General features: G+C 45.7%; 1 protein-coding gene across 1 annotated transcript; it reads left to right on the top strand.

The window, feature by feature from the left end:
* Positions 1-53,327: 53,327 nt before the first annotated feature.
* On the top strand, positions 53,328-278,818 carry LOC143807685 (amine sulfotransferase-like). The gene is made up of 7 exons (XM_077289513.1): positions 53,328-53,444; positions 152,570-152,744; positions 174,872-175,080; positions 193,961-194,087; positions 207,581-207,675; positions 278,292-278,472; positions 278,574-278,818. Exons 2-7 carry the CDS (start codon positions 152,576-152,578, stop codon positions 278,702-278,704), a joined length of 912 nt encoding a protein of 303 aa, XP_077145628.1. The 5' UTR covers positions 53,328-53,444; positions 152,570-152,575; the 3' UTR covers positions 278,705-278,818.
* The last annotated feature ends 9,540 nt before the right edge of the window (positions 278,819-288,358 follow it).

Below are 288,358 nucleotides of genomic sequence, written 5' to 3'. Positions count from 1 at the left end.
GATGGAGCAGCACATGACACGGTGGAGCAGCACATGACAGGATGGGGGCGCAGGATGGAGCAGCACATGACACGGTGGAGCAGCACATGACAGGATGGGGATGCAGGATGGAGCAGCACATGACACGGTGGAGCAGCACATGACAGGATGGGGGCGCAGGATGGAGCAGCACATGACACGGTGGAGCAGCACATGACAGGATGGGGGCGCAGGATGGAGCAGCATATGACAGGATAGGAGCAGCACATACCAGGATGGAGACCATATTCCAATATAAATGCTCGCCACCCGGGCGTAGAACGGGTTCAATAGCTAGTCTATAATATAACACTGGGAGCGTCACTCTGTCGGAAGCCTTTATAGACTGCACAAGAGCGACACGCTTGCGCAGTCTATTCTGGAGCCCACAGAGTGACACAGCCAGGGACCAGGCACAACAACTTACTTCACCCCCCCAATATACTGGCCATGTGGACTCCGTGCTCCCCTGTATCCCCCAATATACTGGCTATGGGGGCTCCGTGGTCTGCAGAACAGGTCAGGGTAGATGGATATGGATCACCCCATGGGGCCGCAGGGTACCCAGTACCAGGTCCTGCGGTTCACAGGGGGATGTCACGGTGGCTGACCCGGTCCGTGGCCCCGGGACATCCGTGTAAAAGGGAAAGGTCTTTAAAGGGATAAAGTTTGTGTTCATGATGTCACCTGTGGTATTCGGTCATGGTGACCGACGCTGCTTTAAAGGGTCCGCTGGGGTGACGTTATGGCAGCTAGATTGTATACCTTCCCACAGGTGAAGTATGTCCCCAGGCCTTCCCGGTGTGTAGATGGTGGATGGTGAGAGGCGCAGAGAAGAACAAGGACACAAGGTTGCAGTTTCTTTACATTTACTGAAGACTTCAGCATCCACAGTCCAGGGCACCAGATCACAGGGCAGGCAGAGTCTGGCCAGTTTGGAGGCAAGTCCAGAGTTCCCTTGTCCAGGTGGAAATCAGTAGCCTTCCTTTGCGCTGCGGTGGTGTAGTCCCTTACTGCCTATGGCTTTACATAACGGTCTCACAGATGCAATGTGTCGCTCTCTCTGTCCCCCATATAGGATACGACAATACCCGTATGACTGGTGGCTTGAGCCTGTTTATAGGGTCTCTTAGATAACCCGACTCTGTAGGTGTCACCGTGCCTCCTGGGTGTAGGTGCGGACAGGTAACCTGCAATTAGCTGTCCTGCCGGTCTCTGGAGCAAAGCATAAAGGTCCTTACTCCCTCGGTGTTCCGGCTACCGGGATTCCTCAGAAGGAGGCAGCCTGTGTAGGGCTGGTCCCCTTCTGGTATCCTCTCCTTTGCTTCGACTTCCTTCACGCTCGCTGCAATACAATTCTGCCTTTCAATGTCTCTTTCTGGGAGCTGCAGCTCTGAGGGCATGCAAAGCTCCTTTGACCCTCTGTCCTCCTCAAACTCTGTTCTAGAACTAACAGAACTCCTGTCTGGAGCTCTGCCAGGAACTGACTAACTTTCCCTACAGACTACCAGTTAAATATATATGGGGAGTGACCTAATAAGAAGCTCCCCCTGGTAGTCTAGAGTGTGAAATGTGTTGCATGTTTGTGATACCTGGATACAGTTATCTTTCTTTGCCTCCAAACGTAGCATCACTCTTCCCGAGAGGAAAGCAATACCACTGCAACGACCAGGACCCTGGGGGGCCGCAGATATAGATTTCAGCAGAGCTCCAGGACCTTCAATGATGTCACCACCATGTGACCAGTGACACGTATGGGCAGAGTCAGCCATCCGCAGTGCTGGCTGCAGGCGAGAGGCCAGTAAAGTATATATTTCTTTGGGACTCAAGGTAACTGGCATGCATTTACTTACAGTCCACATCTACTACTCTCCTGACTGCTCCTCCCAGATCACTCACAGTCAGGCTTCACTAAGCTGAATCTGATAAAACTCGGCTCACTCACACTGCAGAGTTGGCTCCTTTCATTCACAGCAGGGAGCCAGCTCTTTGTATTATTCATGGGTGCTGTATCTATTATAGCCGCACTCAGGCAGTACAGCCGCACTCAGTATAGCTGCACTCAGGCAGTACAGCCACGCTCAGCATAGCTGCACTCAGGCAGTACAGTCACAATCTGTATAGCGGCACTAAGGCAGTACAGCCGCACTCAGTATGTATAGCTGAACTCAGGCAGTACTGCCACACTCACTACAGTCACACTCAGGCAGTATAGTCGCACTCAGGCAGTACAGCTGCACTCAGTATAGCTGCACTCAGGCATTACAGACGCACTCAGTATAGCTGCACTCAGGCAGTACAGCCGCACTCAGTATATTCACACTCAGGCAGTACAGCCGCACTCAGGCAATAGAGCCAGAGAGAGAGAGATGGGAGAAGAACATTACAGAATGGGGGTGCACAGTGGGAGCAGCACATTACAGAATGGGGGCACAGGATGGGAGCAGCACATTACAGAATGAGGGCGCAGGATGGGAGCAGCACATTACAGAATGGGGGCACAGGATGGGAGCACATAACAGGATTGGGGTGCAGGATAGGAGCAGGATGGGAGCAGCACATTATAGAATGGGGGCACAGGATGGAAGCAGCACATTACAGAATGGGGCGCAGGATGGGAGCACATGACAGTATTGGGGTGCAGGATGGGAGCACATGACAGGATTGTGATGCAGGATGGGAGCACATGACAGGGCGCAGGATGGGAGCACATGACAGGATTGGGGTGCAGGATGGGAGCACATGACAGGATTGGGGCGCAGGATGGGAGCATATGACAGGATTGGGGTGCAGGGTGGGAGCACATGACAGGAGTGGGGTGCAGGATGGGAGCAAATGACAGGATTGGGGTACAGGATGGGAGCACATGACAGGATTGGGGTGCAGGATGGGAGCACATGACAGGATTAGGGTGCAGGATGGAAGCACATGACAGGATTGGGGTGCAGGATAGGAGCACATGACAGGATTGGGGTGCAGGATGGGAGCACATGACAGGATTGTGGTGCAGGATGGGAACACATGACAGGATGAGGGCGCAGGATGGGAGCACATGACAGGATTGGGGTGCAGGATGGGAGCACATGACAGGATTTGGGTGCAGGATGGGAGCACATGACAAGATTGGGGTGCAGGATGGGAGCACATGACAGGATGAGGGTGCAGGATGGGAGCACATGACAGGATGAGGGCGCAGGATGGGAGCACATGACAGAAAGAGGTCGCAGGATAGGAGCACATGACAGGATTGGGGCGCAGGATGGGAGCACATGACAGGATGAGGGCGCAAGATGGTAGCAGCACATGACAGGATGGAGACCATATACCAATATAAATGCTCACCACCCAGGCGTAGAACGGGTTCAATAACTAGTTCCTTATCTAAAAATTGGTCCAATATTTATGGACATAACTGATTATCACAAATGGTAATTCTGCTTCATGTCACCTGTCTTAGCCATGTTTTTTTTTTTCTGTGATGTGTTGTGCTTAAATATGTGATTCTCCAGAATTTCTTTTAGTCTATACCTGATGAAGAGACCTGAGTAGTCTCGAAAGCTTGCAATTTGTTACTATCTTTTCAGTTAGCCATTAAAAGGTATCAACCACTGAGGACTCTCAATTCTAAATATTTTTCTATCTACTGGCTAACAAGGTACCAAGATATATATCTTTCCTGTATCGGAGCTGCATCAAGCACTTTGAATCAGTTTCCTGCATACCAACACACTCTTAGCCAAATTTACCCTTCATTAAATAATGTGGTATCCCAAAGGTAATTAGATCCAAGGGGTCCTGCATATGTTTTATGCCGCAATAAGTCACACTCCACTTCTGTGTCCCCTAATTCAGAACGGTATAGCTGGCGTCATTAAACAGACCATCATAGAAGGCGATCTCGGTGCGATTTTAGGAGGTTAGCGTCCAAATGTAGTCATTGATGCTCATGATTCTCAGGCAGAAGTCATCAATTCTGGTGTAAGCCAGCATAACAAAAGATGCCGAGATTCCAGGGCTGTTAGTCAGGCTCCTTCCCACACCTTTGGCATTGGAGAAACATCTTCTATTCCTGCGGTCTCTGCTCCTCCAGTAGTCCTGTCACCGTTTTCTACTGGTGAGTCTCAATTAACCGGGGCTTGAGGGGTGGTAGCTGGATTAACATTATTCCAGCCCTTAAGGTCCTGGCAGACCATCTAGGACTGCAAGGTAATTTACCAACTTCTCAGGATCCCGCTGGTCATACTAGCATTTATAAAGTACACTGCTCAAAAAATAAAGAAAAACACTAAAATCCCACATCCTACATATCACTGAATGAAATATTCCAGTTGTAAATCTTAGTCATTACATAGTGGAATGTGTTGAGAACAATAAAACCTAAAAATGATCAACGTAAATCACAACTAATATCCCACGGAGGTCTGGAGTTGGAATGATGCTCAAAATCAAAGTGGAAAATGAAGTTACAGGCTGATCCAACTTCAGTGGAAATGCCTCAAGACAGGAAAATTATGCTCAGTAGTGTGTGTGGCCTCCATGTGCCAGTACGATCTCCCTGCAACGCCTGGGAATGCTCCTGATGAGGCGGTGGATGGTCTCCTGAGGGATCTCATCCCAGACCTGGACTAAAGCATCCGCCAACTCCTGGACAGTCTGCGGTGCAATGTGACGTTGGTGGATGGTGCAAGACATGATGTCCCAGATGTGTTCAATCGGATTCAGGTCTGGGGAACGGGCAGGCCAGTCCATAGCTTCAATGACTTCATCTTGCAGGAACTGCTGACACACTCCAGCCACATGAGGTCTGGCATTGTCCTGCATTAGGAGGAACCCAGGGCCAACCTCACCAGCATATGGTCTCACAAGGGGTCTAAGGATCTCATCTCTGTACCTAATGGCAGTCAGGCTACCTCTGTCGAGCACATGGAGGGCTGTGCGGTTCTCCAAAGAAATGCCACCCCACACCATTACTGATCCACTGCTTAACCGGTCATGCTGAAGGATGTTGCAGGCAGCAGATCTCTCTCCATGGTGTCTCAAGACTCTGTCATGTCTGTCACATGTGCTCAGTGTGAACCTGCTTTCATCTGTGAAGAGCACAGGGCGCCAGTGGCGAATTTGCCAATCCTGCTGTTCTGTGGCAAATGCCAAGCATCCTGCACTGTCTTGGGCTGTGACCACAACCCCCATCCTTGACGTCGGGTACTCAGACCATCATCATGGAGTCAGTTTCTAACCGTTTGTGCAGACACATGCACATTTGTGGACTGTTGGAGGTCATTTTGCAGGGCTCTGGCATTGCTCCTCCTGTTCCTCCTTGCACAACGGCAGAGGTAGCGGTCCTGCTGCTGGGTTGTTGCCCTCCTATGGCTCCCTCCAAATCTCCTGGTGTACTGGCCTGTCTCCTGGTAGTGCCTCCAGCCTCTGGACACTACACTGACAGACACAGTAAACCTTCTTGCCACAGCTCGCATTGATGTGCCACCCTGGATGAGCTGCACTACCTGAGCCACTTGGGTGGGTTGTAGAGTCCGTCTCATGCTACCATGAGTGTGAAAGCACAACCAACATTAAAAAGTGACCAAAACATCATCCAGAAAGCATTGGTACTGAGATGTGGTCTGTGGTCCCCACCTGCAGAACCACTCCGCTATTGAGTATGTCTTGATAATTGCCAATAATTTACATCTGTTGTCTATTCCATTTGCACAACAGCATGTCAAATTGATTGTCAAACAGTGTTGCTTCCTAAGTGGACAGTTTGATTTCACAGAAGTTTGAATTACTTGGAGTTATATTCTGTTGTTTAAGTGTTCCCTTTATTTTTTTGAGCAGTGTATATCCATTGGGGTGTTCGTTCAACGGACGTCTGGTTATCACTCATGACGGCCTTGAAACGGAATCCCTTTATTGCCCTGGTCACTGCATCAGGATCTACACAAGTTCATGGTTCAGTGGTTGTCCGGCGCCCAGGAGCATGTTGGTTCTTCAATGAAGGGCCCTTTCAATTCTATGGATTATGCAAGTATAAGCACAAATGTTCTTTCTGCGGTGGAGGTCACTCTGCCATCCATTGCACTCAACACTGATCTTAATTCCTTAGAAAACCATCACAAACAGAACACAAAACACCAGTGAAAGTAGTCGAGATTGGCATGTGGCTAGATCTTTACCCCAATAAAACTGGTACAGGTCAAATTAGATTTGGATTTACGTACTTTTTTTTCATCCCCTTTCAATATAACAGTTTCCCAATATTCTCAAATAATTTGAAATCGGCAGTAGAATACCCAAAAGTTTTAAAGGACAAGTTGTTTAAAGAGGTTTTTTGTTGGATAGAATGTTTGATCCTTTCAGTTCCCTCTCATATTCTAATTTGCGAGGTTCCTCTTTTGTGGTGGTCCTCAAAAAACAGCCTAGAAAATTCATCACCTGTCTTATCCTAATGGTAAGTCAGTAAATGATGGTATCTCCCTGACGATGTCTCAGTGTCTTCTGTTTCTTTCGCTAAAGCCGTTTCGCTGATCAGAGATGCTGGTGTATGAGTACTGTTAGCCAAATCTGATATTGAATCTGCTTTATGCCTCCTAACAGTGCATCCAGACTGTTATCACCTCCTAGGTTGTTTGGTTAATGGCAAGTATGATTTTGATACTTGCCTCCCTATGTGCTGTTCCATATCGTGCCATTATTTGAATTGTTTAGTACTTTTCTTGAATGAGTGGTGCAGTATGAAACTAGTTCCGGATTTGTTACTCAATGCTTGGATGATTTCATTTCCATTAGTGATAAGCGAAATGTACTCGTTACTCGAGATTTCCCGAGCACGCTTGGGTGTCCTCCGAATATCTTTTAGTGCTCGGAGTTATAGTTTTTAGCGCCACAGCTGAATGAATGATTTACATCCGTTATCCAGCATAAGTACATGTGGGGGTTGCCTGGTTGCTAGGGAATCCCCACATGTACTTATGCTGGCTAACAGATGTAAATCATTCAGCTGTGGCGCTAAAAACTAAAACTCCGAGCACTAAAACATACTCGGAGGACACCCAAGAGTGCTTGGGAAATCTTGAGTAACGAGTATATTCGCTCATCACTAATTTTCATCAGTCCCAATGCATCAGGTGAATGACCACAGTTTCTTGGGACTTTTCAATTCCTCTGGAAAAATTTTGGGTTCCTATTTCCTTAAAAACAATGGAGGTCCCTTCTTGTGTGTTGGCCTTATTAGGTATTGAAATTGATACTCAGTATATGGTTTTCCAATTACCTTCTAAAAAACAATGTTAAGCTCAAAGCCCTCATTGATGGTTTTTGTTCAGTTAAGAAGGTTAACCTTCGGCAAATTTAATCTCTTTTGGTTTACCTGGTTTTTTAATTCAGAGTAATCCCCATTGGCAGAGTGTTCTCTAGATGCCTATCCGGACCATAGAATCCTTATAACTCGTTTCCTTCATTTGTACCTCCTGGTATAGAAACAATTCCTTTCATAATTTAATGGTTGCATGTTTCCATTACGTTCAGAGATTTCTAGTCATGAGATTTTACTATTCACTGATTCCTCTAGATCCGTCAGGGTGCCTGGCCATTGTCGTGGAGAGAGTCTGACCTTTGCAAAAACCCAACGCTCTTGGAATTATTTCCAATTGTGGAAGCAGTTGAACTTTGGTCAGAAGAATTTGGCAACTGGAAGATTTGTTCTTGGACAGATAAGTTAAATTTTGAACATTGTATCAATCATTTGTCATCTTTTTCCCTCCCGGTATTAGGATTGTTGCAACATTTGGTTCTACGATGTACTCAACACAATATTTGGTTTATGGCTTGGCATGTTCCTGGTTTGAAAAATATCATTGCTGATGATATGTCTCGCTGTCTTTGGCAGCATTTCTGGGCAATGCTCTCCAGTGCTAACTCAACGGATCATTCATTCCTGTCACTTGTGTGGGACCTAGTGGAGATCAGTTAATGGAATTGATCAGCAGTTCTGTGGCTCCTCCGAAGTGGCAGCTTTATGGTAAGGCGTGGCATGATTGGAAAGATTTTGTGGGAAATGTAAGCCTTGATGAGGTACTACATTTAGAAGTTACACTTCAGTGCTTATTACATCTTCGTAGTATGGGCTTATCTGCCTCTGTAGCCCTGAGGCATTTGGCGGGTATTCCCTTCCATTTCAAATTGTTAGGTTGGGCTGATGTTACAAAGCACTTTATCATCCATCAACTCCTTAAAAGGATGGCTCAAGGATAGGGTTTCGACGGAGAGCAAGAGGCCCATCACATATGCATTACTACTGAAATTAATAGCAGCTTGTAATACTGTTGGTTCGTCTCCCTGGGAAGCTTCTCTGTTGTCTACTTCTTTTAACCTTTCCTTTTTTGGTGCCCATCACAACAGCAAACTTGTTCCTTTGTTTATAACGAAATCTGAGGGTTTACAACTCCACAACATCTGTATATCAGAAACGTTGTTGCCTATTCGTTTACATAGGTCAAAAACAGATCAGGTTCATGTAGGGACCTGGATCCTTCCATTTCCGACTTCATGTCCTGCTTGTCCTGTTAAGTCTACACTTAATTATATGTCATTCCGAAAGCAAGGTCCTTCCTTTTTAGTATATAAGCACATAACCCCATGTACTAAATTTCAATTTCACTCTGTTCTGCAAGGTTGTCTCCTGGCCATTGGTTACAGTGCCTTGCGAAAGTATTCGGCCCCCTGGAACTTTTCAACCTTTTCCCACATATCATGCTTCAAACATAAACATACCAAGCGGTAAATTTTTGGTGAAGACTCAACAACAAGTGGAACACAATTGTGAAGTTAAACGAAATTTATTGGTCATTTAAAATTTTTGTGGAAATTCAAAAACTGAAAAGTGGGGTGTGCAATATTATCCGGCCCCTTTACTTTCAGTGCAGCAAACTCACTCCAGAAGTTCATTGTGGATCTCTGAATGATCGAATGTTGTCCTAAATGCCTAATGATGATAAATATAATCCACCTGTGTGTAAACAAGTCTCCGTATAAATGCACCTGCTCTGTGATAGTCCCAGGGTTCTGTTTGAAACAAAGAGAGCATCATGAAGACCAAGGAACACAACAGGCAGGTCCGTGACACTGCTGTGGAGAAATTTAAAGCCGGATTTGGATACAAAATGATTTTTTAAACTTTAAACATTCCAAGGAGCACTGTGCAAGCGATCATATTGAAATGGAAGGAGTATCATACCACTGCAAATCTATCAAGACCCGGCCATCCCTCTAAACTTTCATCTCAAACAAGCAAAAGACTGATCAGAGATGCAGCCAAGAGGCCCATGATCACTCTGGATGAACTGCAAAGATCTACAGCTGAGGTGGGACAGTCTATCCATAGAACAACAATCAGTCGTACACTGCACAAATCTGGCCTTTATTGAAGAGTGGCAAAAAGAAAGACATTTCTCAAAGATATCCATAAAAAGTGTTGTTTAAAGTTTGCAACAAGCCACCTGGGAGACACACCAAACATGTTGGAAAAGGTGCTCTGGTCAGATAAAACCAAAATCGAACATTTTGGCAACATTGCCAAACGATATGTTTGGCATAAATGCAACACAGCTCATCACCTTGAACACACCATCCCCACTGTCAAACATGGTGGTGGCAGCATTGTTGTGATCCGCTTTTTGGCTCCCCTGGTGGTGGCTGGTGGTACTGGAGACTTGTGTGTGCTTTTCTGCCTCAGCTCACCTGCTTCCATCAGTTTTGGGAGTTCCCTATTTAGCCTTGCTCTCCAGTCACTTCCTTGCCGGTCATCATTGTAACCTGAGTCTTTCAGTTGCATGTTCCTGCTACTAGTCTGCTGATCAGCTAAGTGGACTCTTGTCCTTATTGTTTTGTTTTTCTTGTCCAGTTTACAGTTTTGTCATTTCCTGTTACTGGAAGCTCTTGTGGACTGAAATTGCCACTCCTGTGTCATGAGTTGACACAGGAGTCTTAAAGTAATTTCAGGATGGGTTTTTGAAAGGGTTTTTCAGCTGACCGTGAAGTCCTCTTTTGTATCCTTCCTCTATCTAGTAAGTGGACCTCGCTTTGCTAAATCTACCTTCATACTGTGTATGTCTTTTCCTCTGAACTCACCGTCAATATACGTGGGGGCTACTATCATCTTTGGGGAATTTCTCTAGAGGTAAGCCAGGTCTGTTCCTTCCTCTTCCAGGCGTAGTTAGTTCTCCGGCTGGCGCATGGCATCTTGCTTCCTGGCTACTGTTAGTTGTGTGGTAGATTTAGGTCACGGTCAGCTTGAGTTTCCATCACCCGAGAGCTAGTCTTTTATTTTTGTGTTTCTGATGTTCCCATGCCATTGGGGAATCATGACAGTATGACCGGCCTCACAAAGTGTTAATTGTTTGGGCTGAAGCTGGAGAAAAAGAAGTGTTGAAGGGAAATTTTTTTATTTTTTTTTCTTTCCCTCAGAGTTTTGCTGCCTAGCCCTTAATTGCTGTCTAGCTGCTTCTTACCTCCTCTTAACCCTTGAATGGCTCTGACCTTAGCTGTTTAACATGGATGTCCAGAGTTTGGCTGCAGGTTTAAATAATCTTGCTACGAAGGTTCAGAATTTTCAAGATTATGTTATACGTACTCCTATTTCTGAACCTAAGATTCCTACACCAGAGGTATTTTCCGGAGATAGATCTCGGTTTCTGAATTTCAAATGTAATTGTAAATTATTCCTTTCTCTCAGACCTCACTCCTCTGGAGATCCTGTTCAGCAGGTTAAGATTGTGATTTCTTTGCTGCGAGGTGACCCTCAAAATTGGGCATTTTCATTGACACCAGGGGATCCTGCGTTGCTCAATGTGGATGCGTTTTTTCTGGCTTTAGGGTTGCTGTATGAGGAACCTAATTTGGAGATTCAAGCTGAAAAAGCTTTAATAGCCCTGTCTCAAGGGCAAGATGAAGCTGAGATATACTGCCAAAAATTTCGTAAATGGTCTGTGCTTACTCAGTGGAATGAGTGTGCCCTAGCGGCAAATTTCAGAGAGGGCCTTTCTGATGCCGTTAAGGATGTCATGGTGGGGTTTCCTACGCCCACAGGTCTGAATGAGTCCATGACAATGGCGATTCAGATTGATCGGCGTTTGCGGGAGCGCAAACCCGTGCACCATTTGGCGGTATCTTCTGAAGGGACGCCAGAGAAAATGCAATTTGACAGAATTCTGTCAAGAAGCGAGCGGCAGAATTATAGGTGCAAAAATGGCTTGTGCTTCTACTGTGGTGATTCCGCGCATGTTATATCAGCATGCTCTAAACGTACTAGGAAGGTTGACAAGTCTGTTTCTATTGGCACTTTACAGTCTAAATTTCTTCTGTCTGTAACTCTGATTTGTTCATTATCTGTTATTACCGTGGATGCCTATGTGGACTCTGGCGCCGCTCTGAGTCTCATGGATTGGTCCTTCGCCAGGCGCTGTGGGTTTGATTTGGAGCCTCTGGAAGTCCCTATACCTCTGAAGGGTATTGATTCTACACCTCTGGCTTGTAATAGACCACAGTTCTGGATGCAAGTGACTATGCGTATGACTCCAGACCATCAGGAGATGATTCGCTTCCTCGTGTTGTATAATTTACATGATGTTTTAGTGCTTGGATTACCATGGTTACAATCTCATAACCCAGTACTGGACTGGAAAACTATGTCTGTGTTAAGCTGGGGATGTCGGGGGGCTCATGGGGACATACCTTTGGTTCCTATCTCGTCATCTATTCCCTCTGAGATTCCTGCATTTTTGTCGGATTTTGGGGATATTTTTGAAGAGCCTAAAATTGGTTCTCTCCCTCCCCACAGAGAGTGTGATTGCGCCATAGATCTGATTCCAGGCAGTAAATTTCCAAAGGGTCGTTTGTTTAACCTATCTGTACCTGAGCATGCTGCCATGCGAGAATATGTTAAGGAGTCCCTGGAAAAGGGACATATTCGTCCTTCTTCATCACCTTTAGGAGCTGGGTTTTTCTTTGTCTCTAAAAAGGATGGCTCGCTGAGGCCTTGTATTGATTATCGACTCCTGAATAAAATTACTGTCAAATATCAGTATCCGTTGCCGCTGCTTACTGATTTGTTTGCTCGCATAAAAGGGGGGCTAAGTGGTTCTCCAAGATTGATCTCCGTGGGGCGTATAATTTGGTGCGAATTAAGCAAGGGGATGAGTGGAAAACCGCATTTAATACGCCTGAGGGCCACTTTGAGTATTTAGTAATGCCTTTCGGCCTTTCTAATGCGCCTTCAGTTTTTCAGTCCTTTATGCATGATATTTTCCGTGAATATCTGGATAAATTTATGATTGTGTATTTGGACGATATTTTGATTTTTTCTGAGGACTGGGAGTCTCATGTTCAGCAGGTCAGGAGGGTTTTTCAGGTCTTGCGGGAGAATTCTCTGTGTGTAAAGGGTTCTAAGTGTGTTTTTGGGGTTCAAAAGATTTCCTTTTTGGGGTACATTTTTTCCCCTTCTTCTGTTGAGATGGACCCTGTCAAGGTTCGGGCTATTTGTGACTGGACGCAGCCTACTTCTCTAAAGGGTCTTCAGAAGTTCTTGGGCTTTGCTAATTTTTATCGTCGATTTATAACAGGTTTTTCTGGTGTTGCTAAGCCTCTTACGGATTTGACTAAGAAGGGTGCTGATGTTGCCAATTGGTCCTCTGCCGCTGTGGAGGCCTTTCGGGAACTTAAGCGCCGCTTTTCGTCTGCCCCTGTGTTGCGCCAGCCCGATGTCTCTCTCCCCTTTCAGGTTGAGGTCGATGCTTCCGAGATCGGAGCGGGGGCGGTTTTGTCGCAGAAAAGTTCCGATTGCTCAGTGATGAGACCTTGTGCGTTCTTTTCTCGAAAATTTTCTGCCGCCGAAAGAAATTATGATGTCGGTAATCGGGAGCTTTTGGCCATGAAGTGGGCATTTGAGGAGTGGCGTCATTGGCTTGAGGGTGCTAGACATCAGGTGGTGGTTTTGACTGATCACAAGAATCTGATTTATCTTGAGTCTGCCAGGCGCCTGAATCCTAGACAGGCGCGCTGGTCGTTGTTTTTCTCTCGGTTTAATTTTGTGGTCTCATATCTACCAGGTTCTAAGAATGTGAAGGCGGATGCCCTTTCTAGGAGTTTTGAGCCTGATTCCCCTGGTGATTCGGAACCTACAGGTATCCTTAAGGATGGGGTGATATTATCCGCTATTTCCCCAGATCTGCGACGTGCTTTGCAAGAGTTTCAGGCGGATAGACCTGATCGCTGTCCACCTGGTAGACTGTTTGTTCCTGATGATTGGACCAGTAGAGTCATCTCGGAGGTTCATTCTTCTACGCTGGCGGGTCATCCTGGAATTTTTGGTACCAGGGATTTGGTGGCTAGATCCTTCTGGTGGCCATCTCTGTCTCGTGATGTGCGTGTTTTTGTGCAGTCTTGTGATGTGTGTGCTCGGGCCAAGCCTTGTTGTTCTAGGGCTAGCGGGTTGTTGTTGCCCTTGCCTATTCCGAAGAGGCCTTGGACGCACATCTCGATGGACTTTATTTCTGATCTTCCTGTCTCTCAGAGGATGTCTGTTATCTGGGTGGTGTGTGACTGTTTTTCTAAGATGGTTCATTTGGTGCCATTGCCGAAGTTGCCTTCCTCGTCTGAGTTGGTTCCTTTGTTTTTTCAAAATGTTGTTCGCTTGCATGGTATTCCTGAAAATATCGTTTCTGATAGGGGTACCCAGTTCGTTTCTAGATTTTGGCGGGCATTCTGTACCAGGTTGGGCATTGATTTGTCTTTTTCGTCTGCCTTCCATCCTCAGACTAATGGCCAGACGGAGCGAACTAATAAAACTTTGGAGACGTATTTGAGGTGTTTTGTGTCTGCGGATCAGGATGATTGGGTTGCCTTTTTGCCGTTGGCGGAGTTTGCTCTTAATAATCGGGCCAGTTCTGCCACTTTGGTTTCCCCTTTCTTTTGCAATTTGGGGTTTCATCCCCGTTTTTCTTCTGGTCAGGTGGAGTCTTCGGATTGTCCTGGAGTAGATGCTGTGGTGGATCGGTTGTATCGGATTTGGGAACAAGTGGTGGACAATTTGAATTTGTCCCAGGAGAGGACTCAGCGGTTTGCTAACCGCCAGCGTCGGGTTGGTCCTCGCCTTCGTGTTGGGGACTTGGTGTGGTTGTCTTCCCGTTTTGTCCCAATGAGGGTTTCTTCTCCTAAATTTAAGCCTCGGTTCATCGGTCCCTATAGGATTTTGGAGATTATTAACCCTGTTTCCTTTCGTTTGGACCTTCCGGCATCTTTCGCTATCCATAATGTGTTCCATCGGTCGTTGTTGCGGAGATACGAGGTGCCGGTGGTTCCTTCTGCTGGGCCTCCTGCTCCTGTGCTGGTTGAGGGTGAATTGGAGAACGTTATAGAGAAGATCTTGGACTCCCGTATTTCCAGGCGGAGACTCCAGTACCTGGTTAAATGGAAGGGCTATGGTCAGGAAGATAATTCTTGGGTAACTGCCTCTGATGTTCATGCCTCGGATTTGGTTCGTGCCTTTCATAGGGCTCATCCCGGTCGCCCTGGCGGTTCTTGTGAGGGTTCGGTGCCCCCTCCTTAAGGGGGGGGTACTGTTGTGATCCGCTTTTTGGCTCCCCTGGTGGTGGCTGGTGGTACTGGAGACTTGTGTGTGCTTTTCTGCCTCAGCTCACCTGCTTCCATCAGTTTTGGGAGTTCCCTATTTAGCCTTGCTCTCCAGTCACTTCCTTGCCGGTCATCATTGTAACCTGAGTCTTTCAGTTGCATGTTCCTGCTACTAGTCTGCTGATCAGCTAAGTGGACTCTTGTCCTTATTGTTTTGTTTTTCTTGTCCAGTTTACAGTTTTGTCATTTCCTGTTACTGGAAGCTCTTGTGGACTGAAATTGCCACTCCTGTGTCATGAGTTGACACAGGAGTCTTAAAGTAATTTCAGGATGGGTTTTTGAAAGGGTTTTTCAGCTGACCGTGAAGTCCTCTTTTGTATCCTTCCTCTATCTAGTAAGTGGACCTCGCTTTGCTAAATCTACCTTCATACTGTGTATGTCTTTTCCTCTGAACTCACCGTCAATATACGTGGGGGCTACTATCATCTTTGGGGAATTTCTCTAGAGGTAAGCCAGGTCTGTTCCTTCCTCTTCCAGGCGTAGTTAGTTCTCCGGCTGGCGCATGGCATCTAGGCAGCCGTAGGAATGCTTCCTGGCTACTGTTAGTTGTGTGGTAGATTTAGGTCACGGTCAGCTTGAGTTTCCATCACCCGAGAGCTAGTCTTTTATTTTTGTGTTTCTGATGTTCCCATGCCATTGGGGAATCATGACACAGCATCATGGTTTGGGCCTGCTTTTCTTCAGCAGGGACAGGGAAAATGGTTAAAATTAATGGGAAGATGGATGCAGCCAAATACAGGACCATTCTTGAAGAAAACCTGTTGGAGTCTGCAAAAGACCTGAGACTGGGATTGAGATTTGACTTCCAACAAAACATTGATCCCCAACATAAAGCAAAATCTACAATGGAATGGTTCACAAATAAACGTGTCCAGGTGTTAGACTGGCCAAGTCAAAGTCCAGACCTCATTCCAATCGAGAATCTGTGGAAAGAGCTGAAAACTGCTGTTTACAAACAATCTCCATCAAACCTCACTGAGCTCGAGCTGTTTGCCAAGGAAGAATGGGCAAGAATTTCAGTCTCTCGATGTACAAAAGACATACCCCAAGTGACTTGCAGCTGCAATCATAGCAAAAGGTGGCGCAACAAAGTATTAAGTTAAAGGGGCCGAATAATATTGAAGCATGATATGTGGGAAAAGGTTGAAAAGTTCCAGGGGGCCGAATAATTTCGCACTGCATGATCCAAAAAATGTTGGTACCCATTCATTTCAGATTGGGGCTGCTACTGAAGCTGCTAGAGGGGGTCTTTCTGATGCTGATATTCAGAAAGTTGGTCACTAGAAGTCTGCCTGTTTTGCCAGATATGTTTATCCTTATTTGTTGCAATGTTAAGCTATAAGCTTGTTTCTCTCTAGGTCACATGTAGCTAACGATTTCTATCATCAGTTATTCCTGTTTTCTGGGCTACACAGAGGGTGAATGATCAACTAGGAAGCAGAAATTTGGGCTTTGAATATATCAACATCTCCTGGAGGGGTATTCTGGGGTTAAGATGGTGGCAGGTTTTGCTAGATTAGTTAGTTAGTAATCTAAGGTTAACCGAACTACTTACCATGATGAGATCAAATTATGGTCATTTTCCTTTGTTTTTTTCCAGAATAAAGAATTGTGTGGTTTGAATTTATCCAAAGGGATGTGTGGCAGAGCTCCAAGTAAGAGGAATCCATCGAAAGGACCCATAGAATAATCAGTACCAGAATGTCGCATTTCATTCGATATCATACGAGTGTGGTAGTCAGACACCGACTACTGGAGGGTGATAATAGGCATCTTAGTTTACAGGATGGGGTCCACCATACAGATTTTGGGTTGGACATATTTTTGAGTGGTCTCGAGGATTGCATTGAGCATACTCTTTTTCTGATGGGTCTGGGTCGGAGCTCAGTCTAAAGTCTGGGCACCTACTTGGTGTATGCGACTTGGAAACTGGTGACCTCATGGATTTGCATACAAATTTGGTGTGTCGTACATCGCTTGTACCCGTGTGTTAAGTTTGTTAGAAAGAAAAAAAGAATAAAGCTGTGATCAACTTCACCTGTCTTGGTTTTATGTTCTTTATTTCATATACAGATGCGTCTCACAAAATTAGAATATCATCAAAATGTTTATTTATTTCAGTTCTTTAATTAAAAAAGAAACTACTATATGATATAGAGTGACTCATTACAAACAGAGTGATCCATTTAAAGTGTTAATTTCTGGTAATGTTGATGATTATGGCTTACAGCCAATGAAAACCCAAAAGTCATTATCTCAGTAAATTGAAATACTTTATAACACCAACTTGAAAAATGATTATAAAATCCAAAATGTTGTCCTACTGAAATGTATGTTCAGTTAATGCACTCAATACTTGATTGGGGCTCCTTTTGAATTACTTACTGCATCAAAGGATCAGCCTGTGACACTGCTGAAGTGTTATGAAAGCCCAAGTTGCCTTGATAGCAGCCTTCAGCTCTTCTGCATTGTTGGGTCTGGTGTCTCATCTTCCTCTTGACATTACTCCACAGATTCTCTATGGAGCTAAGGTCAGGCGAGTTTGCACAGTGATACTTTTGTTTTTAAACCAGGTATTGGTACTTTTGGCAGTATGGACAGGTGCCAAGTCCTGCTGGAGAATGAAATTTCCATATCCAAAAAGGTTGTCGTCATAGGGAAGCTCTAAAGTGCTCTAAAATTTCTTGGTAGATGGCTGCGTTGACTTTGGTCTTGATAAAACACAGTGGACCTACACCAGCAGATTACATGGCTCCCCAAACCATCACTCATTGTGGAACCTCACATTAGACCTCAAGTGGCTTAGATTGTGTGCTTCTCCACTCTTCTTCCAGACTCTAGGACCTTGATTTCCAAATTAAATGCAAAATTTACTTTGATCTGAAAACAACACCTTGGACCACTAAGCAGCAGTCCACTTCTTTTTCTCCTTGGCCCAGGTAAGACACTTCTGGCATTGTCTATTGGTCATGAGTGGCTGGACACATGGAATGTGACACTTGTAGCCCATGTCCTGGAAACGTCTGTGTGTAGTGGCTCTTTAAGCAATGACTCCAGCAGCAGTCCACTTCTTGTGAATCTCCCCAAATTTTTGAATGGCCTTTTCTTAACAATCCTTTCAAGGCTGCGGTTAACCCGGTTGCTTGTGCACCTTTTTCTACCACACTTTTTCCTTCCACTCAACTTTCTATTAATATACTTGGATACAGCACTCTGAGAGCAACCAGCTTCTTTAGCAATGACCATTTGTGGCTTACCCTGCTTGTGGAGTGTGTCAATGACTGCCTCTTGGACATCTGTCAAGTCAGCAGTCTTCCTCATGATTGTGCAGCCTACTAAAACATACTAAGGGACCTTTTTAAACAATTAGGAAACCTTTGGAGGCGTTTTTGTTAATTATTCTAATTTACTGAGATAATGACTCTTGGGTTTTCATTGGCTGTAAACCATAATCATCAACATTAGCAGAAATAAACACTAGAAAGAGATCACTCTGTTTGTAATGACTCTATATAATATATGAGTTTCACTGTTTGTATTGAAGAACTGAAATAAATTAACTTTTTGATGATATTCTAATTTTGTGTGAAGCACCTGTATACAAATATATGGGGCCTTAGTTTGTTTTGTCTTTATTGTCTGTCCAAGCCAAACACTTTGCCCTTTGTAGTGAAGTTGATGGCATATCTATTCCTCAGTAATAAAACATTGTCTGTTGAACAAGTAAAGGACTTATCTTCCACTGATACTGACCTCTCTGATGCGGAATCTAAGCCTAAAAGTACCGTCACATTCAGCGACGCTGCAGCGATATAGACAACGATCCGATCGCTGCAGCGTCGCTGTTTAGGTCGCTGGGGAGCTGTCACACAGACAGCTCTCTCCAGCGACCAACGATCAGGGGAACGACTTCGGCATTGTTGAAACTGTCTTCAACGATGCCAAAGTCCCCCTGCAGCACCCGGGTAACCAGGGTAAACATCGGGTTACTAAGCGCAGGGCCGCGCTTAGTAACCCAATATTTACCCTGGTTACCATTGTAAAAGTAGAAAAAAAACACTACATACTCACCTTCTGATGTCTGTCACGTCCCCCACCGGCGGCTTCCCTGCACTGAATGTGTCAGCGCCGGCCGGCCGTAAAGCAGAGCACAGCGCTGACACATTCAGTGCAGGAAAGCCGCCGATGGGGGACGTGGCAGACATCAGAAGGTGAGTATGTAGTGTTTTTTTTCTACTTTTACAATGGTAACCAGGATAAATATCGGGTTACTAAGCGCGGCCCTGCGCTTAGTAACCCGATGTTTACCCTGGTTACAAGTGAACACATCGCTGGATCGGTGTCACACACACCGATCCAGCGATGACAGTGGGTGATCAGCGACGAAATAAAGTTCTGGACTTCTAGCTCCGACCAACGATATCACAGCGGGATCCAGATCGCTGCTGCGTGTCAAACACAACGAGATCGCTATCCAGGAGGCTGCAACGTCACGGATCGTTGTCGTTCTCGCTGCAAAGTCGCTTAGTGTGAAGGTACCTTAAGTCAAAAAGAGGAAGGATTGGAGGAAGGGGAGAGGCCGGGACTGAAATAGGGGGAGACATTTCTTGGGACAAGATTTCCGTTTTTTAGACCTAAGCTATCCCCTAAGAAACAGAATGAGCCAAGGAAGAAACCAGTATGCAAATTAGACAATCAAATAATTAATCTTTCCTCTAGATATCTAAATAAGAGTGAAATCAGTGTGTTGAGTTAGGGGCTATCTTTTGTCCCATCTTCAGACTCGAATATATTTGAAATTGTGACAGATTTAAATTTGTTTGCAAGAAAGATATTGTGGCACAAATTCTTCCTTAGACAAGACAAAAAAATCAGCGAGTTTTTGGACATTCCTGTGGACTTGCTCCCAGACATTAGACTACTCAATACAGTAGTGTCGGCAGTCCGAGGGCGACATCCACAAGTCTGGGCCCCTTCACAACTCTTAGAAAGAAGAGCAGAAAAATGCCACCGAATCACATCAATTGATGTGTTTGTAAACATCGTTTCAAGAAACTTAAAAAATCTGGATAAAAAAGACCTCTATGCCAACTATAATTGCAGCAGGGATGAGATCATGGCAATCAAAAATCTTGAGCAAGGCTGCCACATTGCAACAAAACCTTTGGATAAAAGTGGCAATGTGGTAGTCATGGATCTAAACCAATATGCTTAGGTGTGCCATGATATTCTCCAGGACAGAGATGGCTATACATTTCTACATGAATGGCCCATGAAAATATTTCATGAACAGCTAAGATGTTTACTGGAAGATGGTCTAAAAACCAATATCATTGATAAAACCGAGTTTGATTTCCTGTTACCACAGAATCCATATATTGGCCACTCTCTATAGCCTACCAAAAGTCCACAAGGGCACTAGCCCTCTGAAAGGTAGACCAATAGTCTCAGGAGTAGGCAACCTTTGTCAGAATTTGGAAATTTATCTAGACCAGTTTTAACGTCCATTTGTATATGGGTTGCAATCATATAATAGGGATATGGCTAGCCTCCTTCTGAAGTTGGAGGGATTAAGCATTGACTCAGACTGTATATTAGCCAGTATCGACGTTGAAGCTCTCTACTCCTCAATTCCACATTCAAAGGGTTTGGAGGCAGCTGATCACTTCTTGTCAACACGTGGCATTCAATGTCGGGCGCATAATGAATTTATTTTGAAAGCCCCCAACTTTTGCCTTACCAAAAAATTTTTCATCTTTGATCGTAAGTACTTCCACCTGCTCAGGGGCACCGTGATGGGAAGCCCCTGTGCACCTACGTATGCAAATCTGCTCCCGGGCTGGTGAGAGGAAAAAATGATCTTTGGTAAAAATGGCTCTCGAAATTGTGAAAAGGTGGTCATGCGGGCCCAATATTTGGACGATATTTTTGCAATATGGAGGGGGACCCTGGAGGAATTTTGTTTATTTGTGGGGGAAATCAATGATAATTCAATTGGGCTTAGTTTCACAAAAGAAATGGATTCTATATGCCTACCCTTCTTGGATGTAATGATAAAGAAAACTGAGAACGGTATACTGCAGACATGTACCTATAGAAAACTCATCGTAACAAATTAATTACTCCATTGGAATAGTAATCATCCCGCCCCATCGAAAAAGGGGATTCCAAGGGGCCAATACCTGCGGATTTGCAGGAATTCCTCCAATAAAAATGTCTTTAAAGAACAGGCAAATGATTTGGAAAGGAGGTTCCTGGACAGGAGCTATTCAAAGGGGGTCCTAAAAAGGCTTATAGGCATAGTAATACATAGAAGAGGAGTGATTTCTTAAATCCCCCAAAAAGAAAAGAATGGGGACAAGGAGGTAGTGAGACTTATAACAACCTTCAGTAATGCAACGGATAAAATTAAAAGAATTTTTGAGAAATATTGGCCCATCCTGGAGATGGATGAGGAGGTGAAGCCATTTTTGGGAGGATACCCACATATCACATATAGAATGGGTCGTTCACTACAGGATAGACTGTTACATAGTCATTTCCTAATACCAAGATCAGAAACCTGGTTAAAATTTGAAACTAAAGGCTGTTTTAGTTGTGGAACTGTTTAGGATGTCCATCTATCAGAAATGTAAGGTCTTTGGGAGTAGCAATACCGACAAGACTTTTACCATCAGGAACTTCAAAAGTTGTTGGATTGAGAGAAAAGATATATATCTTGGTACCGTGTTAGCCAGTAGATAGAAAAATATTTAGAGAGTCCTCAGTGGTAGATACCTTTTAATGGCTAACTGAAAAGATGGTAACAAATTGCAAGCTTTCGAGACTACACAGGTCTCTTCATCAGGCAAAGACTAAAAGAAATTCTGAAGAATCACATATTTATGCACAACATAGCACAGAGAAAAAAAAAACATGGATAAAATAGGTGACATGAAGCAGAATTACCATGAGTGATAAACAGTTATGTCCATAAATATTGGGCCAGTTCTTAGATAAGGAATGTTTTATTGTCCTCTGATTGGGGTTGGTTCTGTTGTGATGACCCCTCATAGTCTGAGGGGCAAGTTCCTTAGTTGATGTAAAAAGACATAAATCCATGGGACACATTCATTCCTGCAGTAAGAGTGTCAAAGGTCATCATCAGTTTATATTCCCATACTCTTCTGTCTCTCTTAGATTTGAAGCTACTGGATTGAGAGGGTAATTTATAAAGGAACATGCCAATGTGGTCTTGTATATATTGGAAAGACCAAGAGGGAATGCAGACGGAGGATAGGGGAACACCTTGGAGACATTGAGCATAAGAGGGACACACCTAATGCAAGGCATGTAAATGAGATCCATGAGGGTAAAAAAACTGTAATGAAATTTACCGGTATAGAAAAGGTGAGGAAACCAATAAGAGGGGGAGACTGGGATCACCTTATCTTGCAGAGAGAGGCAAGGTGGGTTTTCCATCTGAATATAGTCTCCTCATATGGACATAATGAACAACTGACCTTTGGCTGCTTCATATAAACTGTGATGTATTTATTTCCAAAAAAACCCTCTACTATAATACTACCGATAACCACCTTTTAATAAAATACACAAAATAGTTATTTCTCCCTTCTTTTGTCTAAAAGAGGATAATTCCTCCTGTTCTTTAAAAGCATTCCTCTTTTCCCCTCCGTTTTTCTGGAAATTGTTGTTTATTATTGATGTGCTGCAAAGGTGTTATTATCCCCTTAACTTGTTTGGTAGATATAGATATCATAAGCCATAAGATGAAATAATAAATAAATAACATGCAGTATATGCGCTTCAAAGGATGAAGTGATGAAAATTTAAATATACCGGTACATGTTTTAAGTGTTCCGGGTTATGCGTTCCATGCACTGATGCCGTCGGATCCGTTTTTTTCTTATAGACTTGTATTAGCGACGGATTGTGACGGATGGCCTCATGTTTCATCTGTTGTTCGTCAGATCCATCGAAAATTGTTTATCTGGCAGCGGGAAAAAAATAGACAAAGTAACGTTTTTTGCCTCCAGTGAAAAACCGGACAGCGCCAGATCCGGTGCCGTTTGGCGTTTGCTAGAATGGAAGCCTATTGGCACCGGATGGCACCTGATCCGTCACATGATGGAATCCAGCGCCGGATTCCATTTTTTTTAACTGCGCATGCTCAGATACAATTGGCCAGCCCCCAATTAGGAAAGGTGTATATAAAGTCTGCTAATAGGACTTCAGTCATCCATTTAACAGCCAGCCAGCAAGCAATCAAGACACAGACCTGCTAGCAAAAGCTGAAACCTGCTACCAGAGCTAAAACCTGCCACCAGAACTGAAAGAAACCTGCCACCAGAGCTGAAAGAAACCTGCCACCAGAGCTGAACCCAGCCACAGCATTTCAGCAGCCAGCCGCAGCCAGCCACAGCATACCAGGGCAGCAGCCAGCCACAGCCTACCAGGCCAACAGCCAGCCACAGCCTACCAGGCCAGCAGCCAGTCACAGCCTACCAGGCCAGCAGCCAGCCGCAGCCAACCACAGCCTATCAGGCCAGCAGCCAGCCATAGCCTACAAGGCCAGCAGCCAGCCGCAGCCAGCCACAGCCTATCAGGCCAGCAGCCAGCCACAGCCTACCAGGCCAGCAGCCAGCTGCAGCCAACCTCATTCTACCAGGCCAGCAGCCAGCTGCAGCCAACCTCATTCTACCAGGCCAGCAGCCAGCCGCAGCCAGCCACAGCCTACCAGGCCAGCAGCCAGCCACAGCCTACCAGGCCAGCAGCCAGCCACAGCCTACAAGGCCAGCAACAAGCCACAGCATGTATTCTTCTGGGAGCCCTCCCCCGCGTCATCAGCGCTGTGAGGTAAATAAATGTTTTTTTTTCTTTTTGGTGATGTTCACGTAAAATATATATATACTAGACTGTGGCCCGATTCTAACGCATTGGGTATTCTAGAATATGCATGTCCCCTGTCATGGTTCCCAATGGCAAGGGAACGTCAGAGAACTTAAACAACAGACTAGCTCTTGGGTGATGGAATCTCGAGCTGACCGCGAGCTAAACCTACCACACAACTAGCAGTGGCCGGGTGGCGTACCTACGTTTTAACCCTAGACGCCTAGCGCCAGCCGGAGGACTAACTAACCCTAATAGAGGAAAAGACAGACCTGGCTTACCTCTAGGGAAATTCCCCCAAAAAGGAGACAGAAGCCCCCCACATATATTGACGGTGAGTTCAGAGGAAAAGACATACGCAGTATGAAGGTAGGTTCAGCAAAGCGAGGTCCGCTTACTAGATAGCAAGAAGATACAATAGGGAACTTCACGGTCAGCTGAAAACCCTATTAAAATACCATCCCGAAATTACTTTAAGACTCATGTGTCAACTCATGACACCGGAGTGGCAATTTCGGCCCACAAGAGCTTCCAGCTACAGAAAAATAACATAACTGTGAACTGGAACAAAAATGCAAAAAAACTTAGGACTAAGAGTCCAACTTAGCTGATTGTAGTCTAGGAGCAGGAACATGCAACAGAAAGGCTCTGGTTACATTGATGGCCGGCACTAGAATAACTGAGCAGCAAGGCTAAATAGGATACACCCATATCCTGATGGAAACAGGTGAACAGAGAAAGTGAAGCACACAAGTCCAGTACCACCAGTGACCACCGGGGGAGCCCAAAAACCAAATTCACAACAGTACCCCCCCCTCAAGGAGGGGGCACCGAACCCTCACAAGAACCACCAGGGCGATCAGGATGAGCCCTATGAAAGGCACGGACCAAATCAGAGGCATGAACATCAGAGGCTGTCACCCAAGAATTATCCTCTTGACCGTAGCCCTTCCACTTGACCAGATACTGAAGTTTCCGTCTGGAAACACGGGAGTCCAAGATCTTCTCCACAACGTACTCCAATTCACCCTCAACAGACACCGGAGCGGGAGGCTCAACGGAAGGCACAACCGGTACCTCATACCTGCGCAATAATGACCGATGGAAGACATTATGGATAGAAAAAGATGCTGGGAGGTCCAATCGAAAGGACACGGGGTTAAGAATCTCCAAAATCTTATACGGGCCGATGAACCGAGGCTTAAACTTAGGAGAAGAAACCCTCATAGGGACAAAACGAGAAGACAACCACACCAAGTCCCCAACACGAAGACGAGGACCAACACGACGACGGCGGTTAGCAAAATGCCGAGTCTTCTCCTGGGACAACTCCAAATTGTCCACCACCTGTCCCCAAATCCGATGCAACCTATCCACCACAGTATCCACTCCAGGACAATCCGAAGACTCCACCTTACCGGAAGAAAAACGAGGATGAAACCCCGAATTGCAAAAGAAAGGAGAAACCAAAGTGGCAGAACTAGCCCGATTATTGAGGGCAAACTCCGCCAACGGCAAAAAGGCAACCCAGTCATCCTGATCCGCAGACACAAAACACCGCAAATAAGTCTCCAAGGTCTGATTAGCTCGCTCAGTCTGGCCATTAGTCTGAGGATGGAACGCAGACGAAAAAGACAAATTAATGCCCATCCTAGCACAGAACGCCCGCCAAAATCTAGACACGAACTGGGTCCCCCTGTCAGAAACGATATTCTCCGGAATACCATGCAAGCGAACCACATTTTGAAAAAACAGAGGAACCAACTCGGATGAGGAAGGCAACTTAGGCAAGGGCACCAAATGGACCATCTTTGAAAAACGGTCACACACCACCCAGATGACAGACATTTTCTGAGAAACAGGGAGATCAGAAATAAAATCCATAGAGATGTGAGTCCAAGGCCTCTTCGGAGTAGGCAAAGATAACAACAATCCGCTGGCCCGAGAACAACAAGGTTTGGCCCGAGCACAAACATCACAAGACTGCACAAAAACTCGTACATCTCGAGACAGGGAAGGCCACCAGAAGGACCTAGCCACCAAATCCCTGGTACCAAAGATCCCGGGATGACCTGCCAACACAGAAGAATGAACCTCCGAGATGACTCTACTGGTCCAATCATCAGGAACAAACAGTCTACCAGGCGGGCAACGATCAGGTCTATCCGCCTGAAACTCCTGCAAAGCCCGTCGCAGGTCTGGGGAAACAGCAGATAATATCACCCCATCCTTAAGGATACCTGTAGGTTCAGAATCACCAGGGGAATCAGGCTCAAAACTCCTAGAAAGGGCATCCGCCTTCACATTTTTAGAACCTGGTAAGTATGAGACCACAAAATTAAACCGAGAGAAAAACAACGACCAGCGCGCCTGTCTAGGATTCAGGCGCCTGGCAGACTCAAGATAAATCAAATTCTTGTGATCGGTCAATACCACCACCTGATGTCTAGCCCCCTCAAGCCAATGACGCCACTCCTCAAAAGCCCACTTCATAGCCAAAAGCTCCCGATTACCAATATCATAATTTCGCTCGGCGGGCGAAAATTTTCGTGAAAAGAACGCACAAGGTCTCATCACGGAGCAGTCGGAACTTTTCTGCGACAAGACCGCCCCAGCTCCGATCTCGGAAGCATCGACCTCAAGCTGAAAAGGAAGAGTAACATCATTCTGACGCAACACAGGGGCGGAAGAAAAGCGGCGCTTAAGCTCCCGAAAGGCCTCCACAGCAGCAGGGGACCAATCAGCAACATCAGCACCCTTTTTGGTCAAATCAGTCAAAGGTTTAGCAACATCAGAAAAAACAGTTATAAATCGACGATAAAAATTAGCAAAGCCCAAAAATTTCTGAAGGCTCTTAAGAGAAGAAGGCTGCGTCCAATCACAAATAGCCCGAACCTTGACAGGATCCATCTCAATGGAAGAGGGGGAAAAAATGTACCCCAAAAAAGAAATCTTTTGAACCCCAAAAATACACTTAGAACCCTTCACACACAAGGAATTAGCCCGCAAAACCTGAAAAACCCTCCTGACCTGTTGGACATGAGAATCCCAGTCATCCGAAAAAATCAAAATATCATCCAGATACACGATCATAAATTTATCCAAATATTCACGGAAAATGTCATGCATAAAGGACTGAAAGACTGAAGGGGCATTTGAAAGACCAAAAGGCATTACTAAATACTCAAAATGGCCCTCGGGCGTATTAAATGCGGTTTTCCACTCATCCCCCTGCTTAATTCGCACCAAATTATACGCCCCACGGAGATCAATCTTAGAGAACCACTTAGCCCCCTTTATTCGAGCAAACAAATCAGTCAGCAGTGGCAGAGGATACTGATATTTGACTGTAATTTTATTCAAGAGTCGATAATCAATACACGGCCTCAAAGAGCCATCTTTTTTAGATACAAAGAAAAAACCGGCTCCTAAGGGAGATGAAGAAGGACGAATATGTCCCTTTTCCAGGGACTCCTTAATATATTCTCGCATAGCAGCATGTTCAGGTACAGATAGATTAAATAAACGACCCTTTGGAAATTTACTGCCCGGAATCAGATCTATGGTACAATCGCAATCTCTGTGAGGAGGTAGTGAACCAAGCTTAGGCTCCTCAAAAACATCACGATAATCAGACAAAAATTCCGGAATCTCAGAGGGAATAGATGACGAAATGGAAACCAAAGGTACGTCCCCATGAGCCCCCTGACATCCCCAGCTTAACACAGACATAGCTTTCCAGTCAAGGACTGGGTTATGAGATTGTAACCATGGTAATCCGAGCACCAAAACGTCATGTAGATTGTACAACACAAGGAAGCGAATCATCTCCTGATGGTCTGGATTCATACGCATAGTCACTTGTGTCCAGTATTGTGGTTTATTACTAGCCAATGGTGTAGAGTCAATACCCTTCAGAGGTATAGGAACTTCCAGAGGCTCTAGATCAAACCCACAGCGCCTGGCAAAGGACCAATCCATTAGACTCAAAGCGGCGCCAGAGTCGACATAGGCATCCGCGGTAATTGACGATAATGAACAAATCAAGGTCACAGACAGAATAAACTTAGACTGTAAAGTGCCAATTGAAATAGACTTATCAACCTTTTTTGTACGTTTAGAGCATGCTGATATAACATGAGTTGAATCACCACAATAGAAGCACAACCCATTTTTTCGCCTAAAATTCTGCCGTTCGCTTCTGGACAGAATTCTATCACATTGCATATTTTCTGGAGCCTTCTCAGAAGACACCGCCAAATGGTGCACAGGTTTGCGCTCCCGCAAACGCCGATCAATCTGAATAGCCATTGTCATGGACTCATTCAGACCTGTAGGTGCAGGGAACCCCACCATAACATCTTTAATGGCATCAGAGAGACCCTCTCTGAAATTCGCCGCTAGGGCGCACTCATTCCACTGAGTAAGCACAGACCATTTACGAAATTTTTGGCAGTATATTTCAGCTTCATCTTGCCCTTGAGATAGGGCCATCAAGGCTTTTTCAGCCTGAATCTCTAAATTAGGTTCCTCATAAAGCAACCCCAAAGCCAGAAAAAACGCATCCACATTGAGCAACGCAGGATCCCCGGGTGCCAATGCAAATGCCCAGTTTTGAGGGTCACCCCGCAGCAAGGAAATTACTATCTTAACCTGCTGTGTGGGATCTCCAGCGGAGCGAGATCTCAGGGAAAGAAATAATTTACAATTATTTTTGAAATTCAGGAAACGAGATCTATCCCCGGAGAAAAATTCTGGTATAGGAATTCTAGGTTCAGATATAGGAGCATGAATAACAAAATCCTGTAAATTTTGAACCTTCGTAGCAAGATTATTCAAACCTGTAACCAAACTCTGAGGATCCATTTTAATCAGGTGAGATCAGAGCCATTCAAGGATTAGAAGGAGAGAGAGAGACAAAGGCTGCAATTAGAGCAAAAATGCAACTGAGTCAACTAAAAAGCAAACTCAGAAGGAAAAAAAAAAATCTGCAGACTTCTTTTTCTCTCCTTTCTTCTGCCAACGGTTTTAACCCTTGGCCGGCCATACTGTCATGGTTCCCAAAGGCAAGGGAACGTCAGAGAACTTAAACAACAGACTAGCTCTTGGGTGATGGAATCTCGAGCTGACCGTGAGCTAAACCTACCACACAACTAGCAGTGGCCGGGTGGCGTACCTACGTTTTAACCCTAGACGCCTAGCGCCAGCCGGAGGACTAACTAACCCTAATAGAGGAAAAGACAGACCTGGCTTACCTCTAGGGAAATTCCCCCAAAAAGGAGACAGAAGCCCCCCACATATATTGACGGTGAGTTCAGAGGAAAAGACATACGCAGTATGAAGGTAGGTTCAGCAAAGCGAGGTCCGCTTACTAGATAGCAAGAAGATACAATAGGGAACTTCACGGTCAGCTGAAAACCCTATTAAAATACCATCCCGAAATTACTTTAAGACTCATGTGTCAACTCATGACACCGGAGTGGCAATTTCGGCCCACAAGAGCTTCCAGCTACAGAAAAATAACATAACTGTGAACTGGAACAAAAATGCAAAACAAACTTAGGACTAAGAGTCCAACTTAGCTGATTGTAGTCTAGGAGCAGGAACATGCAACAGAAAGGCTCTGGTTACATTGATGGCCGGCACTAGAATAACTGAGCAGCAAGGCTAAATAGGATACACCCATATCCTGATGGAAACAGGTGAACAGAGAAAGTGAAGCACACAAGTCCAGTACCACCAGTGACCACCGGGGGAGCCCAAAAACCAAATTCACAACAGTCCCCGTAGTATATGGACAATGATGATTCCAGAATTCGCGGCAGACTGTGCCCGTCGCTGATTGGTCGAGGCAACCATTATGACATCTACGTCGATACTGTGCCCGTCGCTGATTGGTCGATTGATTTCCATTATGAAATCATCGTCGCCATGCTGTGCCCGTCTCTGATTGGTCGAGGCCTGGCGGCCTTGACCAATCAGAGACGCGGGATTTCCAGGACAGACAGAAAGACAGACAGACAGAAAGACAGACAGACAGACAGACAGACAGACAGACAGACGGAAAAACCCTTAGACAATTATATATATAGATATATATATATATATATATATATATATATATTATTAATATATAATTTTTGCATAACAGGAAGCTGCAGCATCAAGGGTGCTTCCAGAAGTAGATGGACGGGGTGAAGAAATACCCGGAATTGGAAAGTTTCTTATATGCATCACAGAATCACATCATCACAGACATCACAGTACACACAACACATAAAAACAGATCATTACAGACATCACAAAACACACAACTCATAAGCCTACTTCCAAGCACATAATGTTTTTTTTTTTTAGTCTTCCAATTCTGGTGCTCGATCAAGAGGTCCTCAAAGTGCATCCCAGGGTCATCGGCGTGAGCGTCAGGGTGGTCGCCATCGAGTAAGTAACTTTTTTATTTATTTTTTATTATTTTTCCACTTCATGTTGAGGATTTCAGTGTAATGTTTTTGTTTTTTTCTTTTTTAACAGGCTTCACAGCGTGCTTCTGTCTCGGACGGTGAGGAGGCTGGTCTAGATATTGACCTCCTCATCGATCTAATCCGAGAGCGGAAGCTGCTGTGGAATATGGGGGACCACCACCATGCAGATCTTGGTGTGACCCGTCAACTCTGGATGGAAGTTTGCAACAAAGTTGTGGACCACTGGGAGGACCTTGTTGTTCGGGCCCAGAATCAAGCGTGTAAGTATTCACAGTTCAGTTATGTTGCTGGATGTAATGTGTTGTATACTAACCAATTTACTTTACAGGTGAAAGAGTTATCAAGCAGTGGCGTTCACTCAGGGATCGCTTCAAGAAGGAGTTCAACAAGGAGATGCAGGCCCCAGTGGAACGGGAGAACGCAGGAACAAGTACAAGTATGCAAGAGCCCTGTCGTTCCTCTGGTCGACGATGTTGAGCAGAAGGTAAATATTCCCCACCCCATTTACTAAGTAAAAATGTTAACAGGGCCAGGCAATAACAATATATTAATCTTTTTTTCTTTTATTCCACAGCACCGTCTGAAGCACTCGGGAGCCTGCAGAGTTGAACCCTTCTGAAGAGATTCCACAGGAGTCCACCACCGTGGGCCACTTGGACAGACCCTACCCATCTACACCTTCCCAGCCTTCCCTCACATCTGGTCCCTTGGTCCCATCCACCAGCGCTGGAGCATCGTGGCAGACTTCATTACATGAAGCTGCTGGTGAGGATATAGCTTTTCCTTTAACCCACCCCTCTGACACTGCTGCGACCTCTAGAAAACCTGTGGGTTCTGGGCGGCAGTACCAGAGGGGTCAGGAAAAGAGCTATGTGCCTGAGTTCTTGCATCTGAATGCAGCCTTCCCAAACTGTCTCAAACTGTTGTCGTACCAAATGACTGCAGGATTTAACCTCCTGAACAACAGTATTTGTGAGTTGCACACACGTCTAGATAGGATGCATTCAGATGCAAGTAAATTGCCAAATCACTCCTTTTTCCAGGCAGCAGGCGAGTGCATATGGAGCGCCCCCACACCGCCGCAGGGCCGAGGGGTACCCGGAGCCGGGCCTCTGGGTCTCAGTCCTGGGGTTGTCACGGTGGCTAGACCCGGTCCGTGGCCCTGTCTGTCAGTGGGGGACGTCCGGTGCAATAAGTGGTGTTATAACGGTGCAGTTGTGGGGTGCAGGTCGCGGTAAATAACAAGGACACCAGGTTGCAGTCTCTTTACCTCTTTACTGAAGATCTCTGAGTCCTCAATCCAGAATACGGCTCACCAGGCTGCGCAAGTCCGGCCGGTCCAATGACACTTCCAGAGTTCTCTTCACAGGAGGAAATCTGTGCCTTCCCCCTAGCGCTATGTGTTGTAGTCCTTCCCTGCTGTGCTTATGGAAAGTACCCCAAAAACTGTTGTGTCTGTTTCTTAAGTTCCCTCACAACTCGACTAGATGATGTTCTGCTAATCCTCCGTCCCTCCCTGAGGTTCGGGTAGGAACGGCACCCGTTTGACGGGTAGGCCTGGAGTTCTTCCGGGACCCTAGAGACGCCCCTCTCCCACAATTGCCTCCCAAGACTTCATAGGTGATTTGAGACTGACTGTCCTGCCGCTGTTTGGAGTATTGCTTGAAGCTGAATGTTATTCTACTCCCTCGGCGTTCCGGCCACCGATAGTGCGCCTCAGTAGGATGTTGCTTCGGTCTTACAGCACGACTCCTACTGGTATTTCTCCTTTGCGTGATCCTGTTTCTCACTCAGCACAATCTATCTCTCTTCTAATCCTTTCTTGGGCACCGCCGCTACCCGGAGCAGGCACGGTCCCGTTACGTTCGTTCTCGTTGCCAAGCCTCTGTCAGGATCCCACCCCTGACAGAGACCCTACTGTATCTTCCCCTACAACACCCTCTGCCACAAGGTGTTGCCTGGTTCCAACCCAGTCAGCTTTCTGATCTAACTTCCTGCCTGACCCCCAGTTTACCCACTATGGTGGGGAGTGGCCTAATGAATAGCACCCTTAGCTCCCCCCGGAGGCCCGGCTGTGAAATGTATTGGTGTCTGTGATACCTGATCAGATGAACTCCTTCAGTGCCATCGGACGCACCATAGCTCCCCATAGTGGCGGAGCCACAGTACTGCAACAACCAGGACTCTGGGGCGCTTCACTCCCCCCTGGTTAAACACAGTACTCCGGGACTGGGAAGAAAACAACAATACAAGTTTAGCAAAAAGACATACAATTTTTGTTGAGTGCAAATAACAATACGTATACTTGAACAAGCTTCCCTTTATGGGAGGTGAGGACACTTGAACGTTACAAAACATGGTTAAACATTAAACATTATAAATTACAGGCTATAAATAACTCCTGTTACCCAACCGGGTATTCTACTAAGTGCAAAAATTGCTGAACAATACTTTAACATTGCCTTTAAGGACATACACTCTGTATCCACCAAAGACCTTCCTATAATCACATTATAAGGTAAGTTAACTTTTTTCATTCTCCTTCTTTGAATCTGCAGGACCGCCTGTCCTATCGGCACCAGACCTACTGCCTCTCCTTTCTGTTACAGGACCGCCCCGTTCAGCCAGGGCCTACTGCCTTTTCAACTTCTATACACAGTATAGATCATAACATTACTTTCAGTTTTAGAAGCACTGAGCCATCTACGTATGGCTCCTAGGAGGACTCACTACCTAACCCCTACGGGTTCACTTTCTGTCCTCTGTAACACATTATTAACTCTTTCTTTACAATAACTAACTTACTATGGAGGACTCAGGGTTTACCTTCTATCCCCAGTTTCTTATCAACATTATCAACTATCCCCTTATAACATCAATCCTCATTATTACTTTCTTTCATCAAGACATTATTGCTATCCATCAATCTTAAAGCTATACGGTTCTTCAAATTTACACGTGGATGTCCCCTTTAAGAAGGGACCAAGTCTTTAGGAGGTAGCATTTGTTCTCTAGCTACCAGTCCATACTCAGCAAAGGCTCCGGTGTGGTATCTTCGCAAAGAGTCTCTTTCTAAGTAAAACCAGTAGGAAGCGCCTTTAATAAGGTGCGAACTATTTACAAGAAAAAGTTTGTATCATGCACGGTCCATGATTACTGCAGTTCTGTAAACTTTTGTGCAAACTTGAGAACATAAACAAAACAACAAGGATCCCGGGTCAACAAAGGGATCCATAAGGAATTAACCCTGGACGGGTTTAGCAGCAACAGTAAACAAACAGTTAAACGGAGAACTATTTACATTTTCTTAAAGCAGTCATGCTTACTCATTTTCAGAATCCCCCACGAGGCGCCACCTGGCGGGTGAACCCCTGCAGTCCAGGTTCCAGGTCCACTCCCGCTGCCAGGTACACCCCATGGGTTCAGGTCTGTTGCACAACCAGGTCGTGTGCGGTAATAAAGGTCTGTGTCCCCACTTCTCTCTGTGCTGGCACAGCAGGAACACCGGTCACTCGAGGAGGCGCCTCCTTGGCCACTACAGTGGTGGTGGTGGTGGCCAGACTGCAGGTCACAGTTTCCGTTAGTGTACAGGTGGGGGTGACCAAGGTGGCCACCGACCGGTCACACGGGGACACTTTGGCTACAGGGGCCGGTTTTTCCGGCACCTTGGGCGGGGGTTCCATTGACCTCTTCTTGCGCACATTCAGAGCGAACCACCCCTTCTCCCCGAAATGTCTGGTGTAGATGACACTGTCTCCTGGGTAGAGGTCTCGATCGGGGTGGCCCTCCCTGAGGTGCGACTCAACGTCCCGGGGGTTAACAAAGACCTCCGCGTATAACCCCGGTTCCTTAATAAAGCCCCAGCCTCCTCGGAGCTTAAAGGTGGTGATGATGCCCTGCCTGCGCGGGGCCTGGTGAGCGGTGGGGTCCTTGCGGGCCCGATCCTTTACTGCCAGGTCCTTCTGATGATAAGCCTCCATCCCAGCCCGGTACGCCTCGTCCTCTTCCTTCCATTGCTGTTCCAGCTGGGCCTGGTATGTCTCCCAGCTCAGGGCCTGCACCATCTCCCCTTCCCGCGTCTCCACCCCGGGGAATCCCATGAGGTCGGGTCCGGGGTTCACCCAGCGGTATACCGTGCGCTCCGCACGGGCCTCGCAGGACAGGGTGATTAGTGTGATCGGGGCCTTCATACGATGTTCCATGCCCGTAGCTTCCTCCCAGGGCAACAGACGTTGGAGCTTATGAGTCCCAGGGGGAGGGGGCGCTGCAACGGGGCCCACTAACACACCCTCTGCTAGCGGGGCAGGATCGGCGGACTCACCAACCGGTGCCAGTTCACTTTCCGCGACAGGTCCCGCTAGTTCCTCCGGTGAGGTCTCCGATGTCCGGGAACTCTCTGCCGGCACCACTAAGCGCGGAGCCTGGACCCCCACATTCAGTTGGAGAAGTTGGTTGAATAAGTCCTCCATCTCGGCCCTCAGGAATCTGGTGTTGTCCACGGAAGACGGGCTGCTGTGCTCATCCGGGTAGTCGGGGGAGATTTCCACTTCAACCCCACTGTCGGGTTCAGAGCTGCTGGCCATGGCGTCCTCCACGTGGGTCGCTTCCGGGTCTCTTTCCCGCTCTCTCCTTCGTGGGCGGTGTCGTTTTCTCGGTCTTCGCCCTCCATTGAGGATTAGGAGGCGGATCTCTGCCGCTGACGGACACGTCCTCACCGTGCAGAAATATTTAGACTGGGCGGCCATTGTTTTTCGCGCTCTCCAGCTTGCCTACGCCCACTCCACGCCCCTCTTCTCTTCCGGCGCTCTCCTCAGCACTGCAATGGCGGCGGGTTTTGGCGGCAAGTGGCGCAGCACAAAGTCTTTGCAATAAAGTACAGTCCAAGCACAGTAAATCACAGTTCCAAGGCACACATGACCTGATTCCTCAGGCTTAAGTAGATCCTGTTCGTGACGCCAAGTTGGAGCGCCCCCACACCGCCGCAGGGCCGAGGGGTACCCAGAGCCGGGCCTCTGGGTCTCAGTCCTGGGGTTGTCACGGTGGCTAGACCTGGTCCGTGGCCCTGTCTGTCAGTGGGGGACGTCCGGTGCAATAAGTGGTGTTATAACGGTGCAGTTGTGGGGTGCAGGTCGCGGTAAATAACAAGGACACCAGGTTGCAGTCTCTTTACCTCTTTACTGAAGATCTCTGAGTCCTCAATCCAGAATACGGCTCACCAGGCTGCGCAAGTCCGGCCGGTCCAATGACACTTCCAGAGCTCTTCACAGGAGGAAATCTGTGCCTTCCCCCTAGCGCTATGTGTTGTAGTCCTTCCCTGCTGTGCTTATGGAAAGTACCCCACAACTGTTGTGTCTGTTTCTTAAGTTCCCTCACAACTCGACTAGATGATGTTCTGCTAATCCTCCGTCCCTCCCTGAGGTTCGGGTAGGAACGGCACCCGTTTGACGGGTAGGCCTGGAGTTCTTCCGGGACCCTAGAGACGCCCCTCTCCCACAATTGCCTCCCAAGACTTCATAGGTGATTTGAGTTAGACAGCCCGCCTGAGACTGACTGTCCTGCCGCTGTTTGGAGTATTGCTTGAAGCTGAATGTTATTCTACTCTCTCGGCGTTCCAGCCACCGATAGTGCGCCTCAGTAGGATGTTGCTTCGGTCTTACAGCACGACTCCTACTGGTATTTCTCCTTTGCGTGATCCCGTTTCTCACTCAGCACAATCTATCTCTCTTCTAATCCTTTCTTGGGCACCGCCGCTACCCGGAGCAGGCACGGTCCCGTTACGTTCGTTCTCGTTGCCAAGCCTCTGTCAGGATCCCACCCCTGACAGAGACCCTACTGTATCTTCCCCTACAACACCCTCTGCCGCAAGGTGTTGCCTGGTTCCAACCCAGTCAGCTTTCTGATCTAACTTCCTGCCTGACCCCCAGTTTATCCACTATGGTGGGGAGTGGCCTAATGAATAGCACCCTTAGCTCCCCCCGGAGGCCCGGCTGTGAAATGTATTGGTGTCTGTGATACCTGATCAGATGAACTCCTTCAGTGCCATCGGACGCACCATAGCTCCCCATAGTGGTGGAGCCACAGTACTGCAACGACCAGGACTCTGGGGCGCTGCACATAGACAAGCTATCTCCTGACCAGCAGATGCATGTAATGCAAGTCTGCCAGTTTGCCCTAGCACATGTTAGCTCCCAAGCCCCTCCACCCACCATGGTAGTTCCTCCAGCACCTGCCCCCCTCCAGCCACTGTCCCTCCTTCCCTTCCTATACAACACCATCTTACTGCCCTGTGCCAGCTTCCTGCCCTGTACCAGCATCCTGCCCCATACCGGCATCCTGCCCCATACCAGTTCCCTACCACATCATCTGTGCCTCCACTCCCTGCCCAACCTCTACTCCCTGCCCACTACAACCAGTCTCCTTCTACACCCATCATGCCCCAAACACAAGCCTCTTCTCCACTCACCACCTCTTCTGCCTCCCAATCCCTCCACTCCACCCCTCAAACCTTCCAAATTCCTATCCCTACTCCCGGTATTATGTCCACCCATTCTCTTTCTTTCTCCACCCCTTCACCTTCTGTTTTACCTTTTGATCCGTTACTACCACAATCCTCTCTCCACACTCCAACTGTAAAGTGTCCCAATTTGACAGCTCCTCCAGTAGTATCTCCACCCCACGCTACCTAAATTTATAAATTATTTTTATAACAGTTTTAAATAGAAAACAATTTTTTGGTTTAAAAATGTTGTCTTTCATTTAATTATAAGGTTAAATACTTTGGGTAAAACAGGTACAATTCTTACGGTAAACCCAACCAGGTACAATGCTTTGGGTATAACAAGGTCCAAGACAAATTTTTCAAACTATCTCATCCTGCCAGTGTACTCTTCCTTGAGGTGAAATAAAGTATTCAGCAAATGTGTCCCTCATTCTGGAAACTAACACAGAACTTCTAAAAGAAATGTTATGATAATCATTCAAGGTGGATTCTTCAAAGTGGTCATCAATAGCTATCTGTTCCTTGCATATTATAAAATTGTGCAGGACCACACAAGCTTTCACCACCTCGTCAACAGTGTCAGTCTTCAGGTTTATAGCGGTCAACAGAACTCGCCATTTGGCTGTTAGAATCCCAAAAGCACACTCCACCATTCTTCATGCTCGAGTTAGGATGTAATTAAAAACTCTTTTAGTTGGAGTCAATCCACTACTTGAGTATGGCTTCAGCAGGTGTCCGGAGAGTGGGAACGCTTCATCTCCAACACAGACAAATGGCATGGTTGGCTCAGAGGTTTCAGGCAGCAGTCTTGGGGGTGGAAATTGGAAGGTGTTTCCATAGAGATGACGCCCCATTGCAGACACTGAAAACAAAACTTGAGAATCATTGGAGTGGCCATAGGCCCCAATATCGATATAAATTTGTATTCTGCGCCTGCAATGGCCATGAACACAATGGAGAAATATTTCTTGTAGTCGAAATATTCTGAGCCAGATGCAGCAGGTTTGACGATGCGGATATGTTTCCCATCCACTGCACCCAAGCAATTGGGAAACTGACAAATTTGTTGGAATTTTTCTACAATTTCCAGCCAACTCTCATCTAACTTGTTGTTCGACAATCTACAATCTGGTTTCCGCCCCCACCACTCAACTGAGACTGCACTGACAAAAATCACTAACGACCTACTTACCGCCAAAGCTACTGGACAATACTCTGTACTCCTCCTTCTAGACCTGTCCTCTGCTTTTGACACAGTTGACAACTGCCTCCTACTACAGATCCTCTCCTCCTTTGGCATCAAAGACCTCACCCTATCCTGGATCGCCTTGTACCTTTCCAACCGCACTTTCAGCGTCTCCCACTCCCACACTACCTCCTCATCCCACGCTCTCTCTGTTGGAGTCCCCCAAGGCTCTGTTTTAGGACCCCTACTCTTCTCAATCTATACACTTGGCTTGGGACAACTCATAAAGTCCCATGGATTCCAGTACCACCTCTATGCTGATGACATTCAGATCTACCTCTCTGGCCCAGACGTCACCGCTCTGCTGTCCAGAATCCCAGAGTGCTTATCAGCCATATCCTCCTTCTTCTCCTCTTGCTTCCTCAAACTCAATGTGAACAAATCTGAACTCATCATCTTTCCTCCATCCCACATATCTTCCTTACCCAACCTATCTATCGCAATCAATGACATCATGCTTTCCCCCGTACCGGAAGTCCGCTGCCTCGGAGTAACCTTCGACTCTGCCCTGTCCTTCAAACCGCACATCCAAGCTCTTTCCACCTGTCGCCTCCAGCTCAAAAATATCTCAAGAATCCGTCCTTTCCTCAACCTTCAATCTACTAAAATGCTTGTGCATGCCCTCATCATCTCCCGCCTTGACTACTGCAACATCCTTTTCTGCGGCCTCCCTGCTAACACCCTTGCACCTCTCCAGTCCATCCTTAACTCTGCTGCCCGATTAATCCATCTCTCTCCTCGCTACTCCTCCTCTTCCCCCCTCTGCAAATCTCTTCACTAGCTCCCATTCCCTCAGCATATCCAGTTCAAATTACTAATACTGACCTACAAGGCCATCCATAACCTGTCTCCTCCATATATCTCTGAACTAATCTCCATATATCTTCCCTCACGTAATCTCCGGTCCTCCCAAGACCTCCTTCTCTCCTCCACATTTATTCGCTCCTCATCCAATCGCCTCCAAGACTTCTCCCGAATATCCCCCATCCTCTGGAATTCTCTGCCCCAACACGTCCGGTTATCCCCCACAATCGGATCCTTCAGACGGAACCTGAAAACTCATCTCTTCATGAAAGCCTACAGCCTGCACTGACCCCGCTGCCTCCTCATCACCACCGAAGCTACCGCCTCACCAACACCGAAGCTCATGAAACCCCCAACCTACTGTCTCCTTCCCCTTAATCCTGCAGAATGTAAGCCCGCAAGGGCAGGGTCCTCGCCCCTCTGTATCAGTCTGTCATTGTAAGTTTGTTTTCTGTAAGTGATATCTGTAACCTGTATGTAACCCCTTCTCATGTACAGCACCATGGAATCAATGGTGCTTTATAAATAAATAATAATAATAATAACTCTCTTTTGTGGGATGTGGGATAAATTCTTCATGCAAACAGTCCCACAAGCCCACAGGTGTGCTTAACAATCCCCGATATGGTCTAAAATGAAAATGTAGTAAGGAACGTGATTCTCCAGATGCAAGGAATCTGTGAAAAAAGGAAGGCAATAATTAGTACAAAATATCAGCAACAACATTACAGTTATAAGTGTGCTTTAACAGTAGGAGATACAATAAAAATGGCTTACCAAAGAGTCACATCATACGCTCTGCTGGTGAAATGGAGAAGCGGCATTATGTGTCACTTCTTTGGATGAGGTGTCCAATCCGTTCCACCAAAAAAATCAAAGTTCTTCGTTTGCATACGCACGTACCTGAAAAACTTATCGTGGTTTCCTCTTAACTCCATGTATAATGTTGAATACCCCTCACGTGTCATTCTCTGTGCTGTGAGTAGGTGGATCCAAAAACGTCGGCACAGACGCATGATGCGGTGTCTTTCTCACTCCTTCTCCATAAAAATCGCTTTCAAACGATTCGCCTCAAAAATGAAATCCACAGAAATCTTCAGAATGTTTGCCATCATGCCTTCCATCTTTGTCACTTGCTCTACAACCTGTCAAAGACAGGCTGTAGGAACACTGTATATATAGGTTTTCAGTAGCCAATAAGGTTTGGGAGCCTCCCATGGGCATTTAAAAAACGCATCCGTCGTAATCCATTGTAAATGGAAGAAACGGATGAAAATTGATGTGACGGATTCGTTTTTTTGCTGGATCCGCTAGTAAGATCCGGCGGAAAAACAGATCTGTCGCATCAGTTTTTCACCATTCACGATAGATCTGTCAAGCCACCGGATTGAGCCTGACTGCAAAAAACCGATATGTGAAAGTAACCTTAGGCTCAGTATTTTACATCAGTATTTGTAAGCCAAAACCAGGAGTGGGTGATAAATGAAGAAGTGGTGCACATGTTTCTATTATACTTTTCCTCTAATTGTTCCACTCCTGGTTTTGGCTTATAAATACTGATGTAAAATACTGACCAAATACTGCTAGTGTGACGGCAGCCTTAGGGCTCTTTTCCATTTGCGAGAAACACGTCCGTGTCTCGCATGTGAAAACCAAGCTGTGGCGCCGGCACTCCAGAGCGGAGCGTGCGGCCGCATAGCAACACATGGAGCTGCACGCTCCGCTCCAAAGTGCCGGCGCCAGAGCTTGGTTTTCACATGCGAGACACGGACATGTTCTCGCAAATGGAAAAGAGCCCTTAAGGAGAAAACCAGCAACTGGTGAGACTGTTCCTTTTTCTTATAACTTCTGATTAATGTATGTGAACAATGTGTTTTAAAAATAAGCTCAATTGAATTTCCCATTGGGGATTTGGGCTTTTTGGTGATTCACATGAAAGATTTAGATGGTGTGACAGATGTCATAATTTCCCTTCTACCCAAACAGGGAGTTGTATAGTTGGTAATTTATCCCAGACAGGGAACAGAAATGGATCGCCCCCAGGCGAAGGGCAGTGGGGTGCTCGGTACCGGGTCTGTCTCTCTCAGTTCTGGGGATGTCACGGTGGCCCGACCCGGTCCATGGCCCTTCTGAGGGGTGCCCAATTAAAGGTGTAGTTCTTTGTACGGTGTTCGTGACGCCACCTGTGGTATTCGGTCAGGGTGATCGACGCTGCTGGGGGTCCGCTGGGGTGATGGAATGGCAGCCAGATGGTATACCTTCCCACAGGTGAAGTATGTCCCCAGGGCTTCCCAAAGTGTGTGGATGATGATAGTGATCGTTGTGAGGCGCGATGAATAACGAGGACACAAAGGTTGCAGTCTCTTTACCTTTTACTGAAGACTTCAGCGTCCGCAGTCCAGAGTACCGCTCACAGGGCTGGCTGAGTCCGGCCGGTCCGAAGGCAAATCCAGAGTTCCCTTAGCCAGGAGGAAATCAGTAGCCTTCCTACTAGCGCCTGTGTGTTGTAGTACCTCCCTGCTGAGCACCACGGGAAAGTCCTCACAACCTTTGTAGATGTTTCTGATGTTCTCTCTCTCTGTCCCCCAGATGATATGGATAGGACAACCCGTATGACGGGGTAGGCCTGGAGCTATTTTATAGGGACCCTAGAGATGCCCTTCTCCCACAATTGCCTCCGTGTCTTCTTAGGTATTAAGGTTGGGCAGCCAACTTGGAATTGACTGTCCTGCCTTTGTCTAGAGTAATGCATAGAGTCAGTACTCCCTCGGTGTTCCGGCCACCGGCTACGCGCCTCGGAAGGAGGCTGCCGATCTCAGGGCAGGACTCCTCCTGGTATTTCTCCTTGTGCTGTGACTTCGGTTCTCACTCTCTACAATATACTTCGCTTCGTGTCCTTTCTTAGGATGCTGCCGCAATGATGTGCAGGCGCAGCTCCATAATGTTCTATCTCTTGCTAGGCCTCTGTCAGGATCCCACCCCTGACAGGACCTCTCTGGGTCAAACCCAGGCTGCTTCTCCCTCGATGTTATCTGGTCGAAGCCCAGTCTGCTTCTCTCTCTAACTTCCTATCCAACCCACCAGTTTTACCCGTGTGTGAGGAGTGCCCTAGTAAATAGAAGCTTTGCTCCCCCTGGTGGACTGGAGTGTGAAGTGTAGTGTGTGACTGTGATACCTGGCAAGGTGAACTCCTTTAGTACCATCAGACGTAACATCACTCCCCCTGGTGGAAGAGCGACATTACTGCAACGACCAGAACTCTGGGGCGCTGCAGAAATATGTGTTCTTTTTTTTCTTTTTTTTTCTTTTTTATATATTTGTGCACTAGTGTATTGGTTCACTGAACATTTATTGAGGTGAAAACCTATATATATATATATATATATATATATATATATATATATATATATATATATAGAGCGCCCCCAGATGCAGGGCCGCGGGGTACTCAGTACCGGACTTCTCTGTCTCAGTTCTGGGGTTGTCACGGTGGCTAGACCCGGTCCGTGACCCTGCTAAGGGGCGTCCAATGAGAGTTGTAAGTGGTGGTACGTGGTGCAAGTTGCGATGAATAACGAGGACACAGGGTTGCAGTCTCTTTACCTCTTTACTGAAGGCTTCAAGGTCCTCAATCCAGAGTACGATTAACAGGGCTGTCTGAGACCGGCCGGTCTGATGGCACTTCCAGATTTCCCTTTGCAGGTGGAAATCTGTGCCTACCTTCTAGCGCCTGTGTGTTGTAGTACTTCCCTGCTGAGCACCACGAGATAGTCCTCACAACTGTTGTGTCTGTTTCTGATGTTCTTTCCCACAACCTATGTCTGTTCTGATGTTCTTCTCCGTCCCCCAGATGATATGGATAGGACGCACCCGTATGACGGGTAGGCCTGGAGTTCTTCCGGGACCCTAGTGACGCCCCTCTCCCACAATTGCCCCTATGTCTTCTTAGGTGATTTAGGTGAGACACCCAACCTATAATTAACTGTCCTGCCGTTGGTTTGAAGTAATGCTTGGAGCCCAATACTTCCTCGGCTGTTATGATCTGGTGGCCTAGGAGCAGCATGAGACGTACTCTGGAGAAGGTGGGACCTGTACTGACCGCAGACCCTGAACTTAACACCGCAACTAGAAGTAGCCGTGGAATGTACCTAACACTCCCTAGACATCTCGACACAGCGGCAGAACTAAATACCCCTAGAGATAGAAAAGGGAAAACTATCTTGCCTCAGAGAAAATCCCCAAAGGATAGACAGCCCCCCACAAATATTGACTGTGAGAGGAGAGGGAAATAACATGCGCAGACTGAAATCAGGATTTAGCAAAGGAGGCCGCTCTAGCTAAATAGAAAGGATAGGACAGAGTACTATGCGGTCAGTATTAAAACACTAGAAAATATCCACCACAGAAAATACAAAATCTCCACATCTAACTAAAGATATGGAGGGTATATCTGCATCTCCAGAGATACCAGCTTGGCTGAACAAATCCTTATACAGACCAAGCTGGACAAGACAAAACATGGAAAAGAACTGAACAATAAGGCCCACGGCATGTGGACTGCAAAAACAAAGCCAGAACTTATCTTTGTTGAAATGAACAGCAAAGCAGGAGAGACCAGGCAGGGATGTGAATCCTCCGGAACATTTGCCAACTGGCACTGACTAAAGGGTCAAGCAAGACTAAATAGCCCAGTCAGAATTGCCATAAGTGGACACACCTGATGAATGCAGTGATCCAAAGACAGCAGCGCTACCACTTATAACCACCGGAGGGAGCCCAAGAGCAGAATTCACAACACTCGGCATTCCGGCCACCGGCTACGCGTCTCAGTAGGATGTTGCCTCGATCTTACAGCACGACTCCTACTGGTGTTATCTCCTTGTTTGCTTTGATCTCGTTTCTCACTCTCCACAATAAACCTTGCTTCTTGTCCTTTCTTGAGATACTGCCGCGATGTAGTGCAGGCGCGGTTCCTTAACGTTCTTTCCTGTTCGCTAGGCCTCTGTCAGGATCCCACCCCTGACAGGGACCCCCCCTGAATCTTCCCCTGCAACACCCTCTGCCACAGGATGTTGCCTGGTTCCAACCCAGTCAGCTTCTGTCTAACTTTCTATCTAAACCCCAGTTTTACCAGATTGTGAGGAGTGGCCTAATACATTGCGCCCTTTGCTCCCCCTGGAGGCCAGACTATGAAGTGTATTGGTGTCTGTGATACCTGGTCAGATGAACTCCTTCAGTGCCAACAAACGTACCATCACTCCCCTTAGCGGCGGAGCATCAGTACTGCAACGACCAGGACTCTGGGGCACTGCATATATATATATATATATATATATATATATATATATATATATATACTAGATGGTGGCCCGATTCTAACGCATCGGGTATTCTAGAATATGCATGTTCATGTAGTATATAGCACAGCCACGTAGTATATTGCCCAGCCACTTAGTATATTGCCCAGCCACGTAGTATATTGGCCAGTTATGTAGTATATTGCCCAGTCACGTGGTATATTGCCCAGCCACGTAGTATATTGCCCAGCCACGTAGTATATTGCCCAGCCACGTAGTATACAGCACAGAGCCACGCAGTATATTGCCCAGCCACGTAGTATATTGGCCAGCCATGTAGTATATTGCCCAGCCATGTAGTATACAGCACAGAGCCACGTAGTATATTGGCCAGCCTCGTAGTATATTGCCCAGCCACGTAGTATACAGCACAGAGCCATGTAGTGTATTGCCCAGCCACATAGTATATTGCCCAGCCACGTAGTATACAGCACAGAGCCACGTAGTATATTGCCCAGCCATGTAGTATACAGCACAGAGCCATGTAGTATATTGCCCAGCCACATAGTATGTAGTATATTGCCCAGCCACATAGTATATTGCCCAGTCACGTAGTATATTGCCCAGCCACGTAGTATATAGCACAGCCCATGTAGTATATTGCCCAGCCCATGTAGTATATTGCCCAGCCATGTAGTATATAGCAGAGCCCATGTAGTATATTGCCCAGCCACGTAGTATATAGCACAGCCCATGTAGTATATAGCACAGCCCATGTAGTATATTGCCCAGCCACAGAATATATAGTGCAGCCCATGTAGTATATTGCCCAGCCACGTAGTATATAGCACAGCCCATGTAGTATATCCCGGTTAAAAAAAAGAAATAAAATAAAAAATAGTTATATACTCACCTTTCTGAGCCCCCGGATCCAAGCGAAGGGGTTACCGACGCTCCTCGTGCGCTCCGGTCTCAAGAGTGCATTGCGGTCTCGTGAGATGATGACGTAGAGGTCTCTCGACCGCTACATCATCATCTCGCGAGATCGCAGCATGGACCGGTTACCGGAGCATCGCGAGTGGGAAAGGCCTGTTGTCGATGCGGGGGCTGACGGACGGTGAGTATATAATGATTTTTTTTATTATTATTTTTAACATTAGATCGTTTTACTATTCTGTTGTGAATTCCGTTCTTGGGCTCCCTCCGGTGGTTGTAAATGGCACTTTTGTAAATTCTGCCCTTGGGCTCCCTCCGGTGGTTTTAAGTGGAACTGCTGCTCCTTGGATTTAGCTTAGCAGCTGCTTCCACTGATCGTCTCTCCTGCTCTACTATTTAGCCTGGCTCTGATCTTCAGCCTGTGCCAGCTGTCAATGGTTCTTGGTTGGATTCAGATCTCTCCTTGGATTTCCTTGTTAGTCGGTCCAGTTCAGCAAAGATAAGTCCTTACATGTTCATTTGTTGTCCACTTGCTGTGGACTTAATTGTTCAGCTCATTTTATGTTTGCTCTAGTCCAGCTTGTCAGTATTCCATATTCAGTTAAGCTGGAAGCTCTGGGGAAGCAGATTTGCCCTCCACACCGTTAGTCAGGTGTGGAGATTTTTTGTAAACTCTGTGTTGGAATTTTTTAGCTTTTAATACTGACCGCACAGTATCCTTTCCTATTCTGTCTATCTAGTTAGAAGTGGCCTCCTTTGCTAAATCCTGATTTCATTCTGTGTATGTCATTTCCCTCTCTACTCACAGTTCATATTTGTGGGGGGCTGTCTGTCCTTTGGGAATTTTCTCTGAGGCAAGATAGCTTTCCTGTTTCCATCTTTAGGGGTAGTTAGCTCTCCGGCTGTGACGAGATGTCTAGGGAGTGACAGGAACATTCCACGGCTACTTCTAGTGTTGTGTTAGGTTCAGGAACTGCGGTCAGTAAAGATACCATCTCCTCAGAGCTCGTCCATGTTGCTCCTTAATCACCAGGTCATAACAGTACAGCTGGCCAGCAATGTATTGAATACATCTCAAAAGAGGGGAAAAAAAAGTTCTGAACCATTTTTTTTTCTCTGCAGCCTGTTTTGTCTTTTTTTTCCCCTTAATCTCTGGGTGGTTCAGGATTTTCACGCTGACATGGATGTTCAGGGTTTGTTCTCTCGTGTGGATCAACTTGCTGCAAGGGTACAGAGTATCCAAGATTATGTTGTTCAGACTCCGGTTTTGGAACCTAGAATTCCTACTCCTGATTTGTTTTTTGGGGATAGATCTAAGTTTTTGAACTTTAAAAATAACTGCAGATTGTTTTTTGCTTTGAGACCCTGTTCCTCTGGTGACCCCATTCAGCAGGTGAAAATTGTCATCTCTCTGCTGCGTGGAGGCCCTCAGGATTGGGCATTCTCCCTTGAGTCAGGGGATCTGGCATTACTTAATGTAGACGCATTTTTTCAAGCGCTCGGATTACTGTATGATGAACCTAATTCTGTGGATCAGGCAGAAAAGACCTTGTTGGCCCTGTGTCAGGGTCAGGAAGCGGCAGAATTATACTGCCAGAAATTTAGAAAGTGGTCTGTGCTCACTAAATGGAATGAAGATGCTCTGGCTGCAATTTTCAGAAAGGGTCTTTCTGAAGCCCTTAAAGATGTTATGGTGGGGTTCCCCATGCCTGTTGGTTTGAACGAATCTATTTCTCTAGCCATTCAGATTGATCGGCGCCTGCGTGAGCGCAAGGTTGTGCACCATATGGCAGTGTCCTCTGAGCAGAGTCCTGAGCCTATGCAATGTGACAGGATTTGGACTAGAGCGGAACGGCAGGAATTCAGACGTCAGAATGGGCTGTTTTTACTGTGGTGATTCTTCTCATGCTATTTCTGATTGCCCTAAGCGTACTAAGAGGGTCGCTAGGTCTGTTACCATTAGTACTGTGCAGCCTAAATTTCTCTTGTCTGTTACCCTGATTTGCTCATTGTCGTCCTTTTCTGTCATGGCATTTGTGGATTCAGGCGCTGCCCTGAACTTAATGGACTTAGAGTTCGCCAGACGCTGTGGTTTTTCTTTACAGCCTTTGCAGAGCCCTATTCCCTTAAGGGGCATTGATGCTACACCATTGGCCAAGAATAAACCTCAGTACTGGACTCAGCTGACCATGTGCATGGCTCCAGCACATCAGGAAGATTGTCGTTTTCTGGTGTTGCATAATTTGCATGATGTGGTTGTACTGGGTTTTCCATGGTTACAGGTACATAATCCAGTGCTGGATTGGAAATCTATGTCTGTGACTAGTTGGGGTTGTCAAGGGGTACATAGTGACGTTCCTTTGATGTCAATTTCCTCTCCCCCCTCTTCTGAAGTTCCTGAGTTTTTGTCAGATTTCCAGGATGTATTTGATGAGCCCAAGTCCAGTTCCATTCCTCCTCATAGGGACTGTGATTGTGCTATTAACTTGATTCCTGGCTGTAAGTTCCCTAAGGGCCGACTTTTCAATCTGTCTGTGCCAGAGCATGCCACCATGCGGAGTTATGTTAAGGAGTCTTTGGAGAAGGGGCATATTCGGCCCTCTTCGTCACCGTTGGGAGCGGGATTCTTCTTTGTTGCCAAGAAGGATGGCTCCTTGAGACCCTGTATTGATTATCGCCTTCTTAATAAGATCACGGTCAAATTCCAATACCCTTTACCTTTGCTTTCTGATTTGTTTGCTCGGATTAAGGGGGCTAGTTGGTTTACTAAGATTGACCTTCGAGGGGCGTATAATCTTGTTCGTATTAAACAGGGTGACGAATGGAAAACTGCATTTAATACGCCCGAAGGCCATTTTGAATACCTTGTGATGCCATTCGGGCTCTCTAATGCCCCATCTGTGTTTCAGTCCTTTATGCATGATATCTTCCGGAATTATCTTGATAAATTCATGATTGTATATTTGGATGATATTTTGATTTTTTCTGACGATTGGGAGTCTCATGTGAAACAGGTCAGGATGGTATTTCAGATCCTTCATGCTATCACTTTATTTGTTAAGGGGTCTAAATGCCTATTTGGAGTTCAGAAGGTTTCTTTTTTGGGTTTTATTTTTTCTCCCTCGGCTATAGAAATGGATCCTGTTAAGGTCCAAGCCATTCATGAGTGGATTCAACCCACTTCTGTGAAGAGCCTTCAGAAATTTTTGGGCTTTGCTAATTTTTATCGCTGTTTCATTGCCAACTTTTCCAGTGTGGTTAAGCCCCTGACCAATTTGACGAAGAAAGGCCCTGATGTGATGAATTGGTCCTCTGCGGCTGTTGAGGCCTTTCAGGAGCTTAAACGTCGATTTACTTCTGCCCCTGTGTTGCGTCAGCCGGATGTTTCTCTTCCTTTTTAGGTTGAGGTTGACGCTTCTGAGATTGGGGCAGGGGCCGTTTTGTCTCAGAGAAGTTCCGATGGTTCTTTGATGAAACCGTGTGCCTTCTTCTCCAGAAAGTTTTCGCCTGCGGAGCGTAATTATGATGTCGGCAATCGGGAGTTGTTGGCTATGAAGTGGGCATTTGAGGAGTGGCGACATTGGCTTGAGGGAGCCAAGCACCGCATTGTGGTCTTGACCGATCATAAGAATCTGATTTACCTCGAGTCTGCCAAGCGGTTGAATCCTAGACAGGCTCGATGGTCCCTGTTTTTCTCCCGTTTTGATTTTGGGGTCTCATATCTTCCGGGATCTAAGAATGTTAAGGCTAATGCCCTCTCTAGGAGTTTTTTGCCTGATTCTCCGGGAGTCCTTGAGCCGGTTGGTATTCTCAAGGAGGGGGTGATTCTTTCTGCCATCTCCCCTGATTTACGGCGGGTGCTTCAGGAATTTCAGGCTGATAAACCTGACCACTGTCCAGTGGGGAAACTGTTTGTTCCTGATAGATGGACTAGTAAGGTAATTTCTGAGGTTCATTGTTCGGTGTTGGCTGGTCATCCTGGGATTTTTGGTACCAGAGATTTGGTTGCTAGGTCCTTCTGGTTGCCTTCCTTGTCGCGGGATGTGCGTTCTTTTGTGCAGTCCTGTGGGACTTGTGCCCGGGCCAAGCCTTGCTGTTCCCGTGCTAGTGGGTTGCTTTTGCCTTTACCGGTCCCTGAGAGGCCTTGGATGCATATTTCCATGGATTTTATTTCTGATCTTCCTGTCTCCCAGAAGATGTCTGTTATCTGGGTGGTTTGTGACCGGATTTCTAAGATGGTCCATTTGGTACCTTTGCCTAAATTGCCTTCCTCCTCTGATTTGGTTCCATTGTTTTTTCAGCAGGTGGTTCGCTTGCATGGCATTCCGGAGAATATTGTGTCTGACAGAGGTTCTCAGTTTGTTTCTAGGTTTTGTCGGGCCTTTTGTGCTAGGCTGGGCATTGATGTCTTTTTCTTCCGCATTTCATCCTCAGACAAATGGCCAAACCGAGCGAACTAATCAGACTTTGGAAACTTATTTGAGATGCTTTGTGTCTGCTGATCAGGATGATTGGGTGGCTTTCTTGCCATTGGCCGAGTTTGCCCTTAATAATCGGGCTAGTTCTGCTACCTTGGTTTCACCCTTCTTTTGTAATTCTGGTTTTCATCCTCGTTTTTCTTCAGGGCAGGTTGAGCCTTCTGATTGTCCTGGGGTGGACTCTGTGGTAAGCCATGACATCTGCTTGTTGCGCCTTGTAGAAAATAGTTTTCGATCATGTATGAACGTAATGCTACATTCACACACAGCAGTCATGTTGCAGCTTTCAATCACAACAGTCCTGTTTCCCTGCATAATCACTTAAACTCTCAGGAAAATGGCTGTGTCACTTGAAAAGCCACAAGTCCATCACAATCTGATATGGTCTTCAAATAAGGCAGCTGTTTTACTATTAAATGAAGCAATTGTGCAGGGATGCAGTGTAATGACCACAGAGGCACAGGGATTGTGCAGTTAAAAGCCACAGCGTGACCACGGAGTGTGAACATAGCCTAATACAGATTAATTAGAGCAAACTGTGCCAGCTGTCAATGTTTCTTGGTTGGATTTAGATCTCTTCTTGGATTTCCTTGTTAGTCGGTCCAGTTCAGCAAAGATAAGTCCTTGCATGTTCATTTGTTGTCCACTTGCTGTGGACTTAATTGTTCAGCTCATTTTATGTTTGCTCTAGTCCAGCTTGTCAGTATTCCATATTCAGTTAAGCTGGAAGCTCTGGGGAAGCAGATTTGCCCTCCACACCATTAGTCAGGTGTGGAGATTTTTTGTAAACTCTGTGATGGAATTTTTTAGCTTTTAATACTGACCGCGCAGTATCCTTTCCTATTCTGTCTATCTAGTTAGAAGTGGCCTCCTTTGCTAAATCCTGATTTCATTCTGTGTATGTCATTTCCCTCTCTACTCACAGTTCATATTTGTGGGGGGCTGTCTGTCCTTTGGGAATTTTCTCTGAGGCAAGATAGCTTTCCTGTTTCCATCTTTAGGGGTAGTTAGCTTTCCGGCTGTGACGAGATGTCTAGGAAGTGACAGGAACATTCCACGGCTACTTCTAGTGTTGTGTTAGGTTCAGGAACTGCGGTCAGTAAAGATACCATCTCCTCAGAGCTCGTTCATGTTGCTCCTTAACCACCAGGTCATAACACTAATCATGCTGCATAGGCAGCATGAATAGTAAAAAGTTGGTCACACAGGGTTAATAGCAGCATTAACCGAGTGCATTACACCATGGTCAACGCTGCCATTAACCCTGTGTGAGCGCAGACTGGAGGGGAGTATGGAGCGGGCACTGACTGCGGGGAGGAAGGAGCGGCCATTTTTCTGCCGGACTGTGCCCGTCGCTGATTGGTCGTGGCTGTTTTGCCACGACCAATCAGCGACTTGGATTACATGACAGACAGAGGCCGCGACCAATGAATATCCGTGACAGACAGACAGACAGAAGGATGGAAGTGACCCTTATACAATTATATAGTAGATATATATCATACCTCCCAACCATCCCGGATCCAGCGGGACTGTCCCGATTTTGACAGTCAGCCCCGCGATCCCGGGCAGGACATTAGTTGTCCCGCAGTGGTTGGGAGGTGTGCGTGCAATATCAGCCGGTCAGCCTCATCCCCGCACCCGCAGAGCAGCCTGAGCACAGCACACCACATATTGGCTGCTTGCTGCTCAAAGGAGAGGAGGACCTGTGATGAGGTCACAGGGGGGAGGAGTCAGGGGTCACATGATTGGGACCTCCATGGATTGCAGGACGGCTGTGCTGGTTGCCAACTTGCGATGGTGCTGCTGGATGAGCCTGAGGTAAGCTGCTGTGTGTGGGGTCAGTAGGTGTTTACAGTGTTGATGTAGCTGAGCCGTGTGTACGAGGTATGGAGCGAAGCCGTGTGTGTACGAGGTGTATGGAGCGAAGCCGTGTGTGTACGAGGTGTATGGAGCAGAGCCGTGTGTGTACGAGGTGTATGGAGCGGAGCTGTGTGTGTACGAGGTATATGGAGCGAAGCCGTGTGTGTACAAGGTGTACGGAGCGAAGCCGTGTGTGTACGAGGTGTACGGAGCGGAGCCGCGTGTGTACGAGGTGTATGGAGCGGAACGCGTGTGTACGGAGCGGAGCCGTGTGTGCAAAGTGTACGGAGCGCATCCGCGTGTGTAGGAGTAGCTATATGTGGCCATTATGCGGTATGAAGTATCATGTGCGGCCAATATACAGTATGGAGCATCATGTGTGGTTATTATACAGTATGGAGCATCATGTGGGGCCATTATAGTATGGAGCATCATGTGGGGTCATTATACAGTATGGAGCATCATGTGCGGTCATTATACAGTATGGAACATCATGTGGGGTCATTATACAATATGGAGCATCATGTGCGGTCATTATACAGTATGGAGCATCATGTGGGGTCATTATACAGTATTGAGCATCATGTGCAGTCATTATACAGTATGGAGCATCATGTGCGGTCATTATACAGTATGGAGCATCACGTGCGGTCATTATACAGTATGGAGCATCACGTGCGGTCATTATACAGTATGGAGCATCACGTGTGGCCATTATACAGTATGGAGCATCACGTGCGGCCATTATACAGTATGGAGCATCATGTGGGGTCATTATACAGTATTGAGCATCATGTGCAGTCATTATACAGTATGGAGCATCATGTGCGGTCATTATACAGTATGGAGCATCACGTGCGGTCATTATACAGTATGGAGCATCACGTGCGGTCATTATACAGTATGGAGCATCACGTGTGGCCATTATACAGTATGGAGCATCACGTGCGGCCATTATACAGTATGGAGCATCACGTGCAGCCATTATACAGTATGGATCATCACGTGTGGCCATTATACAGTGTGGAGCATCACGTGCGGTCATTATACAGTATGGAGCATCATGTGGGGTCATTATACAGTATGGAGCATCATATGCGGCCATTATACAGTATGGAGCATCACGTGCGGCCAATATACAGTATGGAGCATCACGTGCGGTCATTATACAGTATGGAGCATCACGTGCGGTCATTATACAGTATAGAGCACTGTGTGGCCATTATACAGTATGGAGCATAATGTGGGGCCATTATACAGTATGGAGCATCATGTGCGGTCATTATACAGTATTGAGCATCATGTGGGGTCATTATACAGTATGGAGCATCATGTGCAGTCATTATGCAGTATGGAGCATCATGTGTGGCCATTATACAGTATGGAGCATCATGTGCGGTCATTATACAGTATAGAGCACTGTGTGGCCATTATACAGTATGGAGCATCATGTGGGGTCATTATACAGTATGGAGCATCATGTGCGGTCATAATACTGTACGCAGCATTATGTGGGGCCATTATACAGTATGGAGCACTGTGTGGCCATTATATAGTATTGAGCATCATGTGGGGCCATTATACTGTACGCAGCATCATATGGGGTCATTATGGAGCACTGTGTGGCCATATTTTTTTGTTTATAATTATTGTATATGAAACAGTGTGATCAGCAGTGCTAAATGGGTGTGGTTGGGACGTGGATATGGGTGTGACTAATTATGAATGGGTGTGGTCAGAGGCGTGGCCTAAAATTTGAAGCGCCGCAAACTTTGTCCCTCTTTCCCATCTTCAAAAGTTGGGAGGTATGATATATATATATATATATATATATATATATATATATATATATATATATCGTATATAAACTAACTAGTAAAAGTTACATTTTAAACCACAAAATATATTTGCTATATTCTCTTTTTTATGTGATATAAACAGTGGAGGGAGACTGTTGTTTACTACTTCTCTTGCTATATACAAAGAAGTTGATGCCTCAAGTTAATTTATCTGACAGAACCAGAGTAAGATAAGCTGGTAATTATCCTGAAGCGATATTCCTTAGTTCTTGGTAAGCTTCCAGGCAAATTTTTGCTTTAAAAAGTTGCAGATGAATGTGGGATGTGTCCAAAATTTGCTAATGGTAATTTGTTGAAAGGAGGACATAAGCAGTGCTGGGTGTAACAAGGGACACCAGACAAGTCTGAAGGCGGAAACTATACACATTTCTGAAGAGTCCATATAAAAGGGGTGAGAAACAATATATATATATATATTTTTTTTTTTTTTAAGTTCTTTTCGTTTTATATGGGGCTCCTAGCTCCAAAACAACATTTTGACTGTCTAGCAGGTGTCATTGTCTGTTGCTGATTTGATCTGCAAACAGTATGCTCTGCCAAAATCATTATTTTCTTTGTTAAGCCATGACATCTGCTTGTTGCGCCTTGTAGAATATAGTTTTCGATCATGTATGAACGTAATGCTACATTCACACACAGCAGTCATGTTGCAGCTTTCAATCACAACAGTCCTGTTTCCCTGCATAATCACTTAAACTCTCAGGAAAATGGCTGTGTCACTTGAAAAGCCACAAGTCCATTACAATCTGCTGTGTTGTCTTCAAATAAGGCAGCTGTTTTACTATTAAATGAAGCAATTGTGCAGGGATGCAGTGTAATTACCACAGAGGCACAGGGATTGTGCAGTTAAAAGCCACAGCATGACCACGGAGTGTGAACATAGCCTAATACAGATTAATTAGAGCAAACTATTCAATATATAAACTAGTACTTTACTATTAAAAAATATCCTTTATAAGTAGAAATATTCCAATTCCACCAGATTCAGCATGTTACCAAGAAAAACATTTCAGCTGTTTCATCACACTTTAATGACTGCTAAGCGTCGAGATATAAAATTGCCCTTGAAACATAAAGTATGTGTATTCATAAGATTAAGCTGTTTCATGTAGAAGATACTGAGACTCGGCAGTTTGAGTCAGGAGACAGCAGATTTATACTAATGATCCTTTGGTGCTGCCCTTGGGTGTCAGACTAACTCTCCTAAAATATAAATATATATGATAGTTTAATCTTTAAAGTGTAAATTCCCTTCAACTCAATTTGTGCATAGTAGTGTGCTGCTGTTGTGTGGTGTGTGTGAAAGTTGCAACATCTCTGTTTCAACACTCACAATAGAACGTTCAGGATCTCATTCTGTATAAAGCAGTAGCAGCAAACCACACAGCTGCTATGTCACCCGTGAGGCCCGGTGTGACCTGGCATCACACCTTCAACTGTATCGGCATCCTGAATGCTGATAGAGTTGAAAGCAATGATGGAGGAAGGCGCCGTCATTACATCAAGCCGTTCTGCTGAACAGTGAAAGAGCTGTAGACCACATGCTGAGGAGACCAGAGAAGTAGGAGAATGAGGAGAGATGAGTATTTTTGTTTATTTTTATGTTTTAAATCAATGAGGGACATTATACTGTTTCTAGAGCTGTGTGGGGCCCTAAAATAGTTTGCATGGCTATGTGTGGGCCATGATACAGTTTACAGGGCTATATGGTGGCCATTATACAGTTTACAGGGCTATGTTTGGGTCATTATACAATGTGAAGGGCTATGTGTAGGCCATTATACAGTTTGGAGAGCTATGTGGGGGCCTTTATACAGTTTGCAGGTCTATGTGGGGTTATTATGCTTTTTGGAGGGCTAATGGGTCCATTGTACTGTGTGCATGCCATTATAAAATGTGTAGGGACCATTTTACTCTGTAAAGGGGTGAAAGGGCCATTATACTGTATGGAGGGCCATTATACAGTATGGAAGGCTGTGTCGGGGCTATCATACTTTGCAGGGTAAGCAAACTATGGGTCTGGAGGGTGCTTTGTTTGTATTGTGTGGGTATCATACCGTGTTTGGGGGATCTTTTGTTGGCATTACAAAGCAGCCGCAATAGGAGGAAAATTACATTATAAGGGCTGCACAGTTGTGAAACATGCTCTTCTGTGACCCTTCCAAATATTATTTTTTTATTTTTTTTATTTTTTGGGGGAAGCAAATGGGATTTCTGTTATGGGCCCCATGATTTCTATGTATACCCCAAATGAAAGGTACTCCACTCTCATTATCTGCTATATGTGATATCTGTAGCATTAACTGTGACTGAGATTTGTGCTCTCCAGGTTCTTATTTCCCATTTGCCAGTTCTACTTTGCCTGCATATGTCCGGTTTAACGTAAAATTGTCTCCCTTTAGCCCCCATCTCACAAGGGCCTTTCGTTGATGTTTTTAAAGTACACCATTGGTGGGTCACTCCTTCAGGGAATCTTTGAGATCCTTTTCTGCATTGGATTCTGTACTCCTTTTCCTGATCTACCGGGAGATCTACAGAATGCACATGCAGTATTTACCTTTCTCTTGACCATTACCTCCTGCGTGAGACCCACAATACTTTTTAAAAATCTATTAATCTCCACCTATGGCTGAGATAGTTTCTTGGCTTTGTTCAAATTGGAGAGACATCATCATATCACTACCCAGCCATTGCTCTAAGGAGGTTTTTCCTCAAACCTTCATTGCACAATTCTTGAAAAATAGGAACAGAGACATACTGTATACACAAGTATTAGCCAACCCGAGTATAAGCCAAGGCACCTAATTTTGCCACAAAAAACTGGGAAAACTTATTGACTGGAGTATAAGCCTGGGGTGGGAAATGCAGCAGCTACTGATAAATTTCAAAAATAAAAATAGATAACAATAAAAGTAAAATTAATTGAGACATCAGTAGGTTAAATGTTTTTGAATATCCATATTGAATCAGGAGCCCCATAAGATGCTCCATACAAAATACACCCCATATAATGCTCCATAAAGTTCATGATGGGCCCCATAAGATGCTCCATAAAGTTCATGTTGGGCCCCATAAGACGCTCCATACAAAAATATGCCCCATATAATGCTGCATAAAGGTTAAAGATGGCCCCATAAGATGCTCCACACAAAAATATGCCCCATATAATGCTCCATAAAGGTTAATGATGGCCTCATAAGATGGTCCATAGAAAAATATACCCCATATAATGCTGCACAAAGGTTATTGATGGCCCCAAAAGATGCTCCATATTAAAATATGCCCCATATAATGCTGTACAAAGGTTAATGATGGTCCCATAAGATGCTCCATATTAAAATATGCCCCATATCATGCTGCACAAAGGATAATGATGGCTCCATATGATGCTTCATATTAAAATATGCCCCATATAATGCTGCTGCGATAAAAAAAATGACATACCTCTCGTCGCTGCCCTCTGCTCCTCAGCGTCACCGACTCATGCAGTGACTGTTCAGGCAGAGGGCGCGCACTAACCACGTCATCGCGCCCTCTGACCTGAATGTCAGCCAGAGGACACGGAAGACACTGCTCGGTGATGGAACGGGGACAGGTGAATATCGCATTGCTCACCCTCCCCCAGTCCTACTCACCCTCCTGGCACTGCATATCAGTCCCTGCATCTCGGGTGCCATCATCTCTTTTCCTGTCTTCCTTCCTGTGCTGAGCGGTCAGTGATACCCCTTATTAAAGTAATGAATATGTGCTCCACGCCTATAGGAGTGGAGACGCTGGCATATTCATTACTTTAATGAGCGGTACCACGTGACCGCTCAGCACAGGAAGGAAGACAGGAAGAGAGATGCCGGCTCCCGAGATACAGGGACTGATATGCAGTGATGGCACAAGGAGGGTGAGCATGATGTGTCCTGCTCCCTCACCCCTCCTCCCCTGCTGGGAATGACTCATGTATAAGCTGAAAGGGATGTTTTCAGCACAAAAAAATGTGCTGAAAATCTCAGCTTATACACGAGTATATACTGTGATGCAGTGACCCCTGTAACAGGTAGGGGGCGCTGCATGGTCTCCTCAGTATGTGCATGGAAGCGTATTGAGGCCGTGAGAAAGCATGGCAGTTGTAGGCATGGATGTGATAGTGAGACAGTGTCCGGCATTGTGGTTAATGGGAGGTATGTGTCACAGGGATGGATGCTCCCTGCGATGCAACCCGGAGTATCTTGTCTTTAGAGCACGTAAGCACTGAAGATATCATTTAGTGCACCTGGGTCCGGGTTGCGGGTAGCTATGAGAGATGGGAGGGTCTAGCTACCCACATACCTCACCTCTGAGTGGGGGCACTCACTGTACCTTTTTCCTTTCCCTGCAGGAGTATGAGGACCTGCAGTGATGTCATGATCACGTGATCAGCCCAAGTGATATACCTCACCTCACATAATGTGACCAGGGTGTGGGTCACGTGGTCCCTGTGTATGTTCCTGTAGGTTCCTATGTGGTCTGAGTGTGCAGACCTGAATGGTACACGTGCAAGGTCCTGAGAGAAACCTCTGTGTTGGGTGTGCTAGCCCTGAAGAGCACGTGGTGGGACTTTGCTACTGTTGGCCTGGGTATTGGACGGTCCCAGCCGGGGATGGACGTCCTGAATAGTATCTGGACATGCCATCTGTGTGATCCCAAGAAATCTGGGTGTTGGGAGGTCCTGGGAGGAGGACTGGATCCCTGAACAGCACGAGGTGAGGACAGGGATCTGCAGAGCCAGAAACAGGTCCTGTGTGGTACTGCCAGTGGAAAGCCTGCAGCACTGACAAGCAGGTAATACCAGACTGTGTGTTTGGCTCCAGAGCGAGCCTGAATATTGGACTCAACCAAGAGTGTATGGTCACAGTCCTGATGGAACATAGTCACACTGTGAACATTGTTACTTTGTTTTGCCGTGCTATGAAGATTGTTGCTTTGTGTTTTCTGCCACTGGGGTTTATGGAGTAATAAACCCAGTTGAACTTTTGAAGAAAAACGTCTTGCTGTGTGTTATATCGCTGCCAAGCGAGTATTCCCCAACCCGTAAGTAAGTGCAATCTTACAATACGGTAATCAATTCTTCGTTTTGTTTCTGAAAAAAGGTCCTTCCCAGTTTCAGAAGGTCCAGATCCATGTGAACCCATACTTCTTAATATCTTAATATAATTCTAGAAAACTTAATTTACTTTTGTCAAAAAGCTACAGTGGGCACGGAAAGTATTCAGACCCCTCTGTTTCATTGCAGCCTTTTGATAAATTAAAAAAAGTTCATTTTTTCTCATTAATGTACACTTTGTACTCCATCTTGACTAAATAAAAACAGAAATGTAGAAATTTTGCAAATGTAATAAAAAAAGAGAAACTGAAATATCACATGGTGATAAGTATTCAGACCCTTTGCTCAGACACTCATATTTAAGTCACATGCTGTCCAATTTCCTAGTGAAATTCCTTGAGATGGTTCTACTCCTTCATTGGAGTCCAGCTGTGTTTAACCCCTAAACCCCGGAGCTTTTTTCAGTTTTGCGTTTTTGTTTTTTTGCTCCCCTTCTTCTCAGAGTCATAACTTTTTTATCTTTCCGTCAATATGGCCATGTGAGGGCTTGTTTTTTGTGGGATGAGTTTTACTTTTGAACAACACCATTGATTTTACATGTGTACATGGGAAAAATGCAAAAAAAGTGCAATCCCACAATTGTTTTTTGTTTGGCTTTTTTACTAGATCCGCTAAATGTTAAAACTGACCTGCCATTATGATTCTCCAGGTCATTACGAGTTCACCAACACCAAACATGCATAGGTTATTTTTTAACTAAGTTGTCAAAACAAAATTCCAAACTTTGTTAAAAAAAAAAAAGTGCCATGTTCCGATACCTAGCCACAAGAAATGAAGTATAGCAACTCACAATATCAATAAAAATTATGTTTATTTAAACACTAAAAAAAACAAAGTATAATCCAACAATATAGTAATATAATCATACAGAGTTATTCGAATATTAGGCAAAGGTGCACCAAAAGTACTCAGTATCGCATCATGGAGGGGAGGAGGATATGAGTTCTGACAAGAATAGTAAGTCCCTGTAGTCACTCATTATAATAATATAAAGTGCCAGTGCTCAATACTAACTAGGGCACTACGCGCGTAGGGGTGTGTGTCAGCATTAATGGAGAAGGAGAAGGTTAAGACCTTACTATGAGATTAATATTCCTTGCTGTATGGATGAGATTGTGGGTCACTGGACCGTGGGATATTTCCCTGACATATCTCTGCAGTATTGGTTCCTTGTAATGCCCTAGTTAGTATTGAGCACTGGCACTTTATATTATTATAACGAGTGACTACAGGGACTTACTATTCTTGTCAGAACTCATATCCTCCTCCCCTCCATGATGCGATACTGAGTACTTTTGGTGCACCTTTTCCTAATACTCGAATAACTCTGTATGATTATATTACTACTAGCTATTGAACCCGTTCTACGCCCGGGTGGCGAGCATTTATATTGATATATGGTCTCCATCCTGGTATGTGCTGCTCCCATCTTGCTCTCCCATCCTGTCATGTGCTGCTCCATCCTGCGCCCCCATCCTGTCATGTGCTGCTCCACCGTGTCATGTGCTGCTCCATCCTGCATCCCGATCCTGTCATGTGCTGCACCGTGTCATGTGCTGCTCTATCCTGCGCCCCCATCCTGTCATGTGCTGCTCCACCGTGTCATGTGCTGCTCCATGCTGCGCCCCCATCCTGTCATGTGCTCCCATCCTGCGCCCCCATCCTATCACGTGCTGCTCCATCCTGCGCCCCCATCCTGTCATGTGCTGCACCACCGTGTCATGTGCTGCTCCATCCTGCATCCCCATCCTGTCATGTGCTCCCATCCTGTGCCCCCATCCTGTCACGTGCTGCTCCATCCTGGGCCCCCACCAGTGCGGGCGGCTGTGCCGAGTGCGGGCGGCTGTGCTGGGTGCACAGCGGCTGTGGGTGGCTGTGCGTGGCTGTGCTGGGTGCGGCGGCTGTGGACGGCTGTGCTGGGTGTGGTGGCTGTGCTGGGTGCAGCGGCTGTGCGTGGCTGTGGGCGGCTGTGCGTGGCTGTGGGCGGCTGTGCGTGGCTGTGGGTGGCTGTGCTGGGTGCGGCGGCTGTGCTGGGTGCAGCGGCTGTGCTGGGTGCAGCAGCTGTAGGCGGCTGTGCGTGGCTGTGCGTGGCTGTGCGTGGGTGCGGCGGCTGTGCTGGGTGCGGCGGCTGTGCTGGGTGCGGCGGCTGTGGACGGCTGTGCTGGGTGCAGTGGCTGTGCGTGGCTGTAGGTGGCTGTGCGTGGCTGTGGGCGGCTGTGCGTGGCTGTGGGCGGCTGTGCGTGGCTGTGCTGGGTGCGGCGGCTGTGCTGGGTGCGGCGGCTGTGCTGGGTGCGGCGGCTGTGCTGGGTGCAGCGCTTGTGCGCGGCTGTGCGTGGCTGTGGGCGGCTGTGCGTGGCTGTGCTGGGTACGGCGGCTGTGCTGGGTGTGGCGGCTGTGCGTGGCTGTACTGGGTGCGGTGGCTGTGGGGGTGCGGTGGCTGTGCTGGGTGCGGTGGTTGTGGTGGGTGCGGTGGCTGTGCATGGCTGTGCTGGGTGCGGCGGCTGTGCTGGGTGCAGCGGCTGTGCATGGCTGTGCTGGGTGCGGTGGCTGTGGTGGGTGCGGCGGCTGTGGACGGCTGTGCTGAGTGCGGCAGCTGTCGCCACCTGATTCATTTCCGCCGCCATTTTTCTTGGTCCTGCTCCCGGAATCGGCGCCTGCGCAGTCCGCGCTTTACGGCGCCATTTTCTTGAAGACACACTGCAATGTGTCTTCAAGAAAATGGCGCCGGAAAGCGCGGACTGCGCAGGCGCCGATTCCGGGAGCAGGACCAAGAAAATGGCGGCGGAAATGAATCAGGTGGCGTAAGTAACAAATAGCTGTGGCATGAAGTGCCACAGCCTCATGGCACAGCAATTTGTTACTTGCGCTACCTCATTCATTTCCGGCGCCATTTTCTGTGTCCTCCTGGTACCGGAATCGGCGCCTGCGCAGTCCGCGCTTTCCGGCGCCATTTTCTTGAAGACACACTGCAATGTGTCTTCAAGAAAATGGCGCCGGAAAGCGCGGACTGCGCAGGCGCCGATTCCAGGAGCAAGGGGACATTCATGGCCCGGAATAGCGTCGGTGGAACGGGACAGGTAAGTATACTCACCCTCCACCTCCTGGCTCGTCCCTGTTTCTCCGTTGGAGATCGCGGTGTGTGTTCAGCGCTTACGCATACCGCGATCTCCTGGGAGCGTCGCTCTGTGGGGTCCAGACTGCGCCGGCGCTTGCGCTTGCGCAGTCTATAAAGGCTTCGGACAGAGTGACGTTCCCAGCATTATATTATAGATATTGTTGGATTATACTTTGTTCTTTTTAGTGTTTAAATAAACATATAATTTTTATTGATATTGTGAGTTGCTATACTTCATTTCTTGTGGTTGGCTACATAATAGAAAGTATCTCAGGGTACAATTACAAATAGTTCTGTCAAATTTGACAGGACTAATTTATGATTATGGTTCCTGGACCTGAGTCTTTGTTTCTACATGTTCCGATACCTGTAGCGTCTCCATTTATCATGATCTTGGGTTGAATCAGAGCTTATTTTTTGTGCGCCGAGCTGACTTGCAGATGTGATCTTTTGATCTTCCATTAATGCATTTTAATGCAATGTCGTGGCAACCAAAAAAACATAATTCTGACGTTTTTACATTTTTTTTCTCGCTACACCGTTTAGCGATCAGGTTAACTCTTTTTTTTTTATTGATAGATTGGGTAATTCTGAACTCAGCGATACCAAATATGTATATGTTTGATTTTATTTTTATTGTTAATTTTGAATGGGGTGAAAGGGGGGTGATTTTAGCTTTTATATATTTTTTATATTTTTGAAAACATATTTTTTCCTTTTGACATGCTTCAATAGTCTCCATAGGAGACTAGAAGCTTCCACAACCTGATCGGCTCTGCTACATAGAGGCAATGTTCCGATTGCCTCTATATAGCAAAGTTGCTCACCTGCTATGAGCGCCGACCACTCAGTGGAGAGTTTACTCATGCGTACACTTACCAAAAGCCGTGGAAAGGCGTGCAATACCTTGCCGATTACTCATGGAACCGGTGGAGAAAGGAGTATCTCGTGGTTCTCTAAGGAAGAAGGAAATGGCGGCAGAGTAAACCGAACTTGAAAGAAGGAGGCATTGTGTAAATGAAGGAACAACATGCTCACAGGATCGACTAGCCTATGGGAATCGTTACAAAGGCTTTCCTTAGTCAATAGGGTAAGGTCCGGAAGGTGGAGCTGAAGGTCCTTAGCAAAGGTGAGCCTAAGACTTTTCAGAGGTCAATCCACGTGCTCGTATTGATACTACCGTTCCAGCACATTATGGTAGGATAAATGATGAATAGTGTTGAGCATTCCGATACCGCAAGTATTGGGTATCGGCCGATACTTGCGGTATCGGAATTCCGATACCGGGATTCCGATACTTGCCGCGTATCGGATACCGGAATCGGAAGTTCTAAGATTCAAAAAGCAGAAATTCAGCCAATGAGATTGATTCCAAGTGTGGGCACATCCTGTTTAGCATGGAGGGCATGAAACTACTGGCAAGGCTGTGATTGGCTGGTGTAATGATGTCATGATGCAGTTTAAAAGTCGCTGGCGCCATTTTGCGATCACTCTGCTGTGAATTCAGTTAGTGACAGGACGCTGTTTGCTGACTGAGGGACAGTTTAGAGATAGCGATTTGCTTCTTTGTGCTTTCCAAAGGCTAATTTAGCAACCGCTGTGTTCACCTACTATTCACCTTGCTTTTGCCTTGTAGCGCTGTTTTCACAGCGATCTGCAGGGTCTGTGTGTGTGTGTGTGTGAGTGCAGCCCAGTCTCCAGTCTGAGTGCAGCCACATAGGCCATCCATAGTTGGTTGTATTCAGTTCAGGGAGGGTGGTTCATTGCCTCATACTGTTCCTTTTTTTTTTTTTTTCCCAAGTAGTGTAGTCTGCTGCTAATTTATTCAAAAAAATCCTATTAGTGTCTTTCCACCCGTCTCCAGCTAATTTGTGGAAAAACACTACATAGGATAAAGTAGAGGAGGGTTTTTGGGCCTTGCAGCGCCGTTTACGGCCGTCTGCACGGTCTCCGTGTGACTGCAGCTCGCCCTGTAATCTGTGAGCAGCTGTAGCCTGGTTGTCTCCAGCTCAGGGTTTTTCACTGCGTCATACCGCCAAATCAATTTTCTTTTTTTTCAAAGTAGTGTAGTCTGCTGCTAATTAATTTAAAAAAATCCTATTAGTGTCTTTCCACCCGTCTCCAGCTAATTTGTGGAAAAACACTACATAGGATAAAGTAGAGGAGGGTTTTTGGGCCTTGCAGCGCCGTTTACGGCTGTCTGCACGGTCTCCGTGTGACTGCAGCTCGCCCTGTAATCTGTGAGCAGCTGTAGCCTGGTTGTCTCCAGCTCAGGGTTTTTCACTGCGTCATACCGCCAAATCAATTTTCTTTTTTTTCAAAGTAGTGTAGTCTGCTGCTAATTAATTTAAAAAAATCCTATTAGTGTCTTTCCACCCGTCTCCAGCTAATTTGTGGAAAAACACTATATAGGATAAAGTAGAGGAGGGTTTTTGGGCCTTGCAGCGCCGTTTACGGCTGTCTGCACGGTCTCCGTGTGACTGCAGCTCGCCCTGTAATCTGTGAGCAGCTATAGCCTGGTTGTCTCCAGCTCAGGGTTTTTCACTGCGTCATACCGCCAAATCAATTTTCTTTTTTTTCAAAGTAGTGTAGTCTGCTGCTAATTAATTTAAAAAAATCCTATTAGTGTCTTTCCACCCGTCTCCAGCTAATTTGTGGAAAAACACTACATAGGATAAAGTAGAGGAGGGTTTTTGGGCCTTGCAGCGCCGTTTACGGCTGTCTGCACGGTCTCCGTGTGACTGCAGCTCGCCCTGTAATCTGTGAGCAGCTATAGCCTGGTTGTCTCCAGCTCAGGGTTTTTCACTGCGTCATACCGCCAAATCAATTTTCTTTTTTTTCCAAATAGTGTAGTCTGCTGCTAATTTATTCAAAAAAATCCTATTAGTGTCTTTCCACCCGTCTCCAGCTAATTTGTGGAAAAACACTACATAGGATAAAGTAGAGGAGGGTTTTTGGGCCTTGTAGCGCCGTTTACGTCTGTCTGCACGGTCTCCGTGTGACTGCAGCTCTATCTGTTGTCAGTTCAGCCCCCAAAAAATAAATAAATAATAAAGTTCACCAAACACACCAGTTACACCACTTTACATTTCTGTAGGCCACATTAGCTCATATTAAAGTCTAGTCCACACTTTAGATAATTAGTGCTTCTTATACCTGTTAGGAGGAGTTGCTCAGGAATAAGCACACAAATCCGTTAGTACTTTTCTGCTTATCTTTATCAGTCAACCAAGATGAAGAAGGCAGTGAGTAAGGCACGTGGGCGTGGGCGTGGGCGCGGAGCAGGGAGGGGACGTGGGGATTCTGTGCCTGCTGCGGGCACCGGTGACTCATCAGCACCCACTTTCACCAGGCAACAGTCGTTCATGCGAAGCTTTGTGTCCGAGCGCCGTACACCGCTGCTGCGTGAAGAACAAATTGAAGCTGTTGTCGGATGGATGGCAGCTAATGCATCAACTTCCATTAGTGCCACATCCTCTCAGACACAGAGCACTGGAGAGCAGCCATCTGTCTCTTCACCACCTGCCAAATTGCCCAGGCAGACAGAGAGCCCAGGACAGGAGCCGTCTCTACTTCTGTTCTCTGAATCTCTTGGCTTGGAAACAGGGGGCCAGCCAAGCAGCATTGGAGAAATGGAAGAAGAGGCAGGGTGCAGTGATGCCCAACAGCTTTTTCTGTCTTCCTCTGAAGAGGCGGGTGGGCCAGTGGCTCCGGTCACCACATCGCAGGCCGCATCAGCTGATGATGACACTCAGGTGCCACTTACTGGTGCGTGCTCTGCTGCTGAGACTACCCAGGAGGAGCAGTTGGGGGCAGAGGGTAGTGTAGATGATGAGGTCCTCGACCCATCTTGGCGTGAGGGACAGGAAGGTGGTGGGAGCAGCTCTGAGGAAGAGATTCCCCGTACGGCCCAAAGAGGGAGAGGGAGGGGGAAGACTGCGGATCCTGCAGCCTCCGCTTTGGCACCCGTTAGGAGCATGTCTCTTCCAAAAGCCAAAAAGGGCGCTCCCAAGACTTGCAGTGCCTGGTCCTTTTTTGACACAGTTGCAGATGACATTTGCTATGTCAGATGCAACGTGTGTCATCAAAAAGTCAAAAGAGGGAAAAATGTCAGCAACCTCAATACCTCCAACATGTGGAAACATGTGCGCAACAGGCACCCGGCGGAGTTAGAAAAACACACTGAAGAGGTAGGCCAACCAACAGCGGCAGCTACCACCTCTTCAGCTCGTGTTGCCTCTTCCTCTACCTCACACGCAGCTGGTTCGGCGTCCTCCCAGGATCGCCGTGGAAGAACCTCTGCCCCTGTTGTCCAGAGACCCGCTGTAATTCCACCCGCAGCGCCACTTTCCCAGTCATCCACACACTCCCAGCCCAGTCTACAGCCATCGGTAGTACAGGCATGGGAGAAAAGGCGGCCTTTCTCGTCAAACCACCCACGAGCACAGGCTCTGACTGCAGGCATTGCCAAACTTCTGTCACTGGAAATGCTGTCATTCAGGCTGGTGGAGACTGACAGCTTCCGTGACTTGATGTCATTGGCAGTCCCACAGTACAATGTGCCCAGCCGCTTTTACTTCAGCAGGCAAGCCGTCCCTGCCCTGCAGAAGCATGTGGAGGGACACATAAAACACGCGCTACTGAACGCCGTCAGTAGCAAGGTCCACCTCACCACCGATGCGTGGACCAGTCAACATGGACAGGGGCGATACCTTTCCCTCACTGCCCATTGGGTTAATGTCGTTGAGCCGGGTACAGACCGTGCGAGTGGCGCAGGACGTGTCCTGCCCACTCCAAGGATTGCCGGAATCCATTCTGTACGCATTGACTCCTCCTCTTACACCAGTTCCTCAGAATCATCGCTGCAGGAGCCGTCACAGTCCACCTCCACATGGACCCGTGATGAACGTGTACCTGTTACGACCGACATGAGCACAGCCGTGGCCAAACGTCAACAGGCCGTCTTGAAATTAATTTTCTTGGGGAATCGTAGCCACACAGCGCAGGAGCTCTGGAATGCCATCAAGCAGGAGAGCGATGTGTGGTTTGTGCCAGCGAATCTCCAGCCAGGCATGGTAGTGTGTGATAATGGCCGAAATCTGGTGGCAGCTCTGGGCCTCGGCAACCTCACTCACATCCCATGTCTGGCACATGTGCTCAATTTGGTCGTGCAGAGCTTTTTGAGGGACTATCCGGATCTTGATGCACTGCTGCACAAGGTCCGCCTAGAGTGTGCTCACTTGCGGCGTTCCAGCACGGCAAAAGCGCGCATTGCGGCTCTGCAGCGCCGACACCGCCTGCCGGAACATCGCATCATATGTGACCTACCTACCAGGTGGAATTCCACGTTACATATGTTGGAGCGGTTGTGTGAGCAGCAGCAAGCTGTAATGGAGTACCAGCTGCTTCAGGCGCAAAAAAGTCGCAGTCAGCGCCGTACAGACTTCACAACCACAGAGTGGGCCACTATGAATGACGTCTGCCAGGTTTTGCGTCCCTTTGATTATTCCACGCGGATGGCGAGTGCAGATGATGCACTAGTCAGCATGACTGTCCCCCTTATCTGCCTGCTTGAAAAATCACTGCAAGCGCTAAGGGATGATGTTGTGGAAGAGGTGGAGGATGAGGATTCACCATTTCCATCATCTTCTGGACAGTCAGCGCCACGTGGTTCCTCACAAACGCGTAGGCAGGGGACCGTTTGTGAGGAGGATGAGGAGGAGTCAATGGAGGAGGAAGACATCCGTCCAGAGGAGGGAGTTACACAATTGTCCAGTAGTCAGTGTGTACAGCGAGGGTGGGGTGATGACGAGCGGGCAGAGATCACGCCTCCAGCAGGGGACAGCGTTTCTTGGGCAGTTGGCAGTCTGCAGCACATGGTGGATTACATGCTGCAGTGCCTGAGAAACGACCGCCGCATCGCCCACATTCTCAACATGTCTGATTATTGGGTGTTCACCCTCCTCGATCCTCGCTACCGGGACAACGTAGAAAGCCTCATCACACCGTTGAACCGGGAGCGAAAAATGCGGGAGTACCAAGACACACTGGTCAATTCCATCATCTTCTCCATTCCAACTGAGAGAAGTGCTGCTAGTGCATTCCAAAGCAGCTCAGTGCGTCCAGGCCGTGGTGGAGGCTCTGCACAAAGAGGGAGCAGAAGCAGTGCCTCTGCCCAAGGCAAGACCAGTATGGCCGAACTGTGGCACAGTTTTCTGTGCCCGCCACAAAAGTCTACACCATCACAGACGGCTCCAGTCAGCAGGAGGCAACGGTTCCGTCAGATGGTGACAGACTACATGTCTTGCCCTCTTGCTGTACTCCCAGACGGCTCTTCCCCTTTCAAGTTTTGGGTCTCAAAGCTGGATACATGGCCAGAGCTAAGCCAGTATGCATTGGAGGTGCTGTCTTGCCCTGCGGCCAGTGTATTATCGGAACGTGTCTTTAGTGCTGCAGGTGGTGTACTAACTGACCGTCGCATGCGACTATCCTCCGATAACGTTGACCGGCTTACTTTCCTGAAAATGAACAAGGCCTGGATCTCGCCGGAATTTGCCACTCCTCCTCCTGATTGAATAATTAGGTCACTGTATACGTTATCCAGGTCTCCTGTTGTGTTCATCTTTCTACCACCTGAACTTAAATTCCTGGGCTCCAACACCGCCAGTTGAGGCTCAGACGTGCCGTCTGCACAGTCAAAACATACGACCCAGTGTTATTGGGTTTCAGTAACGTCAGCTGATCCCCAGCTGTGTAGCCGGCAATGTGTCATGCGACCGCCACGCTGACACAACAACTGAAATGTAAGGGAATCTGTCCCCCCCCCCCCCAAGGCGTTTGTTACTGAAAGAGCCACCTTGTGCAGCAGTAATGCTGCCCAAGGAAAAGGTAGCTATTTTTGTTTAGCTCCTTGCACACGCAGAACTTAACACTTATAAAATGTGTCCACTGATACCGTAAAACCGTCCCGGAGGTGGGACTTTCCTTCGTAATGTGACGCAGCCCAGCCGTCATTCCTACCCCCCCGGCGCCGCGCACCGGCTCCTCAGCGTTGTTTTATTCCGTCCAGGAGCCTGCGCTGTTATGTTATCCCGTGGCCAGGCACACTTAGCGCTGCCCGTCTTCTGGCATCATTTGGTGTCTGGATGGCTGCGCCTGTGCGGCCGCGCTGGCAGAGAGCCCGCCTCGCAGTGTCTTCTGATTTAATCCCACTGGGGGCCTGGGATCCATGGACATGCGCAGTGCATATCTGAACCTCCACCTCTCACTCATTTCCCTATGGCTTCTTCAGACTGTTCGGTGTCAGCTGGTCCCTAACAGCATGCCACGGCCGTGACACCGCACAGTCTGAAGAAGCCATAGGGAGATGAGTGAGAGGTGGAGGTTCAGATATGCACTGCGCATGTCCATGGATCCCAGGCCCCCAGTGGGATTAAATCAGAAGACACTGCGAGGCGGGCTCTCTGCCAGCGCGGCCGCACAGGCGCAGCCATCCAGACACCAAATGATGCCAGAAGACGGGCAGCGCTAAGTGTGCCTGGCCACGGGATAACATAACAGCGCAGGCTCCTGGACGGAATAAAACAACGCTGAGGAGCCGGTGCGCGGCGCCGGGGGGGTAGGAATGACGGCTGGGCTGCGTCACATTACGAAGGAAAGTCCCACCTCCGGGACGGTTTTACGGTTGCAGGGGACACATTTTATAAGTGTTTAGTTCTGTGTTTGCAAGGAGCATGATGAAAAGAGCCACCTTTTCCTTTTGCATCTTTTGTGCTGCACAAGCTGGCTCTTTCAGCTACAAACGCCTTGGGGGGGGGTTAAAGGTTCCCTTTCGACTTTCTCAGGCTTCGGCCTACATTGTGTTCCTCTGCTTTTCCACCTGTCCCTGGGCTCCAACACCGCTAGTTGTTGCCTGGTAGTGCTGTACGCACAGTCCCAACAGTCGCTCCTCTGTTATTGGGGTTCAGTAACGTCAGCTGTTCCCCTGCTGTGTGTGTGGCAATCCCTCCTACCTCCTCCAACCTCCTCCTCCTCCACCTGTCCCTGGGCTCCAACACCGCCAGTTGCCGTCCAGAAGTGCTGTACGCACAGTCAACAGTCCCTCCTCTGTTATTGGGGTTCAGTAACGTCAGCTGTTCCCCTGCTGTGTGTGTGGCAATCCCTCCTACCTCCTCCAACCTCCTCCTCCTCCACCTGTCCCTGGGCTCCAACACCGCCAGTTGCCGTCCAGAAGTGCTGTACGCACAGTCAACAGTCGCTCCTCTGTTATTGGGGTTCAGTAACGTCAGCTGTTCCCCTGCTGTGTGTGTGGCAATCCCTCCTACCTCCTCCAACCTCCTCCTCCTCCACCTGTCCCTGGGCTCCAACACCGCCAGTTGCCGTCCAGAAGTGCTGTACGCACAGTCAACAGTCCCTCCTCTGTTATTGGGGTTCAGTAATGTCAGCTGTTCCCCTGCTGTGTGTGTGGCAATCCCTCCTACCTCCTCCTACCTCCTCCAACCTCCTCCTCCTCCACCTGTCCCTGGGCTCCAACACCGCCAGTTGCCGTCCAGAAGTGCTGTACGCACAGTCAACAGTCGCTCCTCTGTTATTGGGGTTCAGTAACGTCAGCTGTTCCCCTGCTGTGTGTGTGGCAATCCCTCCTACCTCCTCCAACCTCCTCCTCCTCCACGTGTCCCTGGGCTCCAACACCGCCAGTTGCCGTCCAGAAGTGCTGTACGCACAGTCAACAGTCCCTCCTCTGTTATTGGGGTTCAGTAACGTCAGCTGTTCCCCTGCTGTGTGTGTGGCAATCCCTCCTACCTCCTCCTACCTCCTCCAACCTCCTCCTCCTCCACCTGTCCCTGGGCTCCAACACCGCCAGTTGCCGTCCAGAAGTGCTGTACGCACAGTCAACAGTCGCTCCTCTGTTATTGGGGTTCAGTAACGTCAGCTGTTCCCCTGCTGTGTGTGTGGCAATCCCTCCTACCTCCTCCAACCTCCTCCTCCTCCACCTGTCCCTGGGCTCCAACACCGCCAGTTGCCGTCCAGAAGTGCTGTACGCACAGTCAACAGTCCCTCCTCTGTTATTGGGGTTCAGTAACGTCAGCTGTTCCCCTGCTGTGTGTGTGGCAATCCCTCCTACCTCCTCCTACCTCCTCCAACCTCCTCCTCCTCCACGTGTCCCTGGGCTCCAACACCGCCAGTTGCCGTCCAGAAGTGCTGTACGCACAGTCAACAGTCCCTCCTCTGTTATTGGGGTTCAGTAACGTCAGCTGTTCCCCTGCTGTGTGTGTGGCAATCCCTCCTACCTCCTCCAACCTCCTCCTCCTCCACCTGTCCCTGGGCTCCAACACCGCCAGTTGCCGTCCAGAAGTGCTGTACGCACAGTCAACAGTCCCTCCTCTGTTATTGGGGTTCAGTAACGTCAGCTGTTCCCCTGCTGTGTGTGTGGCAATCCCTCCTACCTCCTCCAACCTCCTCCTCCTCCACCTGTCCCTGGGCTCCAACACCGCCAGTTGCCGTCCAGAAGTGCTGTACGCACAGTCAACAGTCCCTCCTCTGTTATTGGGGTTCAGTAACGTCAGCTGTTCCCCTGCTGTGTGTGTGGCAATCCCTCCTACCTCCTCCTACCTCCTCCAACCTCCTCCTCCTCCACCTGTCCCTGGGCTCCAACACCGCTAGTTGCCGTCCAGAAGTGCTGTACGCACAGAGCCAAACACCTCGCCAATGTGTTAGTGGGGTTCAGCACCGCCAGCTGTTCCCCTGCTGTGTATACGGCAACGTGTACTGCGACCGCCACGCAGACACAACAAGTTAAATGTAAGGGAACCTGACCCCCCCCCCCCCCCAGGCGTTTGTTACTGAAGGAGCCACCTTGTGCAGCAGTAATGATGATGCAAAGGGAAAAAGTGCCTCTTTTCGTGATGCTCCTTGCACATGCTGAACCAAACACTTATGAAATGTGTCCCCACACAGCGTTACACCGTCCGGTAGGTGGAACTTTCCTTTGTCGTGTGACGCAGCACAGCCATCATTTTTACCCCCTTGGCGCCGTGCGCCCCCTCCTCAGCGTTGTTTGAATCTGTCCCGGAGCCTGCGCTGTTAGGTTAGCCCTTGGCCATGCACACATGTTGCGCTGCCCGTCTTCTGACCTCATTTGGTGTCAGGCTGGCTGCGCCTGTGCGGGTGCGCTGGCCGAGATCCCGCCTCGCAGTGTCGTCTAATGTAATCCCACCGCGGGCCTGTGATCCGTGCCCGTGCGCAGTGCATATCCTCTCCTCTCACTCCCCTCCCTACGGCTTCTTCAGACTGTGCGATGTCAGCTGGTCCCTAATAGCATGCCACGGCCGTGACACCGCACAGTCTGAAAAAGCCGTAGGGAGGGGAGTGAGAGGAGAGGATATGCACTGCGCACGGGCACGGATCACAGGCCCGCGGTGGGATTACATGAGACGACACTGCGAGGCGGGATCTCGGCCAACGCACCCGCACAGGCGCAGCCAGCCTGACACCAAATGAGGTCAGAAGACGGGCAGCGCAACATGTGTGCATAGCCATGGGCTAACCTAACAGCGCAGGCTCCGGGACAGATTCAAACAACGCTGAGGAGGGGGCGAACGGCGACAAGGGGGTAAAAATGATGGCTGTGCTGCGTCACACGACAAAGGAAAGTTCCACCTACCGGACGGTTTAACGCTGTGTGGGGACACATTTCATAAATGTTAGGTTCCGCATGTACAAGGACCATAATTAAAAGAGCTAAGTTTACCTTTTCCAGCATTAGTGCTGTACACAATGGCTCTTTCAGCTACAAACGCCTGGGGGGGGGGGGGGGGTTAAAGGTTTCCTTTCAACTTGCTCGAGTGCAGGCTTCGGCCTACACTCCGCTCCCCCTGCTCCTCCTGCTGACCCTGGGCTCTAACACCGCCAGTTTTTGCCCAGATGTGCTAGCTGCACAGAGAAAAACACCAGCCAATGTGTCAGTGGGGTCCAGCACCGCCAGCTGTTCCCCTGCTGTGTAGCCGGCAACGTGTCCTGCGACCGCCACGCAGACACAAGAACTGAAATTGAAGGGAACCTGTCCCCCCTCCCCCAGGTGTTTCTATGTTTTACAGCTACCTTGAACAGCAGTAATGCTGCATGTGTTCAAGGTGGCTCAGAAACTTATTCTCCTTGCCCATGTTGAAGTGAACACGTCTAAAATGTGTCCTCTGTGACCATTAAAACGTCCCTCAGGTGTGATTTGACTTTGTATTGACACACGCAACAAGCTCCTTGGTAACGCTGCCCGTCTTCTGGCATCATTGTTTGGCTGGCTGCGCTTCTGCGGCCGCCCTGACCCACACAACGCCCCTCGGTGTCTTATTTATTGGGACTGCGAGGGTGTGATTGATGGGCAGGATCAGTGCATCAGTTCGCCTGTCCCTCCTCTCCTTCCGCCTTCTTCGGACTGTGCGGCTTCATGGCCGTGGCATGCGATAAGGGATCAGATGACGCCGCACAGTCTGAAGCGGGTGTAAGGACCCGAGTGTGAGAGGCGAACATATGTGCTGCGCCAGGCCCTGAATCCCAGCCCCGCAGTGTTTTAACAATGTTAAGACACTGCGGGGCTGGGATTCATGGTCATCGCGAACCGCACCGGCCGACATTACATGATGCCAGAAGATGGGCAGCGCTAACGGCGCTAGGCCAGGGGATAACACGACAGCGCAGACTCCTGTACAGCAAATAACAACGCTCGGGAGGCTGCACCCAGCACCAAGGTGGGATTCTTGACACCTGTGCTGCGTCTCATTACAAAGGGAACTCGCGCCTCCATTACACAGTTTGACTGTATAAAGGGCTAAATGTTATACGTGTTTCATTCAGCGTGTGCAAGGAGAAAAATTAAAAGAGCAACCTTTGACTTGTGCAGCACTACTGCTGCATAAGCTGTGGCTCTTCTACTTTCTAACCCCTGAGGGGGGGTTAAAGGTGACCTTTGAAATCGGTTCAAGTAGGCTTCGGCCTACACTCTGCTCCACCTGCAGAGCCCGGGCTCCAACAACGCTAGTTGCTGTCCGGAAGTGCTGGCTGCACAGAGCCAAACACCTCGCCAATGTGTCAGTGGGGTCCAGCACCGCCAGCTGTTCCCCTGCTGTGTAGCCGGCAACGTGTCCTGCAAAAGCCACGCAGACACAACACACCCAAAGCTGCCGCCAGTGCAGGCTTCGGCCTACACTCCCCTCCCCCTGCTCCTCCTCCTCCTGCTCCTCCTCCTGCTGTCCCTGGGCTCTAACACACCGCCAGTTGGGGCCCAGATGTGCTAGCTGCACAGAGAAAAACACCAGCCAATGTGTCAGTGGGGTCCAGCACCGCCAGCTGTTCCCCTGCTGTGCAGCCGGCAACGTGTCCTGCAAAAGCCACGCAGACACAAGAACTGAAATTGAAGGGAACCTGTCCCCCCTCCCCCAGGCGTTTTTACGTTATCCAGCCACCTTGTACAGCGGTAATGCTGCATGTGTGCAAGGTGGCTCAGAAACGTATTCTCCTCGCACATGTGGAACTGAAAACACGTCTGCAATGTGTCCTCTGTGTGACCATTTAACCGTCCCGGTGGTGTGACTTTCCTTTGTAATGACACGCTGCAACCCCCTTGGTAGCGCTGCCCGTCTTCTGGCATCATTGTTTGGCTGCCTGCGCCTCTGCGGCCGCCCTGACCCACACAACGCCCCTCGTTGTCTTATTTATTGGGACTGCGAGGGTGTGATTGATGGGCAGGATCAGTGCATCAGTTCGCCTGTCCCTCCTCTCCTTCCGCCTTCTTCGGACTGTGCGGCTTCATGGCCGTGGCATGCGATAAGGGATCAGATGACGCCGCACAGTCTGAAGCGGGTGTAAGGACCCGAGTGTGAGAGGCCAACATATGTGCTGCGCCAGGCCCTGAATCCCAGCCCCGCAGTGTTTTAACAATGTTAAGACACTGCGGGGCTGGGATTCATGGTCATCGCGAACCGCACCGGCCGACATTACATGATGCCAGAAGATGGGCAGCGCTAACGGCGCTAGGCCAGGGGATAACACGACAGCGCAGACTCCTGTACAGCAAATAACAACGCTCGGGAGGCTGCACCCAGCACCAAGGTGGGATTCTTGACACCTGTGCTGCGTCTCATTACAAAGGGAACTCGCGCCTCCATTACACAGTTTGACTGTATAAAGGGCTAAATGTTATACGTGTTTCATTCAGCGTGTGCAAGGAGAAAAATTAAAAGAGCAACCTTTGACTTGTGCAGCACTACTGCTGCATAAGCTGTGGCTCTTCTACTTTCTAACCCCTGAGGGGGGGTTAAAGGTGACCTTTGAAATCGGTTCAAGTAGGCTTCGGCCTACACTCTGCTCCACCTGCAGAGCCCGGGCTCCAACAACGCTAGTTGCTGTCCGGAAGTGCTGGCTGCACAGAGCCAAACACCTCGCCAATGTGTCAGTGGGGTCCAGCACCGCCAGCTGTTCCCCTGCTGTGTAGCCGGCAACGTGTCCTGCAAAAGCCACGCAGACACAACACACCCAAAGCTGCCGCCAGTGCAGGCTTCGGCCTACACTCCCCTCCCCCTGCTCCTCCTCCTCCTGCTCCTCCTCCTGCTGTCCCTGGGCTCTAACACACCGCCAGTTGGGGCCCAGATGTGCTAGCTGCACAGAGAAAAACACCAGCCAATGTGTCAGTGGGGTCCAGCACCGCCAGCTGTTCCCCTGCTGTGCAGCCGGCAACGTGTCCTGCAAAAGCCACGCAGACACAAGAACTGAAATTGAAGGGAACCTGTCCCCCCTCCCCCAGGCGTTTTTACGTTATCCAGCCACCTTGTACAGCGGTAATGCTGCATGTGTGCAAGGTGGCTCAGAAACGTATTCTCCTCGCACATGTGGAACTGAAAACACGTCTGCAATGTGTCCTCTGTGTGACCATTTAACCGTCCCGGTGGTGTGACTTTCCTTTGTAATGACACGCTGCAACCCCCTTGGTAGCGCTGCCCGTCTTCTGGCATCATTGTTTGGCTGCCTGCGCCTCTGCGGCCGCCCTGACCCACACAACGCCCCTCGTTGTCTTATTTATTGGGACTGCGAGGGTGTGATTGATGGGCAGGATCAGTGCATCAGTTCGCCTGTCCCTCCTCTCCTTCCGCCTTCTTCGGACTGTGCGGCTTCATGGCCGTGGCATGCGATAAGGGATCAGATGACGCCGCACAGTCTGAAGCGGGTGTAAGGACCCGAGTGTGAGAGGCCAACATATGTGCTGCGCCAGGCCCTGAATCCCAGCCCCGCAGTGTTTTAACAATGTTAAGACACTGCGGGGCTGGGATTCATGGTCATCGCGAACCGCACCGGCCGACATTACATGATGCCAGAAGATGGGCAGCGCTAACGGCGCTAGGCCAGGGGATAACACGACAGCGCAGACTCCTGTACAGCAAATAACAACGCTCGGGAGGCTGCACCCAGCACCAAGGTGGGATTCTTGACACCTGTGCTGCGTCTCATTACAAAGGGAACTCGCGCCTCCATTACACAGTTTGACTGTATAAAGGGCTAAATGTTATACGTGTTTCATTCAGCGTGTGCAAGGAGAAAAATTAAAAGAGCAACCTTTGACTTGTGCAGCACTACTGCTGCATAAGCTGTGGCTCTTCTACTTTCTAACCCCTGAGGGGGGGTTAAAGGTGACCTTTGAAATCGGTTCAAGTAGGCTTCGGCCTACACTCTGCTCCACCTGCAGAGCCCGGGCTCCAACAACGCTAGTTGCTGTCCGGAAGTGCTGGCTGCACAGAGCCAAACACCTCGCCAATGTGTCAGTGGGGTCCAGCACCGCCAGCTGTTCCCCTGCTGTGTAGCCGGCAACGTGTCCTGCAAAAGCCACGCAGACACAACACACCCAAAGCTGCCGCCAGTGCAGGCTTCGGCCTACACTCCCCTCCCCCTGCTCCTCCTCCTCCTGCTCCTCCTCCTGCTGTCCCTGGGCTCTAACACACCGCCAGTTGGGGCCCAGATGTGCTAGCTGCACAGAGAAAAACACCAGCCAATGTGTCAGTGGGGTCCAGCACCGCCAGCTGTTCCCCTGCTGTGCAGCCGGCAACGTGTCCTGCAAAAGCCACGCAGACACAAGAACTGAAATTGAAGGGAACCTGTCCCCCCTCCCCCAGGCGTTTTTACGTTATCCAGCCACCTTGTACAGCGGTAATGCTGCATGTGTGCAAGGTGGCTCAGAAACGTATTCTCCTCGCACATGTGGAACTGAAAACACGTCTGCAATGTGTCCTCTGTGTGACCATTTAACCGTCCCGGTGGTGTGACTTTCCTTTGTAATGACACGCTGCAACCCCCTTGGTAGCGCTGCCCGTCTTCTGGCATCATTGTTTGGCTGCCTGCGCCTCTGCGGCCGCCCTGACCCACACAACGCCCCTCGTTGTCTTATTTATTGGGACTGCGAGGGTGTGATTGATGGGCAGGATCAGTGCATCAGTTCGCCTGTCCCTCCTCTCCTTCCGCCTTCTTCGGACTGTGCGGCTTCATGGCCGTGGCATGCGATAAGGGATCAGATGACGCCGCACAGTCTGAAGCGGGTGTAAGGACCCGAGTGTGAGAGGCCAACATATGTGCTGCGCCAGGCCCTGAATCCCAGCCCCGCAGTGTTTTAACAATGTTAAGACACTGCGGGGCTGGGATTCATGGTCATCGCGAACCGCACCGGCCGACATTACATGATGCCAGAAGATGGGCAGCGCTAACGGCGCTAGGCCAGGGGATAACACGACAGCGCAGACTCCTGTACAGCAAATAACAACGCTCGGGAGGCTGCACCCAGCACCAAGGTGGGATTCTTGACACCTGTGCTGCGTCTCATTACAAAGGGAACTCGCGCCTCCATTACACAGTTTGACTGTATAAAGGGCTAAATGTTATACGTGTTTCATTCAGCGTGTGCAAGGAGAAAAATTAAAAGAGCAACCTTTGACTTGTGCAGCACTACTGCTGCATAAGCTGTGGCTCTTCTACTTTCTAACCCCTGAGGGGGGGTTAAAGGTGACCTTTGAAATCGGTTCAAGTAGGCTTCGGCCTACACTCTGCTCCACCTGCAGAGCCCGGGCTCCAACAACGCTAGTTGCTGTCCGGAAGTGCTGGCTGCACAGAGCCAAACACCTCGCCAATGTGTCAGTGGGGTCCAGCACCGCCAGCTGTTCCCCTGCTGTGTAGCCGGCAACGTGTCCTGCAAAAGCCACGCAGACACAACACACCCAAAGCTGCCGCCAGTGCAGGCTTCGGCCTACACTCCCCTCCCCCTGCTCCTCCTCCTCCTGCTCCTCCTCCTGCTGTCCCTGGGCTCTAACACACTGCCAGTTGGGGCCCAGATGTGCTAGCTGCACAGAGAAAAACACCAGCCAATGTGTCAGTGGGGTCCAGCACCGCCAGCTGTTCCCCTGCTGTGCAGCCGGCAACGTGTCCTGCAAAAGCCACGCAGACACAAGAACTGAAATTGAAGGGAACCTGTCCCCCCTCCCCCAGGCGTTTTTACGTTATCCAGCCACCTTGTACAGCGGTAATGCTGCATGTGTGCAAGGTGGCTCAGAAACGTATTCTCCTCGCACATGTGGAACTGAAAACACGTCTGCAATGTGTCCTCTGTGTGACCATTTAACCGTCCCGGTGGTGTGACTTTCCTTTGTAATGACACGCTGCAACCCCCTTGGTAGCGCTGCCCGTCTTCTGGCATCATTGTTTGGCTGCCTGCGCCTCTGCGGCCGCCCTGACCCACACAACGCCCCTCGTTGTCTTATTTATTGGGACTGCGAGGGTGTGATTGATGGGCAGGATCAGTGCATCAGTTCGCCTGTCCCTCCTCTCCTTCCGCCTTCTTCGGACTGTGCGGCTTCATGGCCGTGGCATGCGATAAGGGATCAGATGACGCCGCACAGTCTGAAGCGGGTGTAAGGACCCGAGTGTGAGAGGCCAACATATGTGCTGCGCCAGGCCCTGAATCCCAGCCCCGCAGTGTTTTAACAATGTTAAGACACTGCGGGGCTGGGATTCATGGTCATCGCGAACCGCACCGGCCGACATTACATGATGCCAGAAGATGGGCAGCGCTAACGGCGCTAGGCCAGGGGATAACACGACAGCGCAGACTCCTGTACAGCAAATAACAACGCTCGGGAGGCTGCACCCAGCACCAAGGTGGGATTCTTGACACCTGTGCTGCGTCTCATTACAAAGGGAACTCGCGCCTCCATTACACAGTTTGACTGTATAAAGGGCTAAATGTTATACGTGTTTCATTCAGCGTGTGCAAGGAGAAAAATTAAAAGAGCAACCTTTGACTTGTGCAGCACTACTGCTGCATAAGCTGTGGCTCTTCTACTTTCTAACCCCTGAGGGGGGGTTAAAGGTGACCTTTGAAATCGGTTCAAGTAGGCTTCGGCCTACACTCTGCTCCACCTGCAGAGCCCGGGCTCCAACAACGCTAGTTGCTGTCCGGAAGTGCTGGCTGCACAGAGCCAAACACCTCGCCAATGTGTCAGTGGGGTCCAGCACCGCCAGCTGTTCCCCTGCTGTGTAGCCGGCAACGTGTCCTGCAAAAGCCACGCAGACACAACACACCCAAAGCTGCCGCCAGTGCAGGCTTCGGCCTACACTCCCCTCCCCCTGCTCCTCCTCCTCCTGCTCCTCCTCCTGCTGTCCCTGGGCTCTAACACACCGCCAGTTGGGGCCCAGATGTGCTAGCTGCACAGAGAAAAACACCAGCCAATGTGTCAGTGGGGTCCAGCACCGCCAGCTGTTCCCCTGCTGTGCAGCCGGCAACGTGTCCTGCAAAAGCCACGCAGACACAAGAACTGAAATTGAAGGGAACCTGTCCCCCCTCCCCCAGGCGTTTTTACGTTATCCAGCCACCTTGTACAGCGGTAATGCTGCATGTGTGCAAGGTGGCTCAGAAACGTATTCTCCTCGCACATGTGGAACTGAAAACACGTCTGCAATGTGTCCTCTGTGTGACCATTTAACCGTCCCGGTGGTGTGACTTTCCTTTGTAATGACACGCTGCAACCCCCTTGGTAGCGCTGCCCGTCTTCTGGCATCATTGTTTGGCTGCCTGCGCCTCTGCGGCCGCCCTGACCCACACAACGCCCCTCGTTGTCTTATTTATTGGGACTGCGAGGGTGTGATTGATGGGCAGGATCAGTGCATCAGTTCGCCTGTCCCTCCTCTCCTTCCGCCTTCTTCGGACTGTGCGGCTTCATGGCCGTGGCATGCGATAAGGGATCAGATGACGCCGCACAGTCTGAAGCGGGTGTAAGGACCCGAGTGTGAGAGGCCAACATATGTGCTGCGCCAGGCCCTGAATCCCAGCCCCGCAGTGTTTTAACAATGTTAAGACACTGCGGGGCTGGGATTCATGGTCATCGCGAACCGCACCGGCCGACATTACATGATGCCAGAAGATGGGCAGCGCTAACGGCGCTAGGCCAGGGGATAACACGACAGCGCAGACTCCTGTACAGCAAATAACAACGCTCGGGAGGCTGCACCCAGCACCAAGGTGGGATTCTTGACACCTGTGCTGCGTCTCATTACAAAGGGAACTCGCGCCTCCATTACACAGTTTGACTGTATAAAGGGCTAAATGTTATACGTGTTTCATTCAGCGTGTGCAAGGAGAAAAATTAAAAGAGCAACCTTTGACTTGTGCAGCACTACTGCTGCATAAGCTGTGGCTCTTCTACTTTCTAACCCCTGAGGGGGGGTTAAAGGTGACCTTTGAAATCGGTTCAAGTAGGCTTCGGCCTACACTCTGCTCCACCTGCAGAGCCCGGGCTCCAACAACGCTAGTTGCTGTCCGGAAGTGCTGGCTGCACAGAGCCAAACACCTCGCCAATGTGTCAGTGGGGTCCAGCACCGCCAGCTGTTCCCCTGCTGTGTAGCCGGCAACGTGTCCTGCAAAAGCCACGCAGACACAACACACCCAAAGCTGCCGCCAGTGCAGGCTTCGGCCTACACTCCCCTCCCCCTGCTCCTCCTCCTCCTGCTCCTCCTCCTGCTGTCCCTGGGCTCTAACACACCGCCAGTTGGGGCCCAGATGTGCTAGCTGCACAGAGAAAAACACCAGCCAATGTGTCAGTGGGGTCCAGCACCGCCAGCTGTTCCCCTGCTGTGCAGCCGGCATCGTGTCCTGCAAAAGCCACGCAGACACTTGCTCTTGTACCTTCTGCTCCCCATCCTGGTTCCAGTACCGTCAGCTGGTTCCGGGCAGAGCCTTTGGCTTAGGTGCCTCCCTCTGGGTATCCGAGTTCCACCAACGTCAGGTGGTCCTTGGTAGTGCTTTCAGGCACGGGTACCTCCTGCTTAGTAACCGGGTTCCAGTAACGTCAGCTGGTCCTCGGTAGTTCCATTGGCTCTTGGACCTTCGGCTACCCATCCGGGTTCCAGCACCGTCAGCTGGTTCTCGGCAGTGTCTTTTGCTCTTGTACCTTCTGCTCCCCATCCTGGTTCCAGTACCATCAGCTGGTTCCGGGCAGAGCCTTTGGCTTAGGTGCCTCCCTCTGGGTATCCGAGTTCCACCAACGTCAGGTGGTCCTTGGTAGTGCTTTCAGGCACGGGTACCTCCTGCTTAGTAACCGGGTTCCAGTAACGTCAGCTGGTCCTCGGTAGTTCCATTGGCTCTTGGACCTTCGGGTAGCCATCCGAGTTCCAGTTCCATCAGCTGGTTCTCGGCATTTTCTCAGCCTTCTTGTACCTTCTGCTACATTTCCAAGTTCAAGAGACTAAACACGATGACCCGGAAGAACACCCCTAAGATGACGACGACACCAGAGACGACAACCACCGTGATGACGACGACCCTGGAGACGATGACCCTGAAGACCACCCCGATGACGACGACCCCGGAGACCACCCCGATGACGACGACCCCGGAGACGACGACCCTGGAGACGACGACGACCTGGAAGACCGAGAAGCAGAAGAACAAGAGGCTGCAGAACAAAGAGCAGAAGGACATTAAGCATAACACAAAATATCAGAGCAAAAAAATATTATGTAAATTATAAGCAGAAGAAGACTAAGCAGTGTATGGGGGTGAGTCCGTTCCTCCTCGTGGTGCCCCTGGATAAAGCCTGATGCTGCAGGCCAAACTGAACGCGGACAAATGTAACTGGTTTGTGACAGGCAGAACGGAAGGTGTAATCTTCAAACTTTTATAGATAACAACTACGGGAATGCCTGTCACAAATAAGAATATGATGAAGAAGTTGAATATGATGAAGATAATAGTAAAATAAAAAGAATATGAACAATGTAACCCAAAAAATAATAGGTAGAAGATGAAGAAGAAGATGAATAAGGTGAAGAAGTTGATGTCAAAGAAGCTGATGATGAGGATAATTAAGAAGAAAGCGTGGGAGAAGTAAAAAAGAAGGTGAAGGGCGTGGAAGTAGTGAAACATCAATATCTGACATAAAAAAAAAAAAAAATAACATAGTCAAATTCTTTCTAACGCCGAACTTCATAAAAAAAAATTAAAAATCCTGCTATTCTATTACATTGGGCTAAACCTCTGTCCCTTTAATATCTCCGCCACGTCCCCCAATACATCCTACATTATTCTTAGTTGTTTTCCTTCATGTAGAATGAACCTACAAGTTTATAAAGGGTTTATTTTAATTCCGATATTTTCGTCCCATTGACTTGCATTGGGATCGGGTATCGGTATCGGATTGGATCCGATATTTTGACGGTATCGGCCGATACTTTCCGATACCGATACTTTCCGATATCGGAAAGTATCGCTCAACACTAATGATGAACTGAACACCACATTGGTAATTGTTCATTGGATTGCAGTTGGGTAAGAGATAGTTTGGTCTGGTGCGGCTTCTCCAATCCGAAGATGGATATCCTTTGGATCTTCTCAGGAACTGACTTAAAGGCACTCATCTATCTCATTTGAAGTTATTATTATTGCATGTATTTCTTGTTCATTTTCTAGGTAGTTGGACTTTATTTCAAAAGCACTATTGTAGTGAAATCCCTTACAGAATTTCAAACAGGGAGTGTGCTGTTCTGGTTGGCCGGTTTCCGGGCATGTAAGATATGCTATCCAGTTTCTATGTGTTATATTTTCATGCTATGGATAATACCATTCTTCATGTTACTCTGCTGCCACCTAATTGCCCCCTTGTGTATAGCACTTTATAATTAACTCTTATGGGCATGCCTTCCACTCTGGTTCAAGGGTCACCCTTTTTCTTCCAGCATCCATTTCAGTTTAGTTTCAACATCTATGGGAGAGACACCCTGAACCAAGCTGAGGAAGGCATCAGTTTTCGACCACACTCTTGCTGCTTCACTTATGTTGTTTACACCTGCATTCTTTGAGAATTACTGTAGTGCCAATCATATGCTGTATGTCCAGATTTCCAAATAAACAGTCTGGACCGCACAATCCCTGGTATGCATCATCTCTCTGGATGCTGAACACAGGTACGGACTGGGGCTGAAATTCAGCCCTGGCATTTAAAATCACACAGGCCCATGTTGTCCCATCCCCATGAACCAGATGGGATATATTACTAATATTACCCTGGATGGAGGAAAGGAAGATTTTATACAAGACCAACATTTCTAATGATATCTGTGGCCTGCTGGGGTAAGTGACAGAGTCAGCAACTTTGTACTCAGTCACAACTCTTAACAGTATGGGTGTCTTGAGAACACCGATTCTGTTAACAATGCAGCAGACAAGGCAGCCCATGACCAGACAGACCCTTCTGGCATTTGCCAGAAATGCCAAATGGCCAGTCCGGCCCTGGCTGAACAGCATCGGTCCTGTCTGCTCTGCATTGAGGAAACCGGAGGTTGGAACTCTCACAGCACCTATTAATTAGCCACATCTCCATTTGCCTCATTTGGGGACAGAACAGTCGAAAACTGCATTGAAGCCTAGCCAGAACCACCCTTATATCCCTATACTCGTGCCCATGTTCTCTCTTCCTGCGCTCATACTGCAGCGCTGCTCTGCTCGAAATCTCCTGCAGTGTCACCTCACACAGCATTGTGCATAGAGACTCTCTGTATGTAATGCCACAAAATGCCTGATGAACATCCTGCACAGCTCCTCGATGCCGAAGTACTGCAGGCACAGCCCGACCCTGAACATTATGAAATATGGGAAGCAGAGCCCGCTCCCACAACAGACCAAGACCCACGACCAGTATGCTCCCTCCCTCATAATATCTCCAGACACTGAACAGCATCGGTCCTGTCTGCTCTGCATTGAGGAAAACGGAAGCAGGAACTCTCCCAGCACCTATTAATCAGCCACATCTCCATTCGCCTCATGTGGGGACAAAATATCTGTTTATAGATAGTTTGAATTCTTTTACTCCTTCAATGACACCGTGAAGATCAGTTGATGTTCCAATTGCTTTCTTAGAGAACACAGATGCAAAATAGGAATTTAAAAGTTCGACCTTGTCAACATCATTTTTGACCACTTCACTCTTTTTATACTGTAAAAATACTAGAGTATTTTTGACTTTTCTTTTTCTTTTTTTTTTTTACCCCCAAATACTTTTTTTTATTTCTTTTTTGTCTTCCTTGCAAGCCTCACTTCATTACTGGCTTTAGCTCTTCTAACATTTGCCCTTTGTTCTCTGCAAACAGCATTATATTCTTTAGATTTGCCCCCCTCTTTCCATTTGATATGTAATTCTTTTTTCATTTTAACAAGTGATTGAGTTGTGTGTTCATCCATCCTAGTCTCTTTAAATGCTTCCAATTCCTCCTTCTTTTTGGGATTGTTAGTGATTGTGCAGTGAGAATTTTTTTAGCAAAATCTCCCATCCTTCTTGGACATTTCTGTCCTTTGAAACATCCAGCCATTGGACCTTTTCTCCCCTCTTTCTGTGTCCATTAAAATCTGGCTTTCTGAAGTCCAATCTTAAAGTCTGAGTTCTCGATGGTGTTCCTCCTCTTGTAATTCAAAATTTGAGGATAGCATTAACACTGCCTCCTAAATTCCCAGCCACCTTACTTCCTAAACCATTTCCTCTCTGTTGGTAAGAATTAGCTCAAAGATGGCAAATCCTTTGTTCTCTCTTCTTCATTTTGAAAGATAAAGTTGTCAGTAAGAGAAGATAAGCATTTTATAGACCCAATACTTTTGTCTGAGAGAGATTCCCAACAAACATCTGGATAGTTAAAATCTCTCATGGTCATTATGTCATACATTTTGAGAACAGAGACATCTGATGTAAAAAGAGTTCATCCATGTCTTCAATCTGTCTAGGTGGCCAATTGTAAACACTTACAATAGTGTCGTTTCTGTTGTTCTCTTCTTGTATTCTTACCCAGCAGTTTCTACCGAGCTACCAGTCTTTGAAGCTTGGATCTCTGTGGAGATATACGTTTTTCTAACATACAATGCAATACCTCCTTCGTTTTTGTTAATCCTGTTTTCTAATTATTAAGTTGTAGCCTTCAATAGGGTTGAGCGAAACGGGTCGATCATTTTCAAAAGTCGCCGACTTTTGGCTAAGTCGGCGTCTCATGAAACCCGATCCGACCCCTGTGCTTGTCGGCCATGCGGTACGCGACTTTCGCGCCAAAGTCGCGTTTCAATGACGCGAAAAGCGCCATTTCTCAGCCAATGAAGGTGAACGCAGAGTGTGGGCAGCGTGATGACATAGATCCTGGTCCCCACCATCTTAGAGAAGGGCATTGCAGTGATTGGCTTGCTGTCTGCGGCGTCACAGGGGCTATAAAGGGGCGTTCCCGCCGACCGCCATCTTACTGCTGCTGATCTGAGCTTAGGGACAGGTTGCTGCCGCTTCATCAGAAGCAGGGAGAGCGTTAGGCAGGGTCCACTAACCACCAAACCGCTTGTGCTGCAGCGATTTCCACTGTCCAACACCACCTTCGGTGTGCAGGGACTGTGGAAGCTATTTTTTTTTTTTTTTCCCCTCAGCGCTGTAGCTCATTGGGCTGCCCTAGAAGGCTCCGTGATAGCTGTATTGCTGTGTGTACGCCACTGTGGAAACCAACTGCTTTTTTCAAAGCACATATCCTCTTGTTCCTTCCTTTCTGCACAGCTATCTTTTCTGTTTTTCCACACTTTTTATTTAATTTGTGCATCAGTCCACTCCTATTGCTGCCTGCCATACCTGGCTTACATTACTGCAGGGAGATAGTAATTGTAGGACAGTTTTTTTTTTTTTTTTGTTTTTTTTTTTTGTGGGAGATTAAGATTGGCATTTCTGCTACAGTGCCATCCCTGTGTGTGCCATCTCTCACTGAGTGGGCCATAGAAAGCCTATTTATTTTTTCCGTGATTTGTGTTCTAAAATCTACCTCAACACAAAAACAGTACATCAATCAGTGGGAGAAAAATATTGGCCTCAGTCAGGGCTTGTGTGCCACTGCTGTGTGTGCTATCTCTCATTCAGTGGGCTATAGCAAGCCTATTTTTTTTTTTTTTTTTTTATATTATTTGGTTTCTAATTCTCCCTGAAAAAAAAAAAAAAAACCTAAAAAAACAGTGGGAGAATAATATTGCCCTTTCAGCTTGTGTGCCAGTCTTGACTCCTGGGTGTGCCACCTCTCTCCCTCTCATTCAGTGGGCCATAGAAAGCCTATTTATTTTTTTTTTTAAATATTATTGGGTTTCTAAAGTCTCCCTGAAAAAACAAAAAATACATAAAAAAACAGTGGGAGAGTAATATTGCCCTTTCAGCTTGTGTGCCAGTCTTGACTCCTGGGTGTGCCACCTCTCTCCCTTTCATTCAGTGGGCCATAGAAAGCCTATTTATTTTTTCCGTGATTTGTGTTCTAAAATCTACCTCAACACAAAAACACTACATCAATCAGTGGGAGAAAAATATTGGCCTCAGTCAGGGCTTGTGTGCCACTGCTGTGTGTGCTATCTCTCATTCAGTGGGCTATAGCAAGCCTATTTTTTTTTTGGTTTTTTTAATATTATTTGGTTTCTAAAGTCTCCCTGAAAATAAAAAAAAAAAATACATAAAAAAACAGTGGGAGAGTAATATTGCCATTTCAGCTTGTGTGCCAGTCTTGACTCCTGGGTGTGCCACCTCTCTCCCTCTCATTCAGTGGGCCATAGAAAGCCTTGTTTTTTTGTTTTTTTTTTAATATTATTTGGTTTCTAAAGTCTCCCTGAAAATAAAAAAAAAAAACATAAAAAAACAGTGGGAGAGTAATATTGCCATTTCAGCTTGTGTGCCAGTCTTGACTCCTGGGTGTGCCACCTCTCTCCCTCTCATTCAGTGGGCCATAGAAAGCCTTGTTTTTTTGTTTTTTTTTTAATATTATTTGGTTTCTAAAGTCTCCCTGAAAATAAAAAAAAAAAACATAAAAAAACAGTGGGAGAGTAATATTGCCATTTCAGCTTGTGTGCCAGTCTTGACTCCTGGGTGTGCCACCTCTCTCCCTTTCATTCAGTGGGCCATAGAAAGCCTATTTATTTTTTGGTTTTTTTAATATTATTTGGTTTCTAAAGTCTCCCTGAAAATAAAAAAAAAAAATACATAAAAAAACAGTGGGAGAGTAATATTGCCATTTCAGCTTGTGTGCCAGTCTTGACTCCTGGGTGTGCCACCTCTCTCCCTCTCATTCAGTGGGCCATAGAAAGCCTTGTTTTTTTGTTTTTTTTTTAATATTATTTGGTTTCTAAAGTCTCCCTGAAAATAAAAAAAAAAAACATAAAAAAACAGTGGGAGAGTAATATTGCCATTTCAGCTTGTGTGCCAGTCTTGACTCCTGGGTTTGCCACCTCTCTCTCTAATTGTGGGCCATAGAAAGCCTATTTATTTTTTGGTTTTTTTAATATTATTTGGTTTCTAAAGTCTCCCTGAAAATAAAAAAAAAAAATACATAAAAAAACAGTGGGAGAGTAATATTGCCCTTTCAGCTTGTGTGCCAGTCTTGACTCCTGGGTGTGCCACCTCTCTCCCTTTCATTCAGTGGGCCATAGAAAGCCTATTTATTTTTTGGTTTTTTTAATATTATTTGGTTTCTAAAGTCTCCCTGAAAATAAAAAAAAAAAATACATAAAAAAACAGTGGGAGAGTAATATTGCCATTTCAGCTTGTGTGCCAGTCTTGACTCCTGGGTGTGCCACCTCTGTCCCTCTCATTCAGTGGGCCATAGAAAGCCTTGTTTTTTTTTTTTTTTTTAAATATTATTTGGTTTCTAAAGTCTCCCTGAAAATAAAAAAAAAATACATAAAAAAACAGTGGGAGAGTAATATTGCCATTTCAGCTTGTGTGCCAGTCTTGACTCCTGGGTGTGCCACCTCTCTCTCTAATTGTGGGCCATAGAAAGCCTTTTTATTTTTTTCCTTCATTTGTGTTTTAAAATCAACCTCAACACAAAAACACTACATCAATCAGTGGGAGAAAAATATTGGCCTCAGTCAGGGCTTGTGTGCCACTCCTGTGCGTGCCATCTCTCATTCAGTGGGCCATAGAAAGCCTTGTTTTTTTGTTTTTTTTTTAAATATTATTTGGTTTCTAAAGTCTCACAGAGAAAAAAAAAAAAATAAATTAGGTGGGAGATTAATATTGACATTAGTGCTTGAGTGACAGTCCTGCGTGTGTGTCATCTCTGTGATTTGGTGTCACAGAAAACAGAGTGTGTAACATTGTGCCTGATTTTCCTTGTGGTCTCACCAACCTGTTAAGGGATATTGAAATCATACTGAAGTTATAGCTCACCGTGTAAGTTGTTTGACAGCAACAAATAAAGTTAGTTTGGTTACGATTTTTAAACAATGAGGAAGTCTGGTGCAAGAGGTCGTCGTGGGCGTTCATTGTCAGCTGGTAATGATGGTAGTGGTAGTGGAGCATCAGGTGGTCGTGGGGATAAAAATATTCCACCTAAGTCTGGAGCTGTGGAGCCAGTTTCGTCGTCAGGCTACACAAGGCCTCGAACGCTCTCTTTTCTGGGAGTAGGAAAACCGCTTTTAAAGGCTGAGCAGCAACAGCAAGTTTTGGCTTACATTGCAGACTCAGCCTCTAGCTCTTTTGCCTCCTCTTCCGAAACTGGTAAATGTAAAAGCAGCGCGTCGCTTGTGGATGTTCACGGTCAGGGACAAGTCGCTTCCTTGTCCTCCTCAGCAAAAACTACAACAAGAGAGAAGGATGCAGCAGGCGACACAACGGGTCACTCCATGGAGCTCTTTACACATACCGTCCCTGGCTTAGAAAGTGAAACATTTAACAGGCCATGCCCATTACAAGTAGATTCTGACATGGAGTGCACTGATGCACAGCCACAGCCAGAGTACTATGCTGCTCCTTTGACTCAGACCACCACATTGCCCTCTCAGGGTACAGATCCACAATCAGACCCTGATGAGACTATGTTGCCCCGCCACGAACGCTATACCACCGACCGACACAGTGACACAGACGAAGTTGCACACGAGCTCGAAGAGGAGGTAATAGATGACCCAGTTATTGACCCCGATTGGCAGCCATTGGGGGAACAGGGTGCAGGCGGCAGTAGTTCAGAAGCGGAGGTGGAGGAGGGGCCGCAGCAGGCATCAACATCGCAACAGGTTCCATCTGCCGGGCCCGTATCTGGCCCAAAACGCGTGTCAAAGCCAAAACCTGTTGGAGGACAGCGTGGCCATCCGGTTAAAGCTCAGTCTGCAATCCCTGAAAAGGGATCCGAGTCTAGGAAGAGTGCAGTCTGGCATTTTTTTAAACAACATCCAACTGATCAGCGCAAAGTCATCTGTCAAAAATGTTCAACTAGCTTAAGCAGAGGTCAGAATCTGAAAAGTCTAAATACTAGTTGCATGCATAGACACTTAACCACCATGCATTTTCAAGCCTGGACTAACTACCAAACGTCCCTTAAGGTTGTAGCACCCTCGGCCAATGAAGCTAGTCAGCAACGCAACATCCCTTCCGTCACTGTAAGGCCACCATTTTCCGCACCACCGGCAGTATCTGTGCAGGTTTCTTTGCCAGCCAAAAGCAGTCAGGGTCAGGGAATCACCAGTTTAGTAGGAGGAAATATTGCATCTAGGGCACCGGCGGAAACAATACCATCTCCAACCGTCTCTCAGTCTGCCATGTACACCGGCACACCCGAAAGTTCCACGATCTCCTGCTCTCCAGTCCAGCTCACCCTACATGAGACTCTGGTTAGAAAAAGGAAGTACTTATCCTCGCATCCGCGTACACAGGGTTTTAACGCCCACATAGCTAGACTAATCTCGTTAGAGATGATGCCCTACCGTTTAGTTGAAAGCGAAGCTTTTAAAGCCCTGATGGAGTACGCTGAACCACGATACGAGCTACCTAGTCGACACTTTTTTTCCAGAAAAGCCATCCCAGCCCTGCACCAGCATGTTAAACAGCGCATCGTCCATGCACTTAGGCAATCTGTGAGTACAAAGGTGCACCTGACTACAGATGCATGGACCAGTAGGCATGGCCAGGGACGTTATGTGTCCATCACGGCACACTGGGTGAATGTGGTGGATGCAGGGTCCACAGGCGACATCAATTTAGGGACAGTTGTGCCTAGCCCACGGTCTAGGAAACAGTTGGCTGTAGGCGTTCGCACCCCCTCCTCCTCCTCCTCGTCCTCCTGCAGAAGCTACAGCTCTTCCACAGAACGCAGTCGGCCAACCACTCCATCGGCAGATGACACTGTTGCACACCAGTTGTCCCATTATGGGCCAGCTACTGCCAAGCGTCAGCAGGCTGTATTGGCTATGAAGTGTTTGGGCGACAACAGACACACCGCGGAAGTTCTGTCCGAGTTCTTGCAACAAGAAACGCAGTCGTGGCTGGGCACAGTAGATCTTGAGGCAGGCAAGGTAGTGAGTGATAACGGAAGGAATTTCATGGCTGCCATCTCCCTTTCCCAACTGAAACACATTCCTTGCCTGGCTCACACCTTAAACCTGGTGGTGCAGTGCTTATTGAAAACTTATCCTGGGTTCTCCGACCTGCTCCTCAAAGTGCGTGCACTTTGCTCACATATCCGACGTTCGCCTGTACACGCCAGCCGTATGCAGACCTATCAGCGGTCTTTGAACCTTCCCCAGCATCGCCTAATCATAGACGTTGCAACAAGGTGGAACTCAACACTGCACATGCTTCAGAGACTGTGCGAACAGAGGCGTGCTGTTATTTATTTGTGGGAGGATACACGGGCAGGCAGTAGGATGGCAGACATGGAGTTGTCAGGTGTGCAGTGGTCGAAGATACAAGACATGTGTCAAGTCCTTCAGTGTTTTGAGGAATGCACACGGCTGGTTAGTGCAGACAACGCCGTAATAAGCATGAGCATCCCCCTAATGCGTCTGCTGATGCAAAGTTTGACGCACATAAAGGAGCAGGCGTCTGCACCAGAGGAAGAGGGAAGCCTTGATGACAGTCAGCCATTGTCTGGTCAGGGCAGTGTACAGGACGAGGTAGCGGGCGAAGAGGAGGTGGAGGACGAGGAGGATGATGGGGATGAGTATATTTTTAATGCCGAACCTTTCCCGGGGGCACAGGAAATTGGTTGCGTGTCACGGCCGGGTTCTGGTTTTTTGAGGGACACAAGTGACGTAGATTTGCCTGCAACTGCCCCTCAACCAATCACAACCGGAGATTTGACAACTGGAACTTTGGCCCACATGGCGGATTATGCCTTACGTATCCTAAAAAGGGACACACGCATTACGAAAATGATGAACGATGACGATTACTGGTTGGCCTGCCTCCTTGATCCACGCTATAAAGGCAAATTGCAAAATATTATGCCACATGAGAACTTGGAACTAATATTAGCAACCAAACAATCAACTCTTGTTGACCGTTTGCTTCAGGCATTCCCAGCACACAGCGCACGTGATCGTTCTCACACAAGCTCCAGGGGGCAGCAGACTAGGAGTGTTAGGGGTGCACACATCAGAAGTGGCGTTGGACAGAGGGGTTTTCTGACCAGGTTGTGGAGTGATTTTGCTATGACCGCAGACAGGACAGGTACTGCTGCATCAATTGAAAGTGACAGGAGACAACATTTGTCCAGTATGGTTACTAACTATTTTTCATCCCTTATCGATGTTCTCCCTCAACCGTCATTCCCATTTGATTACTGGGCCTCCAAATTAGACACCTGGCCAGAATTGGCAGAATATGCATTGCAGGAGCTTGCTTGCCCGGCAGCAAGTGTCCTATCAGAAAGAGTATTCAGTGCTGCAGGTTCAATATTAACCGAAAAAAGGACTCGTCTGGCTACCCAAAATGTTGACGATCTAACATTCATTAAAATGAACCACAACTGGATTTCGAAATCTTTTGCCCCACCTTGCCCGGCCGACACCTAGCTTTCCTATGAAAAGCTCTTGCCTGTGAATTACTTTTCTAATGTCTAATTTGCTGCAGCTGATTGTACAGCATACGACATGTTTACACCTCCCTAAATGGCAAAACTCCCCACACGGGGCCGTGGTATCGCGACTTGGCGCAAGCACCCGTGAGACTGCTGTTTGTCTGAAGAGGTGGGTGTGCTCGCTTTTGGTTGACGGCATTGCTACTGGGTCCCTCATAGTACAATGTAGTGTCTCTGGCGGTGGTGGTGCGCACCCAACGTCAGACACACCGTTGTAACATGAGGGGCCCTGGGGCGGTCCCGCCGGCCTCAAGAGAGTTCCCCCCTACCCCAGCTCAAAATGTGCTCTACCACGTGCAAAATTATGTCGCACAGCTCCACCAATCTTTAGTCTATTCGCTGACATCATTCAATGTCTGGCACTGACAATACAAATTTGTAGACATCTATGATGCAACTTAAAGTAGTCTGTGTCTGTGTCCTATATTGGCACCATTAAATAGTTACTGCCAAATTACAATGTCAGAAACTCAGTAGATGAGCCCACCCCTGTACCTAAGTATGCCACCTTTTTTTTTTGTTTTGGTTGTTTTGCGAGACATTAACATCTATTTATATTTTGGGAGTACTGGGACAGACACTCCTTGCACTACTCCTCCACTCACCACCAAGCTGCCTGTGTATCCATGTAACCGCTGTAAAACTGCCATGAGCCTATTGTTTGTTATTTTAGGCCTTTGATAGCCTGTCTGCGGTCCCTACTTTAAATACTCCTCCACTGACCACCAAGCTGCCTGCCCGTGTATCCATGTAACCGCTGTGAAACTGCCATGAGCCTATTGTTTGTTATGTTAGGCCTTTGATAGCCTGTCTGCGGTCCCTACTTTAAATACTCCTCCACTGACCAGACCACTGCTGCCCGTGTACCCCTGGAACCAATTATAAAGTGCCTACAGCCAGCCCATTTTCTTATGTTAGGCCTTTGAAGCCTGTCTGCGGTCCCTACTTTAAATACTCCTCCACTGACCAGACCACTGCTGCCCGTGTACCCCTGGAACCAATTATAAAGTGCCTACAGCCAGCCCATTTTCTTATGTTAGGCCTTTGAAGCCTGTCTGCGGTCCCTACTTTAAATACTCCTCCACTGACCAGACCACTGCTGCCCGTGTACCCCTGGAACCAATTATAAAGTGCCTACAGCCAGCCCATTTTCTTATGTTAGGCCTTTGAAGCCTTTCTGCGGTCCCTACTTTAAATACTCCTCCACTCACCACCACCAAGCTGCCTGCCCGTGTATCCATGTAACCGCTGTGAAACTGCCATGAGCCTATTGTTTGTTATTTTAGGCCTTTGATAGCCTGTCTGCGGTCCCTACTTTAAATACTCCTCCACTCACCACCAAGCTGCCTGTGTATCCATGTAACCGCTGTAAAACTGCCATGAGCCTATTGTTTGTTATTTTAGGCCTTTGATAGCCTGTCTGCGGTCCCTACTTTAAATACTCCTCCACTGACCAGACCACTGCTGCCCGTGTACCCCTGGAACCAATTATAAAGTGCCTACAGCCAGCCCATTTTCTTATGTTAGGCCTTTGAAGCCTGTCTGCGGTCCCTACTTTAAATACTCCTCCACTCACCACCACCAAGCTGCCTGCCCGTGTATCCATGTAACCGCTGTGAAACTGCCATGAGCCTATTGTTTGTTATTTTAGGCCTTTGATAGCCTGTGTGCGGTCCCTACTTTAAATACTCCTCCACTCACCACCAAGCTGCCTGCCCGTGTATCCATGTAACCGCTGTGAAACTGCCATGAGCCTATTGTTTGTTATTTTAGGCCTTTGATAGCCTGTGTGCGGTCCCTACTTTAAATACTCCTCCACTCACCACCAAGCTGCCTGCCCGTGTATCCATGTAACCGCTGTGAAACTGCCATGAGCCTATTGTTTGTTATTTTAGGCCTTTGATAGCCTGTGTGCGGTCCCTACTTTAAATACTCCTCCACTCACCACCAAGCTGCCTGCCCGTGTATCCATGTAACCGCTGTGAAACTGCCATGAGCCTATTGTTTGTTATGTTAGGCCTTTGATAGCCTGTCTGCGGTCCCTACTTTAAATACTCCTCCACTGACCAGACCACTGCTGCCCGTGTACCCCTGGAACCAATTATAAAGTGCCTACAGCCAGCCCATTTTCTTATGTTAGGCCTTTGAAGCCTGTCTGCGGTCCCTACTTTAAATACTCCTCCACTGACCAGACCACTGCTGCCCGTGTACCCCTGGAACCAATTATAAAGTGCCTACAGCCAGCCCATTTTCTTATGTTAGGCCTTTGAAGCCTGTCTGCGGTCCCTACTTTAAATACTCCTCCACTGACCAGACCACTGCTGCCCGTGTACCCCTGGAACCAATTATAAAGTGCCTACAGCCAGCCCATTTTCTTATGTTAGGCCTTTGAAGCCTTTCTGCGGTCCCTACTTTAAATACTCCTCCACTCACCACCACCAAGCTGCCTGCCCGTGTATCCATGTAACCGCTGTGAAACTGCCATGAGCCTATTGTTTGTTATTTTAGGCCTTTGATAGCCTGTCTGCGGTCCCTACTTTAAATACTCCTCCACTCACCACCAAGCTGCCTGTGTATCCATGTAACCGCTGTAAAACTGCCATGAGCCTATTGTTTGTTATTTTAGGCCTTTGATAGCCTGTCTGCGGTCCCTACTTTAAATACTCCTCCACTGACCAGACCACTGCTGCCCGTGTACCCCTGGAACCAATTATAAAGTGCCTACAGCCAGCCCATTTTCTTATGTTAGGCCTTTGATAGCCTGTCTGCGGTCCCTACTTTAAATACTCCTCCACTCACCACCAAGCTGCCTGCCCGTGTATCCATGTAACCGCTGTGAAACTGCCATCATGAGCCTATTGTTTGTTATGTTAGGCCTTTGATAGCCTGTCTGCGGTCCCTACTTTAAATACTCCTCCACTGACCAGACCACTGCTGCCCGTGTACCCCTGGAACCAATTATAAAGTGCCTACAGCCAGCCCATTTTCTTATGTTAGGCCTTTGAAGCCTGTCTGCGGTCCCTACTTTAAATACTCCTCCACTGACCAGACCACTGCTGCCCGTGTACCCCTGGAACCAATTATAAAGTGCCTACAGCCAGCCCATTTTCTTATGTTAGGCCTTTGAAGCCTGTCTGCGGTCCCTACTTTAAATACTCCTCCACTGACCAGACCACTGCTGCCCGTGTACCCCTGGAACCAATTATAAAGTGCCTACAGCCAGCCCATTTTCTTATGTTAGGCCTTTGAAGCCTTTCTGCGGTCCCTACTTTAAATACTCCTCCACTCACCACCACCAAGCTGCCTGCCCGTGTATCCATGTAACCGCTGTGAAACTGCCATGAGCCTATTGTTTGTTATTTTAGGCCTTTGATAGCCTGTCTGCGGTCCCTACTTTAAATACTCCTCCACTCACCACCAAGCTGCCTGTGTATCCATGTAACCGCTGTAAAACTGCCATGAGCCTATTGTTTGTTATTTTAGGCCTTTGATAGCCTGTCTGCGGTCCCTACTTTAAATACTCCTCCACTGACCAGACCACTGCTGCCCGTGTACCCCTGGAACCAATTATAAAGTGCCTACAGCCAGCCCATTTTCTTATGTTAGGCCTTTGAAGCCTGTCTGCGGTCCCTACTTTAAATACTCCTCCACTCACCACCACCAAGCTGCCTGCCCGTGTATCCATGTAACCGCTGTGAAACTGCCATGAGCCTATTGTTTGTTATTTTAGGCCTTTGATAGCCTGTCTGCGGTCCCTACTTTAAATACTCCTCCACTCACCACCAAGCTGCCTGCCCGTGTATCCATGTAACCGCTGTGAAACTGCCATCATGAGCCTATTGTTTGTTATGTTAGGCCTTTGATAGCCTGTCTGCGGTCCCTACTTTAAATACTCCTCCACTGACCAGACCACTGCTGCCCGTGTACCCCTGGAACCAATTATAAAGTGCCTACAGCCAGCCCATTTTCTTATGTTAGGCCTTTGAAGCCTGTCTGCGGTCCCTACTTTAAATACTCCTCCACTGACCAGACCACTGCTGCCCGTGTACCCCTGGAACCAATTATAAAGTGCCTACAGCCAGCCCATTTTCTTATGTTAGGCCTTTGAAGCCTGTCTGCGGTCCCTACTTTAAATACTCCTCCACTCACCACCACCAAGCTGCCTGCCCGTCTATCCATGTAACCGCTGTAAAACTGCAATGAGCCTATTGTTTGTTATTTTAGGCCTTTGATAGCCTGTCTGCGGCCCCTACTTGCAATACTCCTCCACTGACCACAATGCTGCCTGGAGTGCCTGCCTGTGTATCCATGTAACCGATGTAAAACTGCCATGACTGCCTACTGTTTGTTATTTTAGGCCTTTGATAGCCTGTCTGCAGCCCCTACTTGCAATACTCCTCCACTGACCACACCAATGCTGCCCGTGTACCCCTGGAACCTATTTAAAAGTTCATAGAGCCTAGTTATATATTTTATTTACTATTAATAAGGCCATGATGGACTACGCTGTACCACGCTACAAGCTAACCAGTCGACACTTCTTTTGCGAGAAAAGCCATCCCAACCCTCCACCAGCATGTAGAAGACCGCATTGTCCATGCACTCTGGCAATCTGTGAGTACAAAGGTGCACCTGACAACAGACGCATGGACCTGTAGGCATGGCCACGGAAGATTACGTGTCCATTACGGCGCAATGGGTTAATGTGGTGGATGCATGGTCCACAGGGGACAGCCTACTAAGTCTGTCTGCAGTCCCTAATTCAAATTGTGCTCCACTGTCTAAATCGGAACTTCCACCTTCTGGCTTTCGGCCTATAGTATCAGAAATTAAACTGCATTTGGCCTTCAACTTTGGTTAGGGCCTACTAACGGCTTCTGCCCCTCCCTGGTGTTGCCCTCAACTAAATAAAGCTGAGCTTCAACCTTCCGGCTCTCATTATGTGGTTTTAAAAAAAAAAAAGGTGGTTAGGGCCTACTAACGGCTTCTGCCCCTCCCTGGTGTTGTCCTCAACTAAATAAAGCTGAGCTTCAACCTTCCGGCTCTCATTATGTGGTTTTAAAAAAAAAAAAGGTGGTTAGGGCCTACTAACGGCTTCTGCCCCTCCCTGGTGTTGTCCTCAACTAAATAAAGCTGAGCTTCAACCTTCCGGCTCTCATTATGTGGTTTTAAAAAAAAAAATGGTGGTTAGGGCCTACTAACGGCTTCTGCCCCTCCCTGGTGTTGTCCTCAACTAAATAAAGCTGAGCTTCAACCTTCCGGCTCTCATTATGTGGTTTTAAAAAAAAAAAAGGTGGTTAGGGCCTACTAACGGCTTCTGCCCCTCCCTGGTGTTGTCCTCAACTAAATAAAGCTGAGCTTCAACCTTCCGGCTCTCATTATGTGGTTTTAAAAAAAAAAAAGGTGGTTAGGGCCTACTAACGGCTTCTGCCCCTCCCTGGTGTTGTCCTCAACTAAATAAAGCTGAGCTTCAACCTTCCGGCTCTCATTATGTGGTTTTAAAAAAAAAAATGGTGGTTAGGGCCTACTAACGGCTTCTGCCCCTCCCTGGTGTTGTCCTCAACTAAATAAAGCTGAGCTTCAACCTTCCGGCTCTCATTATGTGGTTTTAAAAAAAAAAAAGGTGGTTAGGGCCTACTAACGGCTTCTGCCCCTCCCTGGTGTTGTCCTCAACTAAATAAAGCTGAGCTTCAACCTTCCGGCTCTCATTATGTGGTTTTAAAAAAAAAAATGGTGGTTAGGGCCTACTAACGGCTTCTGCCCCTCCCTGGTGTTGTCCTCAACTAAATAAAGCTGAGCTTCAACCTTCCGGCTCTCATTATGTGGTTTTAAAAAAAAAAAAGGTGGTTAGGGCCTACTAACGGCTTCTGCCCCTCCCTGGTGTTGTCCTCAACTAAATAAAGCTGAGCTTCAACCTTCCGGCTCTCATTATGTGGTTTTAAAAAAAAAAAGGTGGTTAGGGCCTACTAACGGCTTCTGCCCCTCCCTGGTGTTGTCCTCAACTAAATAAAGCTGAGCTTCAACCTTCCGGCTCTCATTATGTGGTTTTAAAAAAAAAAAAGGTGGTTAGGGCCTACTAACGGCTTCTGCCCCTCCCTGGTGTTGTCCTCAACTAAATAAAGCTGAGCTTCAACCTTCCGGCTCTCATTATGTGGTTTTAAAAAAAAAAAAGGTGGTTAGGGCCTACTAACGGCTTCTGCCCCTCCCTGGTGTTGTCCTCAACTAAATAAAGCTGAGCTTCAACCTTCCGGCTCTCATTATGTGGTTTTAAAAAAAAAAAGGTGGTTAGGGCCTACTAACGGCTTCTGCCCCTCCCTGGTGTTGTCCTCAACTAAATAAAGCTGAGCTTCAACCTTCCGGCTCTCATTATGTGGTTTTAAAAAAAAAAAATGGTGGTTAGGGCCTACTAACGGCTTCTGCCCCTCCCTGGTGTTGTCCTCAACTAAATAAAGCTGAGCTTCAACCTTCCGGCTCTCATTAAGTGGTTTTAAAAAAAAAATGGTGGTTAGGGCCTACTAACGGCTTCTGCCCCTCCCTGGTGTTGCCCTCAACTAAATAAAGCTGAGCTTCAACCTTCTGCTCCAAATTACCATTTTAAAAAATGCAATAGGCTTTTCCGGCCTACTAAAGGTGTCTGCCCCTCCCTGGTGTTGTCCTCAACTGAACAAAGCTGAGCTTCCACATTCTGGCTTTCGCCCTATACTATCAGATATTAAACTGCATTTGGCCTACTAGTGTGGTTAGGCCCTTGAAACAGTGTCTGCTGCTCTTGGGTTTGCTACTCCACTGAACAAAGCAATGCCGCCTGTTTAGTCCTGTTACCAATTTTGAACTGCATGTAGCCTACTTTATTCTTTGGCCCTATATCTGTTTCCTCCTCATCCTGCCCATTGCCCAGCCACTGCTAAATGAGTCTGCTGGTACATTGACCGAGACCACTACATTCCCCTTGTACTCTACACAGCCAGAATCTGTCCCTGCTGAAAGTAAGGTTCCCCTTCCCGCATGTTATACCACCTTACACAGGGACAAAGAGGAAGGTGCAGATGAAAGTGCAGGTTCCTTCATCAGGTGGGGGGGCATACTCGTTGGCGACGTCACTGGCACAGGGCCCCTCAGAGTACGCAAAAGTGTCGCTGCTGGTGGGAGGCGCCCCCGCCATGCAAACACACCGCCGTACTTTGAGGGGCCCTGTGCCAGTGGCAATGCGAACGAGTGGGCCCCCCCCCTGCTTGCTCAGGATCACAGCACTTGCAACTTTTAAATAATTACCTTTCCCTGCAACACCGCCGTGACGTAGTCCGCATTTCCTGGGCCCACGAAAAACTTGAGCCGGCCCTACTCCCCCCACAACTTTTGCCAAATGACCCCCAATTCCCTATGCCCAACTATTATTATAAAGTTAATTAAGATTGACAAGCTTCAGAAACAAGAATGGATGTTTTTGGCATTAAAATGGGCACTGTAGGTGTTTTCCTGGCCTCCACTCACTGCCGACTATGCTTCCCCATTGACTTGCATTGGGTTTCGTGTTTCGGTCGATCCCCGACTTTTAGCGATAATCGGCCGACTGCACTCGACTCGACTCTGGACAAAATCGGGTTTCCCAAAACCCTACTCGATCTTAAAAAAATGAAAGTCGCTCAACCCTAGCCTTCAAGATTTATATTACAATCATGTGTTTCATCCCACCAACCATTAGTAATGCCTATGATATCATAACGCTCTTCCTGTGTTATCAACTCCAATTCTTCTTGTTTGTTCTCCATGCTTTGTACATTTGTATAGACACATTTTAGTTTGTAGTCGGTTTCTCTTGCTCCTCTATTTTCATTCAGAATTTGTTGTTTTTGTTCTTCATTTCCACTCCTAATGGCAGGGTTCTCAAAAAAATTTATTATCTGGATAATTTTTCCTGCCCATTTATTTCCCATCCCATATTGCTCTACTTTAAAGCTCTCCTGATGAGTGTAGCAAGAGTTTACCAAATATGCGTTTTCCTGTTTTTGTAAGATGCAACCCATCTCTAGCAAGGAGTCCATCATACAGACAATTCACTCCATGGTTAAGAAACGCAAAACGTTACTCACCGCACCATCGATGTAGGCAATTGCTAACATGTAGTAACCAGTTTCATCTCTTTGGTCCATGTCCATCCACTGGGAGGATGGGTGAGAAGACAACCTGTGCTCCCAGTTCCTTGACTTTCTGGCCTAGGTCTTCAATGATTTTGATTTTGGCAGCTGGAAGACAGCACACTTCTCATGATGTAATGTCAGGTCGGCAGATAGCGGCTTCTGTTCCTCTCAGTAGGGAATCCCCCATGACCACCTGTCACGGGTGTGTCAGATGCAACAGACAGCCGCTCTACATCTGATTGCAGCTTGCAGTTGTTTACGTTGGGCAGTGCAGACGCCTTCTTAAGCCTTCTGACTGTTGGACCCAGCAGCAACCCCCTTCCAGCTCTAATTGACACACCTGGACCTTGGTGTTTATTAACTCCAAGTCTGTTTCAGGGAGTCATCGGTGATATCCACATTTTCCCTTGTCAAGGCTTAGAGCTGTAGCTGTCAGATAACTTCTTCTCTGCTGCTCTTGGAGGACGTTTGGTGTTATCTCTATGGAGTCTGCTCAAGCCACATTCCTCTCTCCTTGTTTGTCTCCCTTGTTGTCTTCAGTTATCAGTGGGGACAGGCCAGTGCTCATCACCTCCTCCTCTCTATCCAGGGCCTAGCACTAGGGATATGCAGGGCTGAATTTCTGTGGAATAGCCACAAAGATTTGACAGTTTCCTCCAAGCAGTTTGATTCAACTACTTTCAAAGATCTTCATACTTGTGGCGGATCTTATTTCATTCCAGAATGCACCAGAAATATGCAAACTTTCTCCTTTGAGCTTCAATTCCTGGTTTGACGATTTTCTCCAAGCAGCTCAATCTAGCTACACCCAAAGATCCTCAGACTCGCTGTGAGTCTTCCCAGAATGCACCAAGAATATGCAATTTATCTCCCTCGAGCTCCCACAGACTGAGGTGCGCAGTAAAAAATAAGGTTTAAGGCACGGTACTCCCACAGACACAGGTGTAGAATAAAAAAATGGGTTAAATTCACAGTACTCCCTCAGACACTCAATGAGGAGTTTAGGACCTGCGATGATGTCGCGGCTTGTGATTGGTCGCGTGAGCGGTCACATGAGCGGCACGCGACCAATCAGAAGCCGCGACGTCATCGAAGGCCCTTCACGCGCTCATTCTTAGGAACGGAGGCTGCCGGTTAGCAACGGTAAGGTCCAGGGGCCGCCGGAGAGGTGAGTATATCCATATTTATTATTTTAATTCTTTATTTTTTACATTAATATGGATCCCAGGGCCTGAAGGAGAGTTTCCTCTCCTTCAGACCCTGGGAACCATCCAGGATACCTTCTGATACTTGAGTCCCATTGACTTGTACTGGTATCGGGTATCGGTATCGGCGATATCCGATATTTTTTGGGTATCGGCCGATACTATCCGATACCGATACTTTCAAGTATTGGAAGGTATCGCTCAACACTAGTCCTGACCATAAGCAGTGCTGGCTTCTCCTCTTTTTTGTCTTTAAAACACAATGCTCTCACCGAAGCGATTGCAGAATAAGACAAGTGATTTAAAAGCACAGTACTTCCACAAGCACGAGTGCAGAGTAAAAGAAATGTTTTTTTTGTCATAGTACTTCCACAGACATGGATGCAGAGTATAAAAGTAACTTTTAGGAACAGTACTCCCACATACACGTGTGCAGAGCAAAAAAAAGTGGATTATAGGTGCGGTACTGCCACAGATAATGGTGCAGCGTAAAAAAAGTGGTTTTAAAGGCACCTAACTTCTACAGACATGAGTGCAGAGTGCGAAAAAGTGTTTATTAGGCACAGTACTGCCACAGACATGGATGCAGACTAAAAAAAAGTGTTTTCTAGGAACAGTACTCCCAAAGACATGGGTGCAGAGTAAAAAAAGTGGTTTCTTGGCACAGTACTTGCACAGACACGGGTGCAGAATCTAAAAAGAGTGTTTCTGGAGCACAGTACTCCCAAATATAGGGGTGCAGAGTAAGCAATGTGTGGTTTAAAGGCACAGTATTCCCACACACACGTGTGCCGAGTAAAAAAGTGTTTTCTAGGCACAGTACTCCCACAGCCACGGGTGGAGAATTTTAAAAAAGTTACTTAAAGGCAGTACTCCCACAGACTTGGGTGCAGAATGCACACTGAGGCTTCTTAGCACAGTACATCCATAGACTCGGGTGCAGAATACACACAGAGGCTTTTTGGCACAGTATTCCCACAGACATGGGTGCAGAGTAAAAAAAAAGTGGCTTAAAGGCACAATACTCCCATAGGCACAGGTGCAGAGCAAAAAAAAGTGTCTCAAAGGCACAGTACTCCCACAGACATGGGTGCAGAGTAGACACCAAAGTTTTTTTTATCACAGTACTCCCACAGATATGGATGCAAAGTAGAAAACGTGGCTTAAAGGCACATTACTAGCACATATATATGGGTGTAGAGTAAAAAAATGGGTTTAAGGCACAGTGCTTCCACATACCTGGGTGCAAACTAAAAAAAAAGTTCCATAAAAGCACAGTACTCTCCTAGACAAAGGTGGAGATTAAAAAATGTTGTCTTTAGGCACAGTACTCCCACAGACACAGGTGCAGAGTACACACTGAGGCTTTTTGGCACAGTACTCCCACAAAGACAAGTGCAGAGTACATAATCGGAACCTAACACTGTCTCTCTTTTGAGCTGTGGCCTTTCCTTATGCTAATCAGAGTAGGATGGTGGTGTCATCTGTTATTATTATTATTATTATTATTATTATTTATTGTTATAGCGCCATTTATTCCATGGCGCTTTACAAGTGAGGAGGGGTATACATAATAAAAACAAGTACAATAATCTTAAACAATACAAGTCATAACTGGTACAGTAGGAGAGAGGACCCTGCCCGTGAAGGCTCACAATCTACATTCTATCCATCATTTATACAGGCTGGGTCACTTGGTGCATTGTCCAATTACAGCCATGCCAATACTTGGCATGGCTGTGATGTCTCCAGAAGTGACCAAAACCTAAAATCTTGTTGGCTGGTTGTGCTGCAGCCTTTCAACAAACTTTATTTGGCACCGAACCCAAACAGTTAAACAGACTGTGTTAGGAGTTCGTTACCGGACACTAGGTGTCCAGTACAAACCCCAAACTTTACAGTTCGCTCATTATTAGAGTTTAATTAATAGGTGGATGTTCTTATACACCATATGTTCCCACTTGCGTGTTTTTATGACAGAATGCCAAAGCAGATTGTTGAGGAATGAAATATAGGGGACGGAGCAGAGCCCCAAGTGGAGCACAAGATCGGGAGCTAGGAAACTCTTCTTTGACATATGAGCATTTATCATATTTGCATGCAAAGGATATGGATGCTCTGAATTTTTGGGCAGTTATTACATTTTACTAAGCTCCAAGTGAACATTTATATGATATCTGTACGGCAATGCTATCAAGGAGTCTAGTGAATAAAGTTAACCTAATTTTTGCTTAAATGTGTCCGAAGCCTGTTTTCACCTTCCTGACCAGGCCAATTGTTACAAACACTTCAACAGATCCCAGTAAGTCTGAGAATGTTTTTTCGTGACATATTGTACTTTATGAAAGTGGTAAAATTTCTTTGATATGACTTGTGTTTATTTGTTAAAAAAGTGGAAATTTGGGAAAAATTTTGAAAATGTCGCAATTTTCAAACTCTTAATTTCTATGTCCTTAAATCAGAGAGTCATATCACACAAAATAGTTAATTACATTTCCCACTTGTCTACTTTCCATCAGCACAATTTTGGAAACATACCGTATTTTGCGGATTTTAAGACACACCCAAAATTTTGAGGAGAAAAATAGGGAAAAAATGATTTTTAATAAAATGGTGGTGCTTCTTATAATCCATGCATCTTATTTCTGGAGCAGGCAAGAGTGGAGCATTGCTGCAGGCCGCAGGCTGGGATGAAGGGGTGTTTGGATGTGCAGTGCGAAGCTTCGGGTGTTCGGTGCTGTGTACGTTCAGGGATGCGGGGGCTCTGCCGACATTTTGTGAAAGGCCAGAACCCCCATATTTCCATCGTTTCCTATGCGGTGAACTCCGGGAACATAGCTGGCAGGAGCGGCGCATGCACAGATGGAGATCTTGGCACCAAGATCTTGGGAGTTGAGATCTCAGTGCTGAGAACGCACGCAGCATCGAACACCTACAGCGGCATGCCGCACATCTGAACAACCCCACATCCCAGACAGTGTTCTGCAGCAATCTTCACCCTGTCCTTCACCCAATCCAATCTTGTCTCCTCCAGTAACGACCCTTAGACCCTGCTCCACCGCGGTCGTAAGGTATATCCGCATTATAAGATGCACCCCCATTTTCCCCCCAATTTGGGGGAGAAAAGTGCATCTTATAATTAAAAAAATATGGTAATTTTTGGGGTTAGGAAGTTATAAGGATTAAAAGTTTACCAGCGATTTCTCAGTTTCAAAATAAAATTGGCAAAACCATTTTTTTAGGGACCACATCACATTTGAAGTGACTTTGAGGGGCCTATATGACAGAAAATACCCCAAAATGACACCATTCTTAAAACTGCACCTCTCAAGGTACTCAAAACCACGTTCAATAAGTTTATTAACCCTTCAGGTGCGTAACAGGAATATTTGGAATGTGTAACACAAAAAATTTCCATTAGATCTTTTTTATCTTTTGCAAGGGTAACAAGAGAAAATGGACCATACATTTTCTTGTGCAATTTCTCCTGAGCATGCAGATACCCAATATGTGGGGGAAATCTACTGTTTGGGCACACGGCAGAGTTTGGAAAGAGCGCCATTTGACTTTTTGAATGTAAAATATGCTGGAATAATTAGCGGACGCCATGTCGCGTTTGAAGAGCCAATGATGTGCCTAAACAGTGGAAACCCCCAAAAAGTGGCACCATTTTGGAAACTAGACCCCTTAGGGAACTTATCTAGATGTGTATTGAGCACCTTGAACCCCCAGGTGCTTCACAGATGTTTATGACGTTAAGCCGTGAAAATAAAAAAAATCAAATTTTTCCAAGCTAAATCTTTTTTCGCTCCATATTTTGCATTTTCATAAGGGTAACAGGTGAAATTGCTCCATACAGTTTGTTGTACAATTTCTCATGAGTACATGGCAGAGTTTGGAAGGGAGGGAGCGCCATTTGACTTTTTGAATGTAAAATTTGCTGGAATAATTAGCTGATGCCATGTCGTGTTTGGAGAGCCCCTGATGTGCCTAAACAGTGGAAACCCCCCACAAATGACCCCATTTTGGAAATTATTACTGTTTTGGAATTTGTCTACAGATGTAGTGATGATTTTGACTCCATGGGTGTTTTCCAGGCAGCAGTTGCTGAGTGAAAATTGCAAACTGCCATTGTAGTGACCAGTATGTTGTATTGACCATTACATTATGTCCAGCTCATTCTTCTGGAGACACACACCTGTAAATTAGGCGGGCTCTCATGACTAGGGTTGAGCGAAACGGATCGGACAAATTCAAAAAACGCCAACTTTCGGCAAAGTTGGGTTTCATGAAACCCGACCCGATCCTAGTGTGGGATCGGCCATGCGGTCGGCGATCTGCGTGCCAAAGTCGCGTTTCATATGACGCGTTCAACGCCATTTTTCAGCCAATGAAGGAGGACGCAGAGGGTGGGCAGCGTGATGACATAGGTCTCGGTCCCCACCATCTTAGAGAAGGGCATGACAGTGATTAGCTTGCTTTCTGCGGCGTCACAGGGGGTATAAAGGGGCGTGCACGCCGACCGCCATCTTACTTCTGCCGATCGTAGCATAGGGAGACATTGCTGCAGCTTCATCAGAAGAAGGGATATAGTTAGGGAGGGAAGATTAACCCCCAAACTGCTTGTGCTGTAGCGATTTCCACTGTCCAACATCACCTTTGTTTTGCAGGGACAGTGGAGGCTATATTTTTGTGCATCAGCTCTGTAGCTTATTAGGCTGCCTTATAAGGCTCCCTGATAGCTGCATTGCTGTTTGCATGCTGCTGTGCAAACCAAATGCTTTTTTAAAAGCAAAAATCCTGTTGCTCCTTTCTGCACAGTTATCTTGTTTATTTGTCCACACTTTTGTGTGCAGCAGTCCTTTTTATTGCTGCCATACTTGTCCTGAGATCATTGTAGGGAGATTGAAATTGTACTACAGTCCTTGTATTTTTTCATATATCTTCCAGCCACTTTCTGCCACTTACATTGTGTTGTTTTATACACTGGGCCTGAGTTTGGGTTCAGTCTTTCCCCCCCAAAAAAAGGGAGATTCAAATTCTCACAAAGTGGATATATTTCAGTCCTGTTAGTTTGTCGTATATCAGCCAGCCACTTGCTGCCACTTACATTGCGTTGTTTTATACACTGGGCCTGAGTTTGGGTTCAGTCTTTCCCCCCCAAAAAAGGGAGATTCAAATTCTCACAAAGTGGATATATTTCAGTCCTGTTAGTTTGTCGTATATCAGCCAGCCACTTGCTGCCACTCACATTGCATTGTTTTATACACTGGGCCTGAGTTTGGGTTCAGTCTCCCCCCCAAAAAAGGGAGATTCAAATTCTCACAAATTGGATATATTTCAGTCCTGTTAATTTGTCGTATATCAGCCAGCCACTTGCTGCCACTCACATTGCGTTGTTTTATACACTGGGCCTGAGTTTGGGTTCTGTCTCCCCCCAAAAAAAGGGAGATTCAAATTCTCACAAAGTGGATATATTTCAGTCCTGTTAGTTTGTCGTACATCAGACAGCCACTTGCTGCCATTCACATTGCGTTGTTTTATACACTGGGCCTGGGTTTGGGTTCTGTCTCCCCCAAAAAAAGGGAGATTGAAATTCTCACAAAGTGGATATATTTCAGTCTTGTTAGTTTGTCGTATATCAGACAGCCACTTGCTGCCACTCACATTGCGTTGTTTTATACACTCGGCCTGAGTTTGGGTTCTGTCTCCCCCCAAAAAAAGGGAGATTCAAATTCTCACAAAGTGGATATATTTCAGTCCTGTTAGTTTGTCGAATATCAGCCAGCCACTTTCTGCCACTCACATCGCGTTGTTTTATACACAGGGCCTGAGTTTTGGTTCTGTCTCCCCCCCAAAAAAAGGAGATTTAAATTCTCAACAAGTTTATATACACCTTCTACTTTGTTTTACAGTACCATATAACGGTTATTATTTTGGCTAGATTTTCCAAAAAATAAGGAAGTCTGGTGGAAGAGGCCGTGGGTGTAGGTTGCCAGCTGGTACTGATGGTGGTGGTGGTGGTGCATCTGGTGGTAGTGGGAAAAGCACAATAGCACCTCAGGCTGGAGGTGTTGAGCTAGCATCATCGTCTGGCTACACAAGGCCTCGAAGGCTCCCTTATCTAGGAGCTTTTAAAGCCAGAGCAGCAGGAAAAAGTTTTGGCTTTCCTTGCTGACTCAGCCTCTAGCTCTTTTGCCTCCTCTTCAGAAAGTTCCAAATTTAAAAACAGCGAATCATCAGTGGATGCTCCCGGTCAGAAACAAGACGTTTCATTGTGTCCTTCACCCAAACCAAAAGTGAAGGATGCGTCAGGCGACACTACAGGTTACTCTATGGAGCTCTTTACACATACCGTGCCTGGGTTAGAAAGGGAAATTGTTAACTGCCCATTACAAGATGAATCAGACATGGAGTGCACTGATGCACAGCCTCAGCTAGATTATTATGCTGTTCCATTGACTCAGATCACTACATTGCCCTCGCAGTGTACTGAGCCAGAATCTGACACTGATGAGACTATGGTGCCCCGTCCCGAACGCTATAGCACCTTACACGGTGACAGAGAGGAAGGTGCACATGACATTGAAGAGGAGGTGATAGATGACCCAGTTGTTGACCCAGATTGGCAGCCATTGGGGGAAGAGGGTGCCGCTGCCAGTAGCTCAGAAACGGAGGGGGATGATCCGCAACAGCCATCTACATTGCATCAGCTGTCATCTGGCAGGCCCGTATCATGCCAAAAATGTTTGTCAAAAACAAAAACAGTTTTAGGACAGCGTGGCCATCAGGTGAAAGTAGCACAGTGTGCAATGCCTGAAAAGGTATTCCGTAGTAGGAAGAGTGTAGTGTTGGAATTTTTTAACCAAGATCTGAATGATCAGTGCAAAGTTATCTGTAAGAAATGCTCAAAGACCTTTAGCAGAGGGAAGAATCTTCAAAATTTAAACACAACGTGCATGCTTAAACATTTAACCAGCATGCACTTGCAAGCCTGGACTAACTACCAAACGTCCCGTACCGTTGGTGCACCTTCTCAGAATGAAGGTAGTCAGCAACGCTACATTGCTTCCCTCGCTGTAAGCCCACCGATTAGGACACCACCAGCAGCAAATGTGGAGGTATCGTCGCAAGACAAAAGCAGTCAGGGAATCACAAGGTACTTGGTAGGAAACACTGTATGTAGGCCAACATCAAGAATACCATCACCCACCCTCTCTCAATCCGCCATGTCCACCACCACCACCACCGCTAGTTCCACCATATCCAGCTCTCCAGTCCAGCTCACCCTGCAAGAGACTTTCCTTAGGAAAAGAAAGTACTCATCCTCTCATCCGCGTACACAGGGTTTGAACGCCCACATTGCCATACTAATCTCGTTAGAGATGATGCCCTACCGGTTGGTTGAAAGCAAAGCTTTCAAAGACCTGATGGCCTATGCAGTACCATGCTATGACCTACCCAGTTGGCACTTCTTTGCGAGAAAAGCCATCCCAGCCCTCCACCAGCATGTCAAAGACCGCATTGTCCATGCACTGAGGCAATCAGTCAGTGGAAAGGTGCACCTTCCAACAGTTGCATGGACCAGTAGGCATGGCCAAGGACGCTACGTGTCCATCACGGCGCACTGGGTTAATGTGGTGGATGCAGGGTCCACAGGGACAGCCATAGTGGGAAAGTTCTGCCTAGCCCACGGTCTAGGAAACAGTTGGCTGTAGGTGTTCACCACCCCGCCTCCTCCACCTACAGAAGCGAAAGCTCATCCACAGAGCGCAGTAGCATGACCACTCCATCCGCAGCTGCCAGTGTTGCACACGATGTGTCCCATTATGGAACAGCTAGTAGTAAGCGTCAGCAGGCTGTGTTACAAATGAAGTGTTTGGGCGACAACAGACACACCGCGGAAGTACTGGCCGAGTACTTGCAGCAACAAACGCAGTCATACTGGGCAGTGTACTGTTATGAGCTGGTGGTTTAGGAGCAACATGGGACGTGCTCTGGAGGAGGTGGTACCTGTACTGACCGCAGTTCCTGAGCTAAACACAACACTAGAAGTAGCCGTGGGATGTTCCTGTCACTCCCTAGACACCTCGACACAGCCGGAGGACTAACTACCCCTTGAGATAGAAACAGGAAAGCTATCTTGCCTCAGAGAAAATTCCCAAAGGATAGGACAGCCCCCCACAAATATTGACGGTGAGTGGAGAGGGGAATGACATACGCAGAATGAAACCAGGATGTAGCAAAGGAGGCCAGTCTAGCTAGATAGATAGAAAAGATCAGAATACTGTGCGGTCAGTATTAATAACTAGAAAAATCCACCACAGAGTTTAAAATCTCCACACCTGACTAAAGGTGTGGAGGGTAATTCTGCTTCCCAGAGCTTCCAGCTTAACTGAATAAATACATAATGAAAAGCTGGACTAGAAAAAACATAGAAAGTTCAGAAAGATTAAGTCCACAACAAGTGGACTGCAAAAGAACAAAGCAAGGACTTATCTTTGCTGAACTGCTCAGAATATCAGGGAAATCCAAGCAGAGATGTGAATCCAACCAGGAACCATTGACAACTGGCACAGGCTGAAGGATGGAACCAGGCTAAATAGCTGAGCCAGAAAGACAATCAGTGGAAGCAGCTGCTGACTACTAAATCCAAGGAGCAGCAGTACCACTTAAAACCACCAGAGGGAGACCAAGAGCAGAACTCACAAAAGTGCCACTTACAACCACCGGAGGGAGCCCAAGAGCGGAATTCACAACAGTGTACATCTTGAGGCAGGCAAGGTAGTCAGTGATAACGGAAGGAATTTTATGGCTGCCATAGCCCTTTCAGAACTGAAACACATACCTTGCCTGGCTCACACCTTGAACCTGGTGGTGCAGTGCTTCCTCAAAAATGATCTGGAGTTACCAGCCCTGCTCCTGAAGGTGCGACGACTTTGCTCGCACATCCGCTGGTCGCCAGTACACTCCAGACGTATGCTGAACCATCAGCGATTGCTGAATCTTCCCCAGCACCGCCTAATAATCGACATTGCAACAAGGTGGAACTCCACACTGCACATGGTTCAGAGGCTGTACGAACAAAGGCATGCTGTAATTAATTTGTGGGAGGATACACATACACGGGCAGGCACTTGGATGGCAGACATGGAGTTGTCTGGTGTGCACTGGTCGAAGATACAAGACCTCTGTCAAGTCCTTCAGTGTTTTCAGGAATGCACACAGTTGGTAAATGCAGACGACGCCATCATAAGCATGAGCATCCCACTAATGCGTCTGCTGATGCAAAGTTTGACACACATTAAGGAGCAGGCGTCTGCAGCCTAGGAGGAGGGAAGCCTTGATGACAGTCAGCCATTGTCTGCTCAGGGAACTCTCCTGGACGAGGTGGCGGACGAAGAGGAGGAGGAGGAGGATGATGGGGATGAATATTTATGGGAGGAGGATGCTTCTCAGGGGGCAATAGAAACTGGTGGCGTTGCAAGGTCAGGTACAGGGTTTTTGCGGGACACAAGTGATGTTAATTTGCAAGAAAGTGCTCCTCAACCCAGCACAAGCAGTGATTTGACACCTGGAATATTGGCCCACATGGCTGAGCATGCCTTGCGTATCCTAAAAAGGGACCCCCGCATTATCAAAATGATGACCGATGACGATTACTGGTTGCCCTGCCTCCTGGATCCACGATATGAAGGAAAATTACAAAATATCATGCCACATGAGAACCTTGAGCAAATATTGGCTACCAAACAAGCAACTCTTGTAGACCGTTTGGTTCAGGCATTCCAAGCACACAGCGGCGGTGATGGTTCTCACACGAGCCATAGGGGGCAACATGGCAGAGGTGTTAGAGGTGCACAAATCCGAAGTGGCGTTGGACAGAAGGGTTTTATGACCAGGCTGTGGAGTGATTTCGCAATGACCTCTGACACGACAGGTGCTGCTGCATTGATTCAAAGTGACAAGAGACAGCATTTGTCCAGTATGGTTACGAACTACTTTTCCTCTCTTATCGATGTTCTCCCTCACAGGTCATTCCCCTTTGATTACTGGATTACTGCATTACAGGAGCTCACTTGCCCTGCTGCTAGTGTGCTATCAGAAAGAGTCTTCAGTGCTGTAGGTTCAATACTGACCGAAAAAAGGACACGTCTGGCTACCCGAAATGCTGATGATCTAACCTTCATAAAAATGAACCAATCATGGATTTCAAATTATTTTGCCCACCTTCCCCTGCTGACATGTAGCTTGCCTGAAAAATGTCTTGCTTTTGGCCTCCTCTTACTGACTTCTCCAATTCCTCCATTTGCAGCTGCTGAATGTCTACCATAGGCCATTTTATACCTTTCTAAATGGGCTGACTCCCCCCACAGGGCCGTGGTCACCACCTGGCGCAAGCATCCGTGCGAGTGCCGTTTGCCTGGACAGGTGGGTGTGCCCACTCTTGGGCGACTGCACTGGACAGGGTCTCTCATAGTACAATGAAGTGTCTCTGATGGTGGTGGCGCACAACCAACGTCAGACACACCGTCGTAATATGAGGGGCCCTGTGCCAGTACCGCCGCCCAGGAGAGAGTGTCCCCCCAGCTCGAACAGTGCTCTACCACTTCCAATACTTACCTCTCCCTGCTCCAGCACTGTGTAGTCTGTGCTGTTAAATCCTTCAATGGCACTGTCAATACAAATTTGTTGAAATGATAGATGATAGTTAAAATATACAGGGGCCCTGGCCTCCATTTAGACCAGTTAATACTTTGCGCCTACTACCACTGTCTGCTACTCAGCAGAGGAGCCCACCCCTGAACCTTGCTATGCCACCTGTTTATTTATGAACAATGTTTTGGCAGACATTTTGTCCACTTTATTATTTGGGCCAACTAACTGTGTCTGCCACTCATTACAGTTTTCCTCCACTGAACAAAGCAATGCCGCCTGTTTAGTCCTGTTACCACATTTGAACTGCATTTAGTCTACTTTATTATTTGGGCCTACTAACTGTGTATGCCACTCATTACAGTTGTCCTCCGCTGAACAAAGCAATGCCGCTCGTTTAGTCCTGTTACCAATTTTGAACTGCATTTAGCCCACTTTATTATTTGGGCCTACTAACTGTGTCTGCCACCCCTTACAGTTGTCCTCTGCTGAACAAAGCAATGCCGCCTGTTTAGTCCTGTTACCAATTTTGAACTGCATTTAGCCCACTTTATTATTTGGGCCTACTAACTGTGTCTGCCACCCCTTACAGTTGTCCTCTGCTGAACAAAGCAATGCCGCCTTTTTAGTCCTGTTACCAATTTTGAACTGCATTTAGCCCACTTTATTATTTGGGCCTACTAACTGTGTCTGCCACTCCTTACAGTTGTCCTCTGCTGAACAAAGCAATGCCGCCTGTTTAGTCCTGTTACCAATTTTGAACTGCATTTAGCCCACTTTATTATTAGGGCCTACTAACTGTGTCTGCCACTCCTTACAGTTGTCTTCAGCTGAACAAAGCAATGCCGCCTGTTTAGTCCTGTTACCAATTTTGAACTGCATTTAGCCCACTTTATTATTTGGGCCTACTAACTGTGTCTGCCACTCCTTACAGTTATCCTCCGCTGAACAAAACAATGCCGCCTGTTTAGTCCTGTTATCAATTTTGATCTGCATTTAGCGCCACCATAGGATTGCACTGAAACGCTCACTTTACGCATGTGGCTATGCCCACCATGCATAAAGTGAGCGCTTCATGTGCAGATGGTACCCAGGTCTGGAGGAGAGGAGACTCTCCTCCAGGCCCTGGGTACCATATTCATGTAAAAAAAAAAAAGAATTAAAATAAAAAATAGATATACTTATCTTCTGATGGCCCCCGGAGTCCTCCTGGCTCTCAGCGGTGCACGCGGCGGCTTCCGTTCCCAGGTATGCTGTGTGAGAATCACCTGGGATGATGTTGTGGTCAGGCGACCGTGACATCACAAAGGTTCTTTGCGCAAAGCATGCCTGGGAACAGAACGTACTGGGAGCGCCGCTGAGGAGATCGGGGGCCGTCAGAAGGTGAGGATAACCATATTTTTTTAAAATTATTTTTAACATTCTATCTTTTACTATTGATGCTGCATAGGCAGCATCAATAATAAAAAGTTGGTCACATTTGTCAAGCACTATGCTTGACAAGTCTGACCAACCTGTCAATCACTTTTCCAAGCGATGCTTCAAATCGCTTGCAAAAGCGCAAGCATTCTGCAAGCTAAAAACGCTTATAAAACGCTTGTGTTTTGTGGGAAAACAGCAGGGAGTTGCGGAAATGCTGCGCAGCATTTCTGCAACGTGGGCACATAGCCTAACTTTTTAGCTTTATTGATTGGGTGCAGCTGTGAAGTTGTCTGCAGCGCTGAGGTCAATCACTGAACTCAGTGTCTGATGAAGATGTCACAATCCACTGAGTTCGGAGATAGATTACAGCACAGTAGACATGAATCTCATCAGAGGCGAGAACAGTGGAAAGAGGCCTCGCTGGGCCCCGATAGTGACCTTATGTACACACGGTGTCTTTTTCAGGATTACCAGTAGTTTGTTTGGAAAACATCTGAAAAAAATGATAAAAAATAAAATAAAAATGATCCACAGTGTAAAAAATGACTTGTACATAAGATCACTCTTTTTCAGCTTCTTCTAACAGCTTTAGGTTTTCGAAGATGAAAAATGGCTGAAAGAAGGCAGCAAGAAGCTCACTATTAAGGCTACTTTCACACTAGCGTCGTGCACTGCACTGCGTACCGACGCACAGTGTGGAAGCGCCGCACAACGGGGCAGCGGATGCTGTTTTACATTGCATCCGCTGCCCCATTGTGAGGTGCGGGAAGGCGGGGGCGGAGTTCCGGCCACGCATGCGCGGTCGGAAATCCTGCAGACAATGCACCAAAAAACGTTACATGCAACGATTTTTGGTGACGACGGTCCGACGCAACATGACGCAACAGTCGCACAACGGTTGCGACGTGTAGCAATGCGTCGCACTGCGTCGGTAATAAAAGTCTATTGAGAAAAAACGCATCCTGCAAGCACTTTTGCAGGATGCATTTTTTCTGCAAAACGACGCATAGCGACGTGCAGTGCACGACGTTAGTGTGAAAGTAGCTTAACCCTCATAATAATAATGCATTGGGAAAAAACGCGAAAAAAAGCACAAAAAACGCGTAAAAAACGCATGCGGATTTTTTGCAGAAAATGTCTGGTGTTCTTCAGGAATGTTTTGCAAGAAATCCTGACATGTGCACATACCCTAAAAGATGCTTCAGGAAAAACAGCTATGTTGTGTTACTGAAAACACTTCCTATAACAAAATCAATGTGTGCAGGCTGACGTCTAAAAGACACGTGCACAACCTAGGAGCTAAATTTTTTTGTTTTATTTGTTTTTGTGTCCCTAAGCCTACAGAGTAATAATCTTTTATATGGGACCACCCGTTTAAATGATATGCATCCTCTGTTGACAGCATACCTCCCAACTTTTGAAGATGGGAAAGAGGGACAAAGTTTGCGGCGCGCGAAGCTCACCGCGGCAAATTTTAGGCCACGCCTCTGACCACACCCATTCATAATTAGTCACACCCATATCCACGTCCCAACCACACCCATTTAGCACTGCTGATCACACTGTTTCATATACAATAATTATAAACAAAAAAATATGGCCACACAGTGACCCATACTGTATAATGTCCACACATGATGCTCCATACTGTATGATGACCACACATGATGCTCCATACTGTATAATGACCGCACATGATGCTCCATACTGTATAATGACCGCACATGATGCTGCATACTGTATAATGACCCCACATGATGCTCAATACTGTATAATGACCGCACATGATGCTCCATACTGTATAATGGCCCCACATGATTCTCCATACTGTATAATGACCACACATGATGCTCCATACTGTATAATGACCACACAGTGCTCCATACTGTATAATGACTGCACATGATGCTCCATACTGTATAACGACCGCACATGATTCTCCATACTGTATAATGACCGCACAATATGCTCCATACTGTATAATGACTGCACATGATGCTCCATACTGTATAATGGCCACACATGATGCTCCCAGTCAGGAGGTGACCCAGCTTTTATATAAAAAAAAAAAACAGCCACAAACCTTGCTCAGGTGCCACCCCCTGCACTGTCCCCGCCCTAGGCACGTAGTGCGGGACAACTAAAGTCCCTCCCAGGATCGCGGGGCTGACTGTCAAAATCAGGACAGTTCCGAGGGATCCGGGACGGTTGGGAGGTATGGTTGACAGCATTGTCAAAATCATGCCCTTATACAAACTTAAAAATAAAAAAGATTGATCTCTGGGAAACTAAAAAAATAAATAAATCTTGATGGCTTAAAAGTGAACGGGTGTAGCTAAGGATCACATTGGTATTCAGGTTTTTTTTCTTTGTATTGTTATAGTAACAGAAAAATTAAACTAAGGCCATGATCACACGCTCAGTATTTGGTCAGTATTTTACCTCAGTAAAGGTCCTTGAGACCTGTATGGTTATCATTCTGATGCATCGCTGACCCCCGATCATGTGACGGGGGTCAGCGATGCGCTCGTTTCCGGCCGCATGGCCGGAAGCGCCAGTTAAATGCCGCTGTCAGTGTTTGACAGCTGTATTTAACTAGTTAATAGCGGCGGGTGAATCGTGATTTCACCTGCCGCTATTGAGGGCACATGTCAGCTGTTCAAGACAGCTGACATGTCCCGGCTTTGATGCGGGCTCACCGCCGGAGCCCTGCATCAAAGCGAGGGTTCTGACCTCGGATGTACTATCCCGCCCGAGGTCAGAAAGGGGTTAAGTAAAAGAGCCACCTTCAGCAGCACCAAGGCTGCATTCTGTGAAGGTGGCTCTTATGCTTAGTATCCCTGGGAATTCTGAAATAATGACTTTTATAAATTTTGCCGCCTCCTGTGTTCAAAACACGGTACATGCCCAGCACCTGCACTCTGCCAACGTTACTCGCCTGCTGTAAGTTCACAGGCAGTGCGCATGGTGCATGACTGAGAAATGTTGGCAGAGTGCAGGCGCTGGGCATGTATTTTGAACACAGGAGGCAGCACACAGACACAAGAGGGAGATGATTGAAGTCTTGGAGGTGGTTAACACCGGGGTAGAAGACATACCTCCGGGACTCAATACATGTATGGCGCAAAATTTATAAAAGTGATTATTTCAGCATTCCTAGGGATACTAAGCATAAGAGCCACCTTCACAGAATGCAGCCTTAGTGCTTAGTGGCTCTTCTACTTAAAAACGCCCTGGGGGGGTGACAGGCTCCCTTTAAATACAGTGATCAGGTCTTTGTTGTTTCCGTTAGTGTCTATCTTTTTAGCGGAAAAAAAATGTGCAGCATGTTGTACCTGTTTTTCTAATGAATATAATGAAGCTTACTACTGAGCCTCCTAACAAATACTACAAAACAAACGTGTACCGAGCCTGAGCATTGAAATTTAGAGTGGGTCCCTGGGGTCAGTTCCATTGGTGGGCCCTAGACACTGGGGCTACCCCAACCCACGCTACATAATTAAGACGTGTACTACCTTAGGGTACCGTCACACAGTGGCATTTTTATTGCTATGACGGCACGATTCGTGACGTTCTAGCGATATCGTTACGATCTCGCAGTGTCTGACACGCTACTGCGATCAGACACCCTGCTGAGAATCGTACGTTGTAGCACATCGTTTGAAACTTTCTTTCGTCGCTGGATCTCCCGCTGTCATCGCTGGATCGTTGTGTGTGACAGCGATCCAGCAATGCGTTCGCTGGTAACCAGGGTAAACATCGGGTTACTAAGCGCAGGGCCGCGCTTAGTAACCCGATGTTTACCGTGGTTACCAGCGTAAAAGTAAAAAAAAAAAAACCGTACATACTGACCATCTGATGTCCGTCAGGTCCCTTGCCGTCTGCTTCCCGCTCTGTCTGTCTGCCGGCCGGAAAGTGAGAGCTGATCACAGCGGTGACGTCACTGCTGCGCTCTGCTCTCACTGTACGGCTGCACTCAGTCAGAGCAGGAAGCAGACGGCAAGGGACCTGACGGACATCAGATGGTCAGTATGTACTGTTTGGTTTTTTTTACTTTTACGCTGGTAACCACGGTAAACATCGGGTTACTAAGCGCGGCCCTGCGCTTAGTAACCCGATGTTTACCCTGGTTACCAGCGAACCTCGGCATCGTTGGTCGCTGGAGAGCGGTCTGTGTGACAGCTCCCCAGCGACCACACAACGACTTACCAACGATCACGGCCAGGTCGTATCGCAGGTCGTGATCGTTGGTAAATCGTATAGTGAGACGGTACCCTTAGATTATACGCTGATATTAGTGTGTTTTACCGCACAATTGGTGGTCTTGTATTTATTGCTATGTAGCTACATAGTGGGCCCCAAGAATGATTTTCTCTGGTGGGCCCAAGGTGCTCCTGTCCGACGCTGCTACTAACTGTGTCTGCCACCCCTTACAACTGTCCTCCACTGAACAAAGCAATGCCGCCTGTTTAGTCCTGTTACCAATTTTGAACTGCATTTAGGCTACTTTATTATTTCGGCCTACTAACTGTGTCTGCCACTACTTACAGTTGTCCTCCGCTGAACAAAGCAATGCTGCCTGTTTAGTCCTGTTACCAATTTTGATCTGCATTTAGCCCACTTTATTATTTTGGCCTACTAACTGTGTCTGCCACTCCTTAGGGCTCATTTCCACATGCGAGTCACACGTCCGTATCTCGCATGTGGAAACCAAGCTGTGGAGCCGCCACTCAGGAGCGGAGCGTGCGGCCGCATAGGAACACATGGAGCTGCACAGCTCCGCTCCTGAGTGCCGGCTCCACAGCTTGGTTTCCACATGCGAGATACGGACGTGTGACTCGCATGTGGAAATGAGCCCTTACAGTTGTCCTCCGCTGAACAAAGCAATGCCGCCTGTTTAGTTCTGTTACCAATTTTGAACTGCATTTAGCCCACTTCATTATTTGGTCCTACTAACTGTGTCTGCCACTCCCTACAGTTGTCCTCCGCTGAACAAAGCAATGCCGCCTGTTTAGTCCTGTTACCAATTTTGAACTGCATTTAGCCCACTTTATTATTTGGGCCTACTAACTGTGTCTGCCACCCCTTACAGTTCTCCTCCGCTGAACAAAGCAATGCCGCCTGTTTAGTCCTGTTACCAATTTTGAACTGCATTTAGCCCACTTTATTATTTGGGCCTACTAACTGTGTCTGCCACTCCTCACAGTTGTCCTCTGCTGAACAAAGCTATGCCGCCTTAGTCCTGTTACCACATTTGAACTGCATTTAGCCCACTTTATTATTTGGGCCTATATCTGTGTTTCCTCCTTATCCTGCCCATTGCCCAGCCACTGCTAGATGAGTCTGCTGGTACATTGACTCAGACCACTACATTCCCCTTTCACTCTACACAGCCAGAATCTGACCCTGCTGAAAGTCAGGTTCCCCTTCCCGCATACTATACCACCTTACACGGGGACAAAGAGGAAGGTGCAGATGAAAGTGCAGGTTCCTTCATCAGGTGGGGGGCATACTCGTTGGCGACGTCACTGGCACAGTGCCCCTCATAGTACGCAAAAGTGTCTCTGCCGGTGGGGGGCGCCACCCGCCGTCAAACACACTGCCATACTATGAGGGGCCCTGTGCCAGTGCCAATGCCAAGAAGTGGGCCCCCCTGCTTGCTCAGGATCACAGCATTTGCAAAGTTGAAATACTTTCCTCTCCCTGTTCCACCGCCGTGACATATTCCGCGTTTCCTTGGCCCACGAAAATCTTGAGCCAGCCCTACCCCCCACATCTTTAGCCAAATGACCCCCTATTTTCAATGCCTAACTATTATTATAAAGTAAATTAAGATTTAGAAGCTTCAGTAATAAGAATTGATGTTTTTGGCATAAAAATGGTCATTCTAGGTGTATCCTGTCCTCCACTCACTGCCGACTTTGATTCCCCATTGACTTGCATTGGGTTTCGTGTTTCAGTCGGCCCCCGACTTTTCGCAATAATCAGCCGATTTCCCCCGACCCGACTTTTGACAAAGTCAGGTTTCGCGAAACCCGACTCGATCCCCAAAAAGGTAAAAGTCGCTAAACTCTACTCATGACTACAGAAATGCCAAACATGTCACTGCTAAATGTTGTTTAGGCACACTGGGGCTCAGAAGGAAGGGGGCATTTGGATTTGGGAGCATAGAATTTGCTGAATTTCATTTGGGGAGCGAGGAGCCATTTCGCTTTTCCAGAGCCTTTGTGCTACCAGAAACGTGGAAGCCCCTATATTTCCATTAACAGATGACAGATCTGAGCAGGGGACTTGATTTTTTTGTGGTTTGCATTGAAGCTTTTATTGGGAACATTTTACATAATGTTTGAGATAACATTTATCTGGAGCTCTACGCTGACCACTTACTTTGGGGTTCCCATCTAAATCTCTGAGTGATGCGACAGATGAATCCCCCGATGGATCCATTCACTATAATGAGGCAGCAGATTTAGTTTGGACTCCGTCTGGCCTCTGTTCACCTGTGTCCTTTTCTGAAATGCACAAAACTGTGCAATCCTAAAAAGATGGACACAGCCGGATCACGGGTCATATGGCGTCCACAGTGACTCCATTTGCCTCATTATAGGGAATCTTCTGTCTGAATCATGTATTTCAGAGATTTACACAGAAATAATAATAATAATCTTCATTTATATAGCGCCAACATATTCCGCCGCACTTTACAGTTTCAAACACAGCAGTCATAAGTAACAACGTTAACAATACAATAGTTAAAGCGAAATAAGATGACCCTGCTCGTGAGAGCTTACAATCTACAATGAGGTGGGGGAGATACAAAGTACAGGTGTGTATTTACAATGATGTATTTACAATGATGGTCAAGCCATCTTCAGGGGGTGAGGGATAGATGGACATAGTGAATGGGCTACAAACATACACAAACATAAAATGACTTTGATTAGTGAACGTGGTAGGCCTCTCTGAACAAATGTGTTTTGAGCGAGTGCCTAAAACTATGCAAATTGTGAATGGTCCTAATTTCTAGGGGTAGAGCATTCCAGAAGATTGGCGCAGCACAGGAGAAGTCTTGGAGTCGGGCGTGGGAGGTACGGATTAGTGCAGAGGTTAGTCGAAAGTCATTTGCAGAGCGCAGTGGTCGGTTAGGCCGATAGACAGAAATGAGGGAGGAGATGTAAGGGAGTGCCGCACTTTGGAGAGCTTTGTGGGTGAGAGAAAGTACTTTGAATTGTATCCTGTAATGAATGGGCAGCCAGTGTAATGACTGGCGAAGAGCGGACACGTCCGAGTAACGATTAGCTAGATGGACGACCCTGGCTGCTGCAATAAGGATGGACTGGAGAGGGGAAAGTCGAGTGAGGGGGAGGCCAATTAATAGAGCATTGCAGTTGTCCAGGCGGGAGTGGATCGGGGTGACAGTGAGGGTTTTTGTTGTTTCTATTGTGAGAAAAGGGCGGATCCTAGGATGTTCTTTAGGTGTAAGCGGCACGAGCGGGCAAGAGATTGTATATTGGAGGTAAAGGAGAGATCGGGGTCCAACATAACACCCAGACAGCACGCCTGCTGCCGTGGTGTTACTATGGTGTCACCCACGTCACCCACGGAGAGGGAAATGTCAGATTTAGGGAGGTTAGTAGATGGCGGGAGCAGAAGAAGTTCAGTTTTGGAGGGGTTGAGTTTCAGATAGAGAGCGGACATGATGTTGGAGAAACACCGGCGTAAGCGCTCAGCACAGAGCGCAGGATAAATGTGCACCAAGCCTTACTGCAATCTTTGGGAGGCAGAAAGAAAAAATCAATAGTAGGTGAAGAATTGATTTTATTTAATTTTTATGCCGTTCTTCGTGCGGTATAAGTGAATAGTAGTGATGAGTGAGCATGCTCGGAAGTGCTCGCCTGAGCATCTCGCTGCTCGCGATTCACGGTGAGCACCGAGCATTTCCGGGGTTGTTCAGCGGGAGTGTGGGTCACTGCCCTGCATGTTGGTGCTCTTTAAAGCGCCAATCAACATGCAGGGATTGTCTGCCACACACTGTAATGCCGCAGCCATGTTTGTTGTGTCATTACAGTGATTGGCTGGCCGCAGAGCTCGTCACAGTCAGCGATGTTTACCCTGGTTACCAGTGTAAAATGTAAAATAACAAACAGTACATACTTACATTCGCGTCCCCCGGCGTCCGCTTCCCTGCACTGACTGAGTGCCGGCCCTAACAGCAGAGCGGTGACGTCACCGCTGTGCAGTGCTTTTACTTTACGGCCAGCGCTCAGTCAGTGCAGGAAGCAGACGGCGAGGGACGTGTGACAGACATCAGAGGGTGAGTATGTACTGTTTGTTTTTTTACTTTTACGATGGTAACCAGGGTAAACATCGGGTTACTAAGCGCGGCCCTGCGCTTAGTAACCTGATATTTACCCTGGTTACCATTGTAAAACATCGCTGGCATCGTTGCTTTTGCTGTCAAACACAACGATACACGGCGATGTGACAACCAAATATAGTTCTGAACTTTCCTAAATGACCAGCGATATCACAGCAGGATCCTGATCGCTGCTGCGTGTCAAACACAACGAGATCGCTAGCCAGGACGCTGCAACGTCACGGATCGCTAGCGATATCGTTTAGTGTGAAGGTACCTTTAAGCAATCCAGAACACACTTTTTTTGCTCCATTTGCTTGTTGGCAGTGCAAAAGCAGAATACAGCCAGATCCCTTGCATATTACAGCGTGAAAATCCAGCTACCGTATTTTCCAGCGTATAAGACGACTTTTTAACCCCTGAAAATCGTCTCAAAAGTTGGGGGTTGTCTTATACGCCGGGTATGGCGTGTGCAGGGAACGATCCTGGATGTTTCCCAGGGTCTGGAGGAGAGGAGACTCTCCTTCAAGCCCTGGGATCCATATTCATGTAAAAAAAAGAATAAAAATAAAAAATATGGATATACTCACCCTCTGATGGCCCCTGGGTCTCAGCGGTGCAAGCGGCGGCCTCTGTTCCTAAGAATGCATTGAGCGCAGGACCTGCGATGACGTCACGTTCACGCGACCGCATCATCATCGAAGGTCCTTCGCTCAATGCATCCTTATGCATTAACGGGTTCAGAGCCAACCCAAATCATTAGTGTAATTCGCTCAGAGGATGCAACAGTTCGTATAGAGCAGGAAGTGACAAACTAGTAAATTGTATATTTTACTTCAAAAAAAGGTAGGCAGTGTTTACAAAGTATTAGCAAGATATTATAAAGAAGACAAAATCATGTGTACAATGCAATTACAAATAAAAGAAGGATTAAAATTGAAAAAATACATAGGCTTCAGATCATTTTATATCATCATGGCTAGCCTGTGGGCTTTGTAGAATGCACACATCTAGATGCATGCCACATCTATATAGCACCCCGGACACAAAAGACGCCGCAAGAATGCTGTCTCACTAAGTTATTCTAGCCCAAAACCCAGGCACTTCCCCTGTGGTGACATCACTTAGAGGCTGACACCTCCCCTTTACTTAGAGCTATGTTAACTATTTTTATGCATAACTTGCTGTGTGAACTTCGCATAAGTACGACACCATGCTCATAATGTTCCCCATGTCAGGGGCATTCTTTTGAGTGTGAACATGGATTAATTACGTGAACCACTTACTGAGAAATCCACACTTTGCACTCATTGCGTTTAGCTGCTAGCGCTTTCAGTGAGAGATAGATCTATCGATGGACATCCAAAATATATAGGTCTTATAACCCTAGACCCAATCGGTGCCCCTATATAGCACATTATTAGGACAAAGAATCTCAACAAAGAAAGTACCAGTTTTGGCTGGTATTATGCGGGAGGAGTGAATGAGTAGTTTTCAGAGTCTGGTATCTGCAGCTATGTTAAATATTAATTAATTGACTTATTGCAGTATAGAGCACATTGCTTCTTGCTGACATTACAAAGAGCTATTTATGTATATAGGAGCTCAGAGCATAAGTCCACTCCATATACAGGGAACACGTGATCTGTAGAGAAGATATATAAGCGTCTCTTAGGAGGGTGTGGGGGGCCTTTTGTCACGTGGGATTGTCACCTCCCATCTTCACCCTCATTCTCTCCAGGGATGTCCGAGAAGGAAGGAACAACAGCTGTTGGTAGCCATGATGACCTTCAAACTTCAGACACACAGACAGATGGCTTCCATTCGGAACTTGGGAAAGAGGGGTAACTAATGCTGATCTCTACACATGGACAATCCGTTCGTAACTATTTTCATCTGTTTTATGTTTTTGCTGCAACCTGATTTTTCTGTGGACAATTCAATAAACCACTACCTTTTTTATGAGAATATGACGACATTTTTCTTTTAAGAATGACGCACCTGGTTAAGTCCTGATGTAAATAAATGTGCAGGATAAGCATATTTAACAAGCTAAAGCCATAAAACTTCAGTGATTCTAGTGAGGGTTTTGAATTACACACATAGCAGCAGGCAGAGTGAAAAGAGGTGAGGTCGGAATGGCCCGCAGCATGTCTTGTAAAGTTAGGTAGATACTCAACCATGGCAAATTCACATTATCGTGACAACCGCATATTCCTCAACCCGATCCTCCTTGCTCCCACCTACAGAGTGCCCAGAGACTACTGATCCCACACTTGGACACTTTGAAGAGCTGTTCACTTTTCCATTTGAAAACTCGCCCGGTCCACTTGAAGCATGCAGGAGGACATGGCATGTAGCGATGCTCAGATATTTGCTGGGAACATTTCACAAGAGGTAGACGATGATTAGACACAATTGCCAGAAAGTCAGGGAGAGGAGCAGGGTGTGGAAGTGGAAGATGAGGTGGTAGATGAAATAGTAACTGACCCATGCTGGCAGGAGGACATGCAGAGCGAGACAGCAGCACTCAGGGGGAGGGAGGCATAGCACCCCAACAGGCAGTTTGAAATAGTGTGGCGGCCGCAGACAGAAGGCAGGCAACTGTTCACTGTAACACCAACATGACAGAAGTTGGCAGTACAACTGTTAGGTCTTCCCGAGTCTGTTTTTTTTAAAGACTCTGCAGATAAACCCAAGAAGGCCATTTGCACCAGCTGCAAGGCCAACATCAGCAGGGGTAGCAAAAGTACCAGCCTGACCACCACCAGCATGATCAGGCAAATGGCAGCAAAGCCCCCGAGTTTGTGGGCCGAACCACAAGGTCGTCGAATAGTGTCTGCGGTTAACACCACTGCTTCTTCTGCTGTTATGCGTGAAAGCCAATACGATGTCCATGGTGCATGCGAAGATGCCTTCTGCCCTGCATCTGTTGTTGCACACACTCAACTAGCACCATCATCATGCACGTCCACATCCTTGTCCCAGCGCAGCGTTCAGTTGTTCATACCCCAGTCCTTGAAACGCAAGCGCAAATACACATCCAACGCCCCACAGGCCACGATACAAACTTCACACATTTCTCATCTCCGTGTGCTCGAAATATTGCCTTTTAGGCTAGTGGAGATAGAAGCTTTCCACAAACTGATGGCGGCGGCCATCCTGATGTTCTCGGTCCCCAGCCGCCACTATTTCTCCTGGTGTGCCATCCCCGCATTACACAATCACGTGTCCCTTAACATTGGCCATGCCCTCAACAATGCTGTTACTGGGAAAGGCCACCTATCCACGGACAGGTGGACAAGTGCTTGTGGACAGGGATGCTACATCTCACTGACGGCACACTGGGTTAACATAGTGGAAGCTAGGACTCAGTCGGATCTTGGGATGGAACTCATCCTCCCGATGCCAAGGATTGTGGGCCCTAGCTCAATCAGGGTTGCCTCTAGTCTACAGCTCCTGCACCTCATCCTCCTCCTGCTCTTCAGCCCCAGTCTCCGAAATTACCACATCAGTCACAAGCTGGAAGAACTGCAGCACTGCCTCAGCCAAGTGGTAACAGGCTGTGCTGAAGCTAATATGCTTAGGTGACAAACTGCACAATGCAGAAGAGTTGTGTACAGCTCTGAAAGAGCAGGCAGATCTGTGGCTGACACTGCTGAACCTACAGCCCGGCTTGGTCTGTGTGAAAATGGCCGGAACTTGGTGGCGGCTTTGAGGCGAGCTTGCACACCTACCATGCCTGCCCCATGTGCTTAAACTCATTGTTCAATGGTTTCTCAAAAGCTACCCGTAGCTGCCAATCTGCTATTGAAAGTAAACCACCTGTGTGCCCATTTTAGAAAGTCAGCTCTAGCTTCCGGTGCCTTTGCCGTGCTTTAGCAGCGTTTGCAGCTTCCGGCTCACCGACTGGTGTATGATCTCCCCACGCATTGGAACTCAACACTGCACATGCTAGAATGGATCTCTGAGCAGAAGAGGGCAGTTTTTTACTACCAGCATCAAAAAGGCCATCGGTATTCAGTTCAGACTCCACACATAAGACCTCAAGAGTCTACATGGATGTCAGAAATATGTACCATTCTACAAAACTTTGAGGAGTCCACCAAGATGATGAGCGGCGATGATGCCATAACTAGCATCACATCCCGCTTCTCTGTCTTCTGAAACGCTCTCTGCTCACAATCAAAGAGGTTGTATTGCAGACTGAGCACGATGAAATGGAGCAAGGAACCATACAGGGTGCTTACACACAGCGCAGTCTCATGTCTTCCCAAAGTGGATTGGTTAACAATGAGGAAGAGGAGGAGGAGGAAGAACAGGAGCTACTTTCATGCGCTATAGAGGGTACTACAAGCACAATTGTCATACCGTCTGTTCAGCATGGATGGCCGGAGGACAGGGAGGAGAAGGAGCAGGAGAGCATGGTCAGTCATCCTGTTGGTGAGGACACAGAAGTCTTGCCTGTTAGCAGTCTGCCTCGCATGGCTGACTTTATGTTGCGCTGCCTTTCCCGTGACCTTCGTATTGTCAAAATTTTGGCTGACAGTCATTACTGGTTGGTGACACTTCTAGACCCATGCTACAAGGAGAGCTTTCAATCTCTTCTTCCAGAGGCAGACAAGTGTACTAAAATGTTGTAGTACCAGAAGGCCCTTGCTGTGGAATTATTTAAAAATTCCCATCTGAAAACGCTGGCAGCAGCAGTTACTGTTCATTGGACAACCAATGAGTACAGGTGAGAGAGACACAACTCCAATCTTTCAGAGGCAGGGGAACACTGGCAAAGTTGTGCGAGAGATTTCTCAGACCCTCCCATCGCAGTGGCCCTGAGGCATGGTGTACTCTCACAAGAAGCGCAAAGTTTTGGAAGATGGTATCATGCATGAAGGACTGAAACACAGATGGAGCATTAGAGAGACCGAATGGCATCACAAGATATTCAAAATGGCCCTCGGGCATATTAAACGCAGTTTTCCATTCGTCACCCTGCTTAATACGAACAAGATTATATGCCCCTCGAAGGTCAATCTTAGTAAACCAACTAGCCCCCTTAATCCTGGCAAACAAATCAGAAAGCAAAGGCAAAGGGTATTGGAATTTTACCGTGATCTTATTCAAGAGGCGATAATCAATACAGGGTCTCAAGGAGCCATCCTTCTTGGCAACAAAAAAAAAACCTGCTCCCAATGGAGAAGAAGATGGCCGAATATGCCCCTTCTCCAAAGACTCCTTAACATAACTCCGCATGGCGGCATGTTCTGGCACAGACAGGTTGAAAAGTCGGCCCTTAGGGAACTTACAGCCTGGAATCAAGTCAATAGCTGTTGTGATCCTAATGGCAGAGGATCTCAGGGTCTTCAGCAAAGTCTGCAAACATAAAAACTAGCTCTTAGGGAGGTGGTAACTGAGCTGACCACATACCTGATCCTAGCCCACAACTAATAGCAGCCGGGGAACGTACCTACGTTGGTTCTAGACGTCTCGCGCCAGCCGAAGATCTAACTAACCCTTTCAGAGAAAATACAGACCTCACTTGCCTCCAGAGAAAGGTACCCCAAAGTAGATACAGGCCCCCAACAAATAATAACGGTGAGGTAAGAGGAAAGGACAAACGTAAGTATGAACTAGATTCAGCAAAGAGAGGCCCACTAAATAATAGCAGAAATATAGAAAGCGGACTTATGTGGTCAGCGAAAAACCCTACAAAAATATCCACGCTGAATATCCAAGAACCCCCGTACCGACTAACGGTATGGGGGGAGAATATCAGCCCCCTAAGAGCTTCCAGCAAAATCAGGAATCACATTATGAACAAGCTGGACAAAAAACAGAATAATACAAATAAACAAAAAACAAGAAAGCAGGACTTAGCTTATGTTGCAAAAATCAGGACCAGTAGACAAGAGCAACCAGACAAGGACTGATTACATGGATGCCAGGCAATGGACTAAGACTCCAGGAAGTTTAAATAGAAACACCCAGAGTCTTAACGAACCAGGTGACTACCAACCTGGGGAAAGAGTATCCAAGAGCCATACCGCGAGTGACCACAAGAGGGAGCCCAAAAGTATAGTCCATAACAGTACCCCCCCTTTAAGGAGGGGTCACCGAACCCTCACTACGACCACCAGGGCGATCAGGATGGGCAGCATGAAAGGCACGAACCAAATCGGCCGCATGAACATCAGAGGCGACCACCCAGGAATTATCCTCCTGACCATAGCCCTTCCATTTGACCAGATACTGAAGCCTCCGTCTAGAGAGACGAGAATCTAAGATCTTCTCCACCACATACTCCAACTCGCCCTCAACCAAGACCGGAGCAGGAGGGTCAACAGCCGGAACCACAGGCACAATGTACCACCGCAACAAAGACCTATGGAACACATTGTGAATGGCAAACGACACAGGAAGATCCAAACGAAAAGACACCGGATTAAGGACCTCCAAAATTCTATAAGGACCAATAAAGCGAGGCTTAAACTTAGGAGAGGAAACCTTCAGAGGGACACACCGAGAAGACAACCAAACCAAATCCCCAACACGAAGTCGGGGACCCACACCGCGGCGGCGGTTGGCAAAACGCTGAGCCTTCTCCTGTGACAACTTCAAGTTGTCCACCACATGATTCCAAGTCCGCTGAAACCTATCAACCACAGAATCAACCCCAGGACAGTCAGAAGGCTCAACATGACCCGAGGAGAAACGAGGATGAAAACCAGAGTTGCAGAAAAATGGCGAAACCAAAGTAGCGGAACTAGCCCGATTATTGAGGGCAAACTCAGCCAATGGCAAGAAGGTCACCCAATCATCCTGATCCGCAGAAACAAAACATCTCAAATAAGCCTCCAGCGTCTGATTAGTTCGCTCCGTTTGGCCATTAGTCTGAGGATGAAAGGCAGACGAGAACGACAGATCAATGCCCATCTTAGCACAAAAAGATCGCCAGAATCTGGACACAAACTGGGATCCTCTGTCAGACACGATATTCTCAGGAATGCCGTGCAAACGAACCACATTCTGAAAAAACAAAGGAACCAGATCGGAAGAGGAAGGCAACTTAGGCAAGGGCACCAAATGGACCATCTTGGAAAAACGATCACACACCACCCAGATGACAGACATTCCCTGAGACACCGGAAGATCAGAAATGAAATCCATGGAAATGTGTGTCCAAGGCCTCTTTGGGACGGGCAAGGGCAAAAGCAACCCGCTGGCACGAGAACAGCAAGGCTTAGCCCGAGCACAAGTCCCACAGGACTGCACAAAAGCACGCACATCCCGTGACAAGGAAGGCCACCAAAAGGACCTAGCCACCAAATCTCTGGTACCAAAAATCCCAGGATGCCCTGCCAACACCGAGGAATGAACCTCGGAAATAACTCTGCTGGTCCATTTATCAGGAACAAACAGTCTGTCAGGTGGACAAGGGTCAGGTCTACCAGCCTGAAATCTCTGCAACACACGTTGCAAATCAGGAGAAATGGCCGACAAAATCACTCCCTCTTTAAGAATACCAGCCGGCTCTGAGACTCCAGGAGAGTCAGGCACAAAGCTCCTAGAGAGAGCATCAGCCTTCACATTTTTCGAACCAGGCAGGTATGAGACCACAAAGTCAAAACGGGAGAAAAACAATGACCAACGAGCCTGTCTAGGATTCAGGCGTTTAGCAGACTCGAGATACATCAGATTTTTGTGATCAGTCAAGACCACCACACGATGCTTAGCTCCCTCGAGCCAATGACGCCACTCCTCAAATGCCCACTTCATGGCCAACAACTCCCGATTACCAACATCATAGTTCCGCTCAGCCGGCGAAAACTTCCTGGAAAAGAAAGCACATGGTTTCATCATAGAGCAACCAGAGTCTCTCTGCGACAAAACAGCTCCTGCACCAATCTCAGAAGCATCCACTTCAACCTGAAAGGGAAGTGAGACATCAGGCTGGCACAAAACAGGCGCCGAAGTAAACCGGCGCTTCAGCTCCCGGAAGGCCTCAATGGCCGCAGGAGCCCAATTAGCGACATCAGAACCTTTCTTGGTCATATCCGTCAGAGGTTTAACAACGCTAGAAAAGTTAGCAATAAAACGACGGTAGAAATTAGCAAAACCCAAAAACTTCTGAAGACTCTTAACAGACGTGGGTTGAGTCCAATCATGAATAGCTCGGACCTTGACTGGGTCCATCTCCACAGCAGAAGGGGAAAAAATAAAACCCAAAAAGGAAACCTTCTGCACTCCAAAGAGACACTTTGAGCCCTTCACAAACAAAGCATTATCACGCAAAACCTGAAACACCATCCTGACCTGCTTTACATGAGAATCCCAATCATCAGAAAAAACTAAAATGTCATCCAGATAAACAATCACAAATTTATCTAGATACTTCCGGAAGATGTCATGCATAAAGGATTGAAACACTGAAGGAGCATTAGAGAGCCCAAAAGGCATCACCAAGTACTCAAAATGACCTTCGGGCGTATTAAATGCAGTTTTCCATTCATCTCCCTGCCTAATGCGCACAAGGTTGTACGCACCACGAAGATCTATCTTGGTGAACCAACAGGCACCCTTAATCCGAGCAAACAAGTCCGACAATAGTGGCAGAGGGTATTGAAATGTAACCGTGATTTTATTCAGAAGCCGATAGTCTATACAAGGTCTCAAAGATCCGTCTTTCTTGGCCACAAAAAAGAATCCCGCACCAAGAGGGGAAGAGGATGGACGAATATGTCCTTTCTCCAAAGACTCCTTTATATAAGAACGCATCGCGGCATGCTCAGGTACCGACAGATTAAATAATCGTCCCTTAGGAAACTTACTACCAGGAATCAAATCTATAGCGCAGTCACAGTCCCTATGAGGAGGAAGAGCACTGGACCTGGACTCACTGAACACATCCTGATAGTCAAGCAAATACTCAGGAACTTCTGAAGGAGTGGAGGAAGCAATAGACACCGACGGGGAATCGCAATGAATTCCCTGACAACCCCAACTTGACACAGACATAGCCCTCCAATCCAGAACAGGATTATGAGCCTGTAACCATGGCAGACCCAAAACGACCAAATCATGCATTTTATGCAGAACAAGAAAACGAATCACCTCCCGATGTTCAGGAGTCATGCACATGGTCACTTGTGTCCAATACTGCGGTTTATTCTCCGCCAATGGCGTAGCATCAATTCCTCTAAGAGGAATAGTATTTTCTAAAGGCTCCAGGACAAAACCACAGCTCCTGGCAAACGACAAGTCCATAAGACTCAGGGCAACGCCATAACAGGGTAGGAAGACAATGAGCAAATTAAAGTCACAGACAAAATAAATTTAGGCTGCAAGTTACCAACGGCGACAGGACTAACAAACTTTGTTAGGCGTTTAGAGCATGCTGATATAACATGTGTAGAATCACCACAGTGAAAACACAACCCATTCTGACGTCTATGATTTTGCCGTTCAGTTCTAGTCTGAATTCTATCACATTGCATTAAATCAGGCGTCTGTTCAGACAACACCGCCAAAGGATTAGCGGATTTGCGCTCCCGCAAACGCTGATCAATCTGAATGGCCAGCGTCATAGAATCATTCAGACTTGTAGGAATGGGAAAGCCCACCATCACATTCTTAATGGTTTCAGAAAGGCCATTTCTGAAATTTGCGGCCAGAGCACACTCATTCCACTGAGTAAGCACGGACCATTTCCGAAATTTTTGGCAATACACTTCGGCTTCATCCTGGCCCTGAGAAATAGCCAGAAAAGCCTTCTCTGCCTGAATTTCAAGATTGGGCTCCTCATAAAGCAATCCGAGCGCCAGAAAAAACGCATCAATATTCGCCAATGCCGGATCTCCTGGCGCCAATGAGAAAGCCCAATCCTGAGGGTCGCCCCGCAAGAAGGAGATAACAATTTTAACTTGCTGAGCTGAGTCTCCAGACGAACGAGGTCTCAAAGATAGAAACAATTTACAATTATTCCTAAAATTCCTAAATTTAAATCGATCTCCAGAGAACAGCTCAGGAATAGGAATCTTAGGCTCTGACACAGGACTGCTAATAACAAAATCCTGAATGCCCTGCACACGAGCAGCAAGCTGATCCACACTAGTAATCAGAGTTTGCACATTCATGTCTGCAGCAGAGTTTCAAGCCATTCAGAGATAAAGGGGAAGGAAGAAAAAAAAAAAAACTCAGAACTTCTTTTTCTTTTAATCCCACTTCTGCAATGCATTAACTATTCAGTGGCCTGGCATACTGTTGTGATCCTAATGGCAGAGGATCTCAGGGTCTTCAGCAAAGTCTGCAAACATAAAAACTAGCTCTTAGGGAGGTGGTAACTGAGCTGACCACATACCTGATCCTAGCCCACAACTAATAGCAGCCGGGGAACGTACCTACTTTGGTTCTAGACGTCTCGCGCCAGCCGGAGATCTAACTAACCCTTTCAGAGAAAATACAGACCTCACTTGCCTCCAGAGAAAGGTACCCCAAAGTAGATACAGGCCCCCAACAAATAATAACGGTGAGGTAAGAGGAAAGGACAAACGTAAGTATGAACTAGATTCAGCAAAGAGAGGCCCACTAAATAATAGCAGAAATATAGAAAGCGGACTTATGTGGTCAGCGAAAAACCCTACAAAAATATCCACGCTGAATATCCAAGAACCCCCGTACCGACTAACGGTATGGGGGGAGAATATCAGCCCCCTAAGAGCTTCCAGCAAAATCAGGAATCACATTATGAACAAGCTGGACAAAAAACAGAATAATACAAATAAACAAAAAACAAGAAAGCAGGACTTAGCTTATGTTGCAAAAATCAGGACCAGTAGACAAGAGCAACCAGACAAGGACTGATTACATGGATGCCAGGCAATGGACTAAGACTCCAGGAAGTTTAAATAGAAACACCCAGAGTCTTAACGAACCAGGTGACTACCAACCTGGGGAAAGAGTATCCAAGAGCCATACCGCGAGTGACCACAAGAGGGAGCCCAAAAGTACAGTTCATAACAAATAGCACAATCACCGTCCCTATGCGGTGGAAGGGAACTGGATTTGGGCTCATCGAAAACATCCTGGAAATCTGACAAAAACTCAGAAATTTCAGAAGAGGGGGAGGAGGAAATTGACATCAAAGAAACGTCATCATGAACCCCCTGACAACCCCAACTAGTCACAGACATAGATTTCCAATCCAACACCGGATTATGCACCTGTACCCATGGAAACCCCAGCACAATAGCATCATGCAAATTGTGCAACACCAGAAAACGACAATCTTCCTGATGGGCTGGCGCCATGCACATGGTTAGCTGTGTCCAAAACTGAGGTTTATTTTTAGCCAATGGTGTAGCATCAATGCCCCTCAAAGGGATAGGACTCTGCAAAGGCTGTAAGGGAAAACCACAATGTCTGGCAAATTCTAAGTCCATTAAATTTAAAGCGGCGCCTGAATCCACAAATGCCATGACAGAATATGACGATAATGAGCAGATCAGGGTCACAGATAACAGAAATTTAGGTTGTACAGTACTGATGGTAACGGAATTAGCGATTCTCTTGGCACGCTTAGGGCAATCAGAAATAACATGAGCAGAATTGCCGCAGTAAAAACACAACCTATTCTGATGTCTGAATCCTTGTAGTTCAGCTCTAGACACAATCCTATCACACTGCATAGGCTCAGGACTCCGCTCGGAAGACAACGCCATACTGTGCACAACTCTGCGCTCACGCAAGCGCCGATCAACTTGAATGGCCAGAGACATAGAATCACTCAGACCAGCAGGCGTGGGGAACCCCACCATAACATCTTTAACGGATTCAGAAAGACCCTTTCTGAAAATTGCCGCCAAAGCATCCTCATTCCATTTAGTCAGCACAGACCATTTTCTAAATTTCTGGCAATACGATTCTGCCGCTTCTTGACCCTGACACAGGGCCAACAAGGTTTTCTCAGCATGATCCACAGAATTAGGTTCATCATACAATAACCCAAGCGCCTGAAAAAAGGTGTCTACATTAAGCAAGGCCGGATTTCCAGATTCCAGGGAAAACGCCCAATCCTGAGGATCACCACGCAACAGAGATATGACAATTTTAACCTGCTGGATGGAATCACCAGAGGAACGGGGCTTCAGAGCAAAAAACAGTTTACAGTTATTTTTAAAGCTCAAAAATTTGGACCTGTCCCCCCAAAAACAGATCAGGAGTTGGAATTCTAGGCTCTAAAACCGGAGTCTGAACGATATAATCAGAAATACCCTGTACTCTAGCAGCAAGTTGATCCACACGAGAAGCAAGTCCCTGAACATCCATGTCAGTGCCAAACTCCTGAGCCAACCAGAGGTAAAGAGGGAAAAAAAAACACAACAGAGTACAGAAAAAAAAATGGCTCAGCACTTTCCTTCCCTTCTTCTGAGATGCGGTTAACTAGAAAAAAAAATGGCTCAGCACTTTCCTTCCCTTCTTCTGACATGCGGTTAACTCATTGTTGGCCAGTTGTACTGTTATGATCTGGTTGCCTAGGAGCGGCATGGGACATACTCTGGAGAAGGTGGTATCTGTACTGACCGCAGACCCTGAACTTAACACCGCAACTAGAAGTAGCCGTGGGATGTACAGTTAGGTCCATATATATTTGGACAGAGACAACATTTTTCTAATTTTGGTTATAGACATTACCACAATGAATTTTAAGCAAAACAGTTCAGATGCAGTTGAAGTTCAGACTTTCAGCTTTCATTTGAGGGTATCCACATTAAAATTGGATGAAGGGTTTAGGCGTTTCAGCTCTTTAACATGTGCCACCCTGTTTTTAAAGGGACCAAAAGTAATTGGACAATTGACTCCAAGGCTATTTCATGGACAGTTGTGGGCAATCCCTTTGTTATGTAATTCTCAATTAAGCAGATAAAAGGCCTGGAGTTGATTTGAGGTGTGGTGCTTGCATTTGGAAGGTTTTGCTGTGAAGTAAACATGCGGTCAAAGGAGCTCTCCGTGCAGGTGAAACAAGCCATCCTTAAGCTGTGAAAACAGAAAAAACCCATCCGAGAAATTGCTACCATATTAGGAGTGGCAAAATCTACAGTTTGGTACATCCTGAGAAAGAAAGAAAGCACTGGTGAACTCATCAATGCAAAAAGACCTGGGCGCCCACGGAAGACACCAGTGGTGGATGATCGCAGAATAATCTCCATGGTGAAGAGAAACTTCTTCACAACAGCCAACCAAGTGAATAACACTCTCCAGGAGGTTGGCGTATCAATATCCAAATCTACCATAAAGAGAAGACTGCATGAAAGTAAATACAGAGGGTTCACTGTGAAGTGACCGAGGGCAAGGTCGCCCATGTATATCCATGATCTGGCCCAGCAAAACTTCCACACCCAGATTCCATTTTAACAAACATATCTTTACTGTTATACATTCTCTTTAACACAGCGGAACACAATAATAAACAATACAAAAATATGCCTATTCACAAAGATAACGTGTAATAACAAACTGTCCCTCACTTTCCCTATCCACACGTTACCAGTTCTTTTGCTCCAGGGGGTTATCTTCCCACATCGCAGGCCTGTGTGTCACTGCAGGGAGACGCTCCAGCCGAGGAGAAAACAACAGGGAGTAAACAAAATTCCATCTCTCAGGTCCAAACTGTAGTCCTTGGGGTACGGCAGGTAGGGGTGGAATGTTCGGCCTCTCAACAGAGGACCCGCTTACAGTTCGTGGGTTCAGGATCTGTGGAGATGTCACCGCTGAGTGCTCTGCAGTGTGGGAGCTGGGAACAATCTGGAAGTCAGCTTTCAAGGGAGGGGAATCATCCAGGCAATCTCCTATGTCGCATATATGGGAGGACGCCAGATCACACACTGATCTCTCTCTGCACAGACAGACTTCCCGAGCTTTTTCTTCCTCTCCTTCCTGATCACATGACACAGCAGGGGGGAGTTTTGCAAATACAGTTTGTTTCCCTGTAATCACATTCGACATAGGTACAACTTCTGGCCACACGGGGGCAGTGTCTGTCACAGATTCTATGTCAATGATCACAGAACAGTCAGAGCCGGCCAGCTCATTACACGCCCCCCCACTTGAAGGTTGGCAGTCCCTGTCAACGACTGACTCCAGGGTGGCGATGGCTGTGGAGGTTGTAGGACCCGGCTGTGAAAAGGGCCACACATATTGGTCTCTGTAGGACTGTCCCGGGGGCACTCCTGCGGTGGTCCTCGCTGTCCACCTAACGGGTGCTAGTCTCTCTCCCCGATCAGTCACTCCACTCTCCGCCCCAGTCGGTAAGTCAGTCGAGGAGGTAAGGGGTTCAGACGCGTCAGTCGGGCGAACAGGGGTAGGTATGTCTTCTACCTCTACATCCCCGGAGTCGGTGTCTCCCACAGTATTAGTGATATCCATCTCTCTAGGTATCACAGGAGGGGAGTCAGGCTGAGAACGGCAGGGGCGCAACATGTTACGGTGCAGGGTGCGGAGGCTGCCGCTGTCTTCGCCTTGTACTTGATAGACGGGGCCATCAGGGTACGGGTGTCCAATTATTCGATAGACTTCGGTCTCCCACTTGGGCCGGAGTTTTCCTTGCGGTTTCTTTATACGAACTAGGACTAGTTGACCCACACTCAGTAGGTCTTCTTGTACTGGAAGTGGATCAGCGTGGACCTGGTCCTGGATCTGCTGTTCCACCAGCCGGTAGACAGTTTCCATCCTTTGACGGTGTGCCTGTAGCCAGGAAGGATAGGTACCACAGGTGTCTTCATCAGAGTTAGACAAGTGTAGCTCATGGATGCTTTTACCCGGGCGGCCAAAAAGGAGGGTGTAAGGCGTGTATCCGGTGACAGAATGGACTTGATTGTTATAGGCCCACAGCAGTTCTGGGAGGAATCGAGGCCAGTCGGGCTTTTTGTCTTCTGCTAAGGTTCGGATCAGTTGTAAGAGAGTCTGGTTGAAACGTTCACACGCGCCATTCCCTTGTGGATGATACGGGGTGGTCCTGGACTTCTTGATTCCATACATCTGCTGAAGTTCTTCAATGACTCGCCCTTCGAAACACGCCCCCTGATCAGAGTGTAGCCGTTCCGGACACCCGTAGACCCGAACGAAGTGCTGACAGATGGCCTGTGCAGCTGATTCGGCAGTCTGGTCTTTGGTAGCAACAGCGACGGCGAACTTCGTGAAGTGGTCCACCATCACCAGACAGTACTGGTAGCCACTATTCGCCGTTCCGATCAACAGATAGTCCACCATCAACAACTCGAGGGGCCTGGATGTGCTAATGGTCTGGACGGGTGCACGCTGCTCAGTAGACTTGTGGAGTTCACATGTACGACAGCTTAGGCAGACGTTTTCAACCAGCTTACGGAGTCCTGGGCAAAAAATGAATTGCTGGGTCCACCGGAGGGTCTTGTCTATGCCGAAGTGGCCATTCCTTCTGTGGGCTTCAGCCACCATCTCATGGGCTAGCTGCACCGGGACGACAATCTGCAAACATTCTTCCAGCATATGGGATAAAAGGGCCCTGTGATACAAGACTCCATCCTTCACGATCAGCCGATCCCATTGGGCAAGTAGGGCAGAGGCCCTGGTTGATAGTCGGGCTCTTACTTCAGAGGGTGGTTTCTCTTGTGTCTTCACATACTGTTTCAGTAAGACGTGTTCAGGGTCTCGATCTTGAAGCTTGGCCCATTCTTGTTGGGACAGGGGGGACCCCACTACGGCTTCGATCCCGCCTACAGCATACTGGCGGCTATCTTCTATTTGTTTAGCTAGCCGGGCAAAGTCGGGCAGTTCATCTTCCTCCAACTCTTCATCCCGGTTCCCCACTGGTGGGGATGATGTCACTCTGGAAAGGCTGTCAGCATTCTGATTCTCCGTCCCCGCTCTGTATTTAATTTTGTATTGGAATCTAGAGAGCCTTGCCATCCAGCGCTGTTCCATTGCCCCTAGTTTGGCATTTTCTAGGTGGGCAAGAGGATTGTTGTCTGTCACGACCAGCACCTCCGCCCCTGTCAGGTAGCCAGCAAATTTCTCTGTCATAGCCCAGGTCAGGGCCAGGAGTTCCAGGCGGAAAGAGCTGTAGTTGACGGGGTTCTTTTCGGTATCAAGGAGGGATCTACTGGCATAGGCTATTACGTGTTCCTTGTTATCTTGGACTTGGGAGAGGACCGCCCCGAGACCTTGAAGGCTGGCGTCGGTGTATAACTGGAACGGCAAGGTGTAGTCTGCAAATGCCAGAATAGGGGGTGATGTCAGAGCAGCTTGATGCGCCCGGAAGGATCTTTCTTGGTCGGGCCCCCAGCTGATGCGTCATCCTCTGGGACTGTTCGCGGTCCCTCGGAGGGTCTCATGCAGTGGTTCCGCAAGCCAGGCAAAGTCCTTGACAAATCGGCGGTAATAGCCCGCTAGCCCCAGGAAAGCCTGGACTTCTTTGATGGTAGTTGGTTGTGGCCACTCTCGGACAGCTGCCATCTTCTCTGGAGAGGGTTGGACACCTTTGGCCGAGATCCGGTGTCCCAGGTAATCGATCTGCTGGAATAGACGGCACTTGCTGGGCTTCAACTTCAAGCCGTGTTTCTTCAAGCGCTGGAACACTTTGCCAAGCTTGTGAAGGTGATCCTCAAAGGTGGCGGAGTATACCACGATGTCATCAAGGTAAATCAGCGTGAATTCGAAGTTGAAATCTCCCAGACAGCGTTCCATCAGTCTCTGAAAGGTCCCTGGTGCGTTACTCAAGCCGAATGGCATCCGGTCAAACTCGTACAGGCCCATGGGAAGGATGAAGGCGGTCTTTTCTCTGTCCTTCTCACTCATGGGGACCTGCCAATATCCACTGGCCAAGCCTAGAGACGAAAAATATTTGGCCTTTTTCAGGGCGGTCAGTGACTCTTCGATCCGGGGGAGTGGATAGGAGTCCCGGATCGTGCAAGCGTTCAGCCGACGGTAGTCTACGCAAAATCTCAGGGATCCATCTTTCTTTTTGACTATCACCACGGGTGCAGCCCATGGGCTCTGGCTTTCCCGCACCACTCCGGCGTGTAGCATAGATTCTAAGAGGCTTTTCACCTCCTGGTATGGTTGAGGTGGTATTTGTCGGTACCTCTCACGAATAGGGGCAGCATCACCCGTGGGAATCTCGTGTTGGATACTGGTGGTGTACCCGAAGTCAGTGTCATGCTTTGCAAAGGAGTCTTGGTGTTCTCGCAGTAGTTCCTCTATTTGAGACACTTCCTGTTTGGTGTACTGGGACGGGTCAAGTTGCACTTTTTTCAGTAGTTTTCGCCCAATGTCTTCATCATCTACTTGAGCATTTATGGCTGAGACAGTTACCGTCCGGCCATCTTCTGTAGACGGGGTGAATTGTAAGGGTCCCATGGGGTTCACTTCTGTGGGTAGAGCATATACTCTGGCAAGTTGCGTGCCAGCCTCGAGAGCTACACCTACGTCTGCGGTGTTGTTTAGCCTGACAGGGACTCTTCCGTTCCTCACGACGGCTAGGGTGCGGGCGACTAGTGGGTTTAGCTTACCCTCACTTGGAGCCCTCGGTTCGATTAACACTTCAACTCCTTCAAGTTGTCGGTTGGTGTTAAGAGGCAGGGAAATGACTGTCTCTTTTTCAGCGGGCAAAGTAATCCGGGTACAGCGGGGCACTTTAATGGCTGCTAGGGGTAGTTGTTCCTTTGCCATCTGTTGAAGTCCAACGGTCCGGATTACGCGCTGGAAGGCCAGACTAGTTGGTTTATGTTTGGTAACTTTCTGCCAGTACTTGGGCCCTTTTCTTGTCAACAGCATAAGATCCAGGTCTTTCAAGATATTCATTCCAATTATTACTGGGGTCTCGGAGCCGAAGCCTTCCTTGACAATGACGATTCCTCGTTTCCCTAGGTCTTGTCCACAGGCCTTCGTATCCATCCAGGCGACTCCGGTTACTGGAATGGGTAGGTTATTAGCCGCAATTATCTTAATTGTGGTATCTGGATCACAAGCAGTTCTTGGTTTGAGGTACTTTTCATAAAACTGTTCAGAGATCGTGGTCACTTGCGACCCAGTGTCCATCAATCCTTGCACCGCAACTTCCTCCAGAATAACTTCAAGTATAGGACTACTCGAGGCAAGAGTACTCCGTTGCTGGTTCTGTTTTTCTACACCCCGTTCTCTGTCCCCCCCTGCTGCTCGAACCTCAGCTGCAGGGGTGTCTAGTTTTACGGCGGCCATTGTGGTGAGACCTGGCGTGGTGGCTCTGCTTGTGGATGTAGCCGATATTCTGTTCGTCGTGGTAACTGATGGTTTGTTCGTTGAGGACAACGATTCGCCCTGTGGCGAGGGTCACCACATGACCAACACGGTCCCGCGGGACGGCTAGGTCGTATCCGCTGGTCTCTCTGTCGTTCTAGTGTTAACTGTGACACCTGTTGCTGTAAATCTGCTACCATCTGTTTCAGCTCCTCATTGTCACTGTTGGGCTGTTTACTGTTTAATATGGATCTGCACGCAGCGCTTTGAGTCCCCACATCCATGACGGGTCCCCTAGAACGTTCTATGGCTTCCTGCTTGACTTCAGCAAAGGTGAGGGTCGGCGTCATCCGAATCAAGTCCTGTAGCGTACGGTTAAGATACTGGTCTCTCAGCCCTATAACGAATTGGTCTCTCAGTACCAGGTCATGAGGAGCTATAGTAGCCAGCTGTTCCCCTTTTGCACAGACTTGTTCAAGGAGTACCTGAAGGGCATTTGCATACTGGGGAATGTCTTCCCATTCAAGCTGTGTCCATCTAAAGAACAGGTATCGCAGTGTTCCCTGGTACGTAGTAGGCCCATAGGTCTTTTCCAGCACCCGCACCAAATCCTCTAACACACGCTGCCCCCTGACCGTCTCTCCAGTCTGACTGTCGTCCATGCCTCCCCCTCTAGCATCAGTACCGCCATTTCTGCCAAGGTCTTAGGGTCAATATTATACATTTCTCCCAGTATCCGCACTTGTTCCGCCCACTCTGGTACGGGGTAGTTTCGCCCGCCAAAAATCTGGTTTACAATGGACACCGGCGGCGGTTTCTGACTGTATACTGGGCCTGGGTGGGAATCCTGCTGGGCACAGATCCTGCCGACTACGCCAGATGAAGTGACCGAGGGCAAGGTCGCCCATGTATATCCATGATCTGGCCCAGCAAAACTTCCACACCCAGATTCCATTTTAACAAATATATCTTTACTGTTATACATTCTCTTTAACACAGCGGAACACAATAATAAACAATACAAAAATATGCCTATTCACAAAGATAACGTGTAATAACAAACTGTCCCTCACTTTCCCTATCCACACGTTACCAGTTCTTTTGCTCCAGGGGGTTATCTTCCCACGTCGCAGGCCTGTGTGTCACTGCAGGGAGACGCTCCAGCCGAGGAGAAAACAACAGGGAGTAAACAAAATTCCGTCTCTCAGGTCGAAACTGTAGTCCTTGGGGTACGGCAGGTAGGGGTGGGATGTTCGGCCTCTCAACAGAGGACCCGCTTACAGTTCGTGGGTTCAGGATCTGTGGAGATGTCACCGCTGAGTGCTCTGCAGTGTGGGAGCTGGGAACAATCTGGAAGTCAGCTTTCAAGGGAGGGGAATCATCCAGGCAATCTCCTATGTCGCATATATGGGAGGATGCCAGATCACACACTGACCTCTCTCTGCACAGACAGACTTCCCGGGCTTTTTCTTCCTCTCCTTCCTGATCACATGACACAGCAGGGGGGAGTTTTGCAAATACAGTTTGTTTCCCTGTAATCACATTCGACATAGGTACAACTTCTGGCCACACGGGGGCAGTGTCTGTCACAGATTCTATGTCAATGATCACAGAACAGTCAGAGCCGGCCAGCTCATTACACACTGCAGGGTGCAAGCCACTAATAAGCATAAATAAAAAGCAAGAATAAAAATGCGAGACTGGACTTTGCTAAAAAACATCTAAAAAAGCCAGCACAGTTCTGGAAGAACATTCTTTGGACAGATGAAACCAAGATCAACCTCTACCAGAATGATGGAAAGAGAAAAGTATGGCAAAGGCGTGGTACAGCTCATGATCCAAAGCATACCACATCATCTGTAAAACACGGCGGAGGCAGTGTGATGGCTTGGGCATGCATGGCTGCCAGTTGCACTGGGTCACTAGTGTTTATTGATGATGTGACATGGGACAAAAGCAGCCGAATGAATTCTGAGGTATTCAGAGACATACTTGTTATGACCCCAATGGCAGAGGGTCTCAGAGGTTTCAGCAAAGTCTGCAAACACAAAAAACCAGCTCATAGGGCAGTGGTAACTAGGCTGACCGTATACCTGATCCTAGCACAAACAACTAGCAGTAGCCGGGGAACATACCTACGTTGATTCTAGACGTCTCGCGCCAGCCGGAGAACTAACTAACCCTATAAGGGAAAAATAGACCTTCCTTGCCTCCAGAGGAAAGACCCCAAAGTTAAATACAAGCCCCCAACAAATAATAACGGTGAGGTAAGAAGAAAAGACAAACGTAAGAATGAACTAGGTTTTAGCAAAGAGAGGCCCACTGACTAATAGCAGAATATAGGAAGATGACTTATACGGTCAGCAAAAAACCCTATCAAAATATCCACGCTGAATATTCGAGAACCCCCGAACCGACTAACGGTGTGGGGGGAGAATATCAGCCCCCTAGAGATTATCTTGCAAAGAACCAGGACCAGCAGACAGGAGCAAACAGAAATGAACTGAATACAACGATGCCAGGCACCAGACTGAGAATCCAGGAAGTTTAAATAGCAACACCCCTGGCCTAACGAACCAGGTGGGTACCAAGCTGGGGAAAGACAATCCCAGTGCCATACCACTAGTGACCACAAGAGGGAGCCAAGAAGTATAGTTCACAACACATACTGTGTGCTCAGATCCAGCCAAATGCAGCCAAACTGATTGGTCGTCGTTTCATACTACAGATGGACAATGACCCAAAACATAAAGCCAAAGCAACCCAGGAGTTTATTAAAGCAAAGAAGTGGAATATTCTTGAATGGCCAAGTCAGTCACCTGATCTCAACCCAATTGAGCATGCATTTCACTTGTTAAAGACCAAACTTCGGACAGAAAGGCCCACAAACAAACAGCAACTGAAAACCACCGCAGTTAAGGCCTGGCAGAGCATCAAAAAGGAGGAAACACAGCGTCTGGTGATGTCCATGAGTTCAAGACTTCCGGCAGTTATTGCCAACAAAGGGTTTTCAACCAAGTACTAAAAATGAACATTTTATTTTTAATTATTGAATCTGTCCAATTACTTTTGGTCCCTTTAAAAACAGGGTGGCACATGTTAAGGAGCTGAAACTCCTAAAATCTTCATCCAATTTTAATGTAGATACCCTCAAATGAAAGCTGAAAGTCTGAACTTTAACTGCATCTGAATTGTTTTGTTTAAAATTCATTGTGGTAATGTCTATAATCAAAATTAGAAAAATGTTGTCTCTGTCCAAATATATATGGACCTAACTGTACCTACCAGTCCTAGACACCTTGACACAGCCGGAGGACTAATTAACCCTATAGATAGAAAAGGGAAAACTATCTTGCCTCAGGGAAAATCCCCAAAGGATAGACAGCCCCCCACAAATATTGACTGTGAGAGGAGAGGAAAAAACATACACAGACTGAAAACAGGATTTAGCAAAGGAGGCCAATCTAGCTAAAATAGGAAAGATAGGACAGAGAACTATGCGGTCAGTATTAATATACTAGGAAAATATCCACCACAGAAAATACAAAAACTCCACATCTAACTAAAGACATGGAGGGTATATCTGCCTCTTCAGAGATTCCAGCTTGGCTGCATAAATCCTTACATAGATTAAGCTGGACAAGAATAAACATGAAATGCACTGAACAATAAGGCCCACAACATGTGGCTGCAAAAACAAGCAGAACTTATCTATGTAGAAATGAACAGCAAGCAGGAGAGACCAGGAAGGGATGTGAATCCTCCAGAACAATGAACAACTGGCACTGACTAAAGGGTGAAGCCAGACTAAATAGCCCAGTCCGAAGTGGAAACACCTGATGACTGCTGTGAAAGACAGACAGCAGCGCTACCGCTTATAACCACCGGAGGAAGCCCAAGAGCAGAATTCACAACAGAGCATGTGGTAGGCTCCACGGCTCTCACGTAGTTCGATAATGGGATGCCTCCAAAAACGCCTACGTTGTCTCCTTCTCCATCTTTGGCGATTTCTGTCTTGCTCCCAAGCGAAAGCACAGGCAAGAAACAACTTGCTGAAACAAGCTGAAATCCAGGTTGAAATAAAAGCTCTCCATGCGAAGATCCATCATGACACAGGATACAGTAGCAAACTGTAAAAATTTCAGTAGCCCTAGGGTCTATATATAAAGATTCCATAACACACGCCCTCTGTAGTCCCATTGGCGGAGTCTGGTTATCTTTATTTTTCTCTTGTGAAATTTCTCATCATGCGCACCAAAAATGCAAACGCAGGAAAAAACGCATGGAAACGCGTACAAACGCGGCATTTTTTTAAACGCATGCGTCAACGCATGCGTCAAAAAACCGCCGCGTTTGTACGCGTTTACATGCGTTTTTTCCACCACTTGCGGATGCGTTTTAAACGCTGCTGATTTAGCCGCAAATGTGAAACTAGCCTAACCTGGATTCCCCTGTAACAATACGTGCCCACTTTACATTTAATAATTGCCCGAGTTTCCCCCGTACAGCTCCTCTATACACAGTATGATGCTCTCTTATACACAGTATAATGCCCCCTCACTGTATATATGCTGACCCTTTAATATACCCCAAACTGTTTAATGGCTCCAACACTGTATGATGACCCCATTACTGTAATCTCCACACTGTATGATGGCCTACTACATAGCCCCCATATAGCATAATACACCAGATAGTCTACTATACAATATAATGCACTCCCCATAGGCAGACTCTATATTGTATAATGCATTCCCCATAGGTCTCCATATAGTATAATGCACTCCACATATGTCTCCATATAATATACTGCACTCCCCATAGGCAGCCTCTGTATTATAATGTACCCCCATAGGCAGCCTCTGTATTATAATGTACCCCCCAGGCAGCCTCTGTATTATAATGCACCCCCATGGGCAGCCTCTGTATTATAATGCACCCCCATGGGCAGCCTCTGTATTATAATATACCCCCATAGGCAGCCTCTGTATTATAATGTACCCCCATAGGCAGCCTCTGTATCATAATGTACCCCCCATAGGCAGCCTCTGTATTATAATGTACCCCCATAGGCAACCTCTGTATTATAATGTACCTCCATAGGCAGCCTCTGTATTATAATGCACCCCCATAGGCAGCCTCTATATTATAATGCACTCCCATAGGCAGCCTCTGTATTATAATGTACCCCCAAAGGCAGCCTCTGTATTATAATGTACCCCCATAGGCAGCCTCTGTATTATAATGTACCCCCATAGACAGCCTCTGTATTATAATGCACCCCCATAGACAGCCTCTGTAGCATAATGCACCCCCATAGGCAGCCTCTGTAGCATAATGGATCCCCATAGGCAGCCTCCATAGCATAATGCACCCCCATAGGCAGCCTCTGTGGCTTAATGTACCCCCATAGGCAGCCTCTGTAGCATAATGTACCCCCATAGGCAGCCTCTGTATTATAATGCACCCCCATAGACAGCCTCTGTAGCATAATGCACCCCCATAGGCAGCCTCTGTAGCATAATGTACCCCCATAGGCAGCCTCTGTATTATAATGTACCCCCATAGGCAGCCTCTGTATTATAATGCACCCCCATAGACAGCCTCTGTAGCATAATGCACCCCCATAGGCAGCCTCTGTGGCTTAATGTACCCCCTTAGGCAGCCTCTGTAGCATAATGTACCCCATAGGCAGCCTCTGTAGCATAATGTACCCCCATAGGCAGCCTCTGTAGCATAATGTACCCCCATAGGCATCCTCTGTAGCATAATGTACCCCCATAGGCAGCCACTGGAGCATAATGTACCCCCTTAGGCAGCCTCTGTAGCATAATGTACCCCCATAGGCAACCTCTAGGCAGCCTCTGTGGCATAATGTACCCCCATAGGCAGCCTCAATAGTATAATGTACCCCCATAGGCAGCCTCTGTAGCATAATGTACCCCCAAAAGCAGCCTCTATAGTATAATGCAGCCCTATTAAAAAAATAATAAATAAATGTATACTCATCTCACTTCCTTCTGGTTCCTGCGCTGCTCCAAACTCCTGCTCATCTAAGGACTGTGGGCTCCGAGTGGTGACGTCATCGTGCCTGCTCTCAGTGTTGGTGACATCAGACACTGACAGGGGGATGACGCATAACGCTCCCTCTCTTACCAATGCAGTCAGCAGTGTACACATCCAGCCGATACAGCTGAATCATCGATGATGGGCCGGGGGGACCACTGCTGGCACCAGGCCCCCCGCCTGCTCAGAGGCCCCATAGCGACCAGCGGCAGAGCAGGGAGATCGTGTCTCCCTGCTCTGCTGCAGAATGTAACTGTATCAACGCAATGCGCATGCCCATATAGTTACAGTAGCATAGCTCTGGGTGGGCCTCTTCAGAGCGCGGGGCCCGGGGCCACCATCCCATCTGCCCCCCGGTAGCTACGCTACTGCTTTCAACCCGGACAAATGCATTCACTGGGAAATGTCATTTTAACATTTTACAACCTTATCTGGCCATGTGGTGTGTGACACATCATCTGACATATCCTGTTTCATTTATGAAGGAGGGACTGTTAAAGGAGGAGGGCGATCAGGTGGACTTTAATATTCTTAAAGGGACAGCAGTTGGTCCTCACTATTCTTAGAGAGCCATCAGCCGGCTATGCTTTATTGTTCCCATTAAGGAACAGTGGGTCTCCTATACTGTTATTTCCTGTACATTGAATGCAGGGCCTGCTCCAAATTTGGACGCACCCCAATAACCCATTGAACAGATGTACTGGATGGCCACATGAAAAGAAAAGTTCCCATTATTATTAATTTGCTACTGTCATACTCTTAGCCTATGCATTGAATGCAAGGCCTGCCCTACGCCAAAGTTACATGCACTCCTATAACCCTTTGAACCAACGTACTGGATGGCCATATGAAACCAAAGTTCCCATTATTATGATTTTTTTTTACTCCCGGAAAGTTTGCCCATGAAGTGAATGCAAGGCCTGCTCAAAATGTGGATGCACCCCAATATCCCAGCAAAAACACTTCAATTGAGCCCAAAAATGCCCCAATTTTTAGCCTACAGATAGGTGAGGCCTGTAACGGAGATCCCCCACTTTTAATTTTCTGTCCTGGATTTTTTTTTTTTACAGCAAAATTGTGTCTATAACTAGGCTAAGACACAGCAAAAAAAGTTGAATGGAGCTCAATGAATGCCCCAATTTTTAGCACCCAGATATGTGAGGCGTGTGACAGTGATACCAGACTTTAAATTATCTGGCCTGTATTTTTTTTTTCACAGCAAAATTGTGTCAATAAGTAGGCTGACAGAGCAAAAAATATTCAGTGGAGCCCTGAAATGACACAATTTTTAAAACAATGATAGGCGTTCTGTGTGGCAGACAAAACACAGTGTAAAATATCAGCCCTGTAGGTAAAGATTTTTTTTTAAGCCAGCTGACAAAAATGGCAGAATTTTATGCACACTAAGGCCGGCATCACACTAGCGAATTTTACGGACGTATGAGAGGCGCAGAAAATACGCATTGCACACGGTACAATGATTCTCTATGGCCCAGCTCCTATCTGCCGTATTTTACGCATCAGTATTTTACGGTCTTTACGGCCATAGAAAATCGCAGCATGCTGCGTTTGTCAGCGTATTGCTCAAAAAATACGCCAATGAAAGTCTATGGAGGCGAGAAAAATACGGAATTCACACGGACCATGCGTGTGACTTGCGAGAAATACGCAGCGGTGTTCTATAGAAAAGCCGGTATTTCAGTGCGGTGTACAGTAAAATCACACTTACATGTGAGAATAGAATAGATAGAATAAATGTCTACACATAGTATAGGTAGATATATATGTCATTGAGACACATATATATACAGTATATATATATATATATATATATATATATATATATATATATATATATATATATACATATACATATATGTTTAATGCAGCTTAAGATAGCTTAAAAACCGGTAATTCAATTGCCTGCTTTTGCTGTTTCCTTCCCAAACCTGACAGGATATGAGACATGGTTTACATACAGTAAACAATTTCATATCCCTACTTTTTTACATATTCCTCTTTACTAATGTTAGAAGTGGATGTGTGTTAAATTTGGGGGCTCTAGCTGTTTAAATAAAGGGTTAAATCACAGAAAAAATTGGCGTGGGCTCCCGAGCAATTTTCTCCGCCAGAGAGGGAAAGCCAGTGACTGAGGGCAGATATTACTAGCCTAAAGAGGGCCCATGGTTTTTGCCCCCCCCTGGCTAAAAACATCTGCCCCCAGCCACCCCAGAAAAGGCACATCTGGAAGATGCGCCTATTCTGACACTTAGCCACTCTCTTTTCACTCCCATGTAGCGGTGGGATATGGGGTAATAAAGGGTTAATGTCACCTTGCTATTGTAAGGTGACATTAAGCCAGGTTAATAATGGATCCTGATGGGCTTTCAGGTTCCGTCTGAAGGATCCGAATGTGGTTGATAGTCGGACGTGTTGGGGCGGAGAATTCCAGAGGATGGGGACATTCCGGGGCTACTGGTTTCTGCGCCTCAGAAGGAGGCAGCCTGCTCGGGGCTGATCTCCTCCTGATATCTTCTCCTGTGCTTTGCTTTCCTGCACGCTCTCTGCAATCAATTCGGCTTTCTCAATGTCTCTTTCCAGGAACTGCTGCACTGCGGCTACACAGTTCCGTAAAACCTTCTTCTCTGCCTCAGACTGATCCAGTCTGTTTCCCGGCAAGAACTCACTCACTAGAGCTCTGTCTGGAACTAACTCTCCCTGCAGACTACCAGTTATATATATATGGGGAATCACCGAGCAAGTAGGATCAAAAGCTCCCCCTGGTGGCCTGGAGTGTGCATGTGTTGCATGTTTGTGGTACCTGGTTGCAGTTATCCCTTCTTGCCTTCAAGCGTAACATCACTCCCCCCGTGAGGAAAGCAATGCTACTGTGACGACCAGGGTTGCCACACTCCCCCCCCCCGTTAAATCCAGTACTCTCGGACTGGGAAAATAAGAACAATAATACAGATTAGCAAAAAGACAACAATTTTTTAAATGCTATAAACTTATAAAACAAATTAATACTATATAAACTAGAGCTTCCCTTTATGGGAGGTGAGGACACTTGAATGTTACGAGAACTATTTACATTGTGTGCATACTTTAATAGAGAAATTTAATAGAACAGTATAATAATGAACTAACTATGAAAAACAATTACCCGTCACGGGTATACTATCTTAAGGCTTCAAAGTGCAAAGCAAAGCATTTTCTTTATTCAAGTGCAGAACTTTCAACCAACCTCCACGGGCTCACTGTATCTTATTCATTTTATTTCAAAGTGCATCACGAGAACTAGCTGTTTACAATACTATCTAAGTTCAAATCTCAATTAAATTTTTTTATTCACTATATTAACTCTTTAATATATTTACTTTCTAGCATGCAACCTACAGTTCTAACTAGCAAAGTGCAACAAGTTAACCTTCAAGTCTTTGAATACTGAGGTAGTGCAATTAATACTCAAGTCAATCATTAATGTTGTGAGTGGGGTTGAGCGACTTTTATTTTTATAGGATCGGGTCGGGTTTCACGAAACCCGACTTTCTCAAAAGTCGGGTCGAGTGAAATCGGCCAATCCTATAAAAAAGTCGGGGTCGGCCGAAACACGAAACCCAATGCAGTGCAATGGGATACTATGGTTCCCAGGGTCTGAAGGAGAGGAAACTCTCCTTCAGGCCCTGGGATCCATATTTAAGTGTAAAATAAAGAATTAAAATAAAAAATATTGATATACTCACCTCTCCGACGCAGCCTGGACATCGCCGCTGGTAACCGGTATCTTCCGTTCCTAAGAATGGCGCTTGAAAGACCTTTCGATGACATCACGGCTTGTGATTGGTCGCGGCGGCCCACGTGACTGCTCAGCGACCAATCACAAGCCGTGATGTAATTCTCAGGTCCTAAATTCCTCATTCTAGGAATTTAGGACATGAGAATTACATCACGGCTTGTGATTGGTCGCTGAGCGGTCACGTGGGCGGCCGCGACCAATCACAAGCCGTGACGTCATCGAAAGGTCCTTCACGCGCTCATTCTTAAGAAGGAAGGCTGCCGGAAAGAAGCCGAGGGTGAGTATATTCCTATTAGGTATATACTCACCCTCGTACGCGCCCTGCTTCTTTCCGGCAGGATTCCTTCTTAAGAATGAGCGCGTGAAGGGCCTTAGATGACGTCACGGCTTGCGATTGGTCGCGGCAGCCCACGTGACCGCTCAGCGACCAATCACAAGCCGTGACGTAATTCTCATGTCCTAAATTCCTAGAATGAGGAATTTAGGACCTGAGAATTACGTCACGGCTTGTGATTGGTCGCTGAGCGGTCACGTGGGCGGCCGCGACCAATCACAAGCCGTGATGTCATCGAAAGGTCTTTCAAGCGCCATTCTTAGGAACGGAAGATGCCGGTTACCAGCGGCGATGTCCAGGCTGCGTCGGAGAGGTGAGTATATCAATATTTTTTATTTTAATTCTTTATTTTACACTTAAATGTGGATTCCGATACTGATTTCCGATATCGCAAACATATCGGAACTCGGTATCGGAATTCCGATACCAGATTCAGAAGATCGCCGACCTCATGGCCGACCCCACACAGGGGTCGGGTCGGGTTTCATGAAACCCGACTTTGCCAAAAGTCGGCGACTTCTGAAAATGGCCGACCCGTTTCGCTCAACCCTAGTTGTGAGTTCCATTTTCAAACTCCCTCCTGTGGTTATGAATGGTACTTCGGCGAGTTCTGTCTGTGAACTCCCTCTGGTGGCTGTGAGTGGAGCTACTAGCCATTGAGGTGCTTTCCTCACCTGCTCCTCATTTGTTGCTAGACTGGCTTCTCTATTTAACTCCACTCAGATCGTTAGTGTATGCCAGCTGTCGATGTCTTAGCATTGGTTCAGATCTCTCTGGGACCTTTCTGAGGACCTGTCTATTCCAGCAGAAGCTAAGTTCCTGCTTGTTTATTTTTTGCTCATTGTTTTCTTGCTAAAATTCTAGTCCAGCTTGCAACCATGATATTTCCTTGCTAGTTGGAAGCTCTGGGGGTGCAGAGTGGCACCACCGCACCGTGAGTCGGTGCGGGGGTCTTTTTGCACACTCTGTGAGGTTATTTGTAGTTTTTTGTGTTGACCGCAAAGATCTCTTTCCTATCCTCAATCTGTTTAGTTAGACTGGCCTCCTTTGCTGAAACCTATTTCATTCCTGTGTTTGTATATTCCTCTTAACTCACAGTTAATACTTGTGGGGGGCTGCCTTTACCTTTGGGGAATTTCTCTGAGGCAAGGTGAGGCTTTGTTTCCTATCTTTAGGGGTAGTTAGCTCTTAGGCTGTGAAGAGGCGTCTAGGCAGAGTCAGGCACGCTCCACGGCTATTTCTAGTGGTGTGATAGGAGTAGGGTTTGCGGTCAGCAGAGTTCCCACTTCCCCAGAGCTAGTCCCGATTCCGTGTATACTATCAGGTCATTCCGGGTGCACCTAACCACCAGGTCCATAACACATTAACTTTGCAACAGCAGCAACGAAGCGAGGGACCCGTCATTAACCTCCAATGTTGGCCCTTAGGCGGGCTATAAGGCTTGTATCCAGACCTGGAATCCTGCTGCGCCAGACGGGTTTTTCTTCAGGTCTCTGGAAAGCAAAGCAACTTTCACGGAAATGTTAGAAGCAGTCTTTTTAAAAAAAATTTGTAAAACCAGTAGAAAGCACCTTTAAGAAGGTGCAAACTATTTACAAGACAGTTTGTGAACCATTCACCGTCCAGGATTCAAATGTTCTTTAAACGGATGAACTCTGCAAACAGAGGTTCTCTTTAAATGAGGGACCCCTTTAAATAGAAACCTGGTTAGGTTTATTTAACTGTTAAACGGTAGCAGTCATTTTTAAACTGTTAGCATCAATGGGCAAACTTTTAACTATTTACAGTCACGTCACTTTTCTCATTTACTTTCTCTTATGCTTGCTGGGCCAGGAATTGCTGTTTCTTCAAACCAGAGTCCTGGTACCAGGGGATGTTGTCATGGCCCCAACCATGTTGGAAGGTTGATGGTACTGGGAGCTGAACTACCAGTGACTTGTCGGTCTGCAGAGTGGCACAGTCAGGGCCTGCGGTAAGGTCAGTCACTGGAGCGAAGTCAGTAGCAGTCGCTGGAGCGGGATCGGTAACTGAAGCAGGGTTGTTGCTCATACCTGCTTCAGATGTGGTCCCTCCGGTGCCAGTCTGCTCCGCCACTGCTGGGGTCTGGAACGCTGGTTGCAGGGCCTGGTGCTGCGGCGTTGTTGTCTCCAGTAACATCACTCTCTCTGTGAGGAAAACAATGCTACTGTGACCACCAGGACCCTGGGGCGCCACATAATCACTTATATGTTCCGTAGGACTGGTATTCTACCAATGACCATATGGCGGTAATATCCATGTTGGCCTTTTTATAGAGATTATTTTCAGTAACAGCGCGGTCATCTGCTGAGGTTCTCCTCCACTATTAGGGGGTGTCATCGAGTTGTAATCAAGGTTAACTGGTTAGGGGTCCACTCAGAAGTTTTGCCCCCTTCTCCCCCCGAATCAAAACCCTAGCTATGTCTCTGAATAGATCTTTCTGCAATGAGTCTGCAATTTGAGAATTGATGGGCAGAACACTATCAAATTGTTTCAAAAAGTTTAAAAGGTGAAATCGGTTATTTATAAATCAGCATAACCTACTGAGCTCAAGAAAGAAATTGCTTCCATCTGAACAGAGAAAACACGTTTGCCTAAAGATATCATATTTTTTAGTTGTAGATGGCAACAATGGACCGAGATGCACTCGAAGAAGTCTTGAATACTATGTACTTTAAACATAAAGGCATATACTTTGTGAGCAGTTTGACATCACCTAAAGTCATAGATGATATCGAGCATATGGAAATTAGAGATGGTGATGTGTTTCTAATCACTTTCCCAAAATCAGGTACGGACATTGTTTGATATTTTTTCCCAATGGTGTAAAAAAACTAATTTCTTGGATTAGTTTGTTAAAGGTAATCTTTTATAAAGTATATATTCATAGTAAAAAGCTGAAAAGAAATTAATATAGTTTACATGTTAAAATATTAATTAATTAATAAATGCTATTCTGCAGGCACAATTTGGACACAGAAAAATCTAATATTTAATGAAGGCCATCAGAAAACAACAGAACAAATTGAAAGAGCTTGCAGAAAAAGGGTTAAATCCATACAATTTTACTTTTATAAAATTTTAAATAACCACTAACATTATTGCCAGCTAAAGTAATTCACATTCTGAGTATAACTCTAGGAATAAGGCAGCACACTGTAGAGCTAAAATATGCAAACATGAAATTTGAAAGTTGAACTGCATTACTGCACTAGAAATATGAGAAAATGGGAGCGTTTAGCGCATAAAAATGACCAATTTATGTGTACCTGGTAGCCACATTAGGGCATCTCTCGTATACCAGGTCCTAGACTTTCCTTTCCTCGCTGAGAATAAACGTCTTCATCTGAATGGGTACCTGTGAAACCTCTTCTTAGACTAAATTTCTCTCTTTGTGGAGGGGTAATAGACCTGCTGCTCTCATTGTATTCTCAGCAATTCTTTGGAGGGGGGACAGGGCTCTGGGGGATGAATGTGAGAATTTTTATTATAAATATTAAAAATACACCACCCAGTGCTTTTTGGCAAAAAAATGCCTACAAATATCAAAGACCAAGGTCTAGCGCATACCCTGCAATAGCCTGTTCTGTCACCTGCCTGGCTGTGGAGGTTGGCACCCTATTAGCGATTTTTTGGCGCCCCCACTCACCGTGGACTACCCCTCACTGCCCTGAGTCACCCTATACTGCAGGTGTGAAAACAATAATGCATAAGAACAGAAATGAAGGAAGCAAAAAAATGGTCAAAAACCCCCCCAAAAAAACACAATATAATGAAATTAGCAAAAAAGAGGCAGAAACAGGATGATTGTTATGACCTTTTCAGAATCCCGCCCCTTTAATAAGTCAGTATTGCTGGATACTACTGATTTGCAATGGGTATGCTGCCAGATATGCCACAAAAAATATATATTATTACTTCAGCATCAATCACTATAGCCTATACCACACATACTCATGAATATGTGTGGTATAGGCTATAGTCATTGATGCTGAAGTAATAATATATATTTTTTGTGGCATATCTGGCAGCATACCCATTGCAAATCAGTAGTATCCAGCAATACTGACTTATGAAAGGGGTGGGATTCTGAAAAGGTCATAACAATCATCCTGTTTCTGCCTCTTTTTTGCTAATTTCATTATATTGTGTTTTTTGGGGGTTTTTTTGACCATTTTTTTGCTTCCTTCATTTCTGTTCTTATGCATTATTGTTTTCACACCTGCAGTATAGGGTGACTCAGGGCAGTGAGGGGTAGTCCACGGTGAGTGGGGGCGCCAAAAAATCGCTAATAGGGTGCCAACCTCCACAGCCAGGCAGGTGACAGAACAGGCTATTGCAGGGTATGCGCTAGACCTTGGTCTTTGATATTTGTAGGCATTTTTTTGCCAAAAAGCACTGGGTGGTGTATTTTTAATATTTATAATAAAAATTCTTTTTTTAAGGGGATATATGTTCACTAAGTTATATTTTGATTCCCAGCATATATAAATGTTTTTTTTCTAGTAATGGATGAATGTGAGACCATGGGGGTATTGTGGGGGAGGTGGGACAGGGCACTGGGGAGGCTGCTTATTAAACTGTTTTGTTATGAGATTATATGCACTCCGTCACATGTAATAGTTGATGTCTGTTAGGCTGGACATTGGGAGGTCAGGGGACTTTTTATACTGACCAGCCAGGTCTTTAACCAGTGTTAGTATAACAAGCCCCCATATAGTTTCTATAAGCTGCATCACATTCAAAGCACCACTCCAACATTTTTTTGTTATTTCTCTGGAGTGGTGCTTAAAATACAAATTCCCTTCCCCCTGTTGATACACACCTTCCAGCGTTTTCATCTGTTCTCGCTGCCGCTCCGTGACCTTCTGGCTTCTCCAGTGTTTCATGTTTCAATATCACTGGCCTTATCAGGCGGTCATGCGGCTACATATTTGCTATGTGCATGTGTCACCTACAAAGGTTCAGCTTCTATGAATAGAAGAGAATTGAGAGAAGCCGAAAGAGTTGTCACCTGACCGCCTGCTGATATCAGCAATGCTGGGGCCATTATTACCGTACTCAGGGGACATTATTAAATGTTAAGTGGGCACTTAAGAAGCATTATTGTTTATAGGGCACAAGTAGCGTACCTACCAGTGCTGAGCCAGCTGTCAGTCAGTGATGGAGCACGGTTACAGCTGCCGCTCTCTACACACAGAGCTGTTACTGAAACCTTGCCAACACCAACCCATGACTGGAAGAGCAAGGCTGTCGGGAGGAATAAATTTAATTTCCTCCTGGCAGTGGTCCTCTCAGTGCGGGCGACGCACTGTGTTACAACACTATTAACTATTATACTGTGTTTTGGGGGAGCAGTGGAGATATAATTCTATGTATAGGGGAACTGGGTATGTTCCTGAGCTGTGGGCTGATCATACTGTGTATAAGAGAGATGTGGGCCCACCATATTGTGCATAAGGGGACTGTGAAGGCATTATAATGTGCATAGGGGAGCTATTACTGTAAATAGAGGGGCTCTGGGGGCATTATACTTTCTATAGTGGAGATTCTTCAGCATTATACTGTATATAGTGGAGCTGTGGGCCCATCTGTTATGATCCGGCCCCCCACAAATATTGACTGTGAGTATTAGAGGAAAGACACACGAAGGCAGAAATCAGGATTTAGCAAAAGAGGCCACGCTAGCTAAATAGGAAAGGATAGGACAGAATACTAAGCGGTCAGTATTAAAACCCTAAAAATATCCACAGCAGAAAATACAAAAATTCCACCATCTAACTAAAGACATGGAATGTATATCTGCATCTCCTGAGAATCCAACTAGACTGAAAAATCCAAACACAGTCTAAGCTGGACAAAAAACAATGAATAGCACTGAATTGTAAAGCACACAGCATGTGTGCTGCAGAAACAGAAACCAGACACTTATCTTTGCTGATTTGGCAGCAGGGCAGGAGGAACCAGACAGAGATGCAAAACCTCCAAGAACAATGGACAACTGGCAAGGGCTAATGAATCCTGCACACCTAAATACCCCAGTCAGAGCTGCAATCAGCAGGGACACCTGCCCAGGATTGCAACTCAGGGACAACTGCACTACCACCAACAACCACCGGAGGGAACCCAAGAGCAGAATTCACAACAGTACCCCCCCTTGAAGAGGGGTCACCGAACCCTCACCAGAGCCTCCAGGCCGATCAAGATGAGCCAGATGAAAGGCACGGACCAAATCAGCAGCATGGACATCAGAGGCAAAAACCCAAGAATTATCCTCCTGGCCATAACCCTTCCATTTGACAAGGTACTGAAGCCTCCGCCTCGAAAAGCGAGAATCCAAAATCTTCTCAACCACATACTCCAACTCCCCATCAACCAACACAGGGGCCGGAGGATCAACAGAGGGAACAACGGGCACCACATATTTCCGCAATAAAGATCTATGGAAGACATTATGGATAGCAAAAGAGGCCGGAAGGGCCAATCGAAAAGACACCGGATTAATAATCTCAGAAATCCTATAAGGACCAATAAACCGAGGCTTAAACTTAGGGGAAGAAACCTTCTTAGGAACATGATGGGAAGACAACCAGACCAGATCCCCAACCCGAAGCCGGGAACCAACACACCGACGACGGTTAGCAAAATGTTGAGCCTCCTCCTGAGACAACACCAAATTATCCACCACATAAGCCCAAATCTGCTGCAACCTGTCAACCACAGAATCCACACCAGGACAGTCAGAAGGCTCAACCTGCCCTGAAGAAAAACGAGGATGAAAACCAAAATTACAAAAGAAGGGCGAAACCAAGGTAGCCGAACTAGCCCGATTATTAAGGGCAAACTCGGCCAATGGCAAGAAAGCCACCCAATCATCCTGATCAGCAGACACAAAGCATCTCAAATAGGTTTCCAAAGTCTGATTAGTTCGCTCGGTCTGGCCATTTGTCTGAGGATGAAATGCAGAAGAAAAAGACAAATCAATGCCCAGCCTAGCACAAAAGGCCCGCCAAAACCTAGAAACAAACTGGGAACCTCTGTCGGACACAATATTCTCCGAAATACCATGCAAACGAACCACATGCTGAAAAAACAACGGAACCAAATCAGAAGAGGAAGGCAATTTAGGCAAAGGCACCAAATTAACCATCTTAGAGAACCGGTCACAAACAACCCAGATAACCGACATCCTCTGAGAAACCGGAAGATCAGAAATAAAATCCATAGAAATATGCGTCCAGGGCTTCTCAGGGACCGGCAAAGGCAAAAGCAACCCACTAGCATGGGAACAACAAGGCTTGGCCTGCGCACAAGTCCCACAGGACTGCACAAAAGAACGCACATCACGTGACAAAGAAGGCCACCAAAAGGACCTACCAACCAAATCTCTGGTACCAAAAATACCAGGATGGCCAGCCAACACAGAACAATGAACCTCAGAAATCACTCTACTAGTCCATCTATCAGGAACAAACAGTTTCCCCACTGGACAGCGGTCAGGTTTGTAAGCCTGAAATTCCTGAAGAACCCGTCGTAAATCAGGGGAAATGGCAGAAAGGACCACCCCTTCTTTCAGAATGCCGACCGGTTCAAGGACCTCAGGAGAATCAGGCAAAAAACTCCTAGAGAGGGCATCAGCCTTAATATTCTTAGAACCCGGAAGATACGAGACCACAAAATCAAAATGGGAAAAAAACAAGGACCATCGAGCCTGTCTAGGATTCAGCCGTCTGGCAGACTCGAGGTAAATCAGATTTTTATGATCGGTCAAGACCACAATACGGTGCTTAGCTCCCTCAAGCCAATGTCGCCACTCCTCAAACGCCCACTTCATAGCCAACAACTCCTGATTGCCGACATCATAATTGCGTTCAGCAGGCGAAAACGTACGGGTAAAAGAAGGCACACGGTTTCATCAAGGAACCAACAGGATCCCTCTGTGACAAAACGGCCCCTGCCCCAATCTCAGAATCGTCAACCTCAACCTGAAACGGAAGAGAAACATCTGGTTGACGCAACACCGGGGCAGAAGTAAATCGGCGTTTAAGCTCCTGAAAGGCAGAGACAGCCGCAGAGGACCAATTCGTCACATCAGCGCCTTTCTTCGTCAAATCGGTCAAGGGTTTAACCACACTGGAGAAGTTAGCAATGAAACGGCGATAAAAATTAGCAAAGCCCAAAAATTTCTAAACGCTCTTCACGGATGTGGGTTAAATCCAATCATGAATGGCCTGAACCTTAACCGGATCCATCTCTATAGATGAGGGAGAAAAAATGAAGCCCAAAAAAGAAACCTTCTGCACTCCAAAGAGACTCTTAGACCCCTTCACAAACAAAGCATTATCACGAAGGATCTGAAATACCTTCCTGACCTGTTCCACATGAGACTCCCAATCATCGGAAAAAAATAAAATGTCATCCAAATATACAATCATGAATTTATCAAGATAAGTCCGGAAGATATCGTGCATGAAGGACTGAAAAACAGATGGAGCATTAGAGAGCCCGAATGGCATCACAAGGTATTCAAAATGGCCTTCGGGCATATTAAACGCAGTTTTCCATTCATCACCCTGCTTAATACAAACAAGATTATATGCCCCCCGAAGGTCAATCTTAGTAAACCAACTAGCTCCCTTAATCCTAGCAAACAAATCGGAAAGCAGAGGTAAAGGGTATTGAAACTTGACCGTGATCTTATTCAAGAGGAGATAATCAATACAGGGTCTCAAGAAGCCATCGTTCTTAGCAACAAAAAAAATCCCGCTCCCAACGGTGAAGAAGATGGCCAAATATGCCCTTTCTCCAAAGACTCCTTAACATAACTCCGCATGGCGGTATGTTCAGGCACAGACAGGTTGAAAAGTCGGCCCTTAGGAAACTTACAGCCTGGAATCAAATCAATCGCACAATCACAGTCCCTATGCGGTGGAAGGGAACTGGACTTGGGCTCATCGAATACATCCTGAAAATCAGATAAAAACTCTGGAATTTCAGAAGAGGAAGAAGAGGAGATTGACATCAAAGGAACGTCATTATGAACCCCCTGACATCCCCAACTAGTCACAGACATAGACTTCCAATCCAACACAGGATTATGTACCTGCAACCACGGAAAACCCAGCACGATAGCATCATGCAAATTATGCAACACCAGAAATCGACAATCTTCCTGATGGGCTGGCGCCATGCACATGGTCACCTGTATCCAGAACTGGGGCTTATTTTTAGCCAAAGGTGTAGCATCAATGCCCCTTAAAGGAATAGGGTTCTGCAAAGACTGCAAGGGAAAACCACAACGCCTAGCAAACTCAAAGTCCATTAAGTTCAAGGCGGCGCCTGAATCCACAAACGCCATGACAGAAAATGATGACAATGAGCAGATCAAGGACACAGATAACAGAAATTTAGATTGTACAGTACTGATGGTAAATTAACTAGTGATCCTCTTTGTATGCTTAGGGCAGACTGAAATGACATGAGAAGCATCGCCACAATAAAAACACAACCTATTCCGATGTCTGAATCCTTGTTGTTCCGTTCTAGACAGAATCCTATCACACTGCATTGGCTCAGGCATCTGCTCTGAGGACAACGCCACAGCGTGCACAGTTCTTCGCTCCCGCAAGCGCCGATCAATCTGAATGGCCAGAGACATAGAATCGCTCAGACCAAAAGGCGTGGGAAACCCCACCATAACATCTTTAACGGATTCAGAAAGACCCTTTCTGAAAATTGCCGCCAAAGCATCATCATTCCATTTAGTCAACACAGACCATTTTCTAAATTTCTGACAATACCTGAGACAGGGTCAAGAAGGTCTTCTACGCTTGATCCACAGAATTTGGTTCATCATATAATAATCCTAAAGCCTGAAAAAAGGCGTCTACATTAAGCAAGGCCGGATTCCCAGATTCCAGGGAAAATGCCCAATCCTGAGGATCGCCACGCAGCAGGGAGATGACAATTTTAACCTTCTGAATGGAATCACCAGAGGATCGAGGTCTCAGAGCAAAAAACAGTTTACAGTTGTTTTTAAAACTCAAAAATTTGGACCTGTCCCTAAAAAAAAAATCAGGAGTAGGAATCTTAGGCTCTAAAACTGGAGTCTGAACAATATAATCAGAAATACCCTGTACCCTAGCAGCAAGCTGGTCTACACGAGAAGCTAATCCCTGAACATCCATGCTAGCACAAGATTCCTCAGCCACCCAGAGAAAAAGAGGGAAAAAAGATAAAGCAGGCTACAGAAAAAAAAATGGCTCAACACCTTTCTTCCCTTCTTCTGAGATGCATTTAACTCATTGTTGTCCAGTTGTACTGTTATGATCCGGTGACCTTGGAGCCGCATGAGACTTTCTCAGGAGTAGGTGGAACCTGTACTGACCGCAAACCCTAAACTGACACCGCAACTAGAAGTAGCCGTGGGGTGTACCTAACACATCCTAGACACCTCGACACAGCCAGAGGACTAAATACCCCTATAGATGGAAATGGGAATTCTATCTTGCCTCAGAGCAGAACCCCAAAGGATAGACAGCCCCCCACAAATATTGACTGTGAGTATTAGAGGAAAGACACACGCAGGCAGAAATCAGGATTTAGCAAAAGAGGCCACGCTAGCTAAATAGGAAAGGATAGGACAGAATACTAAGCGGTCAGTATTAAAACCCTAAAAATATCCACAGCAGAAAATACAAAAATTCCACCATCTAACTAAAGACATGGAATGTATATCTGCATCTCCTGAGAATCCAACTAGACTGAAATATCGAAAATACAGCAAAACAAGGCAGAGATGCTTACCTGCCTAGGCCACCAAACAAATGCACTCTCAGGATGCAGTGGACCCATGTGATAGAAAAAACACAGGTGCAGCATAACCGATGAAGCAGCCACTCACAACCTACCAAATTAATGGAGGGGGTGGCTGCCTGGCACATTGCTGCACATAAAAGACTTGTATGCGGCGCTGTTCACACAATGGAGATGCACAGCATCCAGGCAAGCCTAGTAGTGACACCCTTCTATTAGATCAGGCGGGCCTGCGCAGCGCTATCCAAATGCACCCCATGTGAACAGACACCACAGTTTACAAGACAAAAATGGGCCCAACTGCACCCTGGAAAAAAAGTGCAAAAAACACATAAAAAAATAAAAAAAAATTTTATGTGAGGTATTGGTTAATATTTTGGCCAAAATACGGAAGCTCCTGACCCGCGTCAAGGGTCCCCACGCTCATGAGTCCTAACTCTAAATAGCAAAAGCACAAAAAGAGGATTCAAAGATCCTCCAAAAATAGAAAATACAGCAAAACAAGGCAGAGATGCTTACCTGCCTAGGCCACCAAACAAATGCACTCTCAGGACGCAGTGGACCCATGTGATACAAAAAAACACAGGTGCAGCATAACCGATGAAGCAGCCACTCACAACCTACCAAATTAATGGAGGGAGTGGCTGCTTGGCACATTGCTGCACATAAAAGACTTGCATGTGGCGCTGTTCACACCATGGAGATGCAAAGCATCCAGGCAAGCCTAGTAGTGACACCATTCTATTAGATCAGGTGGGCCTGCCCAGCGCTATCCAAATGCACCCGGCGAGCAGCGAGCATTTCCGGGATTATTCAGCGGTAACTGGTGTTTCCACCCAGCGTTTTTGGCGGACTTAAGAGAACCAATCAGGGTGCAGGGTGCCATGAAACGCCGCAGCCATCTTTGTTGTGGTCGTGCAGTGATTGGCTTGACAGTACAGCATCATCCCGAGTATAAGAGACCTTGCTGCCGAAACGTACGTAGGGACAGGTTGGCTCCACAGCATACTCACGGTATTTTACTTTACCTCACATAAATTTTGATGTTTTTTCACTGCATTTTATTTTCACATTTCTAATTTTTATAGTTACCTCACTATAACTTATTTTTCATTGTTCCAATCACTTTCTTGAGGGATTTGCTGATTTCTTGCCCTGTGGTGCCACTTTCTGGCCAACTCTGGTATTTGACGTATTTTATATTTTATTTTATATATCTTTTGTCATTTAATAAAATTCTACATTTTTATGATGAGTTTTTAGTATTTGTGTTCATGGTGCACCTTTTAGTTTATATGATTTAAAATTCAATACAGCAGTATTTTACATCTTTAAAAAAAAAGGCCACATATTAGACAGTGTGGTATTTCAGTGACAGCCCTCATATATCTGTGTGCTCCAAGTTTGGGCATTGTAGGCCGGTGTGCCTATTTTTTTTCTGTCTAACACTCAAATTCAATACAGCACTATCTAGCATCTAAAAAAAAAAGTCCACATATTTGACAGTGTGGTATTTCCGTGACAGCCCTCATATATCTGCGTACTCCAAGTTTGGGCATTGTAGGCCGATGTGCCTATTTTTTTGCTGTCTGATACTCTAATTCTGTGCAGCAGTATTTTGCATCTTAAAAAAAGGCCACATATTTGAAAGTGTGGTATTTCCGTGACAGCCCTCATATATCTGTGTGCTCCAAGTTTGGGCATTGCAGGCCGGTGTACCTATTTCTTTGCAGTCTAACACTCAATTTCAATACAGCTCTATTTAGCATCAAAAAATAAAATGCCACATATTTGACAGTGTGGTATTTCCGTGACAGCCCTCATATATCTGTGTGCTCCAAGTTTGAGCATTGTAGTCCGGTCTACCTTTTTTTTTGCTGTCTGATACTCTAATTCTATACAGCAGTATTTATAGTAGTTTATATGATTTAAAATTCAATACAGCAGTATTTTACATCTTTAAAAAAAAAGGCCACATATTAGACAGTGTGGTATTTCCGTGACAGCTCTCATATATCTGTGTGCTCCAAGTTTGGGCATTGTAAGCCGGTGTACCTATTTTTTTGCTGTCTCACACTCAAATTCAATACAGCACTATTTAGCACAAATTTACTTCACCAAAAAGCCCCCAAAAATTGAATACAGTCTGTTAGATCAGGCTGAGGCCTGTCTGGTGTTTGGGTTACAAAGATAATAGATTTGCAGGCATACTGAGCAGATATTATTTCGCTAATAATAAATATATTTTTGCTGTGCATTTGAAATAGTGCAGTAGTCCATTTAAACGGGGCAAGGCAAAGGGCAAGGGACGGGGAAGTGGATGTGATGATGATGGTGCTGACAGAGGACGAGGCCATGGCCAAGGTGAAAGTGGACAACAACAAAGACCCACATCTTCTCGCTCGACCTTCCTGTCCCAGTTTCTAGGGGACTGCAGCACACCACTATTGAAGCCAGAGCAGTGTGAAACAGTTGTTGGTTGGATAGCGGATAATGCTTCCAGTCACTTAGCCACCACCACCAACACCATGTCTTCCACACGGTCAAGTCTGAGTAGCCGTGAGTGTGGCCAGGATATTCCTTACCCTGATCCTCCTTCCCACATGCCGAGTGCCCTGAGACAACTGATCCCACACTTTGACACTCTGAAGAGCTGTTCAGTTTTCCATTTCAAAATTCCGGACTCTTTGCCAGTCAACCTCAAGTGGGGACAGATGATATCATATGTAGAGCTGCCCAAAACTTTGACCAGCCACGGTCACCCTAAGGCGATGGTGGGAAAGTGTCACAAGAGGTGGACAATGATGAGACACAATTGCTAGAAAGTCAGGAGGAGGAGCAGGGTGCGAATGTGGAAGATGAGGTGTTGGATAACATAGTGAGTGCCCCAACCTGGCAGGAGGACATGCATAGCGGGGACAGCAGCACATAGGGAGAAGGAGACATATCCCCCCAACAGGCAGGAAGAAGCAGTGTGGTGGCCACAGACAGAAGGTGTGCATCCGTTCCCTGTAACACCAACATGAGTGAAGTTACCATTCCACATGTGAGATCTTCCCGAGTCTGGTTATTTTTTAAATACTCTGCCGATAATCCCAAACAGGCCATTTGCAGCACCTGCCATGTGCGCATCAGCAGGGGTAGCAAAACTACCAGCCTGACCACCACCAGCATGATCAGGCACATGGCAGCAAAGCATCCGAATTTGTGGGCCGAACCCAAGGCTCCAGGACCACTGCCTGCAGGTCACACCACTGCTTCTTCTACTGTTTTGCGGATAAGCCAATCCCCAGTACAACGTGCATGTGCCTCTACCCCTGCACCTGTTGTGGCCCACAGTCAAGCAGCACCATCATCAAGCCCGTCCACGTCCTTGTCCCAGCACAGCCTTCAATTGTCTATAAACCAGTCTTTGGAATGCAAGTGGAAATACCCAGTCAACGCCCCACAGGCCACAGTCCTAAATTCTAATATTTCTCTTCTGCTTGCGCTAGAAATGATGCCTTTTAGGCTCATTGAGATGGAAGCTTTCCACAACCTGATGGCCGCGGCCATCCCAAGGTACTCGGTCCCCAGTTGCCACTATTTCTCCCGTTGTGTCGTATTGGCATTACACCAGCATGTGTCCCACAACATTACCCATGCCCTCAACAATGCTGTTACAGGGAAAGTCCACCTAACCACGGATACGTTGGCAAGTGCTTGTGGGCAGGGACGGTACATCTCACTGGGTTAACATAGTGGAAGCCAGGACCCAGTCGGACCTTGAGATGGAACGCATCCTCCCCATGCCGATGATTGCTGGCCCTACGTCAATCAGGGTTGCCCCCACAGTCTACAGCTCCTGCACCTCCTCCTCCTCTTCATACTCCATCTCTGAAATCAACACATCAGTCAGAAGCTGAAAGCACTGCAGCACTGCCTCAGTCAAGCAGCAGCAGGCTGTGCTGAAGCTAATCTGCATAGGTGAAAAACCGCACAATGCAGAAGAGTTGTGGACAGCTCTGAAAGAGCAGTCAGATGTTTGGATGACACCACTGTACCTACAGCCAGCATGGTCGTGTGTGACAATGGCCGTAACCTTGTGGTGGCTCTGAGGCAAGGTGAGCTCACACACGCACCTTGCTTGGCTCATGTGCTTAACCTCGTGGTTCAACGTTTTCTTAAAAGCTACCCGAAGCTACCGGATCTACTTTTGAAAGTACACCATCTGTCAGCCCATTTTAGAAAGTCAGCTACAGCTTCAGCTTGTCGTGCTTCAGCAGTGTTTTCAGCTTCCAGCTCACCGACTGTTGTGTGATGTCCCCACGCGCTGGAACTCTATGCTGCATATGTTGGAAAGGATTTGTGAGCAGAAGAGGGCAGTTGTTGACTACCAACATCAACAATTCCATCAAATTTCAGGTCAGACTCCACACATAAGACCTCAGGAGTGCACATCGATGTCAAACATATGTAACATCCTCCAAAACTTTGAGGACTGCATCACCATCCCGCTTCTCAGCATTCAGAAAACCTCTCTGTTCACAATTAAAGAGGATGCATTGCAGGCAGAGCATGAGGACATGGAGCAAGGAAACATACAGGGGGATTACATTCAGCCCAGCCTCATGTTTTCTCAACCTGGATTCGTAGGCAATGAGAAGGAGGAGGAGGAAGAACAGGACCTACTTTCAGAGCTATAGACGGTACTACAAACACATCTGTATTAGCGTCTGTTCAGTGGGGATGGCCTGAGGAAAGGGAGGATGAGGAGGAGGAAAGCTTGGTCAGCCATCCTTTTGGTGAGGACACGGAAGTCTTGCCTGTTAGCAGTCTGGCACGCATGGCTGACTTTATGTTGTGCTGCATTTCACTTGACCCTCGCATTATCAAAATTTTGGGTGACACTCATTACTGGTTGGTGACACTTCTAGACCCACGTTACAAGGAGAACTTTCAATCTCTTCTGCCTGAAGCAGAGAGGTGTACTAAAATGTTGCAGTACCCGAGGGCCCTTGTAGTGGAATTACTTAGAAAATTTGCATGTGAGAACGCTGGCAGGAGACATCAGAGTTTGTTGTACAACCAAGAAGTCCAAGCGAGAAAGACAGAAGTGCAATGCAGCTCAGGCAGGGGAACAATGGCCAAGTTCTGGGACAGTTTTCTCAGACCCTCCCACCATGGCGGCCCAGAGGCAAGGTGTGCTGTCACAAGAAGTGCAATGTTTATGAAGATGGTGAGAGAGTACGTTGCAGATCGTACAAACATCCTCCGTGGTTCCTCTGTGCCTTTAAATTATTTTGTATCCAAGCTGGACACGTGGCATGAACTGGCTCTCTGCGCCTTGGAGGTCCTGGCCTGCCCTGCTGCTAGCATTCTGTCAGAGAGGGTTTTTAGTGCTGCTGGTGGAATTATCACAGATAAGCACATCCGCCTGTCAACTGAAAATGCTGACAGGCTGACTCTTATAAAAATGAACAAGGGCTGGATTGGGAAAGACTTCTGTACACCACCAATTGAAAACAGCGAAATATAACCTCAAGTACATTCTCTCTTTTGGCTCATGTGCTTAACCTCGTGGTTCAACGTTTTCTTAAAAGCTACCCGAAGCTACCGGATCTACTTGTGAAAGTACACCATCTGTCAGCCCATTTTAGAAAGTCAGCTACAGCTTCAGCTTGTCGTGCTTCAGCAGTGTTTTCAGCTTCCAGCTCACCGACTGTTGTGTGATGTCCCCACGCGCTGGAACTCTATGCTGCATATGTTGGAAAGGATTTGTGAGCAGAAGAGGGCAGTTGTTGACTACCAACATCAACAATTCCATCAAATTTCAGGTCAGACTCCACACATAAGACCTCAGGAGTGCACATCGATGTCAAACATATGTAACATCCTCCAAAACTTTGAGGACTGCATCACCATCCCACTTCTCAGCATTCAGAAAACCTCTCTGTTCACAATTAAAGAGGATGCATTGCAGGCAGAGCATGAGGACATGGAGCAAGGAAACATACAGGGGGATTACATTCAGCCCAGCCTCATGTTTTCTCAACCTGGATTCGTAGGCAATGAGAAGGAGGAGGAGGAAGAACAGGACCTACTTTCATGAGCTATAGACGGTACTACAAACACATCTGTATTAGCGTCTGTTCAGTGGGGATGGCCTGAGGAAAGGGAGGATGAGGAGGAGGAAAGCTTAGTCAGCCGTCCTTTTGGTGAGGACACGGAAGTCTTGCCTGTTAGCAGTCTGGCATGCATGGCTGACTTTATGTTGTGCTGCATTTCACTTGACCCTCGCATTATCAAAATTTTGGGTGACACTCATTACTGGTTGGTGACACTTCTAGACCCACGTTACAAGGAGAACTTTCAATCTCTTCTGCCTGAAGCAGAGAGGTGTACTAAAATGTTGCAGTACCCGAGGGCCCTTGTAGTGGAATTACTTAGAAAATTTGCATGTGAGAACGCTGGCAGGAGACGTCAGAGTTTGTTGTACAACCAAGAAGTCCAAGCGAGAAAGACAGAAGTGCAATGCAGCTCAGGCAGGGGAACAATGGCCAAGTTCTGGGACAGTTTTCTCAGACCCTCCCACCATGGCGGCCCAGAGGCAAGGTGTGCTGTCACAAGAAGTGCAATGTTTATGAAGATGGTGAGAGAGTACGTTGCAGATCGTACAAACATCCTCCGTGGTTCCTCTGTGCCTTTTAATTATTTGGTATCCAAGCTGGACACGTGGCATGAACTGGCTCTCTACGCCTTGGAGGTCCTGGCCTGCCCTGCTGCTAGCATTCTGTCAGAGAGGGTTTTTAGTGCTGCTGGTGGAATTATCACAGATAAGCACATCCGCCTGTCAACTGAAAATGCTGACAGGCTGACTCTTATAAAAATGAACAAGGGCTGGATTGGGAAAGACTTCTGTACACCACCAAGTGAAAACAGCGAAATATAACCTCAAGTACATTCTCTCTTTTGGGGAGGTGTATTCTCATGCACACATGGGTATACTCTTCCAGATTTGGTCTGTTTTGTTCTTATCCTCCTCCTTATGCTCATGCTCATCATCCAGAACCACTATATCACCAGGGTGAATGTGCTCTATACGGTGTGCTTTGTCCAAGGGGGCTGTGATGGCACTCTTTTATTTAAAAAAAAAAAAGGATATTACATTAGGGAATTAGGTATGACATTACAATGGGTCTACTTCTTAACTTGGTCTCCTGCAATCTGTCCTGTACCTGCCAGTAGATCACCAGGGTGAACGTGCTCTGTACGGTGCATTTTGGCCAAGAGGGGTGTGAGGGCACTCTTTTATTTTAAAAAGAAAAGGATTTTACATTGGGGAATTGGGCATGACATTACATTGGGCCTACTTCTTAACTCAGTCTCCTGCAATCTGTCCTGTACCTGCCAGTAGATCACCAAGGTAAACGTGCTTTGTACTGTGATAGGCCGGTGAAGTTTGGCCAAGGGGCCTGCGATGGCATTAGTCTATTTTTAAAAAAGGTACCCCCATTGGGGAATTGTTTGGCAGATCATGCACTTCATTGCAAGTCTCAGAGACACACATCACTACATTGGGCCTAATTCTTAACTCTGTCTACTGCAATGTCTCTTGTTTAACTGCCACTAGATCACCAAGGTGAAAGCGCTTTGTACTGTTATAGGCTGGTAAATTTTGGGCAAGGGGCCTGCGATGGCACTAGTATATTTTTAAAAATGTACCCCACATTGGTGAAACCACATCCTTGTTGGCAAAGACTTCATAACATTTGTGTACCTTAAAGAGCTCCCTTAAAAATTTCCTTTTAGTGCTGCCTGGTTGCTCCCATTGGACACAATACACTTCATATAAATTTGATAAAGCATTGCTGTTAGTTTGGCTCAGTAGTTCATTACAAATATTTCTTTGTCGACTATATTAGTTTCTCTCCTTGAGAGCCATAACTTTGGCTCCCTCAAGTGTTCAAATGGCAAATATACAAATGGCGATTTGTAACCAAGATGTAAATACTGTATACCAAATGCATTCAGATGATCAGATAGCTGCATTTCTTGTAAAACATTTACAGATGTGACAGACAATGCTCATAGTGACGCAATCTTGAGAAATGTTTGTTTATACACTTCACAAACAGTTTTATGCCTCTATATGTTTGCTGTTTGTCATTGCAAAACATTAAGGTTTACTGAAACTATGCCAGTGGTGGTTTGATCTAAATCCTTGTGGCTTTTATTTTCATGGGGTTTATGGCCCCTCTTCTGATGAGTCCATGATATCTCAGTTTCATCCAACCTTAAAAATTGGCCACTTGAAGGTCTGAGTGAAACTAGAGTTACTACACATTGCAAATCACTATATAAAACCAGAGAAACATGACTAAGACAGATGCCAAAACTGGGGTACCTGTACATGTACAGTTTGCTGATACCTGCATAATTGGGGACGCCCATGCAGTGTAGGTAATCTCCCAGGGGTTCTCTGTCTTGGTGTTACTTCTCTGATATTCCAGATGGATGATGTTTAAAAGCCTCTTGGTGATGATCTAAGTATACTGTATGTAGTTAATCTTCATATATACGTAATCACTATATTTTTTTAATCCTTATAAGTACTTATTAACCTGTGTATGTTAACATATACAAAAGTTACACACTCTCTGTTAGGGCTAGCGGAACGCACCGAGTATAGGAAGGAAACAACAAGGTGCATTCACAGCCCGGGGTCCACCGTGCAGAGATATCTGCTGCAAAGTAATTGGCGGCACTATATGGCAGTATAAGCGAACTCTGTTACTTCACAGAACAACTCCTCTCCGGTGGAGCTGAAATTCTAGTGGCTATATGCCAGCCCTGAATCCATACACACAAAACTCCTCACCGGAGGTGCCGGTATTCTAGGGGCTTATTTCAGCCAACCCTGACCACATGCAGACATGACCACCAAGAAGCAAAGCTCATAACAAAGGTTGATACTAGCGCATGGCCGCATGGCCTTTTATAGCTGCAGCAGACAAGGACCTTCCTAGTGGTCCAATAGGAGCTGCTACAGGGCCTGAGGATGTGACCCCATACGTCCAATGAGAGGTCCTCCCGTGGGCATGCTCAGTGTGTGCAAAGCAGGACTTAGTTCCAGAAAAGCCTGCTCGCCGCTGACCAGTGCTGGCTACAAAAGCAGAGCCTAGAAAGGTAGCAGTAACCCTTTGCACAGTATCAGGCTGAGCAAGACGCTGGGACTGACGTCTCCGCTGAGCAGGCTCCACTGCGGCTGATGCAGAATGGGAAACCACAGCAGACATGGCTCGAGATTCTCCCTGTGCAGCGGCGGGAACTCGACTCCTAACACTCACGCTATTCAATCATACTATTCCTTGAACTTTGTAGTTTGCAATAAAATTGCGTTGTACTGCAAGTATTAGCCTTTTTTAAATCCGTATCTGAACCTTAGTGTTAAAAACATGACGAATAAAATTGCCAAATTCTCCTGTTAATAATTGTGCAAAGAGGGAATCATCATACCATTAAAAAATATGAGTGGATTTTCATGGGCCCATCCAGTATGGGGGTTCCAAGGCCTAATGGGGTGCATATGACTTTGCAGCAGGGCTGGCCTTGCTGCCAATGTGTAAAACAAAGGAGTACGGGAGTTCAAAATGCATATTGTGAAGTGTATTTTCATGGGCCCATCCAGTATGTGGGTTCCAAGGCCTAATGGGGTGCATATGACTGAATATGCAGCAGGGCTGGCTTTGCTGCCCATGTGTAAAACAAAGGAGTGTAGAGTACAAAATGCATATTGTGAAGTGGATTTTCACGGGCCCATTCAGTATGTGGGTTACAAGGAATAATGGGGTGCATATGACTATGCAGCAGGGCTGGCCTTGCTGCCAATGTGTAAAACAAAGGAGTACGGGAGTACAAAATGCATATTGTGAAGCGGATTTTCATGGGTCCATCCAGTATGTGGGTTCCAAGGCCTAATGGGGTACATATGACTGACTATGCAGCAGGGCTGGCTTTGCTGCCCATGTGTAAAACAAAGGAGTATGGAGCATAAAATGCATATTGTGAAGTGGATCTTCATGGGCCCATCCAATATGTGGATTACAAGGCCTAACGGGGTGCATATGACTATGCAGCAGTGCTGGTGGCCTTGCTGCCAATGTGTAAAACAAAGGAGTATGGGAGTACAAAATGCATATTGTGAAGTGGATTTTAATGGGCCCATCCAGTATGTGGGTTCCAAGGCCTAATGGGGTGCATGAGACTGACTATGCAGCAGGGCTGGCCTTGCTACCAATGTGTAAAACAAAGGAGTGCGGGCATACGAAATGCATATTGTGAAGTGGATTTTCATGGTCCCTTCCAGTATGTGGGTTCTAAGGCTTATTGGGGTGCATATGAATTGGTAGCAGGGCAGACCGTGAATTCAATGCAACACTTTTTCAGGAGGCCCTCCTGGACATCTTATTAAAGGGGTATTGTGGTGCGTCGTAATTCTTGGCAGCCCATCCACTCACAGCATAGGCTACAACAGCTTAGGAGACCCACTGTTTATTAATGGCCCTTTAAGAAGATTAATGCCACCTGATGCACCAGTAAAAATAGGCTCTGTGACTTTGAGTCCCTCCTTCATAACTGAAACAAGATGGGTCTGCTTATGTGTCACACACCACATGGCCAGCTAGGGTTTTTTAATGTTGCAATGACATTTCCCAGTGAATGCATTTGTAGTGGTTGAAAGCAATGTTAGGGTATGTTTCCACGGTCAGGATGGCCGGCGGTATCGCCACAGCGGCGAAGCCGCTCGGCGCTAAGCCCCGCCCCCTTTCTGGGACGCGATCATGCCAGATGTGTTAACTCTTCACATCCGGGATGATCGCTCTCTCCCATAGGGCCCTGTGATATGCCTTGCGGGGACGCTGCGTCCCCGCAAGGTGTACGGACATGCTGCGATCTGAAAAGACGCGCAGCATGTCCGGAGTCGCAGGGCCGCCGCGTGCAGGTTTCCACGCATAGTGGAGACGGGATTTCATAAAATCCCCTCCACTATGCAGGAACATCTGGACGCTGCGTGTTTGACGCTGCAGCTCTGCGCAGCGTCAAACAAGCAGCGTTTCCTGACCGTGGAAACATACCCTAAAAGTTGAAAAACGCTTCAAAAACGCTGCATCTGAACTAAGCCCAAGTGGGGGAGGACATTTTCGGTCTGGGGTTAATTATTTGGCCTTAGAGGCAAGTCATTAACCTGCAAAAGATGTGCCTTAACATATTTCCCAACAAAATCCGTTTTGGTTTCATTTTAGTGCGTTTTTTGTGGCACCGGGAAAAATGGCATGAATCTCGGAAAAAATTGTTTAAAGCTGTGAACTATGAGTCAGGAATGCTTCCAGGGGCGATCTCCATGATGTTCCTGTGTCATTTGAGCAGTGTATCCATCATTTTCAGACGTTTTTAGACCTTAAAAGGACCCCAGGGAGGGATCACGGTAAACATACTCGGGTCTCCGATAGACTTACATTGGGCTCGTTGCTCGGGTCGAGTGCCTGAGTATTCCAATCTGCTCAACCAGAGCAACGAGCAGCCGAGCATTTTAGTGCTCACTCATCACTAGTGCTGTCACAAGAAGTGCAATGTATGGGAAGATGCTGAGGGAGTATCTTGCAGATCATACAAATGTCCTCTGGGATTCCTCTGTGCCTTTTAATTATTGGGTATCCAAGCTGGCACATGGCATGAACTGGCTCTCTATGCCTTGGAGGTCCTGGCCTGCACTGTTGCTAGCATTCTGTCTGAGTGGGTTTTAGTGCAACGAGCACCCGAGCATTTTAGTGCTCGCTCATCACTAGTGTTGAGCGATACCGTCCGATACTTGAAAGTATCGGTATCGGAAAGTATCGGCCGATACCGGCAAAGTATCGGATCTAATCCGATACCGATACCCGATACCAATACAAGTCAATGGGACTCAAGTATCGGACGGTATTCCTGATGGTTCCCAGGGTCTGAAGGAGAGGAAACTCTCCTTCAGGCCCTGGGAACCATATTAATGTGTAAAATAAAGAATTAAAATAAAAAATATTGCTATACTCACCTCACCGAGGGAACCGGCAGCGTTGTTTGCTTAAAATGCGCGCTTTTCCTTCCTTCCGTGATGTCACGGCTTCTGATTGGTCGCGTGCCGCCCATGTGGCCGTGACGCGACCAATCACAGCAAGCCGTGACGTAATTTTCAGGTCCTTCTAGGCATTCAGTATTTTAAAATTACGTTCCGGCTTTGTGATTGGTCGCGTCGCGGTCACATGGGCGACGCGACCAATCACAAGCCGTGACGTCACGGGAGGCAGGAGACGCGCGCATTTTAAAATGCACGCGTGTCCAGCCTCCCGTGACGTCACGGCTTGTGATTGGTCGCGTCGCCCATGTGGCCGCGATGCAACCAATCACAGCAAGCCGTGACGTAATTTCAGGTCCTTCAGGATTTTAAAATTACGTTCTGGCTTGTGATTGGTCGCGTCGCGGCCACATGGGCAGCACGCGACCAATCAGAAGCCGTGACGTCACGGAAGGAAGGACAAGCGCGCATTTTAAGCAAACAACGCTGCCGGTTCCCTCGGTGAGGTCCAGGCTGCGTCGGAGAGGTGAGTATAGCAATATTTTTTATTTTAATTCTTTCTTTTACACATTAATGTTGTTTCGATACCGATACCCGATACCACAAAAGTATCGGATCTCGGTATCGGAATTCCGATACAGCAAATATCGGCCGATACCCGATACTTGCGGTATCAGAATGCTCAACACTACTCATCACTAATCATGACATATATTGAACACAAACGAATAGCAGCACCAGTTATGGCATATCTCATATTCCTCCCCGTAACCTTAAATCACAAAGCCTGCATTCATTTACGCTCATAGTGTATTAAAAGGAATTTATTGCACAAATCCCTTGGTATCAGTGCATTAATAGTAACTCTGGAGTATAATTCATTTAATGCACAGGTCCCTAAGTGTCAGTGCATTATAAAAAGAAACCCTATAAGGACAACTCACTAGGGTAACTCAACTACTTGTGACATGCCTTAACAGGTCTTGCCACATTCCAGCCTGCATTAATTCATCAGCCACATTGCCTCAGGTGCTGTAACCTTATGCATGGCTGATCCCTGCTCTCAGCATTATAAAACACTGCTGAGTGCACTTCAACACATGGCCTTGTCATAGAGTGTAGGCCAAGGATGACAAGGGGACACAGAAGATGTGTCCCAAGTGCACATTATAGTAGTGTATATTCATAGTAGAAAGCTGAGGAGAAATTAACCCCTTCACCATCTTGGTTTTTTCCCTTTTTGAATTTCCTATTTTTGCTCCCCTTTTTCCCACAGCCAAAACTTTTTTATTTTTTCCGTCAATAAGGCCATGTGAGGGTGTGTTTTTTTTCCGAATGAGTTTTACTTTTGAATGCCATCATTGATTTTTCCAAATAGTGTATTGGAAAATGGTAACAAAATTTAAAACGCGGTGAAATTGCAAAAAAAAGTGCAATTCCACAATTGTTTTTTTTATCTTTGAAGGGGATACCATGTTCACTAAATGCTAAAACTGACCTGCCATTATGATTCTCCAGGCCATTATGAGTTCATAGATACCAAACATGTGTAGGTTATTTTTTATTTAAATATGAAAAAAAATCCAAGGTTTGTAAAAAAAAAAACTGGCATTTTTATTCATACCATTTTGGTACATATATGATCTTTTGGTCACCCATTATTTCATTTTAATGCAATGTTGCGGCGACCAAAAAACGTAATTCTGGCTTTTTTTATTTTTTTCTTATTATGCTGTTTACCGATCGGATTAATTCTTTTTATATGTTGAAAGTTCTGGCAATTCTGAAAGAGCGATACCAAATACGGGTATTTTTTTAAACTGTTTTATTTTGAATGGGGCAAATGGGGGATGATTTAAACTTTTACAGTTTTTTATTTTTTTAAACTTTTTTTTTACATTTTACTAGCTTAGTAGTCTGCATGGGAGAGTAGAGGCTGCAATCATCTCATCACTTGTGCTTTAATATTTTGCATATTAAAATGTTAATTATTATATGCTATTCTGCAGGCACAGTTTGGACACAGCAAATTCTAAGCCTAATATTTAATGAAGGCCATCGAAACAGAACAGAACAGATTCAAACCATTGACAGAGTTCCATGGCTTGAGTATAACCTTAACAACGCTGACTACAACAGCCGTCCATCTCCTCGTCTCTTCACGACTCACCTGCCTTATTATCTAATGCCTAAAGATCTGAAGTTGAAGATGGGAAAAGTAAATCACATATGTATTATTTTACAATATTTATCATATTTAATCTTTTATAGATGATTTTACGATATTGGCGTTTTGAGAAGCTTTGGGGCAAAAAAAAACTGAATTATCCTCAGGAATTTTTTTTAATTTTAGTCACATTTGCCTACCTGCAAATAGACAGGGCATGACAAAATAAAGTGGGTATGCATGGAAAAAAAACACGAGGCAGGAAACAAAATGCTGAGAGCGATTATTTTTTCCTAGGGTAGCTTAGTCTCTTGTAAATAAAGAGAAAATACAAGGAAGGGTTTTGAGATTGGGTTTTGCTGAGCAGTACTTCTAGTTTTTGTAGAGTCTTAGGTAGAACAACAGATACAGTAACCACAGTAACTTTCTGGCCTGATGGTAATACAAAAGATCAAAAAGTCCTTATGTTTGCGGGATTCTCAGACCACCAAATGTCTTCAGCTCCTCCTGATAAAAGGTGAAGTGTCTGAATCTGTTCTGCAGAAGAATCCAGGAATCCGGCGGTTTGTTTAAAAGCATTATTCAGAACAAGATTTAAAAGTCACCGCATTTAGAATTTGCACAGGACTTCTTCCTCAGGACAAACCCAATGTGTAAAATAACAGATCAAGGCAGTTTTTATAAGCTGTAATTTTGAAAAAAAAACAAAAAACTGGGCACATGTCATGTGAAACTTCAAGCATTGCAACATTTGAAATCATGTGATAACAGAAAAATTGTAAATAACAACTATGTATATAAGGTGCAAATCTAATATCCACTCACTATTTGAGAATTTGTTCTCTTCACTTGTAATTGCATTTTATCACCTCATCGGAGGCAGATCCCACTAAATCACTGTTCTGTTTGTTCACAGTTACCTATTGAACATGGGTTCCAGGTACCCTATCTAATGAAATAAAAGCGCTCCACATATTAGATTTTTTTATTTCTTGGATGCAAATTTTATTTATTTCATTGATTTCTTTTAATCATTACATGCTCAGATATGCACCACATATAGAGTGGGGAAAAAAGTATTTAGTCAGCCACCAAATGTGCAAGTTCTCCCACTTAAAAAGATGAGAGAGGCCTGTAATTGACATCATAGGTAGACCACAAGTATGAGAGTCAAAATGGCCACTAAATGTGAATTTGTCATCCACCCATACACCAAAGTCTTTTTCATTGACGGTTTTGCCCAGAGTTTCAGAATTAAGCACATAGTTATTCATCTTATTATGTCTACCCAAGTACATAACCTTACATTTATCCCCATTAAAGCTCATTTGCCATTTTTCAGCCCAAGCTTCTAGTTTACATAAATCATCCTGTAATATAAAATTGTCCTCCTCTGCATTGAATACCCTGCAGAATTTAGTGTCATCTGCAAATATTAAAATTCTACTCTGTATGCCCCCTACAAGGTCATTAATAAATATGTTAAAAAGAAGAGGGCCTACTACTGACCCCTGTGGTACCCCACTGCTAACCGCGATCCAGTCCGAGTGTGCTCCGTTAATAACCACCCTTTGTTTCCTATCCCTGAGCCAACTCTCAACCCACTTACACATATTTTCCCCTATCCCCATTATTCTCATTTTATGTAACAACCTTTTGTGTGGCACCGTATCAAAAGTTTTTGAAAGTCCATATACACTACGTCCACTGGGCTCCATTGGTCCAGTCCGGAACTTACCTCTTCATAGAAAGTGATCAGATTAGTCTGACAGGAACGGTCCCTAGTAAACCCGTGCTGATACTGGGTCATGAGGTTATTCCTCTTCAGATACTCCAGTATAGCATCCCTTAGAATGCCCTCCAGGATTTTACCCACAGTAGAGGTTAAGCTTACTGGCCTATAATTTCCGAGTTCAGTTTTTGATTGCCTTGCGCAGGCGTGTACTACGGAAGACACAGCATGAACTTCAATCCAATATTGCGACCAGCATGCAGCCAGCGGGTAAGGAAAGGGTGAATCAAACACCCGAAAACCCCGCCCATATGACCGCAAACCTGTCCCGCCAAATTCAGGTGACAGGTTCCCTTTAATGGGGAATTTTTGTTATCACTGATCATATTGTCTGCCATGGAATTTTCTTGTGTAAATACTGATGAAAAAAGTCATTTAGCATATTGGCTTTTTCCTCATCCTCATCCACCATTTCACCTAGACTATTTTTAAGGGGGCCAACACTATCATTTTTTCGTTTCTTACTATTTACGTAGTTAAAGAATATTTTGGGATTATTTTTACTCTCTCTGGCAATGAGTCTCTCTGTCTCAATCTTTGCTGCCTTGATTTGCTTTTTACAGAATTTATTTAATTTTCTGTATTTATTTAATGCCTCCTCACTACCTACTTCCTTTAATTCTCTAAATGCTTTCTTTTTCTCACTTACTGCATACCTTACAGCTCTATTTATTGTGAAGTGGATTTACATGAGCTCATCCAGTATGTGGGTTCCAAGGCTTATTGGGGTGCATATGACTTGATAGCAGGGCAGGCCTTGCATTCAGTGCAACACTTTTTCAGGAGGCCCTCCTGGACATCTTATTAAAGGGGTATTGTGGTGCGTCGTAATTCTTGGCAGTCCATCCACTCACAGCATAGGCTACAACAGCTTAGGAGACCCACTGTTTAATAATGGCCCTTTAAGAAGATTAATGCCGTATGACGCACCAGTAAAAATTGGCTCTGTGACTTTAACCCCTTCACCCCCAAGGGTGGTTTGCACGTTAATGACCGGGCCAATTTTTACAATTCTGACCACTGTCCCTTTATGAGGCTATAACTCTGGAACGCTTCAACGGATCTTGGCGATTCTGACATTGTTTTCTCGTGACATATTGTACTTCATGTTAGTGGTAAAACTTATTCGATATAACTTGCGTTTATTTGTGAAAAAAATGGAAATTTGGCGAAAATTTTGAAAATTTTGCAATTTTCCAACTTTGAATTTTTATGCCTTTAAATCACAGACATATGTCACGCAAAATACTTAATAAGTAACATTTCCCACATGTCTACTTTACATCAGTACAATTTTGGAACCAAAATTTTTTTGTGACGGAGTTATAAGGGTTAAAAGTTGACCAGCAATTTCTCATTTTTACACCATTTTTTTTTAGGGACCACATCTCATTTGAAGTCATTTTGAGGGGTCTATATGATAGAAAATACTCAAGTGTGACACCATTCTAAAAACTGCACCCCTCAAGGTGCTCAAAACCACATTCAAGAAGTTTATTAACCCTTCAGGTGTTTCACAGGAATTTTTGGAATGTTTAAATAAAAATGAACATTTAACTTTTTTTCACACAAAATTTATTTCAGCTCCAATTTGTTTTATTTTACCAAGGGTAACAGGAGAAAATGGACCCCCAAAGTTGTTGTACAATTTGTCCTGAGTATGCTGATACCCCATATGCGGGGGTAAACCACTGTTTGGGCGTATGGCAGAGCTCGGAAGGAAAGGAGCGCCATTTGACTTTTCAATGCAAAATTGACTGGAATTGAGATGGGACGCCATGTTGCGTTTGGAGAGCCCCTGATGTGCCTAAACACTGAAACCCCCTACAAGTGACACCATTTTGGAAAGTAGACCCCCTAAGGAACTTATCTTGATGTGTGGTGAGCACTTTGACTCACCAAGTGCTTCACAGAAGTTTATAATGCAGAGCCGTAAAAATAAAAAATCATATTTTTTCACAAAAATGATCTTTTCGCCCCCAATTTTTTATTTTCCCAAGGGTAAGAGAAGAAATTGGACCCCAAAAAATGTTGTGCAATTTGTCCTGAGTACACTGATACCCCATATGTGGGTGTAAACCATTGTTTGGGCGCATGGCAGAGCTTGGAAGGAAAGGAGCGCCATTTGACTTTTCAATGCAAAATTGACTGGAATTGAGATGGGACGCCATGTTGCGTTTGGAGAGCCCCTGACGTGCCTAAACATTGAAACTCCCTACAAGTGACCCCATTTTGGAAAGTAGACCCCCTAAGGAACTTATCTAGATGTGTGGTGAGCACTTTGACCCACCAAGTGCTTCACAGAAGTTTATAATGCAGAGCCGTAAAAATAAAAAATCATATTTTTTCACAAAAATGATCTTTTCGCCCCCAATTTTTTATTTTCCCAAGGGTAAGAGAAGAAATTGGACCCAAAAAAATGTTGGCCAATTTGTCCTGAGTACGCTGATACCCCATATGTGGGTGTAAACCATTGTTTGGGCGCATGGCAGAGCTTGGAAGGGAAGGAGCGCCATTTGACTTTTCAATGCAAAATTGACTGGAATTGAGATGGGACGCCATGTTGCGTTTGGAGAGCCCCTGACGTGCCTAAACATTGAAACTCCCTACAAGTGACCCCATTTTGGAAAGTAGACCCCCTAAGGAACTTATCTAGATGTGTGGTGAGCACTTTGACCCACCAAGTGCTTCACAGAAGTTTATAATGCAGAGCCGTAAAAATAAAAAATCATATTTTTTCACAAAAATGATCTTTTCGCCCCCAATTTTTTATTTTCCCAAGGGTAAGAGAAGAAATTGGACCCAAAAAAATGTTGGCCAATTTGTCCTGAGTACGCTGATACCCCATATGTGGGTGTAAACCATTGTTTGGGCGCATGGCAGAGCTTGGAAGGGAAGGAGCGCCATTTGACTTTTCAATGCAAAATTGACTGGAATTGAGATGGGACGCCATGTTGCGTTTGGAGAGCCCCTGATGTGCCTAAACATTGAAACTCCCTACAAGTGACACCATTTTGGAAAGTAGACCCCCTAAGGAACTTATCTAGATGTGTGGTGAGCACTTTGACCCACCAAGTGCTTCACAGAAGTTTATAATGCAGAGCCGTAAAAATAAAAAATCATATTTTTTCACAAAAATGATCTTTTCGCCCCCAATTTTTTATTTTCCCAAGGGTAAGAGAAGAAATTGGACCCAAAAAAATGTTGGCCAATTTGTCCTGAGTACGCTGATACCCCATATGTGGGTGTAAACCATTGTTTGGGCGCATGGCAGAGCTTGGAAGGGAAGGAGCGCCATTTGACTTTTCAATGCAAAATTGACTGGAATTGAGATGGGACGCCATGTTGCGTTTGGAGAGCCCCTGATGTGCCTAAACATTGAAACTCCCTACAAGTGACACCATTTTGGAAAGTAGACCCCCTAAGGAACTTATCTAGATGTGTGGTGAGCACTTTGACCCACCAAGTGCTTCACAGAAGTTTATAATGCAGAGCCGTAAAAATAAAAAATCATATTTTTTCACAAAAATGATCTTTTCGCCCCCAATTTTTTATTTTCCCAAGGGTAAGAGAAGAAATTGGACCCAAAAAAATGTTGGCCAATTTGTCCTGAGTACGCTGATACCCCATATGTGGGTGTAAACCATTGTTTGGGCGCATGGCAGAGCTTGGAAGGGAAGGAGCGCCATTTGACTTTTCAATGCAAAATTGACTGGAATTGAGATGGGACGCCATGTTGCGTTTGGAGAGCCCCTGACGTGCCTAAACATTGAAACTCCCTACAAGTGACCCCATTTTGGAAAGTAGACCCCCTAAGGAACTTATCTAGATGTGTGGTGAGCACTTTGACCCACCAAGTGCTTCACAGAAGTTTATAATGCAGAGCCGTAAAAATAAAAAATCATATTTTTTCACAAAAATGATCTTTTCGCCCCCAATTTTTTATTTTCCCAAGGGTAAGAGAAGAAATTGGACCCAAAAAAATGTTGGCCAATTTGTCCTGAGTACGCTGATACCCCATATGTGGGTGTAAACCATTGTTTGGGCGCATGGCAGAGCTTGGAAGGGAAGGAGCGCCATTTGACTTTTCAATGCAAAATTGACTGGAATTGAGATGGGACGCCATGTTGCGTTTGGAGAGCCCCTGACGTGCCTAAACATTGAAACTCCCTACAAGTGACCCCATTTTGGAAAGTAGACCCCCTAAGGAACTTATCTAGATGTGTGGTGAGCACTTTGACCCACCAAGTGCTTCACAGAAGTTTATAATGCAGAGCCGTAAAAATAAAAAATCATATTTTTTCACAAAAATGATCTTTTCGCCCCCAATTTTTTATTTTCCCAAGGGTAAGAGAAGAAATTGGACCCAAAAAAATGTTGGCCAATTTGTCCTGAGTACGCTGATACCCCATATGTGGGTGTAAACCATTGTTTGGGCGCATGGCAGAGCTTGGAAGGGAAGGAGCGCCATTTGACTTTTCAATGCAAAATTGACTGGAATTGAGATGGGACGCCATGTTGCGTTTGGAGAGCCCCTGATGTGCCTAAACATTGAAACTCCCTACAAGTGACACCATTTTGGAAAGTAGACCCCCTAAGGAACTTATCTAGATGTGTGGTGAGCACTTTGACCCACCAAGTGCTTCACAGAAGTTTATAATGCAGAGCCGTAAAAATAAAAAATCATATTTTTTCACAAAAATGATCTTTTCGCCCCCAATTTTTTATTTTCCCAAGGGTAAGAGAAGAAATTGGACCCAAAAAAATGTTGGCCAATTTGTCCTGAGTACGCTGATACCCCATATGTGGGTGTAAACCATTGTTTGGGCGCATGGCAGAGCTTGGAAGGGAAGGAGCGCCATTTGACTTTTCAATGCAAAATTGACTGGAATTGAGATGGGACGCCATGTTGCGTTTGGAGAGCCCCTGACGTGCCTAAACATTGAAACTCCCTACAAGTGACCCCATTTTGGAAAGTAGACCCCCTAAGGAACTTATCTAGATGTGTGGTGAGCACTTTGACCCACCAAGTGCTTCACAGAAGTTTATAATGCAGAGCCGTAAAAATAAAAAATCATATTTTTTCACAAAAATGATCTTTTCGCCCCCAATTTTTTATTTTCCCAAGGGTAAGAGAAGAAATTGGACCCAAAAAAATGTTGGCCAATTTGTCCTGAGTACGCTGATACCCCATATGTGGGTGTAAACCATTGTTTGGGCGCATGGAAGAGCTTGGAAGGGAAGGAGCGCCATTTGACTTTTCAATGCAAAATTGACTGGAATTGAGATGGGACGCCATGTTGCGTTTGGAGAGCCCCTGATGTGCCTAAACATTGAAACTCCCTACAAGTGACACCATTTTGGAAAGTAGACCCGCTAAGGAACTTATCTAGATGTGTGGTGAGCACTTTGACCCACCAAGTGCTTCACAGAAGTTTATAATGCAGAGCCGTAAAAATAAAAAATCATATTTTTTCACAAAAATGATCTTTTTGCCCCCAATTTTTTATTTTCCCAAGGGTAAGAGAAGAAATTGGACCCCAAAAAATGTTGGCCAATTTGTCCTGAGTACGATGATACCCCATATGTGGGTGTAAACCATTGTTTGGGCGCATGGCAGAGCTTGGAAGGGAAGGAGCGCCATTTGACTTTTCAATGCAAAATTGACTGGAATTGAGATGGGACGCCATGTTGCGTTTGGAGAGCCCCTGATGTGCCTAAACATTGAAACTCCCTACAAGTGACACCATTTTGGAAAGTAGACCCCCTAAGGAACTTATCTAGATGTGTTTTGAGAGCTTTGAACCCCCAAGTGTTTCACTACAGATTATAACGCAGAGCCGTGAAAATAATTTTTATTTTTTTTCTCAAAAATGATTTTTTAGCACCCAGCTTTGTATTTTTACAAGGGTAACAGAATAAATTGGACCCCAAAATTTGTTTTCCAATTTGTCCTGAGTATGCTGATACCCCATATGTGGGGGGGAACCACTGTTTGGGCGCATGACAGAGCTCGGAAGGGAAGGAGCGCCATTTGGAATGCAGACTTAAATGGATTGGTCAGCAGCCGTCACGTTGCATTTGCAGAGCCCCTGATGTACCCAAACAGTACAAACCCCCCACAAGTGACCCCATATTGGAAACTAGACCTCCCAAGGAACTTATCTAAATGTGTTTTGAGAACTTTGAACCCCCATGTGTTTCACTACAGTTTATAACGCAGAGCCGTGAAAATAAAACATCTTTTTTTTCCCACAAAAATGATTTTTAGCCCCCCAAATTTTTATTTTCCTAAGGATAACAAGAGAACTTGGACCCCAGAAGTTGTTGTTCAATTTGTCCCGAGTACGCTGATAACACATATGTTGGGGTAAACCCCTTTTTGGGCGCACGGGAGAGCTCGGAAGGGAAGGAGCACTGTTTTGCTTTTTCAACGCAGAATTGGCTGGAATTGAGATTGGACGCCATGTCGCGCTTGGAGAGCCCCTGATGTGCCTGGACAGTGGAAACTCCCCAATTCTACCTGAAACCCTAACCCAAACACACCCCTAACCCTAATCCCAACGGTAACCCTAACCACACCCCTAGCCCTGACACACCCATAATTCTAATCCCAACCCTAATCCAAACGTAAATGTAATCCAAACCCTAACCCTAACTTTAGCCCCAACCCTAACTTTAGCCCCAACCCTAACTTTAGCCCCAACCCTAACTTTACCTCCAACCCTAGCCCTAACCCTAACCCTACCCCTAACCCTAACCCTAAACGTGACTAAAATACGTGGCACTGAAATACGTGGCACTGAAATACGTGGCACTGAAACACGTGGCACTGAAATACGTGATACGTGGCACTGAAATACGTGGCACTGAAAAACGTGGCACTGAAATACGTGGCACTTAAATACGTGGCACTTAAATACGTGGCACTTAAATACGTGGCACTGAAATATGTGATACGTGGCACTGAAATACGTGGCACTGAAATACGTGGCACTGAAATACGTGGCACTGAAATACGTGGCACTGAAATACGTGGCACTGAAATATGTGATACGTGGCACTTAAATACGTGGCACTGAAACACGTGGCACTGAAATACGTGATACGTGGCACTGAAATACGTGGCACTGAAATACGTGGCACTGAAATACGTGGCACTGAAATACGTGGCACTGAAATACGTGGTACTAAAATATGTGGCACTGAAATACGTGATACGTGGCACTGAAATACGTGGCACTGAAACACGTGGCACTGAAATACGTGATACGTGGCACTGAAATACATGGCACTGAAATACGTGGCACTGAAATACGTGGCACTGAAATACGTGGCACTGAAATACGTGGCACTATGACTGCCAGAAAATGTTCATTAAACGGTTAGGGGTGAGGTTAGGGGTAGAGTTAGGGTTAGGGTTTGGATCCCTTTATCACCTTGATGGTGGTGGGTGGCTTTTCAGTGTGTTTTCTGTTTTTTTTCGATAAAAATGCATGCGTTTTTAACGCAAATAAACGCATGTGCTTAAAAACGCAAGAAAATACTGCAGGTTGTATTTCTGAAAATGAACGCATGCAGAAAAAAACCGCATGCGTTTGAAAACGCGACCAAACGCGTACAAAAAAAACGCATGCGTTTTCAATGTTAAATATAGGGAAAAAACGCATGCGTTTTTTTGTGCAAAAAACGCTGCAGACAAAAACGCAAGTGTGAAACCAGCGACGCTTTTTATAGCAAAAAAGTTTTTGCGTCTCCACATTTTGAGACCTATAATTTTTCCACATTTTGCTCCACAGAGTCATGTGAGGTCTTGTTTTTTGCGGGACGAGTTGACATTTTTATTGGTAACATTTTCGGACACGTGACCATTTTTGATCGCTTTTTATTCCGATTTTTGTGAGGCAGAATGACCAAAAACCTGCTATTCATGAATTTCTTTTGGGAGAGGCGTTTATACCGTTCCGCGTTTGGTAAAATTGATAAAGCAGTTTTATTCGTCGGGTCAGTACAATTACAGCGTTACCTCATTTATATCTTTTTTTTATGTTTTGGCGCTTTTATACGATAAAAACTAAAATATAGAAAAAATAATTATTTTGGTATCGCTTTATTCTCAGGACTATAACTTTTTTATTTTTTTGCTGATGATGCTGTATGGCAGCTTGTTTTTTGCGGGACAAGATGACGTTTTCAGCGGTATCATGGATATTTATATCAGTCTTTTTGATCGCGTGTTATTCCACTTTTTGTTCGGCGGTATGGTAATAAAGCGTTGTTTTTTGCCTCGTTTTTTTTTTTTTTTTCTTACGGTGTTTACTGAAGGGGTTAACTAGTGGGGCAGTTTTATAGGTCGGGTCGTTACGCGATACTAAATATGTGTACTTTTATCGTTTTGTTTTTTTTATTTAGATAAAGAAATGTATTTATGGGAATAATATATATTTTTTTATTATTTATTTAGGAATTTTTTTTTGTTTTTTTTTGTTTTTTTACACATGTGGAAAAATTTTTTTTTTACTTTTTTACTTTGTCCCAGGGGGGGACATCACAGATCATTGATCTGGCAGTGTGCACAGCACTCTGCCAGATCGACGATCTGCTGTGCAGGGCTGCAGGCTTACCAAGTGTCTGCTCTGAGCAGACACTCGGTAAGCCACCTCCTTCCCTGCAGGACCCGGATGCCGCGGCCATCTTGGATCCGGGACCTGCAGCCAGGAAGGAGGTAGGAGACCCTCGCAGCAACGCGATCACATCGCGTTGCTCCGGGGGTCTCAGGGAAGCCCGCAGGGAGCCCCCTCCCTGCGCGATGCTTCCCTATACCGCCGGTACACTGCGATCATGTTTGATCGCGGTGTGCCGGGGGTTAATGTGCCGGGGGCGGTCCATGACCGCTCCTGGCACATAGTGCCGGATGTCAGCTGCGATATGCAGCTGACACCCGGCCGCGATCGGCCGCGCTCCCCCCGTGAGCGCCGCTGATCGGTGATGACGTACTATCCCGTCGGCGGTCATACGGGCCCACCCCACCTCGACGGGATAGTACGTCTGATGTCAGGAAGGGGTTAAGAATCCCTCTTTCATAAATGAAACAAGATGGGTCTCCTTATGTGTCACACACCACATGGCCAGCTAGGGTTGTTAAATGTTACAATGACATTTAACAGTGAATGCATTTGTAATGGCTGAAAGCAATGTTAAAGTTGAAAATGCTTCAAAAACGCTGCGTCTGAACTAAGCCTAAGTGGGTGAGGAACATTTCGGTCTGGGGTTAAATATTTGGCCTTACAGGCAAGTCATTAACCTGCAAAGGATGTACCTTAACATATTTCCCAGCAAAATCTGTTTTGGTTTCGTTTTAGTGTGTTTTTTTGTGGCACCGGCAAAAATAACATGAATAAAAATTGTTTAAAGCTGTGAACTAGGAGTCAGGAATGCTTCAAGGGGCGATCCCCATGATGTTCCTGTGTCATTTGTGCTGTGTTTCCATCATTTTCAGACGTTTTTAGACCTTAAAAGGAACCCCGGGGGGGATCGCCGTAAAAATACTCGGGTCTCCCATAGACTTACAAAATATTGAGATTAACTTTTGTTTATGACCAAATACTTATTTTCCACCATAATTTGCAAACTAAATCTTGCCATAATCAGTCAAGGTGATTTTCTGGATTTGTTTTCTCATTTTGACTCTCATAGTTGTGGTCTACCTATGATGTTAATTACATGCCTCTCTCGTCTTTTCAAGTGGGAGAACTTGCACAATTGGTGGCTGACTAAATACTTTTTTCCCCACTGTATATACAAACATAGAGGAGAATTATATAGGGTGAGGTAGTTAACCTATAAATCTCATAATCATACCAAGGAGTCAATTCTATACACATTTTTCATGATACAATAAACATAATTAATTTAAGCAAACACCTATCCAGGTCAGTGGGTCTTTACGGCAGTTTTCTCTCATGGATCATAAAAACAGCGAACAGAGTGACCAACTCAAAAAACGCTAACAGGAGAAGAGTAGGGGTTTGCAAAAAGCAGCCAAACTGCAGCTGCTCATTAAAGGGCCACTGTCACCCCCCTCCAGCCGTTTTAAACTAAAAGAGCCAACTTGTGCAGCAGTAATGCTGCATTCTAACAAGGTGGCTCTTTTAGTTTTAGGTTCAAGTATACCCTAAATAAAGAGTTTTTATACTTAGCCACAACTCCTGTCTCTAGCCAGAGAGGCGGGTCCTCACTCCCCAGCTTGACCAGCTCCTCTGCCGTCACTCCAATCTTCCTGCGCTTTCGGCGCCGCCCCCTCAGCGCTGTTATCGTTTCAAAACCGGTGCCTGCGCTGTGTACTGGTGTCCTGCGCAGACGCAGTAAGCTCTGGCCATTTGACTTCCCAGCCAGGCTTGCACACTGCGCCTGCGCGGGCATTGTGGCCAGCCACCTTTGGAATCCCCACCCCGCACTGTGCATAATGCATAACACAGTGCGGGGCGGGGATTCCAAAGGTGGCTGGCCACAATACCCGCGCAGGCGCAGTGTGCAAGCCTGGCTGGGACGTCAGACGGCCAGAGCTTACTGCGTCTGCGCAGGACACCAGTACACAGCGCAGGCACCGGTTTTGAAACGATAACAGCGCTGAGGGGGCGGCGCCGAAAGCGCAGGAAGATTGGAGTGACGGCAGAGGAGCTGGTCAAGCTGGGGAGTGAGGACCCGCCTCTCTGGCTAGAGACAGGAATTGTGGCTAAGTATAAAAACACTTTATTTGGGGTATACTTGAACCTAAAACTAAAAGAGCCACCTTGTTAGAATGCAGCATTACTGCTGCACAAGGTGGCTCTTTTAGTTTATAACGGCTGGAGGGGGGTGACAGTGGCCCTTTAAGTCCACTCAGTGATACACTTTTCATGCGATAGATCCATTTAGCTTCTTTTTGTAGGATCAGGCGGTACCAATTCCCCCCACACACACTTTTTTGGTGGTGTAACTACTTCCATAGCCATAAAGTGGAAACAGTTCAAATCCCTACCATGTAAATCCCTCACATGCCTGGAGATAGGGTATCCCAGGCATTAATAATATCTCCCAAGTGCTCCCCCATTCTCCTCTGTAATTCTCGTTTAGTCTTTCCATGGGACAAGTGCATTTAAATAGATACACTAACCCGGCCATCTTGCAGTTGCAGCAGTAGTCACAGGATCACAATGACCATATTATGGTCTTTCATGTCCTAATCGAAAGTGGCACATCCAGAAGGAAGGGAAAAGCCAGTAAGGTCACAGGATGTAGTTGAGTAAACAGCATCGCATTATTTCATGTGCTTTTAAATGAAGAGAATCTATGAGTCCATTTTTGCTACCTCATCTGAGAGCAGCATCCTATGATGAAAAGTAAAGAGGAGCTATACAGGCACCAGTCCCAATTTATAATAGCGTAAGTTGCTCTCTCTTTTAGAACAATATGCCATATACCTTAGCTCGTGGTGGTGCTCACATTAGAATTAACTATTGTCATCCAGAAAAAACTGAAAAGTGGCAGTAACCAAATTCTGCAGCTGAAAAGTCCTTTATTCCATGGAATGAGACATCCAATGAAATATCATTTTGTTTACTTTGTTCATACATTGTGACAAAATCAGAGCTCTTAGGGTACCGTTACACAAAACGATTTACCAACGATCACGACCAGCGATACGACCTGGCCGTGATCGTTGGTAAGTCGTTGTGTGGTAGCTGGAGAGCAGTCACACAAACAGCTCTCCAGCGACCAACGATGCCGAGGTCCCCGGGTAACCAGGGTAAACATCGGGTTACTAAGCGCAGGGCCGCGCTTAGTAACCCGATGTTTACCCTGGTTACCATCGTAAATGTAAAAAAAAAAAAAACAGTACATACTCACATTCCGGTGTCCGTCAGGTCCCTTGCCGTCTGCTTCCCGCACTGACTGACTGCCGGCCGTAAAGTGAAAGCAGATCACAGCGGTGATGTCACCGCTGTGCTCTGCTTTCACTTTACGGCCGGCAGTCAGTCAGTGCGGGAAGCAGACGGCAAGGGACCTGACGGACACCGGAATGTGAGTATGTACTGTTTTTTTTTTTTACATTTACGATGGTAACCAGAGTAAACATCGGGTTACTAAGTGCGGCCCTGCGCTTAGTAACCCGATGTTTACCCTGGTTACAAGCGAACGCATCGTTGGATCGGTGTCACACACACCGATCCAGCGATGACAGCGGGAGATCCAGCGACGAAAGAAAGTTCCAAACAATCTGCTACGACGTACGATTCTCAGCGGGGTCCCTGATCGCTGCTGCGTGTCAGACACAGCGATATCTTATGGATATCGCTGGAATGTCACGGATCGTGCCGTCGTAGCGACAAAAGTGCCACTGTGAGACGGTACCCTTAGATTTAGCAATACAGCAGAGTTGATAAAACTAATCCAGGCCACACCAGGCTCTCTGTGTACATAGTCTATAGACACTGAGCTATTTATCACAGAAGTGGAAGACAGACGATTACCTGTGTGCCAGATAGTCACAGCAACCTCATGTTTACATAGCAAAAACCTACTGACAGATTCCCTTTAAATGAGGTGTGTGCCTTTGTGTGTATTTGTGTGTGCACATATATAGTTCTGGCAAAAATTAAGAGACCACCACATCAAAACCCTGTCATGGGCAGCCCAATCTCCAGACCTGAACCCCATTGAAAACCTCTGGAATGTTATCAAGAGGGTGATGGACAGTCACAAGCCATCAAGCAAAGAAGAACTGCTTACATTTTTGCACCAGAAGCAGTGTGAAAGACTGGTGGAAAGCATGCCAAGACACATGAAAGCTATGATTAAAAATCATGGTTATTCCACAAAATATTGATTTATGAACTCTTCCTAAGTTAAAACATTAGTATTGTTTTTTCTAAATTATTATGAACTTGTTTTCTTTGCATTGTTTGAGGTCTGAAAGCACTGATTTTTTTTTTTATTTTGACCATTTCTCCTTTTCGTAAAAAAATTACAAAATTTATTGTTGGAAATTGGGAGACATGTTGTCAGAAGTTTATAGAATAAAATAACAATTTACATTTTATACAAAAATATACCTATAAAGAGAAAAATCAGACAAACTGAACATTTTGCAGTGGTCTCTTAATTTTTGCCAGAGCTGTATATGTTACTGATCCGATTGATACGCCATTTCTGCACTTGAATATTGCATCCTGCCGACTACACCAAGAGTAAACATGTAAATGGATGCAACAGCGCAGAGAATGAGGAGAAAGTAGTACAAACAACCAACTATTTATTTAGCTAACATGATAAATTCTGTATGTAGGCACGGTGTCAAGGGTAAAAGTGAACAATGACAATAAAATAAAGTATGGCACAATCAGAACATGGTAATACAACTAAACAGCACAAAGATATACAGCTCTGACAAAAATTAAGAGACCACTGCAAAATTTTCAGTTTCTCTGATGTTTCTCCTTATAGGTATATTTTTGCGTAAAATGTAAATTGTTCTTTTAGTCTATGAACTTCTATGCATTGTGAGGAGCATTCGAGTCTTCATATCTGCAGCTTCCAACTCTTGTTTTGGCCGGCATTCTATGCCAGCAGGGTTTCTGGTAACTGGCAGGGCATATGTATTAATGGCGCTAATTTTATTCTTCCCATTGAGCTGGCTCTACAGAACCTGTCTTATCCTTTGATGGTATTTAGATGTTGTTGCTTTTCTTGCCTTCTCCTCATCATCATGGTTACTGTATCCCTGTGGGATGCCGAGGTACTTGTAGCATGTCTGTACATCTGCTATGTGCCCTGCTGGTAATTCCATCCCATCGACAAACTTGCCTCTCTTTATTACCAACCGGCTGCACTTCTCCAGTCCAAAGGACATTCCGATGTCTTCGATGTAGATCCTTGTTAGGTGGATCAGTGAATTGATGTCTTGTTCGTTTTCCGCATACAGCTTGATGTCATTCATGTAGAGGAGATGGCTGATGGTGCTTCCACTCTTGACCTTGTATCCATAGCCAGACTCTGTAATTATCTGACTGAGGGGGTTCAAGCCTATGCAGAACAGCAATGAGGACAGTGCATCACCTTGGTATATGCTGCCTTTGATGGTCACTTGTGTTAGTTGTCTTGAGTTGACTTCCAATGTTGTTCTACATAGTCCCATTGAGTTTCTGAGAAAGGTTCTTAATTTCTTGTTGACATTGTAGAGAGTCAAGCATTCACAGATTCATTTGTGTGGCATTGAGTCATATGCTTCCTGTAGTCAATCCAGGCTGTGCTGAGATTGGTCTGTCTGAATTTTGAGTCCTGAGAAACTGGGCATTGGGAGCCTGAGGCTTTTGTTGGGCTCTATGACACATAGCAGAACTGGAGGGCTTAGAACTGTATGTGATTTGCCCACACCACACCTGGAGGTGAAGCAGCACCTGAAGAGCCCGAGTCGTGATAGAGACCCTGTAAAATGGCTCAAGTTGCCCATCATACAGGTACCTGTTCTAGGACAGGAGTGAGAGGACTTTGCCAGCAAGCTATAGGCAGCAGGGACCTCGCATACTAACACGAGTAAGAAGGCTTATGGACCTCACCTAAGAGAGGGATCACTTTTGTCTCCAGGCCGGCCGGACCACATCACCACCCGTGCCTGGTATCCTGGACTGTGGACCGCTTCTACCAGTAAATCAGGTAAAGACTTTAAAACTCCGTGTCCTTCACTTATTTACCAGCAACCCACCATCCTTGCCATACACCTTGGGAGCCCTGGGGACCCCGCTTCAGTAGAAGCACCCTTTTGAGCTAGTACAGCCATGAGTATTCTTGGGAATGACGAAACAAGTTTTTCACACCTGGATTTGGGGATCCTCTGCCATTCTTGCTTGCAGATCCTTTCCAGTTCCTTCAGGTTGGATGGTGAACATTGGTGGACAGCCATTTTCAGGTCTCTATAGGGATGCTCAATTGGGTTTAGCTTAGGGCTCTAGCTGGTCCAGTCAAGAATGGCCACAGAGTTGTTCTGAAGCCATTCCTTTGTTATTTTAGCCATGTGCTTAGGGTCATTGTCATGTTGGACGGTGAACCTTCAGCCAAGTCTGAGGTCCAGAGGAAAAATTTCCTATTGTTGCCTGGTGCCAGCAGGCAGATCTCAGCGGGCGCACTGCACATACACCCGCCATTTTCTTTCCTGAGAAGACGCCGCCAGCCGAGGGATGTCATGTTGGAATCCAAGAGGGTCCAGGGACACCGGAGGTAGTGGGGAATCGGGGGGACCCCATTTCTCTCTCATCTGATGTGTGATGACATCTGAGGAGGGAGGAATTAAATGGGAAATCAGACCTTTTTATTGTTTTTGCAGTCATCGTTCCATTAATAACGGCAATCGTAACACTGAGGTCGGTAAAAACCAACCCGAATCATGTTCTCCGGGATCTCGGCCACCTGCAGTAGCCGAGACCCCGAAGAAATTCTGATGCTGGGGGCGCTATACACTTATTTCTCAGTGCCATTAAAAAGTGGCGCTGAGGCAAAAGTACCCTTAACTGTCTGCGTTAAAAGGCGTAGCTGCAGTCGTTAAGGGGTTAAACATGTCAGTAATCACTCAACGAATGAGCAAAATAGTGTTCATTGAGTGATTGGATTATTTATGCCGGAACAAAAATCATTATTTTCCAGCAGCACATCTCCTGGTGTAAACTGCAGATGTGTTGTTGATAACATGATACTGTATGGGGACCAGTAGCGTAGCTACCGGGGGGCAGAGGGTGCAGGCGCCCCAGGCCCGGTGCTCTGAGGGGGCCCACCTAGAGCTACGCTACTGTAACTGTATTGGCGTGCTGTGCACGATACAGTTACATTCTGCAGCAGGGTCTGCCTATAGGGGTGCTGCCTTATTACAGGGTCTGACTATGGGGGCTGCCTTATTACAGGGTCTGATTATGGGGGCTGCCTTATTACAGGGTCTGCCTATAGGGGTGCTGCCTTATTACAGGGTCTGACTATGGGGCTGCCTTATCACAGGGTCTGACTATGGGGATGCTGCCTTATTACAGGGTCTGACTATGAGGGCTGCCTTATTACAGAGTCTGACTATGTGGGTGCTGCATTATTATAGGGTCTGCCTATAGAGGTGCTGCCTTATTACAGGGTCTGCTGCCTTATTACAGGGTCTGCCTATGGGGGTGCTGCCTTATTACAGGGTCTGACTATGGGGGCTGCCTTATTACAGGGTCTGACTATAGGGGTGCTGCCTTATTGCAGGGTCTGCCTATAGGGGTGCTGCCTTATTACAGGGCCTGCTGACTTATTACAGGGTCTGCCTATGGGGGTGCTGCCTTTTAAGAGTGTCTGACTATGGGGGCTGCCTTATTACAGGGTCTGACTATAGGGGTGCTGCCTTATTACAGGGTCTGCCTATAGGGGTACTGCCTTATTACAGGGTCTGCTGCCTTATTACAGGGTCTGCCTATGGGGGTGCTGCCTTATTAGAGGGTCTGACTTTGAGGGCTGCCTTACTACAGGGTCTGACAATGGGGGCTGCCTTATTACAGGGTTTGATTATGGGGGCTGCCTTATTACACGGTCTGCCTATAGGGGTGCTGCCTTATTACAGGGTCTGACTATGGGGGTTGCCTTATTACAGAGTCTGACTATGGGGGTGCTGGAGGCTATCTAGAGGACCATCATACAGTATGGAGATTACAGTGTGGGGGTCATTATACATTGTTGGAGCCATCAAACAGTTTGGGGGCTACTAAGGAGTCAGTATACTGTGTGGGTGGTACTATACAGTGAGGGGGCATTATACTGTGTATGAGAGCATCATGCTGTTTATAGAGGAGCTGTACAGGGGGAGACTCGGGACATTATTAAATGTAAAGTGGGCACTTATTCTTATAGGGGAACTCAGGTTACTGTGACTGTGAAAGGGGCACACAGGGCGTTATTACTTTCTAGGGGCAAAATGTTGGCACTGTTTGTAAGCACATAAAAATCTTCTATATGTCTTATATATTCTGTCCTAAATAGTTATTAACTGATGAAGAAATATTTGCATAACATATTGAACATTTATTAACTAAATAATAAATAAGCCCATAAAATCAAAAGTTCAGATTTATGTTTTTTTATTTTCAGATTATATATGTGAGTCGAAACCCAAAAGATGTCCTTACGTCATACTACCACGTTTACAAAATGAATCCATCTTTAGAATCCGCAATAGATTGGGAAATATTTATAGACCTCTTCATATCAGGGAAAGGTAATGTAGAAGCAAAGAATGAGTTTTTCATGTGATTATAAGCAATGCAATGATAATCATTTTTTCTTTTCAGTTTTTAAATTAACTAGTCTTTATATATGCAAAATGAGCACAAACACTAAAGGTATTTTGAAAGTAAATTTTAGGTTTCATTTACTCCTGTGATTCGGCTTACATAGAGCATTGTTACATGCAGCACTGTACCATTAGTCAAATCTTCTAGAATATGAAAATTGAGTGAAGCCTCAAATGCAAATGAAAAAACCATACGCATATGTATGTTTATATGACAGTTGTCCCTGGAATGTTTCCTATTCATATTCCATAAGATTTTATGGTCATATAAACTCAAGGGTTATATAGATGAGAAATTATCTAAAAGTATCTGCAGAATCATTGTTACTGTTACAAGGTATTTTTACAATGACCATCATTTTTTTAGCGATATAACATCGCAATGCGAATGAGTTGTAATTTGTGTTGAGCATTTCGATACTGCAAATATAGGGTATCGGCCGATATTCGCGGTATCGGAGTTCTGTTACTGAGTTCCGATACTTTTGCAATATCGAATAACGGACCGTAAGTTCTCATAATGCAATGAGCCAGTTTGATTTAATTCAGCCAATGAGGAATCCTAAGAAGTGTGGGCACATCCTGTTATGCATGTTAGGCATGTAAGTAATGGAATGGCTGTGATTGGCTGCTGAAATTAAGTCATGATGCACTATAAAAGCCGCCACCACAATTTTGGGTTCACTCTGCTGTGAATTCAGTTAGAGACAGGACGCTGCTGTTCTGACTGAGGGCCAGTGTGAGATAGCGATTTGCTTCATTGTGCTTTACCCAGGCTACTTTAGCAACCGCTGTGTGAGAAGCTTTTTTTTTGCCTTGCAGCGCTGTTCACAGCTGTCTGCAAGGTGTCTGTGTGTGAGTGCAGCTCACGCTGTAGTCTATTCTGCAGCCACATCTGGTTGTAGTCCGCTCAGTGTGTGTCACTGCTTCATACTGTTCAATTGTCCTTTTTTGCATTAGTGCTGCTGCACATTTTTGCTGCTTTCTCCTATTAGTGTGTTTCCATCCGTATCCAGCTAGATTGCGTGCACACAATATATAGGAGTAGATAGAGGAGCCTTTCTGCAGCCTTGTGCCCTGCAGCCCCAGCCAGATTAGTATTAGCGTATTTTTTGGAGCCTCATCTGTTGCATTGTAGGTTACCTTCCTGCACTGTAATAGCTACGAAAAGTTTGTGATACTATAGGTTTTACATCTTTCGGCACATCCAGTGTCTTTTTATGAAAAAAACATAAAGTTAATAAAGTTCACCAAACACTCCACTTTACAGTTGTGTAGGCCACATTAGCTCATATTAAAGTCTAGTCCACACTTTATAAAATTAGTGTTTCTTATACCTGTTAGCAGCTGTCCAGGAATAAGCACACTAAGCCCTTAGTACTTTTCTGCCTATATTTATCAGTCTACCAAGATGAAGAAGGCAGGTAGAAAGGCACGTGGTCGTGGGCGTGGAGTTTCAGCAGGGAGAGGATGTGGGGATTCTGTGCCTGCTGCGGGCACCAGTGACTCAGCATCCCCCAGTTTTACCAGGGAACAGTCCTTTATGCACAGCTTTGTAGGAGCTTGCCGTGCCCCACTGCTGTGGAACGAACAAATTGAAGCCGTTGTCGGATGGATGGCAGCTAACGCATCGACTTCAATTAGTGCCACATCATCTCAGGTCCAGAGCACTGAAGAGCACCCATCTGTCTCTTCACCACCTGCCAAATTGCTCAGGCAGTCAGAGAGCCCTGGACAGGAGCCATCTCTACTTCTGTTCTCTGAATCTCTTGGCTTGGAAAGAGGGGGCCAGCCATACAGCATTTGAGAAATTGAAGAAGAGGCAGTATGCAGTGATGCGCAACTGCTTTGTCGCTCTGAATCTGAAGAGGCGGGTGGGCCAGTGCCTACAGTCTGCACACCTCAGTACGCATCTGATGATGAGACTCAGGTGCCACTTTTCAGTGCATACTGTGCTGACGAGACTACCCAGGAGAAGCAGTCGTTGGAAGAGGGTAGTGTAGATGATGAGGTCCTTTAACCATCATGGTGTGAGGTACAGGAAGGTAGTGGGAGCAGCACTGAGGAAAAGATTCCCCGAACGGCCAAAAAGGAGGGAGAGGGAGTGGGCAGACTGGGTTGCCTGTAGCCTCCACTTCGGCACCGATTAGGAGCATGCCTCTTCCAAAACCCAAAACGGGCGCTCCCAAGACTTGCAGTGCCTGGTCCTATTTTGACACAGTTGCAGATGACATTTGCTTTGTCAAATGCAAGCTGTGTAATCAGAAAGTCAAAAGAGGGAAAAGTGTCAGCAACCTCAATACCACAAATATGTGGAAACATGTGCAGACCAAGCACGTGGTGGAGTTACAAAGACACACTGAAGACCTAGGCTAATCTACAGTGCCACCTACCACCTCTTCAGCTCGTGTTGTAGCCTCTTCCTCCAGTTCACACACAGCTGGTTCGGCTTCCTCACAGGATCGCCATGGAAGAACCTCTGGCACTGTTGTACAGAGACACAGTGTAATTCCACCCACAGCACCACGTTCCCCGTCATCCTCACACTCCCAGGCCAGTTAACAGACATCGGTAGCACAGGCATGGGAGAAAAGGCACCCATACTCGGCAAACCACCCCCGAGAACAGGCTCTGAATGCTGGCATTGCAAAACTACTGTCCCTTGAAATGCTCTCATTCATGCTGGTGGAGACTGACACCTTCCGTAACTTCATGGAATTGGCAGTCCCACAATACAACGTGCCCAGCAGGTTTTATTTCAGCAGGCAAGCCGTCCCTGCCCTGCAAAGGCATGTGGAGGGAAACATTAAACATGCGCTACTAATCGCCGTCAGTAGCAAGGTCCACCTGACCACTGATGCGTGGACCAGTAACCATGGACAGGGACGATACCTTTCACTCACTGCCCACTGGGTAAATGTTGTGGAGCCAGGTACAGATCTTGAGAGTGGCGCTGTACGTGTTCTGCCAACTCTAAGGATTGCAGGAATCGTGTCTGTACACATTGACTCCTCCTTATACTCCAGTTCCTCTGAATCAGCGCTGCAGGAGCTGTCACAGTCTACCTCCACCTTGACCCGTGAACGCTTACCTGTTGCAACCGATAGGAGCACAGCCGTGGCCAAACGTCAACAGGCTGTATTGAAATTAATTTCTTTGGGGAATCGAAGCCACACAGCGCAGGAGCTCTAGAATGCCATCAAGCAGGAGAGCGACGTGTGGTTTGTGCCAGCGAATCTCCAGCCAGGCATGGTAGTGTGACAATAACCGAAATCTGATGGCAGCTCTGGGCCTAGGCGACCTCACTCACATCCCATGTCTGGCACATGTTCTCAACTTAGTCGTGCAGAGTTTTTTGAGGGACAATCCAGATCTTGATGCACTGCTGCACAAGGTCCGCCTAGAGTGCACTCACTTGCGACATTCCAGCATGGCAAGATCGCGCCTTGCAGCTCTGCAGCGCCGATTCCACCTTCCGGGACATCGCATCGTATGTGACCTACTCACCAGGTGAAATTCAAGCTTACATATGATGGAACAGTTGTGTGAGCAGGAGGCAGCAGTAATGGAGTACCAGCTGCATCAGGTGCAAACAAGCCGCACTGCGCACCGTACACACTTCACCACTACTTAGTGGGCCTCTATGAAGGACATCTGCCACGTTTTGCGTGCCTTCGGTGATTCCACGCGGATGGCGAGTGCGGATGATGCACTAGTCAGCATGACTATCCCCCTTATCTGCCTGCTCGAAAAAACACTGCAAGCACTAAGGCAGGAGGTTGTGGAAGAGATGGAGGATGAGGAGTCACAAATGCCATCTGGTTCTGGACAGTCTGCGCAACGTGGTTCCTCACAAAGGCCTAGGCAGAGGACACTTTGTGAGGAGGATGAGGAGGAGTCAATGGAGGAGGAAGACATCTGTCCAGAGGAGGGAGGTACACAATGCTCTAGTAGTCAGTATGTAGAGCAAGGGTGGGGTGATGCAGAGCAGGCAGAGATGATGCCTCAAGCAGGGGACAGTGTTTCTTGGCCAGTTGGCAGTCTGCAGCACATGGTTTATTTAATGCTGCAGTGCCTGAGAAACGACCGCCGCATCGTCCACATTCTCAACAGAGCTGATTATTGGATGTACACCCTCCTAGATCCTCGCTACTAGGACAACTTACAAAGCCTCATAACACCGTTAAACTGGGAGTGTAAAATGCGGGAGTACTAAGACACACTGGTGCATTCCATCATGTTCTCTATTCCAACTGAGAGCAGTGCTGCTAGTGCTTTACAAAGCAGCTCAGTGCATCGAAGCAGTGGAGGAAGCTCTGCACAAAGAGGGAGCAGAAGCAGCACCTCAGCACAAGGCAAGACCAGTATGGCCCAAATGTGGCAAAGTTTTGTGTCCCCACCACAAATGTCTACACCATCACAGACGACTCCAGTCAGCAGGAGGCAACGTTTCCGTCAGATGGTGACAAAGTACATGTCTTGCCCTCTCAGTGTTCTCCCACACATCTCTTCCCACTTCAAGTTTTGGGTCACTAAGCTGGATACATGGCCAGAGCTTAGCCAGTATGCATTGGAGGTGCTGGCTTGCCCTGCTGCTAGTGTATTATCGGAAAGCGTCTTTAGTGCCGCAGGTGGTGTACTAACAGACCGTCGCATGCGACTATCCTCCGATAACTTTGACCGGCTTACTTTTCTGAAAATGAACAAGGCCTGGATCTCGCAGGAATTTGACAGTCCTCTTCCAGATTAAATAATTGGTTGGCAACAGTATCCATGTCTCCTGTTGTGTTCATGTTTCTACCACCTGAACTGTAATCCCTGGGCTCCAACACCGCCAGTTGCTGCTCAGAAGTGCCTTTTGCACAGGCAACACTTGTTGCCATGTTATTGGGGTTGAGTAATATCAGCTGATCCCCTGCTGTGTATCCGGCAATTTCTCCTGCTCTGTCCACACTCACACTACAATAGATATTAAACTTGCTCCAATTAGGCCTCTGGCTACACTCTGTTTCTAGCATTGACCCTGGGCTTCAACACTGCCAGTTGCTGCTCAGAAGAGCCGTCTGCACAGTCAACACTTGCTCCTCTGTTATTGGGGTTCAGTAACGTCAGCTGATCCTCTGCTGTGTATCCGGCAATTTCTCATGCTCCGTGTAACAATTATAGTGGAACACTCAGGAATCTCTTGGCTTAAGACAAATAAGCAGCAGAACCAAATACAGTGATAAGTCTGTATTATTCAAAACAAACACTGGTGCAAAGCGTGAGCAAGTTCAAAACACAGCAAATAAGGTGAAATCAGGATAAGTTCCTTGCAGCTCGGCTGCTGCAAAGTCAATATTCAAACGCACAAACGTGGGTGCAGCATGTGCACAACAGTTCAAGTGGACAGCAAACTTGGTCCTTCTTAGGAATAGTTTGTGTACAGCTTGACTGCAGGCAAAGTCTTGTGGGCGTAGCACTTTCTGGGGAAATGCAGATCATAAGACACAGTTCATACCAGGGCTGGCAGTATTAGCAAAGAGTCCAGAAGCAGTGCAGAGCTTCAAGTCCAGAAACAGTCAAATAAACCAGCAGTGGAAATCAAACAAGCTTAGCTGTAGCAAGATGAGCTTACATGTCCTAGCAGGTAGGAGAAGAATGCAGAGTAATGCAGGAGAACCTCTGAGAGCTGAGAAGGTTAGCTGAAGAGGCGGAGCCGGAGTATCTGGAGAGGGCAAGTCTCTTGCAGCACAAGCCAGGGATTCAGGCAGAATACACAAGCAAGGAGTATGAAGCAAGCCAGGCTTATAAAGACAGGGAAGTCAGATCACATGAGCAGATTTGAGGCAGCAGACGCCATCTTGGAAAATGGCAATAAAACACCACAGATAAACAATGAATCCAGAGTCCTTACATTACTCCCCCCTTAACAGCGGCCTCAGGATGATCCCGGGCCTGGTTTCTCTGGGTGTCTCTGATGGAACTGAGAAATCTTCTGTGGAGCACAGATGTTAGCAACGGGTTCCCAAGAGTCCTCCTCAGGTGGATATCCTTGCCATCTTATAAGATACTGAAGACGATTTCTGTGGATCCTTGAATCAATGATTTCCTCTACCAAGAATTGTTCTTGCCCATCAACCAGTACGGGTTATGGAGGGGGCACAGGGCGTCCTTGAAAGCTATTGGGAGAAACAGGATTCAATAGAGAGACATGAAATACTGGGTGTACCTTCATAGTCTTTGGCAGCTTTAGACGGCAGGCCACAGAACTCACGATACCGTTGTTGAAAGGACCAATAAACTTATGTCCCAGTTTCTGCGAAGCAAGGTTCAGTCTTAGATTCTTAGTAGATAACCATACTGAATCTCCTACCTTGAACATGGGCGCCGGCTTTCGGAATCTATCCGCCGACCTCTTGTAACGTTCCTGAGCTGAAGTTAAGGATTCCTTGAGGACTTCTAGATTTTACCTCAAAGCAGTCAATCTCTCCTCCATTGCCAGAACTGGAACATCTATTAGAGATCTAGGAAAGATGCTTGGGTGATAACCTAGATTAGCGAAGAAAGGCGTTACCATAGTGGAGGTATTCTGAGAATTATTGTAGGAGAATTCCGCTAAAGGAAGCAGTTCCAACCAGTCATCCTGAAGATGGCAGACGTAGCATCGTAGATATTGCTCCAAAGTCTGATTGGTTCACTCGGTCTGAGCATTCGTCTGAGGGTGATATGCGGAAGAAAGACGAACATCAATATTAAGCGCAGAACAAAACCCCTTCCAGAATCTTGAAGTGAACTGTACTCCACGGTCAGAAATAACTTCATCTGGGACCACATGCACCCGAAAAATATTCTGTATTACCAAGTTTACAGTCTCTTTAGCTGAGGGGAGACCGGCAGAAGGAACAAAATGAGCAGCCTTAGTCAGACGATCAACTACCACTAGAATCGTGTTCATGCCACCAGAAGTAGGAAGATCCACAATGAAGTCCATAGAGATTGAGCTCCAAGGACGAGATGGAATAGATAGTGGTTGAAGTAGACCCATAGGAGAAGCACGAGGAGTCTAATAATGAGCACATACCTCACAAGAGAGCACATAGTCCTTAGTATCCTTCAGGCAAGTTGGCCACCAGAAAAATCGGCTCAGGAATTCTTGCATCTTCTGTACCCCCCTATGACCAGCCAACTTGGAGTCATGTACAAACTTGAGGATCTGCAGACGTACGGCCTCAGAAATGTAGATGCATCGGTCATGGAACCACAAGCCTCCCTTAAGGGCAAGATTGATATCCACAGGTGGGTTAGCAAGAAATACATCACCATCATAGGCCTCCTTGATCCTTGTCCATAGATCTGAATCATGGATTACTCCGATGAAGTTGGCATCCGAAAGAATGGTCTTGAACGGGGCTCCAGGTACGGAATCTGCAGAATGGATTCGTGACAAGGCATCAGCCTTCCCATTACGTGAACCTGGACGGTACGAAATAATAAAGTTAAATTGGTTCAAAAATAAATTCCACCAAGCCTGACATGGAGACAGACATTTATCAGATCTGAGAAACTCTAAATTGCGATGATCGGTGAGCACTACAATCTGTTGTGCGGCCCCTTGCAGATGGTGTCTCCATTTTTTAAAGGCTGCAATAATCGCTAGGAGTTCCTTATCTCCCACGTCGTAGTTTCTTTCTGCAGGGGTAAGTCTACGAGAAAAGAAAGCACAAGGATGTAATAGAGCCTTCTCTCCAGTTCTCTGAGAGAGAATGGCTCCCAGTGCCCAATCAGAAGCGTCCACCTCCACGATGAAAGGAAGAGCTGGGTCTGATTGAATCAAAAGCGGAGCTTAGGTAAAACAAGACTTAAGCCGATCAAAAGCCTCCTGAGCCTGTGAAGACCACTTAAAGGATCTCTCCTTCTTAGTCAGAGAAGTGATGGGATGGACAATCTCTGAAAAATTTCTTATCAAACGTATATAAAAATTTGCAAAGCCGATAAAGCGTTGAACCTCCTTAATGTTCTTAATGTCATGAGAGATGACATAACCTAAGAACTGAATTTCAGAACGATGAAACTCACACTTCTCCGGCTTGATATAAAGATGGTTCTCTTGCAAATGCTTCAAAACCATTTTGATGTGTTCTTGATGCTCCTATAGAGAGTCAGAAAAAATTAGAATGTCATCCAGATAGATTACAACAAACTGGTCCAGTAAATCTCTAAAAATATAATTGGCAAGATGTTGAAACGTTGCTGGGGCATTGCACAGCCGAAAAGGCATCACCAAGTACTCAAAATGTCCATACCGACATCTGAATGCCGTCTTCCATTCATCACCTGGTCGGATACGTATCAGATTATATGCCCCACGAAGATCCAATTTAGAGAATACCTTGGCGTGATGGATTCTTTCCAACAGTTCTGGGATCAAAGGCAAGGGATAACGATTCCGGATGGTCACCTTATTGAGTTCCCGATAGTCGATTCAGGGTCTTAGGGTCCCATCCTTCTTCTTTATAAAAAAAATAGGTGCCCCTGCTGGTGAGGAAGAAGGACGTATAAAGCCTTTAGCCAAATTTTCATCAATATACTCTTTCAAAGCTTGCAGCTCAGGAGCTGCCAAATGGTAGACATTACTGAAAGGAATAGCTGCCCCTGGAAGCAGTTCAATGAGACAATCATAATCTCTATGTGGGGGAAGCTGGTCTGCCTTCGTCTTATCACAGATGTCAGAGTATTCTTTATACACAGCAGGTAAAGTAAATACCAGTTCAGGGGGTTCGAATCAAGAGACTCCGGAACAGTTTCTGTTACGGCTGAATCACTCCTGGTTGGGAATGTAATCTTCTTGGTCTCCCAGTTGATTGTTGGATTATGTGAGCGCAGCCAAGGAATGCCTAGAATCACTGGAAAATGAGGAGAAGAAATTACTAAAAATGAGAGTTGCTCCTGATGGTCCGGTTCCAACAAAATGACAAGCGGTACAGTCTCCTGATCAACAGGCCCAGAAATTAAAGGTGAGCCATCTACCGTCTCCATAGCAACTGGAGAAGCTCTATGCTGAATCTCTATGCCGTGTTTCTTGGCAAATGCAATGTCCATAAAATTACCACCTGCACCGGAATCAATCATGGCTGCACTAGAGATCCACTGTCCAGAACATAAGATTTTAATAGGGAGTGAGCAGTGAGAGTCTTTTTCCTTCTGCTCCCTGGAAGGAGTAGTCAGAGAGAGAATGAAAAACAGCATTCAATGGTAGGCTAAATTCAGGGACATCACATTCATTCGTCATTATTATCATATTACCCTACCGCTGCTAACACCTTGTTAGGCCGCTATGGACAGTTGATTAAGAAGTGATCAGATTGGCCGCAATAAAAGCAAATACTTTCCCGAAGTCGGCGCTCCCGACATTCAAATCATTACTCTCACATCTCTGCACTGAGTCAATTTGCATAGGCGCTACCTCTGTCTCCCAAGTGGTTTTACTTGCAGGTTCTTTGGGAGAAAGGGAATAAGTAGACATATGATTAAATACCGCCAATTTCACCAAAAAATCTCTAAAAATCAGAGCAAAAGATATTATCTAAATTATAAGCTGAAGAATACTAAGCAGTGTATGGGGGTGAGTCTGTTCCTCCTCGTGGAGCCCCTGGAAAAAACCTGCTGCTGCAGGCAAAACTGAACGCGGACAAATCCTGTTGTAAATCTTTTGTGACAGGCAGAACGGAAGGTGTAATCTTCAAACTTTTATAGATAACAATTACAGGAATGCCTGTCACAAATAAGAATATGATGAAGAAGAAGAATATGAAAAAGATGAAGAAGTAGAATATGAAGAATAATAATAGTTCAATAAGAAGAATATGAAGAATGTAAAAAAAAAGAATAATAGGAAGAAGGTGAAGATGAATAAGGTGAAGAAGTTGTTGAAAAAGATGCTGCTGCTGAGGATGATGAAGGAGAAAGTGTGGGAGAAGTAAAAAAGAAGGTGAAGAGCATGGAAGTAGTGAAACATAAATATCTGACAAAATATAAAAAAGCTTAACATAGTCAAAATTTTTGTAACTCTCAACGTCTTTAAAAAAAATTAATTCCTACTATTCCATTTGATTGGGCTAAACCTCTATGCCTTTAATGTCTCCTCCACCTCCCCAATACATTATTTTTAGTTGTTTTCCTTCATGTAGAATTAAACTACAAGGATAGAAAGGGTTTATTTTAATTCCTATATTTGTGTCCCATTGACTTGCATTGGTTTCCGGTATCGGAATCAGCGATACCCGATATTTTTTGGATATCGGCCGATCCAATCAGATCCCGATATCGGAAGGTATCGTTCAACACTAGTTGTAATATATTGTGAGAAGCAGTGCCACTTTGTACTAATATGTCACAAGGATTTCCTTAAAGATCAGGCATTCAATTTTCAATTATAGGGAACATGTCCTCAGAACATTACATATTTAGTTAATTAAAGCATTCAAGTTGGACATACATTTTAAGTAGATTTTTTTTGTTGTTGTACTATTAATATTTAAATACTCTCACTTACAAGTCAATGAGTATCCCCAGTCTATTGCCTCATATGGTCCTGATATTGCTGTAAGGCATATCTCTAAATTATGTTAGCATCTTTAGCATCACGGGGACCCCATTACTATGTACACAAAATAGAAAATGATTAAAAAAATAAAAGCAGACTATAACATATACACATACTGTATATGCTGTCTACATTGGGGAAAATAAGTACTTGATTCACTGCCAATTTTGCAGGTTTTCCCACCTACAAAGAATGGAGAGGTCTGTAATATTTATCGTAGGTACACTTCAACTGTGAGAGACAGAATCTAAAAATAAAAAAATCCCAAAAATCACATTATATTTTTACATAATTAATTTGCATTTTATTGCATGAAATAATTATTTGATACAATAGAAAAACAGAGGTAAGACATTTCCTGTAATTCTTGACCAAGTTTGCACAGACTGCAGCAGGGATTTTGGCCCACTGCTCCATACAGATCTTCTCCAGAACTTTCAGGTTTTGGGGCTGTCAGTGGGCAACATTGAGTTTCAGCTCCCTCCAAAGATTTTGTATTGGGTTCAGGTCAGAAGACTGGTTAGCACACTCCAGGACCTTGAAATGCTTTTTACGGAGCCACTCCTTAGTTGCACTGGCTGTGTGTTTCAGGTCATTGTCATGCTGGAAGAATCAGCCATGACCCATCTTCAATGCTATTACTGAGGGAAGGAGCTTGTTTGTCAAAACCTTGTGATACATGATCACATGTTTCCTTCAATACAGTGCAGTCATCCTGTTCTCTTTGCAGAAAAGCACCCCCAAAGTATGACGTTTCCCCCACCATACTTCATGGTTGGGAAGTTGTTCTTCCTCCAAACACGGGGAGTGGAGTTCATACCTAAAAGCTCAGATGACACATGACCTTCTCCCATGCCCCTACTAGATCATCCAGATGGTCAATGGTGAACTTCAAATGGACATGGAAATATGCTGGAATGAGCAGGGTTACCTTGCGTGCCCTGCAGGAGTTTAATCCATGATGCCTTATTGTGTTACTAGTGATATAGTTTGTGACTGCAGTCCCAGCTTTCTATAGGTCATTGACCAGGTCAACCCATGTAGTTCTGCACTGATTCCTAACCAAAATTTCTCAAAATCATACTTATCCCATGAGGCGAGATCTTGCATGGAGCCCCAGACAGAGGAAGATTGACAGTCATCTTGTGTTTCTTTCATTTTCTAATAATTGTTCCAACAGTTGTTGCCTTTTCACCAAAATGCTTAGCTATTCCCAGCCTTGTGCAGGTCTACAATTTTGTCCCTGGCATCCTTAGACAGCTCTTTGGTATTGACCATGGTGGAGAGGTTGGAGTGTGATTGATTGTGTGGAAAATTGTGATTTATACATGTAACAAGTTCAAACATGTGCAATTATTACAGGTAATGAGTTCAGAGTAGGAGGGCTTCTTAACCCCTTCATGACCCAGCCTATTTTGACCTTAATGACCTGGACATTTTTGGCAATTCTGACCAGTGTACCTTTATGAGGTAATAACTCAGGAACGCTTCAACGGATCCTAGCGTTTCTGATATTGTTTTTTCTTGACATATTGGGCTTCACGTTAGTGGTAAATTTAGGTAGATAATTTCTGACTTTATTTGTGAAAAAAGCGGAAATTTGGCGAAAATTTTGAAAATTTTGCAATTTTCACTTTTTGAATTTTTATTCTGTTAATCCAGAGAGTTATGTGACACAAAATAGTTAATAAATAACATTTCCCACATGTCTACTTTACATCAGCACAATTTAGTTTTTTTGCTAGGAAGTTATAAGGGTTAAAATTTGACCAGTGATTTCTCATTTTTACAACAAAATTTACAAAACCATTTTTTTAGGGACCACCTCACATTTGAAGTCAGTTTGAGGGTTCTATATGGCTGAAAATACCCAAAAGTGACACCATTCTAAAAACTACACCCCTCAAGATGCTCAAAACCACATTCAAGAAGTTTGTTAACCCTTCAGGTGTTTCACAGCAGCAGAAGCAACATGGAAGGAAAAAATGAACATTTAACTTTTTAGTCAGAAGAATGATCTTTTAGCAACAATTTTTTTATTTTCCCAAGGGTAAAAGGAGAAAATGGAACCCAAAAGTCGTTGTCCAATTTGTCCTGAGTACGCTGATACCTCATATGTGGGGGTAAACCACTGTTTGGGCGCACGGCAGGGCTCGGAAGGGAAGGAGCACCATTTGACTTTTTGAATGAAAAATTGTCTCCAATCTTTAGCGGACACCATGTTGCGTTTGGAGAGCCCCCATGTGCCTAAACATTAGAGCTCCCCCACAAGTGACCCCATTTTGGAAACTAGACCCCCCAAGGAACTTATCTAGATTCATAGTGATTCTAATCAGCAGGAGATTATCACTAGAGGACTATTAAACCTTCTCCCATATAATTCTCCATATTTATGAGCTCTTTATAACCCCACCTCCACTACTGTTTAGCAGCTTTCTGCCTATGCAAAGTGCATACAGAAAGCTTGTAATCATCGGGTGGGGTTATGAGGACCTCAGTATTCAGAGGACTGGTAGAATTGCAGATTAAACAGTGATCTTATTAAAACTGCAAAAAAACGATTAAATTACATATTGCTGGAACAAGGGTCTCTGCCCCTACATTATGCTGATCTGAGATGGGTAGCATAAGCCCGGTGACAGATTACATGGAAGTCTTTTTTTGGAAAAAAAATTGCAGATGGTCACTGTTTCCGCTATAGAGCCTGCTGACCAAGTGGTTGTTTCTAATTTGTAGATTGGCCCTCAAATTTAATTCACGAGTGATCATCAAAATTGTAAACTGTTAATGTATTTACAAATTCTATAATGATAAAGTTTATCTTATTTTACAGTCGCAAGTGGCTCGTGGTTTGATCATGTAAGTGACTGGTACCAGCGCAAGGAGGATTTTGACATACTTTTCTTGACATATGAGGACATGATAAAGGTAATTAAGATCATGTACATTATACAAAAGACCGTGTCTGACCGTACAGCAACATGGTCTGATCATACCACATCTCCTGGGCGGGGAAGAAGCAAAATAAACTAAATAGACATTTCAGCATAGGGTCGCAGCTGATTCTTTCTGCAACGTAAAACATTTCCCTGCTTGGTTTTAAACAATATTTTACTTCAAAGAAAGAATAACTTGCGATCCCGTGCTGTAATGCTTGTATACTCTTCTGCTTCCTCCCCTGCTCAGGAACTGTAGTATGATCAGACAATGTTCCTGTATCCTGTATAGTCAGACACGGCCATTACACAGTACATAGCAGGGGCACATTTATAAGATTATCTCAGCACAGGAGCATTTTTATAAACACATAAAATTGCGGAGTTTACTTTTATTAAAATATACTTTTGTTTGTGGCACAATCCCTTTAAAGGAGTTTTCCAGGAATAGAAAACATAAATAACTGAAGAAAATGTTAATAGAAATTATTTAACCCCTTTACCCCCAAGGGTGGTTTGCACGTTAATGACCAGGCCAATTTTTACAATTCTGACCACTGTCCCTTTATGAGGTTATAACTCTTGAACGCTTCAACGGATCATGTTGATTCTGACATTGTTTTCTCGGGACATATTGTACTTCATGATAGTGGTAAAATTTATTTGATATTATCTGCGTTTATTTGTGAAAAAAACGGAAATTTGGCAAAAATTTTGAAAATTTCACAATTTTCCAAATTTGAATTTTTATGCAATAAAATCACAGAGATATGTCACACAAAATACTTAATAAGTAACATTTCCCACATGTCTACTTTACATCAGCACAATTTCGGAACCAACATTTTTTTTTGTTAGGGAGTTATAAGGGTTAAAAGTTGACCAGCAATTTCTCATTTTTACAACACCATTTTTTTTTAGGGACCACATCTCATTTGAAGTCATTTTGAGGGGTCTTTAACCCCTTCCCGACCTTTGACGCCACGTAGGCGTCATGAAAGTCGGTGCCAATCCGACCCATGACGCCTATGTGGCGTCATGGAATGATCGCGCCCCTGCAGATCGGGTGAAAGGGTTAACTCCAATTTCACCCGATCTGCAGGGACAGGGGGAGTGGTACTTCAGCCCAGGGGGGGTGGCTTCACCCCCCCGTGGCTACGATCGCTCTGATTGGCTGTTGAAAGTGAATCTGCCAATCAGAGAGATTTGTAATATTTCACCTAAAAAACTGGTGAAATATTACAATCCAGCCATGGCCGATGCTGCAATATCATCGGCCATGGCTGGAAACCCTGAAGTGAGCCCCCCACCCCACCGATCGCCCCCCCCCCCCAAGCCACCGATCTGTCCCGTAGTCCCCTCCGTCCTGTGCTCCGCTCCCCCGTCCTCCTGTCCGCTCCCCCCCTGCTCCTATGCCACCCCCCCGTGCTCCGACGCCCCCCCGTGCCCCGATCTCCCCCCCCTTATACTTACCGAGGCTCCCGGTGTCGGTCCGTCTTCTCCATGGGCGCCGCCATCTTCCAAAATGGCGGGCGCATGCTCAGTGCGCCCGCCGAATCTGCCGGCTGGCAGATTCGTTGCAAGTACATTTTGATCGCTGTGGTAGGTTCTATCACAGCGATCAAAATAAAAAAAATAATAAATAAACCCCCCCTTTATCACCCCCATAGGTAGGGACAATAATAAAATAAAGAAAATATTTTTTTTTCTTTTTCCACTAGGGTTAGGGTTTCAACTAGGGTTAGAACTAGGGGTAGGGTTAGGGTTAGGGGTAGGGTTAGGGTTACGGGTAGGGTTAGGGTTAGGGGTAGGGTTAGGGTTATGGCATGTGCACACAGTGCGGATTTGGCCGCGGATCCGCAGCGGATTGGCCGCGGATCCGCAGCGGATTGGCCGCGGATCCGCAGCGTATTGGCCGCGGATCCGCAGCGGATTGGCCGCTGCGAATTCGTAGCAGTTTTCCATCAGGTTTACAGTACCATGTATACCTATGGAAAACCAAATCCGCTGTGCCCATGGTGCGGAAAATTCCGTGCAGAAACGCTGCGCTGTATTTTCCGCAGCATGTCAATTCTTTGTGCGGATTCCGCAGCATTTTACACCTGTTCCTCAATAGGAATCCGCAGGTGAAATCCGCACAAAAAAACACTGGAAATCTGCTGTAAATTCGCAGGTAAAACGCAGTGCCTTTTACCTGCAGATTTTTCAAAAATCGTCCGGAAAAATGTCACACGAATCCGCAACGTGGGCACATAGCCTTAGGGTTAGGGTTGGAATTAGAGTTAGGGTTGGAATTAGGGCTAGGGTTGGAAATAGGGTTAAGATTAGGCTTGTGGTTAGGGTTACGGATAGGGTTAGGGGTGTGTTGGGGTTACAGTTGTGGTTAGGGTTGGGATTAGGGTTAGGGTTGGGATTAGGGTTAGGATTAGGGTTAGGGTTGGAATTAGGGTTACGGGTGTGTTGGGGTTAGGGTTGTGGTTAGGGGTGTGTTGGGGTTAGGGCTGTGATTAGGGTTATGGCTACAGTTGGGATTAGGATTAGGGGTGTGTTGGGGTTAGTGTTGAAGTTAGAATTGAGGGGTTTCCACTGTTTAGGCACATCAGGGGTCTCCAAACGCAACATGGCGCCACCATTGATTCCAGCCAATCTTGCGTTCAAAAAGTCAAATTGTGTTCCCTCCCTTCCAAGCCCCGACGTGCGCCCAAACAGTGGTTTACCCCCACATTTGGGGTACCAGCGTACTCAGGACAAACTGGGCAACAACTGTTGGTGTCCAATTTCTCCTGTTACCATTGCAAAAATAAAAAATTACTTGCTAAAACATAATTTTTGAGGAAAGAACAATTATTTTTTATTTTCACGGCTCTGCGTTATAAACTTCTGTGAAGCACTTGGGGGTTGAAAGTGCTCACCACACATCTAGATAAGTTCCTTCCGGGGTCTAGTTTCCAAAATGGGGTCAATTGTGGGGTGTTTCTACTGTTTAGGCACATCAGGGGCTCTGCAAATGCAACGTGATGCCCGCAGACCATTCCATCAAAGTCTGCATTTCAAATGTCACTACTTCCCTTCCGAGCCCTGACGTGCGCCCAAACAGTGGTTTACCCCCACATATGGGGCACCAGCACACTCACAACAAACTGGGCAACAAATATTGGGGCCCAATTTCTCCTGTTACCTTTGTGAAAATAAAAAATTGCTTGCTAAAACATCTTTTTTGAGGAAAGAAAAATGATTTTTTATTTTCACAGCTCTGCGTTGTAAACTTCTGTGAAGCACTTGGGGGTTGAACGTGCTCATCACACATCTAGATAAGTTCCTTGGGGGGTCTAGTTTCCAAAATGGGGTCACTTGTGGGGTGTTTCTACTGTTTAGGCACATCAGGGGAACTGCAAATGCAATGTGACGCCCGCAGACCATTCCATCAAAGTCTGCATTTCAAATGTCACTACTTCATTTTCGAGCCCTGACGTGTGCCCAAACAGTGGTTTACCCCCACATATGGGGTATCAGCGTACTCACAACAAACTGAGCAACAAATATTGGGGTCCAATTTCTCCTGTTACCCTTGTGAAAATAAAAAATTGCTTGCTAAAACATCTTTTTTGAGGAAAGAAAAATGATTTTTTATTTTCACGGCTCTGCGTTGTAAACTTCTGTGAAGCACTTGGGGGTTGAAAGTGCTCACCACACATCTAGATAAGGTCCTTGGGGGGTCTAGTTTCCAAAATGGGGTGACTTGTGGGGGGTTTCTATTGTTTAGGCATATCAGGGGCTCTGCAAACATAACATGATGCCCGCAGACCATTCCATCAGAGTCTGCATTCCAAAACGTCACTACTTCCCTTCCGAGCCCCGGCATGTGCCCAAACAGTGGTTTACCCCCACATATGGGGTATCAGCATACTCATGAGAAACTGGACAACAACTATTGGGGTCCAATTTCTCCTGTTACCCTTGCAAAAATAAAAAATTGTGGGCTAAAAAATCATTTTTGAGAAAAGAAAAATTATTTTTTATTTTCATGGCTCTGCGTTATAAACTTCTGTGAAGCACTTGGGGGTTCAAAGTGCTCACCACACATCTAGATTAGTTCCTTGGGAGGTCTAGTTTCCAAAATGGGGTCACTTGTAGGGGAGCTCCAATGTTTAGGCACACAGGGGCTCTCCAAACGCGACATGGTGTCCGCTAACGATTGGATCTAATTTTCCATTCAAAAAGTCAAATGGCACGCCTCCCCTTCCGAGCCCTGCCGTGCGCCCAAACAGTGGTTTACCCCCACATATGGGGTATCATCGTACTCAGGACAAACTGGTCAACAACATTTGGTGTCCAATTTCTCCTATTACCCTTGGGAAAATAAAAAATTCTGGGATAAAAATCATTTTTGAGGAAAGAAAAATTATTTTTTATTTTCACGGCTCTGCGTTATAAACTTCTGTGAAGCACCTGGGGGTTATAAGTGCTCACTATGCATATAGATAAGTTCCTTGGGGGGTCTAGTTTCCAAAATGGGGTCACTTGTAGGGGAGCTCCAATGTTTAGGCACACAGGGGCTCTCCAAACGCGACATGGTGTCCGCTAACGATTGGATCTAATTTTCCATTCAAAAAGTCAAATGGCACGCCTCCCCTTCCGAGCCTTGCCGTGCACCCAAACAGTAGTTTACCCCCACATATGAGGTATCGGCGTACTCAGGAGAAATTACCCAACAAATTTTAGGATACATTTTATCCTGTTGCCCATGTGAAAATGAAAAAATTGAGGCTAAAAGAAATCTTGTGTGAAAAAAAGTACTTTTTCATTTTTACGGATCAATTTGTGAAGCATCTGAGGGTTTAAAGTGCTCACTATGCTTCTAAATAAGTTCCTTGGGGGGTCTAGTTTCCAAAATGGGGTCACTTGTGGGGGAGCTCCAATGTTTAGGCACACAGGGGCTCTCCAAATGTGACATGGTGTCTGCTAGCGATGGAGATAATTTTTCATTCAAAAAGTCAAATGGCGCTCCTTCCCTTCCGAGCCTTACCATGTGCCCAAACAGTGGTTTACCCCCACATGTGAGGTATCGGTGTACTCAGAAGAAATTGTCAAACAAATTTTAGGATCCATTTTATCCTGTTGCCCATGTGAAAATGAAAAAATTGAGGCTAAAATAATTTTTTTGTGAAAAAAAAGTACTGTTTCATTTTTACGGATCAATTTGTGAAGCACCTGGGGGTTTAAAGTGCTCACTATGCTTCTAAATAAGTTCCTTGGGGGGTCTAGTTTCCAAAATGGGGTCACTTGTGGGGGAGCTCCAATGTTTAGGCACACGGGCGCTCTCGAAACGCGACATGGTGTCCGCTAAAGATTGGAGCCAATTGAAAAAGTCAAATGGCGCTCCTTCCCTTCCGAGCCCTGCCGTGCGCCCAAACAGTGGTTTACCCCCACATATGAGGTATCAGCGTACTCAGGACAAATTGGGCAACAACAATCGTGGTCCAGTTTCTCCTTTTACCCTTGGGAAAATAAAAAAAGTTTCACTAAAAGATCATTTTTGTGACTAAAAAGTTAAATGTTCATTTTTTACTTCCATGTTGCTTCTGCTGCTGTGAAACACCTGAAGGGTTAATAAACTTCTTGAATGTGGCTTTGAGCACCTTGAGGGGTGCAGTTTTTAGAATGGTGTCACTTTTGGGTATTTTCAGCCATATAGAACCCTCAAACTGACTTCAAATGTGAGGTGGTCCCTAAAAAAAATGGTTTTGTAAATTTTGTTGTAAAAATGAGAAATCACTGGTCAAATTTTAACCCTTATAACTTCCTAGCAAAAAAAAAATTTGTTTCCAAAATTGTGCTGATGTAAAGTAGACATGTGGGAAATGTTATTTATTAACTATATTGTGTCACATAACTCTCTGGTTTAACAGAATAAAAATTCAAAATGTGAAAATTGCGAAATTTTCAAACTTTTTGCCAAATTTCCGTTTTTTTCACAAATAAACCCAGAAATTATCGACCTAAATTTACCACTAACATGAAGCCCAATATGTCACGAAAAAACATTCTCAGAATCGCTGGGATCCGTTGAAGCGTTCCTGAGTTATTACCTCATAAAGGGACACTGGTCAGAATTGCAAAAAACGGCAAGGTCATTAAGGCCAAAATAGGCTGGGTCATGAAGGGGATATGATAGAAAATACCCAAGTGTGACACCATTCTAAAAACTGCACCCCTAAAGGTGCTCAAAATCACATTCAAGAAATTTATTAACCCTTCAGGTGTTTCACAGGAATTTTTGGAATGTTTAAATATAAATGAACATTTAACTTTTTTTCACAAAAAATTTACTTCAGCTCCAATTTGTTTTATTTTACCAAGGGTAAAAGGAGAAATTGGACCACAAAAGTTGTTGTACAATTTGTCCTGAGTACGCTGATACCCCATATGTAGGGGTAAACCACTGTTTGGGTGCATGGCAGAGCTCGGAAGGGAAGGAGCGCCATTTGACTTTTCAATGCAAAATTGACTGGAATTGAGATGGGACGCCATGTTGCGTTTGGAGAGCCCCTGATGTGCCTAAACATTGAAACCCCCCACAAGTGACACCATTTTGGAAAGTAGACCCCCTAAGGAACTTATCTAGATGTGTGGTGAGCACTTTCACCCATTAAGTGATTCACAGAAGTTTATAATGCAGAGCCATAAAAATAAAAAATCCTTTTTTTTCCACAAAAATTATTTTTTAGCCCCCAGTTTTGTATTTTTCCAAGGGTACCAGTTGAAATCAGACCCCAAAAGTTGTTGTCCAATTTGTCCTGAGTACGCTGATACCCCATATGTGGGGGGAACCACCGTTTGAGCGCATGGCAGAGCTCGGAAGGGTAGGAGCGTCATTTGGAATGCAGACTTAGATGGATTGGTCTGCAGGCGTCACATTGCATTTGCAGAGCCCCTAATATACCTAAACAGTAGAAACCCCCCACAAGTGACCCCATATTGGAAACTAGACCCCCAAGGAACTTATCTAGATGTGTTGTGAGAACTTTGAACCCCCAAGTGTTTCACTACAGTTTATAACGCAGAGCCGTGAAAATAAAAAATCCTTTTTTTTTCCACAAAAATTATTTTTTAGCCCCCAGTTTTGTATTTCCCCAAGGGTAACAGGAGAAATTGGACCCGAAAAGTTGTTGTCCAATGTGTCCTGAGTACGCTGATACCCCATATGTGGGGGTAAACCCCTGTTTGTGCGCACGGGAGAGCTCAGAAGGGAAGGAGCACTGTCAACGCAGAATTGGCTGGAATTGAGATCGGATGCCATGTCGCGTTTGGGGAGCCCCTGATGTGCCTAAACAGTGAAAAACCCCCAATTATAACTGAAACCTTAACCGGGGGGGGGGGGTCATGATGTTATAGTGTAAGTTCGCCGATCTGACACTTTGCTGTGCACTGTGTCAGATCGGCGATCTGACGTGCACAGCTCCTCCAGGCTTCCCGGCTCCTGCTCTGAGCAGGCGCATTAAAGCCACCTCCCTGCAGGACAGGGATGTTGCGGCCATCTTGGATCCGGGCCTGGTGCAGGGAGGAGGAGGTAAGAGACCCTCGGAGCAACGCGATTACATCGCGTTGCTCCGGGGGTCTCAGGAAAGCCCGCAGGGAGCCCCCTCCCTGCGCGATGCTTCCCTATACCGCCGGAACACTGCGATCATGTTTGATCGCAGTGTGCCGGGGGTTAATGTGCCGGGGGTGGTCCGTGACCGCTCGTGGCACATAGTGCCGGATGTCAGCTGCAATAGTCAGCTGACACCCTTCTGCGATCGGCCGCGCTCCCCCCGTGAACGCGGCCGATCGCACTGGACGTACTATCCCGTTGGTGGTCATACGGGCCCACCTCGGCGGGATAGTACGTCCGATGTCAGAATGGGGTTAATAATAGAGATGAACAAACCTTTAAAAAATGTAATTCTTTGCTAAATTTTTATCCAAAATTATTTTTTCAGAGAAGTTATTTGCAGTATATCCCAAGTTCTTCAATGCCTTCAATAGCCCTGAAAAATATATATAACTCTGCTGAGGTCTCCTAGGACTGCCTTCTTTAGAGAAGCAGTCCTCCCATCAAAGTTTTTAGCCTTATAATATATTGCAATCATCATATTATATAGTACTGTGTACTTACAATTGCTCATTTTGACTTTCTACCCAGTAAATTGTTTTCTTTTCTCTGCTCTATGTAGAAACAGAATGTCTCTTTTCCCTGCATAAATCATTCCATTCTTCCTCTTGACCCAGCTGCTGCCTGACCAAGTCCTGACTTTTACAGTGACTCATGACTCATATCCAGAAAATAGACCTCCTATTTCTACATAAGGAATAGAAGGACTTAGTTTTTTTTATCAAGTGATGTCATAGAAAAAATGGAAAACAGGATATTTAACTGGGTAGAAAAGTAAAATGAGCAATTGTAAGTACATAGTGCTATTAAATATCATAATTTCTATTTATTAAGAGGTTAAAACTTTAATGAGAGTGCTTTCATATCATCAACACAACCTTAATAATGTCAAAGTGAGCTCAGCATACAGTATGTATATGGCTATGGGTAAATAGACAGTAATTTGTGATAACACACTGAACTGACACACTTTTTATAATTTTAAAAAAGTAAAAATGATCTCTTTTGTGGGGCAGATTCCTGCCATGCTAATATTTATACACAAGTGATGTACACAGTGTAGCGCCCGCATCTCTGCCTGCAGTCCATCTCTCCCGGCAGAGAAACCAGAGTACTCACCACTGAGGCTCCAGTCCTGCTCCTTCCGTGTCTGCTGCCCGGGGTGCGTGCACTCCTAGCAGGTCTCCAGACACTGTGCTTAGAGCTCGTGCACACTTCCTCTTTCTTAAAGCGGCCACGCACATTCCTCTGAAGTGTCCCCAGCCAGTAGCTGGAGGTCTCTTGCTATTTAAAGCGCCTCCTCCAACATGGAGGTGCCTGTGCAATGTTGTGAGTTTGTTTTTAACACGCTTGTCAGTTCTCAGGTCCCAGTACAGTACTTGCATAGCTCCCAACCGTCCCTCATTGTGCGGGATTGTCCCGGATTTCATTCTTTGTCCTGCTGTCCAGCGCAGGACGCTGTGATCCCGGGAGACAGCAGGAGACCTCCCGTCACGCCCCCTTCTGTTAGGCCACGCCCCTTCCCCTGTATGTTCCTGAGTCTCCCAGCGTCACTGTTCAGAGAGGGAGAGAGGGGAGTGACTCACTTCTAGTTTCAGTTTGAGGTACGTAATTAGTAACACAGCCGTAAGCAGCAGACCAGAGTGTGAGTGGACTGCTGGAGCTGCTAATTATAATGCCTGGCTAATAATAATCGTGCGGAATGAGAGTGGGGCTGAGCAGGGAGGGACGGACACACTCACAGCCTCCCTCTGTTTGCCTCAGCTGCTCAGTGCTCACTGCTGTGTTCTTATTGCAGAGCGCCCAGTGTGAGTGAGTAGTCCATGTCACAGATCGATGACTCACTGACATGTCTGTCTCCAGTCAGTGCATTTGAGGAGGAGCAGCTGCAGCTCCCTGGGAGAGGGTGACGACACAACGCTATTGTGGCTGCTATTTCCCCACGCATAAAAGGGCTACCAAAGCCCCTGTGACAATCTGACACTGTATCATCATGTGCTATGAGACAGCAAATCATGGCACAATTAATTAATTGCTCTACACAAAAATTACAAGCAGCTCCGCTCGGTACACACTCTGCTCCGCTCGGTACACACTCTGCTCCGCTCGGTACACTGCTCCGCTCGGTACACAGACACACACGTGGCTCCACTCGGTGCACCTCGTACACACACGCAGCTCCGCTTGGTACACTTCGTACACACACGCGGCTCCGCTCGGTACACCTCGTACACACACACGCGGCTCCGCTCGGTGCACCTCGCTCACACACACACACGCGGCTTCGCTCGGTTCACCTCGTACACACATGCGGCTCCGCTCGGTACACCTCATACACACGTGGCTCCGCTTGGTACACCTCGTACACACACACACGCGGCTCCGCTCGGTACACCTCGTACACACACACACACGCGGCTTCGCTCGGTTCACCTCGTACACACACGCGGCTCCGCTTGGTACACCTCGTACACACACACGCGGCTCCGCTCGGTACACCTCGTACACACACACACACACGCGGCTTCGCTCGGTTCACCTCGTACACACACGCAGCTCCACTCAGTACACCTCGTACACACACGCGGCTCCGCTGTATAGATCAGCTGAGATGCTCAGTTCAGAGCGGGCTCAGCGCCGGAGCCCACGCTGAAACAGCGTTTATTACCTATGTCGTACTATTACGGCATAGGTAATAAAGCAGTTAAAGAACAGCACCAGAATGGGGGGGGGGCATATACCAATATAAGGGATATTTATTACCAGGATGGGGATACATATACCAAGATGAGGCCCAGTATAAGGGACATATACCAATGTGTGCACATAGATAGACTAGCTATTGAACTCGTTCTACGCCCGGGTGGCGAGCATTTATATTGGTATATGGTCTCCATCCTGATATGTACTGCTTCCATCCTGCGTCCCAATCCTGTCATTTGCTCCCATCCTGCGCCCCCATCCTGTCATGTGCTGCTCCCATCCTGCATCCCCATCCTGTCATTTGCTCCCATCCTGCGCCCCTATTCTGTCATGTGCTGCTTCTATCCTGCGCCCCCATTCTGTCATGTGCTGCTCCCATCCTGCGCCCCCATCCTGTCATGTGCTGCTCCCATCCTGCGCCCCCATCCTGTCATGTGCTGCTCCCATCCTGCGCCCCCATTCTGTCATGTGCTGCTCCCATCCATATGCCCCGTATGCTGCTCCATGAAGGTTGATGGCCCCCATAAGATGCTCCATAGCATAATATGCCCCGTATGCTGCTGCGATAAAAAAAAAATGGCTCAGGCCCCCGACACTTGCGAAATTCACCTGTCCCCGTTCCACCGCTGTGCTCCAGTCTGTCTTCCGGGTCTCTGGCTGTGACTGTTCAGTCAGATGGCGCGCACTAAGCACGTCATCGCGCCCTCTGACCTGAATGTCACAGCCAGAGGACGCGAAAGCCGTAGCCCAGTGGTTGAATGGGGACAGGGGAATATCGCATACTTGCCCTCCTGGCACGTCCGTGCTTCTCCGTCAGAGATCTCAGTATGCGTTCAGTGCTTACGCATACTGCGATCTCCTGGGCCACAATTCTCATCCCCGGATGCATAACTCTGTGGAGTCCAGACTGCGCAGGCGCTTGCTCAGTTTATAAAGGCTTCGGACACAGTGATGCTCCCAGTGTTATATTACAGATAGATATGATGCGGGGGTCCGGTTCTAATCTTGCACCACAACCCATCACACTCTATTTATGCCGCTGTTCTCGGTTGCTCTATGTGACTGTAGACATTTGAATCTTCACAGCGTTCACATCGCACGCTGTGAGGATTCTCCAGACACAGCAGCAGGCGGTTATATGACTTTGAGTATGTGACTTGCATACTCCTTTAAACATTCTCATACCTCCCAACCGTCCCGGATCCCGCGGGACTGTCCTGATTTTGACAGTCAGCCCCGGGATCCCGGACGGGACATTAGTTGCTCCGCATTACGTGCCTAGGGCGGGGACAATGCAGCAGGGGGCGGCATCTGAATAAGGTTTGTGTCTGTTTTTTTTTTTTTTTTTTATAAAAGCTGGGTTTCACCTCCCGACTGACCCCGCCCCCTGTGCGGCACTGCCACGCTGAGGGAGAGAGCCAGCAGCAATCAAGATGAAAGGTCAGCGACTCACTACCTCCTGTGTGTGCACGGAGCTCCGGCTTCTCCTGCTCTTATCTGCTATCCCGGCAGAGAAGGAGAGATGGGGGAGGTGCAGGGACAGTGCAGAGCTGTGAGCAGGAAAAACTGAAGAGCTGCACATGGACATCAGCCGCCCCTGCACTACAGAGGAGATTGTGTGATGTGTGTGTGTGTGAGCTGTGTGATGCTGCATGTGTGTGTGTGTGTGTATGTGTATGAGGTATCTGGTGTGTATGTGATGGCTGCGTGTGTGTGTGATGGCTGCGTGTGTGTCTGTGATGGCTGCGTGTGTGTCTGTGATGGCTGCGTGTGTGTCTGTGATGGCTGCGTGTGTGTCTGTGATGGCTGCGTGTGTGTGTGATGGCTGCGTGTGTGTGTGTGATGCTGCATGTGTGTGAGCTGCGTGCGTGTGTGAGCTGTGTGTGTGAGCTGTGTGCGTGGGTGTGAGCTGCGTGCCTGTGTGTGCTGCGTGTGTGTGAGCCGTGTGTGTGAGCTGTGTGCAGCCAGTATACAGTATGGAGCATCATGTGCGGTCATTATACAGTATGGAGCATCATGTGCGGTCATTATACAGTATGGAGCATCATATGCGGTCATTATACAGTATGGAGCATCATGTGCAGCCAGTATACAGTATGGAGCATCATGTGCAGTCATTATACAGTATGGAGCATCATGTGCGGTCATTATACAGTATGCAGCATCATGTGCGGTCATTATACAGTATGGAGCATCATGTGCGGTCATTATACAGTATGGAGCAGCATGTGCGGTCATTATACAGTATGGAGCATCATGTGTGGTCATTATACAGTATGGAGCATCATGTGTGGCCATTATACAGTATGCAGCATCATGTGCAGTCATTATACAGTATGCAGCATCATGTGCGGACATTATACAGTATGGAGCATCATGTGCAGTCATTATACAGTATGGAGCATCATGTGCAGTCATTATACAGTATGGAGCATCATGTGCAGTCATTATACAGTATGGAGCATCATGTGTGGTCATTATACAGTATGCAGCATCATGTGCGGACATTATACAGTATGGAGCATCATGTGCAGTCATTATACAGTATGGAGCATCATGTCCAATCATTATACAGTATGGAGCATCATGTGTGGTCATTATACAGTATGGAGCATCATGTGCGGCCATTATACAGTATGGAGCATCATGTGCAGCCATTATACAGTATGCAGCATCATGTGCGGTCATTATACAGTATGGAGCGTCATGTGCAGCCAGTATACAGTATGGAGCGTCATGTGTGGTCATCGTACAGTATGGAGCATCATGTGTGGCCATTATACAGTATGGAGCATCATGTGTGGCCATTATACAGTATGAAGCATTATGTGTGGCCATTATACAGTATGGAGCACTGTGTGGCCATATTTTTTTGTTTATAATTATTGTATATGAAACAGTGTGATCGGCAGTGCTAAATGGGTGTGGTTGGGACGTGGATATGGGTGTGACTAATTATGAATGGGTGTGGTCAGAGGCGTGGCCTAAAATTTGCCACGGCGCGCTTCGCCGCAAACTTTGTCCCTCTTTCCCATCTTCAAAAGTTGGGAGGTATGGTACTTGTATCCTAGCCTGCTGCACCCACAAATGCCTTCATCGACGGCAGCCGAGTCAGCTGCACCCGCAAGTGCTTTCCTCAACTACAGCCTTGCCAGCTGCACCCGCCAGTGCTTTCCTCAATGTCAGCCAAGTTAGTGCTCATATCTTTGTCAGACTCTCCTATCTGCACCCGTGGTTCCTGTCATCTTCTCTGCCTGCCTGGATCTGTTGGACATTTTCCTGGGCCATCCCAGCTACCCTTTCCTAGGGGTCAGCTGCCATCTACCCAAGGTCAGCCCTGGAGTAGCACCTGGATCACCTCTCTTGTCTCTCCAAGGACCGCGGTGTCGTTAGCTGCTGCATGTCCATGGTCAGATTGGGTGAAGCTCTAGTCACGCCCCTCCAGGTCTTCCTTGGGCTTTGGCACAGTGGTTTCACAACCCAGCCAATTACACACAGAAGAAGCCATGGATTTTTGTCAAACAGGGGTCAAAACATTTTGAATTTTTGGAAGGCAGCAACAGATTTGCTGTTTTGGTAAAGGAAAAAGCTATAGCTTTTTAACAAGCATTCCAAAAAAATGATCCTTATTTGGAAGCAAGCATACAAATATTAGAAAAATTGGAGTCAAATAGTCTGTCTTTAAAATATATATAAAGTCATTTTTACATAGACTCAAAAAAGAGGCATTTTTATTTCTACATAGACCATAAGTATAAGCATTCCAAAAAATCATTATATTCCAATAGAAACTTTGGTATTACATATATGACTGGTGAGATTTTATATGAAGGACACAGGTAGGAAAGGACTGAAAGTCATCACTAAGCTGCAAATTATAACACTGGTAGGATTAAGCTTAAGAGAAAATAAACCATAATACAATATGTTAATATGCCTTTAAAAGGCAAAAAGTATAAGGATATGTTTCCGCAGTCAGGATTGCATCAGGATTTCCATCCAGGAATTGTGATATAATTTCTTGTCCAACTTCTTCATTTACATCCTTTGAAGAATAATGTTTACACACACACAGACAGATAGATGATAGATAGATAGATAGATAGATAGATAGATAGATAGATAGATAGATATGTGATAGATAGATAATAGATATATAATAGATAGATCTATCGTATCTATCGTATCTATGTATCTATTAACTATCTATAAATATATTTATCGATAAATATATCTATAGATATCTAGATAGATATATCTATAGATAGATAATAGATACGATAGATAGATAGATGATAGATAATAAATAGATAAATAGATAGATACGATAGATAATAGATAGATGATAGATAATAGATAGATAGATCGATAGATAATACCAAGCCTGATGTTTAGTATATCTATGTTCCTATAGATATATCTATCTATAAATATATTAATAGATAGATTATCCATAGATATATAATAGCAAGACCGATGTTTATTAATGAATGTTTAATTTAAAAAAAAGGGAAAAAAATGGCGTGTTCTCCTGCCCCCCCCCCTACATTTTATAGCCAGAAAGGCTACGCAGACAGCTGTGGGCTGATATTCATAGCCTAGAGAGGGTCCATGGATATTTGCCCCCCGGCTACAAATACCAGCCCCCAGCCGCCCCAGAAATGGTGCATCTCTTCCTACTCCCCTGTAACGGTGGGATATGGGGTAATAAGGGGTTAATGTCACCTTGCTAATGAAAGGTGACACTAAGCCCGGTTAATAATGGAGAGGCATCAATAAGATGCCTATCCATTATTAATCCTATAGTAGTGAGGAGTTAAAATAAAATAAAGACACAGCCAGAAAAAAGTATTTTAATATTCTTAATTTCACCATACTTACCATACTCGACCACCTGCAAAAAATTAAAATAATAAACCAACCGTATACTACCTTTCCACCGTAGTCCAATTAATAACGAGTGTCCCACGATGATCTCCCCTATAGAACAGTGACATCAGGTGATGTCACTGCTCTATAGGGCCTTTAGTGACACTCTGATATGAGACAATGGCTCCTGCAGTGCATCACTGAAGAGGTTACCCGAGTTCAGGGTCTCACTTTATGGCAAAGCTGTGTGGGAATTTTCCCACACAGCAGTGCCACAAGTGAGAGTAGGGACTGTTTCTCACAGAGGCGGAGGAATATATTGTGGAAGGATACCTTCTGTCATTGTATTCCGGGAGCCCCTGGAGAGCGGTCACATCAGCTGATGTGGCTGCTCTCCACCGGAGATCATTGTGGGACACTCGTTTTAATTGGATATCTGCGGATCAGGGAGTACATTGTTTGTTTATTATTTTAATATTTTTTACAAGTGATCAATGGCTTCGGGGATCAAGGTGATGGTGAGTATGTACTCTATGTTGTATGTACTGTATGTCTATATGTACTGTATCTCTATATGTATGTACTGTATGTCTATATGTATGTTGTATGTGCTGTATATATGTGTTGTATGGTGTCTGTTGTATGCACTGTATGTTGTATGTTGTATGTTGCATGGTGTATGTTGTATGTTGCATGGTGTATGTTGTATGTTGCATGGTGTATGTTGTATGTTGCATGGAGTATGTTGTATGTTGCATGTTGTATTTTTGTTGCATGGTGTATGTTGTATGCTGCATGATGTATGTTGTATATTGTATGTTGCATGGTGTATGTTGTATGTTGCATGGTGTATGTTGTATGTTGTATGTTGCATGGTGCATGGTGCATTTTGCATGTTGTATGTTGCATGTTGCATGGTGTATGTTGTATGTTGCATGATGTATGTGTTTTGCTGTATGTTGTATGGTGTATGTTGTATGTTGTATGTTGTATTTTGCATGTTGCTTGGTGTTTGTTGCATGTTGTATGTTGCATGGTGTATGTTGCTTTTTGTACGTTGTATGTGGCATGTGTATGTTGCATGGTGTATGTTGCATGGTGTATGTTGCATGTTGTATGGTGCATGTTGTAAGTTGTATGTTGCATGGTGCATGTTGTATGTTGCATGTTGTATGTTGCATGGTGTACGTTGCATGGTGTATGTTGCATGTTGCATGTTGTATGCTGCATGGTGTGTTGTATGTTGCATGTTGTATCTTGCATGGTGTATGTTGTATGTTGCATGTTGTATGGTGCATGTTGTATGGTGTATGTTGTCTCTTGCATGGTGCATGTTGAATGTTGCATGTTGTATGTTGCATGGTGTAAGTTGTATGTTGCATAGTGCATGGTGCATTTTGCATGTTGTATGTTGCATGGTGTATGTTGCATGTTGCATGGTGTATGTTGTATGTTGCATGATGTATGTGTTTTGCTGTATGTTGTATGGTGTATGTTATATGTTGCATGTTGTATGTTGTATGTTGTATTTTGCAGGTTGCTTGGTGTTTGTTGCATGTTGTATGTTGCATGGTGTATGTTGCTTTCTGTACGTTGTATGTGGCATGTGTATGTTGCATGGTGTATGTTGCATGGTGTATGTTGCATGGTGTATGTTGCATGGTGTAAGTTGTATGTTGCATGGTGCATGTTGTATGTTGCATGTTGTATGTTGCATGGTGTACGTTGCATGGTGTATGTTGCATGTTGTATGTTGTATGTTGCATGCTGTATGCTGCATGGTGTGTTGTATGTTGCATGTTGTATCTTGAATGGTGTATGTTGTATGCTGCATGTTGTATGGTGCATGTTGTATGGTGTATGTTGTATCTTGCATGGTGCATGTTGAATGTTGCATGGTGCATGTTGCATGTTTTATGTTGCATGGTGTAAGTTGTATGTTGCATGGTGTATCTTGCATGGTGCATGTTGTATGTTGCATGGTGCATTGTTATGACCTGGTGGGTACGGAGCGGTACTGAGATGACCTGGTGAGCAAAACCAATCATGGACTCGCTTAGAGGAGGTAGCAGCTCCACAGACATTAATCACTGATATGACCTAGTGAATATGGAGCAGCACAGAAATGACCTGGTGGGTAAAACAAAAGTAGTACTAGCTCTGGGGTGGTGGTAACTTTACTAACCGCAATCCCTACTCCTAACACCAACACTAGAAATAGCCGTGGAGCATACCTAACTCTGCCTAGACGCCTCTGCACAGCCTAAGAACTAGCTACCCCTGAAGATGGAAACAGAAAACTATCTCGCCACAGAGAACTCCCCAAAGGAAGATAGCCCCCCACAAATATTGACGGTGAGTGGAGAGGGAAATGACAAACTCAGAAATGAAACTAGATTTTTTAGCAAAGGAGGCCAACACTATCTAAATAGACAGAGATAGAAAAGATTGCTGTGCGGTCAGTATAAAAACTAAAAGTCCACGTAGAGTTTACAAAAATAACCACCACACCGACTCACGGTGTGGAGGGGCAAATCTGCGACCCCAGAGCTTCCAACTAGCCGGAATATCTCATAATGACAAGCTGGACAAAAGAGACATAAATTGAACTGAACAGAAGGTCATAAGCAGGGAAACACCCAAAAACTAGCAGACTTATCTTAAGCTGAAAATGGACTGGCCAACAGAGAACTTCCAGGAAAGGACTGAATCCACAGGAAATACATTGATGAATATATGTCACACAGTACACATAAAATAAATTGCAAATAAATCAATTCTTCATTCATATATCTGTATATGTAAAGAAAGTATACAGAAATTTTATATGCGTCACCCAAGTGCACTGTGTAACAATCGCTGTGGAAACCACAGCAGCAGCCAGACTAGAACCAAAACAATTCAGTAAGGGTCAAAAGAACCAGATGAAATACCAGGACATGGACTTATCAGAATATATTTTTATTATTATTGTGCGTGACAATGATTACAAAATATATTAAAATTACATAAATCCACAAATATAAAATATATAAATATTAAATGTAAAAACTACAAAACATGCGCTGCACCAGGAAGATCAGGATGAAAGTGTGAAATACCACTCCTAACTCCAGCCCCACTACAATAACAGGATGTCTTGGATTACGCTGACACCACGTAATTAGAGATTTCTCTGCCAAGTCCAACTCAATAAAAAACGGTAAAAAAGTGCACAAGTGCCAAATCCAAATTAAAATGTCTATGCCAAATTCAACTCAGTATAAAACAATAAAAAAGTGCACAAGTGCCAAATTCAGATTAGAGTAACCAATTATGATTATAAATCGATGCCAATCACTGCATAAAGTGACAGAGTGCAGAAAGTGTAAATAGCGCAACTCAGTATAAAACAATATAAAAGTGCATACGTGCCAAATCCTGATTAAAGTAACCAATTATAATTATAAATTGATGACAATCACTGCATAAAGTGACAGAGTGCAGAAATTATAAATGGCACAAGAATTTATCCACAAAAAGTGCCTAGTAAAGTGTCAGTACACGTTGGAGATAGCTAATTATCGAAAAAATGGTGTCAGCGATTATATATTAGTCTATACCTGCTGGGGCTGAATCCTGGACCTGCGCTTCTCCCGACGCGCGTTTCGGATTCGGTATATCCTTCTTCAGGGGGAATAACTAGATAGTAATAACGGGGGCTTTTTATAGTGACTTAATTCCAACCACCGCGGCCCAGATATGTGCGGCGCGTGCGCAGTCAGGAGGACCAGAAGTTCCGGCCCCTACGTCACATGATCGGCAGCATGGGGCCAGAGTACCCAGCGTTACCATAGATACATGGACGCAGGAAGCCGAAACCTCAGGACACAGACCGCGCAAGCGCTCTAACAGGGGCGCAGTGTGGGAACAATGATGCAGTGAAGCAAAACCTCTGCTGTATAGTAGTTAATGGCATGGTAACTAAAAAAAGGGGGGGGGGGAAATTTGTGCAATAGGTGCATGTGGCAGTATAAACATGATTCATAATTATATAAGACAGGTGCCAAATATATACACCCGAAGGTGACTTAAAGAAATTAATTAATTATTTTATTTTATCTATCGTGACTATAATTACAGAAAAAGCAATGAATAAATACAAAAATAAATAGAGAATATGAGAAATAATATATATAATAACTATACAAAACAACATTTTATAAGAATAATCATATCAGATAATTAATTATTTTATATATCTATAGTGGCATTTAACAAACAAAAGAATTATTTTTTATATACAGGACAGTACTTTATAAGACTACTCATCACAAAATCCATTTATCCATTTAGACTAGAGTAGTGAATATAAACAATAGTAGCTCATATATAATCACATTAAACAATTTAATCCTATATACACATATGTATGGTTAGTTTCCATGATTAATAATAATAATGGATTTTTTCTTTCTTCTCTCCTATAGGTGTGGACTACTTCTTCCAGAGTCTCCAATGCAGTGTCCACATCGGGTAAGTTCATCATTTAACTGAATCATGGATCCATCTTCATAGTGGAATAAAATAAAGCTACTAAATAGGAAAATGGAGTAAAAATTATTAATATTAAAATTATTAGTACATCAGCCAGAATCAATAATAATAAAAAGACTACACAAAAAAAACGGTCAATAATTTAGGGCCCCATAAAAGTTTATTTAAAAATATTTTTTAAAAATTTTTTTCTTAAAAAAATTTATTAAATAAATAAATAGACTCAATTACAAAAACTAACTAAAAAGGAATTACTAATCACTACTATACTGATGGTTATTACAAAAACGGCACAAAGCTCAGATTTTCGTTAAGGCCCTTTGGTGATACAGTATCAAGAGTCCATATCCATTTAGTTTCTTTCTTAGCCAAAGCTGTGCTTATTTTACCCCCTCTCTCATTGGTTTTTATCATGTCTATACCAGTTATCTTCAATAGAGACGCATCACATCCATGATATAGTTTAAAGTGCTTTGGGATAGTTTTTAACACTGATAGGTCATCTATTTCTTTGGCAGCCAGGATGCCCCGAACATGTTCCCTGGCACGCACCTTTAACTGTCTCGTTGTCATGCCCACATATACAAGGAAGCAGGGACATGTGGCGTGGTAAATTACAGTTTTCGTTGTACATGTTATGGCGTGCTTAATTTTGTATAGGGTTGTCCCATTAAAATTGCAGAATGAATCAGTTCTTATAATGTTGGGGCATGCAACGCATTGACCACATGGTTTGCAACCCAATGTCGCCTTGGCTGCCGTTAAGAAGGAGGGGATAACTGAATTGTAACTGTAATGGCTCTTAACTAGTTCGTCCTTCAGGTTCCTTGACCTATGATAGGTAATATTGGGTCTCTCCCCAATGTATTGAGATAGAACCGGATCGGCCTTCAAAATGGCCCATGACTTTGTTAGGTAGGATCTCATTAGTTCGGTCTGCCCATGGTATTGTGTAATATATCTAATTACTCGATCAGATTTTTCTGTTTTATTCCCATATAGGGCTTGATGTCGTGATATGTGTCTCGCCCGATTATACCCTCTCTTAATCGAGCGTTTACTGTACCCGCGTTCCGCGAATCGATTTTTCATATCCAGGGCTTGTTTTTCAAAATCTGTTTCGTTTGTACAAATCCTACGCAGCCGCAAGAATTGACCTATTGGTATGGATCTAATCATTGTTGGGGGATGTGATGAAGACGCATGAAGAAGAGAGTTCACTGCCGTTGATTTACGAAAGATGTCAGTGTATAAACAACCACTGTCATCTTTATAAATACCCACATCCAGAAACTCCATGAATCTGGTGTCACACTTATATGTCAGATGGATATTTAGGGAATTTGAATTAAGCTGTTCCATGAATGTATGGAGAGATTCAACAGACCCCTGCCATATAAAAAATATGTCGTCAATGAACCGCACCCATAAAGGGATGCGGTCCACTGGCGACACTGACTCAGTGTGAAAAAGGTCCCTCTCCCACAGCCCCAGGAACAAATTAGCATAAGCGGGCGCAAAGGATGCGCCCATTGCTGTGCCCTGGAGCTGCAGGTAGAGTGACCCTTTAAAAAGAAAAAAAATTTTTGTCAGAGAAAACTCAAGGAGTTGTAACACAAATTTCTTTATGGGTGTGGGTATGGGTGATGCCCCTAAAAAGTACTCGGTTGCTCGTAAGCCATCATGATGTCGGATCTTAGTATACAGGCTTTCAACGTCGCAGGATACCAAAAGTGTCTCTCTATCCACATGTAGGCCATCGATTTTCTTCAAAAGATCATTAGTATCCTTAATAAAGGACGGCAAATTTTCGACCAACGGTTGTAATCTTGAGTCAATAAATTTGTTGATGTTTTCAAGATAATTACCACATCCGGATATGATGGGTCTACCCGGTGGGGTCCTTTGATTCTTATGGACCTTTGGTAGTAAATAGAATGTTGACACCGTTGGCTCAGAAATTTGGAGGGCCGAAAATAAGTCTTTATTAATGATCTCAGCATCAAGGGCTTCCCTTAAAATCACTATGAGCTCAGTTCTAAACTTATCCAAAGGATTAAATGTTAACTTTTTATAGGATGTACCATCCCTCAATTGACGAAATACCTCATGTTCGTACATTTGTTTAGGCCAGATCACTATATTTCCCCCCTTGTCAGCAGGTTTAATGACCACATCAGACATGTTGCTAAGTTTTGTAATGGCTATTCTCTCATCTTTGTCTAAGTTGTCAATAATAGGAAACCGTGGAATCTTATCAAATTCCTTACTGACAGTTTTTACGAAAATGTCAATGATGGGACATGCTGACAAGGGAGGAAATCTGCGAGACTTAGGCCGAATGGAAACTGGGATCTTACCTCCCACAGGTTCATTGTGCTCTTGTGCCAATTCGTCCAGGATCTCTAGTGCCTCCTGCTCCGCCTCTGTAGGGAACAATTGTAATATCTCTTCATTATGAAAATGTTTTTTAAACAAAAGTTTCCTAGCAAATAAATGTAGGTCTTTTATAGCTACAAATTTATCAAATTGAGCTGTAGGACAGAATGTCAGACCTTTCTTTAAAACATTAATCTCTACTTCAGATAGAGTATGGGTGCTCAAATTAATCACCTTTAAATTACTCCTATGGTTCTCCGGTGAATATCTGAAATTACGTTAAAATTAATTAAAAATTTGACTTACAAGAGGACTAGAGCATGGTGGAGCAAGGCTTTTCTAGAGAATTACATTCAGCTCCAATTAATTCCAAGGGGGCTGCGGATGAATGTTACTCCTACTTTCCCCGTTAATGATGAGATTTTCATAAAAAATTGGGAGGAGACATGTAATATGGCTTCGAAACAACTAATGGAATTATTGATAAAATACAATTCAAATAACATAGACACCATTGATAGATCTTTGGATGAAGCGTATATAAAGGCAAAGTCCTGCCTATCTACTGAACAGCTTACATCCATGGACAATTTATTGGAAAAACAAATGGATCAATGGATAAAGAACATCCAGAATACGCAGGAGAATAAACTGGCGAGAGATCAGGAAGATTTGGCTAAAGGCAGGATCTATAGGTGGCGTAAACAACACCCTAATGAAACTACACGTGGTCGCATTAACTCAGCTTCGTCTAATCAAGCACTGGTGGATGTCTCTGGTGCCTCCTCCTCCGCCTCTGTATCTACTTTGGCTTCCATTGACTCTACTCCAAAGAGAAAGCGGGAACCACGCTATGCACCGGTGAAACGTAATTTCAGATATTACAATTGTTCCCTACAGAGGCGGAGCAGGAGGCACTAGAGATCCTGGACGAATTGGCACAAGAGCACAATGAACCTGTGGGAGGTAAGATCCCAGTTTCCATTCGGCCTAAGTCTCGCAGATTTCCTCCCTTGTCAGCATGTCCCATCATTGACATTTTCGTAAAAACTGTCAGTAAGGAATTTGATAAGATTCCACGGTTTCCTATTATTGACAACTTAGACAAAGATGAGAGAATAGCCATTACAAAACTTAGCAACATGTCTGATGTGGTCATTAAACCTGCTGACAAGGGGGGAAATATAGTGATCTGGCCTAAACAAATGTACGAACATGAGGTATTTCGTCAATTGAGGGATGGTACATCCTATAAAAAGTTAACATTTAATCCTTTGGATAAGTTTAGAACTGAGCTCATAGTGATTTTAAGGGAAGCCCTTGATGCTGAGATCATTAATAAAGACTTATTTTCGGCCCTCCAAATTTCTGAGCCAACGGTGTCAACATTCTATTTACTACCAAAGGTCCATAAGAATCAAAGGACCCCACCGGGTAGACCCATCATATCCGGATGTGGTAATTATCTTGAAAACATCAACAAATTTATTGACTCAAGATTACAACCGTTGGTCGAAAATTTGCCGTCCTTTATTAAGGATACTAATGATCTTTTGAAGAAAATCGATGGCCTACATGTGGATAGAGAGACACTTTTGGTATCCTGCGACGTTGAAAGCCTGTATACTAAGATCCGACATCATGATGGCTTACGAGCAACCGAGTACTTTTTAGGGGCATCACCCATACCCACACCCATGAAGAAATTTGTGTTACAACTCCTTGAGTTTTCTCTGACAAAAAATTTTTTTCTTTTTAAAGGGTCACTCTACCTGCAGCTCCAGGGCACAGCAATGGGCGCATCCTTTGCGCCCGCTTATGCTAATTTGTTCCTGGGGCTGTGGGAGAGGGACCTTTTTCACACTGAGTCAGTGTCGCCAGTGGACCGCATCCCTTTATGGGTGCGGTTCATTGACGACATATTTTTTATATGGCAGGGGTCTGTTGAATCTCTCCATACATTCATGGAACAGCTTAATTCAAATTCCCTAAATATCCATCTGACATATAAGTGTGACACCAGATTCATGGAGTTTCTGGATGTGGGTATTTATAAAGATGACAGTGGTTGTTTATACACTGACATCTTTCGTAAATCAACGGCAGTGAACTCTCTTCTTCATGCGTCTTCATCACATCCCCCAACAATGATTAGATCCATACCAATAGGTCAATTCTTGCGGCTGCGTAGGATTTGTACAAACGAAACAGATTTTGAAAAACAAGCCCTGGATATGAAAAATCGATTCGCGGAACGCGGGTACAGTAAACGCTCGATTAAGAGAGGGTATAATCGGGCGAGACACATATCACGACATCAAGCCCTATATGGGAATAAAACAGAAAAATCTGATCGAGTAATTAGATATATTACACAATACCATGGGCAGACCGAACTAATGAGATCCTACCTAACAAAGTCATGGGCCATTTTGAAGGCCGATCCGGTTCTATCTCAATACATTGGGGAGAGACCCAATATTACCTATCGTAGGTCAAGGAACCTGAAGGACGAACTAGTTAAGAGCCATTACAGTTACAATTCAGTTATCCCCTCCTTCTTAACGGCAGCCAAGGCGACATTGGGTTGCAAACCATGTGGTCAATGCGTTGCATGCCCCAACATTATAAGAACTGATTCATTCTGCAATTTTAATGGGACAACCCTATACAAAATTAAGCACGCCATAACATGTACAACGAAAACTGTAATTTACCACGCCACATGTCCCTGTTTCCTTGTATATGTGGGCATGACAACGAGACAGTTAAAGGTGCGTGCCAGGGAACATGTTCGGGGCATCCTGGCTGCCAAAGAAATAGATGACCTATCAGTGTTAAAAACTATCCCAAAGCACTTTAAACTATATCATGGATGTGATGCGTCTCTATTGAAGATAACTGGTATAGACATGATAAAAACCAATGAGAGAGGGGGTAAAATAAGCACAGCTTTGGCTAAGAAAGAAACTAAATGGATATGGACTCTTGATACTGTATCACCAAAGGGCCTTAACGAAAATCTGAGCTTTGTGCCGTTTTTGTAATAACCATCAGTATAGTAGTGATTAGTAATTCCTTTTTAGTTAGTTTTTGTAATTGAGTCTATTTATTTATTTAATAAATTTTTTTAAGAAAAAAATTTTTAAAAAATATTTTTAAATAAACTTTTATGGGGCCCTAAATTATTGACCGTTTTTTTTGTGTAGTCTTTTTATTATTATTGATTCTGGCTGATGTACTAATAATTTTAATATTAATAATTTTTACTCCATTTTCCTATTTAGTAGCTTTATTTTATTCCACTATGAAGATGGATCCATGATTCAGTTAAATGATGAACTTACCCGATGTGGACACTGCATTGGAGACTCTGGAAGAAGTAGTCCACACCTATAGGAGAGAAGAAAGAAAAAATCCATTATTATTATTAATCATGGAAACTAACCATACATATGTGTATATAGGATTAAATTGTTTAATGTGATTATATATGAGCTACTATTGTTTATATTCACTACTCTAGTCTAAATGGATAAATGGATTTTGTGATGAGTAGTCTTATAAAGTACTGTCCTGTATATAAAAAATAATTCTTTTGTTTGTTAAATGCCACTATAGATATATAAAATAATTAATTATCTGATATGATTATTCTTATAAAATGTTGTTTTGTATAGTTATTATATATATTATTTCTCATATTCTCTATTTATTTTTGTATTTATTCATTGCTTTTTCTGTAATTATAGTCACGATAGATAAAATAAAATAATTAATTAATTTCTTTAAGTCACCTTCGGGTGTATATATTTGGCACCTGTCTTATATAATTATGAATCATGTTTATACTGCCACATGCACCTATTGCACAAATTTCCCCCCCCCCCTTTTTTTAGTTACCATGCCATTAACTACTATACAGCAGAGGTTTTGCTTCACTGCATCATTGTTCCCACACTGCGCCCCTGTTAGAGCGCTTGCGCGGTCTGTGTCCTGAGGTTTCGGCTTCCTGCGTCCATGTATCTATGGTAACGCTGGGTACTCCGGCCCCATGCTGCCGATCATGTGACGTAGGGGCCGGAACTTCTGGTCCTCCTGACTGCGCACGCGCCGCACATATCTGGGCCGCGGTGGTTGGAATTAAGTCACTATAAAAAGCCCCCGTTATTACTATCTAGTTATTCCCCCTGAAGAAGGATATACCGAATCCGAAACGCGCGTCGGGAGAAGCGCAGGTCCAGGATTCAGCCCCAGCAGGTATAGACTAATATATAATCGCTGACACCATTTTTTCGATAATTAGCTATCTCCAACGTGTACTGACACTTTACTAGGCACTTTTTGTGGATAAATTCTTGTGCCATTTATAATTTCTGCACTCTGTCACTTTATGCAGTGATTGTCATCAATTTATAATTATAATTGGTTACTTTAATCAGGATTTGGCACGTATGCACTTTTATATTGTTTTATACTGAGTTGCGCTATTTACACTTTCTGCACTCTGTCACTTTATGCAGTGATTGGCATCGATTTATAATCATAATTGGTTACTCTAATCTGAATTTGGCACTTGTGCACTTTTTTATTGTTTTATACTGAGTTGAATTTGGCATAGACATTTTAATTTGGATTTGGCACTTGTGCACTTTTTTACCGTTTTTTATTGAGTTGGACTTGGCAGAGAAATCTCTAATTACGTGGTGTCAGCGTAATCCAAGACATCCTGTTATTGTAGTGGGGCTGGAGTTAGGAGTGGTATTTCACACTTTCATCCTGATCTTCCTGGTGCAGCGCATGTTTTGTAGTTTTTACATTTAATATTTATATATTTTATATTTGTGGATTTATGTAATTTTAATATATTTTGTAATCATTGTCACGCACAATAATAATAAAAATATATTCTGATAAGTCCATGTCCTGGTATTTCATGTGGTTCTTTTGACCCTTACTGAATTGTTTTGGTTCTAGTCAGGAAATACATTGACAGCTTGCCTCACCTACAGCCAAAAGCCCAGTTAAATAACAAGGCCAGGAAACCGATTAGTGAACACAGCTGCTAAGTTCCACTTGAAACCACCAGAGGGAGCCCAAGAGCAGAACTCCCAAAAATACCATTAGCAACCACAGGATGGAGCCCAAGAACGGAATTCACAACATTACCCCCCCCCTTGAGGAGGGGTCACCGAACCCTCACCAGAGCCCCCAGGCTGATCGGGATGAGCCAAATGAAGAGCACGTACCAAATCGGCAGCATGGACATCAGAGGCAAAAACCCAAGAGTTATCCTCCTGGCCATAACCCTTCCACTTGACCAGATACTGAAGTTTCCGCCTTGAAAGACGAGAATCCAAAATCTTCTCCACCACATATTCCAGCTCCCCCTCAACCAACACCGGAGCAGGAGGGTCAACGGAGGGAGCCATGGGCACCACATATCTCCGCAACAAAGATCTATGGAACACATTATGAATGGAAAAGGAAGCTGGAAGGGCCAAACGAAAAGACACCGGATTGATAATTTCCGAAATCCTATAAGGACCAATAAAACGAGGTTTGAACTTAGGGGAAGAGACCTTCATAGGAACATGACAAGAAGACAACCAGACCAAATCCCCAACCCGAAGCCGGGGACCAACGCACCGACGGCTGTTAGCAAAACATTGAGCCTTCTCCTGAGACAATGTTAAATTGTCCACCACATGAGTCCAAATCCGCTGCAACCTGTCCACCACAGAATCCACCCCAGGACAGTCCGAAGGCTCAACCTGCCCTGAAGAAAAACGAGGATGAAAACCGAAATTGCAAAAAAAAGGCGAAACCAAAGTAGCCGAACTAGCCCGATTATTAAGAGCAAACTCGGCCAACGGCAAGAAGGTAACCCAATCATCCTGATCAGCAGACACAAAGCATCTCAAGTAGGTTTCCAAGGTCTGATTGGTTCGCTCCGTCTGTCCATTTGTCTGAGGGTGAAACGCCGAAGAAAAAGACAAATTAATGCCCATTCTACCACAAAAGGACCGCCAAAACCTAGAAACAAACTGGGTACCTCTGTCAGACACAATATTCTCCGGAATACCATGCAAACGAACCACATGCTGGAAAAACAAAGGAACCAAATCAGAGGAGGAAGGCAACTTAGGCAAAGGTACCAAATGGACCATTTTAGAAAACCGGTCACAAACCACCCAGATGACAGACATCTTCTGAAACACAGGAAGATCAGAAATAAAATCCATGGAAATATGCGTCCAGGGCCTCTCACGGATAGGCAAGGGCAAAAGCAACCCACTGGCCCGAGAACAGCAGGGCTTAGCCCGGGCACAAATCCCACAGGACTGCACGAAGGAACGCACATCCCGTGACAAAGAAGGCCACCAAAAGGACCTGGCAACCAAATCTCTGGTTCCAAAGATCCCAGGATGACCAGCCAACACCAAACAATGGATCTCAGAAATCACCTTACTAGTCCATCTATCAGGAACAAACAATTTCCCCACAGGACAGCGGTCGGGTCTATCAGCCTGAAACTCCTGAAGCACCCGCCGCAAATCAGGGGAGATAGCAGAAAGAATCACCCCTTCCTTGAGAATACACCAGCCGGCTCACGGACTCCAGGAGAATCAGGCAAAAAACTCCTAGACAAGGCATCAGCTGTTGTGAATTCTGTTTGTGGGCTCCCCCGGTGGTGTTTTATGGTAGTGCCACTTATTTGCCTTCTTCTATCCTTGATCACCTGTTGACACCCATTAGGGGAGTTTCCTATTTAAGGCTGCTTGGCTGCTGGTCTGATGCCGGCCAACAATGTATCAGTAGCATTCTGTTGCATTCTCCTGCCTCAAGATCCTGTTCAGCTAAGTTGAATTTTGTTTCTAGTTTATGCTATTTTTGTCCAGCTATTTGCAATGTGACTCTCTGTAGCTGGAAGCTCTCGTGGACTGAAATTGCCACTCCAGTGGCATGAGTTGTCACTGGAGTTTTAAAGTAATTTCAGGATGGTGTTTTTGAGTAGTGTTTTGAAGTTGACCGTGAAGTGACTCTTTCCTGTACTTCTGCTATCTAGTAAGCGGACCTCACTGTGCTAAATCTGCTGTTCATCCTACGTATGTCTTTTCCTCTTGACTCACCGTCAATATCTGTGGGGGGCTGCTATCTCCTTTTGGGGTTCATCTCTGGAGGTAAGGCAGGCCTGTATATTCCTCTGATAGGGGTAGTTAGATCTCCGGCTGGCGCGTGGTGTCTAGGGCATCGTAGGAAACACTCCCCGGCTACTTCCAGTGTCGTGTCAGGTTCAGGTCACGGTCACTTTAGTTCCCATCACCCGAGAGCTAGTCCGTTGTGATTTTGATTTCCCTGCCATTGGGAAAATCATAACAATCAGCCTTCACATTCTTAGATCCCGGAAGATACGAGACCACAAAATCAAAATATCATCCAAATATACAATCATAAATTTATCCAAATACTCCCGGAAAATATCATGCATAAAGGACTGAAACACAGATGGAGCATTAGAGAGCCCGAAAGGCATCACAAGATATTCAAAATGGCCTTCGGGCGTATTAAATGCTGTTTTCCATTCATCCCCCTGTTTGATGCGGACCAGATTATACGCCCCTCGAAGGTCAATCTTGGTAAACCAGCTAGCCCCTTTAATCCGAGCAAACAAATCAGAGAGCAAAGGCAAAGGGTACTGGAATTTGACCGTGATCTTTTTGAGAAGGCGATAATCTATGCAGGGCCTCAAGGAGCCATCGTTCTTGGCAACAAAAAAGAACCCCGCTCCCAACGGTGACGAAGACGGGCGAATATGCCCCTTCTCCAAGGACTCCTTTACATAAGTCCGCATAGCGGCATGCTCTGGCACAGACAGATTGAAAAGTCGACCCTTAGGGAACTTACAGCCAGGAATCAAATTAATAGCGCAATCACAGTCCCTATGAGGAGGCAGAGGACTGGATTTAGGCTCCTCAAATATATCCTGGAAATCTGACAAAAACTCAGGAACTTCAGAAGAAGGGGACGAGGAAATTGATATCAGAGGAATGTCACTATGTATCCCCTGACAACCCCAACTAGTCATGGACATAGATTTCCAATCCTGCACTGGATTATGTACCTGTAACCATGGAAACCCCAGCACAACCACATCATGCAAATTATGCAACACCAAAAAGCGAATATTTTCCTGATGTGCTGCAGCCATGTTCATGGCTAACTGTGTCCAGTACTGAGGTTTATTCTTGGCCAATGGCGTAGCATCAATCCCCCTCAAGGGAATAGGACTCTGCAAAGGCTCCAAGGAAAAACCACAGCGCTTGGCAAATTCTAGGTCCATTAAGTTCAGGGCAGCGCCAGAATCCACAAATGCCATTACAGAAAAGGACGACAATGAGCAAATCAGGGTAACAGACAAGAGAAATTTAGGCTGTACAGTACTGATGGTAACCGACTTAGCAACCCTTTTAGTTCGCTGCGGGCAGTCAGAGATAGCATGAGTAGCGTCACCACAGTAAAAACACAGCCCATTCAGGCGTCTGAACTCCTGCCGTTCTGCTCTCATCAAAACTCTATCGCATTGCATAGGCTCAGAACTCTGCCCAGAGGGCACCGCCATATGGTGCACCACCTTACGTTCACGTAAGCGCCGATCAATCTGAATGGCCAGAGACATTGATTTGTTCAAACCAGCAGGCGTGGGAAACCCCACCATAACATCTTTAAGAGCTTCAGAAAGACCCTTTCTGAAAATAGCCGCCAGGGCATCCTCATTCCATTTTGTAAGCACAGACCACTTTCTAAATTTCTGACAATATATCTCTACCGCTTCCTGACCTTGACACAGAGCCAGCAAAATTTTTTCTGCCTGATCCACAGAATTGGGTTCGTCATAAAGCAGTCCAAGTGCTTGAAAAAACGAATCTACACTCACTGGCCACTTTATTAGGTACACCTGTCCAACTTCTTGTTAACACTTAATTTCTAATCAGCCAATCACATGGCGGCAACTCAGTGCATTTAGGCATGTAGACATGGTCAAGACAATCTCCTGCAGTTCAAACCGAGCATCAGTATGGGGAAGAAAGGTGATTTGAGTGCCTTTGAACGTGGCATGGTTGTTGGTGCCAGAAGGGCTGGTCTGAGTATTTCAGAAACTGCTGATCTACTGGGATTTTCACGCACAACCATCTCTAGGGTTTACAGAGAATGGTCCGAAAAAGAAAAAAAATCCAGTGAGCGGCAGTTCTGTGGGCAGAAATGCCTTGTTGATGCCAGAGGTCAGAGGAGAATGGGCAGACTGGTTCGAGCTGATAGAAAGGCAACAGTGACTCAAATCGCCACCCGTTACAACCAAGGTAGGCCTAAGAGCATCTCTGAACGCACAGTGCGTCGAACTTTGAGGCAGATGGGCTACAGCAGCAGAAGACCACACCGGGTACCACTCCTTTCAGCTAAGAACAGGAAACTGAGGCTACAATTTGTACAAGCTCATCGAAATTGGACAGTAGAAGATTGGAAAAACGTCGCTTGGTCTGATGAGTCTCGATTTCTGCTGCGACATTCGGATGGTAGGGTCAGAATTTGGCGTAAACAACATGAAAGCATGGATCCATCCTGCCTTGTATGGAGCATCTTTGGGATGTGCAGCCGACAAATCTGCGGCAACTGTGTGATGCCATCATGTCAATATGGACCAAAATCTCTGAGGAATGCTTCCAGCACCTTGTTGAATCTATGCCACAAAGAATTGAGGCAGTTCTGAAGGCAAAAGGGGGTCCAACCCGTTACTAGCATGGTGTACCTAATAAAGTGGCCGGTGAGTGTATATTGAGCAATGCAGGATTACCTGGCTCCAGGGAGAATGCCCAGTCCTGCGGGTCGCCACGCAACAGAGAAATAACAATCTTCACCTGCTGAATGGGGTCACCAGAGGAACGGGGTCTCAGAGCAAAAAATAATCTGCAATTATTTTTAAAATTCAAAAACCTAGATCTATCCCCAGAAAACAAATCAGGAATAGGAATTCTAGGCTCAGAAACAGGAGTTTGAACAACATAGTCTTGGATACTCTGTACCCTGGCAGCGAGATGATCAACACGCGCAGACAGACCTTGAACCTCCATATCAGCACCAAGCTCCTGCACCATTTAAAAATCAAGGGGAAAAAAAAGGACAAAAAAAGCAACACAAAAAAAAATGACTCAGAACTTTCTCTTCCCTCTTTTGAGATGCATTTAACACATTGTGGGCCAGCTGTACTGTTATGACCTGGTGGGTACGGAGCGGTACTGAGATGACCTGGTGAGCAAAACCAATCATGGACTCGCTTAGAGGAGGTAGCAGCTCCACAGACATTAATCACTGATATGACCTAGTGAATACGGAGCAGCACAGAAATGACCTGGTGGGTAAAACAAAAGTAGTACTAGCTCTGGGGAGGTGGTAACTTTACTGACCGCAATCCCTACTCCTAACACCAACACTAGAAATAGCCATGGAGCGTACCTAACTCTGCCTAGACGCCTCTGCACAGCCTAAGAACTAGCTACCCCTGAAGATGGAAACGGAAAACTATCTCGCCACAGAGAAATCCCCAAAGGAAGATAGCCCCCCACAAATATTGACGGTGAGTGGAGAGGGAAATGACAAACTCAGAAATGAAACTAGATTTTTTAGCAAAGGAGGCCAACACTATCTAAATAGACAGAGATAGAAAAGATTGCTGTGCGGTCAGTATAAAAACTAAAAGTCCACGCAGAGTTTACAAAAATAACCACCACACCGACTCACGGTGTGGAGGTGCAAATCTGCGACCCCAGAGCTTCCAACTAGCTGGAATATCTCATAATGACAAGCTGGTCAAAAGAGACATAAATTGAACTGAACAGAAGGTCATAAGCTGGGAAACACCCAAAAACTAGCAGACTTATCTTAAGCTGAAAATGGACTGGCCAACAGAGAACTTCCAGGAAAGGACTGAATCCACAGGAAATACATTGACAGCTTGCCTCACCTACAGCCAAAAGCCCAGTTAAATAACAAGGCCAGGAAACCGATTAGTGAACACAGCTGCTAAGTTCCACTTGAAACCACCAGAGGGAGCCCAAGAGCAGAACTCCCAAAAATACCATTAGCAACCACAGGATGGAGCCCAAGAACGGAATTCACAACAGTGCATGTTGTATGTTGTATGTTGCATGTTGTATTTTGCATAGTGCATGTTGTATGTTTTATGTTGCATGGTGCATGTTGTATGTTGCGTGTTGTATGTTGCATGGTGCATGTTGCATGGTGCATGTTGTATGTTGTATGTTGTATGTTGCATGGTGTATGTTGTATGTTGCATGTTGTATGTTGCATGTGCACACAGCCTAAATAATGAGTGTCCCACAACGAATCCAGCTCTGCTACATCTGGATGCCTGACATCCAGATGTAGCAGAGCCTGTAGATGATTGCCAGTGATAACTCTCCAGCGATCACCTTCACTGCAGCGTTTTCACAATCAGCTGATCAGCTGACTGTGAGAACCAGACTAGTAACCAGAGATAACCCCCGGTCACGTGCATGGCAGTTCTCGCGATAAGCTAAGTTATCGCCAGAACTGCAGTGGATGCGGGAATTCCGGCGGCGGGACAGGTAAGCATGTAAATTAGGAGACATGTGTAGTAAGCTGCGTTTACGCAGTTACTACGCATGTGACTAATCATTATATGCAGTTTTACCGCATCTATTGATAATCTATGGGTAATTTACGGTGCGGCGATGGAGCGTTGCCGCATTGTAAACAGACATCCTGTGTTCTGAAAAGACGTGCCGCATGTCCATTTACGCGGGTCTGCTGCATGCATGTTTTAACGCATAGTGGAGATGGGATTTCAGGAAATCCCCTCCACTACGCTGTAACATCTGGACGCTGCTTGTTTGATGCAGTGGCTCTACGCAGCGTCAAACACGCAGCGTTTCCTGACCGTGGAAACACACCCTAATGGCTAGCTCAGGATTGATCCTTACTAGGGTTGAGCGAAACGGATCGGTCATTTTCATAAATCGCCGACTTTTGGCAAAGTCGGGTTTCGTGAAACCCGACCTGATCCCAGTGTGGGGTCGGCCACGCGGTCGGCGATCTTCGCGCCAAAGTTGCATTTCGTATGATGCTTTCAGTGCCTTTTCTGAGCCAATGAAGGTGGACACAGAGTGTGGGCAGCGTGATGACATAGGTCTCGGTCCCCACCATCTTAGAGAAGGGCATGGCAGTGATTGGCTTGCTCTCTGCGGCGTCACAGGGGCTAGAAAGGGGTGTGCACGCCGACCGCCATCTTACTTCTGCCGATCTGAGCATAGGGAAAGGTTGCTGCAGCTTCGTCAGAAGCAGGGATATTGTTAGGGAGGAAAGATTAACCCCCAAACCGCTTGTGCTGTAGCGACTCCCACTGTCCAACACCACCGTTTCTTTGCAGGGACAGTGGAGGCTAGATTTTTGTGCATCAGCTCTGTAGCTTATTGGGCTGCCCTAGAAGGCTCCCTGATAGCTGCATTGGTGTTTGTACGCCGCTGTGCAAACCAACTGCTTTTTTAAAAGCAAAAATCCTGTTGCTCCTTCCTTTCTGCACAGCTATCTTGTTTGTTTGTCCACACTTTTGTGTGCAGCAGTCTTTTTTATTGCTGCCTGCCATACTTTTCTGAGATTATTGTAGGGAGATAGTAATTGTAGTACAGTCCCTTTTTTTTTTTTTTGTTATATATCTTCCAGCCACTTTCTGCCCTCGAAACTGTGTAGTGTAAAACAGTGTGCCTGTTTTTTTCTGCACTGTCCCACACATAAAAAGGGAGATTTATATTGCCAATCAGTGCATTTGCGAAAGTCCTGTCTGTGGTACCTCTGCCAGTCTTTTTCTGCCACAGAAAGTATACTGTAACACAGTGGGCCTGATTTATTCACTAGTCTCCCCCCCAAAAAAAGGGAGATTTAAATCGCCAATCAGTGCATCTGTGCCAGTCCTGTCTGTGGTATCTCTGCCAGTCTTTTTCTGCTACAGAACGTATACTGTAATACAGTGGGCCTGATTTATTCACTAGTCTCCCACACATAAAAAAGGGAGATTAATATTGCCAGTCAGTGCATCTGCACCAGTCCTGTCTGTGGTATCTCTGCCAGTCTTTTTCTGCCACAGAGAGTATACTGTAATACAGTGGGCCTGATTTATTCACTATTCTCCCACACATAAAAAGGGAGATTAATATTGCCAATCAGTGCATCTGTGCCAGTCTTGTCTGTGGTATCTCTGCCAGTCATTTTCTGCCATAGAAACTGTGGTGTAATACAGTGGGCCTGATTTATTCACTATTCTCCCACACATAAAAAGGGAGATTAATAATGCCAATCAGTACATCTGTGCCAGTCCTGTCTGTGGTATCTCTGTCAGTCATTTTCTGCCATAGAAACTGTGGTGTAATACAGTTGGCCTGATTTATTCACTAGTCTCCCCCCCCAAAAAAAAAGGGAGATTTATATTGCCAATCAGTGCATCTGCGCCAGTCCTGTCTGTGGTATCTCTGTCAGTCATTTTCTGCCATAGAAACTGTGGTGTAATACAGTTGGCCTGATTTATTCACTAGTCTCCCCAAAAAAAAAAGGGAGATTTATATTGCCAATCAGTGCATCTGCACCAGTCCTGTCTGTGGTATCTCTGCCAGTCTTTTTCTGGCACAGAAAGTATACTGTAATACAGTGGGCTTTATTTATTCACTAGTGTCCCACACATAAAAAAGGGAGATTAATATTGCCAATCAGTGCATCTACGCCAGTCCTGTCTGTGGTATCTCTGCCAGTCTTTTTCTGCCACAGAAAGTATACTGTAATACAGTGGGCCTGATTTATTCACTAGTCTCCCCAAAAAAAAAAGGGAGTTTTATATTGCCAATCAGTGCATCTGCGCCAGTCCTGTCTGTGGTATCTCTGCCAGTGATTTTCTGCCACAGAAACTGTAGTGTAATACAGTGGGCCTGATTTATTCAGCACTCAGCCACACATAAAAAGGGAGATTTATATTCACAAGTTAACATACACCTTCTGCCTTGTTTTTCAGTACCATATAATGGTTGTTAGTTTGGTAAAATTTTCACAAGAATGAGGAAGGCTGGTGGAAGAGGTCGTGGCCGTGGGCGGTCATTGCCAGCTGGTAATGCTGATGGTGGTGGTGGTGGTGCTGGTGGAGCATCGGGTGGTAGAGGGAAAATCAAAATAGCACCTAAGTCTCGAGTTGTTGAGCCAGCGTCATCGTCCTGCTACACAAGGCCTCGAACGCTACCTTTTCTGGGACTTGGAAAACCACTGTTAAAGCCGGAGCAGCAGGAAAAAGTTTTGGCTTTCCTTGCTGACTCTGCCTCCAGCTCTTTCGCCTCCTCTTCGGATAGTTCAAAATTGAAAAGTAGCCAGTCGTCGGTGGATGCTCCCGGTCAGGAACAAGTTGCTTCCTTGTGTCCTTCCCCCAGAACAACAGTGAAGGATGCGTCAGGCGACACAACCGGTTACTCCATGGAGCTCTTTACACATACCGTGCCTGGGTTAGAAAGGGAAATAGTTAACAGCCCACTAGAAGATGATTCGGACATGGAGTGCACTGATGCACAGCCACAGATGGATTGTTATGCTGTTCCATTGACTCACATCACTACATTGCCCTCGCAGTGTACTGAGCCAGAAACTGACCTTGATGAGACGATGGTGCCCTGTCCCGAACGTTATAGCACCTTACACGGTGACACAGAGATAGCTGAACATGATATTGAAGAGGAGGTGATAGATGACCCAGTTGTTGACCCAGATTGGCAGCCATTGGGGAAAGAGGGTGCCGCTGGCAGTAGCTCAGAAGCGGAGGAGGAGGATCCGCAGCAGCCATGTACATCACATTTGCTTTCATCTGGCAGGCCCGTCTCTGGTCAAAAAAGTTTGGCAAAACCAAAACCTGTTTTAGGACAGCGTGGCCATCCGGTGAAAGTAACAGAGCATGCAATGCCTGAAAAGGTATTCCATAGTAGGAATAGTTTAGTGTGGCAATTTTTTAACCAAGATCCGAATGATGAGTGCAAAGTTATCTGTAAGAAATGCTCAAAAACATTTAGAAGAGGGAAGAATCCCCACAATTTAAATTCAACGTACATGCTCAGACATGTAACCAGCATGCACTTGCAAGCCTGGAATAACTCCCAAACGTTCCCTACCGTTGGTGCACCTGCTCAGAATCCAGGTAGTCAGCAACGCTATATCGCTTCCCTCACTGTAAGCCCACCGGTTAGAACAACAACAGCAGCAAATGTGGAGGTGTCATCTCTAGGGCAAAGCAGGCAGGGAATCACAAGTTTATTGGTAGGAAACACTGCATGTAGGCCTACATCGAGAATACCATCACCAAACCTCTCTCAATCCGCCATGTCCACCACCACCACCACTAGTTCCACCATATGCACCTCGCCAGTCCAGCTCACCCTACAAGAGACTCTCGTTAGGAAAAGAAAGTACTCACCCTCTCATCCGTGTACACAGGGTTTGAACGCCCACATTGCTAGACTTATTTTGTTAGAGATGATGCCCTACCGGTTGGTTGAAAGCAAAGCTTTCAAAGCCTTGATGGCCTACGCAGTACCACGCTATGATCTACCCAGTCGACACTTCTTTTCGAGAAAAGCCATCCCAGCCCTCCACCAGCATGTCAAAGACCACATTCTCCATGCACTGAGGCAATCAGTCAGTAGAAAGGTGCACCTCACAACAGATGCATGGACCAGTAGGCATGGCCAGGGATGTTACGTGTCCATCACGGCACACTGGGTTAATGTGGTGGATGCAGGGTCCACAGGGGACAGCCACAGTGGGACAGTTCTGCCTAGCCCATGGTCTAGGAAACAGTTGGCTGTAGGTGTTTGCCACCCCTCCTCCTCCTCTTCCATCCGAAGCGAAAGCTCATCTACAGAGCGCAGTCGCACAACCACTCCATCCACAGCTGCCAGTGTTGCACACGAGGTGTCCCATTATGGAACAGCTAGTGGTAAGCGTCAGCAGGCTGTGTTGGAAATGAAGTGCTTGGGCGACAACAGACACACCGCGGAAGTTCTGGCCGAGTTCTTGCAGCAAGAAACTCTGTCATGGCTGGGCAGTGTACATCTTGAGGCAGGCAAGGTAGTCAGTGATAGCGGGAGGAATGTTATGGCTGCCATAGCCCTTTCACAACTGAAACACATACCTTGCCTGGCTCACACCTTGAACCTGGTGGTGCAGTGCTTCCTGAAAAGTTATCCGGGGTTACCAGCCCTGCTCCTGAAGGTGCGACGACTTTGCTCTCACATCCGCCGTTCGCCCGTACACTCCAGCCGTATGCAGAACCATCAGCGATCGTTGAAACTTCCCCAGCACCACCTAATAATCGACGTTGCAACAAGGTGGAACTCCACACTGCACATGCTTCAGAGGCTGTGCGAACAGAGGCGTGCTGTAATGTTTTTGTGGGAGGATACACATACAAGGGCAGGCAGTTGGATGGCAGAAATGGAGTTGTCAGGTGTGCAGTGGTCGAAGCTACAAGACCTCTGTCAAGTCCTTCAGTGTTTTGACACCACCATAAGCATGAGCATCCCACTAATGCGTCTGCTGATGCAAAGTTTGACCCACATAAAGGAGCTGGCGTCTGCAGCCGAGGAGGAGGGAAGCCTTGACAGTCAGCCATTGTCTGCTCAGGGAACTCTCCTGGACGAGGTGGCGGATGAAGAGGAGGAGGAGGAGGATGATGATGGGGATGATTATTTATGGGAGGAGGAAGCTTCTCAGGGGGCAATAGAAACTGTTGGCGTTGCAAGGTCAGGTACATGTTTTTTGCGGGAGACAAGTGATGTTGAATTGCCAGAAAGTGCTCCTCAACCCAGCACAAGCATTGATTTGACACCTGGAACATTGGCACACATGGCTGATTATGCCTTGCGTATCCTAAAAGCGACCCCCGCCTTATCAAAATGATGACCGATGACGATTACTGGTTGGCCTGCCTCCTGGATCCACGCTATAAAGGGAAATTGCAAAATATCATGCCACATGAGAACCTTGAGCAAATATTGGCTACCAAACAAGCAACTCTTGTAGACCGTTTGGTTCAGGCATTCCCAGCACACAGCGGTGGTGATGGTTCTCACACGAGCTGCAGGGGGCAACATGCAAGAGGTGCTAGAGGTACACAAATCAGAAGTGGTGTTGGACAGAGGGGTTTTATGACCAGGTTGTGGAGTGATTTCGCAATGACCGCAGACACGACAGGTACTGCTGCATCGATTCAAAGTGACAGGAGACAACACTTGTCCAGTATGGTTACTAACTATTTTTCCTCCCTTATCGATGTTCTCCCTCACACGTCATTCCCCTTTGATTACTGGGCATCTAAAATAGACACCTGGCCAGAATTGGCAGAATATGCATTACAGGAGCTCGCTTGCCCAGCTGCTAGTGTGCTATCTGAAAGCGTATTCAGTGCTGCTGGTTCAATACTGACAGAAAAAAGGACTCGTCTGGCTACCCAAAATGTTGATGATCTAACCTTCATTAAAATGAACCAATCATGGATTTCTAATTATTTTGCCCCACCTTCCCCTGCTGACACGTAGCTTTCCTGTAAAACGGTTTTGCTTTTGGACTCCTCTTAGTGACTGATCCAATTCCTCCATTTGCAGCTGCTGTATGTCTACCATTTTAACACCTCCCTAACTGGCCTGACTCCCCCTACGGGGCCGTGGTCACCACTTTGTGCAAGCACCCGTGCGAGTGCCATTTGCCTGGACAGGTGGGTGTGCCCACTTTTGGGCGACGGCACTGGCACAGGGTCCCTCATAGTACAATTACTACAAGTGCTCTACCACTTGCCAAATTAACTCTTACAGCTCCACCACTGTTCTGTCTGTGCTGTTAAATCCTTCAATGGCACTGCCATGAAAAATGTGTTGAAATGATAGATGATAGTAAAAATATACAGGGGACCTGTCCTCCATTTAGACCAGCTAATACTCTGCGGCAACTACCACTGTCTGCTACTCAGCAGAGGAGCCCACCCCTGTAGCTAGCTATGCCACCTGTTTATTTGTGAACAATTTTTTTCCCGACATTAACCTCACTTCATTATTTTCGCCTACTAACTGTGTCAGACACTCCTTACAGTTGTCCTCCACTGAACAACGCTATGCCGCCTGTGTAGCCCTGTAACCAATTTAAAACTGCCTAGAGCCTTCTTTTTAATGTTAGGCCTACTAAGTGTGCCCCACTCCTTGCAATCGCCGTCCGCTGAGCAAACCAATGCTGCCTGTGTACCCCTGTAACCAATTTAAAACTGCATAGAGCCAACTTTTTTATTTAACACATACTACCTGTGTCTGTCTGTGCCACTCAATACCTCTGTCATCCACTGAAAAAAGCTGAGCTTCAATCTTCAGGCTTTGGCCTATAGGAATTTTTACACTGCATTTGGCATACTAGTTTGGTTGGGCCCTAGAAACAGTGTCCTGCCGCTCCTTGGTGTTCTCCTCCACTGAATATAGCTGAGCTTCAATCTTCAGGCTTTCGGCCTATAGGAATTATTACACTGCATTTGGCCTACTAGTTTGGTTGGGCCCTAGTAACGGTGTCTGCTGCTCCTTGGTGTTCTCCTCCACTGAATATAGCTGAGCTTCAATCTTCAGGCTTTCGGCCTATAGGAATTTTTAAACTGCATTTGGCCTACTAGTTAGGTTGGGCCCTAGTAACGGTGTCTGCTGCTCCTTGGTGTTCTCCTCCACTGAATATAGCTGAGCTTCAATCTTCAGGCTTTCAGGCTATATCAGATATTAACCTGCATTTGGCCTACTAGTTTGGTTGAGCCCTAGTAACGGTGTCTGCTGCTCCTTGGTGTTCTCCTCCACTGAATATAGCTGAGCTTCAATCTTCAGGCTTTCGGCCTATAGGAATTTTTAACCTGCATTTGGCCTACTAGTTAGGTTGGGCCCTAGTAACGGAATCTGCTGCTCTTTGGTGTTCTCCTCCACTGAATATAGCTGAGCTTCAATCTTCAGGCTTTCGGCCTATAGGAATTTTTACACTGCATTTGGTCTACTAGTTTGGTTGGGCCCAAGTAATGGTGTCTGCCGCTCCTTGGTGTTCTCCTCCACTGAATATAGCTGAGCTTCAATCTTCAGGCTTTCAGGCTATATCAGATATTAACCTGCATTTGGCCTACTAGTTTGGTTGAGCCCTAGTAACGGTGTCTGCTGCTCCTTGGTGTTCTCCTCCACTGCATATAGCTGAGCTTCAATCTTCAGGCTTTCAGGCTATATCAGATATTAACCTGCATTTGGCCTACTAGATTGGTTGAGCCCTAGTAACGGTGTCTGCTGCTCCTTGGTGTTCTCCTCCACTGAATATAGCTGAGCTTCAATCTTCAGGCTTTCAGGCTATATCAGATATTAACCTGCATTTGGCCTACTAGTTTGGTTGGGCCCTAGTAACAGTGTCTGCTGCTCCTTGGTGTTCTCCTCCACTGAATATAGCTGAGCTTCAATCTTCAGGCTTTCGGCCTATAGGAATTTTTAAACTGCATTTGGCCTACTAGTTAGGTTGGGCCCTAGTAACGGAATCTGCTGCTCTTTGGTGTTCTCCTCCACTGAATATAGCTGAGCTTCAATCTTCAGGCTTTCGGACTATAGGAATTTTTACACTGCATTTGGTCTACTAGTTTGGTTGGGCCCTAGTAATGGTGTCTGCCGCTCCTTGGTGTTCTCCTCCACTGAATATAGCTGAGCTTCAATCTTCAGGCTTTCGGCCTATAGGAATTTTTAAACTGCATTTAGCCTACTAGTTTGGTTGGGCCCTAGTAACGGTGTCTGCTGCTCCTTGGTGTTCTCCTCCACTGAATATAGCTGAGCTTCAATCTTCAGGCTTTCGGCCTATATCAGATATTAACCTGCATTTGGCCTACTAGTTTGGTTGAGCCCTAGTAACGGTGTCTGCTGCTCCTTGGTGTTCTCCTCCACTGAATATAGCTGAGCTTCAATCTTCAGGCTTTCGGCCTATAGGAATTTTTAAACTGCATTTGGCCTACTTGTTTGGTTGGGCCCTAGTAACGGTGTCTGCTGCTCCTTGGTGTTCTCCTCCACTGAATATAGCTGAGCTTCAATCTTCAGGCTTTCGGCCTATATCAGATATTAACCTGCATTTGGCCTACTAGCTTGGTTGAGCCCTAGTAACGGTGTCTGCTGCTCCTTGGTGTTCTCCTCCACTGAATATAGCTGAGCTTCAATCTTCAGGCTTTCGGCCTATATCAGATATTAACCTGCATTTGGCCTACTAGTTTGGTTGAGCCCTAGTAACGGTGTCTGCTGCTCCTTGGTGTTCTCCTCCACTGAATATAGCTGAGCTTCAATCTTCAGGCTTTCGGCCTATAGGAATTTTTAAACTGCATTTGGCCTACTTGTTTGGTTGGGCCCTAGTAACGGTGTCTGCTGCTCCTTGGTGTTCTCCTCCACTGAATATAGCTGAGCTTCAATCTTCAGGCTTTTGGTCTATATCAGATATTAACCTGCATTTGGCCTACTAGTTTGGTTGAGCCCTAGTAACGGTGTCTGCTGCTCCTTGGTGTTCTCCTCCACTGAATATAGCTCAGCTTCAATCTTCAGGCTTTCGGCCTATAGGAATTTTTAAAGTGCATTTGGCCTACTAGTTTGGTTGGGCCCTAGTAACGGTGTCTGCCGCTCCTTGGTGTTCTCCTCCACTGAATATAGCTGAGCTTCAATCTTCAGGCTTTCAGCCTATAGGAATTTTTAAATTGCATTTGGCCTACTAGTTTGGTTGGGCCCTAGTAACGGTGTCTGCTGCTCCTTGGTGTTCTCCTCCACTGAATATAGCTGAGCTTCAATCTTCTGGGTTTCGGCCAATATCAGATATTAACCTGCATTTGGCCTACTAGTTTGGTTGAGCCCTAGTAGCGGTGTCTGCTGCTCCTTGGTGTTCTCCTCCACTGAATATAGCTGAGCTTCAATCTTCAGGCTTTCGGCCTATAGGAATTTTTAAACTGCATTTGGCCTACTAGTTTGGTTGGGCCCTAGTAACGGTGTCTGCTGCTCCTTGGTGTTCTCCTCCACTGAATATAGCTGAGCTTCAATCTTCAGGCTTTTGGTCTATATCAGATATTAACCTGCATTTGGCCTACTAGTTTGGTTGAGCCCTAGTAACGGTGTCTGCTGCTCCTTGGTGTTCTCCTCCACTGAATATAGCTGAGCTTCAATCTTCAGGCTTTTGGTCTATATCAGATATTAACCTGCATTTGGCCTACTAGTTTGGTTGAGCCCTAGTAACGGTGTCTGCTGCTCCTTGGTGTTCTCCTCCACTGAATATAGCTCAGCTTCAATCTTCAGGCTTTCGGCCTATAGGAATTTTTAAAGTGCATTTGGCCTACTAGTTTGGTTGGGCCCTAGTAACGGTGTCTGCCGCTCCTTGGTGTTCTCCTCCACTGAATATAGCTGAGCTTCAATCTTCAGGCTTTCAGCCTATAGGAATTTTTAAATTGCATTTGGCCTACTAGATTGTTTGGGCCCTAGTAACGGTGTCTGCTGCTCCTTGGTGTTCTCCTCCACTGAATATAGCTGAGCTTCAATCTTCTGGCTTTCGGCCAATATCAGATATTAACCTGCATTTGGCCTACTAGTTTGGTTGAGCCCTAGTAGCGGTGTCTGCTGCTCCTTGGTGTTCTCCTCCACTGAATATAGCTGAGCTTCAATCTTCAGGCTTTCGGCCTATAGGAATTTTTAAACTGCATTTGGCCTACTTGTTTGGTTGGGCCCTAGTAACGGTGTCTGCTGCTCCTTGGTGTTCTCCTCCACTGAATATAGCTGAGCTTCAATCTTCAGGCTTTTGGTCTATATCAGATATTAACCTGCATTTGGCCTACTAGTTTGGTTGAGCCCTAGTAACGGTGTCTGCTGCTCCTTGGTGTTCTCCTCCACTGAATATAGCTCAGCTTCAATCTTCAGGCTTTCGGCCTATAGGAGTTTTTAAAGTGCATTTGGCCTACTAGTTTGGTTGGGCCCTAGTAACGGTGTCTGCCGCTCCTTGGTGTTCTCCTCCACTGAATATAGCTGAGCTTCAATCTTCAAGCTTTCAGCCTATAGGAATTTTTAAATTGCATTTGGCCTACTAGATTGTTTGGGCCCTAGTAACGGTGTCTGCTGCTCCTTGGTGTTCTCCTCCACTGAATATAGCTGAGCTTCAATCTTCTGGCTTTCGGCCAATATCAGATATTAACCTGCATTTGGCCTACTAGTTTGGTTGAGCCCTAGTAGCGGTGTCTGCTGCTCCTTGGTGTTCTCCTCCACTGAATATAGCTGAGCTTCAATCTTCAGGCTTTCGGACTATAGGAATTTTTAAACTGCATTTGGCCTACTAGTTTGGTTGGGCCCTAGTAACGGTGTCTGCTGCTCCTTGGTGTTCTCCTCCACTGAATATAGCTGAGCTTCAATCTTCAGGCTTTTGGTCTATATCAGATATTAACCTGCATTTGGCCTACTAGTTTGGTTGAGCCCTAGTAACGGTGTCTGCTGCTCCTTGGTGTTCTCCTCCACTGAATATAGCTGAGCTTCAATCTTCAGGCTTTTGGTCTATATCAGATATTAACCTGCATTTGGCCTACTAGTTTGGTTGAGCCCTAGTAACGGTGTCTGCTGCTCCTTGGTGTTCTCCTCCACTGAATATAGCTCAGCTTCAATCTTCAGGCTTTCGGCCTATAGGAATTTTTAAAGTGCATTTGGCCTACTAGTTTGGTTGGGCCCTAGTAACGGTGTCTGCCGCTCCTTGGTGTTCTCCTCCACTGAATATAGCTGAGCTTCAATCTTCAGGTTTTCAGCCTATAGGAATTTTTAAATTGCATTTGGCCTACTAGGTTGTTTGGGCCCTAGTAACGGTGTCTGCTGCTCCTTGGTGTTCTCCTCCACTGAATATAGCTGAGCTTCAATCTTCTGGCTTTCGGCCAATATCAGATATTAACCTGCATTTGGCCTACTAGTTTGGTTGAGCCCTAATAGCGGTGTCTGCTGCTCCTTGGTGTTCTCCTCCACTGAATATAGCTGAGCTTCAATCTTCAGGCTTTCGGCCTATAGGAATTTTTAAACTGCATTTGGCCTACTAGTTTGGTTGGGCCCTAGTAACGGTGTCTGCTGCTCCTTGGTGTTCTCCTCCACTGAATATAGCTGAGCTTCAATCTTCAGGCTTTTGGTCTATATCAGATATTAACCTGCATTTGGCCTACTAGTTTGGTTGAGCCCTAGTAACGGTGTCTGCTGCTCCTTGGTGTTCTCCTCCACTGAATATAGCTGAGCTTCAATCTTCAGGCTTTCGGCCTATAGGAATTTTTAAACTGCATTTGGCCTACTAGTTTGGTTGGGCCCTAGTAACGGTGTCTGCTGCTCCTTGGTGTTCTCCTCCACTGAATATAGCTGAGTTTCAATCTTCAGGCTTTTGGTCTATATCAGATATTAACCTGCATTTGGCCTACTAGTTTGGTTGAGCCCTAGTAACGGTGTCTGCTGCTCCTTGGTGTTCTCCTCCACTGAATATAGCTGAGCTTCAATCTTTAGGCTTTCGGCCTATAGGAATTTTTACACTGCATTTGGCCTACTAGTTTGGTTGAGCCCTAGTAACGGTGTCTGCTGCTCCTTGGTGTTCTCCTCCACTGAATATAGCTGAGCTTCAATCTTCAGGCTTTTGGTCTATATCAGATATTAACCTGCATTTGGCCTACTAGTTTGGTTGAGCCCTAGTAACGGTGTCTGCTGCTCCTTGGTGTTCTCCTCCACTGAATATAGCTCAGCTTCAATCTTCAGGCTTTCGGCCTATAGGAATTTTTAAAGTGCATTTGGCCTACTAGTTTGGTTGGGCCCTAGTAACGGTGTCTGCCGCTCCTTGGTGTTCTCCTCCACTGAATATAGCTGAGCTTCAATCTTCAGGCTTTCAGCCTATAGGAATTTTTAAATTGCATTTGGCCTACTAGATTGTTTGGGCCCTAGTAACGGTGTCTGCTGCTCCTTGGTGTTCTCCTCCACTGAATATAGCTGAGCTTCAATCTTCTGGCTTTCGGCCAATGTCAGATATTAACCTGCATTTGGCCTACTAGTTTGGTTGAGCCCTAGTAGCGGTGTCTGCTGCTCCTTGGTGTTCTCCTCCACTGAATATAGCTGAGCTTCAATCTTCAGGCTTTCGGCCTATAGGAATTTTTAAACTGCATTTGGCCTACTTGTTTGGTTGGGCCCTAGTAACGGTGTCTGCTGCTCCTTGGTGTTCTCCTCCACTGAATATAGCTGAGCTTCAATCTTCAGGCTTTTGGTCTATATCAGATATTAACCTGCATTTGGCCTACTAGTTTGGTTGAGCCCTAGTAAAGGTGTCTGCTGCTCCTTGGTGTTCTCCTCCACTGAATATAGCTCAGCTTCAATCTTCAGGCTTTCGGCCTATAGGAATTTTTAAAGTGCATTTGGCCTACTAGTTTGGTTGGGCCCTAGTAACGGTGTCTGCCGCTCCTTGGTGTTCTCCTCCACTGAATATAGCTGAGCTTCAATCTTCAGGCTTTCAGCCTATAGGAATTTTTAAATTGCATTTGGCCTACTAGATTGTTTGGGCCCTAGTAACGGTGTCTGCTGCTCCTTGGTGTTCTCCTCCACTGAATATAGCTGAGCTTCAATCTTCTGGCTTTCGGCCATTATCAGATATTAACCTGCATTTGGCCTACTAGTTTGGTTGAGCCCTAGTAGCGGTGTCTGCTGCTCCTTGGTGTTCTCCTCCACTGAATATAGCTGAGCTTCAATCTTCAGGCTTTCGGCCTATAGGAATTTTTAAACTGCATTTGGCCTACTAGTTTGGTTGGGCCCTAGTAACGGTGTCTGCTGCTCCTTGGTGTTCTCCTCCACTGAATATAGCTGAGCTTCAATCTTCAGGCTTTTGGTCTATATCAGATATTAACCTGCATTTGGCCTACTAGTTTGGTTGAGCCCTAGTAATGGTGTCTGCTGCTCCTTGGTGTTCTCCTCCACTGAATATAGCTGAGCTTCAATCTTCAGGCTTTCGGCCTATAGGAATTTTTAAACTGCATTTGGCCTACTAGTTTCGTTGGGCCCTAGTAACGGTGTCTGCTGCTCCTTGGTGTTCTCCTCCACTGAATATAGCTGAGCTTCAATCTTCAGGCTTTTGGTCTATATCAGATATTAACCTGCATTTGGCCTACTAGTTTGGTTGAGCCCTAGTAACGGTGTCTGCTGCTCCTTGGTGTTCTCCTCCACTGAATATAGCTGAGCTTCAATCTTTAGGTTTTCGGCCTATAGGAATTTTTACACTGCATTTGGCCTACTAGTTTGGTTGGGCCCTAGTAACGTTGTCTGCCGCTCCTTGGTGTTCTCCTCCACTGAACAAAGCAGTGCCGCCTGTTTACTCCTGTTACCAATTTTGAACTGCATTTAGCCTACTTTATTCTTTGGGACGATATCTGTGTTTCCTCCTCATCCTGCCCATTGCCCAGCCAGTGCTAGATGAGTCTGCTGGTACATTGACCCAGACCACTACATTCCCCTTGCACTCTACACAGCCAGAATCTGACCCTGCTGAATGTCTGGTTCCCCTTCCCGCATACTATACCACCTTACACGGGGACAAAGAGGAAGGTGCAGATGAAAGTGCAGGTTCCTTCATGAGGTGGGGGGGCATACTCATTGGTGACGTCACTGGCACAGGGCCCCTCATAGTACGCAAAAGTGTCTCTACCGGTGGGAGGCACCCCTGCCATCAAACACACCGCCGTACTTTGAAGGGCCCTGTGCCAGTGCCAATGCGAACGAGTGGGCCCCCCCTGCTTGCTCGAGATCACAGCACTTGCAAAGTTTTAATACTTACCTCTCCCGGCTCCACCGCCGTGACGTAGTCCGCGTTTCCTGGGCCCACAAAAAACTTGAGCCAGCCCTAACCCCTCCCCACAACTTTCGCCAAATGACCCCCCATTTTCAATGCCTAACTATTATTATAAGGTAAATTAAGATTCACAAGCTTAAGTGACAAGAATTGATGTTTTTGACATTAAAATGGGCACTGTAGGTGTTTTCCTGTCCTCCACTCACTGCCGACTTTGATTCCCCATTGACTTGCATTGGGTTTCGTGTTTCGGTCGATCACCGACTTTTCGTGATAATCGGCCGATTTCACTCAACCCCCGACTTTTGACAAAGTCGGGTTTCGCGAAACCTGACTCGATCCTAAAAAAGTCGCTCATCCCTAATCCTTACCCATATCGGTCTCAGTGTAACACCAGACTGCCAGCCCCAAAGCAGCAATAGGTTTGAGTTATGGAAAGTGATGAAACTACCGTATTTTCCGGCGTATAAGATGACTTTTTAACCCCTGAAAATCTTCTTAAATGTCGGGGGTCATCTTATACGCCGGGTATTGTCTTGTACGCCGGGTGTATATGGTGGGTGGTCCCGATGACGAAGAGGGGGCGTCTCATAGGAAAGTGTGAGTGGAGTATGCCCCATTAGCTCATTGTAGCTGCAGTGTCAGCGTGGGGTGCTGGGGAGCGGCGGCGGCTGCTCCTCTTTGTGCCGCATGGGTGCTGTGGGGCGGCGGCTCCTCTGTGCAGCGTCGGGGCTCTGTGCTGTGGGGCGGCGGTGGCGGCGTATCTTCATGCAGAGTCAGTCGGGGCTCCTCCGGCATCTCCTCAAAGCCCGGAGGCACGGGCAGCCCCATTGCTGTGATGCAGTGGCCTCCGGGAAAATGGCCGCTGGGGGCTGCGCATGCTCAGATTCAGATCTCGTCTCCCGAGATCTCGGGACGAGATCTGCATCTGAGCATGCGCCGCCCCCAGCGGCCATTTTCCCAGAGGCCACTGCATCGCAGCAATGGAGCTGCCGATGCCTCCGGGCTTTGAGGAGATGCCAGAGGAGCCCCGACTGACTCTGCATGAAAATACGCCGCCACCGCCGCCCCACAGCGCAGAGCCCCGACGCTGCACGAAGAGGAGCCGCCGCCCCACAGCACCCACGTGGCACAAAGAGGAGCAGCCGCCGCCGCTCCCCAGCACCCCACGCTGACGCTGCAGCTACAATGAGGTAATGGGGCATACTCCACTCACACTTTCCTGTGAGACGCCCCCTCTTCGTCTTCGGGACCACTCCCCCCCCCCAAAAGGCACATTAGTCACCGGCCCTATAAGACAACATACAGCGTATAAGACCACCCCCAACTTTTAAGAAGATTTTATATTTTAACTGGAAAAGTTGGGGGGTCGTCTTATACGCCCAATCGTCTTATACGCCGGAAAATACGGTAAGTTTTTTTTTACAATCAGTCCAAAAATTACCTCTTTTTCAAAGTAGGAACAGGTTTGTAGGTTTGACTGATTCCATGTGCTACTTCAGATTCGTTTCAAATGTATGAAAAATAGATGGCTATTTAATGGGTTTGTTTTTCATAGACTTCAATTTTTAGAAAGGAAAAAAATGAATACAGTTGCAATTTGTCTTTTTTTCCATGCAAAAGAGTTGTCTGCACAACTTTTTTTGACCAGCTAATTGCTCCTGGATCCATGATGATTACTGAATGTGTGAATCAGCCATAATAGAGCTGACAGCTCAAAGTCTGCAAAATGTACTGAAATTGATACTATTGGCTGCATTTATGCAGCGGGTTTTGTCTAATGCTTAGCAAATAAACCTGAAACATGCGAGTAGGAGTTCATTAGTCAGAGACCGCTATTTTGCAGTATACATCAGTACACTGGTAAAATAAACAATATGGGGAAGCGAAGTAGGAAACTATACTATCACATGCAACAGTATGCAATAAATAAATATTTATGTTATACATTGAGGTAGATTGGCTCACTCGGCTGCACACGGAGGTAGTCAATGGAACACTGTGCCTTTAGGGATGAATTTAGTTTATTAGTACAGCATAAACCAAGGTTTAAAGCACAAAAATAAACACGGCCCTTTGGGTAAAACAGCAAAACAAAACGGTAGCACTTTGTGCAGTCCTTGCACTAGTGGAGGTCAGCTCATTCAAGATTAACAATGTCCTTGCACAAGCACTATGTGCACAAACAATCTCCTGGAGTCTTCCTCTCCAGGCCCTCAACAGCCCAGACTAACCCAGGCGTTCAGCTATTTAAAGCCAGACCATGTGACTCTCCATCATGTGACTGATCACATGATCCTGACATCACATAGGTCATGTAAGGGCACTACAGGTGGAGATACGTGGAACCCCTCCCGCTCTATGGAGGTCCACTAAAACCAGTCCATAATATAACTTTCAATAAACCGACCCAACACATAGTGTGCTGGAGGAAATGATTCTGGTTTTACATCACTGACGCCATCATGCGCAGTGACATGTAACTCCCCTCCATCACTTCACAAGTGACTCTGTCACATATTCCCCCCTCTGCCCAAAAACCGGGGGTTTTGGCACCTTCATTTGCTAAACAGGGGACTTCAGACAGGCCATCTGCGTTCCTATGCAACCTCCCTGGCCTGTGCTCCACATGGAAAGTAAAGTCCTGGAGTGCCAGAAACCACCTAGTTACCCCGGCATTCCTCCCCTTCTTTTCCCTCATACATCTCAGGGGTGCATGATCAAATATTAGTCTGAACTTTCTGCCTAACAGGTATTATCTCAAGTTGTCGATCGCCCACTTAATGGCCAAACACTCTTTCTCCATGATGGCATAGTTCTTCTCGCAGGATGAAAGTTTCCCACTCAGGTATAGGACTGGGTGTTCGTCGCAATCGATTTCCTGGGATAGCACAGCTCCTAACCCGACCTCGGAGACATCCGACTGGATCACAAACTCCTTTGTGAAGTCTGGTGCGACCAAGAATGGCTGACAGCACAGGACGAGCTTCAATTCCTGGAATGCCATCTCCGCTTCAGAGGACCATTTGACCATCGTTGACTTTGTGCCCTTGAGAAGATCAGTCAGGTTGGCAGCTATTATGGAGAAGTTCGGGATAAATCGCCGATAATATCCCACAATCCCAAGGAACAATCTGACCTGCTTTTTGGAGACTGGCTGTGGCCACTTCTAGATTGCCCAAGTACTTTACCTCCTCTTTCCCGAGGGTGCACTTCTTTGGGTTTATGGTAAACCCTGCTTTACTTAGTGCATAGAGTACCACCTGGACCTTCTGCAGGTGACTTCCCGAATCTGGGCTGAAAATCACACAGTCGTCCAAATAAGCAGTAGCGTACTTCTTGTAAACATGTAGAATCCGGTCCATAGCCCTCTGGAGGGTGGCTGGGGCTCCTTGTTGTCCGAACGGCATCCGGGTATATTGAAAGCACCCATCAGGTGTAGAGAAGGCCATCTTCTCCTTGGCACTTGGAGACAGGAGAATTTATCAGTTCCCTCTTCGTTAGATCCAGGATGGTGATGTACCTGGCTGACCCTAGCATTTCAATAAGCTCATCGACCCGGGGCATCAAACCTGGACACCTCACTGAGCTTCTTGTAATCATTACTGAAGCGCCACTCTCCACTGGGCTTTGGCCCAAGGATAGTAGGGCTGGACCAGCTGCTCTTTGACTCCTCGATTACACCCAGGCTCAACATTCTCTTCACCTCCTGGGAGATCACCTCGCAAGGAGCTTCAGGAATCCAATACAGCCTTTAGCTCACCCTCACATGTAGTTCAGTCAGGATCTCGTGCTCCACCACCTGCATACATCCTGGTAACTCCAAAAACTGGTCTTGTTTCCGCTTAAGCAGCTCACAGAACTGTTGTTTATGGGCCGGCGACAATGTCTCTACCACTAGGACAACCATAACTTTGGCTTCAGAACTAGCCCCTAGGCACAGATCCATCTTAATACGGTTTCAGCAGGTTAATGTGCTTATAGTTGACATCGCTCAAGTTCTCGACCACCTCGTATGGCCCTTGCCACTTCGCCAGCAATTTGCACGGTGGGGATCAACACGAGCGCCAAGTCCCCAGGGCTAAATCATCTCAGCCTTGTGGCCCAGTTGTAGACAATCACCTGGGCTTCTTGTGCTTGAAGGAGACTCACCTTCACAGTTGGCATCATCCTTGCAATTCGGTCCTGCATTTTGGCCACACGCTTGATGACGCTCTGGTGGGGTGCAACTTCTGCTTCCCAAGTCTACTTCGCAACATCTAGAAATCCCTGGGGATGCCATCCCTATAACAGCTTGAATGATGAGAACCCCATAGAGGCCTGTGGTACTTCTCTGATTGAGAACAGTAGGCATGGAAGGGGGCAATCCCAATTTCGGCCATCCTTCTCCACGACTTTCTTCAGCATGGAGTTCAAGGTCTTATTGAACCTTTCCACCAGGCCATCTGTCTGTGGATAGTACACAGACGTCCTAAGTTTGGTAATCTGGAGGACCTTGCAAAACTCCCTCATTAGCTTGGACATAAACGGTGTCCCCTGGTCCATCAGGATCTCCTTTGGCAGGCCCGTCTGGGAGAAAATACCAAGTATTGAAGTTTGAAGAGGACAATTTGCATATTCCAGGTGCCTTCTGGGAAAAGCCTTACGGCGCGCAAATTTTTGCCTCTAGAACATTATTGCAAGAAAGCTTGGCTGATTGAGTAGATTACACAAGAAGGAAGACACACAACAAGTCAGCAGGATCTAGGAGCAACATGGCAGAAGTGACAACCTACAAAGTGAGCTGCAACATGTGCTACATGTTCACAGATTGACCAGAAGAAGAATCCAATTTCACCTGCCAGAAGTGTAGACTACTGGCCCTTTTAAATCAAGAATCCCCAAATACTGGAATATAAAGAATTTATCAGGTAACTTCTCAATATACAATGACCACATATAACCCTTACTATGAATCAAAAAGTATCAAGAAAGGGTCAGAGAGTTTCTTAAATGTCTAACAAAATTTATTACATCAAAAAATTGAATAATAACATAGAATACAAAAAAATGACACTAATAGCGGGATAATAAGGAGATAATACTTATGACATCATAAGCTGCATTATATATAGAATTTATTTTATATTTATTGGTCCCATTAGGAATCCTAATCTAGAGAATTGCTTCATATATCAAGTTTATAACGCAATAATTCAGACGCCGATCTTCTTCAGGAGGCGTGGCTAAATGACGTGAGTGTGTCGGTATAAATAGTCAGATAGACCAATCAGAATTCAGTGTTGTGCCCGATGTCAATCATAGCGACGCATGCGTGGATCCTACTGCGCTCTGTAATGAGCACTTCCGTCAGTGCTCGGTGGAACGCATGCCATCCACCGTTGCTATGCAGCGGTGATGACGTGCGTATACCTGAAGAGCACGCCGGGAAGGCCGAGCGCAGGGGAACCGAGCATGCGTACTGACTGTTAATAATGAAAGGTAGCTAAGTGTGGAGGTTCAGGGCGTGCATGTTAGATGCTAACCGGAATGGGCCATATGTGTATAGCAGGAATAAAGGGAATGTGTATAACTACACAGGCAAATGCCATAAAATATCCAATTATAACAATATAATCATTACATATTATGTGTATATAATTAAAATTAGTGCAAGGATATATATTATAAACTAAATATAAAAACAACACAATATCAAATAGGAATATATAGTGAATTTAAGAAAATTACAGCATTATTAATTTAAGAATAAAAACAAATATAAAATACAATAGTGCCAAAAAGTGGAAGTAATAATTACTAAAATTATTATATACAATCAAGATTATAAATGCTAACATTATTATACATAGGTACATAGTGATAAATAGTGATAATATTCTAGTGAAAAGGATTATATATCAATACAACTATATAAATACTAAAATATATAAATAGTGACTATATGAAGATAATTGGCAATTAATAAATACATTTTAAATGTCCCTGGATAAAAATATACACATATCCGGATAGTCAGATCTCTATAACTTTATTGCACGCAGCTTGTATCCATAGGGTCCTAGTTGGAAATTTCATCCTTATCCCTAGGATATATCGGGGGCAACCAAATCAGTGATGATAATAAATCTGCAAAATTACATATAATTAAAATCAAATAAAAACACACAGAAACATGAAGAAACATTAAAAAGCCCATATAAAATTAAAACTAAATGACCTTATAGGATAAGGGGACAGTAATTATAAATATTTAGAGGAATGATCCAAAGCCATGGCTCTCATTTAAACCGTAAGGGGTAAGTGAATTAAGTCTGAAAATCCAGCGACTCTCTACTTGAGACAGTATTTTAAACAAATTTCCTCCCCTTATACCTAGAGTTACCTGATCTATGGCCATAATTTGAAGCCCTCTGGCATCTGAGTTGTGAAATGCCTTAAAATGACGAGGAAGTGTCAATTGTTCGTCATGTTCAGCATTTTTGGATTTTTCAATGTCACGCACGTGTTCTCTTATTCTTATACGGAGTTCTCTTGTAGTCATGCCAATATATATTTTATGGCAAGGGCAACGTGCAAGATAAATTACTCCCTGAGATGTACAGGTCAAATATTTTCTGATTGTATATTTACGAGATTCATCAGCATTGTAGAATTCTTTACTTTTAATGGTATTAGCACATCCTTTGCATCTTTTACAGGGAAAGAAGCCATTTATTTCTCCAAAAATATTTTGCTGAACAGGTTTTACGGAAGAGTAATGACTTCTAACCAGCATATCAGCTAAATTTTTAGATCTTTTGGCGGTTATGAGTGGTTTTGGAGTAAGGGTTTTCTTTAGAATAGGATCAGTAAAAAGAACATCCCATCGACTATGAATAATTTTTGTAAAGTCTTTCCATTGACTATTATATGGTGTAATTAGTCTCACCTTAGATGTATCCGAGATTTCCTCTTTTTTCTTTTGTTGGTATAATAGTTGGTTTCTGGTGACTTGTTGTGTTTTTTTATAAGCATATTGAATTGGTCTATGTCCATAGCCTCTTTCTCTGAATCTTGAATAAAGATCTTTAGCTTGCTCCTGATAAGCTTCTTCAGTAGAGCATATTCTTTTGGCTCTTATGTATTGTCCCACCGGGATAGAGCGAATTGTAGATGGCAAATGGGAGGATTGTGCATGTAGAAATGAATTGGTGGCGGTTGGTTTTCTAAAGATAGTTGTAAGAATAGAACCATCATTATTGATAGATATATCAATATCAAGAAATGTAACTTTACGTCCATATGAATAGGTCAGATAAATGTTAGAATCATTATCATTAAGCGCTGCCATTAAATTTTTTAGTTCATCTACAGTTCCCTCCCAAACAAACATAATGTCATCTATATATCTAATCCAATTTTGGATTTTATCAATACCAAGAATATTCGAACATTGGAATAGATCACGTTCCCAAAGGCCTAAAAATAAATTAGCGTACGAGGGGGCACATGAAGCCCCCATCGCTGTACCCTGTACTTGGAGAAACACCTGATCTTTGAAGGTAAAGCAGTTATGAGTCAGGATAAATTCCAACAGCGTAAGGAGAAGTTTACAAAGGTTATTATCAAGATTACTATTCTGTAAAAACCAAGTTACTGCTGCTATTCCTTGAGTATGTTTAATTGAGGTATATAATGCCTCTACGTCAGCAGTGACAAGAATCACGTTGTCATCGAGGTGGAGTTGATCTAATCTTTTTAATGCCGCCATTGTATCTAAAGTGAATGACGGCAAAGTGGTAACAATCGGTTTAAGATAATAATCAATTATTTTACATATGATCTCAGTAAGACTCTCATTGCCTGATACGATGGGACGTCTGGGGGGATCTAAGGCATTTTTGTGTAATTTTGGGAGGAGATAAAAAGCCGGAAGTTTAGGCTTCAATTTTTCTATCACCTCCAGCAATTTTTTTTAAATAATTCCCTCCTCATAAGCTTCCAACAGAATGCTCACTAGTTCCCTTTGATATTCTTGAGTAGGGTTATAGGTTAATTTTTTGTAGCATTGGCTATTAGATAGCAATTTAAAGGCTTGCCTCTCATATAATTCATTTGGCCAGATAACTAAATTACCCCCCTTATCTGCTCTTTTGAAGGTGACATCCTTCCATTATTGTAACTCTTGAATTATTTTTCTCTCTTTTAGATCACTAGGTTTAAAATAATATTTGTGATTTATTTTTTCGATGTCTTCAGTCACCAATTTAACAAAGACATCGACGGCTGGACAAGAGTTAATATTAGGAAATTTTTTTGATTTGTTAAAAAGAAAATTAGGGAAGGTGCTCACCAGGTTGGGGGGATTATTTTCGTCTGCCAATGATTCAAGAATAGCCAAGGCTTCCTTTTCTTCTTCCGAATTCAATGTTATCCCCATAGCAGATTTTTCATGGAGTCGTTTTAAGATTAATTTTCGTAAATTTAATGGCAGCGCTTAATGATAATGATTCTAACATTTATCTGACCTATTCATATGGACGTAAAGTTACATTTCTTGATATTGATATATCTATCAATAATGATGGTTCTATTCTTAAAACTATCTTTAGAAAACCAACCGCCACCAATTCATTTCTACATGCACAATCCTCCCATTTGCCATCTACAATTCGCTCTATCCCGGTGGGACAATACATAAGAGCCAAAAGAATATGCTCTACTGAAGAAGCTTATCAGGAGCAAGCTAAAGATCTTTATTCAAGATTCAGAGAAAGAGGCTATGGACATAGACCAATTCAATATGCTTATAAAAAAACACAACAAGTCACCAGAAACCAACTATTATACCAACAAAAGAAAAAAGAGGAAATCTCGGATACATCTAAGGTGAGACTAATTACACCATATAATAGTCAATGGAAAGACTTTACAAAAATTATCCATAGTCGATGGGATGTTCTTTTTACTGATCCTATTCTAAAGAAAACCCTTACTCCAAAACCACTCATAACCGCCAAAAGATCTAAAAATTTAGCTGATATGCTGGTTAGAAGTCATTACTCTTCCGTAAAACCTGTTCAGCAAAATATTTTTGGAGAAATAAATGGCTTCTTTCCCTGTAAAAGATGCAAAGGATGTGCTAATACCATTAAAAGTAAAGAATTCTACAATGCTGATGAATCTCGTAAATATACAATCAGTAATTTATCTTGCACGTTGCCCTTGCCTTAAAATATATATTGGCATGACTACAAGAGAACTCCGTATAAGAATAAGAGAACACGTGCGTGACATTGAAAAATCCAAAAATGCTGAACATGACGAACAATTGAAGACACTTCCTCGTCATTTTAAGGTATTTCACAACTCAGATGCCAGAGGGCTTCAAATTATGGCCATAGATCAGGTAACTCTAGGTATAAGGGGAGGAAATTTGTTTAAAATACTGTCTCAAGTAGAGAGTCGCTGGATTTTCAGACTTAATTCACTTACCCCTTACGGTTTAAATGAGAGCCATGGCTTTGGATCATTCCTCTAAATATTTATAATTACTGTCCCCTTATCCTATAAGGTCATTTAGTTTTAATTTTATATGGGCTTTTTAATGTTTCTTCGTGTTTCTGTGTGTTTTTATTTGATTTTAATTATATGTAATTTTGCAGATTTATTATCATCACTGATTTGGTTGCCCCCGATATATCCTAGGGATAAGGATGAAATTTCCAACTAGGACCCTATGGATACAAGCTGCGTGCAATAAAGTTATAGAGATCTGACTATCCGGATATGTGTATATTTTTATCCAGGGACATTTAAAATGTATTTATTAATCGCCAATTATCTTCATATAGTCACTATTTATATATTTTAGTATTTATATAGTTGTATTGATATATAATCCTTTTCACTAGAATATTATCACTATTTATCACTATGTACCTATGTATAATAATGTTAGCATTTATAATCTTGATTGTATATATTAATTTTAGTAATTATTACTTCCACTTTTTGGCACTATTGTATTTTATATTTGTTTTTATTCTTATATTAATAATGCTGTAATTTTCTTAAATTCACTATATATTCCTATTTGATATTGTGTTGTTTTTATATTTAGTATATAATATATATCCTTGCACTAATTTTAATTATATACACATAATATGTAATGATTATATTGTTATAATTGGATATTTTATGGCATTTGCCTGTGTAGTTATACACATTCCCTTTATTCCTGCTATACACATATGGCCCATTCCGGTTAGCATCTAACATGCACGCCCTGAACCTCCACACTTAGCTACCTTTCATTATTAACAGTCAGTACGCATGCTCGGTTCCCCTGCGCTCGGCCTTCCCGGCGTGCTCTTCAGGTATACGCACGTCATCACCGCTGCATAGCAACAGTGGATGGCATGCGTTCCACCGAGCACTGACGGAAGTGCTCATTACAGAGCGCAGTAGGATCCACACATGCGTCGCTATGATTGACATCGGGCACAACACTGAATTCTGATTGGTCTATCTGACTATTTATACCGACACACTCATGTAATTTAGCCACGCCTCCTGAAGAAGATCAGCGAAACGCGCGTTGAGGCGGCGGGTGGAGAGATCGCACATTTTACAAACACAACCTGTAAGTTGCATTGCTCATTATGAGCGAGCTATTTATTGCTTTAATATATTATATGCACTATTGCACTTTTAATCTGAATTTGGAATTAGAGCTCGTATTATTCCCCTTATTGCTAGGACTGATTAAGCCTCGTATATAAACCCACATAGGGAATGCTGCCTGCAATACCATTTCCTACCTCTTGAATTTTACCAGTCACTTATACACACCTATAATCGGGTTATGAGCATTTAATCTGAATTATTGCGTTATAAACTTGATATATGAAGCAATTCTCTAGATTAGGATTCCTAATGGGACCAATAAATATAAAATAAATTCTATATATAATGCAGCTTATGATGTCATAAGTATTATCTCCTTATTATCCCGCTATTAGTGTCATTTTTTGTATTCTATGTTATTATTCAATTTTTTGATGTAATAAATTTTGTTAGACATCTAAGAAACTCTCTGACCCTTTCTTGATACTTTTTGATTCATAGTAAGGGTTATATGTGGTTACTGGCCCTTTTAGAAGCAAAGGTGCAGGGTCTGGAAGAAAGAATTGCAACTTTGAAACTCATCAAAGAAAACGAAGACTTCCTAGACAGAACAGAAGCATCTCTACTGGTCACAGAAGGTGAAGAAAGTGTCAGAGGACCTCCAAAAGCATAAAAGTGGAATCATGTGACCAAAAGAAGTAAGAAGACCATGGAGACATCACCAACCACACAACTGGGAAACCGATACCAAGGCTTTGTGGAGGACGAAGATGGCACACCTAAGGTTGAGGCACTACCAGCAAGTGAAGAAAGAAATGGCACACAGCAAACCCAGAAGTAGCAACAAAAAGTACAGCCAAGAAGTGAAGAAGAGTGGTAGTGGTGGGAGACTCACTACTGAGAGGCAGAGAAGCAGCCATCTGCAGACTGGACATAACCGCAAGAGAAGTATGCTGCCTCCCAGGTGCGAAGATCAATGATGTGACTGATAGGATACCAAAGTTCATCAGTTCCAAGGATGTCCACCCATTTCTTCTGATACATGTTGGCACCAATGACACAGCAAGGAAGGACCTACTAACAATCTGCAAGAGTTGGGGAAGAAAGTAAAGGAACTAGATGCACAGGTAGTTTTCCCTTCTATCTTTCCAGTAGATGGGCATGGCAGCAGGAGATGGAACAGGATCCTTGATGCGAACAACTGGCTAAGAAAAATGATAGTGTTGGCCCCCTAAAAAAATAGTCTGGGTGAAATGGTGGATGAGGATGAGGAAAAAGCCAATATGCTAAATAACTTTTTTTCATCAGTAATTACACAAGAAAATCCCATGGCCGACAAAATGACTAGTGATAAAAATTCCCCATTAAATGTCACCTGCTTAACCCAGCAGGAAGTACGGCGGTGTCTAAAAATCACTAAAATTGACAAATCTCCGGGCCGGAGGGGATACACCTCTGAGTACTGAAGGAACTAAGTACAGTCATTGATAGACCATTATTTTTAATCTTTAAAGACTCCATAATAACAGGGTCTGTACCACAGGACTGATGTATAGCAAATGTGGTGCCAATATTCAAAAAGGGGCCAAAACTGAACTCAGTAATTATAGGCCAGTAAGCCTAACCTCTACTGTGGGTAAAATCCTGGAGGGCATTTTAAGGTATGCTATACTGGAATATCTGAAGAGGAATAACCTCATGACCCAGTATCAGCACGGGTTTACTAGGGACCATTCATGTGAGACTAATTTGATCAGCTTCTATGAAGAGGTAAGTTCCGGACTGGACCAAGGGAACCCGGTGGATGTAGTGTATATGGACTTTTCCAAAGCTTTTGCTACGGTGCCACACAAAAGGTTGATACATAAAATGAGAATAATGGGGATAGGGGAAAATGTGTGTAACTGGGTTAAGAGCTGGCTCAGGGATAGGAAACAAAGGGTGGTTATTAATGGAGCACACTCGGACTGGGTTGCGGTTAGCAGTGGGGTACCACAGGTTTCAGTATTGGGCCCTCTTCTTTTTAACATATTTATTAATGACCTTGTAGGGGGCATTCAGAGCAGAATTTCAATATTTGCAGATGACAATAAATTCTGCAGGGTAATCAATACAGAGGAGGACAATTTTATATTACAGGATAATAATAATAATCTTTATTTTTATATAGCGTTAACATATTCCGCAGCGCTTTACAGTTTGCACACATTATGATTGCTGTCCCCAATGGGGCTCACAATCTAAATTCCCTATCAGTATGTCTTTGGAATGTGGGAGGAAACCGGAGTGCCCGGAGGAAACCCACGCAAACACCGAGAGAGAATACAAACTTTTTGCAGATGTTGTCCTTGGTGGGGTTTGAACCCAGGACTCCAGCGCTGCAAGGCTGCAGATGATTGATGTAAACTAGAAGCTTGGGCTGATAAATGGTAAATGAGCTTTAATGGGGATAAATGTAAGGTCATGCACTTGGGTAGAAGTAATAAGATGAATAACTACCGTATTTTTCGGACTATAAGACGCACCGGACTATAAGGCGCACCCAGATTTTAGAGGTGGAAAATAGGGAAAAAAATGTTTGAAGCAAAAAAAGTGGTAAAATATTTAATAACATACTATTATATGTGGTGTTATTATATATAATAGTATGTTATTATGTTGGAAGCTGCGGGACCAGTGTGGTGTCTGTGAAGTACTATATGAAGACGCTGGAGGGTGAGTATAAGAATGGGGGCACAGGGCTTATATTGAAAGCACCACTCCAGCACTGCAAAATAACACTGGAGTGCTGCTTTAAAATCCCATGGGAGAACTATAACTCCCAGCGTGTCCTGCAGATCTGCAGATCCTATGACATGCTGGGAGTTATAGTTCACTAAAGGAGTGGCAGAGTGCTTTATTGTGTTTTGGAAAGACTAACCTCTTAATTGTGGCAGCCAGCCTGTGGTGAGGTAAAAGCATCCCATGACTGCACACACAGAGCCCTCCCTCTTGTTGCCTTTCCACAGCACAGGTAATGGAAGCCAGCAGATTCTAGTGTTGGAGTCTGAAGGACCTGTGATTATGTCAATAAGAGGGAGGGCTCTGTGCTGCCATGTGATGCTCCAGCCCGCCCACTTCTGACATCACACAGGGCCCACTTCTGGCATCACACAGGTCCTCCTTGTGCACACTGCACAGCACTCAGCTCCAGCCCAGGCAGGTATGCAGTGATCTCCTCTCCCCCGGACCCTGCTGCTGCTACCTCCTCCTCCCCCGGACACACAGATCTCCCCAGCTGCTGCAGGAATCAGCGCTGAGGAAACCATGTGTGTTGCCGCTTAAGTGCAGTATTCATTTGCTGCTCCCGGCTCACCGCTCAGCTGATAGGTGGGCGGGGAGTAGCTAATGAATATTCCCTGCACTTAATCATCAGGACCACATGATTTCCCCAGCACTGATTCCCGGCAGTGGGGACATTTTTCTGCCTACTGAAGTGGGATAACAGTGCGATCCCACTCGCTGCTGCCCCCCTCCCCACATGCTACATCCCTACCATAAGACGCACCCACACTTTCCTCCCAAATTTGGAGGAAAAAAAGTGCGTCTTATGGTCAGAAAAATAAGGTATGTGCTTAATTCTAAAACTCTGGGCAAAACCGTCAATGAAAAAGAGCTGAGTGTATGGGTGGATGACAAACTCATATTCAGTGGCCAGTGTCAGGCAGCTGCTACAAAGGCAAATAAAATAATGGGATGCATTAAAAGAGGCATAGATGCACATGAGGAGAACATAATTTTACCTCTATACAAGTCACTAGTTCGACCAAACTTAGAATACTGTGCACAGTTCTGGTCTCCGGTGTATAAGAAAGACATAGCTGAACTGGAGCGGGTGCAGAGAAGAGCAACCAAGGTTATTAGAGGACTGGGGGGTCTACAATACCAAGATAGGTTATTACACTTGGGGCTATTTAGTTTGGAAAAACGAAGGCTAAGGGGTGCTCTTATTTTAATGTATAAATATATGAGGGTGTCAGGACTCTGAACATTTTTTACCTTTTGTGCATTACTGCCCTTTTCCAAGATGGCATCTTTGGTCTCATGTGCACTGTGTCTTCCTGCTATAAAACTCCACCCCAGCCTTCAGTCTGTGCTAGAGTATTCTGCCTTCTAGTTCATGGGAAGGTTGTTAAAGGCAAACATACTGGTAGACCAAGGAAGACATCAAAGCGTCAAGACCAGAAACTTAAAGGAATGTCTCAAAAACAGGAAATGCACAGCAAAACAAATGAGGAATGAATGGGTAGAAACTGGAGTCAACGTCTGTGACCGAACTGTAAGAAACCGGCTGAAGGAAATGGGATTTACATACAGAAAAGCTAAATGAAAGCCATCATTAACACATAAACAGAAAAAAACAAGGTTACAATGGGCTAAGGAAAAGCAATCATGGACTGCAGTCCCAGATCATTGATGATCTGGGACTGCAGGTCAGGTAAAGGCACTGGGGAGATGGCTGTCATTACATCTTCAATAAATGCACAAGTTTATGTTGATATTTTGGACACTTTTCTTATCCCATCAATTGAAAGGATGGTTGGGGATGATGAAATAATTTTTCAAGATGATAATGCATCCTGCCATAGAGCAAAAACAGTGAAAACATTCCTTGAAAAATGACACATAAGGTCAATGTCATGGCCTGCAAATAGTCCGGATAAAATCGTTGGTGGAAGTTGAAGAAAATGGTCCATGACAATGCTCCAACCTGCAGAGCTGATCTGGCAACAACAATCAGAGAAAGTTGGAGCCAGATTGATGAAGAGTACTGTTTGACACTCATTAAGTCCATGCCTCTGAGACTGCAAGCTGTTATAAAAGTCAGAGGTGGTGCAACAAAATACTAGTGATGTTTTGGAGTGGGTTTTTTTTGTTTGTTTTTCATGATTATAATTTTTTCCTCAGAATTGAGTGATTCCATAATTTTTCCCCTATGCTTGGTTAAAAAAAGTAACCATTACTGACTACTACATTTTTGTTCTTGATTTCTTTTAGTGTTTCTTAAAGCCAGAAAGTTGCCATTTGAAATGACTAGTTTTGTGCCATGTCGGTGATCTGCTTTTTTTTCTACAAAATTAAACAACTGAATACACATCCTTCAAGGCCTGTGATTCCATAATTTTTGCAAGGGGCTGTATCAATAGTAAAAGAATCATAAGTGAAAGTGTAGGCTCCTTAAAAAATTGTGAGGAAAGAATGGTTGAAGGTGACGAAGAAAAAGCTGATATATTAAACACCTTCTTCTCCACGGTATTCACGGTGGAAAATGAAATACTAGGTGAAATAGGTAGGGCAGGAGCAGCAGAAATTAACAATGTACCTGTGCCACCCAGGTCAGTTAAACCTCTGAAGGACTCGTTCTTGGGTCTTAAGGCCCCGTCTCACATAGCGATTTACCAACGATCACGACCAGCGATACGACCTGGCCGTGATCGTTGGTAAGTCGTTGTGTGGTCGCTGGGGAGCTGTCACACAGACAGCTCTCTCCAGCGACCAACGATCAGGGGAACGACTTCGGCATTGTTGAAACTGTCTTCAACGATGCCGAAGTCCCCCTGCAGCACCCGGGTAACCAGGGTAAACATCGGGTTACTAAGTGCAGGGCCGCGCTTAGTAACCCGATGTTTACCCTGGTTACCAAAAAAAACAAACAGTACATACTCACCATCTGATGTCCGTCAGGTCCCTTGCCGTCTGCTTCCTGCTCTGACTGAGTGCCGCCGTACAGTGAGAGCAGAGCGCAGCGGTGACGTCACTGCTGTTCTGTGCTCTCACTGTACGGCCGGATCTCAGTCAGAGCAGGAAGCAGACGGCAAGGGACCTGACGGACATCAGATGGTGAGTATGTACTGTTTGTTTTTTTTTTGGTAACCAGGGTAAACATCGGGTTACTAAGCGCGGCCCTGCGCTTAGTAACCCGATGTTTACCCTGGTTACCAGTGAAGACATCGCTAAATCGGTGTCACACACACCGATTCAGCGATGTCAGCGGGACCTCAACGACCAAAAAACGGTCCAGGCCATTCCGACACGACCAGCGATCTCGCAGCAGGGGCCTGATCGCTGGTACGTGTCACACATAGCGAGATCGCTACTGAGGTCGCTGTTGCGTCACAAAACTTGTGACTCAGCAGCGATCTCGCTAGCGATCTCGCTATGTGAGACGGGGCCTTTATCTACAACTAGGTGCCACCCAAGACATGAGAATGGGCCAGATCCAGTACCCTACATCTATAGGGTCCTGAGACTAATAACTGATCTGATACTTCGCTTTTCTGTTTTGTGACCCGATATAGCAACTCCCTGTTGACCGCAAAGTATGGCAACCTTTTGTAGGCCCTCGGCTCTTGGACAACCCCATATATCACAGTCACATTTTCCTGTACATTTTTCAAAGTCAAGTCCTGCATTTGGGCAGTCCCAAAATTCCTGCCAGAAACCTCCAGTTCAGAAATTTCAGTCTCACTGGTGTCATCTCATCCTCATCACCAGCCAGAACACAAAAGGGGAACTCATCCTTCTCTGACTGTGATGGGATTTTGACAGGGTTGGGCTGGCTTCTGTCTGCTCCCATTGATACTTTCGCATTTCACCACAAGTCCCAGAAAAGGTCGAAGTCCCTCCCGATCATCACAGGGTGCAGCAAACCTTTTACCACCCCGACCTCATGGGACTCCATACCCCAGCTTGTTTTAACTGACACTCTGGCGACATGATAGTCCTTGGGGTCCCCGTGGATGCAGCATACACCCACGTGTTTCCCAGAGATCAACTGAAGGGGAAGTGTGGCCCTTACCAGGGTCACCAAACTCCCTGAGTCTTAGGCTATGTGCACACGTTCAGGAAAGTGAGCAGAATTTTCCTGAGTAAATCCAGACTCTTTTTGCAGGAAATCCACGTGCATTTTTTTCACGGTTTTATTTCATTTTTTTATTTAATTTTTTGCACATTTGCATTTTCCGGAGGTTCCCAATACAATAATATAGTGGCAAATCTGCAGATTTTCCGCAAAATTAATGAACATGCTGCATTTTTTCCGCGGAAAAAAATGCATTATGGGCACAAAAATTGCAAAATGCATTTAAAATGATGGGATGCTTAATGTAAGCATTTTTAAATGTTTTTGAAGCGGAAAACTGCCGAAAAAAAATGAGAAAAATCTGAAATGTGTGCACATAGCCTAAAAGTCCTGTCACCAGCATCCCATTTATTGACCCATGACATGCATGCGGCTCCTCACCGGGCCGATAGTCCACACTGCAGGCAGGGTAGGTATAGTAGGAGTAGCCTCCCTAGGCTGCAGTCCATATCTTCAGAAGACAAGGGGCAATGGGCAGCTATATGTCCAGGACCGCAACGTACCCAGCAAAGCAAGTCTTGACCCGTGGCCTTGGACAACTCCTCAGTGACCCCTTAGGATTTACGACTTCCCCAGTGGTGGCTTTACCCCCTGGCTTTCTTAGGGACCTCTCAACCACCTGAAACTGTTCCACTATACCCACCAGTTTGTCTGCAATTTTGGGACCTACCTGAGCAACCCAGTTCTGCACCTGCCTGGGAAGGGAGTGCATGAATCTGTCCTTGACAACCTTCTGTGCTGAAGTAGAGTATTCTGGCTGCAGCCATTTTTGCACCAGATGCAGTTGGGCAAACATTTGGGACTGAGGCAGTTTGTCCCCATAGTACGCCCAGCGGTGAATCCATTGTGCTCTGACCGACATAGTCACTCCTGCACGTGCCAACATTTCAGCATTTAATGTGGCACACTCTTGCGCATTCTATAATGCCAAATCACAATAGGCCTTCTGGGGTCACCAGTCAAATAGGGGGCCAGCACCTCCGCCCACTGCCCTGGCAGCAGCTTTTCACGCTCTGCTACCTGCTCAAACACAGTAAAAAATGCCTCCACATCATCACCCAGGTTCATTTTTTGCATGGTTAGTCTTACTGTCTTCCAGATGTATGTGTCGTCACCTTGACTTGAGGCAGGGGCTGCTGGCCTTCCGCGAATCGTAAGCAAATCAGTCAGCAACTGTGCTGCTGCATCTGTTGTATAAGCAGCTTGCTTGTCTCTTGTTGCACCATCTGTTGCTGCTGTAATTGCTGTTGATGTAGCTGCTGTTGCTACTGTGCTTGTAGCAGATGTTTGAGCAGGTCCTCATCTTGCCTGACATTGTCCGCTGACTTGTAGCCAATCACACATGTTCACTGGAAACGCTGCCTGCATTCTCCACTTTGGTAGATCGGCTCACTCGGGTGTACACGGAGTTTTAAGGATGCACTTGTTTTATTAGTACAGCATAAACCAAGGTTTTAAGCACAAAAATAAACACGGCTGTTTGGTCAAATCAACTAAACAAAACAAAACGGTAGCACTTCGTGCAGTCCTTGCACTAGTGGACTTGTGGTATATTCCTGAAGAAGGAGTCATATGCACTCCGAAACGCGTAGAATAAACCACCGTTCAATTGTTCATTTGTCTGTTTTTGGATGAGCTGGCAGCGTGGATCATAACCCCAAATCCTCCTATTCAGCGATTTAGCTATGGTCGCATGTTGACCGGTGGATCTGCGGCAGCAGGCACTATATGCATATGAATCTTTTACATCAGGTGAGCAGTTACAATACTGGTGAACCTTCTTTTAAATTGTGAGATAAGACACTATCTGCGCTTTTTCTTTCCCACAAGGTATATTACTAAGCATTTATTAAACATACACTTTCTGGTGTGCACAGTAAGCAGAGGCAATAGAGACAGCGCCAACTTAATCTTACAAAGGCAATTAATCTATGACTTTCCAGTCATCTAATTTTGGCTGGATAACCACTTTAAATAAATATATATTATCTCACTACCAGGCAGCTAGAGTAGCAGAATTCCCAGACTACCCACCCTAAGCAGTGCAAAAACTACATAAGACTGCTGGAGCAGCTGCCAGTATGTAGTTTTCACAAACCCATAGACCTATTTTGGAAAAAAAACGGACGTCTTTGGGCGTTTCACACAGACATATGGTCCGTGAAAGACACAGATATGTGAATAGCACTATAAGTTTTAATTGTTGAAAAAAAAAACAGATGGAACGCGTACTTGCAACATGGACATCTTAATGAGGCCTAAACATAATACACACCCAGATCAGTCACAACCCACAAAAGCACAAACATTTAGGCTATGTGCACACGTCAGGATTTCTGGCAGAAATTTTCCTGACAAAAACCGGACATTTCTGCTAGAAATCCGCATGCGTTTTTAACGTGATTTTACCGCGTTTTTGACACGTTTTTTGTGCATTTTTTCCAAATGCATAGAATTGCGGGAAAAACGTGGAAAATCCACAAAATTAATGAACATGCTGCTTTTTTACCGCGATGCGTTTTTTTCCGCACCATGTGCACAAAACATGCAGAATGCATTCTAAATGATAGGATGCATAATGTATGCTTTTTTAATGAGTTTTTATAGAGTTTTTATCGCGAAAAAAACGCGAAAAAACCTGAACATGTGCACATAGCCTTAATATTAACTGCACAGCAAGTGGGCCTGTGTGCTCTCAAGTGCCAGAGTTTCATTTCAGTGTCAGTCCAGCACTGAGTAGGCAGGGGGCGGAGTATCGAGAGAAAGCTACAGCAATTAGTCAGTGGAAATCCTCTTTGTCAACAGGCCTAAATGGCAACATTTTCATGGCAAGCAGCCTGGAAATGTGCCTGTTTAGTGATTGGGCATGTGGGTGGGTGGTTTGAATCATTTTTTTCCATTCCAAGGCCTGTGGTGACATCTGTGCCAGTGTCATGAACAGGGGATTGGGAAGCACCTATCACAGGGGAAGAGGCAGTGATGTAATCTGCTGGCATCAACTGTGGACCCGGTCTTTTGGCCCACTGAGTCTGGTGCTTCGATGACATGTGCCTGATCATGATAGTGGTGGTTAGGCTTTTAGTGCTCAGACCCCTGCTGATCTTGAAATTCAGGAGTGTTGGAGCGCTCTGAAACAGTTGCCCTCCTTCTCCCTTTGGTCACCACACTACCTACTCATGTGTTTCAGTGCTGCCACTCCCTCCCCCTCAATGCCGCTAGTCTTGCTCTGCATGCCAGCTTCCTAGGTTGGTCCGTGACTTCGTTATCCACCATAGAGTCTCCTACCTCCGCAACCTGGCCCTCGGAGTGTCCTAATGTGAGTTCACTAGTCTCCTGGAACTTAATATAGTGTGAGGAAGGAAGATCCAGGTGAGGATTAAGTAATCCAGACTGTTGGCCAGTGAGACTGGACCGTGTGGAAGACTGGGTGGTGCTGCCAAGCTTGCTGGAAGCATTATCTGTTATCCAACCAACCACCCATATGGACTGCTCTGGCTTCAGAAGTGGTTACCTTGCCTCCATGCAACATGGGACAGGAACCCATGTATCGTGGATGGGCATGTTTCTTGTACTCCAGCAACAGGTTTAGTCGCATCTGCTCCACTTCCTCAGCATCTGAGTGCACCATTATCAGCACTTACACTTCCCCGTCCCTTACCGCACGCCTTACACATTTTCTAATTGCTGGATTTCTTGAAACCAAGTTCATTTTTAATAAAAAATAAATAAAAATTGGTCGCCTGCAGCAGTCATAGTGTTTTTGGAAGTGTAATAGCACTGGAATGTAACACAAAGCACAAAAAGATAAATGTTTCAACGCTTTTTTGGAATGTTATATACTGCTGAAATTTAACAGAAAACATGTAATACTCTATGGATCACTAATTGAATCCAGAAAAAAAATTCAACACTTCTTTTAAATGTTATATACCACTGAAATTTAACACAAAACACCTAATACTCTATGTATGACTAATTGAATCCAGAAACATTTTTGAACTCTTTTTTGGAATGTTATAACCACTGCATTTCAACAAATTTTAACACAAAGCACGTAACACTCTATGGATGACAATATAGTCAATATTTTTCACCCCCAAAAAGATAATGTAGTCATGAGCAGCAAATATATATTTAGCAGCAGACAGCAAAGCTCTAAGCCCTGCCTAGAGGCTGTATTATTCTACACTCCTTGCTCCTACAACTGTCTCTAGGCTAAATGCAGAATGTATCTAATACAAACAGCAAAGCACAAGATTAGCCCATAGAAGAACTGTCAGTATGATGTTTCAGCATCACATCCAGTATCAACACTGGAGGACTCTGATTCATTCAACTGTACACACACAGGCATGTAAAACCACTCTCTCCCTCCAATAAGAAATGTCCCTGAGTTGTGCAATGGTATCAGTGTGCCATACATGGTGGCGTCTGTCTTTTAATAACCCCTGATGATTTAATACAGCAATCCAATCACAGTAATGCCACTACCAAGATGGCTACAGCATTACAGTGACTGACAGGCAATCTCTGAATGTTTATTGGCTGTGTAACAGGCACAAAAATGCAGGATGGGATTGAAGCTTCAAATTCAAGCATCGACTAATGCTTGCTGTGTGCCGAGCATATCTGAGCACCCAGATAGTCAACTGATATCCGAGTATTACCAAAACGTCATCCACACAGTGTCTAGCATTGAGCTTCTGTGCAGGCGTACTTCTCTCTGTCCTCTAGAGAGCATAGTCAAGTTCTGCAGTGCACATGCGCCAGTGCTCTTTGGCCTTTTCTTGCACATGCGCACTGCAATACTTTGCTCTGCCCTCGACAGGGCAGAGAGAGAATACGCTTATGCAGGAGGGGATTGTGACTTGCTGCTTGCACCTTATTGCTGTAAACTGGCAAAATGTTTCCGAAATGTTATTGATGACATACATATAGAACCAGATTACTTGATGGCTTAATATTAATATTAAAATATTGGGGGTTGTGTCTGTTTTAGGACCTTCGATCTGCTGTGCTGAAAATCTGCAAATATGTTGGCATAAACCTTGATGATGAAGCAATAGACATCGTGGTGGAAAAAGCATCCTTTAAGAACATGATACAGGATCCTCTTGCTAATTATACATTTCTTTCAAATGAACTATTAGACAAGAATAAAGGAAGTTTTCTACGTAAAGGTAAAGTACAAGTAAAGGGGTTATTGGAGTTGAAAAAAGAAGCAACAAATGTATATAGTCCATAAAGATAGTGGCTCAGAGTTTTCTCTTCTTTTTACCAGGGATTGTTGGTGACTGGAAAACTATAATGACGGTGGCACAGAGTGAGATGTTTGATAAAGTGTACAAAGAGAAGATGGGAGATCTGCCAATTATGAATATGTGGGAGATCAATGAAGAAACTGCATCCTAGAGTTCTGTTATTTTCACAAAAATATTCGAGTGAATTTCCAACAATGCTTTGTGTTTTAGTCTAAATTGGTCCAAACATTCCTGCTAAATAATTTATAAAGAGAACCTTTCATGACATTTTTTTTGTTTAAAGCTGGCTACATCCTGAGATAAGGGCTGAAGCACTGAGTGACAGTTTTGTTTTCTGTTTTGTATAGTCCACTTGTTCCCGAGATATGAACTTATGAAGTTTATATGTAAATTTTCCCTTTAATCACATGGTTAGTAACATATTCTTCTTAGAGGATATGTACTTTTTCCATCTCTGTGATGATGGCCAATCAAAAGTGATGGAAAATGCTGAATATGCCCCTAGATAGCAGCAGCAAGAGAAGCTTGTCTTGGTGCACATCACTAAGACAACATACAGTGGGGAAAATAGCCCTGGCAACCTACAGTGGAGAAAAAAAAATACAAAATTAAATAATATAATTATTATTAAATAATATCTTTATACAGGGCTGCAAGTGAAACAGTTCCCAAACTACACTCACTGGCCACTTTATTAGGTACACCATGCTAGTAACGGGTTGGACCCCCTTTTGCCTTCAGAACTGCCTCAATTCTTCGTGGCATAGATTTAACAAGGTGCTGGAAGCATTCCTCAGAGATTTTGGTCCATATTGACATGATGGCATCACACAGTTGCCGCAGATTTGTCGGCTGCACATCACCACCACCAGCCTGAACCGTTGATACAAGGCAGGATGGATCCATGCTTTCATGTTGTTTACGCCAAATTCTGACCCTACCATCCGAATGTCGCAGCAGAAATCGAGACTCATCAGACCAAGCAACGTTTTTCCAATCTTCTACTGTCCAATTTCGATGAGCTTGTGCAAATTGTAGCCTCAGTTTCCTGTTCTTAGCTGAAAGGAGTGGTACCCGGTGTGGTCTTCTGCTGCTGTAGCCCATCTGCCTCAAAGTTCGACGCACTGTGCGCTCAGAGATGCTCTTAGGCCTACCTTGGTTGTATCTGGGTGGCGATTTGAGTCACTGTTGCCTTTCTATCAGCTTGAACCAGTCTGCCCATTCTCCTCTGACCTCTGGCATCAACAAGGCATTTCCGCCCACAGAACTGCCGCTCACTGGATTTTTTTTCTTTTTCGGACCATTCTCTGTAAATCCTAGAGATGGTTGTGCGTGAAAATCCTAGTAGATCAGCAGTTTCTGAAATACTCAGACCAGCCCTTCTGGCACCAACAACCATGCCACGTTCAAAGGCACTCAAATCACCTTTCTTCCCCATACTGATGCTCGGTTTGAACTGCAGGAGATTGTCTTGACCATGTCTACATGCCTAAATGCACTGAGTTGCCGCCATGTGATTGGCTGATTAGAAATTAAGTGTTAACAAGAAGTTGGACAGGTGTACCTAATAAAGTGGCCAGTGAGTGTATATACCCTATATACATATATATACAAATATAATACAGTGGGGGAAAATAAGTATTTGATACACTGGCAATTTTGCAAATTTTCCCACCTACAAAGAATTTTTATCGTAGGTATACACTTCAACTGTGAGAGACAGAATCTTAAAAAAAAAATCACATTATATGTTTTGAGGCTGCGGCTAAAGCCTGTGCCCGCTGCTCAAGAAAAATGAATATTCGCTGCCCTGGCAGTGAATATTCATTTCTCTCATAGCATGCACAGTTACAGCCGCAGCCATCGGCTTCTAGCAGCGGCTGGGCTAGCACAGGTCCCCGTTCATTAAGGTAATGAATATTCACCCCTCTCCACTCCCATAGGCGTGGAGTGAATATTCATTACCTTAATGAGCGGGGACACGTGATCGCTCAGCCCGGAAGAGCTGCTGGCATCAGAACAAGATGAACCGAGGGTGCGCAGGGAAGGTAAGAAGGATGTTTTTTTTTTTTATAGGAGTCATGCATACAAGGATAGGGGATAAAGAGCCATGCATACAAGGATGGGGATGAGGAGCCATGCATACAGGGAGGGGGAGCCATGCATGCAAGGATGGCGACGGGAAGCCAAGCATACAAGGACGGGGATGGGGAGCTATGTATACAAGGACATGGATGGGGAGACCTGCATACAAGGACAGGGATGGGGAGCCATGCATACAAGGACAGGGAAGGGGAGCCATGCATACAAGAACAAGGATGGGGAACCATGCATACAAGGACAGGGATGAGGAGCCATGCATACCAGGATAGGGATGAGGGGACAATGCATACCTGGCTTCTATGTGAGTCTAAAAAGTTTTCCCAGTTTTTCGTGGCAAAATTAGGTGCCTCGGCTTATACTCGGGTCGACTTATACACGAGTATATACGGTATATATATATACAGGTAAGCACTACATGGCAGATTACTGAAACAAGGTCAATACAGTATATTATGACACTCAGCAATGTGACTAAATACAATATCAATGCAAAGTTCTATTACATAATCTCTTCTTGTTATCGATCAGTTAAATGACTGTTCATGCCTTTGTGTCTCAACTTCATTGGTGTCCCTCTCAGTATTAGGCCTCTCCCTTCCATAGTCTCTATAAATGCCTCTGATCGTTACACAGCTACTAGCAGGGGGACATCTGTACATCTCGCTAGGCCGCAAGTCCTAGATGTGCGAATCACTGGGTATACAGTGTGAGCACCACACTAACCATCTCCGTTCCCTGAAGCACAGCCCCAGCTCACACCCTGTGCCATTTCTCTGCTCTGGATGTAAGGCCCACAGGAACAGTCCTCTGCTACAGCTGGATCATCTCCCGAGCCTGGTTCGGATGTGGTCATAGTCTTCTACTAGCACTGCTTGTTATGCTACTGGCACTGTTGGTTACTGATTTCTACTGGCGCTGATCACGGATTTCTACTTGTTCTGGTCACAGACTTCTACTGGCGCTGATCACAGACTTCTGCTACAAAGAGGTATGGATCTTTCTCACAGATCAGGCCTCCTCTGGCATCTGACTGCTTTCAGTCCCTTCTGTGGCGTTAGTGGCTGTAAGCCAACCTCGCAGCCCCATGACCTGTACCAACTGCTTGTTCTCGGCCCTGCCAAGCCTTTTATAATTAGTAAATGTGACACAGGTGTCACCTGACCTGATGTCATCTTAAAACTGTTTCAAACCACTATTAGGTTTCATAAAAAGCTGTGACCAAGAATCAAACAAAATAGTACAAAAAAGCAGGGTGTGATTAAAGTTAACTTTTAATGTAATAATTTAAAAATAGTATGCCAGAGGTAGTGACAAACAATACATATAGGACTCACAAGATATCACATTCCGAAGGAAATGCCAATAAAAAACGATACCACAGACTTCAAACCGTTAAGTATCTAGTTACACAGTTCTTCTCGGCAGAGAACCACACAATTTCACACTAAATATCTTTCAGTAGACCAAAAACCATGTAAACAACAATATATATTCTCCATACAGAACACCCAAGACTGAGTGTGGAGCAATAATTTCTTTTCTTACAGTCTCTGAATGGTGTGTTAAACAATACAACTACGAAAATAAACAATCTCACCCTATTGTCATGCTAGGTGAGCTAGTAACCGTTTACATCTGGTGCTATATCAGGGGAGATGGCATCTTCTCCACCATACAAATACCCCATAATTAAGTATCACCAGTTCTCATAAACAAACCCCAAATAAATAAAGTATACTTCCCTACGCATTTCGTTTTCTTATACTCATAAGGGGAAGATTCCTATGTAGCTCCATTCATGTGGGAGGCTGTTGTGAATTCCGTTCTCGGGCTCCCTCCTGTGGTCATGAGCGGTACTGTGGGAGTTTGTTCTGGGGCTCCCTCTGGTGGCCTTTAGCGATATGGCTGGGCTCAGCTGCTTCATTTCCTGCTATGCTGGGCCTATTTAATTCACCTGGCCCTTCATTTGTTGCCTGCTGTCGGTGTATTCAGTCCTGTTTCTGAGAGCTCCTGAATATTCCTTGTGACCAGTCTCCTGCTGGAGAAGTTAAGTTTGTTTGTTCATTTTGCTCATTATTTCCTTGAAAATGTTTCTCTGTATATGATGAGTTCAGTCCAGCTTGCTTATATGTGATTTTTCGCTTGCTGGTTAGTTCTGGGGTGCAGAGTGCGCCCCTCACATCGTGAGTCGGTGTGGGGGTTCTTGTATTCTCTGCGTGGTTTATTTTTGATAGTTTTTGTACTGGCCGCACAGACTCCTATCTATTTTCAGTCTATCTAGTGTTAGCGGGCCTCATTTGCTAAACCTGTTTCATTTCTACGTTTGTCCTTTCCCCTTAACTCACCGTTATTATTTGTGGGGGGCTGACTAAAACTTTGGGGTTATTTCTCTGAGGCAAGTGAGGTCTTTGCTTTCTCTCTAGGGGTAGTCAGTTTCTCAGGCTGTGAACGAGGCGTCTAGGATTTTAGGAACGCTCCACGGCTTCCTTTAGTGTGTGTGGATAGGATCAGGATTGTGGTCGGTATAGCTTCCACCTCCCCAGAACTTGTCCTATATTCTGGTCATATATGTCAGGTCAGTTTTGAGATCCTACCACCGGATCATAACAGTACAGCAGGCCATAAAGTGTTAATGCAGCAGAAGAGGGAGAAGAGAAATCCTGAAGTCATTTTTTTTTTCCCTCTGCACTGTGTTTAGCCTCTCCCCTCCCCTTAATCTTTGGGTGGTTCTGAATTCAGTTGCAGATATGGACATTCAGAGTCTGTCTTCTAGTGTGGATCATCTCACTGCAAGGGTGCAGGGCATTCAGGATTATGTAGTCCGCAGTCCTATGTCAGAGCCTAAAATACCAATTCCTAAACTGTTCTCCGGAGATAGATCCAGGTTTTTGAACTTTAAGAATAATTGTAAGTTATTCCTTTCTCTGAGACCTCGCTCCTCAGGTGACTCTGTTCAGCAAGTTAAAATTATTATTTCTCTGTTACGTGGTGACCCTCAAGATTGGGCATTCTCTCTGGCGCCAGGAGATCCTGCATTGCTAAATGTGGATGCGTTTTTTTCTGGCGCTTGGAGTGCTTTATGAGGAACCAAATCAGGTAGACCAAGCAGAGAAGGTTTTGCTGGCTCTCTCTCAGGGTCAAGATGAAGCAGAGGTTTACTGTCAGAAGTTTAGGAAGTGGTCTGTGCTCACTCAATGGAATGAGTGCGCCCTGGCGGCGATTTTCAGAAAGGGTCTTTCTGAAGCCCTTAAAGATGTTATGGTGGGGTTCCCCACGCCTGCGGGTCTGAATGAGTCAATGTCTTTGGCCATTCAGATTGATCGGCGTTTGCGGGAACGCAAACCTGTGCACCATCTGGCGGTATTTTCTGAGCAGAAACCTGAGCCTATGCAATGCGACAGGACTCTGACCAGAGTTGAACGGCAAAACCACAGACGTCAGAATGGGTTGTGCTTTTACTGTGATGATTCTGCTCATGTTATCTCAGAGTGTTCTAAGCGCACAAAAAGGTTTGACAAGTCTGTCACCATTGGTACTGTACAACCTAAATTCATTTTGTCTGTTACTTTGATTTGCTCTCTGTCATCCTACTCAGTTATGGCTTTTGTGGATTCAGGTGCCGCCCTGAATTTGATGGATTTGTCATTTGCCAGGCGCTGTGGTTTTATCTTGGAGCCTTTACAATTCCCTATTCCACTAAAGGGAATTGATGCTACGCCATTGGCCAAGAATAAACCTCAGTATTGGACTCAAGTGACCATGTGCATGGCTCCTGCACATCAGGAGGTGATTCGCTTTCTTGTGCTACATAATTTGCATGATGTTGTCGTGTTGGGTCTGCCATGGCTGCAGGCTCATAATCCAGTCCTGGACTGGAAAGAAATGTCTGTGTCAAGTTGGGGTTGCCAGGGAATTCATGGCGATGCCCCTTTGGTGTCAATTGCTTCTTCTACTCCTTCTGAAGTCCCTGAATTTTTGTCGGACTACCAGGATGTATTTGATGAGCCCAAATCCAGTGCCCTACCTCCTCATAGGGATTGTGATTGTGTTATAAATCTGATTCCTGGTAGTAAGTTTCCTAAGGGACGACTTTTTAATTTATCTGTACCAGAACATGCCGCTATGCGGAGTTATATAAAGGAGTCTTTGGAGAAGGGGCATATTCGCCCGTCCTCGTCCCCTTTGGGTGCGGGGTTCTTTTTTGTGGCCAAGAAGGATGGTTCTCTGAGACCCTGTATAGATTATCGCCTTCTAAATAACATCACGGTCAAATTTCAGTACCCCTTGCCACTGTTGTCCGATCTGTTTGCCCGGATTAGGGGGGCCAGTTGGTTCACCAAGATAGATCTTCGAGGAGCGTATAATCTTGTGCGCATAAAGCAGGGCGATGAATGGAAAACAGCATTTAATACGCCCGAAGGCCATTTTGAGAACTTGGTGATGCCTTTTGGGCTTTCTAATGCCCCCTCTGTGTTTCAGCCCTTCATGCATGACATCTTCCGAGAGTATCAGGATAGATTTATGATTGTGTACCTGGATGATATTTTGGTCTTTTATGATGATTGGGAGTCTCATGTGAAGCAGGTTAGGATGGTATTTCAGGTCCTGCGTGCCAATGCCTTGTTTGTGAAGGGCTCTAAATGTCTCTTCGGAGTCCAGAAAATTTCCTTTTTGGGCTTTATTTTTTCTCCTTCTACTATTGAGATGGATCCAGTCAAGGTCCAGGCTATTCATGACTGGGCTCAACCTACATCTGTGAAGAGTCTTCAGAAGTTCTTGGGTTTTGCTAATTTTTACCGTCGCTTCATCAATAATTTTTCTGGCGTGGTTAAGCCTTTGACGGATTTGACCAAGAAGGGTTCTGATGTGACTAATTGGTCTCCTGCGGCCGTGGAGGCCTTTCAGGAGCTGAAACGTCGGTTTTCTTCGGCTCCTGTCTTGCGCCAGCCCGATGTCTCTCTTCCCTTTCAGGTCGAGGTTGATGCTTCTGAGATTGGAGCAGGGGCTGTCTTGTCGCAGAGAAGCTCTGATGGCTCTGTGATGAGACCATGTGCTTTCTTTTCAAGAAAGTTTTCGCCTGCCGAGCGGAATTATGATGTCGGTAATCGTGAGTTGTTAGCAATGAAGTGGGCATTTGGGGAGTGGTGACATTGGCTTGAGGGAGCCAAGCATCGTGTGGTGGTCTTGACTGATCACAAGAATTTGACTTATCTCGAGTCTGCCAAACGGTTGAATCCGAGACAGGCTCGATGGTCGCTGTTTTTCTCTCATTTCGATTTCGTGGTTTCATATCTTCCGGGTTCGAAAAACGTGAAGGCTGATGCCCTTTCTAGGAGTTTTGTACCTGACTCCCCGGAAGTTTCTGAACCGACTGGTGTCCTCAAAGAAGGGGTGATTTTGTCTGCCATCTCTCCTGATCTGCGACGGGTGTTGCAGGAGTTTCAGGCCAATAGACCTGACCGTTGTCCACCAGAGAGACTGTTTGTCCTGGACAGATGGACCAGTAAAGTTATTTCCGAGGTTCATTCTTCAGTGTTGGCGGGTCATCCTGGGATTTTTGGTACCAGGCATTTGGTGGCGAGGTCCTTTTGGTGGCCTTCCTTGTCGCGGGATGTACGTTGCTTTGTGCAGTCCTGTGAGATTTGTGCTCGGGCTAAGCCTTGCTGTTCTCGTGCCAGTGGATTGCTTTTGCCTTTGCCTGTCCCGAAGAGGCCTTGGACGCATATTTCCATGGATTTTATTTCGGATCTTCCTGTCTCTCAGAGGATGTCTGTCATCTGGGTGGTTTGTGATCGTTTTTCTAAAATGGTCCATTTGGTACCCTTGCCTAAGCTGCCTTCCTCCTCCGATTTGGTGCCGCTATTTTTTCAGAATGTAGTTCGTTTACATGGTATTCCGGAGAACATTGTGTCTGACAGAGGATCCCAGTTTGTGTCCAGATTTTGGCGGTCCTTTTTTGCTAAGATGGGCATTGAATTGTCTTTTTCATCGGCCTTCCATCCTCAGACGAATGGCCAAACCGAACGAACTAATCAGACCTTGGAAACTTATTTGAGATGTTTTGTTTCTGCTGATCAGGATGATTGGGTGACTTTTCTGCCATTGGCTGAGTTCGCCCTCAATAATCGGGCTAGTTCTGCTACTTTGGTTTCACCGTTCTTTTGCAATTCTGGTTTTCATCCTCGTTTTTCCTCGGGTCAGGTTGAGCCCTCTGACTGTCCTGGGGTGGATTCTGTGGTGGATAGGTTGCAGCAGATTTGGAACCATGTGGTGGACAATTTGACGTCCCAGGAGAAGGCTCAGCGCTTTGCTAACCGCCGTCGCTGTGTGGGTCCCCGACTTCGTGTGGGGGATTTGGTATGGTTGTCTTCTCGTTATGTCCCGATGAAGGTTTCCTCTCCTAAGTTCAAGCCTCGTTTCATTGGTCCTTATAAGATTTTGGAAATCCTCAACCCTGTGTCATTTAGTTTGGACCTCCCAACATCGTTTGCCATTCATAATGTGTTCCATAGGTCATTGTTGCGGAGATATGTGGTGCCTGTGGTCCCTTCTGTTGATCCTCCTGCTCCGGTCTTGGTCGAGGGGGAGTTGGATTATGTGGTGGAGAAGATCTTGGATTCTCGTATTTCGAGACGGAAGCTTCAGTACTTAGTTAAATGGAAGGGCTATGGTCAGGAGGATAATTCCTGGGTTGTCGCCTCCGATGTCCATGCGACCGATTTGGTTCGTGCCTTTCATTCGGCTCGTCCTGATCGGCCTGGGAGCTCTGGTGAGGGTTCGGTGACCCCTTCTCAAGGGGGGGGTACTGTTGTGAATTCCGTTCTCGGGCTCCCTCCTGTGGTCATGAGCGGTACTGTGTGAGTTTGTTCTGGGGCTCCCTCTGGTGGCCTTTAGCGATATGGCTGGGCTCAGCTGCTTCATTTCCTGCTATGCTGGGCCTATTTAATTCACCTGGCCTTTCATTTGTTGCCTGCTGTCGGTGTATTCAGTCCTGTTTCTGAGAGCTCCTGAATATTCCTTGTCACTAGTCTCCTGCTGGAGAAGTTAAGTTTGTTTGTTCATTTTGCTCATTATTTCCTTGAAAATGTTTCTCTGTATATGATGAGTTCAGTCCAGCTTGCTTATATGTGATTTTTCGCTTGCTGGTTAGTTCTGGGGTGCAGAGTGCACCCCTCACATCGTGAGTCGGTGTGGGGGTTCTTGTATTCTCTGCGTGGTTTATTTTTGATAGTTTTTGTACTGACCGCACAGACTCCTATCTATTTTCAGTCTATCTAGTGTTAGCGGGCCTCTTTTGCTAAACCTGTTTCATTTCTACGTTTGTCTTTTCCCCTTAACTCACCGTTATTATTTGTGGGGGGCTGACTAAAACTTTGGGGTTATTTCTCTGAGGCAAGTGAGGTCTTTGCTTTCTCTCTAGGGGTAGTCAGTTTCTCAGGCTGTGAACAAGGCATCTAGGATTTTAGGAACGCTCCACGGCTTCCTTTAGTGTGTGTGGATAGGATCAGGATTGCGGTCGGTATAGCTTCCACCTCCCCAGAACTTGTCCTATATTCTGGTCATATGTGTCAGGTCAGTTTTGAGATCCTACCACCGGATCATAACAGGAGGCAGGGGTACTGTCACGGTCTTACCTATCTCTTGCCGGCTGCTGTTAAATAGCCCGCCCACTCATTTTTGTGTCCCGTAGTCAGGCGTCACT

This window comes from Ranitomeya variabilis, chromosome 2 (genome assembly GCF_051348905.1).
Source record: "Ranitomeya variabilis isolate aRanVar5 chromosome 2, aRanVar5.hap1, whole genome shotgun sequence".
NCBI classification, from domain to species: Eukaryota; Metazoa; Chordata; class Amphibia; order Anura; family Dendrobatidae; genus Ranitomeya; species Ranitomeya variabilis.
Note: the sequence above shows the minus strand (reverse complement) of the source record. Positions and strands in the feature narration are given on the sequence as shown.

Coding starts and splice junctions, on each gene's coding strand:
- LOC143807685 (XM_077289513.1), top strand. CDS start 152,576: ATGGCAACAATGGACCGAGATGCACTCGAAGAAGTCTTGAATACTATG. Junction 194,088..207,580: donor CCTCTTCATATCAGGGAAAG/GTAATGTAGAAG, acceptor CTTATTTTACAG/TCGCAAGTGGCTCGTGGTTT. Junction 207,676..278,291: donor CATATGAGGACATGATAAAG/GTAATTAAGATC, acceptor TGTCTGTTTTAG/GACCTTCGATCTGCTGTGCT.